A 263,562-nucleotide genomic window follows, 5' to 3' on the forward strand; every position below is an offset into this window, starting at 1 on the left:
GTGTTATAAGGAGGGTGAGCCAAGAAGGCAAGAGGAATGGAAGTAGCGATGTGGAGTAGCTCTAAAGGAAAGGAGAGAGAGAGGGAGTGATAGAACAGTATCTTAGAGCTGTGGGAACCAGTTGGGGTGCAGCTTAGAAGGCTGGTAGAGACTCAGTTCAGGAATGGACTGGACCCAAGATGAAAGGAAGAGGCAGCTTACTGTTCTTTATGAGCAGAGTCATGCAGCTGCTGCCCTTTGGGACAAGGCAGGTGTCAGATCCCAGAAGGCATCCCAACTCCTTGGTCTCAAAGAGGCATCGATAGCAGCTTAGGTATTCGTTGAAATATTTCTGTCTAATGGGTTCTTGATCATATATCTCAGACTGACCTGGAACACAGAGAAGCACTGACCCCAAACCCACTTAATTCCCAGACTGATCAACCCCACTGTTCCCTCCTACCTCCCTACTCAGAAAACCATAAAATCACCAATTCCTGAAAAATATCAGGCTTAATCTAAGATCAGAAGCTTTAGTTCTCATAAAAAATCTCCACTCTCTACTCTCATACCTTTTGAAATGAGGAACTCATTCATTCAACATGCATTTGAGGGGCTAACATGCTTAGCACTTTACAAGCCTCTAAATTTAAAGGTTAGGCCAAGGCAGTTCATTCCAACTTTTAGCAGCCCTGTTAAGACAGTGCTTCCTCTGTGATTTGGTTTCACTGTCCCTCACCCAACCCGCAGATTCTCTTTTGAATATGCTTTCTTAACCTGTAATGTTCAGAGTGTGAAAACCTCAGAGCGTATCATCACAGGACAGGAAGAATCTCTCCTTTCTGTAGCCAGGAGACTTCAAACAGCCCAGGGCCACATTCTTTGTTTGGTTGTCCTTTCACTGAACAGACTCATGAAACGTTGTCCACCAAAGCCCTCCCCAACTGCACCATATTCATCTCCCTCCTCCTCTGGTCCCGGGCCCAGATCACATGTTACTGAGCCCCCAAAACCCACTTTCAGACCCAGTAGAGCACTTGATATGAAGCAGATGCTGAGCAAACACTTTGGATCTGGTTTCTGTGTAGATGGTGCTTTGCACCCAAGTGGAGTTATCAGGCTGAACTTAGCCTTGTTCTACGCTGTGTATCCTGAGGCTGTCATCTGGCACGTTCCCCCAACCCTTCCCATTCTGTATTGCCCTCAGATTAGAAGAGATTCCCCTTAGTATCTCCATTTAGGTTATTGCCGTTGAGTGAGACAGCCTTGGGGTAGTCACCAGCAATCTTCCTCAGAGTGAATATCAGTCTGTTATCAGTCCCCATTATCCCACCACACCCACCCATCCCATCTTTCCTCCTGCCTGGTTTTACCTGAATGTTCTTGGTACATGTATTCAGATACTTGGTATCAGGGTTTCTGTATCCGGCAGGTTAGGAAACCCTTCTGACCCCATTGAACCACTTACCAAACACCAAGCTCATCGTGACCAGCACTATTAAGAGGACTATGTACAGGGTTTGATTCTGGTTACCTGCATGGCCTTCCATAACATACATGACTGCCCACCAGCCTCCACTTTGGCCTTATATTGGCTGAAGAGAAGTGGGCAAAGAGGAAGGGGGGAGGCAACATTCTTTTGGAGTGGAGAATCAATGCTAGAATCTACAGCCAAGGGACAGAGTGTCCTCACCCACGGCCCTAACATCCTGGTTTGGAAACAAGGATGGGGGCAATGGGGGAAGGAGAGGGGAACCTTCTTTCATATTAATTCAACAGGCATTCATTAGATCACTGCATCAGGTATTGGGGATACAATACTGCACAAAGTCCCTACCCTCACAGAGCACAATCTAGAGTGAGAGACCAGTCAACAATGAGGGGGTAAGGGGAAGAGTGTTTCTGGGGGCACTTGGGCAGTGCAAACCACTGACAAAGAGATTTCAGCAGAAGAGTACAAGATCAGATTTCTGTTTGTACAAGATTTCTGAGGTGGGGAAACCAGTTAGGAAGCTATTCCTGAGTTCAGTCACAAGATGGCGGTCTGGTCTAGCAAAAGAGAGGGAAGCCGACAAGTTAATGAGCAGCATTTAGAAGGAAGACTAGACAGATTTGGACTTAAGACTGTGAGGTAAGGAAGAGACTTGCAAAAGGGGATGACTGTGATACTATTTTTCAGGATGGGGAAGACGTGTCAGAAATCCAAAAGCGAGGACACCTGAGTCGTGAGTGACCCTACTCAGTCCAGTAGGGGTTCCAGAAAACCAGAGCCTTTCCATACACCTCCACCCCGCTGCTTTTCCGGTCCCGCCTCAGCTCAACCGCAGGTCAGTGGGTCTGATCTCCGGTGCCCACCGGCTCTGGCGCTGTGAGCTCACTCTCCGTGCCTGGCTGCACCTCAGGGCTTTTGGGAAGACGCGAGGGCGGCCCCCAGCCCAAGCTCGGCTCTTGGCCAGGCGGCTGGAGAGAAACCTGAGAAGGTCGAGTCGCGTGCTTCGTGGGGACCCAGGCATCCTGCCCTGGTGTGTGTGTGTGTGTGTGTATGTGTGAGTGTACTTAGTCGCTCAGGGGTGGGTGTGTGTGTGTGGGGGTGTGTGTGGGGGGGTGTGGGGGTGTGTATACTTAGTCGCTCAGTCGTGTCCGACTCTTGGCGACTCCATGGACTGTAGCCCTCCAGGCTCCTCTGTCTATGGGGATTCTCCAAGCAAGAATATTGAAGTGGGTTGCCATGCCCTCCTCCAGGGGATCTTCCCAACCCAGGGATTGAACCCAGGTCTCGCGCACTGCAGGTGAATTCCTTACCGACTGAGCCACCAGGGAAGCCTGCCCTGGCGGCTCACCTAAAGTACTATGCGGCTTCCCCGGAAGGTGGCACTTTGGTGCCAACATCCCTCCCACACCCGGATGCTGCGCCAGGCGCCCCATACGCTTCCTCCGCCGGGGGGCCTCCTGGGCCCACCTCGCCTGCTCCGTCGAAATCTGGCCAGATCAGTCTGTGTGAAAGACTCAGGTTTTTAGCTTTAAGGGTCGGGTGGGCTACGGAAAGTCCTCGGCTTCCAGGAACGCTCCACCTGCACCAGCTTCCGGTCTGAAGGTTTGGGGCCGGGCCCAGCCCGAGGATTCCCTGCTGATTATTCAAGAATCATCCAGTCTTGGGGGTGCTGATGAGGAAGCTAGGACGAAAGGATGGAGACACACCAAGAAAGGCGGATGCGAAAGAAAAAATACGAGAGAAAAACACACACCACTGCGTTCACCTGAAGAGACTTGGCACGATAAAAATAGAATTATTTTAGGGAAAAGTCAGAGTAGTGGCGAACTGAGGAGGAGCACCTGGCACCGATATAAATGTTGAATAAGTGACAAAAAGAATCATACAGCGGGGACTGTTTTCGAAGCAAAAAGGGCAAAGGGGAGGCAGAAGGGATTGTACAGCACCCTTTGACTCCCTCTCTTGAATAAAAGCGCAACGAGAAGGCATTAGAGGGGCTGAGGTTGGGCTCCCTGAAGGGGTCGCCCTGAGAGGTCCAGGAAGACTTGCGGTGAAGTTAAGCTACCCTGGACGCAGAAGGTCTGGAAGAGGCCTTCTCCAGGGGGCGTGGCCTTAGGCGCATTGATCCTGCCCTTGTTTCGTTTTGCTCCTCCCCGTCCACGAGACTGGGCGCGGCTTCTGCGCGCGCAGAGCCTCCAGAGTTCGTTGTCACGGTGACGGGCCCTTTGGAGGCTTTCCCCGGGTGAAGAGAAGGGGCGTTGCGATAGTCGCCTTGGTGACCACAGCAGCTGAAGAAATCCACGCTGAGGGCCCCTCCCCCGGGACAAGTTATATCTGAGGGTAAGCAACAGAATTACCAAGCAAAGCAGATCGGGCCTTAGGACAGAATGCTGCAATTAGGGAACAATAAATCGGGGTGAACAAAGGGCGGAGCTGTAGATGATTGGTCCAGGCGAAAGCCAGGTTCTGTTAGGGGAGTGGCCGCGACACCGCGGTCTAGAAAAAAACTAGTAAGGGCATCTTTAATCCGAATACAAATGAAAGGAAAAAATGAATGACTGGGTTCCTGAGGGAGCTGGAAGGGCTTGCTTATTGGATGGCTGGATGGAGACCTGGCTATCCCCGACACCTGGGCTCCCCACTCTCTGGAGCCTTACACCCTCGGGGCCCTCATTCGTGACGGTGCAGGAAACACATGCCCCTCCCGGGGACACGGAGCAAACCATCAACCCAAATACGCAACTGAGCGGGAGTCCAGCCCCTCACACTGGGAGCAGCTAGGGTGGAGTCTGGGCCAATGAAGGTAAAATAAAGGATTCAGCCCAGGGGCCGTCCCTTCTTCCCGTGTTTCCTGTCTGTTTGCCAGCTCTCCTTTTTCCCAGCCACCATCCCCTCTCCAAGTTTGCTCAGCAACTCTGGGATGCCTGGGTGTCCAGGCCTCGATTAGTGCCGGCTACAGCAAGAGCCAGAGCCCCAGCAGGAGTGGTGTCTGCATCTCAGCTGGTCTCCTGAAAGACTGCTAGAACCCTGATAAATAGGGTGAAGAGTGGACAGGGAGCTGATCCCGCCCTGGGGTTGGGGGTGGGGGGTGGGGGTGGCTCTGAAAACACAGCTGCTGTAAGCCTTGTCAGATAGGAAGTCATCTGGGTAGACTGAGACTTTTTGGGTGGCGTGGTCAGGAATTCAAATATTGAACCTCACCTCTCTCCATTCACTTCAGGTATCCAAGGGCCCCTCATGGCATACCCGCTGTTATCTATAGAAAGTGCAGGAAGAAGGGGGAGGGGCATTGGTAGTAGAGGCCAGTCAACAGAATCCCTAATGGCCATGACCAGGAGGAAAGAGTACTTTGTCTCTAGGGTGTGAAAGGTGGGGCCCCCCTATTTGCATTTAAGGAGGTTCCCTTGGCTGAACAAAGACTTGGTTTCCAGGGGGCTAATGTGACCTAATGGATCTGGAAGGCCAGGTTCAGAATCATGTAGCTGGTCCCACACCTTCACATTCCATCCTGTTTGCTCCCTGGGACAGGACAGAGGGGAGGGGTGCCAGTATCAGCTCTCCAGTATTGACTAAAGGTGGAGCATTGTGGAGCTGCAGTCAGTCTCTTCTAACCCCAAATAGCAGACATTGTGTCACCTGACAAGTCTCAGATCACTCCTTCCAGTGGAGGCTCAGTGTGTTTGCCTTGAAGGAGCCACTGAGCTGGTTGGGGCAGACAGCCTCTGCCCCTGGGATTGCAGGGGAGCTTTGTGCATTGAGGTTGGAGGAGACACTGAAGTTAGACTGTATCCTGAACCTCACAATATCGTTGCTCACCTTAAGTATCTTGTTCAAAATGGTGGGCCCAGGGTGGTAAACCTAGGGGTATTTCATCTGGAAAAGGTTTCCAAGGGAAGAAGGTGGCCAGGCAACAAAATGATGGGTGGGAGAGGGACTCATTCTGTTCCACAACGCCCAAGGAATGGACATAGAATGAAGAAATGGCAACCTCCTCCAGTATTCTTGCCTGGAGAACCCCATGGACAGAGGAGCCTGGTGAGCTACAGTCCACGGGGTGGCAAAGAGTCAGACATGATTGAGCGACTAACACTACAGGGAACCGATAGTGTTTCCTGGTTCAAACCAGGAATATTCTAACAGCTGTCCAATAAAGCGAAGTATGGCTCTGGGAAGACCTGAGTCCTTGGCACCTTGTCCTCAGTCCCTGGCAGGGCCTGTGTTTGTTGAATTGCAAAGAGGGTGTGAGGAGAGAGACTTGACATGGTGAGGAGGCTATGCAGCATTTGCTGCATTCAACATGGGGAACAAGCCATTCCTCACTCCCCATGGAAAAAGCAAGAACTAAGCAAGAAAAACTGGAGGTACTGATGCTGGAACCATGCAGGCTGGACCTAGAAATCGGTAGAATTGCTGCGTAGGTCTAAGTCAGGTGCTAGGAAGTACTTTGTAAACAACAGAGCTCATGAACTGTGAGCACTGGAGGCAACCGTGGTCTCCTGGGGTGGTTGTATGTAGGAAGACCTAGGCAGGTACCAGGGAGGCTGCACAGTGGTGATGGTACTAGGCATGCCAGGGAAAGGCAAGAGTGGGGGACCCACTGGACAAGGACAACTCAGGTTGGGGGCTGATTGCCTGGGGCAACAGCAGAGATGGTGAGGGTTAAATTGGCTGCCTGAAGTGGGGTTTCTCAAAGCCCAGTCATTTGGAGCTTCAACTCTTCCCCACTCCCAACCCTGGCTTCCTGGATAGCTGGGAAGTCACAAAATTAGCCAGCCGGTAGAAAAAATACTTTTATTAATTATTAGGAATAATTCATTCATTTAATGCAGGGTGTGTGTTGGGAAGGTTATGTACTGCCGGATGGATGAGGGGAAACGTGCAAGAGGAACGGTGAGAAGGGGGCGTGGTCCCCCTGCTTGCCAGAAACTAAAAACAGCAAAATAAACACAGAGAATCACAAACAGGGTCCTTCCTCATGTCTCCGTCCATCCGTTCTTCCAGAATGAGTCCCAGTGTGGTCCCTAGAGGTGCCAGGGCATCTGGAAGTTCTGGGCTGGGAGTGGGGTGCAATGTGTGGCTTCGAAGTTATTCAGATGCTTCTGAGCCTGAGGGGAGAAGGTGGGACAGGTGGAGTGCAGAGCACGGACACCTTCTGAACCAACTACCCACTTTAAAGAAGCTGCTCCTTCCAATGCTTACAGGGTACCCCCGTCCCCAAGCCCCCCCTGTGCCCCTGGCTATCCAGGCACCCTCTTCCTGCTTCCCATGCCTTAGCTCACCAGAAACAAAGCCAGCTGCCGTCTTCCGTCTGCACTCATGTCCTCCCCTGCAGAGAGAAGGTGCTCAAACACGGGTCACCCGTCTGGGTGTTCACCCCCTTCCTGGGCTCTTCCCAACCCCTTCAGCACTCCTTACCCACGCTCCAGGGGAATTCAGGCCCGTGTTCTGCCTGGTAAGAGCGGAGGACGGACAGGCACCAGTCCTCCTCCACCTCCCACCGGCTGTAAATCGAGGCTGGTCATGGAGAGAGACGAGTGCCCATCAGCATCCTGGTCTTGCCAGGCCCCCAACCCAAGCCCTCAGCAGATCCCCTTTCACCTTCCTCCAGCTGTGAGGAGGCCTCCAGCCACTGCCTCACCATTCGAAGACCCTCCTCCGCCATCACCCGGGGATACCTATGGAGGAGCACCGGGACAAAAGGTCAGGACCCAGTCCTCTTCATTCCTCATCCCCGAACCGCCCCCCTCCCTGCACTGTCAGTACAAACATGTATGTGCGCGCGCACACACCCTGGTTCTCACCGATGCTGCAGGAGTTTCAGCAGGAGGTCATTGCCTCGGTTAGACATGACGTCCTCAGGAACCCTGGGGGGAGAAGAATGGGCACTGGAGGGACTGGAGGTTGGGGAGAAAGGGTCTGGATACCTGGGTTTCTGGCGGGCATTCTTTGGGGTGGGGGGCAACTTCCTGGCTGTCTCTGGGATCCGGGAGGGCAGAAGTTCCCAGGCACTCACGTGGTGGTGATGATCTCATCTCTGGTTCTGCGGATCAGCAACACAGGGCCCTGGTACCTTCAGAGGACAGCACAGTGGGGAGGGAGACCTCAGAGCAGGGACAGGTGAAACTGACTGCCTCACCCCAGCACTGGCTGTACTTTTTTTCAGGCTTTGCTGGGAGATCCCTGCTGTGCCAGGCATGAACTGACTAGCTGCCAGATCATGAGAAGGTCCAGGGTTCCAGGGAAGCTGGGAGGGGTTCGGGGTGGTGGGAGGGTCCCTCAGGGGACATGGGGCAGTGGCTTATGCTTGTACTTTGGTACTAATTTCAGCATTTGAACACCCAGCAGCATCTCTACAGGGGATGAGGTGGGGGAAGGGTGTCAGATGCTAGACACTGGCCAGCCCTCACCTGCACAGCTGCTCTGCATTGTTTAGATTGAGATGCTGCCTCACAGTCCTGGTCACCAGGCCCCCTAACATGAGATAAATGTGAAAGGACAGCAGACACAAGCCCCTGCCCAACACAAAGGTCCCCACTGTCCGTGGAGAAGAGAAAACGGAGGTTCCCAGACAGGGGAGTCCCCCTGCTTCTCAACAATGTGGTGGTCTACTCCCCACCCACACAGAGGGGAACCATCTCCAGTGAGAACGTCTCCCGGGTCCAGCCCACCTCTTCCCTTAAGGGCAGACCTGGGAGCTGCACTCACTCCAGCTGTCTGGCATGACTTTCAATGCCAAGGGCACCAGGTCATCAAAGGAGGCATCCAGGATCACGGCACTAATGTCCGGGTAGGACATGGCGGCCCACGTAGCTGGTACCAGGAAAGGAAAGAAAGGGTGAGGACCAAGGGGCTCCTGCCCACCCCCACCCCTACCCTCATCGCCCTGACCCTACAGGCTCACCCCATCCTGCCTACTAAGTTAGCCCCAGGTCTTGCCTTAACCCCTCGCTTCACTCGGCCAGGGCACTGTCCAAAGAGAACAACGAAGCGCACTGAAGACAATACCAGAGGCAACATTTACTCCTTGATCTCCCCAGGTTCTACTTTTAATCATCGGGCACAAGGGTGGAAGGAAATGTGAAGTGTACTCAAATATGATAGCTTCTTCCAGACCCACTCAGAGAGCCCACCTATTCTCTCCTCCACCCGACTCCCGGGGAGACACAGAGATGGCTTGAGTGTGCCTACAGTAGCGGGGTAGGAAGGAGGTGGGTTACCAGTGAAGCCGCCGATGGACCAGGCATAGAGGATGATATCCTGGGGCTGAAAGCCCAGGCGGTGGATGGCAAACTGGACCACCACATCCATGGCGTTGGCCTCATTCTGTGGGAACGGCACCCCCTGCAGGAAGAAGGGCAAAGGGTGAGCACAAAAGACCACCTGCCCACCACCCCACCCTCCCAGCATGGACCCTTCCTGCAGCTACACTGCAACAGACAGCGAAGATGGAACTGCAGCTCTGAACAGACAATTCAGAGAGCTATCATCTTACTTAATGGAATAGACTCCTGTCAGTGGCATTAAAAATAAATAAATAATAGGGCCAAGAGAGGGGCTGTTCTCTCTAGAAACCAGTCATTTATAACAAGATCCACTATCTCCCCTCCTGCCAAACCCCCAGTGTAAGAGGAGGAGGCTTGCAGCTCCCCACCCTTGGCACCCAGGTCACAGGTGAGTGGGAGGTCCTACAGAAATACAGACCCCTTTCCGTGACTCCAGTGACTGACCACAGGGAGACAGGCTATAATTCAGGAAAAAGAATTCAGAGAAGGCCTCACCGTGCTTCCAGCAAAGCCTGGATGATTCCAGCCCAGGACTGAATATCCAGCTGTAACACAGAGGGAGAAAGGGCTGGGACCTCATGGCCTATGACCTCTGGCCACTCTCTGCTCCTAGCTCTGGGGGAAGGAGCAGAAGGACACTGGAACTCTTAACACCCAACTCAGAAGCAAATAACTCCAAGCCTTCCCAGAATGGGAAGATGCCAAAAAGGTTCTGATGCAGCAGAAGGGACAGAGATGTGACTATTGAGGCGTGGGAACAGAACCAAGAGCATAATAGGGTAAGGGACACAGCCCAAGGGGAGGGATGTAAGGTTAGCAAAGCAAATGGGTAATAGGCTTTTCCCGAAGGCAAGGGTCTCAAACCTCACTCAGAGAAGGTGGTTAGGCCCTGGGAGGTCCTATCCATGTGGGGAGGTGGGGACATTCCATCCCAAGGGGCGGAGATAAGAGGGCTGAGCCATGGGCCTACCTTCCAGAGGTGTGGAGACGCAGCCCACCTCATAGAAGCCTGCGTTCCCCTCACAGCAGATCACCTAGAAAGGGAGCAGGAAGAAGCCCAGTTGGGACTGAAAATCCCCCTACTGGCAGGGAGGGCAGCCTCTGGGGGCCCTGCATGTGGTAAGCACCCAGAGGCAACTATTATGATGATGTCTTTTTGGTCCCTGCATGTCAACTCCTTCATCCATTTCCCTCTTACAGGGATTTCCTACACCAAGAGGTTGGTAGGGAGGAGGTGGGAGCTGGGATGATCCCCACTGGGCTTCCTCAGGGCTGCAGCAGACCCCAGCACTTCCACTGCCCTCCCCACACTCTACCTTTGGGCTCCCTGTGCCCACTCACCAGCTTCTGTCCCTGGGGCTCAGCTGTCCCTCGTCGGTCCACAAACATGGTGTCAATTTCATTGCCATCGCAGGCCAGCAGCTTTGCCCGGCGCCCATGACACTGAGCAGAGAGGATGCATTGGCCAAGTTGGAAGGGCAGGAGACCACATTCATGGGTGGGGGGAGAAAGGCTGTGGGGGTGGGTGGTTGATGGGTAAGGGGGCCTTACCTCTTCCACCAGTCGGGCCTGGCCCTGCAGCAGCACAGGCATGAGGGCCTTCTGGAGCAGGTACACAGAGCCCGGATACAGCATCCGGCGCCCCAGGGTGTGTGCTACCAGGTAGCTGTGGGGAACACGGGGTTAATGAACCTCAAACAGGGGAGTCCAGGGACCATCCCAGCCCTAGCACTCAGACTGTGGTCTGCTTCACCTCTGACCCTCACAGTTTCGTTTTTCCTTTTCTAGGACTTAATGAACCAATATACGTACCAATTTTTCAAACATCTTTTGTTTGGTTTTTGGTTTTTGGCTGTGCCATGTGTTTTGCGGGATCTTCCTTCCCCAACCAGAGACTGAACCCATGTCCTCAGCAGAGAAAGTGTGGAGTCCTAACCACTGGACTGGCAGAGAACTCCCTTCTCTAACTATTTTTACTGTAACCTTTTAAAGATACTTTATATCGTGGTCTAGGACACACATATGCATATATTAATCTTGAAAGTTTTATGAGATAACACTTTGTATATACAACAAGTAAAAGCAAAGTAATTAACAATCATGATTCTGCTAATGTATTTATTAAAAGTCCCCAAATAAATAATACTGTTTATTACGATATGCCTGGTTATCTACCATGTAGTAGGTGCCGAGAGCCTAGCACAGGGTACTCTGGGCTTAATAAATATTTCTTGAACAAATGCACTAATTTAGACACATCAGATGTGGCAGGTGCCACTCCTTAAAAAGACAGTTAACCATGTCCAGTCAATCCCAAAGGAGGGTCTGTCCCCAGAAAACTCTACAAACTTGTCCAGCATACCCCCTCAACATCTCAAACTTGGCTCTTCCCTCTGATCAATCAGCACGCAGTCCAAAACCCACCACCGAGTCCACCCCCTTCCTTGGTATCTTCCAACCTGCCTCCTAGCCCCCAGCAACAGAAAACTGTTGATCCAGGTGGTCACTGTGGTTACTTGGGCTTTACCTCGTGCTCTTGGGCATCCAGGCAAGGAGGAAGCCCTTCAGAGTATGTTAAATCTCACCAACTCTATGAGGCAGGCTGTTCAAAGATGCAGAGGCTGGAACTGCCTCACAGTGGAAAAACCAAGGAGCAGCGGGACCAGGCTAGGGCCGCAGCCGCCAAAAGACCCTGCGGCAGCCAAGGCCGTGCGTCCCCTCCCCACCCACAACCTCATCCTTCCCACTCAGTCTCGCTGAAGAGCTGTTGTGTCAGACACAACTGTGTTAATATCCTAGCTCTTCAGGCACCACCTGGGAGGCTGTGGAGCTCTCTGAACCTCTTGTTTTTCACACACACACAATGTGATAGCCATGGCACCAGGCCTAATAAATGACAGTCATCCTCCAGTGGAGCACCCTGTTCTGGAGCTGCACCCCATGTTCCCTCCACCTCAGCTCGCCTCTCCTCCCTGCCTTCCTACCTGGTGATCTGACAAGGCAGCTTCTTGACTCGGTTAAGGAAGGTGTCAGCCGTCCCCCGGTGCAGGGGCTCTGGGCGGAGCAGGGCCACACCCCGGCGGGAAGGGCCCCCCCGGGACTCCTTCCTGAGGAACGGAAAGATGCAGGGGAGCATGGGGTGAGGAGCAGCAAGCTGGACGTCTGAGGTCCGTAGGATGCTGGGGTCTAGGAGTGAGGAGATGGCGCTGGAAGGCAAGCACTGGACCCCAGGAGGGGCTGGAGGTAGGGGACAGGTCAGAGCAGGGAGGCAGCGAAAGAACTGGGGCCTCACCGGCTGCTGGGTTCTTCCCAGTGGAAGTCGACTGGCCAGCTCCTGAAGTCAAAGTTGTAGTTGGCGAGCTGCCTCTGTGGTGGGCAGAGAGATATGCGGGATGATAAGGGGAGTTGGAGGGGGGAGGCCCACCTACCCGCCCTGGACACTCCCACCACCCAGAGGACTGGCCCCCAAACATCATGGGGGGACACGCAGAGGTCAGCACCCTCTGGTTGGTAGATGGAAAGTTCTGCCAGGACCAGCAAAATCAGGAAAGAGAGGATGCCCTATTAAGGTATCAAGACTGGCCTGTCTGCCCTCCTCCAGAAGAGGAGCCAAAGACTCTTCACTTTTCTAAAATCTAAGGCTGACTCACCCCCAGCAGGGGTGGCTGGAGGGGCTGATGCTTCTGAGGGAGAAGGCAGGGGGCCTGTTCACTGGTCATTGCTCCCTTCCCCACCTGGATCCTTCACACAATGCTGACTTGAAGGATTGAAACATCTGTCCCAAGACTGGGTGAGGGGGAAGGAGGGAAGTCGTACACACAGGAGCCCCTCTGCACCCGAGCCACCATCTGAACCAAGCTCTCTCTGACTGTTTCATCTTCCTGGCCACCTCCCTTCCCTCAGTTCCTGCAGCCACGGGTCACCCAGACCCTCTGTGCCTCCATTCCCTCCACCAATCAGTCCACGTGCTTTTTGAGGGCAGTGGGAGCTGCGCTGTATTCCTTCCACTCTGCTGTATTCCCTCCCCCGCCCCCAGAGCTCCCAGCACTCTATTTTGAGAATAGTTTTTTTATTTTCTGTCACAGACTGGTTTTTTTTTTGACATTTTCAAAAATAACTGGACTGAGAGAGAGCAATAGCAACATTCTACAAAAATGTAAATGGTGAAACAAAACAAAATGCAGGGAAGCAAATTTCAGGCGAGCTCTGTTCGGGCCTGGACCCAAACACAGCCTGAGTCACTTCCTTGCTCGGTGACTCTGCCTGGGTCTTGTAACCTCTCTTTGCCTCTCAGACATATAAAGAAGGGTAATAATGCCACCTCACGCCGTGGTTGTGAGGATTAGAAAGGGTGTATGTATAATGCGTGGTGGAGCATCCTTACAAAGCTCCGTAAGTGGTGGTGTGGAGCAACCAGTAATCTGACAATGGTGGTCAGAGCTGTTTGACCCAGAGACCTCTTTGTAACAGGAAAGAGCTTTATAGGGCCCTGAAGCCCCTTCTCAAAGATAATCACATGCCAGCATTGGCTGGGCTGGCACAACTCCAAGGACACTCTGCCCTAGCCTTTCTCGCTCCCAGCACCATGGTGTGCTCTTGAGCTCAAGGATGGACATACCTGTCCATCTTGTCCTATCCCTGAACAAAAACTAGTACAGTGCTCAGCGCACACAAAAAAGAAACAAACATTTGGGAGAACAAGCTGTTGTGATAGAGAGGAAAGCCCCTTCTAGGAAATGCTGTGGAATGTTTCCACGTCTAGACAATTCTGCAGATGGAGGGTAGAGGATTGCGCTAGTGGAATATTCCATCAGAAGTGGGGAGGGAAATTTCCTCCGGCGGACAGTTTACTTGTGGAGGGGAGAAGGGATCCAGCCACGTGCAAGCAAACACCCAGCATGGCGGCTGGGGAGACACATCTGCCTGCTTGGGCGAAGCTGGCCGATGACTGGGGAGATGGCGGAGCCTCTCACCTTGTTTTCTGCGGAGTGGTTCCTATGTGTTGCCTCTAAAATGGTGATGAACTGCCGGTACTGGGGGTTGGTCCAGCGGCCAATGCCTTGTGGAGAGAGGATAGGAAACCATATCAGGAAAACTGGGAAGCAAGATGGGAGGGTTTCAGGAAGAGAATCAGAGATGGGCAAAGAGAAACGAGAGGAGAAGAACAGAGGGCCCTGGATCTGGGGAAACAGGTGACCTGAGACGACTCCCTTCCTCCATATTCCAGCCATTGGCATTCTTCCCCTCCCTAACTTCTCCAGTTAGTTTCTTCCTAGACTATGGACCTTCCACCCTTCAGGAAGTTCATTCTTCCCAGTCTTAAAACACTTCTCACTTGCCCTCAGGCTTTACCCTTGCTGCCACTGGGCTTTTCTCCTTGTCCCTCTACCCTTCTCCAGTGCTACCTTTCTGTCTCTTTCCTGCAAATTCTAACTCCGTGCATCTGGCTTCACAGTTCTTATCCCATAATTACTTCCTCACTACATCCAAGTTCCCTTCCTCTGTCTTTATTCTCTTTTAACTGTGCCTCTCAGCACTCTTCCTGTCTGTCCAAATTCCTTTCTCCTGTTTCCTGGGTCCATCTTTGCCTCCTTTCAATTCCTCCCCTGCCTCCCTTCCCCTTCCCTCCCTGAATCAAAGGCCATTCTCGACACTGAGCTCTTTTTTCTCTTTGCTCAGCCCCTCGTTGATCCTATCTGCTCTCCCTTCGCTGCTGGGGAGTCTCAACTGACTTCTCTGCCTCTCCTGACCCGACAGGTGTCAGACATGGGACAGACAGGAGAGAGGCAGCGGGAAACCAGACACGCAGGTCCTGGTGCTCAGAGAGGTGGCATTTTGGTTGGGAGCAGGGTGGGGCTGGAGAGAGACAATAAATGAGTAAATAAGAAAAATGAAGAGAGGGATAAAGGCTATAAAGAAAATAAAAGCAGAAGGAAATAGAATGCTATGTATCATCAAGGGGAGTGCCCCCCATACAATACTGAGACTGAAAAGAGCTGAAGAATGATTTGGAGGGAATGATGTCATTTGTGCTAAAAATGTTAACTGCACCCCTCCAAATGCTATCTAGTGTTTATACTTGTCATTTTGCACAGATTCTGAGATGCAGATTATTTTTTTCACATTTGAAAACTCTGCAATTGATATGCATTTACAGTTCATAGCAGTTTAGATGTGATGGAATGAGGTCAGTATTTTGTAAAAGTATACAAATATAAACCAGGAAAAAGAAAAACACACACCAGATGACAATGGTTACTTCTGGGGCTGGGGAAGATTCCAATAGGAACGCCAACTCTGTAATGCTTTAGCACTGGGTTGGCCAAAAAATTCGTTCAGGCTTTTCCACTCTTACAGAAAAACCTGAATGAACTTTTTGGCCAATCCTGTATTTTATGGACAAAAGGTATTTGAAGCAATAAGCGCAAAAAACAAGCATTTTAGTTCTGATATTTTGTTTTTTGGACTTCTCTGTAGTTAATTTATCCCTTTAATGGAAAAATTAAGACAAAACTGAGGAATGGGAGCAACTTTTAGATAGGCAGGGCGGGCCTCTCTGGGGAGGAAGCTCAGCCCTGTGGAAATCAGGAGGCAGAACAGGTAGAAGGTCCTCACCCCAGACTGGACCCAAAGGCAGCCGCCCAGCTCCTGACCCCACCACTCCCTTCTTAGGCATCCCCCTTACCCACTTTTCATCAGGTGTAGCTGCCCAGAGGGCAATGGTTTGGCTTATCTCTTTTCATTTTTTAAACTGTGAGATAATAACGTATTTACATAAAGCATACATTCAGTACAAACATGTTTAAAGTACAAACATTCCTGGGCTGATCACTGGGATCAAGAAAGAGAACAAAGCTGCCTCCCATCAGGGGTCCTCCCCAGCCTGTTCTCTCCCCCTTCCCAGGTAATCACTCTCCGGACTTCTGACTGTTAAGACAGTCAGGCCTGTGTTTCTCTTTAGTGTTGTGCCGCTTATTTATGCATCCCTTGGAACTTTATGTAAATGGAAACAAAGCGCATAAATTATTTGGTGGTCCCGGCTGCATCTGTGAGATTCATCTGTGTAGCTGAGTGTAACCAGTTCATTCAGTGCCTTGCTCTCTAGTGTTCTGTGGTAGGACTCGACCTTCTAATGTATTTATCCATCCTGCTATGTGGGGTCATGGAGTCCAGTTTAGGATTATTACAAACATACATGGATATGTATGGAGCTGTTGGAGGGTATATGCAGCTTTTCTAGATAATAGCAAACCTTTTTGCTAAGTATTTGTTCATACTTATGACCCAAGCCCTTTCAGGAAAAGATCATGTCTTGACCACTGATTACTTCCCCTCAGGGCCTAGCACCAAAAGGTATTTGCAGAAGGTATTTAATGAATATTTACCCAATGATGGACAGATCCAAACCAGGCTCCCTCTCCACCTACCTCGGAGGCAGGCCACTCCTGCCAACAGTAGAAGCAGTGTCCCAGCATAGTGAGAAAATGGCACCACTTTGGACAAACTCAAGTAACCTGGGAGGGGAGAAGGATTATGTGAAAAGCTTTCCCCACTGTCCCCCAGCCCCTCTTCCAAGTTCAGTCCCAACCTCCCCACTACACCCTTTTTGGGGGACAGCAGGCCCTCAGAGGAAGAAGATGCCTGATGGAAGAGGGAAGCCAAGCCATCCTCATCACAGGTCCCCTTTCCTCATTGGGGAATCGGCTCAGCTGCCAACGATCTGCCCATTTCCTGTCCCACCACCTTTGAAGTCACACTGACCTTTCCTGTACAAGTAGAAGAAGGCGAAGGGAGAGGAGTAGTAAGAGATGGACCAGAAGACTGAAGCCTGCAGCAGAGAGACAGGAACAAGCAATCAATACACACACACACAGGTCTGCCGTTACCAGGTCCAGGCTCTGAGCAAAGTGAATAACCTGAGGGATATCACATCAAGTACCTATTCTGTGCATGACACCACGCACACAGTAGGTGCTCAATTATTTGCTGAAAGGTAGTGTGTCAGAGCGTTAACAGAGGCTGGGAAAACTAGGCACAGCTTCTATTCTCTTCCTCTCATCACCTCTGGACATAATTTCATCACACGTAAAGACCAGTCTCTTTCCACTCAAGGTAATCAAGCCTTTTCAATCAGCCCTGCTCAGGCCAGTCCCTGGCCTGATCCCTAAGAGATGCACAAATGTCACCAAAGGACCTTGCCAGAGAGAACAGCTGTCTCTGCAGCCAAAGAGGTTAGTTGCCAGGGAGGACAGGTCACTGGGGACTGCAGGACTCAGCACCTGCGGATGGTCCTGAACGTAAACACAGTTTCCCCACGGTTCAGGCTGCCCTAGAGAAAGCCGTGCATAGGCCAAAGGGGATTACCAAGTATGCACGCTGGAGAGCTGTCTGTGTGTATGTGTGTTGGAAATGCCCGCTGCAGAGCCCAGAGCATCCCCCACCCCCAGGGGCACTGCCTTCTCCCAGGATGGGAAAGAGAAGGTTCAAGAGGGCAACTGGGTCTGAAAAGATGCGGTAGTCCCAGATGCCAGGGCAGACATACCAGTGCCAGGATGCTGTCAGCATGTTTCTCGAGGGCACGGGGCTGATAGTACGTATCCTGCCAAAACAGATGGCTGAATTAAGGACCCTGCTACTTGACAAGGCCTCCACCATCCCTTTTGGAAGGCCTGATGTGTGTTCAACACTCTAGTCTTAGCCCCCAAAGTCATCTCTCCTGGGACGTCTCTGCTTCCCCTCTTCCCCACCCTGACTCATAACCTGATCTCTCACTCCAGATCCTGAGAACAAACACAGGGGGCTGGACTTGGAAGCAAAAGTGAAAGCAGCTTTGGCCGACTTTTGCTCCTTTTCCACAACCGAGTTTCAAATGGATTGTGGGAGGATGGGGATCGGGGTTAGGGAAGAAACGACACCATGACAACTTTAAGAGGGAAAGAAAAGCATCGGAAGAGCAGATTCATTAAGGAAGAGAATGTGGCCGGGGGTGGGCAGTTTGTAGAGTACAATAAACATAATTGGAGACTACCGATAAAAAGGAAGAGCGCATTTAGGGGCACTGCCTACCACCTCACCGGCTTTCTTGGACACAATGATCCTGAGGTCTCTAAGGTAGACTAGGGGTGGGGTGGGGGAGACCGGATATATTAAATGTTGCACAAGTCATTTTGAAATTCAAGGCCAGGGGAGATAAACGGAACCGGGTGAGGCACGGGGTACGAGGAAATTGAGAGTTTGATGGCAAAATCATCCAGCTCCGGAATCCGAGCGGGGTCTCTTCCAGGATTTAGGAGTCAATTGGGAATGGCATGAACCACGAAGGGCAGGGTGAGGGGTCGAGAAAGGAAAAAGCTAGGAGTGGCAGTCGGAATGAGAAAGCACTGGCAAACAGCAGGCGGTCAGTCCACAGGCGTGACTTTAACCCAGGAAGCACAAAGAGCACAGACTTTGCGGAAAACTGGCTGGACAAGCAGTCTCCCCCTATTTCCAATAATGGGTGCTTCTGGGGAGCAAAGGCCGCAAAGGGGTTTGGGCCGTACTATGTTTTTAACCAGGGGAGAATCGACTCACCCAGGAGCTGGAGTGGGGGTTAGTGACTGAAGTTGGAGTCCCAGGGACGCTGGACGGGGCCCTTTCAGAGTCCCTTTCCCGGTAGATTTTGTAGAGCCGGGGGCCTAGGACGCAGCTCAGCAGCTTCGCCATGGCCCCGGCCCGGGCCGCTGCTCTTCCAGCAGCAGGTCCCCCTGGCAGCCCCGCCCTCCCAGGGCCGCTAAGGTGTTGCGTACCCTTGACGTCAGCACGTACCGGCTCCGCCTCGCGCCGAGTTGAGACAGTTTCAGCGCTTCTTGAGCAGGGTTTCCTGCATTTGGAGCTACGGGTGCAGCCGTGGTCAGAAATTAGTTGGAGGCGTTTTGATCGTGCAGAGTTAGAACTATCATGAGACATGGTTAAGTCACTTTTTTCTGCCCCTTAATATCGGCAGACTCTCGAGCGACAGTGAGAACAAGGGGTAAGATTAGCATTTGAAAAGAGCAACAAAAAAGATATCTAGGTATACATCTAAGAAAAGAAATGCAAGATTTTAGGAACAAATTACAGAACTTACTGAAAGGGGTAAACGAAGGCTTGAATAAATAGCTACGCCATGGTTATGAATAGGAAGATTCAGTATCGTTAAGATGTGTGAAACACTGGTTAAAAACAAAAGGATGAATTATCGCACTTAAGCGTGAACAATTCTCAGAACCATAATTACATACAACATGACACCACAGTATAAAATTTAAAAACACATAAAATTCAGTGATCAATTATGTGAAAGATAAAGAGCAAATGTATAACACTGTTAACACAGCATAGACGATCGTTGGCTGAAAGGGTAATATTCTGTTTCTCAAAAGGTATACTGTTTTTTTTTTCTTTGTACCTTACACCTACATAATATATAAACCCTTTAGCTTTTCATTGTAGTAAACATATATACAGAAAGGTGCACTAATTAAATATATCTGTGAGTCTGATTCATAGATAAATTCATTTGTGTCATGTAAGTGATGTCATATGGTACTTGTCTTTCTGACTTACTTCATTTGGGCTTCCCAGGTGGCGCTAGTGGTAAAGAACCCGCCTGCCAATGCAGGAGACTTAAGCAACATGGATGGGGAAGATACCCTCAAGGAGGGTGTGGCAACCCACTCCATTTTGCCTGGAGAATCCTATGGACAGAGGAGCCTAGTAGATGACAGTCCATAGGATCTTTCCCACCCAGGGATTGAACCCGGGTCTCCCGCATTGCGGGCAGACTCTTTACCACCTGAGTCACCAGGGAAGCCCTGGGTCAGGAAGAGCCCCTGGAGAAGGAAATGGCAACCCACTCTGGTAATCTTGCCTGGGAAATCCCATGGACAGAGGAGCCTGGTGGGCTACAGTCCATGGGGTCGCAAAAGAGTCCAATATCACTTAGTGACTAAGCAACAACAACAAACTTTATATACGTGGGATCATACAGCACATGCCCTTTGTTTCAGACTTTACTCCCATGTTTGTGAGATTCAACCTTGTTGCATGTCATTGTGACTTGTTCATTCTTGTTGCTATCGTTAATGTGAATATACCACAGTTTATTTAGCCATTGTACAGTTGTATGTTAGATGTAGTATTTGGTGTGTATGAAATAGTTCATCAAAAACAATCTCAAAAATAGCTTTTAAAAATAAATAACACATTAAGACACTATGAGAGAAATATGAAGAGCTACCTTAAGAGAATCCTCTCTGGGGCAAAGGGGTAAATCAGTGATTTCTCTAGGCCCCTGCTATTCTTCTCCTTGAGTAACGACTTAATATACTCATCAGGGGCTCAGAAGCAGTCTGGAATGTGCCAGGCAGCCACAAAGGAAGTCATTCTCAGTCATTTAGGGAGTTCTGACTGAGTATGCTGACTTGCGCTGGATTCCCTGGAAACCAACATGAAGACTCAGCTTCTTCCCTCATGGCTAGTCTCTTGAATTGGAGGCGAGAACACTGAATGTACTTTCAGACTGATGGGAGGTGGACAGCCATGACCCCTTCTGCACAGGCTTCTTCTCTCTCTTTTTAAAAAAATTTTTTAGTATTTCTTTGTTTTTATAATTTAAAAATTTTTTTATTTATTTATTTTTGGTCGTGCTGGGTCTTTGTTGCTGCATGAGGGCTTTCTGTAATTGCGGTGAGAGGGGGCTACTCTCTAATCGCAGCACACAGGCTTCTCTTGTTTCGGGGCGTGGGCTCCAGAACACAGGCTCAGTAGTTGTGTCCATGGGCCGTTAGCCCACTGCGTGTGGGACCTTCCCAGAAAGTAAAAGTGTGACTCACTCAGTCCTGTCCAGCTCTTTGTGACCTCATGGACTGTAGCCTTGTCCACAGGATTTTCCTGACAAGGATACTGGACTGGGTTGCCATTTCCTTCTCCAGGGGATCTTCCTGACCCAGGGATTGAACCTGGGTCTCCGACATTGCAGGCAGGCTACCAACTAAGCCACCAAACCAGGGGTCAAACCCATGTCCCCTGAATTGGCAGGCAGATTCTTAACCACTAGACCACCAGGGAAGTCCTTTTTAAATTTATTTTAATTAATTAATTTATTTGGCTGCACTGGGTCTTAGTTGCAGGATATTTTTTTTATGAATAGTTGTGGCATGCAGGATCTTTCGTTGTGGCAGGTGGGATCTAGTTCCCTGACCAGGGATAGAACCCTGGGCCCCCTGAATTGGGAGTGTGGAGTCTCAGCCACTGGACCACCAGGCAAGTCTCTGCACAGGCAGGCTTCTTAGCACGGACAGTCTTTGATCTGAGTTCTTCAGCCGATGTGGAGTCTGAAGCATGAGGAGATTATCCTTGGAGTGGCCTGAACTGGTCCTTTCTTGGCATGGAAAGGTGGTTGCTACTTTTTTCCCAGTGGACATTCAGCTGGGCTTTATCTCCCCGGCATTCCCATCCCCCTCAGAGGCCCATGTCACTCCAGACTAGGGAATATAGGCTTTTATCTGGGCTTTGTTTCCTCCCTGGGAATAGCAGGTCCCAGACAAGAGAACTTGGTAAGCTCTCCCCATGACTGTCTTATTTCTCCTCCTTCTGTTCCTATGTGGGCTTCCCCAGGCTGAAGCAGGTAAGGAGAAGGGGTAGGGGGATTCTTCACTTTTCCACAGGGTTGCAAGGGACTGCTGCTGTTTCTCCTTAGGGGTCTGGGAAGGTGTTTGGCTCGAGAAGATAGATCTACCCGTTGACCTCCCCCTGCCTCTAATATTAGGAAAGATTCAGAGTCGGTGAGGGTCCAGATCAGGCACCTTTAGAAAATAAGAGCGGACACGTAAATGCTCATTCAGAAAAGGAAAAGCGAAAGGAAGGGATACGGGCATTTGTCGGCTATTCCAGCCTTCGCCCTCCTGCCCTCAGATCCCTGCATTCGCTGGAGGAGAGGTGGGGAAAGCCTTACCCTCTTCTCTCCGTCTCACTTTTTTGTAGCTGTCACTTGAGAAAGGAGCTCACAGTCAGGCCCAGTGCTGGGGGACCCCAGAAGAGAGGAAGCCAGGGGTGGGAGGTGGAGGGGTGGGATCGCTGACCTGATGGAGGTCTCTGGTCTCACACTGCCCCCTCCCCACAGACAGCATCCAGGCCATCTATGTGGTCTTGGGGGAGGCACTGGAGCTGCCATGTCCTTCACCACCTGCCCTGCATGGGGACGAATTCCTGTCCTGGTTCCACAGCCCGGCATCAGGCTCCTCCACTGCTTTCGTGGCCCATGTCCAAGTGGCCAGGCCCTCCCGAGACCCTGGGAAGCCCAGAAGGGAATCCAGGCTCAAACTGCTGGGAAACTACTCTTTGTGGCTGGAAGGGTCCAAGGCAGGAGATGCTGGGCGGTACTGGTGTGCTGTGCTGGGTCAGCGCTACAGGTACCAGAATTGGAGGGTGTATGACGTCTCCGTGCTCAGAGGTGAGTGGAGGCCCTGCACACCAGGGGCTGCTGGGAGCCAGGGAAGTCCAGACAAAGAACTGAGCAGTCCCTCTCTCCCTCCAGGATCCCAGTTCTCTGCGAGGGCTGCAGATGGATCTTCCTGCTCTGTCCTCCTATGTTCTGTGATCCCTGCCAGGAGCCTGGACTCTGTGACCTGGCAGGAGGGGAAGGGTCCTGTGAAGGGGGATGTGCAGTCCTTCTGGGGTGATGGGGCTACCCTGCTCTTGGTGTGTCCTGGGGAGGGGCTTCCTGAGCCCAGGGCACGTAAACCAGGAATCATCCGCTGCCTTGTGCCTCAAAACAAAGGGATCAGCTTTAGCCTGGCAGGTGAACTAAGAGACAATAAGGGAAGGGATTTTTGCCTCCAACACATCCCCTACTGCTAGTTAGGGAGTCTGTTATTGGCTGTTATTTTCCTCCACTGCCTGTAGGAGGAGGGCTATTTTTCTTTTCTCGATTGAATCCATAACAGAAAAGGGGGTTGGTTAAGCCAGATTTCTCATCGGACAGACCATAAGCCAACAGGGAGAAGAAGAATTCTGGTGGATAATCTATGATTTTTGTGTAATAGCCCTTAGCAGAAAGGAAGAAAGTAAGAATTACTGCTGGGGCAGTTCTTTGTTGAAGAAAGGATATATGCACCGATGTTATAATGGCCCATTGATGGTGGAGGCAGAAGGAGAAAAAATATATAATTGTTTTACAATAAGAAGTCCATTATACAGAGAAAGAATGCTATTGGATGTAGAATAACCCATTCACAAGGCAGGAGGGAGGAGCAAATGGCCATTATTTTGGTAAGCAAAGGGCAGTGATGGGATTTTATTTCCCTCTACGTCCTCAGCACCTAATCTGGGGTCTGGCATGTGGGGGGCACTCAGCGAATGCCTGTGGAGTAGATGAATGGAAGAATGAATAAACAGAAGGCACGTTCTTATTTTCTTAAAAGGGTGAATTACTGTGTAGGGCATGAGGAAAAAAATCAGAGTTACGGTTGATGGTTCAACCCAAAGTTAGCCATCTGTGTGTAGCCTGTGAGGGCATCACCATTCAATATCAATGTTGGTTCATGAGGTCAGGGTGAGAGGCTAAGTGGGGTAGTGGATAGTGGGGGCAAAGAAGTCTTGTTTTGGAAAAAACCACCAAACTATGGGGGGAAAGCCTCTGTTTGGGACACAAGGGACAGACTCCCCTCCCAGCCTCCCTCCTAATCCCTCTTGTCCTGCCCTTAACTGCAGCCTCCACGGATGCCTCCCCTGCCCTCTGTGCCCCTTCCGCAGACTGGGATGTGGCCTGGATCCTGACACTGTTGCTCACAGTGGGCCAGGGGTTCACCATTGTGGTCCTTGGCGTCATGCTCTGGAGGCAGAGGGCCCAGGGGGCTCAACACAGAAGTGAGTCCCTCCTTCCCAGAGGGGGGGACTCATATCTCACCTCTCTCTCCTTCTTCTCTAGAGGAGAAGGTGGGGTAAGGAAGATAGCTCTGAGTCACCTGGTGACTTCTCTGCTGCACTTCATAAGGCTTTTTCCTCTCCAGATGCCTCATTTCCTCAGTTCAAACCCGAGATCCAGGTCTATGAGAACATCCATTTGGCCCATCTCAGGTGAGGAGCTACTAGAGGGCAGAGGCTTAAATCTCGGAGGAGACTGAAGTTGGGGTAGGGATGGGATGCTGGTTCCCAAGGAGGTGGAGGATGGAAGTATCCTTAATCTGTCTTTCTGCTTTGCAAAACCCACAGCCCACCTGCCCCTAAAGCCAGGTGATCTCGAGGACATCTGCTAGGAAGTGTGACCTGCTGACTCCCTGGCCATCTGGCACCTGAAGGATTCACGAAAACCTTGGCAAGGGGGGAGGGGCTTGGAGTGCTATTTCACAGTCCGGTTGGTCTCCAGCCAAGCTGTGTGTGTCTGTGAGAGTGTGTGTATATGAGTGTATGTGTGTGTGTTAAGGGGCTGGGGGCTGAAGGAAAGAAGAAGCATTATTCCATGATGTCACTTATGAAAGGGTGTGGTTTCCTGTCTTGCTGTAGCCAGTGGAGGGGTGGCCCTGAGCCTGCAGTACCATAGAGTTCAGGGGAGCCTGGGGTAACTGGCAGGGGCTGGGGAGAGGTGAGGATGGGAAGAAAGGAGACAGGAATCCAGAGACTTGAGCAGTGGTAGAGAATCAGTTTGGAGAAGGCAATGGCACCCCACTCCAGTACTCTTGCCTGGAAAATCCCATGGGTGGAGGAGCCTGGTAGGCTGCAGTCCATGGGGTCGCTAACAGTCGAACACGACTGAGCAACTTCACTTTCACTTTTCACTTTCATGCATCGGAGAAGGAAATGGCACCCCACTCCAGTGTTCTTGCCTGGAGAATCCCAGGGATGGGGGAGCCTGGTGGGCTGCCGTCTATGGGGTCACACAGAGTCAGACATGACTGAAGTGACTTAGCAGTAGAGAATCAGTTATGAGGGTACCGAAGGACAAACAGTAGAAACTGAAGAAGAGGGAAGGAAAGAGGCACAAGTCACAGGAAAAGGGAAGAGATGGAGAGAGAGAGAGAGAGAGGAAAATTGGAAGTATAAAGAAGGAGGATTGAAGGACAGAAGAATGGAAAGAAGACTCACCTCTAAATTAAGCCAGATCCTCACTGCCATCTCATCCTCACAAAGAAGAAATTGAGAGAGAATCAGCACCTCTAATCAGACGCCAGACTTCCTCAGATGGAAGGGGGGGGTATGGAGTCAGGACGGGTGGGGGGTGCCCTTGCCTAGCCGCCACCCCATGGTTCCCTCCTTATCGTAGGCGCTCCCCCTCCTTATCCTGTGGCATCCGGAGCAGGGCACAGCTTATCGCCCTGACGTCCTGGGGGCCCCACGAGTCACACACAAGCTATCTCCCTGGGCAGAGGGAGTGTCCACAGCGGTGGGTGGGTGAATTCCCTGGTGGGGTGTGTAACTGGGCCCTGCGTGTTGTATGATGAGTGAATGACAAGTCTTGGCTTGTGGAATGGGAGAGGGTGCTGGTGCTCCTAGTCTCAGGCAGCATGGAGCTGGCCTCCCAGCCACACCCTCACCACTCCACGAGGGCCCCTTTGAAATCTGCTCAAGCTTGGGCTTCACTGGAGAAAAGCGTTCTTGGAGGTGTCACCTAAAAACCTTTACGCTGCAGTGGCTTAAGTAAGCTATTGGCAAGAAGGAGGATGCCAACGACAGATGGCGGATGAAGTGAAAGTCGTGGTTCAGGTGCCAGCACCCCTTCCGAACCTGCTAAGCAGCTCTATCTTGCTGTTAGAGATAGCATGCGTGCCTGCACAGGTACACACACACACACACACAGAGCAGTGTTACTGAACTTCCAGATAGCACTTTTATTACATTTACTCTTCATAGTTCCCCAAGCCTTCCTTCCTGATCTACCAAATTAATCTTTCCTAGCAGAACTCTCTTCCTCATCACACTTGATGCTCCTTCCATTCCCTTGCCTGGGACCCACAGCTCCTTCAAACACCTGCCTTGCCAGAGAGCTGGGGATTACAGAATGCATCAGAAACAAGCATCTAGAAAAGACCAAGGATTTAGGGCACATCTTCTTTATGAGGCTGGGCTCTGGGAACGTTCCTCTGGGCAGCTAGGGGCTGGAGCAATGCCTGGAGGAATCAGGTTTGGGGAGGGGCCTGTGAAGGTGCTGAGCCCACGGATCTGAGATCTCTGTACACAGTCAGGTTCTTGGGCAGATCTCCAAAGATCTCTGTGTAGGTGTTGCCAGGGCTGCAGTGACAGTGGAGGAGTCTTGAACTGGAGGCTGGTGGCCTCCCCAGGTGAAGCTGGCCAGGAGGACAAGCAGGGTGATGAGGAGGAAGCTGGGGAGCTGGCGCGGCGTGGTAGCCGAGTTGCACAGGTCCTGCTCACAGCAGTGGTGTCGAAGAGTGTAGGAGCGGGACCAGTAGGTGGTGTGGCCCTGCAGGGAGCACTCGGCCCTTGGGAGGCAGCCCTTCCGCTCGATGACCTCACTCTGTTCTATGGGACAGAGATGGTTGGGGGAGGGGGGAACTGAGGGCAGGAAGGAGGCAAGGGCTGTGGGGTCCCACGAAAGGCAGGATTGGATAGCAGTGGGAAAAACCTAGGGAACGTCCATCAGACCAGAGTCCTCCTACCTGAGGTACCAATACTGATGCCACAAACTTCATCCTCCTGACACTTGGTGGGAACAGGGTAGCAGGGTTTGGCAAAGTTGCAGGTGTAACAGCGGAGCTGTCTCTGGGCCAGGGAGGCGGCAAGACCTGTGGAGTCCATGGAGATCCATCAGGGAGGAGAGGCAGACAGGACGGGTGAGAGGCCCAGCCCAGGTTCGGGAATGGGCTGCACAGACAGAGGTGATACACAAAGTGGGGAAAGTGGGGTGGCGAAATGGAGGGAGAAGCAGACCCAAGAAGAAAAAGAGACAGAGAAGGGAGAGGAGACCACACACGAAAAGGAAAAGGCAGAGAGGCACGAGGGATACAGGGAGCATGCGAGAAATACACAGACATGAAGAGAAGCCAAGGGAATCAGAGGTGAACACAGAGAATGACGCAAAAAGCCGGGCTGGAGCCAGGAGGGGGTGCCAGTGAAGAAATTAAACAGATGGTGCTGAGTTGGATGAGAAAATAGGAATTAACATTGACCAAGGTGCCCAGCAAAGAAGCAAGAGGTGAGGTAAGGGTCAGGGGAGACAGAGGTTTGTCAAAGATGCCACAAGGAAGAGACAGTTATTCTCAAATGCCTTTGAAAGGAAATCTTTCTTATTCCACCTCATCAGGCTGGCCCGAGACCATTCCCAGTAGCTCTTCTTTCCAAACCCGCTACAGCTCTCTCCTCGGCATAGGTCAGCACCCTCTCCCTCAACCCCCTACCCCTAGCTCTCAGGCTCCTTCACAAACCCCTGCCACCACCACCGCCCTACCCTGCTCCCTGTCCCCCAGGATTCTCCAGCTCACCCTTACCCAGTGGCCCACCAAGGAACAGGATGCAGAGGAAGATGCTGGAGGTACCCATGTCTGGACCTGGCGGGGCTCAGGAGTCTGGGAGAATGTGATCTGCACCCTGAGATCCTAGAGCTGGAGCATCTGAGTGAGACAGGGAGGGACCAGTAAACAAACACACCTAGGGAGTGAATCTGAGGGTGAGGCGGAACAGGGACCAGACTCAACAGCCTGAAACAGGGGAGTTCCTGGCCCTGAAGCTCTCACACCCTCCCTGCCTCCTACCAGAGGCTCGTGCCCTGAGGGTCTTCTCTATTCTTGCAGCTTACTCTTTGCTTGTCTGTCGCTCTTGAATGGTGTCTGTCAGCGTCTGTCACTTTCCCTCCTCCTCCTCTCCCTCCCTCTCCTTGTCTCAAGCTGCTCTTTGCTCTTTCATCTCCTTGTTTTTGTTTGTCTGTCTTCCCCTTCTGTGCATTTAAGTCTCTCAAGGTCACTCTCCTAAACAGCCCTGGCCCAGATCTGTTTTGCAAGTGGTGTTTGAGTGTGGACTCAGCAAGCCCCCACCCACCCACCAACCCACAAACGCAGCTACAGACCCCACCTAGCTGCCCATCCCTTTGATCCCCCAAGCTTCAACATCTGTACCCCATAATTATCTCTCCCAGCTTTACTACATTAGAGGAAATAATTAATCATGGGTGAGGCCAGAGGGACTGATGTATTTCCACTGGTGCAGGGGTAGGGTTCAGAAAGACTAGGAAGGAAGGCAGGGATAAGATTTGGGTCGGGGGTAGAGTCTGGAAGACTGGGGCTTAAGAGACTGGGGTCTCTTAAGAGTCAGCACCTGGGGAATCAGGACAGACTGTACCAGGAGTTAGAAGCAGACGGGGTGGGGAGTGAGACAGAGGAGACACAGGTATCCACTGAGTAGCAGTTTTCAAAAACATTTTTTAATCTCAAGACCTCTTTACACTCAAAAATTACTGAAGACCCCAAAGAGTTTGTATTATGTAAGTTATATCAATATTTGCTATATGAGAAATTAAAGCAGAACATTTTAACAGATTCATTAAAAAATATAAAGCGATAAACCTGTTGTTGTTATTTAGTCCCTAAGTCGTGTCTGACCCTTTGCGACCCCAGGAACCTCCAGGCTCCTCTGTCCATGGAATTTTCCAGGCAAGAATACTGGAGTGGGTTGCCATTTCCTCCTCCAGGGGATCTTCCCCACCCAGGGATGGAATGTGCATCTCCTGTTTTGGCAGGGGATTCTTTACCACTGAGCCACCAGGGAAGACCAACGAGGTGGTCAGAAACTGTTACATGTTAACAAAACACATTTTTGTGAAAAATAATGTCTTTCCCAACAGTATAGTGAGAAGAGTGGCATTTCTTTACCCTTTGGGGAATCTATTTAATATGGGGCTTAACAGAAGAAACAGAAGATGGCTGGGTTTTCACATCTGCTTCTGCATTCAGCCTGTTGGGATTTTGATTGAATATATGAAGAAAATCTGACAGATATGTAGCTGGAAAAGGAAGACTGTCCAGGACTCTCTGAAAGGGTCTTAAGAACCCCAGGAGTTCTGGGGCCACCGTTTTAGACGTGTTTCTGAGATGGAGGAATTCGGGGACATCAGAGGATGCTGAGTGCTCTTTCTCTCCTGGGGAGTCCTCCCCCAGGGGGGCCTCCCTGTCCCCACTGGGGCCCCAGTGCCTTCTAGGGGAGACAGACTCTTTCCTTCCTTTTTATTGCCCTATAAAGCCCAAGGCAACAGGGATAAAAGGCCGGCAGAGTGAACACCAGGGAGGGGGGTGGGCGGGAGGGAGAGGCGCTACAGACACAGGCAGACGCAATGAACCCCCTCTTTGCTGGGATCCTGCTCGGCACCTTGCTGGGGGCTGCCTTGGGTAAGGAGGCACCCGGGGCGCCTGTCACAGAGGCCTGTCGCCCTGTGCCAGCCACCCCCGAGCGCCTGATCCAGCACCTCTTCTCTCCCCCCAGGAAACCGCATGCGGTGCTATGACTGCGGTGGAGGCCCCAGCGGCTCCTGCAAAGAGACGGTGACCACTTGCGGAGAGGACGAGCGCTGCGGCTTCCTGGAGCGCAAACCCCAACCAGACCTGGCACAGACCAAACTGCCTGGAAACCGTGAGTCCTCAGTGTGTCCCTCTTCCTCCCAGCCCCTCCCTGCCTCCAGCCCCTACTACTTCGGTCCTTCTGGCTTCCAGAACTTTCCAGGCTCAGTCGAGTCTGGGCAGATGGTGCCGCTGTCAGAATGAAGCGGCCTGGAGCCCCTTCTGGCTCCTGGCACTGAGCCCCCGGAAGCCTGCTGTCTGCGTGGCCTCACCTCCCTCCTCTTTACCCTCCAGAAAGAGACTCATAGGCCCATGTACTCACAAATGGTTGAAAAAGCTCTCTACCTTGAGGGTAGGGACCGAAATATTCAACCAAACTTCTACTCTGAGGCATCAACTAAGGTCCAGGGAAGTATGTGTGTATGTATAGTCTAATTTTTTAAATTTCAAAATAATTTTAGATTGACAGAAAAGTTAATTTTATTCAAAAATAGTACAGGTTGGCACTGTATATCCTTACCCAACTTCCTGTAATGTTAATGTCTTCTATCACCATAGTGTGTGTGTAGTCAGTGTCTTAGTCGCTCAGTTGTGTCTGACTCTCTGTGACCCTATGGACTGCAGCCCACCAGGCTCCTCTGTCCATGGGATTTTCCAGGCTAGAATACTGGAGTGGGTTGCCATTTCCATCTCTAGGAGATCTTCCCGACCCAAGGATCAAATCTTCGTCTTTTGCATCTCCTGCATTGGCAGACAGATTCTCTACCACTGAGCCAATTGGGAAGCCCATATAACCACAGTACAATTAGCAAAATCAGAATATAACACTGGTCAGTAAGACTAATCTACAGACCTTACTCGATGTAGCCTGTTGTCCCTTTCATGTCCTTTTTCTGATCCAGGATCCACTGGTTTTTGCTCTCCTATCTTAGTTGTCACCTCTCTGTGGCTGTGCTGAGTCTTCCTTTGATTCTATGATATTGACACTTTTTTCCTTTTCTTTGTATTTCTTGATCTTGATACTTTTACTTGATCTCTGATATTTGATACTGATGCGTTATTTTAAAGAACGTCCTGCAACTTGGATTAACCTGATGTTTTCTTGTGATTAGACTGAGGTCCTGAGTTTGGGGAAAGAAGTGATGTTGGTCCCTTTCAGTGGATGCTGTTAGGGCTTCACGATGTCAGCATGTTAACTGTGATCACTTGGTTTCAGGGAGGTGTTTTTTGAGGGGGGCGGAGGATCCCTTTAGGCTCCTTGAAATCATATCTGCTCTGCCCCAGAAGGCAAGTCCTCAAGCCAGGAGTTCAACACCCCAGTCTCATTTTCTCTCTCAGCCTCAGTGACCTTGATTCATCACCATCCAGCCTGCGTGGCAGCCCATCATTGCAATCGAGTGGAGACAGAAGTGGTGGGAGACATAACTTATACGACCCACAGGGACTGCTGCGTTGGCGACCTGTGCAACGGTGCTGTGGTGAGCACTGCGGCCCCCATGAGCATTGTGGCTGCCGCAGTCACCATGCTGGCCTGGCTCTTGCCAGGACTCTGGAGAGGGTAATGGGAGCAGGGGAGGAGAAGGCAGCAAGGAAATGAAGGAGATCTGTGAGCCATTAAAATCTCTCGACCACTCCAAAGCTGACTGGAAAATTCCATCTTTTGTTGATAAGAGGGCTGAAGGGGTAATACAGGGGCATCCAGGCTCTAGTTTAGGGGTTATCAAGGATCAGTGGACTTAGCTACAATGGCACACTTCTTAACCAACTAAACCCCAAAGGACAATGGAGAATCTGCCCTAAGTGACTCCTACCTGTTGCCAGGGAGAGCCTTTCTTAGCAACAAGGATCACTGAGGGGAGCGGGCTCTGGGCTGGCCACCAGGAATAATGAGTCTGGTTGTCTGGGCTTGTTCCCCTTCCCCCCATTGGCAACTTGACTCCCAATATGACTATCTGGAATTGAGAAAGGAAGTGTAAACACTGTGACAGGACAGAGCCCTGGTGCCCCACCTGCCAGGCCAGGTGAGGCCTCTGACTCTAACCTGAGGGACTGAGGCCTGGAAGGAGGGTCCCAGGTCCCATCCCTGTGCAACTCTCCTACCCCTTCTGAGGAGCCCGCAAGTCAGGCTTGCACCTCCTTCTTGGCAGTACAACACAGGTGTGGCCTAAATATAAGATAAAGATTGTTTCTCAAAATACTGGGCCACCCCCAGACACTGGAAGAAAGGACAGGTCTGAAAAACCTGTTTCTCCCTTTGCCCCAACCCTGGCCTCCCAGAGAAACTGCCTGAAGGGCCCTTTGTTGGGGGTGGGGCTAAGAGTGTTATTTCCTGGGAGGGGGCTGCTGACGATAGATCTTCTGACAATAAACACACAATAGATCGGCTCTACATGTTTATTACTCGAAATGGAAAGGGGTGGGCATGGGGATGAGGTATGTATGGGAGCCAGGATTTGAAGTGTCAGCTCATACGGTGAGGTTATTGGGTTCGTCCTGGCAGCCTTCACTGGGGACAGGACAGAACTCCATTCCAGATTCCAATTGCTCTTCACACAGGGCATAGGAAAGCACAGGAAGCAAAGTGGGGAGCTCTCCCTGGAAGCAATGGAGGATCTGGAATGGTGTCGAGGGAAATGGGAAGGGTCTCTCTGGGAAAGCAGAGTGGAGGGCGTGAGTGGAAAGATAGATGGAGAGACCGCTGTCTAGTTAAAGCAATATGAAGCATCTGGAGAGATGCTTTTCTGAGCAAAGGGAAGCAGGGGGTATGGAGACACAAGAAGAGAGGCTCAGGCAAAGGCAGATGGAAGGAGGGGCAGCCATGGAGCCAGTCTCAGTGCAATAGCCAGAGGCCAAGGCCAGCCAAGGAGGTGAGGAAGACAAGGGTCAGGGCCGGCATGGGCCGCGGGGCTGGGCTATTGCAGTTGTCCTGGCTGCAGCAGGTGGTGTTATAGGTTAGGCCCCCCTTCTGGTTGGTTTGGTTGACCGCCGGCTTACAGGGCTCTCCTGGTGTGCCACAGTCAAGTCGGGAGAAAACCCACATCTTCCCTGGGGTTAGGAGGGAGCAAAGAGGTTAGTAAAGACAGGCACCCGGCATGCCTGGGTCCATCTCCCCACCCCATGCACCCCATTCGGGCTTCCATCCTTCCCAGCTCTGCCCCTGGCCCTGCCCTTCTGTATCTCTTCTCAGTCTAACCTTTCTCGCGCACTTCCTTACCCTGCCCCCTCACCCCAATCCCGGGCCTCTCGCTTGCTGTCCATGAAGCTTTGGACCTGCTCCTGTCTCTTTCAGAGGCTGTTTTCTCAATATAATAATAGCATCCACATCATAGGATGTCATGAACATAAACTCAAACAACCCATGTGAAGATACAGGATGGGGCCTGGGAAACAGTAATCCTTGGCCAAATATTATCATTGCTGTAGTTCTCTGTTCCACCTCAGCCCCAGCCGTAGAGTCCCCCACTGGCCCCTGCTCCCCACTGAAGAAGGGGATGGTACCGATGTATGCGTGGGTTGTCAGGCATTGCTGTCCTGGTTCCAGGCGGCAGGACTTCCGGTCCACACAGCCCAGCACTGGGAGCTTGTAGCAGGAGTGACATCGAATATCAGCTGGGAAGACACAAGTGACCAAATACATGACTCACCAAGGGATGAGCCAAGCTGGTGGGTGGGGTTGGAGAGGAGTCAGTTGAGTTAGGGTTCTGACCTGTTTGGTCTGCTAGGGACAGAACAGGTAAGGGATGCAAAAGAAACGTAGAAGTGGGTAAGGGTGGAGTTGGTCTGTGAATGGCCCACACCCTAAACATCTTTCTTCACTCCAACCCATCTGGAGATGAGTCAAGAGGGGCAGTTACCAACAATGGGGCTGGGGGGCGGATGGAATGTGAGACTACCACTGGGAAGGAATGTGTAGGTGTCTAGGGAGGAGATGAAGGAATTCAGAAGGTTACAGATGAAGAGATGAAATAGGAAGAAATATTCAAAGTAAAAAACCAATCGTGGAGGTTACAACACTTGCAGGAATGGCTTGGAGCTTAAGGTGGGCAAGAAAGCCACCTGGCGGGGCCAGTTAAGCAAAGCATTTTTTACCTCTTGGGGCTGCCAAGGGTGTGGGAAGAGAAAGCAGACCCGAAATAAATCCTCCCACCCTGGTAGGTCTCCGACAGAAAGGAGTAGTATCTGAGAGGCAGATCATCAGAATAGATCTGAGCACTTTACCAAAATGGAGAGGATGAGCACAGAAGACGGCACCCCCAAGGTTCCTGCCACATCTGATTCAAGGTTTAAGAGAAGGAAGAGTTCAGGCCATGGGTGGAGGAGCCTGGTGATCACCTCTCAGTGAAACCCACCTCATTCTGGGGGTGAGCAACCTTGACATTCTCTCCCTAGAAGGCAGGGCAATCTCCCTGGCTCCCTGGAATCCTCCACAGAGCTTGTGTCCCTGGAAGTATGCACCCCAGGGGGGAGCAGGGCAGGGAGGGGATCTAGGAAAGACCACTGCTTGAGGGACAGAGCACAAAGTCCCTGATGGAGTAGATGGGAGGATGGGTGGCAAAAGAAGCCCCAGCCGGATGCCTAGGTTTCTGGGAGGACACCCTGGCTGAGTGCAGGTGGAGAGAGGAGAAAGCAGGTAAACTGGATCCTGGAGTGGGGTTAGAAGGGGAACTGGATATGAGAGTTTATGAGAATTGGGGAACCAGGAACCTGTAACCCTGGAAGAGTGGGTTTTGGAGGTGGAGAAGAGGCTTAAGGATGGAGATGGGGGAGAACAGAGCAAGGACCCTGTCACAGGGGCACAGGAGAGCTGAGCCAGTTGGGTCTGAGGGAGCTTGGGATCCGTGGGTACTGTAGGACAGTGGCTGGGGCAGGGTTTAAAAATCCTGACCAGGTGAACCACATCCTGAGGGGCCCCAGGGGCTCACCTGAGACCCAGCAGAGCAGAGCAGACAAGGAGAGCAGGAGAAGGGCTCTCATGGTGAGGGTCATAGAACGGCAGCAGCCGACAGAGCAGGACTTCAGGGATCTGGCTCTCCGTCTGGGACTTGAGTGGCCTTTTTGGAGTTTATAATCACAACAGTCCCTCCCTCCCTGGCCTCTGGTGGCCCCTCCTTCCCCATTTAGGGAGGGGCTAAGCAGGACCCAGTGGAGGAGTGGGATGGGGATGGAAAGAGACAGGTATGGGGAGGGCAGGTGCAGCAGTGACTAACTCCATTTTGCTTCTTGGTTTCCATCTAAGACACACCCTCCTGGCCCCCAGGAGTAACATCTCTGTCTGCCTAATCCTCTGGAGAAGTATCACTAAAGACCCCTGTGATGTTATAGTGGCTGGGGTGGTAGGAGCATCTCCTGGTTCCTGGGAAATGGACAATGGGGTGCAGCCCCAGCTGACTACCAAATTTTAGTTCCTAGGGAGCATTGGAAGGGGCATGTAGACAGGAATTAAGCATCAAATTCATCTCACTTCAGCCCCCACTTTATTTTCCCAAGCCCTGCTCAGCCACAGGATGAAGAAGTAGGGTTTGTGATGTCACCATGAGTTTGTGTGATGTCATAGCAGCAGAGGCAAGGGCTGGAGCTGCCTGTTAAGGAGGGGTTGCCTCAGGACCCCTGAAGGTTCTCAGGACCTTGCCCTGGCTCCACTTGGGTTTGGCCTGGCCTTGGTTCCTCTGGTGCAGTGAAGGCCGAGGGTGTGGGGCTGTGCACCTGCTCCAGCCAAAACCTGCTCAGCTGGGTGCGGCTCCTTGGACCAGGAGGGACAGAATGGGCATAGAGAGGTGAGGTAGCAGCTAAAATAGGAATAGGAATAGTCACAATGGCAAGCACATAGTGCTCCTATGACTCAGCCATTGTTCTGGGTGTTTTCTATGTATTATTTGATTTATTCTCCAAATACTCTATGAGGTAGGTGCCTTTACACCCATTTTACAGATGAGCAAACAGGCTTACAGAAGTGACTTGTGCACATCTCGCAGCTAGTAGATAGTGAAATCAAGATTTGAATTCAGACAGCCAGAATCCAGAAATCCTGGTGCTCCTCGCAACTGCTATGCTGCAAGAGTTGATGACTGCGCAAGTGCTTGTGTAAAGGACCCTAGCATGAATTTTAAGTGAGCACTGGTTAAGGGCTGTGAACTTGCCTCTGAGGATTCCCAGAGGGATCTGGGCAGCTGGTGGCCCCTCCCCCACCCCTTATCAGTGCCTCCAGACCCGCGGTCTCCCCCTCCACCCCCCTTTGATTTCCCTCCGGTCTCCTCCGCTGATTCACTGCCCTCCTCTTCCCACCACATCCCAGCCATGACCCTGGTTCTGCAGCTGCTGCCGCTGCTGCTGCTGTCGAGGGCCCTGGGGGATCCAGGGGGTAAGCCATCCCAGTAAAGTTGCAATGGCGGGAGGAAAGACTGAGGCGGGAGGAAGGGGCAACAGGAGGGTGAGATGTATATGGGAAGATCCAGGATGGCAAGACAGCATGGGAGAGCCATCAGACTAAGTGGGAGGGTCGTGTTGCCCTATAGTCTTGCCTTAACCATCGCCTCTGGCCTCCCATAGCTTCACTGAATGGCCACCCCGGGGACCGCGTGAATCTCTCCTGCATAGGGGTCTCGCAACCCACCCGTTGGGTCTGGGCACCTAGATTCCCGGCCTGCAAAGGCCTGTCCAAAGGACGCCGCCCGATCCTGTGGGCCTCACCGAGCGGGACCCCCACCGTGTCTCCCGCCCAGCCCTTTGCTGGCCGCATAAATGCCCTGGACCTTGGTATCCGGCGACTGGAGCTGCTCTTGAGTGCGGGGGATTCTGGCACCTTTATCTGCAAGGGTCGCCAAGAGGAGGAGAGCCGTACGGAGCTTCATGTGCTGGGAGACCGGGCCTACTGCAAAGCTCTGGGTAGGTCTATGCCTTCATGCGCAGGGGACCTAACTCTGACACACGCCCCCAGCAGGGAGAGAGGCCTCGGCTGGGGGTTCCTGGGGTGGGGCTGGGGAGGTGCGGTGCGGCTAGCGCTCTGTCCCCGCACCCTGACCTCGGCATCAACCACTCCCACCCCGCTTCCAACCATCCCCCAGGGTCGTCGTATTCCCAGATTCTGATCCCGCTGCTGGGCGCTGGGCTGGTGCTGGGCCTCGGAGTATTGGGCTGGGCCTGCTGGCGGCGCAGGTGAGCACAAGGGGCGGAGCCTGATTGAAAGGGTCTTGACCCGAGGAGCGAGGGGCAGGCCCAGAACTTTAGCAGACCAAAGCTAGATCAGGTGTGGTTTGGAGATGAGTGGGGGAGGTTAGAAGTGGGGGGCGAGGCCAAGGGCTGGTGGGTGGAGCCCTAGCTAAGGAGGCGAAGCTGGAGGCGGAGCAGGCTCCAAGCGTGGGTTGATATATCTGTGGGGGTTGAACTTACGTTGTTTTCCCCCAGTCAGAGCCTGAAACTGGCTGGGTCGTTGTTGGCGCGTGGGGGAGGGGTGTGGGGCGGTGCCCAGAACGAAGCAAGACAAGGTTAGTGCTTCTCAAAGACTCTTACCCATCCTTTATAGGCGCTCGCCCCCTCATCCGCCTGGACCAACCCCCAGATTTGGTGAGACTAACTCCCCAGCAGTTTTCCTTCTCTGCACATTCCCCACCCAGTACTTGAGTCTGAGCCCTTGCTGGGAGCAGACAAGTTGGTCACCTTCTCTCAATCCTTCAGCTCTGTCCCCCCCACATAGTTCCACTCGTGAAAGCAGAGCCCCAGAGGCCAGAAGAGGAGGAAGAGCCCAAGATGCCAGGGGACCTGGATCAGGAGCCGGTAAGGGCTTGGGAACGGGATGGGGGCTGGCCAGAATCCTTGAGTCTAGTGGACGGGGAGAGAGGCCTGGATACCCAGGGGAGTCAGACTTCTGAGACTCTCCTGCCTTCCTCCCCACCTTTCAGAGCCTGCTCTACGCAGACCTGGATCATATGGCCCTCAGAAGTTCCAGCCGACTGTCCCCAGTGGTCCCTGCTGATGCCTCCACCATCTATGCTGTTGTAGTTTGAAGGGAAGCCTTTACAGCAAACCTCACAAGCTGGGGGCTCCCAGATCTCCATTACACCCCTCCCCCTTCTTGGCCCTTCACCTGGCAAAGGAAAGCACCATGGGATAGAAATGAGCACTAGACTGGGAGTTGAGAGACCTAGGTTCCAGGCTATCTCTGCTGCTGATCTTGGTCCTTCCTTACCCCTGTCTCTCACACCCGTTTCCCCACCTTAAGACACCAGCAACTCCTAGATTGTTTTCCTATCTCTTCACTTCTCTTCACAGTCAAGCTCTTTGAACCAAGAGCCTACACCTGTCTCTTCCATTTTTTCCTTCACTCCTGCTACTCACCTGGTCTCCATGAGATTGCCAGTGATGTATTAATAGCCACACCCACTAGATGTTTTGTTAGCATTCATCTGGCTTGACCTTTGATTGCTCCATTTAAGCTCTGTTTTTCTTTAATGTTGGTGTCTTTCTCCTGGACTCCGTTTCCTTCCTCCCTATTCCCACAGTATTCCCCACCATTTCAGGTTTGTCTCTTTAATATCTGCTTTTCTCCCTCTTTTAGGATGCTGTCGTCCACAGCCAGTCCTTAGCCTTTACTTTAACTCTGCAAACAACACCCAGAATTCCTTCCATTTCCCATCTCTGATAGATTTCCAAACTATCCCTCAGACATCCCTGCCTGGCTGACCCTAGGCATTTTGCACACAGCGGGTCCAAAAGCCAATGCACTGTCATCTCCCAAGCCACTTATTTAATCCTCCCTCCCATGCATCTTCTCTTGATCAACCCTGTTGCCCAAGCCAGAAACTGGGAGTCATGTAACCTCCTTCCTCTCACTCCCATATGATAAACCAAGTCCTGTCTTTCTATTTTAATGTCGCTGTCAAATCCATACCCTTTTCATGTCCGGCACTGCCACCTGAGTATACTCTCTTCAGTTCCTCCCTGGATTTCCCATAGCCTCATCTCATTCTCCTGCCCTTGCTCTCCTCACTGAAACCAGAGTCTCCCCGAATGCTAACCTCCCGACCGCCTACGTTTCAGCTGTATTTCAGTTCTGGCCCTTAGCCTTGGTTTCAAGGTGCTACAGTACTTTACTTATTCTCCAGGCTTATCTCTGTCACTCGATGCCTGGAACATGACAGCCTTTGAGAATTTCTCCCCAGCCCACAAATATGCCCATGCCCAGTGCAGTTCCTTCTTCCTGGGTTACCCTTTGTCTCCTTCTCACCATGCGCCTGGCTAATTCTTATTTATCCTCAGGACTCAGTTCAAATGTAGTCTTTTCTGGGAAGCTATTTCTGACCCTCTTGGCCCACTCCTGCATATACTTTGATGCTCTCTGGAGCCCCTTATTTCTCTCACAGCAACAGCCTCCTGTGAATTGTTCCATTACAACCTGTATTTCAATTTATAAGAAATTTTCATGTACTGTGAGTTCCCTGATATCAGGAGACTGAGCCTTTTTCTCTCACTGCTAAGCCTCGGTAAATGAGTGAAAATGAATGTCCCTGGAAATGTCATTTCCTCCTATTAGCTCGGGGATGGGCCGTTGATCTCCAAGTCTCTGAATCATCTGACATTTAGATAAATTCAGTGAGTGACTCACTCATATTTTCTCTTCTCTGCCCTGTACATGCTCCCCACAAGAGAAATTCTTTCCTGTCCATCTTGTACCCAAGCCCCCACAATAGGGCTGGACAATGAGTCAGTGTGTGCAGAGTGAAGGTTTGATGAATGAAGGAGGTCTCCTCCCCAGCACTAATCCCAACCTGGGGTTTCAGCCCTGCCCTTGTCCTTCTGCTCCAGTAAGACACCAGTCGCAGTCCAGTCTAAAAGGTCAGTTCTATTTTATTAGTTCTTGAGGAGACGACTCACCCAGTGGCCTCTGTCCTTTTTCTCACTCTGCCCTCCTCTATATGGGGCCCTCTCCCCACTACTGCCTAATCACCATCCTCTAACTTTCCTTCCCCTTCTACTCCTATGCCATTCTACCCCTGGTCAGCCAGAACCCGCAGGCTGGGCTCTCAGTTGTGGGGGCGTGTGCTGAGCACCAGGCAGAGGGAACTGAGCCCAGCGCCGGCCTTCTCCAGTTCTGAACAGGACACAGGTACGAGGGTGACGTCAGAGAGCTTCTGCAGTGCCTGCAGGGAGGACAGCGTGTGGGGAGAAGGGAGTGAGTCCCCAGGACCCACAGGCGGGGCCCCCTTTCAGCTAGCTCACAGTGGCCCCACTTGGGCTTCTAGAAAAGGCACCCCTTCTTCCTCCCACAAGGAAGGCCTGAGCCCCATTTCTCTGGTTGGGGGGTGGTGGTGGAGCTCCTGCCTTCTCTCACCTCTTGGCTGTTGGGCAGGTCCCCGCCTCCCCGGTGCAGGAGGAAAGGGGGCAGGCCGGGCTGCCCAGGACGCAGAAAGAGACAGTCAGCTGCTGCGTCATCCGGGAGGGTCAGGGAGGCATAGGGGTGATCAGTCAACACTGCCATTGCCTTGGGGGAGAAGAGACAGGAAACTCGCAAGACTCAGCCTCTCCACAACTGAGTCTTGCTGCCCTACCACCGCTAAGGGCGGGGGACAGAGTCAAATTATTGTGGAATAATAATAACAGCAATCACATGTCAGTTACTATGTGTCAGACACTGAGTGCTTTAATTATCTTTGCTAATTTCCACCTCGGACTCACAGGCAGTTCTTTCCACCTGCTATCCACTTCTCTGCTACTCCAGACCCCACCTGTCGATCCTATCCATCCTTCAAGACACAGATTAGGTGCCCTTCAATGGCACCCCACTCCAGTACTCTTGCCTGGAAAATCCCATGGACGGAGAAGCCTGGTAGGCTGCAGTCCATGGGGTCGCTAAGAGTCAGACATGACTGAGCAACTTCACTTTCACTTTTCACTTTCATGCATCGGAGAAGGAAATGGCAACCCACTCCAGTGTTCTTGCCTGGAGAATCCCAGGGACGGGGGAGCCTGGTGAGCTGCCGTCTCTGGGGTCGCACAGAGTCGGACACGACTGAAGCGACTTAGCAGCAGCAGCAGCACAGAATTTCGTGAAACCCCGGAAGACGATGTTAATTGTCCCTGTTTCTCGGTGTTCCAGCTGCCTGTCCGGCTTATAGTAACTTGTTTTCTCACACAGATGGACAGCACAGTGAGGGTAGGAGTTGGAGCTAATTCTCAGAGCTGCCCTGCTCCCCGCGTCCTGGGCCTAGAGCCACGCCCACTGTCGTTGGCTGGCCCCCAACTTGCCCCACCCCAGCCCCGCCCCTTCTCACCCTGACAGCTTTTTGGGCAGCCTCGCTGGAACCCGCCACCACGGTGCGGGGTCCCCCCATACCGCAGAGGCCACGCAGGTGGGAGGTGCTTGTGACGGGCACCGTGGAGACGGCAAAGTCCTAGAGGGAACAAGGGGAAGTATTCAGTGACGGGGATAGCCTAAACACAGGCTACTCTCAGCCACTTCCTCCTCAGCCCCCTAGTCCCTCCCCTCTCCTCTCCGCCCAGGTCCCTGCGACCCCATCCACCCCCGACTCCCCCTACTCCCACCCCCGCTCCTAACCCGGAACGTGTCCGCCACGATCTCAGCTCCTCGGTGATTGGTCCACTTGGAGAGGCCTACGAAAAACTCCCGGCCTGAGCCCAGGGAGGTCGTCAAGGTATGAGGCACGAGTGAGTTGGAAACAAGGCTCGAAGTGGCCCATTCTCCCAAAGTCAGCCTCCCTGTACCAAGCCCCAGGGCGCAGGCACCCCAACCTCACCGGTGAACAGAACATCAGTGCCATCCAGCGTTGCGTTCTCGTCCCCCATCTCCACAATTCGGAGCCCCAGGTCCTGGAGGGCTTTGCGCACTCCATCGACCTTAGGGCAGAAGAGGGAGCGAAACAGATATTTCCACCCCCATTCTTCCCCAAAGCCCGGGATGTCCAGATCCTTCTTTCCCCGTATTCGAACCCGTGCCCAGGTGCTCACCTCCGGCCTGCGGGCGGGGCTCCAGGGCCGCGTGATTAGAGCCGTATCCCCTTGGATCACGGCGGTGTCACCGAGCAGCGGTCCCAGCGGCAGCGACTCTTCAGGAGGCAGTTCTACTAGTTGCAGCCCCAATCGCTGCCTCAGCTTACCCCCCAGCACCCCATGTTCCCTCTGAGCTTTGGCTAGGTCCAGAGCTGGGAGGCCAGCTGCTGCACCCTCCCCCGACGCCAGGCTCTCCGGGACCCCCCGGATCAGGGCATGGGAGCAGCGGCCCAGCCCCTCCCCTGGCGTCCCCATCCCATCCACACAGATGCCCCCTCCGGCTGCGCTGATTTCTTAGTTTTCTCTCTCTACTTCACCTGTCTGGGAGAAGAAACGGAAAGGGGGGAGGCAGAGAGAGAGACATGCAGAGAAGGGCGTAGGGGGATGGTTAAGAGCGCCTGGGTCTTCGTCTGCCTTCTCCGGGCGCCCCTCCCACTCCGCCCCACCCCCTCCAGACCTTCCTCTCCTGCGGACCTCATTCCACCCCGCACCCTCGCGGATCTGCTGCTTTAGTGGGGAGTCCGAGGAACAAGATCGGGACCCCTAATTTCCAAAACACCTGTTGCCCCTGCTTGGGGGTTTTTGAGAGGTCCCCGCCAGGCGCCCCTCTTGGCAGCCGCTAGGATGCGCTCACTCCCCAAAAATGCAGCGGCTCCGCCCCCTTAACCCTCAGCTGCTCGCTGCCTTAGGGACCCGAAGTGCGGCGAGGAATCCACAGGGGTGATGGGACAGGAGGACACAGCTTGGGGAGAGAGTTAGAGCCTGGGGGATGAAAGTCTTGGATGTCCGAACGAGAAAGGGAGAGAGGGTCAAGGAGAAGGGAATAGAGCCTAAGGAGTTAAACATCCTCTCTCCACCCCAGTCTCTCCGTCCCTAGCGCGACCCAGTGTAAACCAGACTCAGTCCCGGAGGACTGGGAGAGGTCTAAAACAAAATCCGAGGGGCGGGGAAATTGGGGGCGTGGTTCTGGGGAGCAGGCGCCACTCGGGGCGCCAGGACATGGTCCCCCAGTCTCCTGACCCATCTTCCCCAAAGTCCACCCCGACTCAGCTCCGCACCCAAATGTCGACCCTCCGCACTGTCCCGGCGCAAGCACGGGTCCAGCATTCCGGAACTCCGTTCTGCACACGGTCCAAGGGACACCTCCCACCCCAGACTCACCTCCAGCGGCCACCGCTGCTCTTGCCGCTCAGTGATCTCGGCTGGAGCCCCACCCCCCTGAGGACAGAGTTGGTGAAGAAGAGAGTCGTAGCCTTCAAGCGTCGGGGACCGGAGCTTTGGCTTTGAGGGGTCCCCGGGTAGGCGAGCTCAAGTACTACAGTGCGTCGGGGGCACGACGGTCTGGCGGCTCCAGGGCATTGTCTAAGCGGGACGGGGCGGGGCTCCTCGAGGCCACGCCCATTCCGCCCTGCTATGCCGCGCCCACTCCACCCCGACTGCGCGCCCCCCTTCTTGGAATTCCGCCCCGCCCCAAGATCGCTGCCCAGACCCACCCAGATCAGGCCAGCCCCGGCGGCTGGGCTGCAAATGCGGCATGGAGCCCAAGATAGCACTATCGTGGACCTACACATAAAAATGGCAGCCCATCACAAGCACTCCTTTTCTAAATTCCTGGTTTCTGCCAGGAGTTCAAGGTCATTGACCTACCCTTCTTGTTATTCACACTCCAAGCCCCAGCTTTGTATAAAAACACTAGATTGTCATTCTGTATTTTATTACTGAAATATTGTCCAACCCACCCCACAATAAAAATCTCTCGCAGCTCCCCCATCCTTGCTTCTCATCGTCCCCAGCAAGCCCTGCACAGGTGCTTCAGGTTTCTACGCCCACTGGTCATTTTGAGTGTATCCGTTGGGTAGCATGTGGAAACCACCCAGGGCCTTTGTGAAGAAAATGGAGGGGGGGTCAGGTGGCCCTAGGAAGGGCCTTATTTGAGGGCCTTGGCCACTTGCTCATAGGCCAGCTCGATTTCCTCATCATCTGGACAGGTGGAAGCAAACTCTTCCCTAGCATAGGCATTGCGCAGGTATCGATGTACTCCACGAAACACATCCGGAATGGAGAATCCCCGGTACTTCTTACATACCACCTAGGGGTTCGGGAAGGAGGACCAATAGGTTAGCCTCAGGAAAGTCACACCAGCTGCCATGCCCTTGGTCCTTCCCTTATCCCAAAGCCTACATGATAAAATCCAGGCATTTAAGCAAGTCCGCTACCTGGTTTCTTTTCTTATGACTCATCAGTTCAGTTCAGTCACTCAGTCCCGACTCTTAGTGACTCCATGGACTGTAGCACGCCAGGCCTCCCTGTCCATCACCAACTCCCTGAGTTTACCCAAACTCATAGCTATTGAGTTGGTGATGCCATCCAACCACCTTATCCTGTGTTGGTCCCCTTCTCCTCCTGCCTTCAATCTTTCCCAGCATCAGGATCTTTTCAAATAAGTCAGCTCTTTGTATCAGGTGGCCTAAGTATTGGAGTTTCAGCTTCAACATCAGTCCTTATGACTCATCTCCCACATAATCACCTGCAGTCATCTTAACTCTTGTCTGGTAAGGCCTTCACCCTTTCTCTCCACTTACTGAAATCCTGGCCATTTATAACCAGCCCCTTTCAGACCACCCCAGTCCATGGTGCTTGTTTTCTCGTCCTAATTTTGAGATATAATTCACAAACCATAAAGTTCTCTTAAATTTCCACAGCAATTTCTGTCTACTTGTCATTTGGCTTTTAATCATGTATTATTAACTTTCATGTGAAAGTTATTTTCTCAGCTAGATTTCAAATCCTTTGCAGGCAGGGACTTACCTGCAGCATGCCAAGATCAAAGGTCCCTCATGCTACAGCTAAGGCTCTGTGCAGCCAAATAAATAAATACAGAGATTTTCAATACACAGTTCTGCAGCAGACTGACACCGGGCCCACGTTTCACAAACTAAACCATAGCTTTGAGCTGTGACAAAAACAAGGGAACCAGCGCTTTTCATCTTCCACAAGAGGAAGTGGAGACTGAAACAACAGACTTAAAACTTTGATTTTAGGAAAAGCCTAGTCTGTCTGATCTGGGGATTTGGCAATGAAAGAGACAGGAAGAGCATTCTTGAAAGCACTACTGGGATGTGTTACTCTCAGTCTGTTTGCACCCACACCTTGCACGGTGGAATGTAATTAATTCTCCCAACCAGTGGTCTTGCCAGCAAAGATAGCAGAGAAGGAATAGGATGGTGTCTGCCATTGGAAACTACTCAGAAAGAAACCACCTTTGGAGTGGTTGTCATGGGAAGCCTGCATGGGAGCCCCTTAAAGAGTCATCCTACCTCCCACCTACTCCTCCCACAATCACTACTCACCTGTACTATGTGGAGCTTGGGCAACAGGTTGCAGTCAGCCAGAGTGAGCTCATTGCCATCCAGAAATTTCCTCTGAGAGATCCCCTCATCCTCAGCACTGGTCTCATCTACTTCATCTGGGAGGGGGGATGTCAGGTAATTGTCTAATACTTTCAGGGCTTTCAGGAGCCCCTTCTCCAGGTCTGTGCAAGAGAAGGGAGTTGGTAAGAATATCAGAAGATCGACATAGTCCAAGAAAGCCCATGGCGGGGATGAGGAAAGTCCAAAACAATAACAGCTAACACTAATGTGTTTCATTTTCTCTGTGCTCTTCTATGCAATTTACATACAAAAACTCATTTAATTCTCACATCAACCGGGGAAATAGGTATTGTTATCCTCATTTTATAGATCTGAAAATAGATTTCCAGAGAAGTGAAATGAATTCCTCAAAGGTTCACAGGTACTAGAATTTGTACTCAGGTCATCTGGATCTATAGAGTTGCTATTATTTTTTAATTTAAGTAAGGTTTGCAATATCAGCTCCATCTCCCTGATATCTGAATGTCCAGGTGTCCCTAATCCCTAGATCTTTTCCATTCCTCCTAGAACCCAGGCCTCTGACCCACAAGACTCACTGTCATTGAGTGCTGGGTTTGAATTCTTAATGTAGGCAGAGAATTTGGCAAATATGTCCAGCCCAGCTGTGTTGGATTCAGGGTTCAGAGCTGCCAGCTTGGGGTACCTAAAAGCCAATGGGAGAAACTGGATAAGATATCTTCCGAGGAGGAGCCTCAGCTCCCCTGCCCTAGCCCCACCACCATCTCTGTTTTTCATTTCTTCAACCCCTTTCCCAGAGTCTCCCAGCTCCCCCACTTCTCATTCCAAGTTCCCCTCTACCTGGGAGGGCACAGCACTGCCTCCAGAAATTCCTCAATCTTGTTGGTATCTGTGTGTACTTCGGTGCCATACAGCAGGAAAGGGAGCTGCCCTCCTGGGCACAGCTTCTGTACTGTCTCAGTCCGCCTGGAGGAGAGACCAGGCATAAGGACTGGTAAAGGGCGTTAGGGAGACCGAGAAAGGGGAGATGGAGGGAGGTGGTAGAGGGGCTCCAGATGGGGGCCGGGGGGGATGGTTCAGGAGGGAAGGACTCAGGTGAATGAGTGTACACCTGTGCACATAAGAGGTGTTTAGAGGAACAGAAGTGGGCCTACCTTTTGGTGTCAACAGTGGTGACATTGAAGGTGACTCCTTTGAGCCAGAGCACCATGAAGAGTCTCTGGGAGAAGGGGCAGTTTCCAATCTTGGCCCCATCACTGCCAGCCTGGAAAGGAAGCCCCAGCCCAAGGTTAGGCCTGGTGTACCCCACTCATCCTGAGGCCATTCTCTGCATCTCCTACTCCCAGACTTGGCTGCTTTCTGCCTAGTCATGACACATACTCAGTCTCACTGGTAAAAGCTCCCAACATAACTGGCTCTGCACTCTCTGGTCTGGGTCAAACCTAAGACAGATCATTACGAATATCTTCTGCAAAGGTAAGCTTCTGGTTTCCCAGAGAATTGAGGACAATGGGAGGAAGGCCCAGGGAATGGATTTTGGAGAATTTGGAGGATCTAGACCCTAGAGAGGGAAGACAAATGGGGGTGGGCGTAGTTACTTTTCTCCGTGCTATTCTAAGCATTCTACATGCCATAACTCATTTAATTCTCACATTGACCCATGAAATAGAGCCTAGAAAGGGGCTTTGTTGAAGCCAGCGGTGTGGGCTAGAGGCCTGGATTCCTGAAGGAAGTAGAGCCTGAACACAGGAGCGGTGGGGTGGGGGTTTGGAAGCAAGAGTTCTGATTCTCTATACACTACCCATGGCACCCCACTCCAGTACTCTTGCCTGGAAAATCCATGGACAGAGGAGCCTGGTAGGCTGCAGTCCATGGGGTCGCTAAGAGTCGAGCACGACTGAGCAACTTCACTTTCACTTTTCACTTTCATGCATTGGAGAAGGAAATGGCAACCCACTCCAGTGTTCTTGCCTGGAGAATTCCAGGGACGGGGGAGCCTGGTGGGCTGCCGTCTATGGGGTCGCACAGAGTCGGACGCGACTGAAGCGACTTAGCAGTAGCAGCATACACTACCCAAGCAGCTGGGTGGGGAGTCAAGGGGCTCAGAGCCTCACCCTCAAGGTGTGGAGGGCCTTGTAAGAGGGGGGCTGCTCTCTAATCCCTGACCTCATCCCCCAACAGACACCTCACCCTAGGCTGAGGGTGATTCATCTCACTGTGTCTTGGGTCTCAGCAGCTTCCTTCCTGGCAAGCAGTGGGGGCAGGGACCTGTGAGGCTGAGGCCTGGGCAGACAATGCCACCTCCCTCTTCCCTGGGCACTGCCAGGGGAGCAGGGGGAGTGTGTGTGTGTGGGGGGTCTCTCAAAGCAAGTCCCCTGGCTCCAGATAACCTTCCCCACGCAGGACCCAGGGCTGGAATCTCTGCAGCCCAGCCCCACCCAGGAGTAAAAATAGCCCCTGAGGCAAGAGTGAGAGTGAGGTGGAGACCACACCTAAGAGGCCGCCTGAGAAGCCCCGGCATAAAGGAGAGGGAGAAACGGGCTGGGACACACAAAGGCTGGGGGAACAAAAGAGGGGAAGTGGAGGGAAAGGAGGTAGCAAAGTGAAGGGTGGGGAGACTGCGAGCCGGGAGATAAAGACGGAGGGGGAGGTCGCTAAAGGGAGGGAGGAGCACAGAGAAGGGGTCTGGAGAGGCGAGAGAATGCAAGCCTAGTGCGGAAGGGAGCGCGGCTGAAGCGGCAGCCTGAGGTTTCGATATGCAAATACCTTGGGACCACCTCTCCTCATCAACACCCACAGAGTGGACAGAATTGGGACGGCTCTTTTTCTTTCGTTTCTATAACCCCCAAACTCTAAACGCCCTAGCCCAGCTCTCCTCCTGCTCTCTCTTCCCATCTACCCTCGTGGTGGCCACTGCTCAACTCTCATCTCCACGCCACCACCCTTTCTCTCGCTTCTCCAACACCCCAGGGACACTGGTTCTCGACCCCATCACCACTCTGAGCCAGCTTCTGGAACTCCATTCCCATTCTCCTGTCTCCTTCCACCCCACCAATTCTTCCCAGTTCACTTGGTGCCACTCCCAGACCTTCCTACCACACCCTCTTCCTTGAAACCTCCCCCGCCACACACACGTACACACACCCCCACACACACCCCTCCAAGTCTCCCCCACCATGCACCTCACCCTCTGATCTTTTTGTAGGGCCCTTATCCTGAAGTTTCCCTCGGTCCCACCCAAACCTTGTTAGGTTTCCGGCTTGTTTCCCTCGGTCCCACCCAAACCTTATTAGGTTTCGGGCTGGCCCCTTCTCTCTCTGTCCCCTATCGGCTGTTCCCTCACCCCCCACTCGGTCAATCTTCTAAACTCCTGGGAACCCTCCCTTTTCTCTATCTTCTTGTCCTTTAGGCTGCTGGAAACTTGCACTTTTACAAACTTTTCAGGGTTGAGCCTAGATTTCTCTAGGCGGGCACATTATCTTCGCTTCCCAACCCTCCCGCCACCTCCCTCCCCGCCGCCCCCCCTCCGCCCCCGCCAACACACACTAAAGATTGCACGTGGGGCTGGGGATGGGACTCAAAGAGGAAAGGGAGTGGGGAGTGGAGGCTGGAGCTGGGGAAAAGTGTGAGTTGCCTTCCAGGAACTTGGAGGGGGGCCGAGGAGGGAGAAGGTGTTCTTACCTTCACGAACAATTCGACCTGCGGTTGTTCTTCAGCCATGGTTGCGACGGGGACCAGGAAGCGGCCGTCGCTGGGGGAACTGGGAGGGGCCGGGCAGGGAAGGCGGTCTCACAGAAGAGATTCTTCCCCCTAGACCTAGGGCTGGCCCTTCAGCGCCACACGAGCCTGATCAGACCCACTCACTCCAGACGCGGCCTCTCCACCAGTCCGGCGTACTCCACACCCAGCGGCTCTAGCTCTACCCGCTCCCGGACTTGATCTGGGAGCTGACTCACGGACCGCCCCGCCCCGAACCTGGGGAGGGGACGGGCGGGGGGCGGGACTCGACGACCTAGGGATTGGGCCCGGAGGGTGAGCCTCGGGTCTCCCTGATGATGGGGGAGGGGGTTTGAGGCGTATCTCGGGAAAATCCCTTGTGTCCCTGCCAGTCTCCTTGATCACGGGACTTTTTTCTGCCTCAGTTTCCCTGCTTGCTTAATCAGAGGACACTCCCACTCCACCCTCACCCAAGAAAGCTGACACTGACTGCTTGAGCACGTCCCCGAGGGCCCAGAAAGGGAATTATAGAAGGGAAAAGTGGTCCTTTATTCCTTTCTCCAAGTTTCTTCCGGACTCCAATTCCCAATTCTGGGTTGCTAGGACTGTGGTCCACAAGAGGGACTTGGAAGGAGAAGCTGGGTTTGGAGGAAGAGAGTGGTGAAAAGTAGGGCAGAATTGGGTAGGGGAGATCACAGGCCCTGTGCTGGGGAAACAGGAAGCTGAGCCCAGCCAGGGGCCTCATCACTGGGAGAGGTCCTCTCCCATTCAGTAGCCTGTTCAGCTTTAATGCTTCCATTTCTGCCCCCCATCTGGAGCCCCTTCCTGTGCCTTTTGCCCTTTTCTCCCTGACAGGTTGCCTTGGAGATGAGGAGGAAAGCATGGGGTTATTGTAGCCCTAGAGTAGAGCAGCATTGATCCTACTGGGCTGGTGGTAGCTGGTCCTATTGTGGGGGGAAAAGGTGAAAATCAGACAAGATAGTGTGAGCAGAGTCCTTAGGGACACAAATAAAGAAGTAGAGAGGACAGAGGAAGAATAGTTCTCTCCCTCCCTCCCCAATAACCTTGATTTTGGAGGTTCTATCAAACTCTATGATCTGCTGAAAAATAGCCCCCGAATATGTTCTCCAAACAGGACATATGCCAGCCTCCACATTTGAATCTCTGTCCTATTCAGCCATCTCTTTCTTCCTCACTACCCTCTATCTAACAAGACACCTAGAGTTTCAGAAGATCATGGTGGGATGCAAGGATATAGGAGCAAAGCAGGGCTTGAAACTTAAAGAACAGGAGAGAGTTGGGGGAGGAGCGGGTGGAGTGCAGAGAGGTGCTGGAACCAGCAGTTAGTGGTTTCCTCTCATGCTTCCTCTTCTGTGGGTTTTCTCTTCCCTGGAGGAAGGCCTTTCTCTGTCCTCCTCACAGAGGGGATATATTTGGTGTTTGTTCTCTTTTGGGCTTCCCTTGTGGCTCAGCTGGTAAAGAATCTGCCTGCGATGTGGGAGACCTGAGTTCAGTTCCTGGGTTGGGAAGATCCCCTGGTGAAGGGAAAGGCTACCCACTCCAGTATTCTGACCTAGAGAATTCAGGTACAGTCCATGGGGTCACAAAGAGTTGGACACAACTGAGTGACTTTCACTTTCCTTGAACAGAAGAATGTAGAATGATTCAACAAATATCTGTTCGTTGAGGGGCATCTCCTCCAAGGTGACCCTTGAAACCTGCACACATGACCCCTTCCATCTGAAGAAGGTCAAAGCAGCACTACTTCCCAGGGGCCTTTTCTGCTCCAGCTGGTCCATGTCCACCAGAGAATCTGCCTCACAAAAATCTCCCCTCTGGGAGAAGCCTCAGGCAAACTGGGCCAGTCCTGAGCTCAAACAGGTTTGGCAGCTTCTCCCCTGCCTCTCTTTTCTCTCCTACAGTTTTTATAGCTAGAACTGCCTTGATCATCAATATTGACTTTGGCTAGCTGGCATGGCTGCCCACAAAGTATTTTTCCTTAACTTTTCAGGTGACGGGTAATGTTGCCCTCTCCTGGTACCATCCATCAGTGTTTCATGGATTTGAAGTCAGGGGCTACAACCCCCCAAATCCTGCCTCAGAGAAGTTTCCCTCCCATCTCAATCTCCTTGCCCCTACTTTTCTCCTATTTCAGTCTCTCCCCTTTACTTCTCCAGGCTTCTCTTTCCACTTCTTCCCCTTCCTCAGCTTGGTAAACCAGTCCCTAATCTCTTCCCACCCCAGATTGGAAGGTGTGTCCCTTAGAGCTGTCACCTGGCCTCCTCCAGGTTTCCATAGCTCCGTTGCTCAACAATTTGTCAGGGGTAACCATTAACCTAGTCTTTAACTCACTCCCCCACCTTTCTTACTAGAGGAGATTTTCCATTTATTAGTTAGCAGAGCCAGTTTACCCCACCATCTTTCCTAAGTGCTTGGATGGGAATCTCTGCACCTCAAAGTACCCAGAACAACCTAGGGGTGAAGACATATTTCAAGAGACTTTAAAAATATATATATGTATTTGGCTGCATCTCAATGGACATGGGTTTGGGTGGACTCCAGAAGTTGGTATGGACAGGGAGGCCTGGCGTGCTGTGGTTCATGGGGTCACAAAGAGTTGTACACGACTGAGCGACTGGACTGAACTGAACTGAACTGTCTTAGTTGTAGCACACAGGATCCTTAGTTGCAGCCTGTGAACTCTTAGCTGTGGCATGTGGGATCCAGTTCCCTGACCAGGGATCCAACCTGGACCCCCTGCATTGGCAGCATTGAATCTTAGCCGCTGGGCCACCAGGAAGTCACCAGGAAGTCCCTTAAAATTATATGATTGCTTATTTTGGTCTCTCTATCTTCTTGTTTCTCCTCCCCTCATATACAAACTCAAAAATTAGGCTTATAGAGTAGGAACTTATGTCCCCTGCTTTGATTCCACCACCTGGCCCAGAATGAATGAATAACACTCTTCTGTTCTTAGGAGTGTGTGTGTGTGGGTAGGGGCATGTGCTTGTAGGAGTGTAGGTGTTTTTATTAGGTCTACTTCTCTCTGCCAGTATTCTTGCCTGGAATATCCCATGGACCGAGGAGCCTGGTAGGCTACCGTCCATGGGGTCGGAGAGTCGGAAAGACACGACTGAGCAACTTCACTTTCTTTCTTTTCTTTTTCTTTCTGCCAGAATTTGGTGAAATTCGAATACTTCCAACTTATCGTGGGGCGCCGAAATTATTAATTAGGCCTTGTGGTGCCCCTACGGCAGCGATCATACTCTGCACCCAAGAAACAGGCAGAGGTGGACTGAGATAGGAGCCTCGCTTCTTATTTCAGCTTATTTTATTTAAAACACTCACGAAGCTCTTACTGTGTTTGCCAGGCACTGGTCTAAGCTCTTTATAAATATTAACTTAGACTTGTTGGCATAGGTTGAATTAATGTTGCTTATCTCCATTCTCCAGGAAAAAATTAAAAAAGTGCACTTCTGTTCCTTTAAGGTCGGTCCCGTCTGCAGATTCCCCGAAGTCCCTAGACCCGTTGCGGGGGATGGGGTGGGGGATGGGGCTCGGGCTCCTGCTCTGCTAAGAACATTTCTCACAGGCTCTCAATCAAAGCCCAGAAAGCCTGAGGGCAGAGGCCCGGGTGCTAGGCAACGGCGGAGGGCGGGAAGTTTGAACCTTCTGGCAACGCCCCGTATGCGAATAGGCCAATCATCATCCAGTCTTCTCTGTGGTCCTTTTTCCCCTTTCACTCTGTTGGATCTCTAGGTAGGATCCGGGTTTCTTCGACCAATAGAGGCTAAGGAGGCGGGGCGTGTGCGCGCGCACCCCACCTTCGTGTTGGCGCACCAGTCCCGCTGGCCCGCGGCTGTTAGAAACGAGGTGTCGCGCACGTCGCGACCCAGGTGACTGAAAAGGCGGGAAAACACCGCGAGTTTCCCGCAACCAGGTCGGGGAAGCCAAGATCGTGAGACTGTGATCTTGGGGGTTTGGTTGGCAGGAGGAGAGAGAGGAGGCGGGTAAAACTCGCTCCCCAAAGCACCCGCAAGACCGTCTCCAAAACACAACCTCCGCGTGACAGGAATGAGGGTGGGCCGAGTGGTGTTTTCCACAGTCTGTACTTCAGTGAAATACCGTTAAACTCGCCCCTCCAAATGTCCTACACCTGTAACCACAGTTCTCTAAGGTCCACGCAGCTTTGCCCTCAGCCCTCTCTCAGTAGTTCTCAGTGGATTTGCTTCTGCGCGCCCCGCTACCCCAGCCTCCTAGCAAGTGAGCTCTCGCTCCAGAACTGTCTTCATTTTCTGCATTCATAGAGCCTCCAAAGCCATGGCCTCGGCAGCAGCGACCCCAGCCAGGACGCCGAACGGACCAGGACCCGGGGAGGCCTCGGCCAGCTTCCCCACCGTGGCTTCAGAGCCGGGCCCCCGGGAGCCCGAGGAGGAGGGAGAGGAGGAGCCTGCTGAGGTCTAGTAGGGGGAGAGGCGCTGTTGGAGGAGCAGGAGCTCTACAGAGCCGGAAATTGATTGGAACGCCTGATTGTTAGAATATAAAGGGGCTGGGAAGACCTGGGCTAGTCATTCCCCTCCGCTGAGTGTCGATTTCACATTTACTGAATGGGGGTGATGATACCTATATCTGAGAGTCGATAAAATAATTAAAATTAAATAAGACATGGCCCAACCCTGTACTTATCAGTGGTTCAACTATTAGTTTCCTTTCCTCCTTGCCAGACAGATTCATCTGTGTGTCCTGTGGAATTCAGGATACCTGGGCATTGCCTACTATGATACTAGTGACTCCACCATCCACTTTATGCCAGATGCCCCAGACCACGAGAGCCTCAAGCTGCTCCAAAGAGGTAAGGACAGAACTAGGAATTCCCCTGTGCTGGCACTGGAAGTGTATTGCATTCATATGGCCTTACCTGACTCAATCTATTTTATTAGTTGACTCTTAGAGGCTCCCTTTATTGTTTTCAGGAATTCATCTCATTATTCACAAATATATCAGGTGCTGGAGATATAGTCCTGAGCAAATCAGTCATGTCTGTCCTTTAGGGGTTTACCGTCCAGTGATAATCTCATGGGCACCCCTCTTTCCTCCCATTACCCCATCAGTCTTACTGCTCTTTCTTTTTCCAATTTCATATGTGACTCCTACTTCTCCCAATGTGGGGGGGGGGGGCCCTCCCTGCTCTTGGAGGAAATACGTTTTTGAGGGGTGAAGGGAGGTAACAAAGGGAGGGTTAACAGGTTCCCTTTTAGTCACGAGAGAAAGATCCTCGAACTCATTTGCTCTCCATCCTCCTTCCAAGTTCTGGATGAAATCGATCCACGGTCTGTTGTTACAAGTGCCAAACAGGATGAGAATATGACTCGGTTTCTGGGGAAGCTTGGTAAGGACTGAAAAAGGGAAAGAGGAAAAATGGGGAAGGACAAAATTGCAGAATGTTCCAGAGATTAAAGGGTCTTGTGCGGAGCTACAGCCAGGAGATCAGAATTGGGTGAGAGGGAAGATGGGAAAGAGGCAAAACGACTATGATGTACAGACTGATGGCCCTTTCTTTGTTTCCTTTATAGCCTCCCAAGAACACAGGGAGCCTAAGAGACCCGAAATCATATTTTTGCCAAGTGTGGATTTTGGTATCTCCTCCCTTTTGCTTTACCCACACCCCCATCCCAGTTATGTGACCCTTTCTCCTAATTCCAGTTTCATCATCAGAGGTCTCCTCTCAGCCCTGTCTCATTTTAAACCTTTATGTTCTTCAGGCCCCATGACCAGTCTCCCCACAATCTCTCCTAATCCCTACCTTTAATAACCTGCAGTTTAGGCTTGTTTAGGGATGAGGGCCCTCCCTGAAAGAGGGTGTGGTAGCATTTTTTGGTCAATTTTGATTGTTGGCATTTTCCCCTTTAAGCCAAAGCCATTTACCCCTTAGTTAAAAAAAAAAAAGGCACTACCTCAGTTACCTTATTGATTTAGAAAGCACTTCCATTATCTTCCCAGGTTTGTAAAAAGGACAGGGAATGTTCTATCCTAAATTCCTGAATTAATATGATTTTTTGACCCAAAATCCTGAATTCCAGATAGATATCTTACTCGCCTGAGCCATTTATCTTTCTCAGCTTATGTTCCCAGCCAAACGTCTTTATATTATACGTAGACTAAAGAGAGGGTCTAAAATTTGGTTCTTGTCTCAGCTTTCCACTAATTGCCTGTGTGAATTTGGCAAGCCACGTCATCTCTCTGTTTTCTCATTCTTAAAATAAGATGAAGATTGGGGCTACAAGATCTTTCCCTCCCATTCCCCCCTCAAAATAGGCCTGGAGATAAGCAAACAGCGCCTCCTTTCTGGAAACTACTCCTTCATCCCAGATTCCATGACCACCACCGAGAAAATCCTCTTCCTCTCCTCCATCATCCCCTTTGACTGCCTCCTCATGGTGAGATGGGTCTTGCGAGATAAGGGCTGGGATGTAGCAGATTAGAAAAAGGCACAAGCACCTGGACACCAGGGTTGAGTCCTGGAGGTACTAGCCCAGTCCTGGAAAATAATAGTTCTTCCTGGTGTTGTCCAGCCACCAAGACACTGGGATTTAGCCCAGCACCACTACTGATATCCTAGGTTCGAGCACTTGGAGGACTGCTCAAGTTCCTGGGTCGAAGAAGAATCGGGGTTGAACTAGAAGACTATAACGTCAGCGTCCCCATCCTAGGCTTTAAGAAATTTGTGTTGTAGGTGACTTACCCTAACCTCAACCAAAGTAAGGTGGGATTGGGAAGCCTGGAAAATAAGGAAGGTTGGGGAGTGGTGGCAGTGACCCATTTGGTAAAGTGCTCCAGGACACAGGGTTCCTGAGAGGGTGTGGAGCTCTGGGAAGAAAACTGAGACAGTCTTCTGGAAGGAGGGCTAAGTGGGTGGGACTTAGGAATGAACTCAGACCTCTCAAACTCCAGCCACCTTCCTTTCTGCTTGTTTTCTGTTCTCAGAACCAATCTGGTGAGCATAGATCAAGACACTTACAGGTAAGGAGATGGAGGCAGGCTGTCATCTTTGGGGAGGGAGAAGGATTAAGCTTAATGCTGTAATAATCCTAATGGGGCTTCAGTTTCTTTAATCCTGGGCCTATTAAGATTTCTCTCACTGAAGGAAAGAGAAGTGGGGTGGTGAGAGGAGAGAAGAAGAAAAACACAAAGGTGTTACCCTCCTTTTCTAAATGGAGAAACTGAGGCGGAGAGCAGTGAGGGACAAACCTTACATCAAGACTTGATCTCAGGAGAGGTCCCAATCCCCATTCCATTTTCTCAATCACCTTTAAAAACCCACATGACCCTAATTTCTCCCTGATAGTGTTCTGCAGATATTTAAGAGTGAGTCTCACCCCTCGGTGTACAAAGTGGCCAGCGGACTCAAGGAGGGGCTCAGCCTCTTTGGTAGGTGTGCCTGTCCCTCATCCCCCACTGCACAGGCCTGCCGGAAAAGCAGCTGCCTCCAGAGATGGATCCCAGCCCCTCTCTTCCCACTTTACCCCACTGCCAGCTGTCACTTCTGCTCTAGTCCAGCTTTATTATCTTCTTTATACCCTTCTTGAGCTTGGGCATCTCCCCGAAGCCTTGTCCAGTATAGTTGTCCCATGTCATTTGCATATTATTCCCTACTTTACCAACTCCGTCTTTATTCCTTGGGTTTGTATGAATGTTTGTACTAGTGATGTAACCCTATGTATAGAGGAGAGTTATGTAGTTGCATAACTCTTGTATTTGTTTTGCATAAAGTCTTATCTCTTATAGTTGTTTCAGGCTTTAGGCTGTGTTGGGGACATCACCCAAGTATCCACGTGGTTTCACTGTGCATCTCAGTGGGTTGGGTCTAATGTTTACGTATATGTGTTGGACTTTTTGTGAGTCTAACTGTGCCTACTCTGAATATTTTTCTGGCTGAGTGTTCCTATGAGTGCTCATTCCCTCCCCCAGGCCCATGTAAGGTAATCCCGGCTCAGACGTGTGGCCAGACGCTGGCTTTGGCTGCCTTTGTGTCCTGTATCTGGGGACTAACCCCCAAGCCAGCCAGCCCAGCACCCAAACCTCTGACCCTGATGCCTCAGCTTAGACACATCCATACATTCCTTTCTCTGCCCCTGCTTGTAACAGACTCACTCCCTACCCCAACAGGAATCCTCAATAGATGCCGCTGTAAGTGGGGAGAGAAGCTGCTCAGGTGAGCGAGAGTCACACATGTGCATGCCGCCTATAGCCTCAAACACACCACCCTTAACAGTAATGAAAACAGCTGCCCTTTCCCAAATGCTGGCTAAATGCCTTTAGTCCTTACAACGACCCCATGTGGTGTGTTACTCTCATTTTACATTGTCAGCACAGATACATACAAACCCATTGATGACGCTCGGACTTTCACACGTACTCGCAGCAGAAACACAATCACAAGACAGCAGTGTACACATGGTAATATCTTTAATGGCTAGAAACATACTTCAGGTGTGAGCTGTTCTCTGATGACTTTCAAATGAGTATCTCTAGTTCTGAGCTCCACACGTGGAATACTCTTTTGCCTATCATTACCACCTGCGATTTCCACAGGACGCTCAAACCCAGAGTGTCCAAACCTATACCCACTGGCCCTGTTCCTACTTTCTGCATTCCCTTTTCTGCTTAGTGGAGTTGCTGGCAATATAGCTTTCCAAGCTCTGAACCTTGGATTGATGCTTCTCCCTCAGCCCCCATATTCAATTATTCACTAAGACCTATTGATTCTATCCTGAAATGTCTCTCCCAGCCATCCCCTTCTCCCTCTTTCCTCTGTTCTAATTCTGGCTATCTTCATCTTTAACCTGGAGCATTGCATTCACCTTCAAATTGGTGTCTCTGCCTCTAAACTCTTCTTTTCCCCAATCTATTCTTCATTCTAAAATAACTGTCATTCCAAAACAGAGATCTGAACATGTCACTCCCGTATTTTTTAAACCTTTTAAGTAAAAACAAAAGACAAATCTTAGGAGGCTCCCTCATTACCTACAGGATGAAGATTTTCATCTTTAGCAGTACAATGCTCAGGGTTCCTCAATTTTAATTTCAAGGCTTATCTCTTCAAGTGTATGGTTATTTTTTGTTGTTGTTGCTGTTTGGCCACAAGACTTGAATCTTAGTTCCCAGACCAAGGATGAACCTGGGCCCTCACAGTGAAAATGTGGAGTCTTAACCACTAGATCACCAGAGAATTCCCCCTCCAGTCTACATTTATGCTGTTCCCTTTAGAAAGTCTTTCCTCTGTTCTCCACTGATTAGAATCTTACATCCTCTTCAAGGTGCAACCCAACTATCACCTTTTTGGTGAAGCTTTCACAGGCACCTCTGAGTGTGTTGGCATGCATCTTGCTGTGTGGTCACATAGTGGTTATTTATGTTTTTTAATTGCACTATCACATCAGGTTGGAATTAGCACTTAGTGAATCTACTTGCCCTCTATGCAAGTGAGTGAATGCTATGCCATGGCACATTCTTGTTACCTCAGCACATAACCCTCTATGAAGTAGAACGCAAGCACACTGGTTACATCATCTCTGAAAAGTTAGGAAACCTTTGCTAGCCTGCAGGTACACAATCCTTTTCCCATGCCACCTGCCCTGCACTCTATATCTTAGAGGTTAATTTAGGATTATCTATGAAGTCATCTCCAGATAATTGGTGAGGTAATTTAATTACCCCTATATTGTCTAGTTCTTCTGGTCCAGATCTCTAATCTCAATGAGGGATGAAAGGAAAGGAATTCTCAGAGGAGAAGAGAACTGAATCAAAAGTGAGGGAGAGTGCAGATTCCCTAGATAGGACCCCCACAGGGCATAGACTCACAACCTGATGATCAGCTAAGGGCCCAGCTGATCTAAAGCCAGACAAGGAACCTGGAAGGTGACTGTCACAGTATGCTCTGAAGAGTGATGTCCAAGCAGTCTGGAGATCTAATTTTGAAATCCAGCTGTCCTTCTTACTAGGGGCATGCCTGGACAATTTGCGTATCTTCTAAGGGCCTCATCTCAACTGACTTGAGCCTGACTTGACCAAGACCTCCAGGTGCTTGAAGTACATAAGTCAGAGCCACTCAGGTGTTTTATAAGGAAGCCTGTCTGGTGAGCCCATGTGGGGAGGGTATTCACAGACTGGCCTCCACTGCCTCAGGCACCTCTGCTCCCCTGTGCCCAGGAACCAGAGTTGCCTGAAACCCACTCTCGAATCCAAATGAGTCCTCCATTTCATTCTAATCTAGGGTTTTCTAACCAAGAATAAGTGGCCATAGACTCAGTGTGAGATATACATCCTTAGGCCCCTGTGTCTCCACAGGTTGGCTCTTACACAAAATGGTATGCCTAATGCAGGAAGGAATCCGTGGCCTCCCAGGTCATTATAGCGTCTCACTACACTTCATGGCGATACAGAGATAGGGATACCCTCCCTGAATTAAAGAAACACAGATGAGACATTTATTTCTGTATAATAATTCAATTTGTCAGGAAAGACCTCAGCCACATAAAAGGTAGTAATAATAATATAAACCTCTGTGTTTCCACTAGTCAGTTTAAAAACAAGACAGTGTTGTGAAGCTCTTTAAGTACCTCTACCCAATGCTTTCTTCCCTGCAGTCATGACCTTGAGGACTTATGAATTGGGGACTTATCATTCTACATGGAACAGTTACATACTTTCATAGGAAGGACATGAAAAGACGAATGTCTGCTATTTCACAGCTAAATATGGATGTGCAAACTCTTTCTGACTCACTCCTACTCAGCTGCAGATAGAGCTAGAGTGTTGGAATTCAAATGCCTCAACACTCTGCTCTCCCTCTAAAAATATTGAAAAGCTCCATCACGTATCCACAGGGAATGACACATGGTCATATCATCACAACCGAGATACACAGGTTGTGCTCACATCCAGAGATTTTCAGTAGGTGTGAGTAAACACACCTGCATAGATATGACACTGTACTTACAATGTGTACCAATACACATTGCCACCATCCCCCAGGGCCCTCCAAGGGCACATTTTCCCAAGTTGAGATCAAGACACTGATGAGAACAGATGTAATTCCTGGTCTCCCCACTCCAACCCTCACTTCCAGGCTGTGGTTCACACGTCCAACCCAGGACCTGGGGGAACTGAATTCCCGTCTGGATGTCATTCAGTTTTTCCTGTTACCCCAGAATCTGGACATGGCTCAGATGCTACACCGATTGCTGGGTCACATCAAGAACGTGCCTGTGAGCCCGGGTTGGGGGGCAGGGAGGTGGGGAAGGAGGCTGAGGAGTGGTGGGCATCTTGAGGGCCATTAGAGTGGGAGAAGGAAACTAGCAACTGTCTCCTTGTCCGACTGTAGCTGATTCTTAAACGTATGATGTTGTCCCACACCAAGGTCAGTGACTGGCAGGTTCTTTACAAGGTAAGACCTCCCTTGAACCTAGAAATCCAGGTTAAGCCCCCAGCATGTGTCCCAAACCCTCTTTACTCTTGTCCCCATGTCCAACTTTATCCCAACACCTTAAAAAAAAAAAAAAAAAAAAACTTTGTAGTGTGGGAATTGTCAAAAAAATTTTCAAGAGAATAATATAATGAACCCTCATGAACTGACCATGTAGGTTTAACACTTTGACTTATGCAAATCTTGTTTCACATATCTCTTCTCTTACTTTCCTTTTCTTGGATTATTTTGAAGCAGTTCCCAGCCATCACATCACTTCACCCATAAATATTTCAATATGATTTCTAAAAGAAAATTATTTTTTTAAAGAGAACAATTGCACTGTCTTACCTAAAAATGAATATTTTATTATTTTCAATTATCTCATTTAGATTTATATTCATCTCTTAAATGTAATGGCTTTTAAAATTATTTATTTATTTGTGGCTGTGCTGGGTCTTCTTTGCTGTACAGGCTTTTCTTGAGCTGCGGTGTGTGGGGGCTCCTCTCTAGTTGTTGTGCAGGCTTCGCGTTGCAGAGGCTTCTCTTGCTGGGGAGCACGGGCCTAGGATGCGCAGGCTTCAGTAGTTGCGGTTCCCAGGCTCTAGTGCGTGCACGCATGCTCAGTCGTGTGCAGCTCTTCGCACCCTCATGGACTGTAGCCCACCAGGCTCCTCTGCCTATGGGATTCTCCAGGCAAGAATACTGGAATGGGTTGCCATTTCTTCCTCCAGGGCATCTTCCCGACTCAGGGATCAAATCCACATCTCCCACATCTCCGGCACTTCAGGTGGATTCTTTACCACTCTGCCACCTGGGAAGCCTCTCCCAGGTTTTAGAGCACAGACTCAATAGTTGTGCACTGGCACAGGCTCAGTTACTTGGGCTTAGTTGCTCCAAGGCATGTGAGATCTTCCTAGACGAGGAGTCAATCCTGTGTCTACTGCATTGGCAGGAGCATTCTTTACCACGAAGCCACCAGGGAAGCCCCATGTAAGTCTTATTCTGTGAACTTCCTTAGTAATTTTAGTTAGTTCCACAATTTTCTCAGGCTTTTTTGTGAGTAGCCATTGTTTTGCTACTTGTTTGTTTCCATCATGGGTAGATTATAAGCCCTTTGATTTATATTCTCTATATGTCCTTTGACACAGAGTAAGGTTCAGTAAATGTCCTTTGGATTGGGTCTGTGCACTCAATCTAATCCCTGGTTAGAGCAGCCACCCCAGGTCACTGACCTTCACGCTGGGAATTAAGTGACTGTCAGTGACTCTCACCCGTCCTGTCTTCGTGTCTCACCCAAATGCTGGCATTGCCCCTACTGCCTATTTACTTCTTCTCTGCCTTTCATATCCCTATTTCTCTTTCTCCTTCCTCTGTACAAACTTCTTTCTTGGGACATTGTACAAATCTCTATCAAAGCACCTACCACTTTATTTTTAAATCTTCTGGGTAGATTTCTGTCTTCCTCACTAGACTGAGAGCCCTTGTGGGACAAGGGACCCTCCTGTCTTTGTTGTCTTCAGAGTCTCAGTGCTTAGTGTGATGCATGGTGAAGAGTTTTGCAGATGCTATTTTCTCTTGGTTTCTTTTTTGCCTTTGAGAGCTCCTCCATCTCTGTTATTATGTTTTTCCCTATTGGTCTTTGTTCTTCTCCATCCAGCCCTGTCCCCCCGCCTCAGCCCGGCCTGGGTACGGGCCACCCTCCTCTGTCCATCTCTCCCACAGACAGTGTACAGTGCCCTGGGCCTGAGGGACGCCTGCCGCTCCCTTCCCCAGTCCATTCAGCTCTTCCGGGACATTGCCCAAGAGTTCTCAGATGACCTGCACCACATTGCCAGCCTCATTGGGAAAGTGGTGAGTGGAACGAAAGAGGAAGATCTCCTGGGAAACTAGGGGAGAGAGATGGATCTAAATAATGGAGAACAATGGGTGGGAGCTCTGGGGAATATGGTGTGGAAAACGAGGATGCATGGGAGACACTGAGGTCAGCTGGATGGCCAGAAGATAGGATGGCAGACATTAGGGGTGTGCCTTGAGGCCTGGAGGGTCAGGGTTAAAGCCAGGACTGAAGGGCGAGTTGGGGCCCAGGTAGAGGTGAGGAATAGGACGAGATTGTGCTGGATGGAAAGAACCTGGATTTCTTGTCTCCTCAGGTGGACTTCGAGGGCAGCCTTGCTGAAAATCGCTTCACAGTCCTCCCCAACATAGATCCTGAAATTGATGAGAGTGAGTGTTAGGTGTACGGATGGGCCCCTGAGCTCAGAAACATGAACCTGCCCTGTGATGGGGTAGTGTCCTCAGCAGGTGACCCCTGCAAGTGGGGATGATCATCGCAACCAGGGTGGGAGCCTTACTTTTGATATCCACGTGTCTTCCATGCTCTTAGAAAAACGAAGACTGATGGGACTTCCCAGTTTCCTCACTGAGGTGGCTCGGAAGGAGCTGGAGAATCTGGACTCCCGGATTCCTTCATGCAGTGTCATCTACATCCCTCTGGTGAGGGCAGGAGGCAGGGGTGGTGCACTCCCCGGGGGCATTAGGGAGACATGAGGCTTAGGAAGGACACAGGTAGATAAGAAAACTCCTGGAGAAATCAGAAGAATGTGAACACTCTTTGGTGCTTAGGCCCCTGAGGGAAGCATTTGGGGGACACAGGGGACTCTGGCTACTTCTAAAGAAAGTGCCCAGAGCATCACTCCTTGCTTTATCTCTTCTTTACTCTCCCCAGATCGGCTTCCTTCTTTCTATTCCCCGCCTGCCTTCCATGGTGGAGACCAGTGACTTTGAGATTGAAGGTCTGGACTTCATGGTGAGACCCTTGACCTCTGTAGGGGGAGATAAGGAAAGGCAATCAGCAGCTGAGTGAGGGCCTTTCCCCATCAGCTCTGCCCAGTGTGGGATCCCTCTTTCATTGTTGTATCTTTACCAGCTCTGAGACAAAGGAGAAAGAAATCAAGGCCAGGGCTGGGGTGGGGTGAGAGAAGATGAGGATGGAGAGATGCAAAGCCCGTAGCTTTGAACCCTTGTACCCAGTTCCTCTCAGAGGAGAAGCTGCACTATCGAAGTGCTCGAACCAAGGAGCTGGACGCACTGCTGGGGGACCTGCACTGTGACATCCGGGGTGAGGAGAAGCAAGTGGCTGGAGCAGGCTGGGCAGCGTGGAGGTGATTCCGATAGGCTCCTTTCCTTCCTGCTATTCCTTTTCTCTCTCTGACTCTGCCTTTTCTGAGTGTCTCTGGGATTTCAGATGGTTTCTAGGTTCATCTGCTGGCTTCTTTGTCTCTCCTTTGCTCTCCCCTGGAGCTGACACCAGCTCCTTCCCTCCCCTGCCCCCAGACCAGGAGACCCTGCTGATGCACCAGCTGCAATGCCAGGTGCTGGCGCGGGCAGCCGTCTTGACCCGGGTGTTGGACCTTGCCTCCCGCCTGGACGTCCTGTTGGCTCTTGCCAGTGCCGCTCGGGACTACGGCTACTCAAGGCCGCGTTACTCCCCACAGCTCCTTGGGGTACGAATCCAGAATGGCAGGTGAGGACAGAAATGGGTGGAGGAATAGACAACGGGGGGCCCAAAGGCCCCATGTTCTGGATCCACAGGCCACATGCAAGGTAACTTTGCATCGGCTGCAGGCATCCGCTGATGGAACTCTGTGCCCGTACCTTCGTTCCCAACTCTGCAGAGTGCGGGGGGGACGCAGGGAGGGTCAAAGTCATCACCGGACCCAACTCTTCAGGGAAGAGCATCTACCTCAAACAGGTAGATGAGCCCCCGCACTGCCACCTCCATCATCCCCATCCCCCGCCTCCCAGGCACCCCAGGCCCCCACCGCTCTTCCCCACTGTGCTGTGACCCCACATGCCATGAACAGACTCACCCCCGCTGTCCCTGTCCCTCCTGCATTCTCATTCTGTACCTGAGGGAGGGCCGTGTGCCAGTGACCATCCTCTGACCTGAATCCTCCTCTCCCGTCTCCGAGGAGGTCCACGCTGTTCCTCAGCATGCCTCTGCCAACTCCCTGCCACTTTTCACTGACTCTAAAGTGAGCCGAAGGGGCTGTTAAACTGTGTTCTTCTATCTTGATCTATCATTCTCTCCTGAGACTAGCCTCGCCTTCACCTCAGCCCACACCACCGGGCACTGTACCTGTCTCCTCCCTTATTCAGGTAGGCTTGATCACATTCATGGCCCTGGTGGGCAGCTTTGTGCCAGCAGAGGAAGCTGAAATCGGGGCAGTAGATGCCATCTTCACCCGAATTCACAGCTGCGAATCCATCTCCCTTGGCCTTTCCACCTTCATGATCGACCTCAACCAGGTCAAGAGGAGGCAGAGTTGGGGGAGGGGATGATGGGGAAGAAACCCTAGCCCTGAAAAATGGTCAGAACAGGAAAAAATTGCCTTCTGCTGCCTGTTCTTTACGCGAGGGGCAGGGAGCACCCAGTTCAGAAACCAGGAGAATCAATACCATGAACCTTTGCCAGTCCCTGGCTTTGTGAGAGGCACTGTTGTCAATGAAAGGATGAACAAAACTTGGGTCTCGCCGTTAAAGAACTTGCAGTTCAGTAGGGTGGACACGTATTCAGGCATCTTTACTCGCAGGCACACTGGTCACTGCCAGGCCTCGAATGTTTATGAAACTCTCCCTTATCCACCGGGTGCCCAGCAGGTGGCGAAAGCAGTGAACAATGCCACCGAGCGCTCGCTGGTCCTTGTGGATGAATTCGGAAAGGGAACCAACACGGTAAGGGCAAAAGCTAACGAGGAACTGAGGAAAGGAAGATGAAGGAGGGCAAAGGAGGAGGAGGGGGGCGCTGGGCCTCTGGAAAAGAATAGGGGTGTATGGGCATGAAGGGGGAAGGCCCGGCAGGAGGAGGGGGTGCACGGGGCACCTGTGGCTCCACACCTTCACCCTGTGCTCCCCTGCGCCCCTCACAGGTGGATGGGCTCGCGCTGCTGGCTGCTGTGATCCGACACTGGCTGGCACTCGGACCCATGTGTCCCCACGTCTTTGTAGCCACCAACTTTCTGAGCCTTGTTCAGCTGCAGCTGCTGCCGCAGGGGCCGCTTGTGCAGTACTTGGTGAGGAGACCTACCCAGCTCCCCAGGGGCCCCGAAGCTGAGCATTTCCCAGAGCTGGGAACTGGCTCCTACATCAGAACAGGGACCGTGTCCCTTTCTGTTTCTTACTCTCAACGGCGACTGACCAAGGGTATTGGGGCAGGAAACAGAACGAACACTGTCCCCTTTTATTCTCTTTGAAGACCATGGAGATCTGTGAGGATGGGGACGACCTTGTCTTCTTCTATCAAGTTTGCGAAGGTGTTGCCCGTGCCAGCCACGCCTCCCACACGGCTGCTCAGGCCGGGCTTCCTGAGAAACTCATTGCTCGCGGCAAGCAGGTGAGGCCCGAAGAGGAACCACCTCCATCAGGGCTCCCATCCACTGTCCCTGCTTCTCTCAGGGGTCTGGATTTCTGGGCCCATGGAATTTCTGACCCATACTTTCTTTTCTCTTACCCACCCCCACCCCTACCCCTTCCTCCTTGGTCCCAGGTTTCAGACTTGATCCGCAGTGGAAAGCCCATCAAACCTGTCAAGGAGCTGCTAAAGGAGAAGCAAATGGAAAAGTGAGTGCAGGCCCAGGGTGCTTGTTCTCAGGGACCATGTTCTACAGCTCCTTTGCCCCTTCCAGGGACTCAGCCAGCCTCTTTGCCCTTTAATGATTCACAGTTTCTTTCTGAAACTCCTAAATTCTCAAGGTCCTGGATTTCCTGTGCTGCATCCTCTCCCCTCTGCTCAGGGACTCTGTTATCTATCCTCCCCCAAACCTCACTCTTCTCTCTCTTCAGTTGCCAGACATTAGTAGATAAGTTTCTGAAACTGGATTTGGAAGATCCCAGCCTGGACCTGGACATTTTCATGAGTCAGGAGGTGCTGCCTGCTGCCACCACCATCCTCTGAGAGTCCTTCCTGGGCCCTCCTCCAGGTTCCAAACCCCTGAAGGCTGCCAGGCCTTCTTGTTTCCTTACCTCCCTCAGACCCAGAGTTCTCTGTTTCCCTTGAAATTCTGTTTAATGTTAGTAATAAAGCTTATTTTGGAGAAAGTTGTTGTTTCCTCAGACCAGCCAAAACAAAGCGAAGCAGTAGGAAAGAGATGAAACAGGAAGCAGCAGTCTACAGAGGAACCTGCCTTGCTACATTGTAAATACAGTATCACTGCTGGAGGGAGGCCTCGGGCTCTACCAGGGGGACTTCATGAGAACCAGCCACTGCATCAGGCCCTACGAAAACAGATGAGGAAGAAGACAGAAGCCCAAGATGTTCTTTTCCTTCAAAGTAGGAACACCCTGGCCTCAGACAGACCCAGCTGGAAGGGCTCTAAGAGGCTGAAAGACTAGGCAGGACCAGTACAAGGCTGGGGGAAAGGGAGGGCCCAGCCCTGCACCAGTGGGCGTGGCTCCACCCTTCCCACCTCAGAGCCATGGGGAGCCGGGGTCCCGGTGGGTGGCCCCTGGTGCAAGCCCCCTACACGGTTCTGTTGCTGCCACTGGAGACAAGCCGCCAAGACCCAGGGGCCCGGAGCTTCTTCCTCTGGGTGAGTATCAGTCCCACAGGAAATCCTGGGGAAGCCCATCTCCCTAGATCAGTCTCCTACAGTCCCCGTCAATTTTGAGGACGCACAGCTCCAGCCCCCTGCTTTCACTCGCCCTGCAGGTCCCCAGTAGCCAGTCTGGACTCACAGGCAGTGACCAGACAGTGAAGCCAAGCATGGTCCATCACCCTGTTATAGAGTGAGTCAGCCTTTGCTCCTTGCCTTTTCAGCTGCAGAGGATGCAGGCACTGGAGCGCGAGCAGGACGCCCTTTGGCAGGGGCTGGAGCTGCTGGAGCATAGCCAGGCCTGGTATCAGGGCCGTCTGAGGGAGGCTCAGCAACAGCAGCTGCACGTGGGGGCCCTTGGTGAGGTATGGGGCTGACCCAAGGGGTGGGGGGGCAAGGGTTACAGGGATGGGTGGACACAGCCTGACACCATCCCGGAAAGGCAAGAGTTAATGGACAGGGATCAAGAATGGGAAGCAGCATTGTAACGACAGGATGCCCCCAAGTGTTAGGTCGGTGTTCATAGTTGGGCCTAGAGAAGGCTGGTCGGCATTCTATTCAGAGGGACACAATTTGGATCACTCTGTGGAGCTGGGGGAGTGGCCTGGATTGTTCCAATGAGCTGGGATGGGCAGGGAGGATCCATAAAGAATAGAGAAGTGGGGACTATGGCGTTTGAGGGGCTGAAGAACTGGACTGTTACAGAGATGAAGCAGAGAATACTGGAATTGCCCACCTGCCTGGCAGGGAACTGGGCTGAGGGGCCTGGATGGAGGAGAGGAATGGCCTGCGGCGGCAGGAGAAGAGTGGCAGATGGAGCTCAAGTTTCACCATGTTTGCCTCCAATTCCTCCTCTAGAATTTTCTAACGGATTTATACTCAGAGCCCCGTGGCCCCCAGTTAGCCCAGATTCAGAGAGTGAACATCTGCTTGCAGAATCTGCTTCAGGGGAAGGTGAGTTTATTGTTTTTAGTTTCGACTTTTGGGAAATGGGGATGAAGAAGGGACTTGGGGTCAGCACTGGTCTAACAAAACATCGCATTTCCCCCCAGTTCTTCCCACATTCCCCAAACAAAGCTAGTTCCTGCACCACCCAGGACTGGAAGGGAAGGCCAAGGAAACAGGACATGTGGCGGCAACAGGTGGGTGGGGGTGGGGGTGGGGGTGGGGCAGGAGCCCTGGCCAGCCGGCTGTGGGGGTGAGGAACACAGATGTCCAGACTGTCTCTCTCCTCTTCTCCAGGAGATGTCAAGGCAGCAGAAAGGAGGCATTCAGCCAACAGGGGAGACGGCTCAGCCAGGCTGCCCCCATGGACGGAGGGGCCCTACCCGTGTCTAAAGGCCCCTGTGGTCCCCTCAGTCATGCTGACAAGACTGAGAGAACCCCTAGCCGCCTTATTCTGACTCAACAACTAAATGGCTCTGGGTGGCAGGTCAACTGAAATCCAAATATACTGGTGTAAAGTCTCTTCTCTGCTCCTGAAAACTTCCATTTTATCTTTTTTGCTATTTCATGCTCTCACTCTTCCCTATGCATGCATGCTCAGTTGCTTCAGTCATGTCTGACCTTTTGCAAGCCCACCAGGCTCCTCTGTTAATAGGATTCTCCAGGCAAGAATACCTGCGTGGGTTGCCATGCCCTTTTCCAGGGAATCTTCCTGACCTAGGATAGAACCCACGCTTCTTACGTCTCCTTCATTGGTTCTTTACCACTAGCACCCACCTGGGAACCCCCCTGCTCTTTCTGATACAATGTACATAAGTGATCTTTCTCTGAAATCTCTCTGGGGAGAAGACATGTTTATTGGCATTGTCCTTCAATTTTAAATACAAAAATAAAATAGAAGCCTCTCCAGAATTTCAAAAATAAAATAGGAGCATCTCCAGAATGTCAATAAAGGCAATTCTATAAATAACACTTTGGGTAGGAGGTGGGGAACCCACCTCCCCACTTCCAGTCTTAGTCACTGCCCCAGATATCTTCCCTTCCATCTGAGCTTGGGAGAGAGCATGAATAAGTAGTGGAGTAAAGATGCTGCAGAGAAAGAGAAAGCAACTTTCTCCAAAAATGAATCTGTTTTTTTCTCCCCTACCCCAAGGGTTAGGGTAAGTGCATTGTGGGAAATTCATTGCCCTCTATCCCAGTCTTGGAAAAAAAGGCAAGTGGATGAGAAGGAAAACTTCTGTCCCACCTGGAGAGGTAGAGGCCCCTCCTATCTTCTCATCAGTGGGCAAGATGGCGCACAGCGCTGGAGGCCCTTCCCTCCAGGGACTGCTGCATCACCAGGGGCCCAGGCTGAGCAGAAGCAGCATCACCCCAAATGTGGTCCACCAGGGGTTGCCCACCAGCCCGCCCCCAGCCCCTCCCTGAGTGACCGAGGTGAAAAAATGAAAGGCAGGGCGTGAGGTGTTGAGGACCGGGTCAGTCGAGTAGGCGGGAGCAGGGAGCTGGTCCTGGGGAAAATTAGAGACTGTCAGGGTGGTTGCCCCCAGATTAATCCCGCACCACTCTCCCCTTACCCTGCCTATCCTGCAATGGAAAGTGGGGGCACTCACCTGCGGGGCGGGAGCCTGCACCAGGAGCCGGAGGAAGGCATGGGTCGGGGGCATCATGCTGGCTTCTCCATTCTTTGCAGTCACCGTCACCATCACCACGGAGTCGGAGGCGGCTGTGTCTGGTACCTCCAGCCACAGGCGCCCCCAGGTGGACTCGTTCTGTTCCAGGTGAACCCTGGGGAGTGGATGCCACCATCTGGCTTCAGCCACAGGCTCTGAATAGCCAGGAGCCAAGGGGAGGTGGAGAGGGGAGCGAGGAATCTGAGCTCCCATCCCAAAGGGCCAGAGGAGCACCTACCAGATCCCATGCCCGAGCACAGAAAGATGGGACCAGAAGGGAGCAGGAGGTTTCAGGGACTTCACCTGGAGAGGTTGGAGGTGAGGGCGAAACTGGGTTTGGCAGACGTTCTAAGATGGAGATCCTGAGGGCCTGAAAAGCTGGCGATGCGGAGGCTAAGCGGGGCCGTGGTGCCTGGTGCCAGGAAACCCGGGGGACCGCTGAGCTGCGGAAGAGGGCTGGTCAGGGGAGGAGCAGGCCGCGTTCCTCCAGCCCCAGCCGCACCTTCCGCGGCCTCTCACCTCCAGCAGGACTGGAACTACAGCACAGGGCTGGGGGGCCACCCGGTGCAGGCCCTGTCCCACTCCATCCTGGCCAACCAGCTCCAGGGAGAAGGGTCCCAAGGTGGACAGAAGGGTGGGCGGCAGTGAGGCAGCGAGGAGACCTCGCTCTGGGGGTCCCCTGGGCTCCAGAGGCACCTGGCCCAGTTCAGCACCCTGCGGGACCCCTCGGAGGACCACGTGGGAGAAGTGCGGCAGAGGGCCTCCAGGGCCTCCTCTGGAGCCCAGCCCTGTCACTTCTACCAGCAGCTGGGTCTGGAGACCTGGACAGGGGAGAGGAGGGGAGAACAGAGATGGGCGTGAGACTTGGAGACAGGGAGAAAAACATGAATGGCTTTGAATAGTGGTTAGCTCTGGGCCTTGTGGATGGGGCAATGGGGTTACCTCTAGTGGGTACTGATGGGCAGGGCCAGCAGCAAGTTCTGGGATGCTGGAAATGTTCCATAGCTTGAACTGAGTGATGGTTATTAATATATAAAATCCACCCAGCCTGTACACTTAAGTTTAGTGCACCTTGTTAAATGTTGTAACTCAATAAAAAATTATATATATACACACAAGTTAGGGGTGGGGCTAGATGTACCTGCAACTGGTTGAGTCAGGGGGTAGAGGCCAGGGTGGGGTCCATCCTCCATGGGGATCCCAAAGTGGAAGAGGAAGTCCAGGGAGGTCTGGGCTGAAGGAGGTTGAAGGCAGTCAGAGACCCTCCCACGATGAATGTGACTGATATTGCTCTCTGGTCTCCCCATCCCTTTCCTAGGAATATCATCCTTCTTACCTTGCACTCTCACCCGGGGGGTACCCTTGGCTGTGACTTGGATCTCCCAGGTTCCTGACTGTGGAGGGTCATTCACTCTCACCATCCAGAACTGTCCAAAGCGGCGAGTGTGACCTAGAGGCCCCTCACCTTCCTCCTGGCCCTGGGAGACCCCTAGGTGGGTGTGGGTGATGAGAGATTGGCACAGGAGAATTCCTTTCGCTTCATACATTACCCCTCCTTCTTCAGCCTCTATTCTTCCCACTGCCTTGAGACACACACAGGGAAGTACCTGCAGGGTTTCTGATCCAGAAACTGCTGACCTCCCCGTGAATCCGGACTGTGACCTTCTGGAGCAGTCCATCCACTCTGAACACAAGTGGCCTCTCAGCCACCACAACCCGGGGCTCCAGGGGAAGGGTCACCTTGAGGGGGCAGGACAGAAAAATGGGGGAGAAGATAAGACATGGGATGAGGTGGGAACAAAGGCAGGAGAGAGAAAGGTAGAGACAGAAAGAAACGGAGGAACACGTGGAGAAGGGATCCCAGTGAGAGAGGAGGAGCAGGGGTGGAGCTATGGTCAATGACAAAGTTGGAGGCAAGGGATTAAGGATGAGGCAACCACCTTCTGCCCCCCCATAATAGATGGCAGGACTTCCTAGAGGAGCCGTGAGGACAGAATACTGGAGGTCAAGACTGGGTGGGGAGGTAGTACTAATATGGAAGGAGCAGGATTAGAAGGGGGTAGCCGTGGATCTCAGAGGGAGAGAAACTTCCTTCCCACCCTTCTGCCTGGATTGGCAACTCAGCAAAGAGAACCATTCTTTACGAGAAAGAGAAATGCAGTGTCGCCCGTCCCCTCAGTTCTCAGCTGAGCCTCCACATGTACTCACCAGGTCAGCTATACTGTCCCCAACAATGGCCGCCACATCCCGAATGTACTGGTCTTGGGTGAAAATCACTTCTCCTCCTGAGGCCAGGGCCACCGCTTCATATGGCTCAAAACGCAGAGGGGACAAGACCTCACGCCGGGCCCGGCCCTGAGCCCTAGATGGGTCCTCAGTTACCAGGAACGTAACCTGTGTCCGGAAGAGAGGCCAGTACTTGAGGTTTCTACTTGCTATGTACCATTGTAACCCAGGATCTCCTGTGCTCAGGCTCTCTACAGAGCTGACCATTGGTGATAAATTCTGTCTACCCTCTGGCTGCTACAGCATTAAGGGTAGGGCCTCCCATTCTAGTATTGTTAAAGGAGTTTGGAGATGTTACACTCATGAGGCACTTCTCTCCCCTCCAAGCCAAGGCTGGTTTAACCACCCTGGTGTGAGTGTCACCCTTGTAATGAGAGTTGTCCTGGGGTTTCCACATCCCTGGGTACCTAGGGATGAGTCTCCCACCAGTTATGCTCACTCTGCAACGCCGTTCCTGCGTCAGAGATTCCACCTGGTTGGTGAGAAAGGCGTCCTTAGGGGAGGCATCAGTGAAGACAAAAATGTCTGAGAGTGGAGGTGTGTGCAGCAGAGCCAGCTGGCAGGGAGAGAAAAAACTGGTGGTAAAAACTGGCAGCCTTCAATGAAAAATAAATAAATGTTTTTAAAATGGTGGCAGTAGGGGAATGGGCAGAGCAAGGGAAGGCAGAGTAGAAGGCAGTATGGCCCTGAAATCTGGAATGAAACGAGTGACACCAGGTTCTGAAGATGGGATGGAGGGTGGGTCCCAGGGAAGCTCTAGCTCCCTTGATGGTAAGGCCTGGAGAGCGGGGAGGAGGAGGGAAAGGGCAGGGGAGTGGGGGAGAGCAGACCTCCAGGGCTGACAGGCACATCTCTGGCTCATCACCACCTCCCAAGGCATGCATCTCATTGAGCTGTTGCCAGAAGCTGTCAGGGTCACTTGTTGTAAAGACAGGGCCAAACCCTGGGGAATGAGATTGAGAGACTGAGGAGAAGGCTCCTCTCTTGCCTGCCCAGGGCCATCTCCCCAGTCAAGAGGCCCTGCAGTGTTCCTCGGGTGAACTCATATTGAGATAACAATATTCTTTATATTTATACTGACAGCATAGGACAAGGCAGGGCGTAGGTTCCTCTGGTGGGAAAGTGGACCTCATTTCCTCACAAAATGGTGGTACTTCCTGTGGTCTTGAGTGGGCCCTTTTGGGGTATATGTTTAAATATAAAAACAACTGGTGAAGCAACACGGATGGAACTAGAGATTATCATACTAAGTGAAGTAAGTCAAATATCATTATGATATTCCACTTGTACGTGGAACCTAAAAAAATGATACAAATGAACTTATTTACAAAACAGAAATAGATTCAAGGACATAAAAAACATATTTATGATTACCAAAGGGAAAGGGAGGGATAAATTAGGAGTTTGGGATTAACAGATACACACAACTATATATAAAATAGATACCCAACAAGGACCTACTGTATAGTACAGGGAATTAGATTCAATATCTTGTAATAACTTATAATGGGAAGGAACCTAAAAATGACATATATAACTGAATCACTTTGCTGTATATCTGAAACACTGTAAATCAACTATACTTATCAATTACAAAAAACACAAAAAACCTGGGTCCTCCGATTCCTCACAGAAAAGCCAGAGAAATAATAGTGCTTACCTCAGAGAAGCCTATTGAGATGACTGAGTTGATTTTGTAAATTTCAGAACAGTGTTTTGACACATAATAAGTGCTAAATTCTTAATTATTCATTTACTCATACCCTTATCAAATATGTGATAAGCTCCTGTTGAATGTCAGTCACCATGAGATTTATATAGATGGATCAGACTCAAACCCGCTCCTTAGGGAAGTTTCAATCCAAATTTTATTTGATGATCATTTCAACCTTGGGAGATAGTCGGGATAAGTACTGACCCATTTTATGGATGATGAAGTTGAGGAAGGAGAGGTTGAACAAACAGGCTAAGGACACACAAGATTGGTCAACCCAGGTCAGATAATCTGACTTCTAAGTCAGTGGAGGAAGGAATATGATTTAAGTAGCTGTCTCAGATATTTCACAGAGGCCTGGACACACCAATTCCCCATCTTCATCCCAATCTCTGTCACAGGAAATGGAGAGAATTGAAAATGACTTATTACGATGGACGCCTAACAACTCAGAGGCTGCCTGCCTAAGCACCTGTCATGATTAAACTCCTATGGCAAGTGCTGTCATATTGGAAACAGTGGAAGAAGTGGCTGACAGTTCCCTATATGCACAGCTGCTGCTTCTGCTAAGCTGCTTCAGTCATGTCCGACTCTGTGCGACCCCATAGATGGCAGCCCACCAGGCTTCCCCGTCCCTGGCATTCTCCAGGCAAGAACACTGGAGTGGGTTGCCATTTCCTTCTCCAATGCATAAAAGTAAAAAGTGAAAGTGAAGTCGCTCTTCGTGTCCAACTCTTCACGACCCCATGGACTGCGGCCTACTGGCTCCTCCATCCATGGGATTTTCCAGGCAACAGTACTGGAGTGGGGTGCCATTGCCTTCTCCGCTATATGCATAGAGGTGCCAATAAAGGACAAGGATCCTAGGAAGTGCCTCCATTCTATTATGGAAGTGAAGCCATGAGGCCCACTTCCCTACCAGTGACATTACCTCTTGCCCTGGACTTGCCTCCACTCTCCTGGCCAGACCATAGTTACCTGGATCATGGAACGGCACCAGGACATACTGAGTGGGCTCCATGGGGGTGCCCCGTCGCTGCTCCACAATGTGACGGGCCTGGATCTTGGCAGCATTGATCTCCTCGCCCATACTGCCTGTGGTATCCAGGACGAAGCTCAGGCTGGAGGCTGGGGTGATGTCCAGCAGCCTGAGAAGCAGGCCAGAGATACAGTGCATGGTCTGCACACTCGTCCCCAGCCCCTGGTTTCTCAGTTCCAGAGCACCTACCTATTAAGGAGCCCAGCTGCAGGAGGCCACTCACCTGGAGAAACCCCTGTCTCCCAGGCGGCTTCGTAAGAGGTTGAAGGCCTGGATGGAGGCCAGTAGGGCCAGTTTTGCAGCCTGGAGGTGCAGCATGTGGTGGGGGGAGAAGCCTGGGGACGTGCTATCCTTGTTGATGCCTCCCCGTGGCGGCTGGGAGCTGCTCTGGTCAAAGTGGCCCCCGTGGCTACATTTCCCTGGGTTGGGGAAACAGATCTGTAGGGTGAAGGTAAAAAACCCACTGCCTTCTAATAAAATGAAGCCCTTTCTGACTTGGCCTAACCCTCTCACTCTTCAGGAAAGGATCAGCCGAAAATTAGGACATTTTGCAGAGGGCAAATCTGGAGTAAATCTGGAATGGTTGGTCACCACAGCACATAGTAGATCCCCTGATCCCTCAAGTCGGTCCCCAGAAGCTCCTTCGGGCATTGATGTCTTATCATCTCTGTAAGAAGCTGTCCCCCCTGCACTCCAACAATCATGGCCGCCTCAGTGGGCCTTCAGCCAGCCACCCACCCCCTTCCCAGCATCCTTTCCTTCCAAGAAATGATACCACAGGATTTTAGGACAAGGGCCTACAGGACTGAGGTCCTTAGGGAGAGGGTCAGGGGAGAGGAAGGGACTTCTCCCCTTACTCTTTGGGTCTTCCCATCTGGTACCTGGAGGTTTGGAGGGATGAGTTCCAAAGTAGCCAGAGGTGAGGAGTGTGAAGCCCAGCAAGTTCCCAGGGCAGCTCAACTCCTCACAGTCAGAGCAGGTAGGATCGCCCGCTGGGAAGAGAGCACGGGGTCCAGCACCCATGATTCTGCTGCCCCTGATGTTTATCCCAGTCCACCCAAACTTCTTCAGCTTTTCTTCCCACATATAACAAGGTGAAAGCCCACAGTTACCCTTTATGGGTACCTTTCAAGGCTTTCTGAACTAAACCCTGGAGTTCATGGCTGGCAATGAGACTTGATATTTGAGACTGAGAATATCTAGAAAATCATGGGGACAAATCCTACAGGGAGTGTACCCTCCATGAGCTGTGGACAGGACGTGTACTTGTAATAAACAGAAGGCAGCTTCTGGGTCACAGTTCAGTTGGAAGGGGGGACTGAGAGAGAGAGTCCCCTGCGATCCAGTGCAGGGAGGAAACCTCATGAACGAGAACTCCCTGCAGTCTGCAGAGTGGTCCTGGCTCTGTCCTCCCCTGCGTGATCTTGGGGAAGCCAGCTAATTGACTGGCCTTTGGTTGAACTGAGGGACCTCACAGGTTGTCTCAGATTTGAAGCCATGTCACCTCCTAGTTGACCTCAGGATGTGACCCAGTGGCTGGATGGGCTGAGAGGAGGTGGCTCTGTGGGCTTCCCCCTTACCAGCAGAGGCACGGCTGTACCTTGTGCCAGGCTCCGGAGCTCCTGCCTCGGCCAGAGGAGGTGAGGGTGTGGCTGCTGCCTCCCCAGTTCCACCCAGTTGCTGTGACTGTAGAAATCCTGGTCCCAGGAGAAAGACGGGAAAGAAGCACTAGCTGACTGCTTTCGCGGTCTCCAGCCCTAACTGCCCCTCCTTCCAGTTCCCCAGCCTGAACACCTCCTCCCGCCTGGCTGCTCCTCCAGGCACCCCACGTGCCCTCCAGTGCTCTCTCCCTTGCCCGGAATAGAGCTCTGGTGAAGTGGGAGCCCCCCACTGTTTCTTCCCTACCTAAGGCCCTTCAGTGGCCTGCACAGCCCACCTCTGGACCTCAGCACCCTCCTCTCGTGCTTCACTCCAGCCACAAAGGTGCCCTGGCTGTTCCCACAGGAAGCTGCCAATTTGGACTGGTGGGGACTAGGGAATAGCCTCAGGGCCTTGGCAAGCTGGGCCCCAGCCCTTTCTAGAGTTGGGGGGAGGCACGACTAAGAAAGCCATCCGGGAGTCCAGAAGACTGGAAGCAAAGAACCCTCTGATGACGATCCCCAACTCTGTTCTCACCTGCAGGGCGTGAAGCGCAGCCCCCAGGCGCTGGCGAGCCAGGGTATAGTCAAGGGCTTTGGCCGCCGCCACAGTCTCCCGTAGAGCCTCCACCAGGCGTATGCGGCCCTGGCCCAGCCGCTCGGCATCAAAGTGCAGGTCAGGGTCATTCTTGGAAGTTGGCAGGAAGTCTTGGGCGGCATTGGCACGAGACACCTCTCCTAAGGCTGCTCGGAACCGTCGGGAAGGAGACCCAGGTCCAAAGTAGGCGGCAAAGAGGTCGTCGGCAAGGAGGGTGCGGCCCTGGGAAAGTGGGAGGGGCAGGGGTTCCAGGAAAGCCCCTAGGTTGGGACCATTGCCCACGCTGGCTCGGCTCTAGCGCTCAAGGCTGGATGTGAAAGGAGCTGAGGGTGCTGGGCCCTACCAGGGAAGGGCAGTCCCGGACGTCTGTATGGAGGGGGACTCCTGATTGTAAGACTAGGGCTCCTGGGCACTGTTGCTGCCTGGAGGACAGGAGGGAATGTGTGTGGGGGTCCCTTCTCTTGGCAAGCAGGACCCTCAAGTAGCAGAGGTCCTCGGAATGGGGGAATCTGGCCAGGATGTGACCGGACCCAGGGACGCTCACCAGGAAGTCCTCAAGGCGAAGTGGGGGCCGGCCTGGGGGCGGCTGCTCTAGGAAGAGGTGCAGGGTGACGTTGAGCGCCGCCTCCTCTGTCAGGTCCTGGTGGGTGATGGAGCCGGGGGCAGCCAGGAGGCTCCAGATGTTGGGGAAGAAGGCAGATGCAGAAGGCAGCAGCAGCTGCAGCAGCAGCAGCACTGAGGGGCCCAGGTGGCATAGAGGCACGTCCGCGGGGAGCATAGCTAAGACATGGACCTGGGGGACAGAAGGCACTCGAGAGAGGAAAGGAAGCAGCAGAAACTTGGGTCAGGACTGGCTTTGTCTGTCTCCATGGGCACCTGCTTTGGCCCTTTATCTCCTCGGACTGGCTTCCCCGCCCTCCCCCTTCAATCATTCAGCAAACCTGAGGGCCTATCAGACCAATAGAAACTTACACCTGCTGGGGCGGGGTCTGAGGCTCCTCCCCCAGGACGCCCCTCCCCTCCCCGAAGCGGACGCGCCCCCACCCGAGGCATTGGAAGTCCCCTCTCTAGGCCTCTTCCCTACCTGGTTGCTGGGTCTCCGGGCAGGACCGCGGGGCCGGGCGTCACAGGGCACTTAGGTCAGAGTTATAATTAACCTAAGGCCTGACTCAATGGAGTGGGAGGGAGGCCCCGGCAGGGTTGGGGGCAGGACAGGCAACCCCTAGCCCCTCTTCTCATGCCTTCCCAGGGCCACAAGCAGCAGCCAGCACCAGGGCGGGCCTCCCTTGGCCGCAGTGCGGAGGTGAATGAAGAGGAGGGAGGAGGAGGGAGCGAGTGAGCACCGTGACTCAGGCCTGGCTCAGGGCCAGGGCCAGGCCCAGACAGACGCACCTCTACCCGCCAGGACCCAGTGCCTCATGCCCAGCCTGCTGCCCTCCTGTTGTTCACACGGGCACCCCTGAGGATCCAGGAACCCAGACCCTCAGCACCTCCCTCCCCAGCCCCACCACACACACAGTCGAGGTTTTGTGGCAAAATATTTTATTGCTGCCATCCCCATGGTGGACCACTGGGGGTTATGAGGGTTGGAATTGGGTGTTTCACAGCATCTTCTGAAATAGGGCAATGGCCTCATCAACCTTCCTGAGCTCTGCTTCTGTCTGCTGGAGCTGAGGACAGAAGACGGGGTGGTGGGTGAAGAGGCCCAGGCCCAGGAGAGGAGAACCCCAAACACCCACAAGAGCAGACGGATTAGAGTTGCAAAGATGGGTGAGGACCATGGGCAGGGAGTAGCTGGGGGCCCTGTGTGTTTGGCTGGCCTGTCTTCCCCCTAATTCTCACCAGCCTCCCACCAGCAGCCTCCTCCGCCCAGACTAGAATCCTCATTCACTTCTATCAGCACCCTGTTCTCTTGCACCATCTCTGGTCTCCTGGGTCCTGCCTTTTCCTAGAGTGTTCAGTTCCCAAGGACAAAGGGGCCTCAGCGCTCATATGCGCCACCCAGTGGCCCAGCCCCAGGCCCTGACCCCGGAGGTAGAGCACAGTGGTTAGGAACGCAGGCTCCGAGGCAGGCCCTTAGCCTTCGCTTGGAAAATGGTGATGGTAATACTGCCCTGCTGTGAGAGGGCTTCCGGGTAGACAGGAGTGAGAGAACCCTGCTCAGCCATCCGGGTTCTTAGCTTCCATTCTTGTTCCTTTGTGCCCCTGGTTTACCCCATGGTTCCTCCCTGGAGGGGCCCCAGGTGATCTGCTGAGCTCCCTGACTACACTGGCTCCGTCCTGAGCCCAGGTACCAGCGTGTGGACGCCACATTCTGGGCAGTGGGTGGTGCCTGAGGGGTCTGGCTGGCTGGATGGTCTGCCTCCATCTTCAAATTGCTGTGTGACCCAGGGCTGTGCCCCTGCCCTGGCTGTCCTTCATGTGTAAAAGGAGGGATTCCATGGTCCCACCTGCTCTCCTGCTGGGCCAGGCAGAGCAGCTGCAGGAGGGGGTTTGATGGTGGAGGGAGCAAGAGGTGGGAAATGGGGAAGGAACTGCCCCACATGCCACACACCTTGGCTTCATCTGCCTCCTGGACTTTGAGGGGCACCTTGACATTGTAGCCTGAGGTGGCACGGCGCTCCTGCAGACGCTGGGCCTGCCGCTGCGCCTCATCACGCTTGGCCTGCAGTTTGCCCAGCTCCCGGGCTGGGTCTACTAGCCCCTGCAGCTGCAGGTGGACGGAGCAGCGGTCAGAGGCCAGGGCCACAGCGCAGCCCTGGGGTGCAGAAGCCCCCAGCGCCAGGACGGCCACAATCCCCGCGCTGGCCAGTGTCTGCACGTAGCCTGACACCGCTGATGCCAGGGCACCTGTGGCCTCGTCAGCCACTTCCAGGAAACCTGCCGGGGGAAGGGAGACAGGTGAGGAGACAGAGACGAGGCAGCCATGCTAGACACTGGTCCCGGGGTGGGAGGGGACAGCGGAACGTGCGGGCCCAAGGCTCACAGTCGGGCCGGATGCGGGTAAGGTTGTAGTCGGCACGCAGGGAGCGCACGGCTCGAGTGATGCTCAGGGCCAGCTCGAAGGCAGCTTCTGCCTCAGGGTCCTTCCAGGAGCACTAAGGGGAGGAGAAGGGGGTGAGGAAGCTGGGGCAGCTCTGAGGAGCTCCCCGGAGCCCCCATCCAGGCCGTACCCCATACCTCCAAGGGCTCTGGGTAGGCAGTGACGCAGAGGCTAGGGGGAGCTTGTGGTGTCCGCCGGGGCAGCCGTTGGAACAGCTCCTCGGTCACGAAGGGCATGAAGGGTGAGAGTAGTCGCAGGCCCACGTCCAGGCAGGTGTAGAGGGTCTGGCGGGCGCACTCGGCTGCCACCTGGTCCACCCCATTCAGCACAGGCTTAAGGCACTCCTGGGGGCAGAAGGGCACAGGGTTCAGAGCTGGAGAAGGCCAAGGACCGGGAAGTGGGGCAGGCAGCTCCTCCTTACCAGGTAGACATCGCAGAGCTCATAGAGCCAGAAGCTGTACTGGGCGGTGGTGACAGCCGGGAAGTCGTAGGCCTGGAAACCTTGGTTGCTGAGCCTCACAGCTTCGGTCACCCGGCTGCGGATCCAGCGGTCCACCAGGCTCTCGCGGCCTCCAGGCTTACCGGGGGGAAGGAGCCTGTCAGCCAGGGGGCACCATGTGCCCAGGAGGAGGGGCCACAACCCCATGGGAACGGGAACCACGGGGAATCTGCATTCCAGGAGGAGATGGGTCCAAAGCAACCACCATGTGCCCAGGGTAGTGGCCAAGGCCAGAAAGGGCCCGCCCCGCCACCGTGCGGGAGGACTGCAGTGCCTGAGGCTCCCGTGTCCTGTCCCCCCAGCTACACGCAGGCTCCTTAGGGGCAGGGGCCGGGCTTGAGGTTGGGATGGCAAGGGTGTGACCTGCGTGGGTGCTGCCCACCTCACCACCCACAAGGCTCTCACCTCAGACGTGGGTGAGGGCACGAAACCCTTCCCAAGGCCACGGAGGGCAAACTTGGTGGCGTTCCAGAGCTTGTTGCAGAAATGGCGGTACCCCAATATCCGGTTCACATCCAGGTTGATGTCACGGCCTAGGTGGAGGTGAAGCATGAGTCCACACTGCTCTCCCTCCCGGCCCTAGGCCCTGGGCAGCGGAAAGCGGGGTGCCTCCGGGGAGGAAGAAGGATGCAGCTGAGACTGCCATGGGAGCCATACCCTGGGACGTGTAGGCGCATAGTCCAAACCGGAGTGCATCGGTGCCACACTCGGGGATCCCTGTCGGGAAATCTGCCTTCTGTGGGGGAAGGAAGAGTCAACGGAGCGGGAGGAATCAACAGAGGAGGAGTCAGGGAGGGGAGTGTCCTAAGCCAGGCTCACCCGCCTTCTGCCCACATGCCAGCCACCAGCCCACCCCTCTATCTGCCCCCGTACCTGCCCCTCTTTTGCCTTCTCCACCTCGCTGGGATCCAGGTTGCTGTTCAGTAACTGGTCGTGGAGACCCTGAAGGTGAGGTGGGAGCAGTCAGGGGCCCGTGACCACCGCCCCACAGCCCTTCCCGGCCTGACCCAGCACCCAGCCCCACCTGCAGGGTGACCCCCTGGATAACGTCCAGGGGGTCAATGACGTTGCCTAGAGACTTGCTCATCTTCCGGCCGTGGGCATCCCGCACGATGGCATGGAGGTAGACCTGCGAGGCCAGGGCAGGCAAGGCCCGTGAGGACGTCTCCCCACCTAGACCCCAGTGCCTCTCCCCTCACCCCTCCATCTGGTCTGTTCCTGTCTGAACCTCGGGCCCCTCAGCGGCCCCGCCAGCCCCTTCTCGTGAATCAGAAGTGCTCCCTCTTCTAGGAAGCGAGGTACAGGATTGCTTAGCAGAGCGCAGGCTGGTTTGCAGCCCCACCAGCCCCCTTGGCCGGGCCCACCCACAGCTGTCCAGGTGAGGGAGGGGACTGTGGGGGTCGCGGCAGTCTCCACACCTCTTTGAAGGGCAGCTTGCCAGTGAGCTTGAGGCCGAGCATGACCATCCTGGCCACCCAGAAGAAGAGGATGTCATGGCCTGTCTCCAGCAGCGTCCCCGGGTAGAACACACTTAGATCTTCTGACTGGGGTCAGAGCAGGGCGTGAGTGATGGGGAGCCACGCACCCACACCCAAGATTCCCACCCAGCCCTGGGCTGGCCCCAGGAATGTACCTGGTTGGGCCAGCCTAGGATGGAGAAGGGGAAGAGGCCAGAGGAGAACCAGGTGTCCAGTACATCTTCATCTGAGGGGGGCCAGAGGTCAGAGGTCAGAGGGGTGGAGGTGAGGATCGGCCCCCCACTGCCCCCCACCGCAAGGCCCCGCCTTGCCTTGCTGGAGACTGATCTTGTCAGGAGACACGCCGAACTCCTTGGCTGCCTTCTCGCGGGCCTCGGCCTCAGTGCGCCCGCTCACCCAGTACCGCCCGTCAGGGTCCTGCCATGCCCAGGTGGAGTGAGTACCCAAGAGGGCGCCTCTGCCTGTCCCCCCACCAAGACCCCATGCACTGAAAGCCCTCCCCCACCCCAGATGTGCCAGTCTCCAGCCCTGGCCTGGTTCTCACCTCCCCTGGGGGCACGGCGGGGTCATTGACAGTGATGAAGTAGGCTGGGATGCGATGGCCCCACCACAGCTGCCGGGAGATACACCAGTCCCTGAAAGTGGCAGGGGAGGAGAGGGCATCAAGGAGGGGCGGGCGGGGCGCCAGGCTGTGCCCGGCTCGGCCCCTCACCCGGTCGCCCTCCCCACATCGAGGGGCCCGACGCACCGGATGTTGTCCATCCAGGTGTGCCACGTCCGCTGATGGGCCTCCGGAAGGATGCGGAGGTCACCCCGTGTCACAGCAGCGCTGGCGGCCTGAGCCATCTCCCCACAGCGCACGTACCACTGCGGCCGCAGCAGAGGCTCCACCACGTCCTTGGAGCGGCTGCAGGTACACGTGGGTGAGGAGGCTGAGTGGGGAGCACCCCAAGGTGCCCACCCCCTGCCCTGGCCTCCGCCCTCACTTGCAAAGTGGCACCACCATGGGGTTGTCCTCAATGCCACGGAACAGCCCCTGCTCCTTGAGCGCTGCCAGCACCGCCTTTCTGGCCTCAAACCTGGGCAGGCCCTGGAGAGGAGACAGGCTCTGTCATGGCTGTGCCAGGAGCCCCGCTGTCTCCTGACATGGCCACCTCGCCCAGGCCGTCTCACCAGGAAAGGTGGGGGCACGTTGACGAGGGCCCCGCGGGCGTCCATAATGCTGACGGCCTCCAGCCCGTGCCGCTGCCCAACCTCATAGTCATTCTGGTCGTGGGCGGGGGTGATCTTCACCGCACCTGGGGTGTACGTGGGAGTGCGGGGTCACGCAGGACTCAGTGCAGTCTCTGCTCACGTGCACCCCGCCTTTTGCCAATGGATGTGCTCTCAGACCACCCCATCCCCAACACAGTCCCCTGAGAACCGGCCCAAGTCCTGCAAGTTCAGGTGCGCCTCACAGCTCCTTCCTGTCCCCACAGGACAGCCTGGCGCTTACCTGTGCCGAACTCCATGTCCACAAAGTCATCAAAGACGATGGGGAGGCTCCGAGACACAAATGGGTGGATCACGCTCTTGCCCTTCAGGTGCTGGGGACAGAAGGAGATTCCAGAAATGCACAATGGGCTGGGCCCGACTCCCTCCTACGCAGGGTCCTGATTTCTTGACACCCAAACTCCATCCACAGGGCCAGAAAGTAGCCAGAGCCATGTGTTTTGAATCCAATTTTCTCAGTGCCCATCCCATCCCTACACATAGTGTGAAAGCCCTCTTCGCCCAGCATTCTTCCCCCAGCTGCAGGCAGCACCCCCACCACACCTGGTATCTGGGGTCTTTGGGGTGCACAGCTACGGCCACATCTCCCAGCATCGTCTCGATCCGAGTGGTTGCCACTACCACCTCGTCGTTGCTGTCTGGGGTGACAGGAGGCCTTGTGGTCTCAGCAGTGAGCCCTTCCTGCCCCTTGCCCAACCCCGCCCAGGATCCTGGCGCCCCTGGCTCCTACCTGAGCCTTGGACCTTGTAAGCAAAGGAGACAAGGACCCCAAACTCCACCTTCTCTTTGTAGCCAGGCACGGAGAGCAGTGTACGACCTGTCAGCTCCTTCTTATCCACCTATGAGACAGAGTGTAAGAAAAGAGGACCAAGGGCTGGGGCTGGGGGTGTGTGGTGGAGATGCGGAGAGCTGGGGGGAGGGAAGGGGCACACCTCGATGTCGGAGATGGCAGAGTTGAGGGTGCAGGACCAGTTGACAAGGCGGGTGCTGCGGTAAATGATTCCCTCCTCGTGGAGCCGTACAAAGGCCTCTGTCACGGCTGCTGACAGTTTCTAGTGGGAACAGGGGAAGCCAGAGATGGGCCTGAGTGCTGAGGCAGCAGAGGCCAGTGGGACCCGGCAGCACAGAGCCCCCTGCCAGCACACAGGCCCCTTTAAGGGCTGGAGGGGAGAAGTGCTTTTCTTGAGCAGGGAGAGGGGACTATGGGAACACACAGATAGAAAACTGTTGATATGGCAGGGAAGTCACTCAGTTAGGAACAGGGGTTAGTGCAGAATCCTAGGGGTGCAAGCTCGGGGGAGGGGGAGGCCCCTCAGGTGCCACTTGAAGGAGTTTGAGCTCCTATAGGGAGCGACAGGGAACACAAAGGGCTGTGACATGGGGCAAAAAGTGGCATTTGCAGCTGAGCCCTAGAGGTTTCCTACGAGTGGACCACCTCCTGGGGGAGGGCCCCCCGCATGTGCTCTCTTCTGTGGGGAGCTTCCCCCTCCCACCCCAGCCCCGAGACCCCTCCTACTCCTACTCACAGGATCCATGGTGAAACAGGCTCGATTCCAGTCCAAGGAGCTGCCAAGCTTCTTCAGCTGGTGGTAAATCCGGTCACCTTTCCTAGGAGTGGACAGACAGACCGGGATCAGCAATGGGGTCTGGGCTGGCGGGTGACATCAGGTAGCTAAGGGGGCAGAAGGTGGGGGTCACTCATTGCCCTGAGATGGACCTGGGCCCTGGGCCCCCATGACCCTCAGCCTCTGTGAGCGGGTCTGACCCTGCAGCCAGGGTCGTGGGGCTGCGATGCCAGCAGGGACTTGGCACTCACTCCTCCTTCCACTTCCAGACCTCCTGCAGGAAAGCCTCTCGCCCCAGCTGGTGCCGACTCAGCCCCTGCTCGCGCCAGAGTTTCTTCTCCACCACCACCTGGGTGGCAATGCCCGCGTGGTCACAGCCAGGATTCCACAGGGTGGTCTCTCCGCGCATGCGGTGCCTGCAGGGAGCATAGAGAAGCAGAGGTGAGCGAGTGGTAGAGCTGCCCCGAGGGAAGCAGGGACTCCAGACAGGAGGTCGATGGACTCAGGAAAGGAAGGGGTGGTGGATCAGAACTCTCCCCTTGCTAAAATCGTCAGGGAGAGATGCGTGAGGACAGCCCAGGCAATTTGGCAAAAACAACTAAGAGGAGGCTCCTGCACAACTAGATAGCAAAACATATCAGAGAGCTATGATCATTAAAACAAGTTTCCACAGGAACCAGGAACAAAGTTACCGATTAAGGAAACAAAACAGTGACTGGAAACAGATCTAAGCATATTTAGTATTTGTTAAGGGTGGCATTTCATGTCAGTGGAGAAAGAACAAACTGTTCAATAAATTTGTTGGAGACTGTAGCTAATTTGATTGGAAAATTGCCCTACTTCCCCATAGTCACAAAAATTATTTTATTTTAAAGTCTAAATTTAATTGTTATTTTAAAAAAAACCCTTCAACTTAAGAAAACAAAACTATGAGAAAGAGCATTAGAAAACGGTATTTCCAAAAATAAAAAAAGAAGAAAATAACAGGTGATCATGTTTATAACTTTGAGGCAGCGGAGGCTTTCTTTAACAAGATAGTGAAGAGTAAATCAAAGAATATTGATAAACTTAACTAGGTTCACTGTATTTGTACATGATTTTCAATGACACACCTAACTACATTATATTCATTTCTGTATTGATCTGTTTACCCCCACTAGGTTTAGAGTTCCTTGGGGACAGGACTGCAGCAACTCCTTCCTTATACAGACCATAGGTTATTTCTTATATGCTGTAATGAATATGGACACTTTCTGACATTTTCAATATATTGTTGTTTAGTCGCTAAGTCATGTCTAATCCTTTGTGACCCCATGGACTAAAGCCCACCAGGTGGCCATGGGATTTCCCAGGCAAAAATATTGGAGTGGTTTGCCATTTCCTTCTCTGGGGATCTTCCTGACCCAGGGATCGAACCTGTGTCTCTTGCATTGCCAGGTGGATTCGTTATCACTGAGCCACCTGGGAATCCCCTGGGTACATGAATATGTAAGTAAATAGGAAAGGTCTTGAAAGACACACATCACAATGATAATAGCGGCTAATTCTTAGGAGGGAGTGAATCTGGAGGAAGGTGGTCAAAGAAACTTGCAGCTTTAAATTTCTTACAAGAAAATATTCACATTATTTTTTTCTAAATTCAAAATGTTATTTTTAGTGGCATGAGAAGAGAGTTTGCAAGTGGAAGTGCTAGTTACTTGGCCAGAAGAGGATGCTAAGTCATCAGATGGGAACGACCTAGAAGCAAATGTAGCACCACCAGGGGGCAGAGGTGAGAGCCCCAGTCAGCAAAGAGAAGGGAGCCAAGGAGCAGGAGCTAGAAGGCAAAGGGAAGCCTGGAGGAGAGGACAGCTCACCAGCGGGTCAGCGAGTCCTGGATGGCGTTGGTGAGCGCATGGCCCAGGTGCAGGGAGCCTGTCACGTTGGGGGGTGGGATGCACATCATGAAGATGCCCCGGGGGTTTGGTGCTGACACGCTGGAACGCTGACAGGGAGGAAGATGGGTGCTTGCTAAGGCCTCATGTCACCTCTTCCACGGCCTGGCCCCTTCCTGGGCCATGGATCCTTCAGCCCTGTCCCTCCCTGCCCCCATCCCCTCCAGGCCTGGGCGGCAGTGTCCACTCACCCCATACTCAGGCCTGAAGAAGCCCTGCTGCTCCCACCAAGGGTACCAGGCAGCCTCCACGTACTGAGGGCTGTAGGAGTCAGGCATGGTACCACTGACATCTGAGGGAGAAGGGCAGGGTCAGAGCCGAGGCTGGGAGCAGCTGGGAAAGGGACGAGGGGCCGGCAGAGGACATGGGCCTCCCTAAGCAAAGTAGTGGGAGCAAGGACAAAGGAAATAGGATACAAAGAAAAAAGGAGGGTGGGGTGAAGAGTGGGGGGGTCTCTCTTCCCCCTCCTTTCTTTTAGTACCTTTCTTTTCCCCAGGTGGGGTCGGGAGATCGTAGGTAATGACCCCAGGATCCCGTTTCTCCCTCTTCTCTGGTTTTGGTTTCTTCTGCTTGGGAGGGAAAGGATACAGGCCTAGATACCAGCCACTCACCATGGCACCAACCCTCCACCCTGCTCCACCCTCAGCCTCTCACCTCCCCAGGGGGTGGCTGCTGCTGTTGGACCTTCTGCTTCTGCTGGAATTTCTCTAGTTTCTCCCTTTTCTTTGCCTCTTTCTTGAGTTGAGCAGCCGTTTTTGGGGGTGCAGGGACCTCAGAGCCTGGAAAGAGGCACAAAAATGTAAACCTGTCCCTGCAGGTCTGTGAACAGCGCTGTTCACAGGGCTACCATGTCTCAGATGGCCTATTTAACTCCCCAAAGACTCCCCAATGTTGACCCCCCACCTAGCATCCCCCAGCTCCTGTCCCATTGATTCTGCTATTCCTAAGAGAGAAAAGAAAATGAGTAAGGGCCCAGAGGAACCCCCTCCCCACCTACTCTCCATCCTTCCTCACCTGGCTGTTGGGAGAGAGACCTGGCCCCTGAACACAGAACCACCTCTCCCAGTACGGCCCGGAATTCTGGCTGCTGAACACATGTGATAAACCAGCGAGTCACATTACCCCAGATCCGGCGGGCAGAGGGGTCCAGGACCTGGGGTGGGGGAAAGAAATGAATTATCCTTAGTCACCCTGTAGTGAGGTCTGAGGGAACCTGTCCTCATTCTTTCCCAGGTCCCAGTGACTCACATAATGGAAAGGCAGCAGCAAAGCTGTGACAGCTGCCAGGTCAGCCAGAGTCGGGGCCTCCCCGGCCAGGTAGGTGTGCAGTCGAAGCCATTCTTCCAAGGGGCTCAGGGCTCTGCCCAGGGCCGCCAGTGCAGCCTAGTGGGAAGGCGAAGAGGTATGAGATAACGCTTGGCCCATCTCAGTCTCCACCCCCATGCAATCCATTTGGGCCTCCTTCCATTCCCACAGATCACCAGTTTCTTTTTCACTGAAAAGATCATAAAAATTCTTCCCACTCATTCAATAAATGCCTACTGAAAACTTTTTTGGGGGGCTGGGTCACAGGGCATGTGGGATTCCTTGACCAGGGATCCAACCATGCCCCCTGCAGGGGAAGCACAGAGTATGTTAATCACTGGACTGCCAGGGAAGTCCCCCTACTGAACACTTATTATATGTCAGCTGCAATATACTAAGCACAAGAGGCTAAAGATTACATGAGGCAACATGGTAATTACTTCAGCAAATATGTATTAAGTACCTCCTGCATGCCAGGCACTTATCTTATGAACAGGGAGGCGGTTTGAACAGATGGAGTCCAATGACCTGTTGGAGCTTACAGTCTAGTTGAGGGGGGAGGGGCTGACAATAAATGTGCAAATATATAATGCATTACCCTATTGTTCTCCTTAAAAGCCCTGGAAAAAAAAAATAAATGAGGCTGAAGAGGAGAGAGAATCCCAGAGGGGGAGCCCTCTATTTCGATAGTAGACAGGATATGAGAGGGTAAGTCAGGATCTAAGTCATATATTCATTTCATTCATTCATTTGTTCAAAAACTATTAAGTATCCACCATATGCTCAATACTCTGCAAGGAGGTGGTGTTATTAGGCCTGTAAGGCACAGCTCCATTCAGGAAGAATTTACATTGATAATCTGGTGTGATTATCTCTCCTTTCCCCTGCTTTCCTTCTTCATTTCTTTTCTCCTTTGTCTTCTTCCAGCAACTGTCTTCTCTGACTGCCTCTCCTCACCTCTTCTTCACCCAGTCTTTTCCTACAACGCATAGTAACCTCTAACTAACCTCCTCAGTTTCAGATTCACCAAACTCAGAGACTTTTAAAGCACCTGGCACTAGATTATGTGCTCTGCACACATCTTTTAACCTTCTCAACATGTTCTCAACTTTCATTTTCATAGACAAAAGACCAAGGCTCTGAGAGTTTAACCTGCCCAAAGTTACCATACCAGGTGGCAACCCGGGATATGATCAGTCTTTTTCAACGTCTGATACGCTATCTTTCTGGCTCACCATCCATTCCGAGTTTTGCTTTCTTCTAAATTTCCCCTTCCCACTTTGCGCTGCTTCTCACCTGAGGGTCTTGGGCCGAGCTTCGGAGTCCCAAGGCCGGCAGCGTAGCCCCACAGGCAGCTGGTATTAGCTCGGTGTCAGCGTAACTGACCCACTGTTGGACCAGGACGGCTGGCCGACTACCCCCGGGACCCCCCAGGCCTGCTGGCCACAGCAGCTGGGACACAGCCGTGGCCCCCCACACCCAGAGCCCACCGGGACCCTGTTCCAGGGCTGGCAGACGGGGTGGAGGAAAAGGAGTCCTGCTGGCGGGGGGCGGCTGGAGACAGACGCGGGGGTGGGCTCCTCCCCATCCAGGACCCTCCCCAGCTTCCCCGTAGCGAGCAGCTATGAGGGCTCGGAGGCTGGGGAAGGCATCGGGGTGAGGAGAGACGTACAGAATGGACATAGTTACGCGGGATGTCCGAACGCGGTGGAAAAACCCTAAGGAGAAAGAGACAGGGTAAGACCGAGGCATCTAGGACTAAGTATGACTGGGCCTCAAGAGCCGAGGACCCAGCTCTCGGAGTGGCAGTGACAGTGGGGAACTAAATTCCCGTGACCGCGGGCCCTCGGGGAGTGTGGGAAGCTCGGAGGAGCCCCTTGGCTGCCGTGGGACACGGGTTCGGGCTGCATGTACGTACTGGAGGGAGGTGGTCACACTGAGCCGGGCATCCACCTCATAGCCGGGCGCCGGCCGAAGCTGGACTGGCCTGGCGGCTGCGGCCGAGGAATCCGACGAGCAGGGACGGCGGGCGGCTCTCTGGGCGACCCTAGCTCTCTGCGACAGCCGCCCGGGCAGTCGGCGCCCACGTGTCCCCCCCTTTGTGACTGCGAGCGTTTCCGGGCCCGCGGGTCCTGGCGCGGGCGACCGTGCCCCGCCTGCGTGTGCGGGCGCGGTCCTGCTGCACCCTGGCCTGGGGGTGGTCACGCCGCCCGCTGCAGATCGCGCTCCTGAGGAATGGCGCGGGGCGCGGACACGGGGGTGGCGGGAGGACGCCGCCCCCGGGAACCGCGACCCCGTCAGGCGCCGCCGCGGACACCCCGCGCGGGTCCTCGGCCGGGAGGGAGGGCGGCGCCGAGCGGACAGCCGGGGAAGCGGCTGGGAGAGCGCTACCCGATGCAGACGGCGCCCGGGACCGGGGTCCATTCGACCAAAGGCCCCGGCGTGCAGGTTCCCCGCCTCCTAACCTCCCGGGCCTCACTTCCTCCGCTGTGGGAAGAGGGAGTCACGCTGGAGAGCCTCTAAGGTGCCCTCATGCTGAGAACTCTTATCTGTAGCGGGAACTCTTATTTGCTAACTGCGTTGTGTTCAATGCCAGCAACTCTCCACAGCAAAAATTGTCATTTGTTTATATTTATCTACAATAGATATCGGGGGAATGTGTACTGATTTGGGGGGCTTGAGGAAAAAATCAGCAGCATCAAACGCACTTTTGCTGTCTCATTAACTTTCATATTAATGGAAGGACAGCAAGCACTGTAGATACACTATAAGACTATGTTGGGTAGGCGAATGTTCAGAAAACACGGCATAGTCCAGTTGGGGTAATGCTATGGTTTATACCAGGAGAGTAGTAGCGGATAATGCTGGGGTAATTGAGAGTAACAGGGCTTGGACGAATTAAGCGCGCCTTTCCCGCCCACTCTCCAGCCCCCTTCCCAAAGCGCACACAGAACCAGAACTCGAATTTGCTTCATAAATTTTATTCCCGATGCGGGATAGATTCCTTCCCTCCCCACAATAAATCACGTGCCACCCTGGAGAGATTTGACAGATTCTCCCACCACCTCCAGGGAAGAAGTGAGAAAGGCAGGTGCTGGAGACAGGGAAGGCTTCTCAGTTCCTCAGCCTACTCAACAGAGGACAGCCGTTCTCCATTATTAGTCCTCTCATCCACATTCTTTAAAAAAAAAAAAAAAAAGCTTTTGCTATCAAAAAACAAACAACACCTCAAGAAGTATGGGAGGGAAGCCTCCGGGGCTGGGAAATGATGTTGAGGGTCACCAATGGAAGGAGGGGAAGGGAGGAGGAACTATCATTGCTTCTGCTGCAAGGCCTCCTTCCTTGCTGCATCTTGTAGCAACTGTGTGTCGACTTCATCTGCTGGCAACTGCACATAGCGAACCACTGAGCCACGGATGAAGCAGTTCTTCACTGATAACTAGACAAAGATAGGCAAATGTGAAAACATCCTTAAAAAATGCCCTCTATCCAACCAGGGACCCCGTGCTTTCTTTGAGAGGCGTTCCTCTTCTCTATCCACAACTCACCATGTGAGGGTATTTCTCAGGGTCTGTGACACTGATGTCAGTTAGTTTGATGTTGAGATACTAAGAAAAGATGAACACCATCATTAAAACTAGAGACAAGATGAAAGTACCCAGCTCTCAAGCTCTCCCGTATCCTTCCCCAAGACCCCATTCAGGGCCCTTATAATCTCACCTGATCCACAGAATGGAGGGTTCCACAGATGCTGTTATGGGCAGAGAGAGGGTAAAATAAAATTAATTTATACCAAAGTCAACACAGAGGTGACTTCAGGGGATAAGAACATGGTTGGGGGAAGTAAAGGACTTGAAGAAACCAGAAAAGGTACAACCAGAAAGGGGCATGACTAAGCTCTGGAGTAGGAAAGAAAGTGCTTCCAGAGCAGTGTGTTATTTTAGACCTCACATCTCTTCTCCCTAAACCAACTCACTCTTGTAGCTGCCATCAAACAACTGTTATGTGCCAGACCTGTATTCTCCATAGTATTTGTAATCTTTACAGCCATTTCATTAGGTAGCTATTATGAAACATCCAGGGGCCCAGAAACATTTTGTAACTTGGCCAAGTTTAGAACAAGGACTTTGATCCAGGCCTGTATGACCCCCCAAATCATCAGTTCTTTTCAAATACTACTGCTTTGGAACCAGAGCCCCATATGTAATGTATATAAATTAACAAACTAGCAGTGTTCTTGATGATGTAGGCACAAGGGATGTCCTCTCCCTCAATCCATGAGCCCCCTGCAATGTTAAAGAGGAATGCTATCTAAATACCAGTGCTTCAAGCCAGACTCTCTCCCAATCCTTTAATTTCTGCCAATGGTTTCAACACTCTCACAACCTCAAACCCTGTAAATCGAGGACCCTTCATGTCCTACAAATCCCCATTGTTTGCTGATGTCTAACATTTCTGCAATTTCTATAATTCTCTTTGACAAACCAAGGTCTAATGACTTCACAGTTCAATCCACGCTAGCCTCCAGCCTGGCTGCCTTCATCCTAACCATCCTGCATGTCACTGCCAGATTCTAAGTTCCTTAGAACCTGTTTCTCAAACACTAATGTGCGCGCAAAGATTCCAAGAATCTATGACAAAAGGGGAAACATAAGTTAGTGTAGTATGTGTATAGTGTGGTAAAGGTTGTCAATAGTTTTTTCTGTAAGAATAACTGCTCTTTAATTGCTTTTGCATTTAAAAATTGTTAATAGTTTTTAAAACATCCTTATCTTGCCAAAATTCAAGTTGTCGGTTCTCTGTTGGACCCTAGTTTTTGTAAAATTCTAAGTATTTGAAATCCAGTGTCAGACCAACTGCCTCAGTGGTGATTTCACCATATTCTTGGATGCTAAAAAAAAAAAACAAACAACCCTTTGATGGTGCCCTATCACCTACTGCAGCTGTGAAATAACTTTCAGGAATGGCATAAAGTGGTAACTTTTCTTCAGTCCCTTTAGAATGAGATACTTGGCACAAAAGTGGTCTGACACCCAGCATGAGAGAAAGAGCACTTCTCCCAACCCAATGGATTACCTTCGAATCTTTTAAGTCCTTGCTTTAGGGTCTGAGGCTATAACAACAGTTATTCTTGCCATTTGCAAAACCCAGGAAGAAAAAAAGAGGAAAATAAAAAGTCATCTTACAGAAGTGATGAAAGTAGTTGTGGTTTCCACACTTGTCTCTCTACATGGACCCAATTTATATGCCATCAATATCATATGCATTGCGGGTACCATAGATCAGAAATCTCTGACTTAAAAGGCAAATAAATCCCTTGCTTCACCATTCCACCATGTCAATGTTTCCCCCACTAAGAAGTTACCTCACATAGAAATGTAGAAGAAACTGCTGGGGAGAGAATACATTGACTCAAACTTTCTAAAGGACAGTCAGATAGTATGTTTTGATATTTAAAATGTACATTTCATTCAAAGGATTCTTTTTTTCTTCGAATGAAATGAGACGTATACAAAGATTTATGCTTGAGGATGTTCAGGGCAAAATCACTTGTAAAAACGAAGAACTGGGAACAGCCTAAGTGTCCAGCAGCAAGGTTTTGTTTAAATCAGTTCTAGCCAGCTTAGAAAAATGCCATTCAGACATTAACAACGTTAAACATCAACTTTATTGACATGGAAAATACCCACAACATACTGTTAAGTGAAAAGCAAGTTTCACAACTGCATAGAGACTACGACCCTGTTTTTAATTTACAAAGGGGTGAAGTGAAAGTTTCTCAGTTATGTCTGACTCTTTGCGACCCCATGGACTATAAAGTCTGTGGAATTCTCCAGGCCAGAATACCGGAGTGGGTAGCCTTTCCCTTCTCCAGGGGATCTTCCCAACCCAGGGATCAAACCCAGGTTTCCTGCATTGCAGGCGGATTCTTTACCAGCTGAGCCACAAGGGAAGCCCAAGAATACTAGAGTGGGTAGCCTATCCCTGCTCCAGTGGATCTTCCTGACCCAGGAATTGAACCAGGGTCTCCTGCACTCCAGGTGGATTCTTTACCAACTGAGCTATCAGGGAAGCCCATTAAAAACATATGAGGGGGGAGGTGGGGGGGGGGGCAGATAATGGAATTTAAGTAAGTTCTGGTTTTGTCTTTTACTAGTTGTGTAGACCTAACAATTAATTAACCAAGTTTCTTAATCTATCCAACCTTCAGTTTCCTCATGTGTAAAAGAGCAACAATAGTGTATGCCATGTAGAGATGTTCTGAAAATAAAATGAGTTAAACAATTTATTCAGGCCTGTGTTAGACATTAGGTACACAGTGGTAAGCTTAAACATGGTCTTGGCCCTGTAGGAAAGACGGTTCCTAAACAGTTAATACATTTCTATGAAATCACAATTTGAGAAGCACCCACCAGCAAGGAAAAAGACTTTGTAACAGAAGGGTGTACTTGGCTAGAACCAGGAAAGTCCAGGGATATAGCGTTTAATCCAAGTCCTGAGAGATGATTAGAAGCTAATGATACAAGGGGACAGAGGATGTAAAACAGTACAGACAGAAGGAGCTGCACTGGTCTCCTGTGTATCTTTTATATTTTCAACAAAAGCGAGATTATGCCACATATACAGTACTGCAATCGCTTTTCCTATTGGTATCTCATTTCTATGTAACAGCTATATTATATGGAAATACCACAATCGAACTCATTCCCTATTTATGGCTATTTCCCCCCAACTTGTGACTATTACACACACACACACAAATCTACCAACATCTTTCTACATACATCGTTACTTGTGGAACTGATACTTCGATTTCTAGAAGTTGGGTCTGCCCTGTCTTCTCTCTGGTACTTACTACTTATATATTTCTTTATATTGTTTTCCAATACATGATACAACTCCCCAGCTAATCTGTAAATTTAAGGCACAAGTCATTTCTTCCTTTTGTATCTCTCCCACCTTGCCTAGTGCTCAAATACTCAAGTTAAACAGGTTCCAGGGAGCTTGGCACATCCACCCCCTACAAACTTGTGGGAACAAGTACCTACCTCAGGTCATTCTTGAGTTCCACGACCACATCCTTGCCGACAAGGGACTTGAAAAAGGAATAGAAGAGCTATTGGGCGAGAGGGGGGAAACCATCATATGGGAAGGGACATAGTAAAGAGGTGTGAATCCCTGCCAGTATTACCAAACACTGGTATTGGGATCCCGCCACATCTCTGGCAGTTCTCTAAACTTCACAGGAAGGAATACTTCACAGTAATACACAGGAAGGAATACTCGAATGAACAGCTGCAGCCCTGACGATGATGCACACTACGAGCCCCTGACATAAAGCCCGAGTCATCTGCCCTGCACACGTCTGTTCTGTCTCAATGGACTCTCTCTCCTGGGGTCCTGCCCACTCCTCCTAGAGAATTGTAGAAAGTATTCCACCCGCTCCTTCTCGCAGCCTGGTTTCCGTCAGGGAAATGCTCCTTGAGGTCTACAGTCCCTGCTGACTCTCTCATAGGGGGTAAAAAAATTCCATTTGCTTCCAAGTCTCTTCTCAAAGAAGTTGAGGTGCAGAAACCAATAATGGAGGGGAAAATCTAGGGCCCAACGCCAGCCCAGAGGAACAAAGCCTACAAAGGGACGCCCACCCCGCCCCCAACCGTCCCAACCGCCCGCGCTCCCCAAGGGCGCCCCCTTGTGACGTCACGGTACCTACCATGGTGCTTGCTCTCCGCCGGACCGGGAAGGCGCGGGCCGGGTGCCGTGGGCCGGAGGCCTGGCGGGAATTGGATCGCGAGCCCGCGCGTGGGGCGGGGTGGGGTCGCGCAGGCGCAGCGGGGTGGCACAGCGGAGAGCTCCGAGTGATGGAGGAGAGCGAACGGCTGGCCTGCGGCTCAGGGGGAGCCGGCCGGGTACAACTGACGAAAAAGCCAAAGCCGGGAGAGGGGCGGGGCTTCCCGCCTTCCGACTTCCTCCCGGAGTGGCGAGCGCCCACCGCGCAGGCGCAGGCCCCAACTGCGCCCAGAGGGTCGAAAAGGCTTGGCTCACCGCCTCTTAGGTTTTTATTCCTTTCTATGACAATAAATTCACTTCCAGCCCGATTTGCTCTTACCCTAAAGACACTTCCTATTGCAGACTGACTGCCGGGGAGCTTGTGAAAATCCATGATGATTTGTACACTTTTCTCTGCAAGCTACCCTTGGGTAACAACAGCAACAAAAAAAAAAAGATCAAGAGCTTGTACGCCAGCAAATCTTGATTTTATCAAAGGTTCCCAATAAACACATTACTCTCAGTCCACATGTCTTTTATACTTTGCCTACGGCTGTCCTGTAAAGCACTGAGTAAAACAGAACACACTGGATCGGGGATAAAAATACCCATTCTAATATTTCACTTCCAAATATTTCCCTCTCAAACACAAAGGGACACAAATGCAGTAAATGCAGTTACACATACTTATATCATGTTCCCCCAGGCTTGATAAGTATGCGAAATTATGACACAATAGGGGAAGGTATTTTTTAAGGAATAAGCTCATCATAGGTTCTTCATTTCTCTTCTTGCATAAAAGTACACATTTGTTAGGAAGTTTTTTAAGAAATATATTCAGCAAGTAAAGGACTGTAATATTGAGTGCCCAGGGGCTGGGGCTGGATCTCCTAGGCCCCACCTATGAGTGACATCAGGACATGAAGCAGAAGTTCCGGTCCTTGCCCCAACTCCCCAGCTTAACCTTAAACACCTAAATCAGTCAATCATTTAAAAGCGGTCTCTAAATTAGCAGCTACTCTAACTGGGGAGAAGACAATGACAACCCACTCCAATACTCTTGCCTGGAAAATCCCATGGATGGAGGAGCCTGGTAGGCTGCCGTCCATGGGGTCGCACAGAGTCCGGCCCGACTGAAGCGACTTAGCAGTAGCAGCAGCAGCAGCACTCTAACTGGGGCTAAAGGTTAAAGGTGCCTGATAATCAAAAATTTTTTTCCTTCTTCAATCAGCTCATGAAAATTCAAATACTTCGCCCTTACCAGCTTAATCATTCACAATTAGCTCACAAACAGACCACACGTGGTCACTCCACACACTCTCCCTTTCCCTACTTTACAAGATACACTCATAGTCTAAAAATACCACAAGTAATTTGCTTTAGGAACAAATTTACTGAGGGACAAATAACCATCCACACAGGAAAAAGGAAGTTGGGAAGGCTGGAAATAAATAACAGACATTCAAATTCTTCAAATGGTTCCGAGAGGTGCCTAGTTTTCCTAAGAGTCTCATTCCAGAGTCAGAAATTTGTTGGAATGTGTCAGAAAATTACTGGAGTGTGAAAAGATGATATATGAGACTCCTCCATCAAAATCCAAAAGGGATGATCACTTACATTCAGGTCCAGTCAATTCAGGAATCATAACCATGTTTGAAGATGAGGGCAACAAAATTCATCTTAGAGGCACCCTAGAACCGTCCAGCTCCACGTAAGATTAATCTACTTCTTCAATTGTGGGGCCTGTTGCAGCCCTTCCAGGTGTATACCCTGTTCCACAGGAAGGCCCAGTGCATCCTCCCTGATAGAGTTTTGTGATGATTGGGTTACACACTTGCTCCAATTCCTTTCTCTTATGATCAAACTCATCTTTCTCAGCCAGTTGATTGGCCTCCAGCCACGAAAGGACCTCATTGCATTTACTCAGTATTTTCTTTTTATCAGACTCACTAATCTTGCCCTGTAGGCCTTCATCACTCACAGCACTCTTCATATTAAAAGCATAGGATTCTAAGGCATTTTTTGCAGCAATTTTCTCTCTCTGGACCTCATCCTCAGCTTTGTATTTTTCAGCATCCAGAACCATGCGCTCGATCTCTTCCTTGCTCAGCCGGCCCTTGTCATTGGTAATGGTGATCTTGTTGGCCTTGCCCGTGCTCTTGTCCATAGCTGTTACATTGAGAATACCATTGGCATCGATGTCAAAGGTCACCTCAATCTGGGGCACTCCCCTGGGTGCAGGAGGGATTCCAGTCAGATCAAAGCGCCCCAGCAGGTTGTTGTCCCGAGTCATGGCCCTCTCGCCCTCATACACCTGGATCAGCACGCCCGGCTGATTGTCTGAGTAGGTGGTGAAAATCTGTGTCTGCTTCGTGGGGATGGTGGAGTTGCGCTTGATTAGTACAGTCATGACTCCCCCTGCAGTCTCCAACCCTAAAGACAGGGGAGACACGTCCAACAAAAGCAGGTCCTGTACCTTTTCAGACTTATCCCCTATCAAAATGGCTGCCTGAACTGCAGCCCCATAGGCAACTGCCTCATCGGGGTTGATGCTCTTGTTGAGATCACGACCATTAAAGTAGTCCTGCAACAGCCTCTGAACCTTAGGGATTCGAGTAGAGCCCCCTACTAAGACAATGTCATGGATTTTAGCTTTATCCATCTTGGCATCCCGAAGAGCCTTCTCCACAGGCTCCAGGGTGCCCCTAAACAGGTCTGCACACAACTCTTCAAATCGGGCTCTGGTGATGGATGTGTAGAAGTCAATGCCTTCATAAAGTGAGTCAATTTCCAAGTTGGCCTGGGTGCTAGATGACAGGGTCCTCTTGGCCCTTTCGCAGGCAGTGCGCAACCGCCTCACAGCCCGCTTGTTCTGGCTGATGTCCTTCTTATGTTTCCTCTTGAACTCTTCCACAAAGTGGCTCACAAGCCTGTTGTCAAAATCCTCTCCACCCAAGTGGGTGTCCCCAGCTGTGGCCTTAACCTCAAAAATCCCATCATCTATGGTCAGGACAGACACATCAAATGTGCCTCCACCCAGATCAAAGATCAAGACATGTCGCTCTCCCTGACCTGCTTTATCTAAGCCATAGGCAATGGCAGCAGCAGTGGGTTCATTGATAATTCTTAGCACATTGAGACCTGCGATAACACCTGCATCCTTGGTGGCCTGGCGTTGAGAGTCATTGAAGTAGGCTGGCACAGTGATCACAGCATTGGTGACAGTGTAGCCCAAAAAAGCCTCAGCAGTCTCCTTCATCTTAGTTAGTACCATAGAAGAGATTTCCTCAGGATAAAAAGCTTTCTTTTCCCCTTTGTAGGACACCATTACCTTGGGCTTGCCTCCTTCATTGATCACTTGGAAAGGCCAAAGTTTCATATCTGATTGCACGACAGGATCATTAAATTTTCTGCCTATCAGACGTTTGGCATCAAAGACAGTGTTCTGGGGATTCATGGCTACCTGGTTCTTGGCTGCATCGCCGATGAGCCGCTCAGTATCGGTGAAGGCCACATAGCTGGGGGTGGTGCGGTTGCCCTGGTCGTTGGCGATGATCTCCACCTTGCCGTGCTGGAACACCCCTACGCAGGAGTAGGTGGTGCCCAGGTCGATGCCGATGGCTGTTCCCTTAGCCGCAGCCATGGTTTTCCTAGGCCTGTGGGAAAACAATGAGATAAAAGTTTTTAGTGAGAAAATTTTTTTATTTTCTTTAAATTTTTATTTTTAACTGTGGTAAAACACACACAACATAAAATTTACCCTTTTAACCAATTTTTGGCATACAATTCAGAAGTAAGTCCACTCACATTGTTGGTCAACGAATGTCCAGAATTTTTATCTTGCAAAACAAATTTTATACCCATTAAACAACTCATTTCCCCTCTTCTCCCAACCCTTGGACCACCACTAGTCTACTTTTTTTTTTTTTTTGGCCTACTTTTTGTCTCTCAGAATTTGACTCTTCTAAGTACGTCACATGAGTGAAATTATACACTATTTTTCTTTTTGTGACTGGCTTACCTACCATAATATCTTAAAAATTCATCTACTTTACAGCATATGTCATAATTTCTTGCATCTTTATGCCTGAATAACTTTTTCTGTATGTATATACCACATTTGTTTATTCATTCTTTCTGTGGCACTTAAGTGGTTTCCATTTTATGGCTATTATGAATAATCCTGCCATATAATCCCTGTACAAATATCTCTTCCAAACAAGTTTTTTGGACAAGATAGAAAAACTCCTAGCTAACAGGAATGAAGAGGGAGGGCAGTGGCATATTGATTTCAATTCCTCACAGGGCCTGACTCCACTGTCCTGTGTCTGTGATAGCTTACTCCTTGAAGGAAAGTTATGACCAACCTAGATAGCATATTCAAAAGCAGAGACATTACTTTGCCAACAAAGGTCCGTCTAGTCAAGGCCATGGTTTTTCCTGTGGTCATGTATGGATTTGAGAGTTGGACTGTGAAGGCAGCTGAGCGCAGAAGAATTGATGCTTTTGAACTGTGGTGTTGGAGAAGACTCTTGAGAGTCCCTTGGACTGCAAGGAGATCCAACCAGTCCATTCTGAAGGAGATCAGCCCTGGGATTTCTTTGGAAGGAATGATGCTAAAGCTGAAACTCCAGTACTTTGGCCACCTCATGCAAAGAGTTGACTCACTGGAAAAGACTCTGATGCTGGGAGGGAATTGGGGGCAGGAGGAGAAGGGGACGAGAGAGGATGAGATGGCTGGATGGCATCACTGACTCGATGGACATGGGTCTGAGTGAACTCCGGGAGTTAGTGATGGACAGGGAGGGAGGCCTGGCATGCTGCCATTCATGGGGTCGCTAAGAGTAGGACACGACTGAGTGACTGAACTGAACTGAATATGGTACAAATCTGCTGAACTAATTATTTTAAGTTCTAGTCTCCTCAAGAGACATCACTCTCCACAGGTGTGTTTAGCAACCCTGTCGGTCGTCTTTTACCCTCTATTAGAGATTGTTGAGATTTCGGCCAGTCTGAAGAATGCCGCTAAGAACCCAATCAAGCCCTCATGAGTTTTCTCAGGTAAGGTGGTGCTCTCTAAGACTTTCTCCAATCTTCTCAAAAACAGAACTCCTGTTATCTGGAGACAATAACCTACCAGCTCCTTCACTTTTTTTGGTAGCTCTAAGCAATTCCAGCCACGTTTGCGGCCCTTAAAGGATGCCCCTTCCCTGACTAGCCGATGCACCCATACCTATATTTAAACAAACTAGAGAAGTTTCCAATACCTCCTCAAACCAGGATCTACTAGTCTTGCCTATTCCCAGCCCATTCCAGTCACAGCACTTGTGACTCACCTAGTGTCCCGCCGCCTTCGATCCAGTTTGATACGGTTCGGATGGGGAGCCCCTATAACTTGGGGCTCCTTCAATGGCCAAACTGCGCAGGCGGTGTCCCCCCACCCCCCACCCGCCCCGCCCTACGACTCTGAGCTGGGTCCAGACCTAGCATCCTAATTCTCTACTAGCCCGTGAGGTCAGAGTCAGCACCTCCATTGTAACGCGACTAGAGCAGGGCGGCGTCAACACCACCGCCCCAAGTCCCGACCCACCAGCCCCTCCTACCTCTTCCCCTCCCATTACCCCTTTCAGAGACAGTGCCAGCCAGCAAGTCCCAGAAGAGTCTGGAGAGTTCTGGGAGGAGTGGCATCCAGGGCGCCGATTGGTCCCAGAAAGCCAGGGGGCAGGACTTGAGGCGAAACCCCTGGAATATTCCCGACCTGGCAGCCCCACGGAGCTCGGTCATTGGCTGACGAGGGAAAAGGCGGGGCTTGATGAAGAATTATAAACACAGAGCCGCCTGAGGAGAAACAGCAGCCTGGAGAGAGCTGATAAAACTTGCCGTTTAGGCCGTGAGAACAGCTTCCGCAGACCCGCTATCTCCAAGGACCACCCCGAGCGGCACCAGAGCGTTCAGTTTTCGGGTTCCGAAAAGCCCGAGCTTCACGTCGTTGATCCTCTCGGCCGTTTTCAGGTTTGAAGCTCATCTCGGAGCCGAATAAGGCAGGGCACCGGCATGGCGAAAAACATGGCTATCGGCATCGACCTGGGCACCACCTACTCCTGCGTAGGGGTGTTCCAGCACGGCAAGGTGGAGATCATCGCCAACGACCAGGGCAACCGCACCACCCCCAGCTACGTGGCCTTCACCGATACCGAGCGGCTCATCGGCGATGCGGCCAAGAACCAGGTGGCGCTGAACCCGCAGAACACGGTGTTCGACGCGAAGCGGCTGATCGGCCGCAAGTTCGGCGACCCGGTGGTGCAGTCGGACATGAAGCACTGGCCTTTCCGCGTGATCAACGACGGAGACAAGCCTAAGGTGCAGGTGAGCTACAAGGGGGAGACCAAGGCGTTCTACCCGGAGGAGATCTCGTCGATGGTGCTGACCAAGATGAAGGAGATCGCGGAGGCGTACCTGGGCCACCCGGTGACCAACGCGGTGATCACCGTGCCGGCCTACTTCAACGACTCGCAGCGGCAGGCCACCAAGGACGCGGGGGTGATCGCGGGGCTGAACGTGCTGAGGATCATCAACGAGCCCACGGCCGCCGCCATCGCCTACGGCCTGGACAGGACGGGCAAGGGGGAGCGCAACGTGCTCATCTTTGATCTGGGCGGGGGCACGTTCGACGTGTCCATCCTGACGATCGACGACGGCATCTTCGAGGTGAAGGCCACGGCCGGGGACACGCACCTGGGCGGGGAGGACTTCGACAACAGGCTGGTGAACCACTTCGTGGAGGAGTTCAAGAGGAAGCACAAGAAGGACATCAGCCAGAACAAGCGGGCCGTGAGGCGGCTGCGCACGGCGTGCGAGCGGGCCAAGAGGACCTTGTCGTCCAGCACCCAGGCCAGCCTGGAGATCGACTCCCTGTTCGAGGGCATCGACTTCTACACGTCCATCACCAGGGCGCGGTTCGAGGAGCTGTGCTCCGACCTGTTCCGGAGCACCCTGGAGCCCGTGGAGAAGGCTCTACGCGACGCCAAGCTGGACAAGGCGCAGATCCACGACCTGGTCCTGGTGGGGGGCTCCACCCGCATCCCCAAGGTGCAGAAGCTGCTGCAGGACTTCTTCAACGGGCGCGACCTCAACAAGAGCATCAACCCCGACGAGGCGGTGGCGTACGGGGCGGCGGTGCAGGCGGCCATCCTGATGGGGGACAAGTCGGAGAACGTGCAGGACCTGCTGCTGCTGGACGTGGCTCCCCTGTCGCTGGGACTGGAGACGGCCGGAGGCGTGATGACCGCCCTGATCAAGCGCAACTCCACCATCCCCACGAAGCAGACGCAGATCTTCACCACCTACTCGGACAACCAGCCGGGCGTGCTGATCCAGGTGTACGAGGGCGAGAGGGCCATGACGCGGGACAACAACCTGCTGGGGCGCTTCGAGCTGAGCGGCATCCCGCCGGCCCCGCGGGGGGTGCCCCAGATCGAGGTGACCTTCGACATCGACGCCAATGGCATCCTGAACGTCACGGCCACGGACAAGAGCACGGGCAAGGCCAACAAGATCACCATCACCAACGACAAGGGCCGGCTGAGCAAGGAGGAGATCGAGCGCATGGTGCAGGAGGCGGAAAAGTACAAGGCAGAGGACGAGGTCCAGCGCGAGAGGGTGTCTGCCAAGAACGCGCTGGAGTCTTACGCCTTCAACATGAAGAGCGCAGTGGAAGATGAGGGGCTGAAGGGCAAGATCAGCGAGGCGGACAAGAAGAAGGTGCTGGACAAGTGCCAGGAGGTGATTTCCTGGCTGGATGCCAACACCTTGGCGGAGAAGGACGAGTTTGAGCACAAGAGGAAGGAGCTGGAGCAGGTGTGTAACCCCATCATCAGCAGACTGTACCAGGGGGCGGGCGGCCCCGGGGCTGGCGGCTTCGGGGCTCAGGCCCCTAAAGGGGGCTCTGGGTCTGGCCCCACCATTGAGGAGGTGGATTAGGAATCCTTCCCTGGATTGCTCATGTTTGTTATGGAGACTGTTGGGATCCAAGGCTTTGCATTGCCTTATATATCTGCCTTTCATCAGCCATCAGCTATGCAAGCTGTTAGAGATGTTGAACTGTCCCTTTTGTGAAATTAGGAACTCTTTTTTCCAGAGTCTTAAGTATAGAGCTGAATGTATAGTGCCATCTTTTGTCAATTTCTTTTTGTAGTATTCATGCCAAACTCAAGCTATTTTTTTCCACCCGTTTCTCACTGTTTACTTCCAAGTAAATAAACTCAAATAATTCGAGTGATGTTTGGTTCTGTGTTTTTATTTTGAAGTTAGAAGGATCTGTAGAGGTTGTCTGTTTTACAGTGTACAAAAATGAACTGCAATTGGCCTCTTAGATAAGGTCAGGGATCAAGAAAAGAAGAATATAGCATTATGACACATTTTTTTTAGGCAAATAGTATCCTTGGGAAACATAAAGCTGCTCATTTGAATGGTTGTGTTTGTGAATCCAGAAAATGTTAAGGGCTACTGGCATGGTAGCCTCAAGGTTGGGCCAGAGGTCCATACTTTACGAGTGAACTCAAAAGGAGCCTGTGAGTGCGAGTATTCCTGGAGAAGCAGGCAAATAAGAGGCAGTTAGATTGGAAAGTCATGGGTGCTGCTGCTTGTAAGTACAGGTGATACCTTAGAGCCTTGTTACTTCATCTGGATTCAGCATGAAAGAGAAGGTGAGTCCTAAATTGGCACTGAGGAAATGTGAATTCTAGTACTGGCTTGCCTAATTATGCATGATTGCGTTAGCCACTGTGATCCTCAAGTCTCACAGTTGAAAATGGAAGGGTTTGGCCTGATGCTAAAGTTTAATTTCTTAAAAGAATGCTGAGCTAAAAATGCTGCGTTTCCAGTCCTGGTTACCTACATTTTAAGTATCCCAGTGAGTACCTTAGAGAGGTGTCACTGTTTCATGCCTCAGCAGGAGGACGGACCCCGAGTATTTCAGTGCGCTTACCTACCAGGTACTGTACCAGGGGCCTTTTAAATGTTTATTAATTCCCATTCCACCATACTGAGTATAGGCAGTGTTTGGCTTCCACAGGTGGACGTATGTGGAGACTTAAAAGTCACTGGCTTAAATTTATTTCAAGGTTAAAAAAACGGGTTCAGGGAAGATGTTGAACCTGGATTCCAACTGAGGTTTTATTTTTTGCTCTGCTGCCCACAGGGCTTTGTGCATGTCTGGTTCTGGGTTATGGGTCTACCCTAGGTTTCACAATCAGTAATATTTCTGCTTTGACTCTGTATAATCCTAAACAACTATGTCAGATAATACGGTTAATGCTAGAGGTTTAATACTGGTTAATTTAGAAGAGTGATTGAAAAAACCTGCAGCACTGTACCAGGAAGCCTTAACCACAGGCTTCCTTCCCCTGGAGATACTTCTTGTTCTAACTGTTGCTAGCATTCTGGGAAGAGTCCCCTCCACAGCCTGTTTGTGGGAAAAGGCCTGGCACAAGCCTCACGACTTGGGGAGTGAGCCCCTTTAAAAGTCAATTGTATCTGGGGATTACAGAGATTTTGGAACCAGGTGGAAGTGGTGATTGCACAAACTGGGCTAGGTACCACTAAATTGTACACTTTAAAATGGTTTATGTGAATTCACCAAAAGTAGTTTTTTAAAAATTGTGTCACCATTCTGGAAAAACACTTTGTGAGTGTGTGTATCTCAAGGCCCACCAAATCTTTCACTAAATACTTGCATTAGAAGAAACTCTAATATTAATGGTAATAACATGTAGAGGTAGACCTGTCCCTGTAAGTTTGGAAATGGAAATCTAAGAGATGCTTAGACTTGCAGGCCAGCATACAAACACAGCTTTAATCCTCAGGGTAGGTGAACTGTAGCACGGTGGACTGGAGCCACAGTGTGAGTCACCCTTCATGGGGATATGCGGTTGGAACAAGACCTCTACCCCCACAGAACTGCAGTACCATCTGTGACTGTCATCTGCAGATAATACAATAACTCTTCAAGCAGCCACACTACTTTAGGGGGAGGTGGCAAGGGATGGGGAGGGTGGGTGGAGATTGGGAAAGACCTAACAAACACCTTTGATAAGAGAGATTAGGGAAATCTCCAGAAATTAATTTGGAGAAAATGAGTTCCTATGGCTAAACCAGTTAAGATTATCAGGGTGTTTTATTAGGAAGTCAATATATGATGTTACTGCACAGTCCCTTGCACAGACTACTTTGAAAATAATCACCTTCAACATGAAGCTGAGGGACAAAGAGAATGCAAAGTCATTCCTGGAGAAAGTGATTGCGGTAGCAGCAGGAACTCTGGGGCGGGGGGGGGGGGGTGCATCAAGGAAAAATAATGGTCGATCAAAAAGCATTTTAAAAATCTAACACCTTCCCTAATTCCAATCTCACCTACTTCCCTATGCCACTCCTCAAAAATTAGATGGTTATGGTAATGTGACTGATTTTAAATCCAAGATATTACGTTATTAACACATAGTTACTCCTTGTGTTTAACTGGATTCTGTCATTAAAAATGAAAAGGATACCAAAGCAATAACATAATTGTGAGAGAAGTGCACAGAAGCATGGGCTTTCAGTTAAAATAAATGGTTTTCAGGTGAAAAGGCAACACTGGCGATTTCTGAGGGGGTGAGCCTCAAAGTAGGAATAAGAAAGGGCACTGTCATCCTTCTTTATTCCAACTGATCACCTTAAATCCATCCCCGAGGGTCACCCGCAAAGTATCCAGTGCAGTTCAGTAGGATATAGCAACCCTATCAGTCCTCTCCTAACTCCAGCTCACGTAGAGACGTTAAGGGGTCAGGTATCGCAGCGAATTTGGGATGCCGAGCCAACCTGCCCCACCCCACGGGCGCCAGTACCGCCCAGCAGGAAATCGGAGGAAAGGGCACGGCGGGGAAGGAGGGAGGGCACACAGGAAATACAGGGTAAGGGGGCGGGGGAGTCCGGAAGATCAAAATCACCCCAGAGGATCTTCCACCTTTTTACCCGTACAGACGTCCCCAGGAGAACCAAGGACTAGATTCGGGAGATGGGGCGGCGACAGAGAGAAGACAGCAAGCTCCCAGCTGTAGCCAATCCCTGCCCAGGGCTGCGGCGCACCCGCCTCGGGCGGTGGGGACCTTCTCGCTTCTGGCAACCCCAATCCATCCGATTTACTTGTGTCAGTTACAAACCTGTCCAGTGTTTTCACCCAACATATTAGCGAGTTTGAGGGAAACTCTAAAGGTCTCTCCTTTACCGACTCCTTTAATCCCATTTTGAAAAAGACAACCGAGGAACGCCGGCACCGGCCAGGCAACTCCGCGGCCAGCCCCGCCGTCAGGCCCCGCCCCGCTCTATCGGGGTCTTACTCGCTCTGGCTTCTTGCCCCCGTTTCGGGCTGTGTCAGGAACTTTCTGGAGCTCTCTGGGCTCAGAGGCGGGGCCTGGCTCGTAGGAACACTCATCAACAAACAAACTGCCCCACCCAAGTCTCCCTTCCCCGCCCGTCGCCCCCTGCCCCGCCGCCACCCTAGGACTTCAAGCTTAGTCACGGCTCTACATTTAGCTTCCAGAAGATTCTTGCCAGCCTAGCCCTAGTAACGGGGCTCCCCCTCCCTTCCTCTGTTAACAACCGACCAGTCTGTGATAACGGGAAGGGGAGACGGTCCTGGGAGAAGCTGGAAGGGCTGGAAAGGTGGAAGTGTGGGTGTTGCGGGGGGAAGCGGCGGAGCTGGGGTGCATAGATAGGCGTGAGTCAGAAGCAACAGCCTGGAGGTGAGTCTCCGCAGGTCACACACCCCCATGGTGCACGTAGAGCCCTGGCATTCACTCTTTGCTGTCGTCCATGGTTATTTCTATTCTTCTTTTATAGAGCGTGGAACGATAGGGTTTATGTGCCAGCATTGAGAGGAGTCCAAAGTAGAAAGTATGCCGACATGTTAGTTCATCGCCGGTTCCGTAATTACCTGTCTGGGTGATCTGGCCAAGCCACGAAACCTCTGAACCTTTGTGCTCATCTTTGAAAACAGAAAGGTTTGGCTGAAGGACTCTGCCTAAAAATCTTAAGATAGTTTTTATGGTAAACCGAAAGTATTACTATCATAGTCCTGGTAGTAATCCCCAACCTTGTAAGCACCTCAGTAAGAAATGATTAAGAGATGAGACTCGAGAGAGTGTTACTCCAATAAAAGAATGAAGGGCACAAACTTTTGAGTACTACTCTGTCACAGGCACTGAACTAGTCTTTTAAATATTGTCTTTGTAATCCTTGATGGTATCATACTATGAAATAAATATTCTAATTTATACAATTTGTGTAATTTAGTTCATTTACAAGTACTTCATTGTTAAGAAAGAAAAACAGCTTCAACGAGGAGATAGAGTCCAGATACAAACCCAGGTCTTCCCTTTCCCAGTTTTTTCCACCATGCTGCTGGAAATTAGCAGAGTTCCCAGGCCTTTGCCAGACTTCCTTGGTGGATCAGACGGTGAAGAATCTGCCCACAGTGCAAGAGACCTGGGTTCTATCCCTGAGTAGAGAAGATCCCCTGGAGAAGGGAATGGCGACCCACTCCAGTGTTCTTGTGTGGAAAATCCCATGGGCAGAGGAGCCTGGCCGTCTACAGTCCACGGGGTCACAAAGGAGTCGGACATGACTGGGTGACTAACACTGTCAGGCCTTTGCCCTTTGAAGGTTACAAATGCCTGGCTCAGGGCTCGCCTGGTGGCTCATCGGTAAAGAATCCGCCTGCCAATGCAGGAGACACAGGTTCTATTCCTGATCCAGGAAGATTCCCACATGTCCTCGTGCCAAGGAGCAGCTAAGCCTGTGTGCCACAACTATTGAGCACGTACAGCCCATTCTCTGAAACGAGAAGCCACCACAATGAGAAGCCTGTTCACCCCCAACTCAACTAGAGAGTAGCCTCTGCTCACCACAACTAGAGAAAATCCTCTGTAGCAGCAGAGATCTAGCACAGCCAAAAATAAAATGAAAAAAATGCCTGGCTCTAGGTGTCACATTGTTCTCTTTTGCTTGTCTGAAAAACCTAGAATTATACTGTCTTTTAAAAACAAATAGACTTGAGAAAAACCATACTGGATGAAAAACTGTAGGAAAAAGGAGCGAGAACAAAAAAAGATCCTGCAACTTCAGGGTGAGGACGGCTCCCCCCGCCCCACCCACTTCCTGCCCTTGGCACTTAGCATTCTTGGCAATCTCTCTCCCATCCCCAACCCTTAAATTTTACCCTGTCACCCCGTCAGGCTTGGGCAACCTTAATCTTGATTCTTCCAAACACTAAACCCGGTTAAAAAAACTAATTCCAAAATGCATCAAATAAAGTTGTGAAAAATCTCTTGGGATTCTTAAAATCTCCTTGCTGCTGCTGCTAAGTCGCTTCAGTCGTGTCCAATTCTGTGCAACCCCATAGACCGAAGCCCATGAGGCTACCCGATCCCTGGGAGTCTCCAGGCAAGAACACTGGAGTGGGTTGCCATTTCCTTCTCCAATGCATGAAAGTGAAAAGTGAAAGTGAAAGACGCTCAGTCGAGTCTGACTCTTAGCGACCCCATGGAATTGCAGCCTACCAGGCTCCTCTGTCCATGGGATTTTCCAGGCAAGAACACTGGAGTGGGTTGCCATTGCCTTCTAGAGTTACACTATTACACTCATTGATCATATATCGAACCATACATTTGATCAACTGCTTCCAGTCTAGTCATCATTTCTGTTGAAGGCTCATATACTTGGTAATGCAAGAAATAATAATCTTGTGAAATAAGCAAAATACAAATGGTATAGTTAATAACATTAGTGGAATTAAAAGTAAATATTTTAGCCATGAGCCTCCCACACCAGTTTTCTTTTAAAGATTGTCAAGACTAGGGAATGAGTCACTTAGAGCAGAAATCTGATTTTTCATGTGGTTCAAATGTGTTACATTAAAGGATTTATCAGGTACAAAAATACAGCATTCAGTTTGAATTATAGCACAGATATCTCCCTGAGATGCTGTGTCAAGGGTCTTTGCAGTTGTGTAGCACTGCCTTTCTCATCATAGAGATCTCAGAATTCAATAGGCTAATAGCCCGATTATTATCATTTAAAGCTTATGAAAGTTGTCAAGGCTTAGATATGGTCAATTACATCCTCCAACCCCATTGAAGGCATGCGTGCGCGCGCGCGCGCACACACACACACACACACACACACACACACACACTCGCTGCTAAATGCTCATACACCAAATCTCCTTAGGCACCAATTAAACCTGTACCTGAGTTCCTGCCTTGGGAAGTGTCCAGTGTGAAAGGAAAACAAAATTCAAGAGACTCTCCTCATAGGAAATGGAAAAGAAATACGGATATTTAGGTTTCCGGGTCATCCACAGAGAGAGACAACGCAAAGCGTAGGTTAATACAGTGTGTAGCTGACTGCTTGATTCATGAAAAACAGCATTTTCAAGTGGCTCCCCCACTCCTCCACCCCAGCAACAGCAAGATTTGAGGCCCTATCACCTGTCTCCCTGTCCAGCAGTGGAGACAATGATGCCCTTTGCTTCAAGCCAATAGAGGAAGAGAACTGCAAATTTTGGAGAGGAGAGCGAATCCAGAATTCCTGTTGGTAGCAGCTGATGGGGAAGAAGGCAATGGCAACCCACTCCAGTGTTCTTGCCTGGAGAATCCCAGGGACGGGGGAGCCTGATAGGCTGCTGTCTCTGGGGTCGCACAGTCGGACACGACTGAAGCTACTTAGCAGTAGCAGCAGCAGCTAATGGTGAGGAAGAGAGGGGAGGGGGGATGAGGTTAAGGACTTCTCTGGAGGTGAACACTTCTCTGGAAGTGTTCACAAACTGGGTGGCTAAGATGGAAGTTTGGGGAATCCCCTTTCAGATACTGCATAAGGAGATGGAAAATTCCTGAAGTTTAACCAGTTTGACTAGATTAAGGAGGTGATTCATTGGAGAGCCACACCTGAATGTAAAAAAAGTTATCACCTACCTGCACAGTGAAAGATAAAAATATTGCTTTAAGAAATCTGTATATCTGATTAAGCTGAACAAATTATAAAATAAACTGAATACCCTCAGATTTCAGGAAGAGGTGTTTGATGAATGGCTGTGCGCGCACGCGTGTGTATGTGTGTGTATGTGTGTAAACGTCAGTTAAGCAAAAGTGTTCAAAGCGAGATTTCCTCCCTTTATCAGAAATTGCCTCCTCAGGTACTTCTCTGGTGGTCCAGAAGGGCTAAGACTCTGTGGAGGAGAATGCAGGCGGCCTGGGTTCGATCTCTGGTCAAGAAAATAGATCCCACATGCTACAACTAAGATTGACCATGCTGCAACTAAGGCTTAGCTATTAATTTTAAAACAACAACAAAACCCCACAACTGCCTCCTCCCACTTGTGCTGTTATGTTTTCTATGCTCAAGACATGTGGATACAGTAATGAGTCTATTTCATAGGTTGTGAATCCCCTCTACTACGGCTTTAATGTCCCTCACATTTTCACTTTAGGTGCCTAATAAGGGATCTTGCATTGCCCATAAAGGAAGAAAAAACAAAAACCAAAATAAATTACCAAATGTGACTGTATTTAAAACAGGAAGGAGGCTAACAACAGAAAGCTGAAATCTAGGATAAAAAGTTAAATGGACGAATTAAGTACACAGCAAACAACCTGAACTTTTAGAGGAAATAGAACCTAGGTCCTGCCAACCTTTCTCACCTTCCAGCATCATTCCAGACTGTTTACAATGGGCCACCCGCCAACCAACTATATAGCATGCTCTTCAAACACGACTGAACGCTCCCCCACCCCCACCCTCGCAGGCTCACCACCACACCACATTTACTTAAAAGTAGTGGACAGCCTAGGAGCCGCAAATGACAAGGCAGAAGACCGAATTCGGGACTCAGGTTAATCCAGGCACCACTGATCATCCGAGGCTGAACCAGGAATTTAAAAGGCACAGAGGAGGGGAGGGGGGCGTCCGCACCTGGGGCTGGGAAAGATAAGGAATCCGGAGAAGCCCAAAAGACAGCTAAATATCTATGGAAAATATTTTCTTTCTCAAGCCCAGTCCAGCCCGAGGCGAAAGGGAGCGGCTCTGGGCGGGGACAGGGGCGCTGTGGCTCCAGCCCTGCCCTTCCCACGCTCCCCCGACCGAGCAGGTCCCTTCTAAGGCGTTGGGAACCTTCTACAATCTAAAAACCATATACCTAATTGATTTTCTTCTGAAAATTAAAATTTCCCCGCCCATCTGAATACGGCTAAAGAGGAGCCAAAACTTAAACAGCTTCAACTCTCTCCTTTTCCTTCCCATTTTAAAAATAAGATGGGAAAAGCGCCGCGGATGACCAAGGCATTTCTCGGACAGCCCGGCCGCTCGGCGAGCCAGCCCAAACGTGGCTGCTTCCATCAGCGTTAGCCTCCGATCACTCTCCTTGGTCCACAGATAGCCAACCCTCTTCGAGAAGCTCGGGAACTTTCTGTATTTTGGCTGTCCCGGCAGTCGTGTAGCCCTTAATTCTACTTTAAACCACCAAACTAATTTGAGCCCCGAGAGCCTTTCACCGCCCTACAATTAATTATAAGCCCAGGGCTGATCCTTCCAGTCGACTCCAAACTACTTGGCTGGCTGGTCGCCAGGAAACCAGAGACTGAGTGGGTGGACCTTCCCAGCCCCTCTCCCCCTCTCCTTAGGACTCCTGTTTCCTCCAGCGAATCCTAGAAGAGTCTGGAGAGTTCTGGGAGGAGAGGCATCCAGGGCGCCGATTGGTCCCAGAAAGCCAGGGGGCAGGACTTGAGGCGAAACCCCTGGAATATTCCCGACCTGGCAGCCCCACTGAGATCGGTCATTGGCTGACGAGGGAAAAGGCGGGGCTTGATGAAGAATTATAAACACAGAGCCGCCTGAGGAGAAACAGCAGCCTGGAGAGAGCTGATAAAACTTGCGGCTTAGTCCGTGAGAACAGCTTCCGCAGACCCGCTATCTCCAAGGACCACCCCGAGCGGCACCAGCGCGTTCAGTTTTCGGGTTCCGAAAAGCCCGAGCTTCTCGTCGCGGATCCTCTCGACCGATTTCAGGTTTGAAGCTCATCTCGGAGCCGAATAAGGCAGGGCACCGGCATGGCGAAAAACACGGCTATCGGCATCGACCTGGGCACCACCTACTCCTGCGTAGGGGTGTTCCAGCACGGCAAGGTGGAGATCATCGCCAACGACCAGGGCAACCGCACCACCCCCAGCTACGTGGCCTTCACCGATACCGAGCGGCTCATCGGCGATGCGGCCAAGAACCAGGTGGCGCTGAACCCGCAGAACACGGTGTTCGACGCGAAGCGGCTGATCGGCCGCAAGTTCGGCGACCCGGTGGTGCAGTCGGACATGAAGCACTGGCCTTTCCGCGTGATCAACGACGGAGACAAGCCTAAGGTGCAGGTGAGCTACAAGGGGGAGACCAAGGCGTTCTACCCGGAGGAGATCTCGTCGATGGTGCTGACCAAGATGAAGGAGATCGCGGAGGCGTACCTGGGCCACCCGGTGACCAACGCGGTGATCACCGTGCCGGCCTACTTCAACGACTCGCAGCGGCAGGCCACCAAGGACGCGGGGGTGATCGCGGGGCTGAACGTGCTGAGGATCATCAACGAGCCCACGGCCGCCGCCATCGCCTACGGCCTGGACAGGACGGGCAAGGGGGAGCGCAACGTGCTCATCTTTGATCTGGGCGGGGGCACGTTCGACGTGTCCATCCTGACGATCGACGACGGCATCTTCGAGGTGAAGGCCACGGCCGGGGACACGCACCTGGGCGGGGAGGACTTCGACAACAGGCTGGTGAACCACTTCGTGGAGGAGTTCAAGAGGAAGCACAAGAAGGACATCAGCCAGAACAAGCGGGCCGTGAGGCGGCTGCGCACTGCGTGCGAGCGGGCCAAGAGGACCTTGTCGTCCAGCACCCAGGCCAGCCTGGAGATCGACTCCCTGTTCGAGGGCATCGACTTCTACACGTCCATCACTAGGGCGCGGTTCGAGGAGCTGTGCTCCGACCTGTTTCGGAGCACCCTGGAGCCCGTGGAGAAGGCTCTACGCGACGCCAAGCTGGACAAGGCGCAGATCCACGACCTGGTCCTGGTGGGGGGCTCCACCCGCATCCCCAAGGTGCAGAAGCTGCTGCAGGACTTCTTCAACGGGCGCGACCTCAACAAGAGCATCAACCCCGACGAGGCGGTGGCGTACGGGGCGGCGGTGCAGGCGGCCATCCTGATGGGGGACAAGTCGGAGAACGTGCAGGACCTGCTGCTGCTGGACGTGGCTCCCCTGTCGCTGGGACTGGAGACGGCCGGAGGCGTGATGACCGCCCTGATCAAGCGCAACTCCACCATCCCCACGAAGCAGACGCAGATCTTCACCACCTACTCGGACAACCAGCCGGGCGTGCTGATCCAGGTGTACGAGGGCGAGAGGGCCATGACGCGGGACAACAACCTGCTGGGGCGCTTCGAGCTGAGCGGCATCCCGCCGGCCCCGCGGGGGGTGCCCCAGATCGAGGTGACCTTCGACATCGACGCCAATGGCATCCTGAACGTCACGGCCACGGACAAGAGCACGGGCAAGGCCAACAAGATCACCATCACCAACGACAAGGGCCGGCTGAGCAAGGAGGAGATCGAGCGCATGGTGCAGGAGGCGGAAAAGTACAAGGCAGAGGACGAGGTCCAGCGCGAGAGGGTGTCTGCCAAGAACGCGCTGGAGTCTTACGCCTTCAACATGAAGAGCGCCGTGGAGGATGAGGGGCTGAAGGGCAAGATCAGCGAGGCGGACAAGAAGAAGGTGCTGGACAAGTGCCAGGAGGTGATTTCCTGGCTGGATGCCAACACCTTGGCGGAGAAGGACGAGTTTGAGCACAAGAGGAAGGAGCTGGAGCAGGTGTGTAACCCCATCATCAGCAGACTGTACCAGGGGGCGGGCGGCCCCGGGGCTGGCGGCTTCGGGGCTCAGGCCCCTAAAGGGGGCTCTGGGTCTGGCCCCACCATTGAGGAGGTGGATTAGGGGCCTTACTTTTTGTCTGTTTGTAGTAGACCTATGGACTTGGGTCTTGCCCTATATTTTACTCCTGTGATATGTCAGTTTGTTCTATGATAAGGTTGTAACCTTTAACTAGCTTGTTTTTGTTATTTCTATATGTTATAATGAGTGTGTTCACCAGAATGTTTGCATTTCATGCAAGTTGGTAATAAGGATGGCTTTCCGTGGTTTTTGTTTTTGTTTGTTTCAAGTGAGTCAACACTGCCACCCTGTGTCCTGTGTTTTGCTTTGTAAACACACCAAAAGTCATAGAATTAAAAATTTGTATACTTAAGGAATAAAAAGAAAATGATAAATGCGGATTGTTTATTTTTATTTGGGGAGGGATAATGGCTTCTTCGAGTGTCTGAATTCTACAGACCATGGAAGGGCAGTACTTGTGGAGTCATATATGTTAGGAGCCATGGCTATAGCTATACTTGGTTGTGACTTTATTGTAGGTGGTAAATTATGTCCATAACAGAAAACAAATGCCAGGTGCCCCTTTTGATTTTGGTGGGGTTTGTTTTAAGGAAAGGTAGGGATGGGATTTGCAAAGGGTTTTGGGGAGGAGAAATTAGTGTGGGTTTAAAGGCAGTGTTGAGAGGTTTATGGTTCCTTCTTCTCTTGTACTCATTCTCTGCAGAGCTGTTCATATTTAACCTGTGAGTCTTCCAGTCTTATTTAAGTATAAGTAAATTTAGGGGTGGACAAAAGAGTAAAAATGAGGTGCAGTTTAAAACTCCCTTTTATAAATCCCACCTGGGTGATCTAGTGTAAATTACTTAGCCTCTTAGTTTTGGTTGTCTCCTTTTAAAATAAAGCATTTGTCTGAATTGCCTCACTTCCAAAGTTCTAGATCATCAGGAGCAGAAATGTGTTGTAGGCAAGCATTGGCTTCAGCTGTGGTCTTTGAAGCTGGAGTTTTCCAAGTGAGGGTTGTAGGGAAGTGAGAAACTGAGTTTGGGGGCAAGGCAATAAAGAGGGATACCAGGCACTGTACCTGGATCTTTGAGTCACCCAGTAGCCTCAATAATTCTCATCACACCATTCTCTACCCTAGGTATTCTGAAGCTTTTTTCAGAGGTTAGCATGTGGAGGTGGTCACTTAAGCTATCTAGGGCAAAACTAGGGAGAAACAAGTGATTTCGGGGCCAGGGTGTTTTTCCACTCTGCCTGAACACTGGGGTTGGTGTTGTACGGTTCCTGTCTGGCTTCAAGTGGTGATTTTACTCCAGTTTTAGGTAAAAGAGTCTGCCTTCAATGCAGGAGACCTGGGTTCGATCCCTGGGTTTGGAAGACCCCCTGGAGAAGGGAATGACAACCCACTTTAGTATTCTTGCCAGGAGAAATCACTGGAATGAGAAGCCTGGCGAGCTACAGTCCATGGAGTCACAAAGAGTCAGACAGGACTGAGTGACTAACACTTTTTCACTGACAGTAGCCTTTTTGTGCTTTTCACGGACAATCTGTAAACGATAGAAACTGAATAGCACATTTAATTATGAAAAAAAGGGAATAAAAGCTGTGCAGGGTAGAGCTTGGGAAATGGGTGTTCCTCCCACACAAGCCCTTCCCTAGGGGCTTCTTCTCACTGGAGCAGTTTAAAAGTCCTTAACACTTTGTTGCATTAATCATATCCAGACTCTCTTGCAGCCCTGACTGTAGCTCAACAGGCTCCTCTGTCCATTGGATTTTCCAGGCAAGAATACTGGAGTGGGTTGCCATTTCCTTCTCCAGGGGATCTTTTCCAATCCGGAGATCCAACCTGCATCTCCTGCATTGGTGGGTAGGTTCTTTACCACTGAGCCATCTGCGAAGCAACACTTTCTTTAGCCTGATTAGAATCTCAGCCTCTTTCCTTCCAAAAACTGAGCCTGCGAATACCAACTCCAGAATCACACAACTTAAAGTTTCATGTTGTGTATTTTTCCAATAAATCATTCCCCTCTGGGAAACCAAAACATTTTAGGAATGACAAAGTATGGGAAGCCTTGTTAAGGAAAAGTTTGTAAAGGTAAAAAAAAAAAAAAGTATAGTCCTGGTTCCTGGGCCAATTCTCAAAGGCTGGTCTTACTAACAAGATATATGAACTATAATATGATGCTGTATGTTCTGACCATAACTTCATAATATGTGCAGTTTAACTGCTGCAGCAGCAGAAATTGGGGGCTTGCTTAAGTTTTTAAAAACTGAACCTGTCAGATAATAGAATAAATCTTTAAAAGTAAACCATCTTATTTTTGGCTGCTCAGAGGGGCATGCAGGATCTTAGTTCCCTGACCAGGGATTAAACCCTCACCCCATGCAGTGGAAGCATGGGAGTCTTAACCACTGAACTGCCAGGATAGTCCCTCAAATCTTTTAACTTCAAATCATTGGAGTTAGGGTTTGCCAATGTAGTGCTGCAGCTCTTTACCTAGTTTTTAATTAGTGACTTTCCATAGCTGTTATGTTCCATGGCACCCCACTCCAGTACTCTTGCCTGGAAAATCCCAGGGACGGAGGAGCCTGGTGGGCTGCAGTCCATGGGGTTGCGAAGAGTCAGAGTGACTGAGCAACTTCCCTTTCACTTTTCACTTTCATGAATTGGAGAAGGAAATGGCAACCCACTCCAGCGTTCTTGCCTGGAGAATCCCAGGGACGGGGGAGCCTGGTGGGCTGCGGTCTATGTGGTTACACAGAGTTGGACACGACTGAAGTGACTTAGCAACAACAAGCAACAAATGTAGTGATGTATTGAGACTATTTGGGAGGCTAAAGAAATACTCACACCGTGCCCCCCCCTCCCCCTGCCCCGGCTGTCCCCACAAGAGTCAGAGTCTTGGGAAGTAGGCCAAGGCATTGTAGAATTAAAGCCACCACGATGTTTCAGCCAAAGTTGAGAAAAACCACTGTACCAGAGGCTAGTCCTGATTATTTTTTAGAGGTATGGGGACAAGAGAGACGGAGGAGAGGAAGGTGTTAGTGCTTCCAGGAGCAGCAGCTGGTGGCAAGGGATTTTCTGCTGTGAATCAAAGCTGGAAAGGCCTTAAAGTGTTGATTCACTGGCAGCAGTAGTAATGCTAAACTTTAGGGAAATTGCCACCAACGGCTTAATAGGCCAAAAAAGAGAATTCCTGAAGCTGGGTCAATTAATTTCATGAGTCCTCACTAGGGAAATGGCTCATTAGAAAGCAACATCAGGGCATCATTTCCTGGCCCTCCAGCGGTTAGGACTCAGTGCTTTCATTGCCAGGGCCTGGGTTCGATCCCTGGTGGAAGTAAAATCCCACAAGCCGTGAGGCTTAGCCAAAGTAATTAACACAGAACTTAGAAAAAAAAAGACATGAGCCATGGAGGAGTTCGCTTGCTCAGGAGCCTTGCCCATGGAGAACTGTGGATGATTGCAGTGGAACCTTCATTATGGGTGTTACCTGCGATAAAGTCTTCCAGGCCATGAAGGGTTTCCGCAATGACCCTGTAGGAATTCGGCACCGATTGAGAGGCAGTGTCAATGCTGTTAAAGAGCAAAGCCCCTCAGACTGGAGGTAGCTTCGCGATGTGTGGGTGGGAGTGGGGCAGTTGTTTTCCACCATCCACGGGTCTGGTGTAGCTGCGGGGCAAGGAAGATTTCTGGAACTCTGTTACCAGTGAAGCACTGACAGGTCTGTGCTAGCTGCCCTCAGTGGCTCATTGGTGATGGTGGGCTCAGCAATGATTGAGGTGGGGGGGATTCTGTTGGCCCTCATCCAGCGTGTTGGCATCCTCCACACTCACTACACTATCCAGCAGTTCCTCAGTGCACTCCCCTTATTGGAGAACCCCAACCAGCTGCCCCCAAAGGAGGGTACCAAGGCCCGAGGCTACCCCAACTATCAGCAATATCACTAAGGAAGTGCCTCCGTGGGCAGTCCTCTGTTCCCTCTGGAATGATCTACCTGGAAGCAAGAGCTGGCTCCCAGTTGGCCCATGGGACCCGCCAGAGAGGGCTCTTAACTGGTTCCTTTATCCCAGGTTGGGGGTGGGGGACCCCAGCTGCCCTGATGGATTGGTCCCTTCTCTCTCAGGGCACCCTAGCCCTAGCTCGTATGTAACACACTCTCACCCAGTCCCTTTGCAAGGCGCTCTGATGAGTATTTGAAGCCCGTTTTGAAATGCCTGTGTGTGTACTCCTTGAGCCACCCATAGGTGGAGCCACTTCCTAGGACAAGGGGCAGAGCCCTCTCCGGGGACATATGAGCTGAAGGATTTGGAGTCGCACAGAGAGGTCTCTAATAATGGTTTGTGGGATGAAAAAAAAAAAAAAAAAAAGACATGAAGAAGAGGGAAATGGGGAGTAACTGTTCACAAGTACAGAGTTTCAGTTGTGCAAGAGGGAAAAATTGTGGACGCAGCCACCCCCTACCCTACAACGGTGCACCCCATGTAGAATAAGGTTGGGGAAACACAGGATACCAGCCCGATAGCTGAGGAATTACTTTTACAAGCCCAGACTTTTGCATCTTCCCATACACAGAAAAAGAGTAAATTCATTGACTTGAGATGTCTGATTTTCTTTAATTAACAGTTAATTTTTTAAAGCTGACTACACGGTCTTTGTTGCAAAAACCCTATATAGCCTGGCTTCTCCATTTCCTCTTCGGAGCTGAGAGACTGCAACCTGGGCTCAAGTCTTCAGTTTTGTGTGTGCGTGTGTGTGTTTGACATTTAATTGGAAGATAATTGTTTTACAATGTTGTATTGGTTTCTGCCGTACAACGTGAGCCGTAAGTATACATATATTCCCCTCTTCTTGAACCTCTCTCCCACCCCCATACTCTCATCCCACCCCTCCAGGTCCTCACGGAGCACCAGGTTGAGCTCCCTGGGTTACAGGGCAACTTCCCACTAGCTGTCTATTTCACACAGGACAGCATACGTATTTCAAGGTCCTCAGTTTTGCCTGAAGAATAAAACAGAATTCTGAACCTTCAGGTTGTGCTGCCCCACCCACCCAGCACCACCCCCCCCCCCCGCAGTAGACAAAATTATACCTTAATAAAGCTGTTTATTAAAAAAGGACAAGAGGGACTTCCCTGGTGGTCCAGTGGCTAAGACTCCAGGCTCCCAATTCAGGGGCCCCAAGTTCAATCCCTGGTCAGGGAACTAGATCCCACATGCTGCAACTAAGACCTGGTGCAGTCAAATGAAGAAATAAATAAATATTAAAAAAAAAAAGAAGAAAAAAAGGACAAGAAATAATGTGCGTGACAGGTCTGTGGGCTGGAGGAGGGGGGGGGGTGCGAATTCAGATTTCGCTGGCTAGACACAGCGGGATGACAGTCCCTTGGAATGACCCCAATGCCTTGGTGGGACACGTGAGAACTAAAGACAAGACTTCGGGTTACACAAGCTGGGACTAGTCCTCCTGGGAGGCCATCCAGGAAGTGTGCGCCCACCGGGCAGCGCTTGGGACTTTCTCCGGCCTGGCCAGTCAGGTCACCTGTTCTTTGTATTTAAAAATTCACAAAACGTTTCCGAATATTTGCCCAGAAGAATGTGAAACATTCTCTCGTGCCTCTCTTTCACATTGCTTTAGTCTTGTGTGGACGAGTGTTGAGGGACATTCTGCGGGTCGAGACAGGCATCTCAGAAGACAGCCATGCCCATCAGGCCCCGAAGCCGCGCCGCCGTAAATAAATAGCCCTGGCCCCGCCCCTGTGGTTCTCTTTGTTCGGTGAACACGCGGAGAGTAGAAATGGTTCTCCGGCGGTTCCCCAGTAGTCTGCTGCGGAACCTTCGCCAAACCAGGGGGAGGCTGCCGCCTGCGCCGTCTTTGCACAGCTACCGCGTGCAGGTACCTGGGGAACCCGTTGAGTGGGGGAGCCGCAGTCTCGGGCTGAGCGGGATGAATTATTAATACAGACTAGAGTTTCTGAAGTCTCTGTGACGCCACTGCTTGGAACTGACCCAGCCCAGGGCACGGGGAACTCGTCTGGAGTCGCCCAGGTCTCTGCTGAGTAATTGCTTTCTTTCCAGGCTCCTGATTCTCGAAGGAGGGTCCGAGGCACCACGAGGGTGAGTGGATTGTGCAGCTGGAATGGGTGGCGGTTTCACTGCGGGAGGATGGGGGTGATGATGACTCCAGGTGATTCTGAGTGTCTCGCTGACGCCATCACCGCAGCGCGCTGACCACCTCCACCCCCCGACCCGGGCTGGGATCTTTGGTATTTCGGCGCGGGGAGAAGTTCAAGAACTGTTGTTGATCTGGTATTTGTGTGTCTCATTTCTCCATTAGGAGTTAAAACGTCCACCGGTGTGTTATTTTTAAAAGAAGGGTAAGTGTTAGCTATGCTGCTGTCTCTTCACAGGTTATCTTTTTTAACTCTTCGAACTTTTTTTCTCAGCCTTACTAAACCTGCTTTCTCCACCCCATTTCCTAGTATGTTACCCTACATACGGTGCTTTCTTGATGGAGGTATTTTCTGCAGTTCTAAGTTTGTTTTCTCCTTTTCTCTCCTGAACTAAACTCATCGCTAAACTCATAATTTGATAAATCCTTATGTTGGGGCTATCATCTCTGAATGTTCTAGATGCTAATGCTTTTCTTGATCCAGATCTCCCTAAATTGGGAATGATGATTTCTCAGACTAGAGTCTCTGATACTGGTCTTGATGTCAAAATTGATTTCTGACTCATTTAGGGAACTGGATACTTGGATATTTGAGAAGGGCTGGTGGGAAGGCTGTAAGTCTGCTTGTTTTTCTCATTGGTTGTCCTCCTTTCATCTTTTTTCTAGCCTGAGAGCTTTGGAAGCCCAGCCAGGGCAGTACCCCTTCACAGAGATTCCAGGCTAACCTGGTGACTGAAGGCCTAAGGTTTAGAATTCTCTTGGAGAAGCACTTTAGGGGTGGCTGGGATGTCCAGGTGGTGGTTCCTGCCACTTCAGCAACAGGCTGTGACAAGAAGTGGAGAGCAGCATGCCTTCTGCCTGGTACTGTGGTAAGTCCCTTCCTTGTTTTTCTCCCAGCTCCAGAGTGGTGGTGATGAACTGGTTGGACTAGGGTCTCTGAGCGCTTCTCTGAGGATCTTTGAAACCACCTGATCCACTCGTGCTTCTTTCCTTCTTGTGTGGCAATTGTCTTTAAAAAGTAAAATTGGTATATAGTTACATTAGTTTCAGATACACCCTGTAATAATTGGATATCTGTATATACTAGAAAGCGATTACTGCCGCAAGTCCTTTTTGGCTAATCACCGTTCTCTGTTAGTTACCAGTCTGTCCCTGTATCTATAACAGATTGATGCTCTAAGGCCAGCTACTTGCATGTTTTTAATATGTATTTCTTTTATGAAGTTTTAGGATTTTGCTGATGCAGAGGATGTCCTACCTGGTGTTGGTCAGATCCTTGGAACTTCACATGTTTCCTGCATGAACCTGTGTGAGCAGCTGTCAAACTCCGGTGCAGAGGGGATGGGCTGATTAGAAGTTTGGGGACCAAAATCAATTAGGTGATCTTTATTAGAAAGATTGCAATAAAATGTTTTAAAGCAAATAAAAATAGGTGGGTCTGAGTAAAAACAAGAGGGTACAGAAAGGTTTAGGGATGTGAAAGTGAATGAGCATCAGTTGACATCTAGCTGTATGTACCTCTTTCCAGCTACATTACAAAAAACTAAAATTAGGTTTGTCATATATTGACACCAGTGTTGAGGATTTCTAGATGGAGTACCATAATATTTTTAATATTTGAGGTTTTAATTATACTATTAACACAATCATCCAGTTTTCTTTTTGATGAATTGGTGAAAACATAGGTTGTCTGGATATATTCTTAGAAGAAGAATAATCCTGCTGATTGTCAGGAGCTGGGAATGAGGAAGTGAAGAAGTATTTAATGGGTATTGTTTCACTTTTACAAGGTGAAAGAGTTGATGGGGATGGATGGTGGTGATAATTGGTCAATGTTATGAACATAGTTATTACCACTGAACTGTATGCCTAGAAGTGGGAAAGATTTGGGGAGGGATAAATTGGAAGATCGGAATTGATACATACACACCACTAAGTATAAAATAGATAACTAATAAAGACCAGTATAGCACAGGAAATTCAGTGCTCTGTAGTAGTCTATAAGAGAAGAGGATCCCAAAGTGTATGTATAACTGATTCAGTTTACTGTATACTTGAAACTAACACATTGTAAATCAACTATACCCCAATAAAATTTTTTTAATGGTAAACATTTTATGTGTGTTTTATTAATGATTTATTAATTATAATGCTAATTTTATGTGTATTTCACCACAGTTTAAAAAATTGGAGAAAAAGGACCCTTTGCTCCTTTCTGTCACTGTCATAAAGGTGATTCCCCACTAGCACGTATAGAGTATGCTGTGCTAAAGCTGTATTGTACATTTGTTTGGTAGGGGGCATTTGAGTTTCTTACAAGCTATAAACCTTGGGCTTCACTGGTGGATCAGATGGTAAAGCATCTGTCTGCAATGCAGGAGACCCGGGTTCGATCCCTGGGTTGGGAAGATCTCCTGGAGAAGGAAATGGCAGCCCACTCCAGTATTCTTGCCTGGAAAATCCCATGGATCTCGGAGCCTGGTAGGCTACCGTCCATGGGGTCGCAAAGAGTCAGACACGACTGAGCGACTTCACTTTCTTTCACTTTCAAGCTATAAACCAGTCTGATTCCCTGTACCCATTTGAAGTTGTGTTCCAAAATACTTCTCCAAAAGTAGAATTTCAGAGTTAAAGGATCTGGGCTTTTAAAAGTAATAGTGTATGTTCCGTGAAGTTGTCCCACTTTATTTTTTAATGTTAGTTTACTTAGTTGGCTGTGCCAGGTCTTAGTTGAAGCATCCAGGGTCTTTAATTGTGGCATGTGGGATCTAGTTCCCTGACCACAGGGATTGAACCTGTGTCCCCAGCATTAAGAGTGTGGAGTCTCAGCCACTGGACCACTAGGGGAGCCTTGTCCCAGTTTATACTCCAAATGACAGTCTCCTTCAGACTGCCTGTTTGTCTATATCTACCATCACTGTTCTAGCTGGAGTGTATCAATTTCTGTATCTAATAAGTCATGTTTTAAAAATTGCACATCTTTTGCATTTATTTTTCTGTGTAACATTTACAGCTTGGTCACCAGCAAAGATTTTTTTCCAACTTCTATTTAAGTCAATTTTGCCAGTTTTTTTTTTCCTCCTTGAAATTGCCTTGTTAGGTACTCCTACAGGGCAAGGTCACCTGCTCCCATTGTTATTCTCTGACCTTGGTTTCTTTAATCTTCAGTCCAGTCTACCCAAGCCCATGTCCATTGAGTTGGTGATGCCATCCAACTATCTCATCCTCTGTCATCCCCTTCTGCCCTCAACCTTTCCCAGCATCAGGGTCTTTTCAAATGAGTCAGTTCTTCCCATCAGGTGACCAAAGTGTTGGAGTTTCAGCTTCAACATCAGTCCATCCAATGAACACCCAGGACTGATCTTTAGGATGGACTGGTTGGATCTCCTTGCAGTCCAAGGGACTCTCAAGAGTCTTCTCCAACACCACAATTCAAAAGCATAAACTCTTCGGCGCTCAGCTTTATAGTCCAACTCTCACATCCATACATGACTACTGGAAAAAACCATAGCCTTGACTAGACGGACCTTTGTTGGCAAAATAATGTCTCTGCTTTTTAATATGCTGTCTAGGTTGGTCATAACTTTCCTTCCAAGGAGTAAGTGTCTTTCAATTTCATGAAGTCAGCCACTGTTTCCCCATCTATTTGCCATGAAGTGATGTGACCCGATGCCATGATCTTAGTTTTCTGAATGTTGAGTTTTAAGCCGACTTTTCACTCTCCTCTTTCACTTTTATCAAGAGGCTTTTTAGTTCCTCTTCACTTTCTGCCATAAGGGTGGTGTCATCGGCATATCTGAGGTTATTGATATTTCTCCTGGCAATCTTGATTCCAGCTTGTGCTTCCTCCAGCCCAGCGTTTCTCATGATGTACTCTGCATATAAGTTAAATAAGCAGGGTGACAATATACAGCCTTGATGTATTCCTTTTCCTATTTGGAACCAGTCTGTTGTTCCATGTTCAGTTCTCACTGTTGCTTCCTGACCTGCATACAGGTTTCTCAAAAGGCAGGTCAGGTGGTCTATTTGCTTAAGGTCACAGACAGGTATTGTGGTAGGAGATAGATGGGCACCTGGGCTGGACAGCTGGTGTTTGTCAAGTGGAGTAAAATTGAATCTTTGTTCTCACCCAGACACTCTGAGGACAAAGCTAGTGGCAGAAGCTGAGCTGAGTTCTGCTAAAATAAAGACTTAAGATGACCACTCCTAAGGTCAAGGAAAACTTTCCTGTCTGCACGTTCGCAGGAAGTTTCCTTGGGGGTCAAAAAAGGAGGGGATGCTGCCCCATGATAAGCTCAGATATCCCTCCACAGGCGTCTGCGGTGGACTCCACCTTGGCAAAAAGTTGCACACATCTTGGGGAGGGTCTTAGGGACTGGTCAGGTGTGAAAAAAGATAATTGGACAAGTGTAAACAAAGACCCAGATCTGTCCTATATGTGTATTTAATTTTTACTGCACTCCTCAGACAGGATACCCATCTGTCTTTCTGCCTTGAAAGTGAAAATGTTCCTGAGTTGTGTCTGACTTTTCAACTCCATAGACTAGCCCGCCAGGTTCCTCTCTCCCTCGAATTCTCTAGGTAAGAATACTGGAGTGAGTAGCCATTCCCTTCTCCAGGGGATCTTCCCAACCCAGGGATTGAATCTCTCCCATTATGGGCAAATTCTTTCCAGTCTGAGTCTCCAGGGAAACCCTGCTTTCTGCCTCACTTCAATCTTAAATAAACTGTTTTTCTCTGTGTGCTCTCTCACGTGTGCTGTGTACCTACTAAAAATGAGGTGTGTTCTTTTCAACCCAGTGTTTCCACTTCTGGTAACACACCCTAAACACAGTCACACAGATTAATGTACATGAATCCTTGATGTTACTGATTGTAATGGGGGAGAAAAAAGAGGCTCAAGTGTTCTCCAGTAGGAAAATGGTATATTTACAATATACCATGTGTTACATGCAGAGGTAATATGCCTAACATACCAGTGTGGATTAATCTCACAATATGAAGGAAAAAAGTAAATCACAGAAAAATAGTATGTAGTGTGAAAACATCACTAAATAACACATTGTCTAAAGGTCCTACTGTGTACCACAGGAACTATATTCAATATTCTGTGATAAGTCTAATGAGAAAGAATATGAAAAGGAATGTGTGTGTGTGTGTGTGTGTATATATATATATACACACTACATATGTATGTATAACTGAATTATTTCACTATATAGCAGAAATTAACATTGTAAATAAATTTAAAATATATGCATTGTTCGGAGTTAAGTATCACAGTAAAACGGAGAAGGCAATGGCACCCCACTCCAGTACTCTTGCCTGGAAAATCCCATGGACGGAGGAGCCTGGTAGGCTGCAGTCCATGGGGTCACTAGGAGTTGGACACGACTGAACGACTTTCCTTTCACTTTTCACTTTCATGCACTGGAGAAGGAAATGGCAACCCAGTCCAGTGTTCTTGCCTGGAGAATCCCTGGGACGGGGGAGCCTGGTGGGCTGCCGTCTATGGGGTCGCACAGAGTCGGAAACGACTGAAGTGGCTTAGCATAGCATAGCATGGCATCACAGTAAAAAAATGCATAGGATTGTTAAATGCTAAATTCAAGGTGGGGTGGGTATGGAGAGATGTATTCAAGGAAGTATACAGAGGGTCTATGGGAGCTCGTTGTGCAATTCATATTTTTGTATGTCAGAACTACTTAATAACTTAAATGTGGTTTGGAACCTGTGAATCTCAGAGGGCTGAACACAGGCAAAAGCTTAAGTCAGCCCCAGGGATGCCTCCAGACAGGGAGCTCCCTTGGAAGACAACTGTTAGCAAGATGAGCCAAAATAAAAAACATCCTCAGGAGAACAAATCAGTAGGTGACTTTACAACCAAGAAACTCAGATGGGGAGCATGCTTGGAGACTGCTGCTGCTGCTAAGTCGCTTCAGTTGTGTCTGACTCTGTGCGACCCCATAGATGGCGGCCCACCAGGCTCCGTCCCTGGGATTCTCCAGGCAAGAACACTGGAGTGGGTTGCCATTTCCTTCTCCAATGCATGAAAGTGAAAGTGAAGTCACTCACTCGTGTCCTACTCTTTGCGACCCCATGGACTGCAGCCTACTAGGCTCCTCCGCCGATGGGATTTTCCAGGCAAGAGTACTGGAGTGGGGTGCCATTGCCTTCTCCAAAACCTAGCCAGGCCTAATTCCATGGCCCCAGCCCTTGCCCTCGGCAATGGTTCACACCCTGAAGCGTGGCTTCTCTCTGGATCCTAACAAATCCACCTCTTATCGCTTTGTCTCTCAATGAATTTTTGCAATGAGACATCAGAGCCTGAGTTTCATTAGTTTTGGCCAGGCTTGAGTCGCAGGAGAGAGCCGAAGGACAGGAGGAAAAAGCAGTGGGGAAAATGTGCCAAGGAATCCCCTTCATAGCCCGCCGGAAAATTTGCTAAATATCTGACCGGTGCTCACAGTTTCATTGGTCTGATCCTTGGCACAGAGAAGAGAAAGGACAGAAGAACCCCCACCGGCTTGTGTAACAGCTACTGGGGCTCAGCAGATAGCGCCTTTGGGGCATGCTGAGGAGTAGTCTCTCCAGAGTCCCTCAGTTGTGCCCACTGCCACCCGCCTGTTCGAGGGAGGTTCGAGAAAACAAGAAACGAGAGATTGTAAAGGTCCCTCCAGCCATAGGAGCGAGGACCTCTTACCTTAACTGGAGATCTTCTGGAATCTGAGACTAAAGTTGTTCAAAGAGATAAAGAGGCTAATTCAATCCACTGGTAGAGAATTAGTAACCTGGAAGAATCATCCATAATGTGGAGTAGAGAAAACAGAAATGAGTAACATGAAAAGGAATTGATAGGAAAGATGAAATGAGCCACTCCAGCATTTGGCATTGCTTGCTTAGAGCTGCTCTCATCTTGCTGGTTTGTTTTAATGCTCCAGTGAGAACAATTGCAGACACAGTGGCTAGTTCTGTCCAGTGGCATCTGTGGGCATGTAGCTTTCAGCAGCTCAGGGCCATCTGTTTCTTTCTTTCTTTTTTAATTTATTTAGTTAATTTATTTGGCTGCACCGGGTCTTAGTCACGGCATGTGGGATCTAGTTCCCTGACTAGGGAACTAGTCTTAGCCACTAGATCACCAGGGAAGTCCCTGTTACTTTGTTTATTGTACTTTGACCATTAACGTCATAGTTTCCCAAAATAGTCTTCTGATTGTGTTATTTCCCGAAGAATAGGACAAAGAGATTATCCTAAGGGTTAAAGTACCTGCTGACTCTTAAAAGTGTTAAATTTTATTGGCCCCTGTCAGATGACTCTCAGGTGAGAATAGGTCACATTTCAAGGCTGTTTATTGCCTGTCATTAAACCATTAACTTCTAAATATAGTGACGATAGAGATGTCAGCCAGTTATCAAACAGTTATGTGCTGATAAATAACCACAGAGGGAGCTGTCTTTACAAGGCCATGCAACAATGTCGGGTACCACCCGGGACCTGGAGCCTCCCATTTCCCAGCAGCATGCAGGGAGAGGCTGAGCTCCACACTGGGTTGATTGCTTCTATAGTTGCTTTTTCTTTTTTTTTAATGTTTGGCTGCATCATGTCTTAGTTGAGACATGTGGGATCTTCACTGTGGCACTCGGGCTTAGGTGCCCTGTAGCATGTGAGATCTTAGTTCCCTGACCAGACCAGGGATCAAACCTACAACCTCTGCACTGCAAGGCAGACTCTTAACTACTGGACCACCAGGGAAGTCCTGATTTCTAAAGGAAGCTGAGCAACTGTTACAATCTCCTTTTAAAAGAGTCTGATTGCTTCTTACATTTCTTTTATTAGGAAACTTTTAAAACAGTAGGAAGAATATAAATACCCGTATACCCACCACCTAATCCAGTACTGCAACATTTTCCCACATTTGAAAATATGGCAAATGGAAAAAAAATATATATATATATTAAATTATATATGTGTGTATACATATACACACACATAAAATATATATATTTAGCAGGTGCATCTCAATGTGAATTATAGAGATCAAGGCATTTTATGCTTAAATATTTCAGCATGCATACCCAAAATCTAAGGACATTTGCCTGCAATATGATTATGTCTGAGAAAATTAATAATTCCTAATATTACTTAATGGGCTTCTTAGATGGCTCAGTGGTAAAGAATCCACCTGTCAATGCATGAGACCCAGGTTTGATCCCTGGGTTGGGAAGATCCTCTGGAGAAGGAAATGGCAACCCACTCTAGTATCCTTGCCTGGGAAATCTTATGGACAAAGAAGCCTGTCGGGCTACAGTACATGGGGTCTCAAAAGGGTCAGACATGACTTAGCAACTAAACAACAACAACAATATTACTTAATACTTAATCAATATTCAAATTTTTTCAACGGTTCCCCAAATATCTTTTATGGTAATTGTTCTTTCAAGGGCCAGTATTCTTGAATCAAGGATCAAGCACTTTATTTTACTGTTAGATCTTGTTAGTCTCTTTATTCTAGAACAGTTCCCTTCTTTCTGTGACAATGATCCTTTGAAGAGACTTGGGCAGTTGTTTTGTAGGATATTCCACATACTGGTTTCATCAAACTGTACTCTCATGGTGTTTTTAACTTGTTCCTCAGGGTTCTGCTTTTTCTTTAACCTAGCAATTACTCTTAAAGGCCTAATTAGATTCCTTTTTTTTTTTTTTTTTTGGCTGCATTGAGCGGCTTGTGGGATCTTATTAATAGTACCCCAACCAGGGATTGAACCACTGGACCACCAGGGAATTCCCTTAAAGGCCTAATTAGATTCTGATTACATGGTTTGGGCAAGAATACTTCATGAATGACACCAGGTATTAGTTTCCTATGGGTGCTTTAACAAATTACTACAAACTTGATGGTTTTAAAAAAAAAGATATGTCGTCCTTTACAATTCTGGGAGCCAGAAGTTCAAAACAAAAAACTCAAGGTGTCCACAAGGCCTGGCCCACTCCAGAGACATGAGGGAAAAATCTGTTCCTCCAGCTTCTGGTGGCTGCTGGCATAACTTGACTTGTGGCCAGTGTGGAGTCTCATCCCAAGGTCACAAGTGTGAGATCTTGCACCAAGGCCATGGAAGTAGAGCCCAGAACCAAGGTCACTTCTGAAACTGACTGAGCCCCTTTGTAACTGTTGTCAAAAGCTTGCTGATCATCATCATCAAGCTTCCTGACCCCAGTTAAACAAAAATGCCCACTCTGGTAGTCACTCTACAGTGCCCTAACCCATTACCTAATGCCACTCTTCCAGCAGGAATTTTGTCTGGAGACTATAAAAATTGGCTACTAACTCATGAAATGGGTCAGCTCTCCCTTGAGCTGGCCCACTGTTCTAACAGCATCCCATTGACTCTCCCTGGTCTGTTAGGAGATCGGCCTGCTGTGCTCTCAGCACTCTCATTATCTCTGCTCTTTGTTCTTAATAAACCCACTCCCTTCTGAAATGCTCTGTGTCTGGAAATTCTTTTCCAACCCGCACTTGGACTGCTGTGACAGCCACATCACTCCAGTCTCTGCCTCTGTGTCACACTGCTTCCTCCTCTATACTTGTGTGTATTGGGTCTTCTTCGGCCTCCCTCTTAGAGTGATAAGTGTGATTGCATTTAGAGCTCTCCCAGACAACCCAGGAGGATCTCCCCATTGCAAGACCCTTGATTTAATCACATCTGCAAAGACCCTCTTTATCCCAATGTAAGATAACCTTCACACGTTCCAGGGATTAAGGCATGAATATCTTTTGTTGTTGTTCAGTCAATTCAGTCATGTCAGACTCTTTGCGACCCCATGGGCTGCAGCACGCCAGGCTTCCCTGTCCTTCAGGGATATCTTTTAGGCGATCATTTTTTTCAGTCTACCAAATGCTATGTACTTCACAGGGCTTTGTGTCAGGGGGATCATAATGTCTACTTGTTCCATTATTCTTGACCTTAGTTTGATCACCCGGTTAAAGTAGCAACCCCCAGGATCTCTTCCTTGTAGAAGTACTTTTTGCCCTTTTGAGTGGCAAGATAGGTTATTTCTTTGGCAGTGTTACCAAACCATGTTTGTCTGCCTGATGCACAGCAAGCCAAATGCTAGGTTTGCAGCAGAGGGCTTATTCATAAAGCAGCCAACCAAGGGATGAGAGGACAAGCCTCAAATTTAATTCCCAAAAGACAAGGGGCTTGGGATATTCATGGGATAAAGCTGAGGTGTGGTGAAAGGTAATTGGAGATAAGAGGTACTGTGATCAACATTCTGCACGGGAACAACTAAGCTACAGGCCTCTTATTGGGACCTGTGTTAGAAAATGACTGCAAGCTCTGAGAATGAAGCTTTTGTCCCTCTGATGTCAAAGTGTCATCCAGCAGACACTCGTGCATGTCCAGATGGAGCGTCTTAACTGGCTCTAGCTCAAACCAGACACAGCCAGCTCCAAGTCTCAAAAAACAACTTGGGCAAACATTGGGCTATGTGGTGTTTGGAGGACAGGCAAGTTTCTGTAAAAACAAAGTGAGCTTGATCAGTGAAGGCAGGTTACTATTATTACTTATTAATAGCTAACTGCTGACTACCCTTGGTTTCAGCACCATGTGAATGAATATCCAACCTCCATCACAATTAACCTAATGATTTTGGCATCCATTGATGATCTTTGCCTGTGTAGGGGAGGGGAAAGTTTTCCTTGACCTTCTTAGGGTCCCGGGCTCGTTCTGAAAAATCAACCTGACAAAGACAGATTAACAGGAGAAAAGTATACATATTTAAGTTTTACATAACACAAGCCTTCATAAAAAAAATGAAAGCCCAAAGACATGGCAAAACATACTTGCTTATATGTTAGGTTGAATGAAAGAGGCAATTGTGGGAAAGTGTCTAAACTACGTGAGGAGGCTAAAGGAAGATAAGGATTATTTTAACAAGTTCTGTTTTTGTTGCAGGATCTTCCTTCCCTAACCGGGAACTTAACCCAGGTCATGGCAGTGAAAGCACTGAGTCTTCACCACTGGGCCTCTCGGAAATTCCCAACAAGTTTTGTTTCTACAGAATTCTCTTGGTCTCAGCTTTTTGTTCTCCTGGTTCAGGGAGTTCAGTTCAGTTCAGTCACTCAGTTGTGTCTGACTCTGTGACCCCATGGACTGCAGCTTGCCAGGCTTCCTTGTCCATCACCAACTCCCGCAGCTTGCTCAAACTCATGTGCATTGGGTTGGTGATGCCATTCAACCATCTCATCCTCTATCATCCCCTTCTCTTCCTGCCTTCAATCTTTCCCAGCATCAGGGTCTTTTCCAATGAGTCAGTTCTTTGCATCATGTGGCCAAAGTATTGGAGCTTTAGCTTCAGTATCAATCCTTCCAATGAATATTCAGGACTGATTTCCTTTAGGATTGACTGGTTTGATCTCCTTGCAGTCCAAGGGACTCTCAGGAGTCTTCTCCAACACCACAGTTCAAAAGCATCAATTCTTTGGCACTCAGCTTTCTTTATAGCCCAACTCTCACATCCACACGTGACTACTGGAAAAACCCTAGCTTTGACTAGACGGACCTTTGTTGGCCAAGTAATGTCTCTGCTTTTTAATATGCTGTCTAGGTTCAGGGAGGGCGCCTTTCAAACGGGAACTGCCACTCATGTTTGCAAAATGATGATTTTCCAATTTGGTTACTTTTTCTATACTTATTTTTATATTCTCCTATAAAATAAGTAATCTCTCATCAACTGGTACTTTAACCTGAATTACTTGTTCCTGCAAAGGTAAGGGAAATGATTCATTCTTTTCCTCTATTTATAGTATCATGTAAGAGGTTGGTATTAAAGTGTAAAAGGGTCCTCCAGTGGTGGTAAATGAATTTCCCCTCTTTTTTGTATACATGGGTCCAAGAAATTTTCCTTTGGTTCCTTATGACGGTATCAAATGCCTCATTGAGACTCAGACATCCTGAGACACTGGCCTCCCCTTGATCTCTCCTTTTAGAGCAATGAGCAAGGACCTGCCACTGGGGTTGGCACGACATTCTCAGTGAACCTGTGTTAGTTATTGTCTACCAGGCTTCTACCTCCAACGGCGAGGGCACTTGAATGGCTTGAGGAATTCCAAAATAACAAAAGCAAGCTTGGTGAAGGTTGAACAACATTCCTTAAATTGGTTGATAGGAACATCACCAAGTTAGCTGGGCTTAAGATACTGAAGCACAAAGGTGATTGCACATCTTCACTCTTCCCTCCAACCTCCCCTCTCTCAATACACATTGGGTTGGGTCATTCACCCAACCTTTGTGGTTGTATTTTTACCGAATTACCCAGAGGTCATTTATTTATCTTTTTCCTTCTATTTATTTATTTTTTCATTTCCTTCTATGTAGTTTTTGTGTGCGTGCTAAGTTGCTTCAGTTGTGTCTGACTCTTTGTGACCTGGTGGACTACAGTCTGTCAGGCTCCTCTGTCCATGGGGATTCTCCAGGCAGAAATTCTGGAGTGGGTTGCCACGCCCTCCTCCAGGGAATCTTCCCAACCTAGGGATGAAACCCATGTGTCTTGTCTCCTGCACTTAGAGAGGGGTTCTTACGCCACCATTTAGTTTAAAAATATTTATTTACTTGGGTGAAGCATTTGAGATCTTTAGTTGCTGCATGTGAACTCGGTGTCATGTGGGATCTAGTTCTCTGACCCGGGATTGAACCCTGCCCTCCTGCTTTGGGAGAGTGGAGTCTTAGCCACTGGACCATCAGGGAAGTCCAGTTATTTCTGATAAGTATCTATTTCTCCATCTGTGTCAGAAAAGCAGGGCGGATCCCCTGCCCCCAGTCAGGCCGCCTGTGTTTCCCTCTTCATATTTCTTCTCTCAGACATCCCCATGTCCTCCCTGTAGGCCGGCAGACTCCGCCTCTGTATGTATGTCCTGTGTGGTAACAACGTGGTTTACCGGCCAAGGTAAAGTACTATGAACACATCAGTTTACTTTGAGAACTGGCAACGAAAGGGGAGAAAGGAGGCATTTATCCTGCCTTTCCCATATGAACCATGCTTCAGGGTAACCCAACAACCTTGATGAGGGACACTTCTTTTTCATTAAAGCATTCCAGTTAATAAGTGAAGAGAAAATAATATAATTCAAAAGCCAGTATTTCATAACCCCTCATGAAATAACTGATTCAGGCAAAACTCATCTGTGTATGTAACTGTCAGTTGGAAGGTTGATGGGGAAACCTTACACAGCAGAGTTAATGGCCATCTGAACACACCACTTACCCTCAGCTTTACTCAAGAGAGGGACAAGCAAGCAGGACTTGCTTCCTGAGGGAGCACAACAGGAAACACACGGCACCTGAGAAGGAATCTTGTCCTACGCTCCTCCTCACCCGGAGGAATCCAAATCTAATTAAACCTTCAGGTTTGGTAAGTGGAAACACAGGGGATGGAGGAAAAAGTTAAATGACACTCCATTCTACAGGACATTCTACAGGACAAAATGAACCTACTTCTGTGTAGATGGTATCCAAAAAAATAAAATAAAAGAGAGAGAGAGAAAAGAGAGGAGAGGTGAACTACTGTAGATTAAAGAGATTTAAGAAATACCAAATGCAATGAGTAGATTTTCTTGAGATCCTGGTTTGTTGTTTTTTTTTTTTTTTTTGAGATCCTGGTTTGAACAAATCAACTAAAGTAAGACATCTGAGGAAATTTGAATAACCAACTTGGGTTTTAGAGTATATCACAGTTATTGTGAATGTTTTGGGTGTGCAAAAGCATTCAGTTCAGTCACTCAGTCATGTCCGACCCCTTGCGACCCCATGGACTGCAGCACACCAGGCTTCCCTGTCCATCACCAACTCTGCAGCTTGCTCAAACTCATGTCCATCGAGTCGGTGATGCCGTCCAACCATCTCATGCTCTGTTGTCCCCCTGCCTTCAGTCTTTTCCAGCATCAGGGTCTTTTCCAATGAGTCAGTTCTTCACATCAGGTGGCCAAAGTATTGGAGTTTCAGCTTCAGCATCAGTCCTTCCAATGAATATTCAGGACAGATTTCTTTTAGGATTGACTGGCTTGATCTCCTTGCAGTCCAAGAGACTCTCAAGAGTCTTCTCCAACACCACAGTTCAAAAGCATCAACTCTTCAGTACTCAGCTTTCTTTATAATCCAACTCTCACATCCATACATGACTACTGGAAAAACCCTAGCTTTGACTAGATGGACCTTTGTTGGCAAAGCAATGTCTCTGCTTTTTAATATGCTATCTAGGTTGGTTATAGCTTTTCTTCCAAGGAGCAAGCGACTTTTAATTTCATGACTGCAGTCACCATCTGCAGTGATTTTGGAACCCAGAAAAATAAAGTCAGCCACTGTTTGCATTGTTTCCCCATCTATTTGCCATGAAGTGATGGGACCGGATGCCATGGTGTTAGTTTTCTGAATGTTGAGTTTTAAGCCAACTTTTTCACTCTCCTCTTTCACTTTCATCAAGAAACTCTTTAGTTCTTCTTCGCTTTCTGCCATAAGGGTGGGGTCATTTTTGTATCTGAGGTTATTGATATTTCTCCCGGCAATCTTGATTCCACCTTGTGCTTCATCCAGCCTGGCATTTCGAATGATGTACTCTGCATATAAGTTAAATAAGCAGGGTGGCAATATACAACCTTGACGTACTCCTTTCCCTATTTGGAACCAGTCTGTTGTTCCATGTCCAGTTCTAACTGTTGCTTCTTGACCTGCATACAGATTTCTCAGGAGGCAGGTCAGGTGGTCTGGTATTCCCATCTCTTTAAGAATTTTCCACAGTTTGTTGTGATCCACATAGTCAAAGGCTTTGGTTTAGTCAATGAAGCAGATATTTTTCTGGAACTCTCTTGCTCTTTCGATGATCTAACGGGTGTTGGCAATTTGATCTCTGGTTCCTCTCTGCCTTTTCTAAATTCAGCTTGAACATCTGGAAGTTCACAGTTCACGTACTGTTGAAGACTGGCTTGGAGAATTTTGAGCATTACTTTGCTAGCGTGTGAAATGAGTGCAATTGTGTGGTAGTTTGAACATTCTTTGGCATTGCCTTTCTTTGGGATTGGAATGAAAACTGACCTTTTCCAGTCCTGTGGCCACTGCAATAGCATTATGGTTATGTAATAAAATGTAATAAAAAAAGAATGAGATGCATACTTAAGAATGTAGGGGTGAAATGTCATGAGGTCTGGGATTTGTTTTAAAATACTTCAACAAAGGAAATAGACAAAAGGTTCAGACGATGCAACGTGGTAACATCTTGATTAACTGCTGAAACTGGATGTTGTGGTACTTGAGGTTCACTAAGCTATTTTCTCTAATTTTGTATTTTTGAAAATGTCTATAAAATGAAAAATCCAGTATTACATTGTTGACCACAAACTCTGGATAGAACATAACAAAATTACACCTTGTCTTTACACCCAGTAGGATATATTCTACTTCTTCCATCAGATAGAATAAATTATTCTAACATTTTCTTATAAATGCAGTTGAAAGTAAAAGATATCTCTAACTGCAAATGAATGCGGCCCTCGTCTCTTTATGATAAAGACATAAAGAATGTCTTGAGGACTTTCCTGATGGTGCAGTGGATAAGATCCCACCTGCCAATGCAGGGTACACTGGTCTGATTCCTGGTCCAGGAAGATTCCACATGCTGAGGAGCAACCAAGCGGTGCGTCATAACTACGGAGACTGAACTCTAGAGCCAGAGAGCCGCAACTACTGAAGCCCAAGTGCCTAGAGCCTGTCCTCCACAAGAGAAGCCACCACAACGAGAAGCCTGAGCACCACTAGGAAGAGTAAGTTCCACTCACCGCAACTAAAGAAAAGCCCACACAGCCACGACGACCCAGCACAGCCAAAAAAAAAAAAAAGTCCTGAACATTTCTACCATCTTATCCAGGCATTGCATTTTCTTTCCATACAGAGGAAAGCTGTGGCTGTCCCACTCAGCTACAGGCTCTTTTCACAGCATCTCCTCTAGGACGAAATGCTATTTTCACATGTAATTGCCACAGTGCTTATTTCTCTGCCAGGCTGGCCTGGGAGAAGCTTCTCACCTGCATTTTACACACCTTCTCCCTGCTTCATGGAGGATAGCTTCTCATCCCACCTTAGAATTACAATGCAGCTGGTTTTTAATTCTTTTACGAGGTTCCTCCTCCTACTCCTCATTACACCTGTGAAGAGCGAACTTCTTCTGTGATAGGAAAGAGTGTGAAGTCAAAAAGGAGGATTTGACTTGCCAGAGTCACAGATTTTCACAGTCAATAAGCACACTAGCTTCCTTCCCCAAGTTCACTCCCCATCCCACACGTGTGCACAGGGAAAACAGACACGAAGACGCGCAATGACAGAAACAGAGAGACACTGCAAATATTCATTCTCCTTCATTAAAAATGTTAAGTTACAAACATTTTGATTCATAAATAGTCAAAGTGCATGGTGCCCCTCATCCTTTCTTGAAGCCAAATGTCCTGCCCTCCTAGCACTTTTATCAACCCTCTCCAAAACCAGTATTTTACCCCAAAGAGGTAAGTCTTCCCCAGTTCCCTGAGTTCACATTTATTTAATGCTACAGGCCCACCTAGCCCTGCCCAAGAAAAGGACCAGTCATTGTCCCAGGAGGGCAGAAAGGGCAGGGGGGTGCACAATGTGGAAGGGAAGCGCTCCCAGGTGTGGGCAGCTCCTCCTGGGTGGGAGAAGCCAGGTTTTCAGTCTTAAAGGAATGATCTCCCTGTCAAAGATAAGTTGATTTTGCAAAAGGCTAGAGTCGAAAGGAAGGTAGAACTGTCCTCTAGGCTCTTCCAGCAGACCCTCTACAGACCTACGGTCCTGAGTCTCAGTTCAGGGCCCTCTGCCCCCATGGCAGGTGCACAGTTCACAGTGTTCCGTAGACGCTGACTTTGACCAGAGAGATGCTCTCCATGTACTGGTTCCGGCCTTTCTCATACAGGACGTAGAGCTGTGGGGCCTCGTCCTTCCCACCCACGTTGCCCTCCAGGGTGGTCAGCGATGAGTAGCCACTGGGCCCCGGCCACAGCTGGACCGTTTCCTTCCTCCAGGAGGTACCATTGCTGAAGCTCCAGCGCAGGGTCAGGTTCACTCCTGGGAACAGCAGCAGAGTCAGGGAGACGAAGGGCTTCCCTCCTGGACAAGGCGGCCTTCTTTCGGTCACAGGGGCTCCCCTGCCCACCCCACCCCACCTGGCATATACTCACGGAACTCTGGATGGGCTGGGTTGGAGAAGAAGACAATGCCGGAGCTGGTGGCTACAGCCCCTGCAGCTACCACAGGGTCCACGAGCTCCGTGTCAAAGGTCACATCCCGAGGCCTCAGGGTGTCACAGGCGTCGTAGCTGCGGAGGATGATGCGGCAATGGCAGTGGTAGTTGTTTTGGTTCCGCGCGTTGATGACGACTGAGCCGTCGGGGAGCTCGTAGGGCTGAGTGGAGAGAAGAGGGATTCAGGAAGACCCAGGGCAGGGGCAGGGCCCAGGGCCCCATCCCTGAGGGAGCAAGGCTGGCTGGCACAGAGCTGGGCAGCCAGACCCGGGGTCTGAGTAAAATGGGCTTCTGGAGGGCAGAGCAGGTCAGGCGGGTGGGGAACAGGTGAAATCCTCACCTGGCACTCATCAGGGTTGAAGTCGTTTTCCCGCTTGGGCTGGCCGTAGGGGATGCCGCTGACCCCACCTCCGTAGCGCCAGGAGACACCGTGATCATCGCTGAGCAGGCAGAAAACCCCGTCCCGCTCCAGCGTTCCGTGGCCACACACGATAAGTCGGCCCTTCCGAGGCTCCCGCTGTTTCTGTGGGGAGAGGATCGGGATGCTGCAGACAGAGACACTGAGGAGGCTCAGAGGCAGGGAAGGGGGACCCCTCACCTCCTAAGTTTGAGGATACACCCAGTACCCTTCCGTTCTGTCCTAGCTGTGGGTCCCGCAAGACTTGCAAACACCCACTGACTGAATTTAGCTTTTGGCAGAATAAACTCCTTGGGGGCATACAGGGTATACTCTGGACAGGCTGTGCAAAGGACAAGGAGGCCCAGCCACAGGCATCAGATGGGAGCTTAAACCCAACCTGTGTTCATGGACCAAGCTGTGGCCCATGGCACAGGCTTGTGTCTGCCCAAATGAAGGAGTTTTTTTCCCTAATCTGCATGGGATTTTCTAATTTTTTTCTAATCTGTACATGGATTCAGTTCAGTTGTTTAGTCGTGTCCGACTCTCTGTGAGTCCGTGGACTGCACCATGCCAGGGTTCATGGATTGTTACATGGTTTGGGGCAGCCCTGTGGACAACCCCCAGATGGAATGCCACTGGCAAAATTCCACCTTCCCTGGGTAGAACGTTCTTCCCAGGACGTCCCTTTCTTCCACGGAATCCCATCTAAGACAGAAAAATCTGACTTCACAGGATCTTGTCTTTGCGAGGGGGTCCGTTATGGGGCAGACTCTCTACAAAGCAGCTCCTTCCACCCATCTCAGGACAGAGACCTGAATGCCAGAGCCCGGTCCTGGGGCAAACATCTCGGTGCCTATATCCAGGGAGAGGTTCCGCGGCGAGCTCCAGGAAACACCATCATCCTTACTCCACACCAGCATGGTAGAGGCCACCTGGCAGCCAGCCTTATGAGCACAGAGGGAGTAGAAAAGGAAGACCACGCCTGTCGTCGTGTCGCTCACCACTGCCCCCAAGTTCAGCCCATCTGGGGTCTCCCCATCATCCACAATGAAAGCTGTCGGAGACCATGTGCTGCCTAAAGAAAAAAAGGAAGAGACCCAGGGTAAGCACTTTGAAGGTGCTCTTTCCACCACTCCCTGCCATTTTCACCTCCTGGCTAGGGACCCAAGGCTTTATGATGGCCCTGAGGCCTACAAGACCTGCCCTTCCTTACCTCTCTGACCTTCTACCTTTGTTCACTCCATCCAGCCACACAAACTCCTCATTCATTGAATATTTCCCTCCCTCCTTGGGGCATCTAAGCTGTTACACTGCTTAGCATGCTCTTTCTCAAGGCTCACTCACCTCCTCTGAGTCTGATAAAAGATCATGTACTTAACATTGCAGTCAGACTCTAGCCCTCTCCTTATCTCTTGCCCTATTTTGTATTTTTTCCACTGTATTTATTACTTCTCAACACAAAAAATACGTTTAGTTATTTATTATATATATTGTCTGTCTCCCCATTCCCTATCCCATGAAGGCAATGATTTTTGCTCTGTTTTGTTCATAACTGTATTCACAGAACCTAGAACAATGCCAAGTATATAGTAAGTGTTCAATAAATGTTTGAATGTATGCTCAAGTCCTTGGTGATATTAGTTTCCAGATCACTGCCCTGACACCTTCCCTCCTTTAGGTTCTCTCTACTTCTCAGGGATCGAGCAGCCCTAGGCCCCTAAAGGCAGGTCAAGCTCCCCACCCATCCAACCTCTTGTGACCCAGTCATCTTTATACCCTGGTCCATAGATCTCCGAAGAGCTATGAATTTAGCTCCTTTATCCGATGTCGACATTTTTCTGGCCTCAGCAAAGGCAAGGAGAGTGCCCTGAGGAGTGGTGGTGATGAGCGGGATTCGGAAAGTGTCCACGGAGCCGATTTGCTTCCCACTCACCCACAGAAGTTGCTCCATGGTCACAAGTGGATGAACCTAGGAAGAGGAAGGGTCAACAGAACAAAGGTGACTTTGGGTGAATGAAGAGAGGCTTGGAGTCAGATTTCTCTGGGAGAGGCTGAGTGATGGGGATCCGGTGTGCGAGCTGGGGTCCCAGAACTAAGGGGAACCCGAGGAGAGTTAGAGTGAAACTGGTGGCTCAGAGCGAGGAAGGGGCTACGACGGCAGAATGAGCTCTCAGGGACAGGGAGACCTCAAATGGGGAAGAAGCCTGAAAGAGGAGACTCAGAGGGAAAGAGGACAAGGACCCAGAGAGGGAAAGGGACTAGGAAAGGAGGAAACGGGGTCGGAGGGTTCCTTGGAGGAGAAAGCGATCAGCAGCCCCTGTCCCGGCGGGGACAACCGGGCACAGATAGCCCGCGTGGGTCGGGGACGGAGCTATGCGAATGAGGACCCACCAGACTGAAGTCATCCTTTGCTCCGGCCCCGACTCCTGCAGGAGACATCAGCATGAAGATCGCGGAAAATATCTGAACCCTACAGATTCCCCATAATCGCAGCATTCGCGGTCTCCTGAGTTTGCCCAAGGACACTATACTGGGTCCCTCTTCAGTCATCTCTCCCTCGCGGCGGTCACAACCCTGGCCCCCAGGACTCGGACGCGGGTTGGAATCGATCAACTAACCCCGGCCCTTTAAACGCTCAGATGTCTACCCCAAACCCGGCCCACACCCAGCCGCCTAGCCGCGCTTCCGCGACTCTAACTGGTCCTCACAGGACTCTGCACGTGACCTTCAGCGCTTCAGAGCCACTTCTTCCAATTGGCCATCTTTGAAGCCCTGGGGCGCGTGACCCGGGCGGAAACCGTATTGGATGGGGTGAAGAAGGGGGCTGGCATTACTCAGCAGAAGCCTTTTGATTGGTCAAGGGATCTGGGTTACGTCATGGGGGCGGGACCTACTTTAAAGAGCCGGCGAGGTTAAAAAGGCTGCATGTAATCATGGATGAAATAAAGTCCGAGAATTTTTGAGAAAACAAAATAGCAATTTTTTAATAAAATCTTTTTACTACAAAAGCGTGATCTGGAAGGCGGGAAGGCTGTACAGGCGGGAGACAGTCCAGGATCAGGGCTGCATCTCTCACTTCTTCCTCTTCTTGTCTCCCGGGGTCCCCTTGTTCTTCTTGCCCAGAATCTTCAGAAGGCTCTTGGACATGTAGTAGGGCCGGTCTGCTGAGCCATCATTCCGCTCCAAGTCTTCCACTAAGGCGCGACAGAGACCGTAAGAGCGAACCTTTGGGAACCAACCCCACTACCCGGGAAAATGAGGGACTAAGAGACAGCTGCCTGGTTTCCAGACTGCACCACCACCGGCTGGTTTGGGGCGCAGTTTTTGTAACCTATGTAATCGTGTCCTCATCTGTAAAGTAGGGTGAACGATACTATATTTCATAGCGTGATAAGGGTTAACGGAAAAAATACATGTCAGTTGCTTGACAGAGAGCCTGGTACACAGGAAACTCTGAATAAACGCCCACAGTATGGTAAGGAACTCCCCACTCACTACAGCCACCTGCTGGGAAGTCTCCTGGGGCTAATTTCTTCTCTAGTTTTTCTCGGGAACATACCAGAGGCCTCTGCCCTAGAATGCCCCTTCTCGGGAGAGCCCAGGAACCTGGGAGCGAATTCCCTCCGTTCTTCCCAAACACCTGCCCCGCGGATGTTAGAAGAGGCTCTGGCTCCTATAACTCACAAAGTCACTGTTTCTAGAAGCACCACATCTCCTAAAGAGCCTGAACGATCTTTTAAGCTGAGGAGAGGAGGTGGGGGGGCTGTCTTGTCACTCACAGAAACAGAGGAAGAGAGTGTCCACACACATTCCAAAAACACTGAAGAAGCCGCTGGCGATGAGGTAGGCCCCTAGGATGGAGACCTGGAAGACACAAGGCTCCTGATAGTGTTCCTTTGGAGAGTTGGAGAATGAGGTGGGGGCGGGGTGGATGGGTGAGAGGATGAGAAGGTATGGAGTGGGGGTGGGGATGGGAACGTGTCACTCACCATGATGGGCAGCCAGTAATAGTTGAGTTGAGGATTCTCAAAGTTTTTACCCAGACTGGGGATGCGACCCGTGAAGAAAAAGAAGGACAGGACCCCTATGGGAGAAATCTGGACGTCACTATCACTCCTCTGACGTCACCTCTTAAACTGTCCAGCACCCCTGTCCTCTGTCCCTGTAACTCCCTTCCCTGGTCCTTACCTACACCTCCAACCACCAGCAGCTTCCCAAAGAACAGTAGCAGGTCTGTGACTTTGTCCAGGACGACCACCCTGTATAAGGTGTTGGAATAGGTTGGGGATAAGAGGCCTGCCTGGGCTGAGAATAGAACTGGCTACATAATTTGCTGTGATAGATGCAAAATGAAAGCTGTTCACATTTCAAAATGGAGGTAGCAGAGATTAAACCAAGCTCAAGGCCCTTCTGAGCACAGCACACTTGTGGATGGGAGATGACAGGGGTGGGGTGGGGGGTGGGGTGGTGTCAGCCTGACCTGACAATGTTCCGCATGAGCAGCATGAAGGCGTTTTTGGCTGAGACACAGAAATTCTTCCCGTAGATGGCAATCTGGGTGAGGTGGCAATTTCAGAGTTAGCTGTGGTGAGCTCACCTGGGCCAGGGTGGGAGGTCAGGGTCAGGAGTGCCCAGAGCAAGGGGTTGCTCATGTAGTACACTCACCATGATGTATGCATTGCGGTTCAGGAACTTGATGAACTTTTCCAAACACCAGAGGCAGCACTTGAAGCAGCACAAGATACAGCGAGTCAATGGGTTCTGGGCTCCTGGGGGTAAGAAAGGCTCATGTTTGGTCACTGGCCCCTGATAGGCGCTCCTGCCCCATCAGGGATACAGCTGATTAGCCCAGCCTCGGCCAGCCCCCAGCCTCTGCTCACCTCTCAATTTGTGGTCAATGTATTCCAGGATGACCCGGGCTATCTGCACCAGGGTCAGGATGAGGGCTCCAAAGGCTAGTGATCCCGTGTGGTAACTGCAGGGAATTGGTGGTCAGAGGCAGCCCCAGGACCCCTGGGCCTCCTAGGTTCACAATTCCCATTCCTCTGCCCTGCACTTACCGGAGTGTGCGCAGGAAAGCAGAGCCCAGGGGAAAGGTAGGGATGTCCCGGGGCTTGTGGAAGGCCCAGTAAAAGGAAGCAAAGGCCCCAGCCAGGACACACTGGCCCAGGGCCAGTACCCAGTTGATGGTCCAGAATAGCCCCAGAACTGCATAGATTTGCAAGTTGAAGAGAGAACGCTGTGCCAGGCCTGTGGACTGGTAGCCCTGGAAGACGCACATCAGCCCGGGACAAGAGGAGTTCACTTGCTCCTGTGGAGGAGGGCAGAGGATGGAAACAGCCGTCCCAGAGCTGGGGAAGCCCGTTCCTTCCAGATTTATCTCTGGGTTCAGAGAGGGTTCAGCTTGCCTATTGTATGAGCATAATTTGCTTCCTTCAGTCTCCAGTCTCTGCAATAGCACAAGAGCTCCCAGGCTGTGCTGCTGTTGCGGCTCAGTTGTGTCTGGCTCTGTGACCTCGTGGACTGTAGCCCACCAGGCTCCTCTGTCCCTGGGATTTCCCAGGCACAAATACTGGAGTGGATTGCCTTTTCCTACTCCTGGGAATCTTCCTGACACAGAGATTGAATGCTTGTCCCTTGTATCTTGTGTGTTGGCAGGCAGCTTCTTTACCACTGCGCCACCTGAGAAGCCCTGTTGTTGTAACCAAGCCTTAATGGTATGGAAGCAGTGTGACCAGTGCCTAGCTCTCCCTTGGACTCCATCAGCTGTCCTCTTCCAAAGCAGCCTCTGCAACTTCAACCAAAACACTGTCTAGCAAAGTTGAACAGACTGGGTACCAGATGATACTAAGGAATTGTTCATTTTGCTTGGTGTGATAATGGTGTAATGGTTATGCTTTTTAAAAGTCCTTATCTGTTGAGATCCATCCTGATATATTTATTGATGAAATGGCACAGTGTTCAGAATTTGCCTCTTAAAGCTCCAGGAAAAAAAAAAAAATTGCAGGGGGTTGGGGAATGGGTGGGGAGACAGAAAAAGAACAGAAAGCTGAAGGTTATGGAATCTGAGTATGGGGATTCTCCATGTTTGTGTGTCTGCAAATGTCTCTAATAAAAAGTAAAAAACACAGACTTGTCTCCTAAAGCAAAGGTCCTAAAGTGGGACCTACTAAACTGCACATTAAAGGAAACTGTTGAAAAATGAAAAAAACAACCTACTGAATGGGAGAAAATATTTGCCAATGACACGATCAATAAGGGATTAATAGCCAACATATAAAAACAGCTCATACAACTCAACATAAAAAAGAAAAGCAAACACACACACACCTGATTTAAAAATGGGCAGAAGAACTGAACAGACATTTTTCCAAAGAAATGTGGATAGGCACCAGGCACATGAAAAGATACTCGACATTGCTAATCATCAGGGCACTACAAATCAAAACCACAATGAGATATCACGTCATACCTGTCGCAATGGCTGTCATCAAAAAGAATACAAGAGATGTTGGCAAGGATATGGAGAAAAGGAAACCCTTGTACACTGTTGATGGGAATGTAAATTGGTTCAGTCACTGTGGAAAACAGTGTGGGAAGTTTCTCAAAAAGCTAAAAATAGAACTACCATTATGACCCAGGAATTTCGCTTCTGGATATATACTACCTCTCAAAAAAAAAAAAAAAAGAAAACAACCCACTAATTGGAAAAGATCCATGCTCTCCCAATGTTCATAACAGCATTATTTTCATTTGCCAAGGTGTGGAAGCAACCTAAATGTCCATCAACAGATGAATGGACAAAGATATGGTGTATATCAATATATACAATGAACTACTACTCTGCCATAAACAGGAACATTTGCAGCAACATGGATGGACTTGGAGGATGTTATGCTAAGTGAAATAAGTCAGACAGAGAAGGACAAATACTGTATGATATCACTTACATGTGGAATCTAAAAAATACAACCAACTAGTGAATATAACAAAAAGATGCAGACTCATAGAGGACAAACTAGTGGTTACCAGTGGGGAGAGGGGAGCTGGATGGGGCAATATAACTACTTGGTATAAAATAAGCTGCAAGGATATATTTACAGCATGGGGAATATAGCCAGTGTTTCATAATAACTATAAAATGGGTGTGCCTTTTAAAAACTGTGAGTCACTATGCTATACACTTGTAACTTATATAATATTGTACATCAATGATACTTAAAAAATCAAACAAACAAACTTCTCTTTCCATGGGACTTCCCTGGCAGTCCAGTGGTTAAGGCTCCATCCTTTCACTTCACGGGGCTTGAGTTCTATCCCTTGTCAGGGAACTAAGATCCCACATGCCACATGATGCAGCAAAAAAAAAAAAAAAAAAAAAAAAAAAAACAAACCCAAATGTTTTTCCATAAAATGTGACAAAAATCTTGATAACTGTTGAAGCTGATTGTATGTTTGAAATGTTATAACAAGAGGGAAACTACTTTCCAGTTTTTATGTAATTGTGGGTTTGTGTCCGTTGCCCCCGCTAGGTCCTAAGCAGGTTGAAAGCAACAACTGCTTCATCTGGGGCTTTGTATAAGCAGTGCCTGGATTCTCCTAAGTGATCTCCCTCTCCTTTTTCAGAGTGCGGCAAATTGTGGGCGGGCTTCCCTGGTGGCTCAGGGGTAAAGAATCTGCTTGCCAATGCAGTAGACACAAGTTCCATCCCTGGGTCGGGAAGATCCCCTGGAGAAGGAAATGGCAACCCACTCCAGTATTCTTACCTGGGAAATTCCATGGATAGAACAGCCTGGTGGGCTACAGTCCATGGGGTCGAAAAGAGTGGGACACAACTGAGCAACTAAACAATGCCTGTGGGCACAGCCCATGGTCCCAGTTCTGATGCAGTGGCCACATGAAAGCTTTGACAGTAAATGCCCAGCAGTCCAGCCCCAGCTCCCTGGGAAGCTCACAGAGGCGAGTTTGGGGAAGCAGTTTCTCTCCCGGGCACCCAGGGAACCCACCTGCCTGTTGCCTAGAACAGTGTGTTCTGAGGAAGACTAAAATAACCTAAACAAAACCCACCTACAGATACCAGCTCTTACCAGGTGCCAGCCATTATGCTAGGCACTTTCATGTACCCAGTGTCCTTTCTCGGCTACCCTGAAGCACAGATATTAAGATTATCTCCATTTTACAGGTAAGTGAAGTGAGACAGAAAGGATGAAATGGTTAATGTTCCTCTGGGCAGAGAAGCATCCTGAGGAGGGAGGGCGGTGCTCTGGGATCTGCCTGCCCCAGGGCCTGGCGGCACAGCACGCCTCCTCTTCCAGCACAAGGGACGGGGGGAGGTGCTCCGTGGGAGATCTGGAGTCTGCTAGGGGCCTGCTGTGTGACCCTGGGTGAGCCCCTTGCCCTCTCTGGTCCTGTCTCCTCTGTACAATGAGGGGTTTGGACCACTTGACCTCTAAGGTCCCCTCAGCCCTCTTGACGCCCTCCACGACCCCCCCAGATCCTCACCATGGGGTCGCATGATGTATTCATGGGCACTTTCTCACAGCCGGGCAAACTGCTGTTGGGCGCCCAGAACATGTACTGGGGTTGCCCCGATGTGGCCAGGAATCCAGAGGGGAGTCAAAGAAAGCACGGTGACGGGGGGCCTCCACAGATCCCCTCCCCTCCTCAGCCACCCCTTCCCAGGCGCTTGAGCAGCTTGCTCACTGCACAGAGGGGCTGAAATTCAGCCTGTGCTTGCTCTTTCACAGCAGGGCTGTTTCTGCTGGGCAGAAGGGGTGCCTTCTTCCGATGGCACTAGTATTGCCCTGCCCCCAACCCCCAAGGGCTTCAGGAGGGGTGAGCCACGTGGGCAAAGGATACAGAGCGATTATAGCCCAGTAGGCAATGCAGACAAGTAGGAGGGCGAAGGTGACCAGTGGGTAGAACATGGTGGACATTATGTATCCTACAGCCCTGCAAGGGAGATGAGAGCAGTCCATCAGTCTACCCCCCTATCCACCCCATCCTCTCTTGGGGTTGACCCCGGCACAGGCCACACCTCTGCCCTCTCCGGGGCCTGCCCCATACCCCTAAGACTGGGCACATGGTAGGTGTTCACTGGAAGGACTGAATTGAATAAATCAGGCTCAAGAGAACTTTAGAGGAAACTAGAGTCACAGATGGAGAAGGCAATGGTACCCCACTCCAGTACTCTTGCCTGGAAAACCCCACGGACGGAGGAGCCTGGTGGGCTGCAGTCCATGGGGTCTCTAAGTCAGACATGACTGAGCGACTTCACTTTCACTTTTCACTTGTTAACCACCATGCTATGCTACCCCCTTTCCTCCACTGCCCTGCCACCTTTCCAGCGCTCCTTTTTCGGGTCCGCCCCTTTGCCCTCTGCCCTTTCTCCTTCCCAGGCAGGCCTGACCTGCTGGCCTCCTTCAGGAGGGCGATGGCGATGCAAATCCGCTGCCGCAGGAAGATGAGCATCAGCAGCAGGACGCCTTCGAGCACAGCCAGTATGATCACTGAGGGCAGACAGGGGGCAGAGGGGCCTGGGTCAGGGCCAGGGCAACTTTTGGGCAGCCAGTGGTTCACGGTAGGTGGGGCACTCACAGGCGGCTAGCCAGGTCTCCTGAACGTTTCTGTAGGCACTGAGGTCGGTGGTGAAGCCCAGCTGGGAGATGGAGGCGCCCTTGTCCCGCAGCACGCGGTATTCTTCCCAGCAGTGGTAGATGCCATACGCCAGCACGCCCAGCACCCCTATGATCAGCACAAACACCAGGGGCCCGGCCACCAGTCGTAGAAGCAGGATAAACAGCAGGCTTAGAACCAAAGCCACGCCTAGCGCACTGTGGGGAGGGAAACATAAGTGAGAGTCACCCCACATTGCTCGTATCTTTCCCTGTGTAAAGGCCCACAGATGTCTTTCCTCAAACCCCTAATGTCTCCAAATCAGAAGCACTTTACCCTCCACCCCCTTTTTCTTATAAATCCTATTGGACTTGGGATCCATTTGGACCCCTGGCTCCTCCTCCCCTGCCCAAAGATCCTGTTTCAGATAGTGGTCTAGGGGACAGAGAGGCACAGTGGGGAGAAAAGAAGGACAAGAGGGCAGAGGAACCTGGTGACTCACATAAGAATCCAATACCAGGACTGGGCAAAGTCTTCAAAGATCTTGACACTGATGTCACGGGCATTGAGGCTGTCGAGAAGACCACTATTGGAGAGAGACAGAGTCAGATGGGGCTGTGAGTGGAAAGGCGGGGTGGGACAGAGATGGAAGGGCAAGGGATTGCCCACCTGATGCTCTGGGAGATGGATGTGTTGGAGATCCCTGGGAGCTCAGGCACCGTACTATTGGTCCATGGGAAACAGCGCCCCAGAGCTGGAGGGAGAGAACCGGGGTCGGGGAGGGGGGTCCCACAGAGCTGACTTCAAAGTCTCTGGCCCCCCCCAGCCCTCCACCCCCAAACTGCTGCTAGGACAGGGTAGAGAAGGGCTCTGCACCCTGCAGAGGGCAGTTCTTGACTCCACAGCAGAAAGGGAGCTCCTGCCCCAAGGAGCCCAGTCCGGCTGCCTTCACTGTCTCTTCATGCCCCTTCCCCCATTCCCTGCCACTGCCTGGGTTAGACCCTCCTGCCTCTTGCAGCACCTCCACTCCCACCCCTGCCATCCTTCAATTAAACCTCTGCTAGAGTGCCTGAGAGACACGGCACAGCCGGGACCTGGCATTCCAGGCTCTCACTCTGCTAGACGCCCTACCCTGGAGAGTGTCCACTTTTGACGTTCAGGCTGTGAGTCCCCATCGTCTAAGCCCAGCCCCTTTCCTCTCCCCTCTGTTCCTTCGCTCTCCCTCCTCTAGAAATTCCATCCATTATGCCCCCTTCAGCTCCATCTTCATCTCCCCTCCTCCAGGAAGCCTTCTCACCCCGCGCCCACCCCTTTCCTCTGGCACCTATTACGTGCCTACAAAGCCATTTATCACCACCCTCACAACAGCTTTGTCATGCTTTCTTTGGCATTTACATTCTAAAGATAAGAAAACAAGGCTCAGAGAGGCTGAGTCATTTACCTAAGACCACACACCTGGAAAGTGCTAGAAATCAAACCCAGATCTATCTGATTCTGGAGCACTCATTTGGAGATACTTCCTATTGCACACACTGAGAGTTGGATATCTTTTCTCATGCTATAGTTAAAAAAAATTTTTTTTCCTATACTTTCCATGAGGTTTGCAGGATCTTAGCTCCCTGGCCTGGGATCCAACCCGTGGCCCCTCCAGTGGAAACACAGAGCCCTAACCATTGGGCCACCAGGGAATTCCCCTCAATTTTCTTTCTTTTTTTTTTTCCTGTTAAAAATAACATTCACTATTGGGGGGGGAAAAAAAATCAACCATGATCCCATCACCAGACACAGTCCCTTTAACATTTGGGTGAACGTCCTTCCAGTCGTTTCCTGTGCCTGCACGTAAATGCACATGTGTACATTCACCCATGTATGTTCTCATGGGAATCTCATGCAATTGCTTTGTGAACACCTCTGATCTCAGCACCTAGGAAGCAGTTTTCATCTTCACTTCATCTGTCCCTGGAGACTGGCATGCAGCAGGTGCATAATAAGCACTGGTGATCTGACTCCAGGATGATCAGCAGAGGAAAAAAAAGACCTGATGCCTGTTCCTATTTTGTTACAGAGCAGCTGTGTGACTTGACTCTGAGCCTGGTTTCCTCAAAAACCTAGGACTGGATGTTGTCTGAGAGAGGAATGTGGCTTCTCACCTGGAGTGGAAGGCAGGAGGAAACTGGGGCAGAGCTCCTGTTGCAGGCTTTGGAGTACTTGCTGGAGGCAGGGGAAGACAGACAGACACACAGACACAGAGCAGGATGAAGGAAGGAGTCATCTCCTTTCTCCCACCATGATCATCTCCCCCTCCCCCTCCCATCTTCCCTTATTATGGACGCTCCCTGGTGATGTTGGGGGCAGCCCTCACCATGTTCCCAGGCACCCCTGGCAGACAGAAATTCCTATTTGCTGCATAGAAGACCTGTTCGACCGTCTGTGAGAACTGTCCCGGTTCCACGGTCCATGAGGCCTCTGGGCAGGAGGATACACACACCTGGGGGCAGAAAGCATGCTGAGGGGCTGGTACCCAGACCCTGGGGGGAGGTCGGGGGACAGATGCAGGCCCCAGACTCTGACCTGGGGCGTGGGGCACTTCAGGCCATTCTGGGCGATCGCGATGATGTTAGCGTTTAGGACGCAGCTGAAGATGTTGAAGTATAGGAGATATGGTTTCTCTCTGTAGGAGAGAAGGAAACATGCATCAGCGCTTGGTCAAGCTCAGGGAGAGAGAAGGACTGCCAGGGCTGTACCTCCAGATGTGGCCAGTGTGACCCAGACACGCACCACCCAGCTCCTGACCCCATGAAGCTCAGCCCAGCTGGGGAGGTGTGGGAGACACCTGAGAGTTTCCCAAAGGAACTCAGCATTGCCACTGCTAACAGATGGTTAAGAGCTTGAACTCTGGAGCCAGATCATCACCCAACTTTATGACCCTAACCACTCACCACCTCATTTCCATCAGATGTGAAATGATAGTACCTGCCTCACAAGGTTGAAATGAGTTTGTGTGTGTAAAGTACACTGCCTGCCTGGAACATAGTCAATGCCATATGAATGTTAGTGTTTGTTTTTTTTTTTTTTAATATTTATATATTTATTTATTTGGCTGTGCTGGATCTTCATTGCAGTTATACAGGATCTGTGATTGTGGCATGTGAATTCTTAGCTATGGCATGTGGGATCTGGTTTCCTGACCAGGGATCAAAACTCGGCCCCCTGCATTGAGAGCATGGAGTCTTAGCCACTGGATCACCAAGGAAGTCCCAGCAGCTTCACTATGTATCAAGCGTCTACTGTATGCTGGGACTGATAGTGTTGCTTCTGGAATCATCCTTGTGTTTCAGAAGAGGAACTCCAAGTTCAGAGAGGTTGAGTCTCTTGCCAGAGATCACAGACCAGAACTTAGTGCAGATGGAGATGAAAATGCCCGTCTCTGAACTCTAAAACCCACGCACTCAACCATGACTCTGCTACGGCTGCTGCTAAGTCACTTCAGTCGTGTCCGACTCTGTGCGACCCCATAGACGGCAGCCCACCAGGCTCCCCCGCCCCTGGGATTCTCCAGGCAAGAACACGGGAGTGGGTCGCCATTTCCTTCTCCAATGCATGAAAGTGAAAAGTCAAAGTGAAGTCGCTCAGTCGTGTCCAACTCTTCGCAATCCCATGGACTGCAGCCTACCAGGCTCCTCCGTCCATGGGATTTTCCAGGCATGAGTACTGGAGTGGGGTGCCATTGCCTTCTCCAAACCATGACTCTGCTGCCTCCCAATTCTGGGTGTCTGGGAAGCCACTGGCCAGCAGTGGGGGCTGTTCTACATGGTGAGATTCAGGGAAGCTGAGGTGGAGTGGTCCCCTGTCCATCTCCTGTTGCACCTCCCTCCTGCCCTCTTTCCTGTCTTCATACTCACTTGTTTTCCCCGATCCCGCAATAGGCCCCCGTGGAGTTCCTGGGGTAGAGGACTTGTTTGGGGTCTCCGTACACCCAGGCTGCAGATAGAGACATGCAGATAAATCACCAGCAGCGGGGCACACGGACTTAAGAGGGAACAGCCATGGAACGGTCCCTCCCTGGGACAGTAATGTCCCCCAGCCACTGCCCCAGCTCTGCCCAGCCAGAAACTCACCCAAGATCCCCACGGCGATGTAACCCAGAATGAAAAGGAAGAAGAGCACACAGCAGATGATATCTGTGCAGCTCCTGGGGGAGAAATGAGGGAGACACCTGGAGAGGGGGTGCTGGGGTAGGGGGAGCATGGTCTGGAGGAGTCATGCTTTGGAGAGTTGGGGGGATGCTAGAAAGTAGGCATGGGTAGGTTTCATTTTACAACTTTTTTTTTTTTTTTAAGAAAAATCTTTTCCTGGATGGGTAAACTTTCTTCTGAGTTTTAACACAGGAAAGGGCACCATTCAGAAGTGCTCAGCTGGGTGAATCTTCCCAAAGGACACTTGCCCGTGTAGCTAGCTCCCAGCTGAAGACACAGAATATCACCAGCAGCCCAGAAGGCCCCTTGGGCCCCTCCACCCATGACAGTTTCCCCAGGGCCACCACTCTCCTGGGGCAGGAGTTTTTTCTCCCACAAGATTCTTAACAATATTCCAGTATATAGAAAGCAAAACCAAGACCCTGTCCACCCCCCTGTCCCCACCAGCACAGTGCCCAGAACTTACCTGTTCCTGATGGGGCCTCGAAAGGAGGGGTCATATTTGGCTGGTTTCCCTGAAGGGCAGGGGGAGGAGTGTGGGGAGTAAGACATTGAGAGGCATCTCTTTCCCCCAATTTCTAGTCTCTCCAAACCCCTCCCCACAGCAGGATCTACCCTAAGCCCTGTCCTAGGGCACTCAGGAATTTGGAGGGAGAAAGAGAAGGGCAGGGCTGGCAGGAGGGGAGAGCAGAGAACAGGGAGGGTGGGATCCAGGCTTGCTCAGCAACTTTGCTGCTCCCGGTGAACTCCAACCAGGAGGCCTTGGAGGTAGGGGGGAAGGGCGGCCTTTTATGGGTCATTTATGCTCACACCTCAAGGCTCTTCACCTCCTTCCTCCACCCTGGTTCCTTTCTCCCGAGTCTCTTCTCTGGCTGGGACGTGGGATTCTGTGTTCAATCATCTCAGTCGCTCTCACATCCCAGTCCTTGTCCCTTCCCCTCTCTGTACCCCCACTCAGGGTGGGCACAGTCCCTTCCATGTCTGCCCCAGCCCTTCCTTCCACTCTCTGGCCCCAGGCTGTGGGGAAAGAAGCTGGAGCCAAAGGCATCAATTCCCGTAGGACCTGGAGAGGGAGGAGACCCACCCCCAGCGCTGTAGACCTCCTGCCCTGAAGGGACCTTAGTCCCCAGCTGCCGCCAGTCTCCTCTCCGGGGGAGCGGTCAGGCTGACACCTGAGCCGGCAGTTGAGATTGCTGTGGCCACAAGTCCTGTTCCTGGTCCTCCCTGAGTACACACGGGGAGGAGGTGGGGCCAGGCTGCCAGGGTCCCATGTGGGACACAGGGGTGGGTAAGAATCTGGGAAGGGGTGTGGCTCCTTCTCCCAGGTGACCTGGACTCTGTCCCTCCGTGGTTCTGGGACATGATGTCAATGATTGACCCAAAACCTCTCCAGGAAGTCTATGGGGCGTCCCCACTGCTCCCTCCCCTACCTCCCTTCTGACCAAGCCTTGCCTCGGGGAGGTCCCTCCCTTGGGGTTCCCTCCTTGCCGGACCAGGGCAGGCCCCTGAACCCCAAGGACTCTCTGCAGGCAGGCCCTCAGCCCTCACTGCACACAGGGATCCCAGAAGCTGGTCCCCGTTTCCTCTCCCTGCAGATTCCCCCACCCTGCCCCCACACTAATCCCTGGGACCCCTGGGGCAGGCTCCCAGCCTTTGTTCCTCACAGACACTCTGGAGACAAGCGGCCTCCTTCCTCCCCAGGCCTTACCCTTCACAGGAACCCCAGCAGGCCGCTGCCTCTTTCCTCTGGGCTCCCTCCTAACAGGGATCCTGGAGGCAGGCCCCCAGCCCCCTCTCCACCAACATCTGCAGCTCCAACTCCTTACAGGGGCCCTCAGCAGAACCCACTCCCCCTGCCATTCCTCACAGACCCTGGCAGGCAGACCCCAACACCTTTCCCCTCTCGGAGACTCAAGAGTCCCGGCTGAAACATCCCCTCTTCTCGGGGACCCCAGCTGTTCCTCCCCACAGCAGCACAGAGCCTGGCTCACTCCTCCAGCCCCTGAACTCCTTCCCCTGCTCAGGACCCTGACCCTGACTCCTTCAGGCTTCATTTCCGAGGGCCCTACTCCGAGGGGGCCCCGGAATCCAGGCGTGACATTACCCTCTGCTCCCAGGGACTCCAGCCTCCCTCCTCATGGAGATCACAGCTTCACTCCTCAAAGGCTCCCAGCAATGGTCCAGTCCCTGAACCCCATACTCCTCCAAGAACCCTGACGCTATCTTCTTTCTTCCATCATCTGTTTCCTGGGTCCTCCCCTTGGGGACCACGACTGCCCTCAGCTCCTCTCCTTGGGGTCAACCCAGCCACCATTTCCAGAGCAGGCCTCCCCTCCCTGACCGGCTCCGGGCCCCTACCCCAGCCTCACCGCCCCCAGCCCTCCGCCTCACCGTAGGCCTCCTTGTCCTGGTCCTGTTTTCCCCCCATGGCTCAGTCTCCCGGAGTGATTGGAGCCCGGGAGACCTGGCGGCTCACCTGCCACCAGCCCCGCCCTCTGCACACGTCACAGCCCCTCCCCTGCCTGTGGTCCCCGACACACTCCAGTTCCTCCTGGACTCAGCTGAGCGCTGAAGTTGGAGTGCAGGAAGGAAAGCCTGGGATGTGGGTCAGGTCAGGGCTCATGGACCATGGCCTGAGGAACTCACACACTCTTAAGAAAATCCTTTAGAATTCTGTAAACTACTTCCAACTGTAATATAGCCACACCCGCACCCTCCTACCGGAAATGTGGAGATGAGACCTACCCTAGACTCTGCCCCACAGTAATCCCCACAACCTTCCCCTGGAGGGCTATCCACACCGGCCACACCTGCCCAGCCCCCTTTCCATCCCCTTTCTGCCCCTTGGACCCACATTCCCTCGGGCTGTGTGTGCTTTTCCGCCAACAATCACCCAGTTTATTATAAACCCAACATTTATTGAGAACAAAGGAAACCAATTAGCACAGAGGCTCAATTTCATCAAACATCAGTTGAGGGTGGGGAACACGGGTGTGAGGAGGTGCGTGGGGGGAGGGGTGGCCAGCCCTGAAGTCACCCTCCCAGGAAAGAACCAGCTCTGGGAGACAGGGGCTGTCAGACCTCCAGGGCCTGGCTGGGAGCTGGCTGAGGAATGTGTGAAGGGGTAAGGGAGAGAGGAAACGGTAAAAGCCCCCAGGCATGGGCTGTGGGCAAGCGGCAGAAGTGGCTGCTGAGCTGGTGGCTGTCCAGGGGTGGGACAGTGGCTGTGGTCCGATCTCAGGGGTTGACGGGGGGCAGGGAGCTGAGCTCAGGCAGCAGCTCAGGGTGTGGGTCCAGGCGGGCCAGGCGGCTCTGCTCCAGGGCAATGGCCTCAGCCGAGTGCTTGCACTTCTCAGAGCCACACTGGCAGGTGAAGTACTTGCTTTTGATGTCCCAGAAGCGGTCACCATAGTCAAACCTGTCAGAGCAGCACAAGAGATCTGTGGAGCCCACACCCACTCCAGAGCACCCACTCCCATCTTCAGAGGGGCTCTAAGCCCTCCTAGGTTCAAATGCCCTGGCAGCACCAGCATTGCCCAGGAGCTTGTTAGAAGTGAAGGCTCTCACGACCCACCCCAAACCTACTAACTCAAAATTCATGAGGTTCAGGACTCTGGCTACAGTGACTTCAGAGAAGCTCTGCTCTAATCTATGCCTGGAAACCAGGCACTTGCCAGCCTTTTGCTTTTGGTCTGGGGCTTGCTACATCTCCCACACCCCAGCTGAGCCTCAGGAGGCCTCACCCTAGCTCCTCCCCGGCCCGGATGTCTCGGGAACTGAAGAAGGCGATGCGTGGAAATCTCAGGTCTTGGTGCAGCATGAAGACTCGGACGGGGATGATGTTGGGGTCACACAAGTGGTTGATGAAGCGGCTGATGTTGCCATAGTAACGGGCATCGATGCAGTACACCTCTCCATCCTGAGGGGGGAGCATCACTCATCACATCTACCACCACCCTGCCGGCTGGCCAACCTCCTTGCCCCACTGATCACCTGGTCCCTCCTCCCCAGGTTTCCATCTGCTGCTTGAGAGGAGGAGGACAAGGGGGTCTCCTGCCCACCTTGTTGTCCAAGTCGAAGAGATAAGAATCGTCCTCTCTCACATCAGCCTCGGCATCAGAGATCAGTTCTCCAACATACCTGTTGGGCAGGAAGTGGTGGTTCTGGAGGTGAGCAGGGAGTTACTGCAAGTAGGCTCCAGGGCCTGTCTCTCCCCACAGCCTGGGATTCCTCTTCCACCATTTGTCAGCTGCCCCAGTCACTCTCTGTGAATCTCACAGATCCACATGGCTGGGGTGGGTGACCCAAGGATAGCAGACATGATCTGGGAGGGAGCGGGTGAGAGGTCCCCATCCAGAAGGGAGATCAGGAAGAGGAGCCTGGGGACACAGGCATGTGAGAGTACACAGGACACACTGGCCAGTTGGGGTCCCCCCGGGACAGCGAGATCAACAGGCAGGACCCGACAGTGTGGGGCAGGGGTGAGAAGTGTGGGGCCACTGGAGTAGCAGCGGTGGGGAAGCTCAAGGGAAGGTGCAAGCTGCACCAGAGGATGAATCGGGTGAGCACGGAAGTGCCAAGCCTCTGGGGTGAAGGGATGAGTATCTTGGCAGCGGGCCTGGGTGGGGAATCTGTTCAGGTGTAGACGTGGGGAGGATGAGGAATCACCCAGCAGGTGGGGCAAGGTCAGGCTGAGGACAGGAGAGAGGTGAGAACTGCAGGAAGGGATGGAGCCCCAGGAGCTGTGAAGAACTGGGGAGGAAGCACCCACGTTTGGAAAGCAGAGGGAGAGCAGCTGGTGCAGAGGAAGAAAGGATGAGTTGCGGCTAAGGATGGTGTCATGGGAGCCAGAGCTAAGGGCGTGGCGGATGCCAGGAGAATGCAGACTGAGACACAGGGGTCGGGGTGTGGGGATCGACGAGAGGAAGCAGAGGGAGAGGGTAAAGGCAGATCTGGGCAGGGATGAGTAGGGAGTGGATGGGGGGAAACTGAGACCCAGAAGGAAGACGCCGCTTGTCTGAGTCAAACTGAGAGATGACATGATGGAGGAAAAATGAATGGTTTCTTAAATAGCCAAATAGGACTGAATGACTTTTTTTTTGGAAGCCAAAGAGGATTAAGTTTGAAGACCGTGGGGTAAAAGCTAGGAGACACGAAGAAGTTATAGATGCTGGGAAGAGAAAGAACTGATGGGCAGGCCTGAGGCCCCTGAGGAGGTGGATGGAAGGGTAGCTGTTATCGCCTCCATTTTGCAGACAAGAGGAGGAGGCTCAAAGTGGTTGTGAACTTGGCCGAGGACACCCAGTGGCAGAATGGGGCTCAAACTCTGGTCTGTTAAAACTGGGCCTTTCCCCAGTTGAGAAGGGCAGGGGAGAGGGAGTGTGAGGCTCAGGAAGACACCAATGGGGAGGGAAAGACACAGGCCCTGTGGCCTGGGCAGAGTGGAGGCTCGGGGATGGTGGTCAGAGGAGGCTGGCCAGATGGACCCATTAGGGAGGAGGGCAGAGAGGGATGCCTGGGAGTCAGCCGTGGCCCTGCACCCAGCCTTTTGCCCCGAAGAGCCAGAGTACCCCTCCCCCTCAACCACTCACTCGCAAATGAAGGTTCCCTGGGGAATGGTCTGCAGGGCACGGACCCCCCAGCCCATCTTGGCTGTTCGGTAGAGCTGCAGTCGCACCCTGCAGGTGGGAGAGAGGACGGTATTGAGGGGGGTGACATGGAAGCTTCCCAAAGGAGAGAAGGGAGAAAGGGGGGTGAGGAGGGCCGAGGGGCAGGGACTCACTTGATGCCGCTCTGCACTACTCTGTTCTTGCAGTTTCTCCAGCAGGAACATGCCTGGTTACACTCAAAAATCAGCGGGGGCTCGATCTTGTTAAATTCTTGGAGCAGCCGCCCATCCTGGGGTTGAGGGAGGGGAAGACAGTGGTTTTTGTTTGGTGCTCCCCTCAGCTGCCCAGGACTCCCAAGATTTCACTGAAAAATCCATCACTGACCCTACCACAGACTCAGGGAGGCCACGTATACTCTACAGGAAACCCACAATCATCGCCCTTGATTTGCATACACCAAGGCTCTGTCTTGGCAACGTCCTAGGAGTCTCGGGTCTCGCCCTGCCCTCTCCGCTACTTCCGCCACAGGACAGAAGGCAAGGGACAAGGCCCCAGAGGGTTGGTGTCAGAGGCCAGCTCCGGAGGAGTGGATGGGCAGGTGGCCAGGGCACGCACCTTGTCATACCAACAGCGGATGCTGAGCTGGCCACACAGGCAGTTGGAGCTCGAGCAGTCATCCACACACGTGCAGTGCTGGGGCGGGAGGCAGAGTCAGCTCACCCCTCAGAATCGGCCCAGGCCCCTCAGCTTCCCCCCACAAGCCCCCCAACTGCTGTCCTTTCTCTAGGGTCCACACTGTACGGTAGTGGTGGTGATGGTCCCAGGATGAGGGGAATCAAGATGCTGCTGATGCGGGTATCTCTAGGGCCACCATGAGCCTATGTGATACCTTCATGTGTCCTAGGAAAAGGTCCCCCTCCCCAGGTGGATGCAAGCCCACACCAGAGGTCCCTTTCAGCCCCACCACCTTGGCCAGACGTCCTTGTTGGCACAACGTGCCCAGCTCCACTTGGTGGCTCTGGGTGCCCCTTTGGGAGGAGGTCCCAGGGCCCCACACTAACCTGCAGGTGGGTGATGTTGCGGTCAATGTTCATGGTGGACGTCTCGCAGTTCTCTGAGATGTACTTGTAATCCTCGGGGCAGGGTTCCCCGTCCACACCATTGACACAGGGGATGGGGACGTTCTCATAGCCCCGAGCCACGTCCCTGGCAGGAGGGGAGATGGAGCTGGGTGGCTAGAGTATGGGGTGAGGGCTTCCCCAGAAGCAAGGAGAGGGCTGGGGGAGGGGAGAGGGTGTTCTGGGGGTTCATCAGGGGTGGGGAGTAAGGTTCGCAGATCAAAGGCAGGACACTTAGTTAAAAATCTGAATTTCAGATCAGATAATCAGGAAATAATTTTTTTAGTACAGGGCTTCCCTGGTGACTCAGACAGTAAAGAATTCACCTACAATGTGGGAGACCTGGGTTCGAACCCTGGATTAGCAAGATCCCCTGGAGGAGGGCATGGCAACCCAGTCCAGTATTCTTGCCTGGAGAATCCCATGGACAGAGGAGCCTGGCAGGCTACAGTCCATGAGGTCACAGAGTCGGACAAGACTGAGTGATTAATACTTTCACTTTCATGTCCCAAATATACTCTCAGAACACTCTTAAACATTAAAAAAGTATGCATTGTTCACTTGAAATTCTAATTTAGCCAGATGTCTATTTTTATTTGCTGTATCTGCCAACTCTATCTGTATGTGTTGCAGGGGGAACGGAGGTGGTTCTGGGGACTCCGAGGCTCCAAGGGGCCTGGGGAAGGGGCTCTGGATGCGGAGAGAGCCCAAGCTCACCGGCAGATGATCTTCTCCGTGCGGATGGCCCGATTCCCCACCCCGAGCCGGAGCTTGCGGTTGAGCTGGAGGGCAAACCACACATCGGAGCGCTCGGGGGTCAGGTCCCACGCCGTGTCCCCCTCCTTGTTCCGCAGCTCAGGGTTCGCCCCGCGTGACAGGAACAACCTGGGAGGGGACAGGGAGACCGTGGGACACCTGGCCGTGAGAGGTGGCAGAGGGGTGCATGTGGGGCTGTGTGCGGGGGTGGGGGCTCACAGCACGCAGTCGTGGTAGCTCTCCCGGGCCGCGATGTGCAGGGGCGTGTCCCCGTGGTAATTGACAGCGTGGAGGTCGCAGCGGGCGTTCAGGAGGACCTCGGCGATGGCAGCGCTGCCGGTGAAGGAGGCCCAGTGCAGGCAGATGTTCTCCTCCTGTGGAGGTGGAAGGGGGTGAGGCTTGAACCCAGCCGGTGCACCTAGCTCAGGCGCAGGGCAGGACTGAGCCCACCTCCGGCATCCCCACCAACCCCGCACTCACGTTGTCGGTGAGAGTGACATCCGCGCCCCGTGTCAGAAGCATGCGGATCACTTCTATATGCTTGTGCTCTGCAGCCCAGATGATGGGGGTCCACCCGCCGCTGTCCTGGGGGCGGGGAGGGAAGGGGGAGGGTGGAGACACAGCTCCGGCCTGCTCACACCGAGTCGCGGCTCCACCGTTCACAGGCAGTGGGGCCCCGGGGCAGATAATTTAAGGTCTCTGGGTCTCAGTTTCTTCATTTATAAACTGGGACTAATAGTGTCTACTGCTCATGACTGCAAAGTAATTTTTCTCTTTCTAAAAAATATTTCCTAGATCTACCCACTTACAAGAGAAGCAGGGACCCCAATAGCAATAACTACCTCCAGGTACACAAATTGTTGTAGTCTCCAAAAAAAATATTTCCCACTTAAACGGACCAGAGTTTCTTAGAAAGTGGTAAAGTCTGAGTCTGGCGCAGGACAGCTGCTGACAAGGATGCTCTCAAAGGCTACTGGATCAGTTCAAAGCCACAGAAGTCTGTGGCAAGGGGCTTCTTCTGGACAAAGGATGGAATGGCTCAAAGATCAAGGGGAACACAGACTAAAACACCTCCAACAGGTAAAAAACTGAGTTAATACTGGCCAGTTACAGAGATTAAGGCAACAACTCATTTTGAAAACTGGTAAAGAAAAACAGAAAGAAACAGAAAAGAGTTAAGAGAAATACAAGTGAAGCAGGGAATAGAGATAGGAACAGGCTGGAACAGTGTGACATGCAGGGAAAGGGTCAGAGGTCAGACGAGGGAGAAAGGGGACCAGGCTGCTGACCTGGGCATTGACGTCCACCTGTCCCGTGCTCAGCAGCAGGCTAACCATCTCCAGGTTCCCAATTTTGGCGGCGTGGTGGAGGCAGGTGGAGCCGTCTTCCTCCTGGGGGTGACGCGGGCAGATGAGCCCTCAGGCTCACCTCAGGCCCGGCCCCTGAGCCCGGCCCGGGCCCGTCCGGCCACGCACCTTGCTGTAGACACAGCCCCCACGCTGCACCATGTAGCGAGCCACCTCCAGATGGTTGTTCACCACGGCCTCCATCAGCGGCGTCCGCTGCTGCTTGTCCACGGCATTGATGTTGGCTCCAGCCTGCACAGAGGGGCTGTTGGCACCAGGGAGGGGCTGGGTCGGGGTGGGGTGGGCGCTGTGGTCCCAGGCGGGGCCCATGCTGACCTGCAGCAGCACATGGCAGATCTCCACAGAGCCCTTCTGGGCAGCCGCATGCAGGGGTGTGCGCTTGCTCTGCTGGTCACTCTGGAAGTTGGGGTCCAGGTTGTCCACTGTGGGGAGAGCCCACCACACCGGGAGAGGGAGGGACACGCAGTGAGCAAGCGAAGGGGTGGGTGGCATCTCCTCCAGGAAGGCTTCTCAGGACCCCAAGCCGGGTCAGGGGCGCCTCCTGGGCCTCCCCTGTGCTCACATCCACCGTGGCACAGTCTCATGAGAGTTAAGATGTTAAAGAGCACCAGCTCCGCTCAAGTTCAAACGGCCCCAGCCCCTTAGTACCCTGTGCACTGGGCAAGCCAGTTCACCGCTCTGAGTCTCCACTGGGAAGATACAAGTGAGTGAAAGTGTGTAAGCTCTCAGAACAGGGCCCAGGGCCTCTGCACTTATTGCCACCACAGTCCCCATTATCACGGGTGACCTGTGTGTCTGCATCCCCTACCAGCCTAAGTCCTTCAGGGCAAAGACCGTGACCCTCATGGCTGCCCTCCTGGCTCCGAGCCCAGGGATGGGCACATAAGCAGAGCTCAGGTAGGGTCTGCTGAATGAACAAGGGGGACACTCACACAGCATCAGGATCACCTTCTGCAGCTCCCCTTGCTTTACGGACAGGTACAACTGCCGGGGGTGGAACCGGAGCTTTTTCCGCCTGCCGGGGTTAGGGCCCCTCAGATTCAAGTAACAGCCCCAAGAACCACAGATCCACACTCCCAGCCCCAGTCCTAGCGGCTGCGCCCGCGCGTGCAACCCCTACTTACCTCTCTGACTCCTGGATGACCAGGGCCTTCTCCAGGGCCTCCCGGCCTGGCCCTGGTGGCAGCCCTACAGCTGAGAGGCAGCCCCCATTGGGCAGGGTTAGGGAGGGCCCTGAGCTGTCGATGGTGTCGGCCAGAGGGTCGCAGGGTGGACGCCGAGGCTCCCCCTGCCCCCGCATCCGGGCACTGTGGGAGAAGGTGTGAATGTCTAGGGCAGATGGGGACTGCGCAGGGAAGACAGAAGGCAAGGGCGAAGCCAGTACCTGGGCTGGGAAGTGTCCGCTCTCCCGGGGGCATCCTGGGCCAGGGGTGGGGGAGCGGGTGCTGCAGTGCCAGCCGGTGGGGTCACCCCATCCCCCCGGGGGATGGTCACCTCCTGGGCCTCAGATGCGTCCTCCCCACAGTGGGGACAGAAGACCATCCCGTTCAGCTGGGACACACAGGCCTTGTGGAAGCGGTGGGCCACACGGAAGTCGGGGTGACACTCCAGGAAGGTGCCCTAAGGGCAGGGAAATAACACGGTCAGGCTCCGGGAGCCCCTGCCCCTGTGGGGCACGCCGCCTGGCTGCCCTGCTGGTCACTCACCGCCGTACAGAAGTAGCCACAGCCGGGGCAGCAGTGATGTTTGACCATGCGCGCACGGTGGGTCTCACAGAGCACCATCAGGGCCACACGGCTGGACGGTCTCATTGTCTCCCGCTTGAGGATGGCAGCATTGCAGCCGGACAGCTGTGGGCGGTGAGGCCGGGTGACAAGAGGTGAGGCTGGGCTCCGGGGCCAGCTGCCCTGGCATCTCGCCGGCCAGTCCCCGGGCCCACCTCTCCGTCCACGCTCTCTGTGGCCATGCACTTGTGCCCTGCTCTCTCGCTGATGCGGTCTATCTTGGGGGCCTCCATGCGGCAGCTGCAGAGGGGCAGCTCCTCAAACCCGCGCTCTGTCTCCAGCGAAGATGTGTCATTGGACACCCCTTGGATAGAGGGAGCAGGGAGCTGAGGGAGGCCCAGCCCCTCACCCACCAGGACCCCTCATGGAGCCTCTCACCCCCACCCTGACTTTTCCTCCATGCTCCCGAACCCCCAAAGTCTGGTCATGGACACCCCAGCTCCAGTGGGGTCCCCCTCCTCCCCATTCCCACTGGCCCTGAGGGCACCCCTAGTGGCTCCCTATCCCGGCAATCGGCAATTGGCAATTACCAGCGTGGTTGGGAGAGAGGGTCCCCTCGCTGGGCAGCTCCAGAGACCCCAGAGGGACCTCCATGTACTCACTGGGGCCTGAGGAGCCCACACCATTCACTCCTGACACAGAGACAGAGAGAGTGAGAGTGCGAGCTCACAGGTGCCTGGACGCGGGGGTGCATGCGGAGCATGGGTGTGCATGCACGCTCTCTGGGGGCCGGGAGGGGGCTGAAGGAGGGGACCCCAAAGCAGAGGAGCCTTCTCACCTCGTGGCTCCTTGGCCCTCGGAGGCTCTCGTTTCCGCCGTTTCCGTGATGGCTTCACCCACGGGCTGTCCTTCCGCCATTTCTTCTTGGCTTTGCGGCGGCCGCTGGAACCACTCTGGGGAGGAGGAGGAGGAGCATTAGGGTGGCAGGTGGCCCCCAGCCCGTAACCCCCCTCCTTGGAGGACTCAGACTTCTGGTCCTGCAGTCTCCACTACTCCGGGGCTGCTGGCTTCCAACCCTACCCTGTCAGACTGATTGCCAGACTCTTCATCTTCCTCTTCTTCTTCCTCCTCCTCCTCCTCCTCTTCTTCTTCCTCCTCTTCCTCCTCCTCTTCTTCCTCTTCCTCACTCAGTTGTTCAGCCAGAGCTTCAACCTCAGACTGGAAGAGAGGTAAAGCTGTGCCCTCCCCAGGCCACAGCTCGCTCTTGGGGAGAACTTGGGAGAGAGGCAGGGTAGGACACATACAACCCCTGGGACTCAGAGAAGGAGGTGTGATCAAGAAAACCATAAATCCCCAAGGATGGTTCCCTGGTGAAGATGACTGTGGACAGGAGAGGAAGGAAAGGCTGGGTACAAAGAGGGGGTATGGCGTGTTATACAGCAATGAAAAATACAGTGCTATGGTGACATGCAAAACTGTGATGATCTTGGCAACATAACAGTAAGGAGGGGAAAAAAAAAAAAAGCAGTTCCAGGTAACAAATGTATAGTATGATACTCTATGAAGTTCATAAACAGGCGAGACTGAAAACACTACATGAAAAGCTAATCAGAAATGCTATAATGAAATCAGTGATATCGTCTGAATCCACTGATTTTAACTTCACTAATAAAAGACCAAATGTCCAACACCTGATGATACAACAAGACGCACCTGCTATCAAGTCTTACCAAACTAAAAAGAAAAATAACAGGCCTCTGAGGCTGAGCACACTTCTGGATCTATGAGTTTACAAGAAGAAACAATGGACAGAGAATTACATGTCCCCACCCGATCAGCCGACTCCTAAGTGTGAAGAATTCTGCAGGACAACCGACTTGGTTCCTTTAACAAATGAATGGCAAAAAAAAAAAAAAAAAGTTATTTTTTTAGAAGGCAGGGAACCTATATACCAAGAGAGACCTAAGACAAATAATCAGATCAATGTGTGGAACTCATTTGAAACTTGACAAACAAAAACCCATTCATGAAACAACTTAGAAAATGCGAAGGCTAATTGGTAGCAAGGCGATGGGATTAAATAATCATTTTTTGGGACTTCCCTGGAGGTCCAGTGGTTAGCTCTCCATGCTTCCCCTGCAGGAAGCATGGGTTCTATCTCTGGCTGGGGAACTAAGATCCCTGTAAGCCACATGATTCTGCCAAAAAAACCCAAAAACATCTGTAAATCTTTTGAAAACAGAAAGAGGTCTAATGTTTAGAGAGACTTATGGAAATGTTTTTAGATGAAATGGTGCCTGGCTATTTGCTTTGAACCAATCCAGTAGGTATGGGTATTAGGGGAGGAAGAGATGAGTCAAGCAAGATCCACTGTGTATTGCTAATCCTTCGAGCTGGGTGATGGCCACCTGGGGGCTCACTATTCTATTTTTTGTGTGTATCTGAAAGATTCCATGAGAAAACAAACAAAAAGTAAAAGGGGCAAGACTAAGCATTATGTTGCATGGGCAAACACACATGTGAAACAAACCAAACAAGAAACAAAGGAATAAACAACAAATAAACCATAAAATGGGATGTTACACCCCAAGTCCAGGGTGGTGATTATCACTGGAGAGGGACAAGGGGATGGTATGGGGTAGAGCACACAATGGAAATAAGTTATAGATAGTACGGGGCAGTGAACTAGTGGGTGTTCAGAGAAGGCAAGAGAGGAAAAAGTGGGGCAGGAAAGACTGGAGAATGAGCCCTGGATGCGGGGGGAGCGTGGCTGGGAGGGTGGCCGGCTCCCTCTCACCTTGCTGTCAGAGTCCACCCGCTCATCCACAGAGTAGGAATCATAGTAGAGGCTGAAGTCATCCCCTACCACCGTTTCCCACTCCTCCAGGGACCCGGGGTCCCCCTTCTCCAGGGTCACTTCTCCCGAACTCCGCGTAGAAGCCAACTCTTCTGACTAGAAAAAGATTGAAGAAACATTGACGCTGCTGGCACTCACTCACCAACCCACTTCCCGTGAGGGTAAGATGGAACCCCAGCTCTGGGGCTGCCTCAGAGCAGCCCTCAGGGGGAGAGGCCCTGTTCCCAGCCCCTCCTGGCTCACCAAGCCACCTCCTGAGTTCAGCTTCCTCCTTTTGGCCACATCTGGAAGAAGAGACAGAGAGAGAAACGAGTGAGACCGGCACTCTAAGCCCTTAGCACAGGCCATAGCAAGCCACAGGTAGGTGGGGGATGGGACTGACCTGAGGTCACCTTCCCCAGCGAGTGCACGTCATCACTCATGCGGAAATGCTGCACTTCAGGGGGCCGCTTCTCAGGGACTGGGGGCTGGGGGCCGAGAGGGAGCACACTTAGGGTCAGGGAGCATCTAAGGTTCTGTCTGGATGAGCTGAGAGCCCCAGGTTGGGGTGGGGTGGTGAGCCACACCCTCAGAAACGCCATCCAAAGTTCTCTGGCAATAAGAACCACGTCAGGCCATATTCCCCTTCTAACACTCAACCCTTCATACACACAGAAGCAGGCCCCTTGCCCCCTCCTTTCCACTTGGAAAAACACAAATTCAGGCCTTGATCAAGGCTACGCAAAGCAAACCCGGAACAACATGATATCCAGATCCCTAAAAACACTGTCATAAAGCTTCTGAGATTCTGGGGCTCTTGTCACTTCCCTTGTCTCCTTCTCAGTAGAGATTCACAGTAAAACCTTTAAAACAGCAGGGACAGTTTCAAAGAAGGTAGGGAGACGTTCCCTTGGGGCTTGCTTCCACGTAGAACAGGAAAGGCGGTTTGAAGTCTCCATAGTAGTTGTCACAAGAGTAATTAAGACATTGACGACATAACTAACTTTTCAACATTTGTATCTTCTACTCTCCTCTCTCTAAGAGCACAATCCCCAGGAAGACAGGTATCTGGTATGCTCATAGATTAAGCCCCAGTAAAGAATGTGACATACAGTAGCCCCTTGGTAAATATGTGAAGCAGTCACATACTGGATAAGAAAAGGCCTGAAGCTAAACTGTAAAACAGCAGCCCACGGGGGTTTATGGTTAATTATCCTGTTTCTCCCACTCCCACAGCCATCCCCCTAAGCCTCACCTGTCCATTTCCTGGTTTGGACATGGTTTTCCTGGCTCGATGAACCTTGGGCTGCCCCTCTGGGCTGGCTGTGGCCGGAGGGGGTTCAGGCCCTGCTGCTGGCGCCCCCTGGGCGCCCGGCATACTCAGCAGCCTCATAGCCAAACTCTGAACTGATGGGGGTGATTTTCCGGCCCCTGTCATTGACATCTTGGCTCGGCTGGGACAGGCACCCCCCTTGCTGGGGGAAGACGGGAACGACTTTGTGGCATGGCCTGGAAAACACAGGCAGGCAGGCAAGAGACAAGATAAGAGAGAAGGCAGAGTCAGAAGTTACCCCACCTCACCCCTCCCCAGACTCCCCCGGCCTCTCACCCAGCAGGATGCGACCCCCATGGAGGTCCCCATCTCCCTCGAGATTTTCGGGTTCATCCCCAATGAGTGGTGTGGCCCCTACAGGGGTGTCAGCCCCCTCATCGCCGACAGTGACCGTGACAGAGGCTGGGGATGAGGGGCCAGCAGTCTCCAGGGAATCGGGGTTGGTCTTGGGCAGGGTCTCCTCACTACGAGGGGTGTCCCCCAAAGAGCCATGAACTGTAACGGAAGAGAAAAAGTCCAGGGCTAAGGGCTCACGAGATCATGTGTTGTGGGGGAGGTGAAGGTCCAACAGGGCCCGTTTCTGCTCCACTCACCTCTCTCGGTGGCTCCTCTGGGCTCCTTCTCCAGCACCAGCGCCCCCATCTCAGCGGGGGCCTCCCCCTGGGAGGGGACACAAGGGATAGGAGGGCTGGTCAGTCCAGTAGGAAGTTGGGGGGCCCAGGACGCCTGGGCCCTGGGTAGAGAGAGCAGGCTCCGGGGCCTACCTCTTCCTCTATGGGCTCCCCCCCTTCCGCGGCCTCGGCTGCCCGGAGGGGCCGCACGACCCCTCCCCCGGGCCCGCATCAGCCCCCTCCCTCTCGGCAGACCCCGCATCTCAGGGACCGAGAAGAGAGGAGGGGGAGGGGGCGGGGCCTCTGCGCCCCGGCCCCGCCCCCTCCTCCCGGCTGCACGCGCCGCTCCCCCTTTGTCCCCCAGGCCGCGGGGACCCCGGGCACCAACCCCTCCAGCGCCCGCTGCCCCCCAGCCCGGTGGACGGCCCCTCGTGCCCCTCGCGCGTGCTCCTGGGGCCCCGGCGCCCGCCGCCCACTCGGGGGCAGCCGGCGGCTGCACGCGCGCCTCCGTGCCCACTCCCCCCACCTCCCACCCCCTGGTCCCCTCATCCGCCCCCGGTGCTGGCCCTCCGGATTGCTGCAAGTCTCGCTCGGGCCCCCCGGCCCCGTTGCACCCCCGGAGCATTGCACGGGCGCGCGCTTCCCCCGGGCGCGCGCGCGGGCATGCACCCGCCTCTCCCCCTCCCCTTCCGCACCTCGGCGGCCGCCGCCGCTGCAGCTCCCGCCGCCGCCGCCATCGCCGCTTGCGCGGGGGGCCGAGCCGGCGCGCGGCCGCCCCGGGTCACGTGGGTTGGGAGGGCGGGCTGAGAGGAGCCTTAAAGGAGCCACTACGCGCTTTCTGGCCATTTTTCCCCCGAGAGCGGCCTCGGAGATGGCAGTTCCTGTCCTAAACTGGGAGCGGCAGGGGAGAATTGCTGCCCTTCCTGGCCTCACTCAGCTGGGAACCGAAGGCGAGGCACGCCTGGGTCCAGGTGTGGCTTCTCCATCTCCCACCTGGCTTTAGGTAATTAGCGGGGCGTCTGAGCCTTCCGGCTCTCGGCAGTCTGTATATTCAATCCTACCCGCGTGTGCTTCTCCCGCTTCTGGTTGCTTTCTAGTTTTCTGGGTCATTGGACTGAAGCCTGGGCCTCTTAGCCTCGCTTCTCTAACGAGCAGGAAGGGGGCGATGGGGACGCGCGGAGGACACCTTTAGCCTTAGCTGGTCCTAGCATGCGGCTTCAGTGTACCCTGGAGCAGCGACCCCTTTTGAAAACCTGGGGCTGAATGTCTCTCCCGTTTAAGCCAGACATGTTAAGCCACCACGTGCACTAGGGATCCAGGTAAGCCCCCAGAGGCCCGAGTCTTTACTATCTGCAGACACTAAAGTAACATTTTTTTGCCAAACACTTCACAAGCATACCAGGCACTACGTGGGTCATAGCCCAGCCAGTAGTGGAAGTACGAATGGTATTACTTCGAGGCACAGAACTTTGATAGCAGTATTTAGGGTACCATCTCTTTAGGTATTACATCTGGTCAAAGTTTGGAAAATATCTGTACTTGCAATATTCGATACAGGCAAATGGTTAGGATATAGGGCACCTGAGGCCAATTCAAGGCCTTCTGGGAACTGTAGTTCTTTTTGGTGAAGAACCGTTTCAGAGCTTTCTGGGAATTGTAGTCTTCTCCATACCAGAATCCAAAGAGTGGTTTTTAGCTTTCTCCAGGACATAAGCCCTTTCCCCAGACCAAACGCCCAAACACAGGCTTCTGCTTACAATTTATGGGCACAATGATCACAACTATAGCTCATCCCTAGCAGTCATACCCAACTCCTCAACTGGAGCAGGTTATCTGTTAATACCTCTGCCAAAAAAATCACTGAACACTTGTGCTGTGAGCTGATAGATGTTGAGGATGCAGAACTGGGAGGGTCTCTGGCTAGAGGAGCCCACCTGTCACATTTCCCTTCCCCTGTCAAGGCTCCTTTAGGCATGAGACCTGCATGAGTTGTGACCTCTGAGTACTTAGCAAATGACATCAGAGGGTGAGATGGTCTAAGGTCGGATAGTCATTTAGACACAGTTGCCAGACAGAGTATAAAGAAAAAAAAGGTTTTTTTTTTTTTTTTATTTTGTGGAAAACAAAAGCCGAAAAACTAAAACCCCAAACTCCAGAAAAAATCCTAAAAAATACGTTTTGTTTTCTTAAAAAATACTGTATAAGTCTCTACTACTCTCCCTCCCCCCAACAGCCCGTCTTGTGTACTCTCATCTAAGTGCCCTACCCCCCCACCCCCACCATTTGTAGTTCTTGCTGTTGTACCCCACTTCCCAGTATCTACCCAGGCTGCTCACCCCCATATTCTCTTACCTGCCATCTTATTTTGTTCTCCCTAGAATTTTGGTGAGCCTTGTACCCATCCCATTTCCCCAGCATGCAAGAACTGTCTCCCCTTCCCTTCTCCAGAATTCAGTCATCCTTTCCCCCTACCACTCCCTCTCCCAAGGATCTATTCCAAGCAGGAGCAGGTAAGCTGCCTCCTGCCAGATTCCCTCCCACTTCCCACCCCCCCTCCCCCATCAAGAAATGTCAGAACCTCTTCTTGGGCAGCCTTAGCTAGGAATAAAACATTTTGCAATCTTTTTCCCCCGCCTCATTCCATAAGCCCTTTTCCCTCCCTCCACATATCCATGCACCTCTAAGAGAAGAAACTTTCTCTGGGACCCCCTATTCCCTTGGCCTTTTCAAAGAACTCTCCCTCTCTCCATCCTTTCCTTCTGAAGAGGCAGGGTCTTCTCTCCAAGGAATCTTCGGCCCCTTGCTGTGTGTCTGCTCAGGCTCCCACTGTACCTGCCTGCCCCCGACCCCCCCACCCCCCTATTCTCCTGGACCAGGGAGACCCTCCCCACTTCGCCCAGGGCCCCGGCGCCCGCCTCGCTAGCGGATGAGGACATTGATCTCAGCCACACTAGCCTCCAGCACGTTCTCGGCTGTGGTCTTGCCGTGCTGCTCCTTGAGGTGCCGCCTAATGGCCGGCTTGTGAGCGAAGCGCACGTCGCAGTAGGAGCAGCGATAGGGCCTCGCTCCCGAGTGGAGGTTGAGGTGATCGTGCAGCGTGGACTTCTGCGTGAAGCACTTGCCGCAGATGCCACACGAGTGCGACTTGACGCCGCGGTGCACGTTCATGTGGCGGTTGAGGTTGCTGCTGTGGTTGAACTGCTTGCCGCAGCGCGGGCACATGAAGATGAAGTGCTGCGCCCGCATGTGGAAGACCAGCTTCTCCACACCCTGGAACACTTCCGGGCACTTGGTGCACTTGATGTTCTTTAGGGGATTTCCGCTGGAAAAGCCTCCGGGCAGGGGTCCCCGGCCGCCCCCTGCCCCCAGGCTGCCCCCCGCCCCCCGGGCAGCCATGGCCACCGCTGCTGCCTCCACGAGGCCTGAGGTGGCCCCCACACTGGCCCGGCCTCCAGGGATCAAGAGCAGACCCTCCCCTTCCGCGTCCTCAGACAGACTGTAGCAGGCTTTCACCACGCCCTGCGGTGGGGCCACAGTGCTGGGAGGCACGCTGCTCTGGGCCAGCTCCCCAAGGTGGCTGCCCACAGAGCCTCCAATGCCCAGACCTCCTCCCAGGCCCCCGGGAGGTTTGAGCCGGTGTGCCACCTCCAGGGCTGATTCCACCTTGACGATGCAGATGTCAGACACATCCTCGTCCTCGTCCTCATCCTCTTCCTCAGCCTTCAGCTCCAGGTCCTCATCCAGAGGGAACTCCAGCTTCACAGGCCGCAGGAGTGGAGGGGGGAGAGGGGGCGGGGGTGGGGGTTTGGGGGCTGGTTTTGGGGTCCTGGCAGGAGGGAGCAGGGATTTGGTGGCACTGACACTGCTCACAAGGCTGGCATCGCTGACCCCATCCTCTTTGAGGCCTATTTTGGGCTCGATAAATTGGCTGAGGGCGTTCCGGCATTTCTCCACCACGTGCTCCATCTGCAGGTAGGACGCGGCCGTCAGGTAGTTAACGATATCCCTGACGGCGAATTCCAGGGCGCCCGTATAGCAAGAAAGGAGCAGGTCAGCCACTATGCGTGCACTGTGCATCAGTGAGACCTGCAGCTCAGAGCTGGGATTCAGCAGGAACTGGTCCCGCAGGAACGGCGAGCAGGCGGCCAAGATGACCTTGTGGCCACGGAACTTGAGGCTGTCAGCCACAATGGTCACGTCGCAGAACCGCTCCTCTGCGCGGAGCTGGTTCATGTTCCGCAGCGTAGCGGCCTCGTGGCCAGGCAGCTGGAAGCGCAGGACTTCCACCCCAGAGGCCATTGTGGCTGGGGGTGGGCAACCCTGGTTGGGAAGGAAACCGGTCAGAGACAAAGGTCTCTGGCTTTGCTAAGCCAAGGCTCCAGGCCTTGCACTCCCATTCTTGGCAGGGCCCCCCAGCATCAGATCACCCAGTCTTCAAGCCTCTTCCTCAGTTTCCCCAGCCCCCGGGGAGGCGCTGTCCCTTCGGGAGAAGGGAGGCGTGGTTCCCGGGGGCGGGGCAGCGGCGTCCACACCCCCCAGCCCTACCGCCCGCGGTGATGGGGCGAGCCCGCGCCCGCAGGGGAAGGTCGGCAGAAGCGGGAGCAGAGGCCTGGGGTTCTGGGTGGCCCGGGTTGCAGCCTCTTCTCACCCCGCCCCTTTTACCCGCTGCCCCATTCCTTCACCGCCCCCTTGCACGTTTGCACGCGCTTTTCACGTCCTCCCACCCTGCCTGCACGCACCGTGCACGCCCCCCCCACGTTGAGAACTCCGTGGCACGCCCCCCCCCCCCGCCCCACGACCCTGAGTGCACGCGCCGCTCACCTGGCTGGGTTCCGCGCGCTGTTTTTTTCCCCCCCTATTTCCCCCACCCCCCCCGGGGCCGACTGCGCCCCCACACACGGGCAGGGCCTGGGCAGCGCGCAGGCGCGCACGGGGCGCGCGCGCGGGGCCGGCTCCGCGTGGGCGTAAGGGGGGAGGGGTGGGGGCGGCTCGTGCAGTGTGTTCCAGGCCCCGCGCGCGGCGGCGTCGTCGAGAACTCGGGGAGGAGGAAGAGGGGAGGGAATTAAAGGAGCAGGATTCCCCCTTTCCCGACCCCCCTTTCTTCACCAGCTCCCCCCACACGGTTAAAGGGCCGGACAGCCTGGCCTCTCCTTTGGCCGGTATTATTTGTCCGCCAGAGCGGAAATACGTTCCGCACCCCCCTCTTTCTGGCTCCCCCTCCTCTGTGCCTCCGGGCCCCGTGGCCCGTCTGCGCGTGCGTGCCAAATGCCGCGCGGAGGCCCGCTCGCTGGGGCCCGCCCTCCCCACTCCCAGCAGCCGGCCGCGCAGCTTGCTTCTCGCCCCGCAACGTGCACTCCCCGCCCTCTGCTCTCCCCGCCTGCCTGGCTCCCCGCGGGGGCGCTGCCACCTGCTCACGCGGGCGTTTCTTCTCTGACCCAGCTGCGTGAAGCGGAGCCAGAGTTGCAGCCACGGCCCCTCCTGGGGTCCCAGACCGCCCCGTGGCTACCGAGATGTTGGTGGTTGTTGGTTGCCTACGCCTGCATCCCCTGTTGATTCTGTTGATACTTCCTCTAGCCACGCTTTCAGATTTTTGCAACTCTTCTGAAGCTGGTAAACACCTCAGCACTCCTGGCCTAAAAGATATTTTTAACTTTATACAAGACCAGACAATCCTCCACTTCCTCTCCTCTGTCTCAAAATCTTATGAAATCACAACCATCCTTCCCTTCCCTCCAGTCTCAGAATCGATCCTAACTTCTTGCCAAGGCAAACGCCCTCGTAAGGTCGACGACCTTACCCATTTCACCCCCTACAATATAATAGACCTAGTACTAATTCTTCTAATTATGTGAAGATGTAGTTTAGTAGAACAAGTGTCCATCCTACCCCTGCTGCTCCACCAGACTGACAAGGTCAGAACTCCTTCACCCTAAACAAAGTCCTCCCTTAATTCTGCCCCTTTGCCTTCTCTTTCTCTGTTCCTCCTAAACTGCCGTCTCTGCGCTTCAACACCTGCGTTTATGAGCGCCTTGAAGGCTGGCTCCCTTCCCGCCTTCTTCCTTGCACCTCTCATATGCTATGCTATGCTAAGTCACTTCAGTCGTGTCCGACTCTGTGCGACCCCATGGACGGCAGCCCACCAGGCTTCCCCGTCCCTGGGATTCTCTAGGCAAGAACACTGGAGTGAGTTGCCATTTCCTTTTCCAATGCATGAAAGTGAAAAGTGAGAATGAAGTCGCTCAGTCGTGTCCGACTCTTAGCGACCCCATGGACTGCAGCCTACCAGGCTCCTCCGTCCATGGGATTTTCCAAGCAAGAGTACTGGAGTGGGGTGCCATTGCCTTCTCCGGCACCTCTCATATACCTGTACTCATTTCTCCACCCAACCAAGTCCAGGTGAAGAAGCCTCTGTTGCTTGCCGCCTGGATTTATTACATCCTCCAGGAGACTAGAGCATTATCCTTACACATCAGTTTTGGTGGAATGTTCAATATCTGTGTTCAGTCTAATGGTTTCCCCATTAGATTGCCAACTTCTTGATTGCATGAATCATGTCCTGGGTTATGTTTTGCAAATAAAAGTCATGCAATAAATGACTGACTGTTGAAGTCATTCCTCTTCAGTTCAGCCGGCATCCACCCATAAAAAGTTTGTTCCTGACTTAAACTGGATCCTGAACTTAAGGGATGCCCTTTTGGTTGGGAAGTGTTCAGATGGTGCCTCTACTCTTTGCTTTTCTCTTTTAAATTCTCTGACTTTTTTGCCTTCACCCTGCTGATGCTTAGTTGCTTCAGTCATGTCTAACTCTGTGCGACCCTATGGACTTCTGCCTGCCAGTCTTCTCTGTCCATGGGATTACCTAGGCAAAAATACTGGAGTGGGTTGCCATATTCTCCTCCAGGGGATCTTCCCCACCCAGGGATGGAACCCAGGTCTCCTGCATTTCAGGCAGAGTCTTTACCCCTGAGCCGCCTTCAGCCAGTTCTCTCTATTCTAAAATGCCCTTTTTGTAGAAATATGTGTTGTTAGGCCACATGGATTCTGTTGGCATTTGTGTCAGATTTTCAGACACACCTAGGCTCAAAGCCATATCCCACTACTTATGAAAAGAGGGCCTTTAGGCAAGTTCCTTCTCTGAATCACAGTATTTTTATCTTTAAATTGGAGGCCCTGATTCCTCATAGGGCTGATGTGAAGTTCAAGTGAGCCTGACACAGTACATGCTGAATCAATGAGACCTCCCTTCTCCTTTGCCTAATTGGAGGACAGACTGAAATTTTCGAAAGGACTTTACAAATTCTGTTTCCCTATCTTATCTCTTCTTTTCCTCATTACCAAATTTCTCAAGAGTTGTTTACAGGCTTCTGGTGGCTCAGTGGTAAAGAATTTGCCTGCCAATGCAGGCGACAGGGGTTTGTTCCCTGGTCTGGGAAGATGACACGTGCCATGGAGCAACTAAGCCTGTGTGCCACAACTATTGAGCCTGTGCTCTGGAGCTGGGGGGCCACAACTACTGAACCCCGAGTGCCCTAGAACCCGTGCTCCGCAACAAGAGAAACCACCACAGTGAGAAGCCTGCTCATCACGACTAGAGAGTAGCCCCCTGCTCCCTGCAACTAGAGGAAAGACCACGCAGCAACAAAGACACAGCAGAGTCAAAAATTTAAAAATAAATAAATAAATAAATATAAGTTGTTTACACTCCAGTGAGAGCAGAAATTTAAAAAGTTGTCAAGGTGAGAATTTAAGTTTGTAAAATTTTGTACCTTGTCCCCTTCTTGCTACTTCTCCTTCCTGGGAGTATGAATGGGACAGAGGGCCTAATCTCAGTTTGGAGTTTAATACAGATAGTCCTAGGTAGCAGGTAGAGTTAAGAGCTGGGGAATCCTTAAGTACCCAGCCCACCCAGTTATAGTTTTATATGGAAACAAGCAGTGCACAAGCTTGTCTTCTCCTGTACTTTCTGGTGGGGAGATGCTGTAGGGCTGTTTTTGTCACATACCCCCATGTAAGGATGTCTTGGCCCCCAACTTCTGCCACTGTAAAATAAGAGACCCTCCTGTCCTTGGGTGGCAGTACCACCTTGGCATAGTGTCAAGAACACAAACACATAAATTCAGGATTCTTTTTCTTTCTTAATTAAAAAATATCTACTTATTTTTGGCTGTGCTGGATCTTCTTTCTGCCTGGGTTTTTCTCTAGTTGCGATGAGCAGGGACTACTCTCTAGTTGCGGTATGAGGGCTTCTCGTTGCAGTGGCTTCCCTTGTTGTGAGCATGAGTTCTAGGATGCTTGGCTTCAGTAGTTGCGGCTCCCGGGCTCTAGAGCACAAGCTCGATAGTTGTGACTCAAGGGCTTAGTTGCTCTGTGGCATGTGGTATCTTCCTCGACTAGGGATCCAACCTGTGACTCCTGCGTTGGCAGGCAGATTCTCTACCCCTGAACCATCAGGGAAGCCCCAAAATGAGGATTTTTATTGGCACTGAGAAGTAAAATCTGAATAAGGATTCAGAAAAAAACTGGGAGACAGAAAGTCTAGGTTCTGGTCCAGTTTTGAAGTCTTCAAGGCTCCAGAAGTTTTAGTATTCTCTTCAGTGAAATGGAGAGATTGTCTTCGGAGGTCACTTCCAGCCCCATCAGTCCCCAAAAGTTCAGTCTGAAAAGGAGTATGTGTCTTCGTGTGTATGTGTGTTTGTGTGTATGTTTGGTGTTGTAACCAGGCGTTCCGGGAAACAAACTCACGAAGAAGGACAATGCAGATAGTGGAGTGCAATTTATTACTGCGGGCCCAAGGCAGAGTCTCCTCTTAGCCAAGGACCCCAACCAGCATTTGTGAAAATCTTTTATACCCCATGTGTATGTGTCTGAACCCACCACTCCAAATTCCTTGAGACTTACATAGTGAAGTGAAGTGAAGTCACTCAGTCATGCCCAACTCTTTGTGACCCCATGGACTGTAGCCTACCAGGCTCCTCTGTCCATGGGATTCTCCAGGCAAGAATACTGGAGTGGGTTGCCATTTCCTTCTCCAGGGGATCTTCCCGACCCAGGGATCGAACCCAGATCTCCCACTTTGCAGGGAGATGGCTCCTCTGAGCCACCAGGGAAGCTCTGCCTGAGACCTACATAAACCAAGGAAAATACAATCCCAATAACCCCATCATTCACGTGCTGTGCTCATGTGCTCAAACAGTCAAACAATTAGCCAATAATCAATAAACCTGAGGTTACACTCTGATAGATACAGAAAAATTTATGGCCTGTCTGGAGGAAGGGGTGATTAGTGTATGTTTTCTCTTAGGCAATGAGTAACCTAGATACGATCTTCAAGGTTCCCCTGTCTGGAGGAACCTTGTTGTTGTATCCTTCTGTTGTTGTTTTCATAGGCACTAAACACAGAGTTCAGAGTCCATTGGAAAGGTGGCCAAGCATGATCAGCATGAACAGGCCTAAGATGGAGTCCAGGCCCTATGAATTCCTTCTTCATTGGGAGAAGTGGTCAAGGACTAGCGAGCTCAGGGCTTAGGGCAGCACTTTTGGTTACTGATAGATATGAGCATGGGCCTGGTAGGAAATGTGTAAGCAGTAGGAAAGCTGAGACATTTCCCTGTGGCATTCAAAGTATTTTTGGCAGTGGGTTTACTTTTGCAATTGTGCTTCGCCCAGATGGAAATAATGATTTCTTGAGCAACCAAGAGAAAGGAGGAAAGAAGTCCGCCTGAGTTTTTAATCCATCAGCTGATAAGACTTTCCTGTCTTATAACAAACTCTCCAGCTTCTCCCCCCTCTCTCCTTTGCCCCACACTCAGCGCTGCCCTCACTGTAGGAATCCTGGTGAAAAGGGCAGCCTGTTCAGGCGATGATAACAGGGGCTCACAGCTTGAGAAAAGAAACTCTATAAAAACAAAAGGCTCACACCAGTCCCCTCTATTTGTAAAGCCACCTTTCCTAACTCCCATCCATCTCCTAAAATGTACTCCTGTCCTCGACTTTTGCTGTCCTCTTCTCCAATAACTGTTCCTTCCAGCTCTTTGGAACCCTCTCATAACAACCTCCTGATAAACTCTTCCCTCCCCTTCCTGCTTTACAGGGAATTTAGTCCTTCCTGCAGCCCAGGACCTTTCCCCTCCTCCAAGTCACCTCCCCTGCCTTGCTCAGCACGAGGTCTGGGGAGATGGTTGTGGATTCTCCTAGCTCCTTGTCAACCCCAGGAGCAGAACTGGTCCACTTCATGCCAAACACCCTTTCCTCCCAGCCTCAAGAGTGCTGCTTGTTGCCATGAGAAACTGACTTCCAGGCCTGCCAGTGTTCATGCAAATGACCCAATTCACACTCCAATTAAAATTTATTTTGGTTTATGTTTTCATAGAGTTCTTTGTAGGGCTCAAAATTCAAAAAAGTGTGACAGGGTACATTGTCAAAGTTCTCCCTTCCACCTCCACCCTGACCCCTTCCCTTCCACAGCCTATATTACAAGTTTTTTAAAGCTTCTTGACCTCCTTCCAACAACTTTTATCTTGACTCTTATCTCATCCATGTTCTTCCCAAGAATCATTCTCTGGTGATTATCAGCACTTGGAGCTACATCCTCTCTGCAATTTAAAATGCCAGCATACCATTCTCTGAGTAGCCCTCAGATTGCTCCCTTCTGGAGGGCAGCAAGTATACCTGCCCTGCTTCCCTAAGGGGACCTCCAGCCACCTGTTCTTTCCTTTTCTGTCAGGCCCTTCTCCCTCCCTTTCTTCCCTGTCCAGCCAAAGTAGCACTCACAGTCCATCCCTCAGCTCTTCTCTGCAGGCTCCCTTTAGCTGGGCACTGGGTGCCACTTTAGGTACTGGAAGAGCCTCTTCCACCTCTCCCCAGCCCCCAGCTCCTTTCCAATCCTGTCCACTCTCCTGAGTCCCCCACCCTAACTCCAGATCCCCTTCTCAGCAAGCGGCCCTGTCTCTTAACTGAGATTCTTCAACCTGGACCCTCTCCAGCTTCTCCTCTTTCCAGCATAGCCAGCATTCTGAGTTCCTCACTCAGCCTCTTCACTCTCTCTTCACATTCATCCTCTCTCCTAAAAATATTTATCGTGAATATATTATACACATAGAAGTATGTATGGGCCTCCCCTCATGGCTCCGCTGGTTAAAAAAAATCTGCCTGCCCATGCAGGAGACACAAGAGACTGGAGTTCCATCTCTGGGTTGGGAAGATCCCGTGGGGAAGGAAATGGCAATCCACTCCAGTCTTCTTGCCTGGGAAATCCTGTGGACAGAGGAGCCTGATAGGCTACAGTCCATGGGGTTGCAAGGACTGAGACACAACTGAGTGTGCACACATACACACACAAAGGGACTAGCAAACTTCTGGAATTCCCTACCAACCAACTCAGTGATAGTATGTATATGTTGGATATGTATAGTTAAAGATGAATGCAACAGAACCCCTGGGTACATGATCAAAGGTTAAGAAATGAATTCCTATAGAACTGAATCACAGTACTGTACATCTGAAACTAACACATTGTAAATCAACTATGTGTGTGTGTGTGTCAGTTGTTCAGTCGTGTCTGACTCTTTTCGACCCCATGGGCTATATAGCCTGCCAGTCTCCTCTGTTCATGGGATTTCCCAGGCAAGGATACTGGAGTAGGTAGCCATTTCCTTCTTCAGCGGATCTTCCTGACCTAGGGAAGGAACCTAGGTTTCTTGCATTCCAGGCAGATTCTTTACCATCTGACCCACCAGGAAAGCCTGTAAATTAACTATACTACAATGCAAAATTTAAAAAAAAATCCTAACACACACACACAAGAAATAAATTCCTGGGATTTCAGATGTCCACATGCTTCACAATGACTGCATCCTTCTCCCTCTTGAGAGAATGGACCTCACCCTGAATTCTTTAGGTTCACTTTCTTTGTTTATCATCATAGTTCCACTCTCTATGCATTTTGTAGGCATTCCTACACATGCATACTCTGTGGTTTTGCCTGTTTGATCTCCAAAGGGATAGACTCATAGGAATCATATTCTGTTTTTATGAGGCTGGCTTTTTACTGAGCATTATGATTTCATTGACCGTGTAGCTGTCATTCATTAGCTTACTTTCTGTTGCATGATAACACCACTGTTTATAAATCCCTTGTCCTGTCAGTGGACATTTGCTCTGTTTAAACTGGTGCTTATCACCACAACGCTGCTGTGAGTTCTCCTACTCTTCTCTGGTAAGTTTCTCCAGGGCTACAGTCTTCAAAAGAGGGCCTAGGTAGCTCTGTGATGTGAAAGGACTATCCAGGGCTTAGGTGGACCTGGAGAGATGTACAGGGACTGTCCTCAGATCCGACACTCCCATATGAGTTGGGACACTGGTGGGTCTGTGAGGGCCCCTTTCCCCACCCCTTGCCCAGCTCTTCCTTACCACAGAAAGAAGGCCCAAGAGGGAATCCAGAAGGGTAAAAACCTCCAGGCACCAAAGCGACAGTTTCAAAATCTCACTGAGGTGAGTGACCTAGTGACATCATTTTGGAAGTGAGGTACTTTTTCTTTGCTTTCAACAAAATTGAAGGAAGATTTATCAAGTGCCAGCTGATTGCTTATTTTTTTCCTATCCTTTATGCTATTGAGGTGAAATTCACACAGCCTAATTTTTAAAGAATTTTTATTGCTAATTCTAGCAATAAATAATATTTATACATAAGTACATGAACTGATTGAGAAGTGGCCCGATTGTCTTATTTAGAATTGGGCTTCCAATAGTGTTTTTATGCTTCATCATTATGTACTGAAATTTATAATATATTCATATTCTTTTGACAAATTGATTGTTAATGATGATCATAAGTATTTAATCCAGAAGAAAGTTTAACACTCAGAGCCTTAATTTTTTTTTAATTCAGTTTTAAGTTATATGCTTATTTTTATTGCAGATAATAGAAGATTTTCGAGCATAAAACATATTAGGATCTTATTTGGGGAGGTGGAAACAGAAATATGAATTCAGAAGAAATGGAATGATATGAAATTTTTTTTTTGGCCATGAGGCTTGCAGGATCTTAGTTCCCAACCAGGCATTGAACTTGGGCCCTCGGCAGTGAAAGCTCAGAGTCCTAACCTCTGGAATTCCAGGGAAGTCTCAGATGTGAAATTTCTGATTGTTAAAGAAGGGTGTGTTCATATACTTTTAAATGAATCATAGTATCATCAAAAGTGAAAGAACACTTTTTTTTTTTAAAGGTCAGTGTTTACAACATGCTGGAAATTTCACTCTTTCACAACTATTTAAAAACTTGAGGAAAATTTTAGATAACAGCAGGAAAATGTACAAGAGGTACACACTCGCAAAACTTTTTAACATGAGCCAAAGTTTTGAGTGTTTCTCAAACTTCATTATGCATATGAATCATTTCATATGTAGATTCTGAGTCCGTAGTTCTGGATGGCCTGGAATTTTACATTTCTACAAGCTTCTGGTGATGCCAATGCTGCTGGTCTGTGGACCACACTTTGAGGAGCAAGCCTCAGTGTATTCCCAAGAGTGGAATTGCTGGGTAATGGGTATGGCACATGCTCAACTCCCAACTGATGTTAAAGTATTTTCTGAAATATTTGTATAAATCTAATAGCAATAGCGTAAAGGGACACAGTGGGTGATTAAATAGTTAATCCCACTGAGGGATTATAAGTAGAAAAAAATATGGGAGACTCCTGTAAGTTTATGATTACTGAATAAAGCAGGTTTGCTTAACCACAAAACCAAGCAGGCTTGCTTAGTAACAAAACCATGCAACAGTAGCATAAGACATGCCCCCAAACAAAGCAATGGTGGCATAAAACCCACATCCTGCCCAGTGAGCTTACTAAGTTGATGATCGCTAGGACGTGCTCTCTGCACACATGAAAAACACTAATTTGTAGACCTAGATTGACCACACAGCAACAAGAAAACTCCCCCGCTCTGCCTGGAGGAGGAACTAATGATGAAAATATGATATCTACTCAAGAAAGACAAAGAAGATCTTTCCACCTGCCCATTTTTCCTTTGATTATAAAATTGTAGCCCAGGAAGTCACAGCACATCTCGCCCACTGCTTGTAAGCCTCACAGACGCCCTATTCTAATAAACTACTTCTTATCTATCACCTTGTCTCTCCCTGAATTCTTTTTTGTGCTGAGGCATAAAGGATCATGGTACCAGAGCTCTTTGGAGCTTCTGAAACGACACCAAACGTTGCAAATCTACACTCGAACTAGCCGTGGGAATGCTGCTGTTTCTTGAAAAAAGTTCACTAAAGGCGTCCTGATTTTCAGTCCTCATCTCACTTACACTTTCTGTGACACATTTGGTCATGCTTGTTTGATACACTGCTTCCCCCTGGTTTCTGTGACACCATTTTCTTTGGGTTTCCTTCGTTCTACAACCACAGTCTCTTCCGTGACCCTTCACTCTCTTCCAGGTCCATCATTTAACTATTGGTTGTACTTGACCTTCTGTTGGGCTGAACCCCCAGGTCTATCAGGCCTGTACTTGCCTAGCTTTAAGACTGAAGAAAGAGCCCAGTGTCAGCAATAGACACATCAATGGAATGGAGGAGCTTGTGTGTCTCAAGCAAGATCCTGGAGTGACACCCCACCGTGTACAGCTGGTGGGCTGGCAGGACTTGGTGGCAGGCTTTGCTCCTGGGGGTGGAGGGGGAAGGAGAGTACCTGTTATAGGAGGAAGTGACAGCAGTTTGGCTTATTAGTTACCAGAGAAACTAGCAGAGGGGCCACCGCTCTTTAAGACCAAGGTAAGACCACTAGCTAGGGCCAAGGCAAGTATGTAGGAAGATCTATCATGTGCATAGGGTATAAGCGAAGCAGGCACTGGTCAGGCAGGGGATGTACACAGAGCAACAGAACAGCCATTTCCGCCCCACCAATTATTTATTTGTTTATGGTTGTACTGGGTCTTCATTGCTGCATGTGGGCTTTCTCTAGTTGCAGTGGGTGGGGGCTACTCTTCACAGCAGTGCACAGGCTTCTCATAGCAGTGGCTTCTCTTGTTGTGGAGCATGAGCTTTATGTGCAGAGTCTTCAGTAGTTGGGGTGTATGGACTTTATTTACTCAATGGCATGTGGACTCTTCCCCCATCAGTGATCAAACCTGTGTCCCCTGCATTAGCAGGCGGATTCCTATCCACTGTACCACCAGGGAAAGTCTGAGAACAGTCATCTTGAGTGGCCTGACCATATACCTTCTTTCAGTTCAGTTCAGTTCAGTCACTCAGTCGTGTCTGACTATTTGCAATCCCATGGACTGAAGTACACCAGGCTTCCCTGTCCATTACCAACTCCTGGAGCTTACTCAAACTCAGGTCCATTGAGTTGGTGATGCCATCCAACCATCTCATCCTCTGTTGTCCCCTTCTCCTCCTGCCTTCAGTCTTTCCCAGCATCAGGGTCTTTTCAAATGAGTCAGTTCTTCCAATCAGGTGGCCAAAGTATTGGAGTTTGAGCTTCAACATCAGTCCTTCCAATGAATATTCAGGACTGATTTCCTTTAGGATGTATTAGTTGGATCTCCTTGCAGACCAAGGGACTCTCAAGAGTCTTCTCCAACACCACAGTTCAAAAGTATCAATTCTTTGGCACTCAGCTTTCTTTATAGTCCAACTCACATCCATATATGACTATCAGAAAAAACTTAGCTTTGACTAGGTGGACCTTTGTTGGCAAAGTAATGTCCCTGCTTTTTAATATGCTGTCTAGGTTGGTCATAACTTTTCTTCCAAGGAGTAAGTGTCTTTTAATTTTGTGGCTGCAGTCACTATCTGCAGTGATTTTGGAGCACCCAAAAATAAAGTCTCTCACTGTTTCCATTGTTTTCCCATCTATTTGCCATGAAGTGATGGAACTGGATGCCATGATCTTAGTTTTCTGAATGTTGAGTTTTAAGCCAACTTTTTCACTCTCCTCTTTCACTTTCTTCAAGAGGCTCTTTGGTTCTTCTTCACTTTCTGCCATAAAGGTGGTATAATATGTGTATCTGAGGTTATTGATATTTTTCCTGGGAATCTTGATTCCACCTTGTGCTTCATCCAGCCCAGCATTTCTCATGATGTACTCTGCATATAAGTTAAATAAGCAGGGTGACCATATACAGTCTTGATGTACTCCTTTCCCTATTTGGAACCAGTCTGTTGTTTCATGTCCGGTTCTAACTGTTGCTTCTTTACCTGCATACAGATTTCTCAGGAGGCAGGTCAGGTGGTCTGGTAATCCCATTTCTTTAAGAATTTTCCACAATTTATTGTGATCCACACAGTCAAAGGCTTCGGTGTAGTCAATAAAGCAGAAATAAATATTTTTCTGGAATTCTCTTGCTTTTTTGATGATCCAATGGATGTGGGCAATTTGATCTCTGGTTCCTCTGCCTTTTCTAAATCCAGCTTGAACATCTGAAAGTTCACAGTTCAAGTACTGTTGAAGCCTGGCTTGGAGAATTTAGAGCATTACTTTGCTAGCATGTGAGATGAGTGCAATTGTGTGGTAGTTTGAACATTCTTTGGCATTACCTTTCTTTGGGATTGGAATGAAAACTGACCTTTTCCAGTCCTGTGGCCACTGCTGAGTTCTCCAAATTTGCTGGCATGTTGAGTGCAGCACTTTCACAGCATCATCTTTTAGGATTTGAAATAGCTCAACTGGAATTCCGTCACCTCCACTAGCTTTGTTCATAGTGATGCTTCCTAAGGCCCACTTGACTTTGCATTCCAGGATTTCTGGCTCTAGGTGAGTGATCACACCATCATGGTTATCTGGGTTATATACCTTCTTAGCCTTTATCTTGTTCTCCCTGGTGTGCTCTTAAGAGGTGGGTTACCACCTTGATGACTCTGTGATGGTTAATTTTATGTGTCAACTTGGATGGGCTATGGTGACCAATTCTTTAGTCAAACACTAGTCTGGATGTTTCTGTGAAGGTATTTTGTAGATGTGACTAATATCTGTACTCAGTTGACTTTAATTAAAAGAGACTGCCCTAGATAATGTGGGTGGATGACCGTTAATCAATTGAATGCCCTAAGAGCAAAACCTAAGGTTTCCATAGAATGAATTTTGCCTCAAGACTCAAACAGAAATCCCGCCTCCATTTCCAGCCTGTTAGGCTGCTCTACAAATTCAAACTCAAGGCTACATCATCAACTCCTACCTGAGTTTCCAACCTACTGGCCTTTGCTATGCATGTTTTGGAATCACTAGTCCCCACAATTCGGAGAAGGCAATGGCACCCCACTCCAGTACTTTTGCCTGGAAAATCCCATGGACTGAGGAGCCTGGTAGGCTGCAGTCCATGGGGTTGCTAAGAGTTGGACACGACTGAGCGACTTCACTTTCACTTTTCACTTTCATGCATTGGAGAAGGAAATGGCAACCCACTCCAGTGTTCTTGCCTGGAGACTCCCAGGGACGGAGCCTGGTGAGCCGCCATCTATGGGGTCGCACAGAGTCGGACACGACTGAAGCGACTTAGCAGCAGCAGCAGTCCTCACAATTGCGTGAGCCAGTTCCTTAAAATAAGTCTCTTTGTATATATCCTTTTGGTTTTGCTTCTCTGGAGAACTCTGGCTGATACAGATACCCATCTTTCTTTTTCTCACTAGACCTTTCTCCTATTTCCAATCTAGAATATCCACCTCCTCCTGAGTGTTCTAAAGGTGCTTAAGACATAATATGTCCTGGACAGAATCTGTTCTCTTTCTCCTTAAACCTGTTTCTCCTCCTGCATAGACTGTGCTGCCACCAGCCATCCCCAACCCAAGCTGAAAACTTGGAATTCAGTATGGACTTCTGTTTTCCCTTTTACCCCTCATATATGCTGAGCCACCAGGTCTTTTATCCATCCACTTAATAAATATATGAATTTGGGACTTCCCTGGTGGTTCAGTGGCTAAGACTCTGCACTACCAATGTGGGGGACTGGGGCTCCATCCTTGATCAGGGAACTAGATCCTACATGCTGCAACTTAGAATTCACACGCCACAACTAGAGATCCTGCATGCTGCAACGAGGATCGATGATCCTATGAGCTACAACTAACACCCAGGGCAGCCAAATAAATATTAAATAAATATGTGAATTATTCCAATGTGCCAAAACCAGGCTAGTGCTGGGCATAAAGAAGAGAGTAAGACACATTTCCTGAGGGTATGGAGATACTGAAACCTTTGTGCATTGTTGTTTTGGTGGTGAGAATACAAACTAGTATTCCACAGCTGTTATGGAAAACAGTTCGGGGGTTCCTCAATAAAAAAAAAAGAAATTATCAGCTGACCCAGAATCGCCACTTTGGGGTATATATCCAAAAGAATTGAGAATAGGGCCTCAAAGAGATATTTGTACACCTATGTTTATAGGAGCATTATTCACTTTAGCTCAAATGTGTCCATCAACAGGTAAATGGAGAAGCAAAAGGTAGATACACCATACAGTAGGATATCATTCAGCCTTCAAAAGGAAATTCTGACATATGCTTCAGTATGGATGGACCTTGAGGACACCACCTATGGGAAATAAACCATACAGAAAAGACAAATGCTGTATGATTCTATTTACATGAGATACTTAGAGTAGTCAAAATCATAGAGACAGAAAATAGAATGGTGGTTTCCAGGGCTGGAGGAAGGAGGGAGAGAGGAGTTATTGCTTAATGGGTGAAGAGTTTCAGTCTTACAACATGAAAAGACTTATAGATGGTTGGTGGGGATGGTTGCATGATATTATGAAGGCATGTAATGCCTCTGAGCTGTACACTTACAATGATTGATACGGTAAGTTTAATGTTACAAGTATTTTACCACAATAAAACATTCTTTAAAAAAAATGAGAAATAAATTCATTTAATAGTGAGCCATCATTTTAATACAAAAAAACCTGTCCTGTCAAATACAATTCTTGACAAAGAAATCTGTCTCTTTAGAAGTCAAAAAACCTATCTATTTGTTGGGCATATTTTGCTTCTCTTTTTCATGCTTGTTTCCCAGATAGCTAAAACCTCTCTCATATTTCACTGCCTTATGAATCAAATGTGTGTGTGTGTGTGTGTGTGCTCAGTCGTATCTAACTTTTTGTGATCTCATGGACTGTAGCCCACCAGACTCCTCTGTCCATGAGATTTCCCAGGCAGGAATACTGGAGTGGGTTGCATTTCCTACTCCAGGGGATCTTCCTGATCCAGGGATTGAACCTTCATCTCTTGTGTCTCCTGCACGTGCAGGTGGATTCTTTACCACTAGCACCACCTATAAAGTAAAGTAAAATAAATTAAGGTAAGGTAAAGTAAGGAATCAAGATTGCCGGGAGAAATATCAATAACCTCAGATATGCAGATGACACCACCCTTATGGCAGAAAGTGAAGAGGAACTAAAAAGCCTCTTGATGAAAGTGAAAGTGGAGAGTGAAAAAGTTGGCTTAAAGCTCAACATTCAGAAAACGAAGATCATGGCATCCGGTCCCATCACTTCATGGGAAATAGATGAGGAAACAGTGGAAACAGTGTCAGACTTTATTTTTGGGGGCTCCAAAATCACTTCAGATGGTGACTGCAGCCATGAAATTAAAAGACGCTTACTCCTTGGAAGGAAAGTTATGTCTAACCTAGATAGCATATTAAAAAGCAGCGACATTACTTTGCCAACAAAGGCCCGTCTAGTCAAGGCTATGGTTTTTCTTGTGGTCATGTATGGATGTGAGAGTTGGACTGTGAAGAAGACTGAGCGCCGAAGAATTGATGCTTTTGAACTGTGGTGTTGGAGAAGACTCTTTAGAGTCCCTTGGACTGCAAGGAGATCCAATCAGTCCATTCTGAAGATCAGCCCTGGGATTTCTTTGGAAGGAATGATGCTAAAGCTGAAACTCCAGTACTTTGGCCACCTCATGCGAAGAGTTGACTCATTGGAAAAGACTCTGATGCTGGGAGGGATTGGGGGCAGGAGGAGAAGGGGACGAGAGAGGATGAGATGGCTGGATGGCATCACTGACTCGATGGACGTGAGTCTGAGTGAACTCCGGGAGTTGGTGATGGACAGGGAGGTCTGGCGTGCTGCGATTCATGGGGTCACAAAGAGTCAGACACGACTGAGCGACTGAACTGAACTGAACTGAAGGTAAAGTAAAAAGTAAAGTAAGTAAAGTAAAGTAAAAGTAAAGTAAAGTTCTATGCTTAGTCACTCAGTCGTGTCCGACTCTTTGTGACCCTATGGATTGTAGCCCACCATGCTCCTCTGTCCATGGGATTCTCCAGGGAAGAATACTGGAGTGGGTTGCCATGCCCTCTTCCAGGGGATCTTCCCAACCTAGGGATCAAACCCAGGTCTCCCACATTGCAGGCAAATTCTTTGTTGTCTGAGCCACCAGGGAAGAAGTAAAATAAAGTACTCAGTGACTCTTTGCAACCCCATGGACTGTAGCCCACCAGGCTCCTTTGTCCATGGAATACTCCAGGCAGGAATACTGGAGTGGGTTGCCATTCCCTTCTCCAGGGGATCTTCCTGACCCAGGGATCAAACTTGGGTCTCCTGCTTTGCAGACAGATTCTTTACTGTCTGAGCCACCACCTGGGAAGCCCTTAAATCAAATAATAAAATGTTATTAAAAAAAAAAAAAAAAAGACCATTTCCTACCCTCAAGAAAACTGTAGACAAAAAAACAGGAAATCACAACACACTGAGATAAGTGTTGAGATCGAAGCAACCGGGGTGTTTGGAGAGCCCAGGGAGTCATCAGAGGGGCCTTGGATTCACTCCTCAACACTCCTCCTGCCTCCCCTTCCCCACTTCTCTATTTGGTCTCGGCCCCTGGTCTCTTGCCGGAACTATAAATGTCTCCTAACCAATCTTCCATTTCTCTCAATTCTCTTTCCACACTGATTCCACAATAATATTTTTGAAGCACAAATGAAATTCTATCACTTCCTTATCTAAAATGCCTAATTGCTGTGCAAGCTCCCAACCCTGGCTCCCCAGTAGGATGTACCCTCCTCCCTGATCTCTTCCTACTGTGGCCTCCCCTTCCCCCTCCCACCCTAAAACTTTTGGAATTGTGGGTAATGTAGTTCCCTTCATGGACTCTAGGTCTCCAGAATCCAAGCATCTGCTTCCATGGATTGCTTTGCCTGGAGTGGTCTCTCTCTTTTAAGAACACTCATCTTTTTTTTTTTTCCCTCTTTCTTTTTTATGTTTTAAATTATCAAAGTATAATAACACATTTACAGGAGACTTGGAAAATACAGAACAGTTACACATAGGTTAGTTAGTGTTAGCCACTCAGTAGTATCCAACTGTCTGTGACCCCATGGACTGTAGCCCCCTGGGCTCCTCTGTCCATGGGTTCTCCAGGCAAGAATACTGGAGTGGGTAGCCATACCGTTTTTCCAGAGAATCTTTCCGAAATAGTACCAATATATGTTACAATTATTTTTAAGTAGATAAATTAAGACTTTTAGTTTCAGTTTCAACATTAAACACTCAAAAATTAATAGAATGAATATACAGAAAAGTAGAAGATACAGTAGACCTGAAAAGCACCATGAACCAATTAAACATAAGATTTATCCAATTTTCATACAACAGTAGGATACAAATTCTATTCAAGTTCTCATAGACTATAAACTAAGAGACACTGGAACATGTCCAGGGACATAAAACAAGTTGCAAAAATGTCATGGTCTAAAGGCATTGAAATGATACAGAGTCAGAGCACCTTGGTTTTGAGGCCTATCTCCAGTTCCCCTAGGAAGCTTTTCTGAACCTCTGGAGACATCTGATACCTTCCTCAGTGTCTCTGTGAACTTTATATGCATTCCTGACTCAGTTTGTGTCAGTCAGAATGGCCAAGTAACACCGGAGAAACAAACCGTCTGGCAATCCTAGTAGCTTAACATAGTTGTATTTCTCACTGCTACTGCTGCCGCTAAGTCTTTTCAGTCGTGTCCGACAATGTGCGACCCCATAGACGGCAGCCCACCAGGCTCTCCCGTCCCTGGAATTCTCCAGGCAAGAATTTCTCACTAACGCTACCTAATTGAATCAGTGGAGTAGTGGGTGGCTCTGATGGTCATAGCTGCTCCGCGTCCAGATTAAAAGAGCTCTGTCAGAAGAGGGCGCTGCAGGGTGTCAGGTTGAATTGGCAACGATCGCTTCTGCCATGAGGGAACAACACGCTGAGCTTGTGTTCACACCTCGCTGTTGAAAGCAAGCTCCGTGGTTATGCCTAATTTCAAGAGCACTGAGAGCTTCATCCTGTGTGCCTGGAAGGCAGAAAATGGCAAGATTGGTGCACAGCCTCAGTGACTACCATGGCTGAGCGCAGTGCTGACTGGCGCACATGTCTCTCTCCCCAGGGACACAGAGGGATCCCGAGCGTGTCCCAGGGTCCCCTGCCCTTGAGCAGTTTGTGCTGCCGCAATGCAGAGAGACCAGTAAATCGATGGATTCTTTGCGCTAATGTTACAGTCCAGGGGTGACAGGGGTGTTGGTGGGGAGCCTATGAAGGAAGAACAGAGGGAAGTAGGAGAGGAGGATGGGAAAGGGACTGTCCTGGTTTGAGTTTCCTGAATTCAGAGCCTGAGACAGAGGTAGAGGCAGTCATTTAGGTGATTCCAAAAAGTAGATGTGAGGGAGGGGGAGATTGTGAAGGAGGAAAAATCAACTTAGGAGAGTGACAGGATTCGATTCCACTGGAACATTCTGAGGAGAGAAAGAGAATGTCTCCAGAAATTGTCCACCTGAAGGACATGGAGGCTGGAACTTCCGTCCTCCAATTTCCATTCTTCAACTGATTGCAGGTTGACTCCGGGGCTTAGCTTCCCTGCCTTTCCTACTTGTGACTGTCCTTTGGCCATCGATGCTACAGAGAAGGCCCAGGTTGGGATGACTGAGCACAAGATGAAACTGAGCTGCAAAGAACTGCACACCTCAGCCACTGCGGACAACAGGTGGGTGAGCAGAGGCTAGGCTCCGGAAGTGGCTGTTACAGCAGCCTGATGTTGCTTGAATGAGTGCTTCCTGCCAGTTGCTGTGCTAGGCCCTAATTTAACACGTTTTACCCTTGTGTAGTACAGCAGCCTTATGAGGTAGGGTTTGTGGTAATTTTTAGAAAGACAGGAGCATGTCATCTGGGGAAGGACAAGAGGCGGCTCTGACAGGGTGGGTTTACTTTTTTTTTTTTGGTTTTACTTTTCTATGGTCATTTGCTAAAGGGCGTTATGAACTCAGAAACGAGATTTTAAAATGCCTACAGAATGCTCCCCAGGGAACTGACTCATGCTAGTAGAACTCACCAAAAACTAAGTGTGCATGGCTCATTTATTAGTTTCAGTGGTAGATGTAATTCACAAGATGATTCAGTGTGTATGTTCCCTGAGTTATGTTTATCAGCCTTTCAGTAAATATTTTTGGCAATGCCTATTCAGTGCCAGGGTCTTGGTGTCTTGTCTGGTCTTCTAATTTCTTAGTTTAATTATAGTCACTTATCAGTCAAAGGGGGTTTAAAAATAGTTTATTTTTAACTTTTTGTTATGGAAATTTTCAAACATACCTAAAGTCAGGAGAATAATATACAGAACTCCCATGTACAGATCATTTGGCTTCAACAGTTTGCAACAGCTTGCCAGCCTTGCTTTATCTGGCTTCCCTGTCCCCCTAGCAATTTTTAAAGCAAATGCCAGGTATCATATCAATTCATCTGTAAATACTGCTGTTTGCACACATAACATTAAAAGGATTTTAAAACAATATCACCATACGGATATAATATACAGCATAAGGAATATGGTTAATAGCATTTAATAACTTTGCCTGGGGACAGATGGTTACTAGACTTATTGTGGTGATCATTTCATAATGTATGCAAATTTTAATCATTATTTGTATGTGGTACACCTGAAGCTAACATAGTATTGCATGTCGTGAGGGGTACTCCTACCATTTTGCTCTTTTTTTTTTTAACATTTATTTCTGCTTTTTTGTTTTCTTTGTAAAGGCCATTTAAAAAATATTTGTTTATTTAAGCTACATCAGATTTTAGTTGCGACATGCAGGCTCTTTTTTTAGATGCTGCACCTGGGATCTAGTTTCCAAGCCAGGGATTGAACCTGGCCCCTTGCATGGGGAATAGAGAGTCATAGCCCCTGGACCGCCAGGGAAGTCCCCATTTTAAAATTTCTTTTCAATAGGCCTTCTGACTTTGTGTCCCTTATTTCCTGCATTACTATCTTCCTTTCATTTAGTTGATTTTTCACAGTGACATGTTTAAATTCTCATTTCCTTTTGTATATATTCTATTGATATACCTTATTTTCTTTGTGGTTACCATGGGGGTTACTTTTAATATCCTAAAGTTATAATACACTAATTTGAATTTATACCAGCTTACCTTCAATAATATGTAAAAACCTCCACTCCTTTCCAACTCTGCCCCCACTTCTTTTGATTGTGTATGCCACAACTTTATGAATATATTTAATACAACTGAGCTGTACACTTAAAATTAGTTAAGATGGTAAATTTTATGTTATGTGTATTTTACCATAATAAAAAGTTAAAAAATAGATTTGATATTGCTGATATTAAAAATGTGAGAATTGTATTATGATTCAAAGAGTATTGTATTATGTATTATATCTAATACAATATGTATATAATTGTATTATGTAATATACATAATATAATTATATTATGATTCAATTATGATACAATACATAATTGTGTTACAATAAAAAGAGTCCTTATCTTATGTAGGTACATACTGATGCATACAGTTGGCCTGTATCTACTGTAATATGATGGCTTGGATTTGTTTAAAAATAATCCCGGGACTTCCCTGGTGGCTCAGTGGATAAAAATCTGCCTGCCAATGCAGGGGACCTGGGTTCGATCTCTGGTCTGGGAAGATTCCGCATGCTGCAGAGCAACTACGCCTGTGCACCACAACTACTGAAGCCCAGGTGCACAGAAGCCCAGGTGCACGGACCACGTGCTCTGCAACAAGAGAGGCCAGCACAGTGAGAAGACAATGCACTGCAACGAAGAGTAGTTCCTGCTCGCCACAACTAGAGAAAGCCCATGCAAAGCAATGAAGACCCCGGTGCAGCCAAAAAATAAATAACTAAATAAATTATATTTTAAAAATCCTGGAAGGAGTGGGAGGGTATACAGAGATGAACCAGGATTCTTTTATGATTGATGATTGTTGAAGCTGGGTGATAGGCACACGGAGGTTCATTTTACTATTTTCTCCACTTTTGCATATGTTTGAACTTTTACAAAATAAAGCTTGGAATGTCTAAAGAAAGAGATTGCATCCGGATCACCTGTTAGTAGCCCAGCAGGTGCTTCTTTTGCTGCACGGTTCCATGTAGGCAGACATTCAAGTTGCTTTTTCCTGTAAAAAGCTTTTGTAGGGCTTCTGCTGGAGACAGATTGGAGACACAAAGAAGGTGCCAACTCCCTCAGAGACCTCCTGCCTAGTTCCTGAGCTTTCTCCTGGGCTTTTTGTGTTTCCCTCCATCAATTTGAATAGGAACCATTCATAGTCAATAAAAAGCTCAGAGAATAATAAAGGGGATTTAATGAAGAGTAAATCTCTGGAAATTCCCTGACGGTCCAGTGGTTAGGACTTGGCACTTTCACTGCTGGGGCCTGGGGTTCAATTCCTGGTTGGGAAACTAAGGTCCTACCAGCTGCCAGGTGCGGCAAAAAGAAAAAAAAAAAACTCTTTCCTTTCCCCACACCCCATTTTCCAGCCCCCACCAGTTCTCCCCAGAGGCAGCTTTCCTATCCACTTTCCTGTCAACCTTTCCAGAGAAATTTCACACACATAAAATGCAAATACGGTTGCATTCTCTTTTTCCTCCTTTTTGCATAAGTAGTGGCATCCCAGACACACAGTTTTGAATGTCTACTGAGTTAAAACGTATGCGTTATATTACATATAATATCTTGAGACATTCTACTTTGCAGGTACAGACAGACCCCAAGCTTTCAGAGGCAGCAGAGTTTCCATTTTCCAAACCACTGCATACTGCGTGTCAGTCTAGGGACATGGGTCGATCTCAAACTTTTCCTCTTGGTCACAGTGAATGCTGCAGTGGATGTCTTTGTACCTTACCCTTCCACACCTGTAGAGGAAAGGATCCTCTCATTTTGTCAGTCCTAATTTAATTTTCAGAGGTATCCTTAGGAGCAGGGTGCGATAGGTGATAAAATATGGTGAAATAAGGTTATGAAACAGCTAATAATTTTTTCAAGCTGAACCTGAGATTCCAGGCTGTCTTCAGGCAAAGACTGACTTCCTTCCCCCATCCTGGGACAGGGGCCAACGGTGGGAGTATGAGGAGCTCTGCTGGAGTATGACCTTTCATCTGTGTCTGGCAGGAAAGCAAGGCATGAATGCCTGTCCTTTTACACTGGAAAGTTCTCTCCCTGTCCCTTGGCAGCACTAGGGGGTGGGGGCAGGAGGCTGACCATTTTTGAACCCCCAGGCTGCCCTTTTTGTGGGAGGGACCTGGTATCCAGGGCATAGATGGATCACCCTCCCTGCACCCCTGGGAAATAGAGGAAAACATTAGAGAGGCATTTTGAAGGAAAGGGCAGAGGAACTGGGCTTCCCCGATGGCTCAGATGGTAAAGAATCTACCTACAATGCAGAAAGACCCGAGTTTGATCCCTGGGTTGGGAAGATCCTCTGGTGGAGGGAATGGTTATCCACTCCAGTACTTTGGCCTGGAGATCCCACGGACAGAAAAGTCTGGCAGGCTACAGCTCATGGGGTCGCAAAGAGTCACACTAGGAACTACAGTTAGTTCTCGCCTCCCACCAAAGCTCAGTGCAGACAGGGGACCAGGGTGGAGGCGATGAGAGAGGAGCCAGGGAGATTGCAGCCAGAGGCCATCCCACTCCTGCCTTGCATTTTTCTAGATGATCCCTGAGTACACGGGCCTTGATCATCACCTTCTCACCTTGGCTATGCAGGGCAGCCTCCCCAAAGGTGGCAAGAAGTAAAAGCAGGGAGAGTGACATGTACACCGCACTCTCCCCCCCTACCCCTGCCCAAGACTGGGAGGCCCTAGAGGGGTGGGAGGACAGGGGTGAGGTAGGGGCTGTAATGTGGGAGACAGGCACACTGGCAGAGCCCAGGCCAGGCCGTTCCCAGAGGCTGATGTGGCCCCTTAGAGAGCTCACGGACAGGCTGTTTGTTTCTTGGGAGGTCTGTGTTCCACCCTTGCTTAATTCTCAGGAATTGCTTGTGCAATGGATGGGAGAGGAGAGGAGGTTCAGTGTCCTGACCTAGAGTCTGAACTGGTAGGGTAGCCTCTGGGTGCAGGAGTCTGGAGGATCCTGGGGATGGGGGAGGGGTCAAGGACCAGGCATTACCCTTCTCTGAGGCTCTAAGGATAATTTATGTAAAAGGGTTCTCAAGGTCACAGTTGGGCAATTGGTTCAAAGTAAGTAGGTTGGTGGCACGCTAGGTCAGGGGTGGTTGTGTATCTAGTGCTCTAACACTAGTGTGTGCTAGAGGAAGGGGGTGGGGTCTGACCCAAAGTAAATATTTTTATTAAACAAGAAATGGAAAAGGACTTTCCTGGTGGTTCAGTAATTGAGAATCTGTTGGCCAATGCAGGGAACACGGGTTTGATCCCTGGTCCGGGAAGATTGCACATGCCCTGGGGTAACTAAGCCCGTGCACCAGAACTACTGAGCCTGGGAGCCCAACAAAGAATAGCCCCACTCGTTGCAACTAGAGAAAGAAGGCAGAAATTAAGATCCACTGCAGAAAAATAATAAATAAATGTATATATGAAAACAAAGAAATGGAAGGAGTAGAAACCCAAAACAATTTTGTTGCCGATCTAAAGGAACCTGGAGGGACTTCCTTGGTGGTCCAGTGGCTAAGACTCATGTTCCCAATGCAGGGGACCTGGGTTCAATCCCTGGTCAGGGAACTGGCTCCCTTATCCTGAGAGCCAACCTGTTGTGGCCAAATAAATAAATATTTAAAAAAAAATTTGAAGTGAGGCTATGGCTAGGGAGAAGGTTCTGCTGGGTGTAATCTGGAGTCTGGGGTGTAACCATCAGTCTGGACCTCACTTGTGGTGCTCATTGTTTCAACAGCTCCTAGGACCCTTCCCCTGGGAAGCATGAGACAATCATGCACATAACTAGAAAGCCATATAGCCTGTGGACGGGTCTCTTAGGACTTTGGAAGACTGAGAGAGCTCCCTGGAAGATATGGGGTTTGAGAAGGATAGAGGCGTTTCAAGAGAGAGGGTAGCAAGAGGCAAGCGCTTAGGGGAGAGAGGGCTGGGGAAGATATAGGGCAACGGGGTGGGGATGGAACTGGGACTTGAGGGAGGTTTGGGCAGCTCAGAAGATGTTAGGAAGAAGCACTAAAGCACAGGGTCTATGAGAGTAGACTCAGGGTACCGTCTTGTTTTGAATCCAGCTCTACCACTTAGTGAAAGTGTTAGTTGCTCAGTTGTATCTGACTCTTGCGACCCCATGGACTGTAGCCCGCCAGACTCCTCTATCCATGGGATTCTCCAGGCAAGAATGCTGGAGTAGTTAGCCATTCCCTTCTCCAGGGGATCTTCCCAAACCAGGGATCGAACCTGGGTCTCCCACATTGCAGGCAGATTCTTTACTGTCTGAGCCACCAGGGAAGCTACCACTTAGTACCCCAGCAAATCTGGGGCAGATCACTTAACCTTTTTTTTTTCCCTATTTTTTTGGCTGCACCCCGTGGCATGTGGGATCTTAGTTCCCCGACCAGGGATTGAACCTGTGCTCCCTGAAGTGGAAACTTGGTGTCTTAACAACTAGACTGAGAGGGAAGTCCCTCATTTAACATTTGTGTGCCTCAGTCTCCTTTGTAAAGTGGTAAAGAAGGCAATGGCACCCCACTCCAGTACTCTTGGTTGGAAAATCCCATGGATGGAGGAGCCTGGTGGGCTGCAGTCCATGGGGTCGCGACTGAGCGACGTCACTTTCACTTTTCACTTTCATGCATTGGAGAAGGAAATGGCAACCCACTCCAGTGTTCTTGCCTGGAGAATCCCAGGAACGGGGGAGCCTGGTGGGCTGCCATCTATGGGGTCGCACAGAGTCGGACACAACTGAAGTGAGTTAGCAGTAGCAGCAAAGAGGATAATGGTAAAACCTGTGACTTAGGCTTATTGTGAAGATTAAGTGAGGTCCTACTTACAAAGGATTTAGAACAGTATGTGGCACATAGCAGTTTCCTGTTAATTTATCTTCTTCTCTTAGAAGCACCCCCAGACAAGGATTCAAGTGTAGAGAGTACATTAAGGAGATGGTTCCAGGAGACATGGGTTGGGGAGCAGGGAGGCAGGAAAGGGAAGGAAAGAAGCCAAGGCAGAATGTGTTATCTATCTAGTGATTTCAAATTGTTGGCAAGTAGTGGTTAGGAACCCTGGAGTTGCTGAATATCAGTTATCCCATGGGGGGCATGAGCAGACTGGGATATGTACATCCGCATCTCATGCAGTCACAGCCTGGGGGCTGCTTTCGGGGGGCCTTAATTCTTTGGCAATTCCAGTTTTCTGTGCACAGATGGGACAGGACACCCAAGAAACCCTCAGACAAAGAGAGAGAGATCTTGCTGTCATTGGCATGACCTACTAGTGAGACCCAAGGGATGTGAGAGGGGCAATGATGGAGCTGTTACAAACACAAAGTGACTCATGGGTTTGCTTGTTTTGTTTTGTCTGCTCCCCAAAGCACGTGGGATCAGCATGTGGGATCTTAGTTCCCTGATCAAGGACTGAAACACATGCCCTCTGCAGTGGAAGTAAGGAGTCTTAATTACAAGACCACCAGGGAAGTTGAGTAATACTGAATCCTCAGCTGAAATCACACAGCAGGCTTCAAACCAGGATAGGTCAGACTCTTTTCCTAAACAAGGGGTTGATCTGGAAGTGGGACTCAGCTCTGCTGTTGTCATGGAAGTCTGAGGGTGGCAGATCCTGGAATATCAAGTCCATGTCTAAGTGTCAGGACTGGACGAGGAGTAGACGGTGGCCAGGCGGAGAGGATACTACAGTAGCTCTGCCTGTCTTAACAACCAGCCACTTTTTCTAGGAAAGTTTCAGTTGTGAGGTTCTGAGCTCCCCATGGGACTAGTAAGGCATCCCAAGAGGCCATCATTTCCTTTTTCTAACCTGTGAATTGCAAATGAGTTGCAGAATATGGACCTTGCTTTCTTGTCTTTGGACCTGGTCTCCTGGAAATAGATATTAGAAGCCTTGGACTGATGAGAAGAAATGTGGACAAGACAGAAGAAGCTGACAGGAATGGAAGGTCTGTCATTTTAGGCATTATTTACCTCTTTTCTGGGCTTCCCAGGTGCTAGTGGTAAAGGACTCACCTGCAAATGTAGGAGATATAAGAGATGGGAAGATCCCCTGGAGAAGGACATGACAACCCACTCCAATATTCTTTCCTGGAGAATCCCATGGACAGAGGAGCCTGGCAGGCTGTGGTCCTTAGGGTCGTACAGAGTCAGACATGACTGAAGCAACTTAGCACGCATGCACCTCTTTTCTATCATCTGGAGTGAACACACAAGTTGCATTGGCAAAGCATTTAAAAAAAAAAAAATTTTTTTTTTAAAGCACTTCACCAGACACAAGATCTGCTGGTACATTTTTTAAAAAATAATTTTTATTATCTTTTGACCATAGTGTGCAGCATATGGGATCTTTGTTCCCCAAACCAGAGATCAAACCCATGCTCCCTGCAGTGGAAGAGTGGAGTCTTAACCACTGGACTTCCACAGAAGTTTCTTGCCAGGTTTTTAATGGTGCAATTAATAGATAAGCCACTTTCATCTAAGAGGGTCTACTGAAAGGCTACTTAGAAGCCTAGAGAGGGGAATAAAGATCTGGTGTCTTCAGCCCCGGAGAATCTCAGATCATGGCCCTTCCACACTGGGCTTGGGCCCAAAGAGAACTGGACTAACAAATCAACTCTGGTGGCCCACTCTTTGTTCACTTTATTTGTCACCATGCAGTGTGATGCTCCCGCAGTTTCCCATCAAAGTTGACCTCCTCTTGCATATTGCTTGTTGTCTTCCCAAATCCATTCTCAGCTTATATAGTATCAGAGTTCTAGCTGAGCTCATGATAGACAAACCAGAGGCCACATTTCCCAGCCTCCCATTTAACCGAGTTTTGGCCAATGGACTATGAGTGGAAGAGCTGGGTGAATTTCCATGTTGTTGCTTGCCCCCTACTTCTTTCATGCACTTCTTTAGAGCTGGAATGCAGACTTGATGGAAATCTGTTTCAAGCACACAGACAAGAACAGTTATCAGTGGTTATGGCGGAGCCATGAGATGGAAGGAGCATGGGGTCCTGAATGATCCTGATGAGCAATCCTGTCCTGCCAGCCAGGGCCACCCTTTCCATATCACCTTGTCTGCTTACACTGAGGTTCTTATTTGAGAGAGAAGTAAACTTCTATCTTATTTAAGTCACTATATTTTGGATTGTCTTTATTACAACAGTTTATATTATGCCCTGATAAACACATGTCCCTGGGTGTTGCCTTTGGCTCCCATCCTGATTTCTGGCTAAGAATATTGGTTAGGTAAAGGTTTTGTTGCAGAAACAAAAGCTAGAATAACACTGGCTTAAATGGTCTGAGCATGAGTTCTGGGGCAGTTATGAGAGCCCTAGAGGACCGGGGAGCAAGATTTCTGGAGCTTTGTTCCTCCCTCATTATCAACATGACTTCCACCTTGTGGTCTAGGGTGGTTGTTCAGATTTCCTCTAGCCTGCCTGTATTCTAGTGGGTGGGAAGTGGAAGATAAAAATTGAGGAGCACACTCCTTTCTCAAAAGCATACTCTGTGGGTCCAGTGAAAAACTTGTGAGCTTTATGACTTAAGAAAGAAGGGAGAGTGGATTCTGATACACTCTGCAGAGTTTATTTAACTCAACAAATACTGAGAGAAACTCATGAAAGAAAGGGCCTTTCTTTTCAAGACAGCTATTACATAAAAGCTAGGCGGATGTATCAATATTTTTCTGCTTGGGCTGCCATAAAATAAACAAATAAAAAAAAACCCCACAGACTGGGTGGCTTAAACAAAAATTTATCTTCTCATAGTTCCGGAGATCAAGGTGCCACGATGGTCAGTTTCTGGTAATAGCTCTCTTCCTGGTTTGCAGGCAGTCCTTTTCACGAGGGCAGGAGGGATATACGTGTGTGGAGAGAGAGAGAGAAGAAAAGGAGGAAGGGAGAGCAGAAGGAGGGAGGGAGAAAAATTCTCTGGTGTCTCTTTAAGGACTTAAGCCTATTGGATCAGGGTCTCATCCTTATGACCTCATTTAACACACATGACCTCTTTACAGGCCATGTCATCTCCAAATATAGTTACATTGGGGGTAAGGTGTTAAACATACACATTTTGGGGGGAGGGGCTCTAATTCAGTCCATAGCAGCAGCTTTAAGAGGCACCCATAACTCAGTGGTTTAAGTATTCAGAGTGAGGATTCATGATGTCCTGATAATAAACAACCCCCTAATCTTCATTGCCACAGTGGTTTGCAAAATATGGCCCCAAATCTCTCTTATTCCAGTGTGCATGCTTCTTTGCAAGATGATTTTGCCACTCCTCACATCAAGAGGTGAAGTTTCCCCCACTTGTAAACCTGGGATAACCTCGTGATCTGCTGTGACCAATGGGATGTGGTGGAAGTGATGTCGCGTGACTTCTGAGGATAGGTCTCAAGAGACCTCGCAATGTGTGCTCTGGATCTCTTGTAATGCTGTTCTGAGACTGCCATGCTATGAGGGGCTATGGATGATAGACCACGGGTCCTGCTGTTACCCACTAAACTCAGCCCTCAGCTGACTGCAGTTGTGAGGGTGAGCCCAGGCCAGAACCATGTGGCCAATGCGCAAAATCACGAGAAACAAGAAATCATTTCTTTAAGCCCCTAAATTAGGGGGGGCATCTTTTTCCCTACTGCAGTGGTAATGCAGTGGGTTAACACAACAAGGGTTTATTTTTTTGCTCACATTGCCTATCTGCCAAGGGTCAGCATGGGTTCTGCTCTGGGTGTTACCCAGGGGTCTAGGCTGATAGAGCAATCTTCTCAAACACTGCCACGAAGAGGGAAAGAGCACGAGGAAGACTGCACAGGCTTACAAAGCTTCCATCTAGAAGTGAAGTGTTAGTTGCTCAGTCATGTCTGACTCTTTGCAACCCTGTGGACTGTAGCCCGCCAGGCTCCTCTGTCCATGGAATTCTCCAGGCAAGAATAGTGGAGTGGGTAGCCATTCCCTTCTCCAGGGGATCTTCCTGACCCAGGGATCGAACCTAGGTTTCCTGCATTTCAGGGAGATTCTTTACCGTCTGGGCCACCAGGGAATCTAGAAGTGGTATATGTCATTTATAGTCATGTTTCACTGGTCAAAGCAAGTGGATGGGGAAGTTCAAACCTACTACCTGATAGAAAGGAGACAAAGCCAGAACATCTCTAATACTTATGACTCTGAAAGTAATTTTTTTCTCTCTTGTAAAAATCTGAGCAGGTCAGCAGAACTGGTATAACATCAACACAGTGTCAGAGACCCAGGTTCCTCTATCTGTTGACTCTATTATCCCCAGGATATTGCTCTTGAATCACCATCAGGTTCATATTCCCACCCATGGGAATGGGAGTCGGCAGGGGGAGAATTCTCGCCTTTTACTTGGAAGTTACACACATCAGTTGTACTCACATACTATTGCCAGAATCTTGTCACCTGGACACTAGCTGCAAGGGAAGTTGGAAAATGTAGTCTTTAGCTGGGTGACTGTGTGTCCTGCTAAACATCTCTTACTGTAGGAGGAGGGAGAGCAGGTACTGGGTACAGAGGGAGCACCTGCAGCTCAGTCACAGCAGCAGTTTTGGGACTGCAACACCAGGGGTGTTCCTGCATTCAGCCAATTTTGTCCAAGGAACTGATTTTGTGTATTCACAACGTTCACTTGTGTACGTGCATTTCTGAGAAGTTATTTGTAAATCAAAAGAGTTTTTATAAACTTAAATGATCACTTCAGAGATGTTTCATCTTCATCTTTGACTAATATTATTATTATACTTACACCCCACATTCTTCCAGTTCATTCAACTCTTGTTTCTCCGTCAGCTCCACCAGTTCCAATGCTGTTGTGCTCCTCTACTTAAAGGAGCTCAAAAAGTGGGATGAGTTTGAAGATGTTTCAGAGGAAAGGAGGCATATCAGTGACTTGAAATTTGCAATGATACACACCTCTTGTTTATAAGGGAATTACTCCTTGTAAGCCAAGTGATATTGAATGTAGTGTTCTCAGTTCTGAAGACATTCATTATGTCATTAAACAGGTGGTGCCAGTGGTAAAGAACCTGCCTGCCAATGCAGGAGACTTAAGAGATGCAAGTTTGATCCCTGGGGTTCCAAAGAGTTGCACAGGACTGAAGCTACTTAGCATGTACCCATTGTTTGATGAATATTAAAGACTTCTGTGGGATGGGGAGGCTAACGCAGTAGCTCAGAGTTTCTTTGCTTCCTGCATGTCATACAAAATGCACATTGTAATTAAAAGTTTTATTTTTATTAATGGCTGGTAATTTAATATCTTTTTCTTTTGCTTTTAATTTGGCTGTGTTAAGTCTCCACTGAGGCATGTGGGCTCAGTAGTTGTGATGGCAAGCTTAGTTGCCCTGTGGCATGTGTGATCTTAGTTCCTCCACAAGGGATCGAACCCAAGTCCCCTGCACTGGAAGGCAGATTCTCAACCACTGGACTACCAGGGAAGTCCCTTGCACATTGCAATTTAAAGGCACATTCCAAATCTAAAAATATTTTCACTTCTTTGAATAATCAACCCAGATTTATTTTTTATAAGTTAGGGAATTTTTATCTACTGGACTTTCCTTAAAAATGTTCTCAACCTTTTTCTTGTCTCTAAGTGTTGATTTCATTTTTATCCCTAAGGGAAGAAAAAGATGGTGAATCCTCCTAGGCATCAAGAATTTTTAAGACAATTAGTTTAATCCCTTGGGGACTTATGTTGAAGAAGACAATACTAACCTAGGCTCTGAGGAAGTATTCGTAATATCCACTTGGGAAAACCCAAAAGAAAACCGAAACTTTACTTAATGCAATCTCAGTTGGTTTGTGTGCTTTAGACTATTCATGTAAGAGTGTGTGGGCACGTGTGTCTGAAAGGCAGCGGCGGTGGGGGAGCAGTGGGCATAGCCTGTGGTGCAGATCGACTGACTCTAGGGATGTGTGGAGACTAGGGAGACAGGGCCAACTTTCACCCCCTCAGCTCAGCCCCCAATCCCTGATTATGTTCCCCCCACTCCCCACCCACAACAAGGGAACATTCCCCCTTGCCACTCCCTAGTTTTCTTTCTCTGGCAGCAGATGAAGCAGCTGCTGAGCCAGCTCTGGTTTTCGGGAAGTCAGATGACCTTTTCCCTCTCCTGGTTCTCTGCCTGTCCCTGCCCCTGAGGTAGACACCATGGACCCACTGATGGCCGTCCTTTGCCTGCTGCCCCTGTACCCAGGTAGGAGCAGAGGAGAGGGGATGCTGGGGTCCTGTGGGGCCGGGCTGGTGCCACCAGACCGAGTTTCCACGTGTGAAACGGACAGCCCCTTCTGCTTTCCTTTTCTAAACCGTGCCTTCCTTCTCTGCTGCATTTCTGAGTCGTGTTCCCATGCCTGCAGGTTTGGCTACAGCCGCGCTTTCCTGCCCCAAGAACGTGAATATCTCTGGCGGCAGTTTCACCCTCAGCAACGGCTGGAACCCTGGGAGTATCCTCACCTACTCCTGCCCCCTGGGCCATTACCCATACCCGGTGGCGACAAGGCTGTGTAAGAGCAATGGACAGTGGCAAATCCCAAGATCCACTCGGTCGACAAAGGCAATCTGCAAACGTGAGGCTCCCTGCCAGCGGCCACCCTGGGGACTCCTATTTAGTTTACTCAGCATGGGGCTTAATGTGACTCTAAGGGTGGCAAAGCTCCTTTTCCACAGGGCTTTTCAAAATAGCAAGGAAATGTCTACTGCCCACAGCAAGGCGTTGGAGGCAGGCTATGATGGGGATTGTGGGGTACTAAAGCCAAGGATGATGTTTAGAGGTTTGACAATTTGCCACACGGTACTGACTGTTCAGAATGGATGCTGAATGGTCCTGGCGTCCTCTGTTTTGCTGCGTGTCACTCCTCTATTACCCACTCCTGGGACATTGGAGAACACCAAGGGAGGGACTGGGGTGGTCATAGTCCTCACGGGGCTGAGAGAAGTAACTGTTTTTAAATCTATTAGATTGAACTATGTGAAATTGCTAATATTCAACCAATTGTCAAAAGTAGCAATTTCACAGGTATCCACCTAATATTTTGACAAGCAGCTGGCTCTTGCCATGCCTCCAAGCTGAATATCACCCCCTTTGGTGTCCAGTCCAGGTGTCATCCCTCCATCCCTGTATTATCATCCCCTTCTCTCCCTCCAGCTGTTCGCTGTCCAGCCCCCGTTTCCTTTGAGAACGGTGTGTACATCCCACGGCTGGGGTCCCACCCGGTGGGCGGCAACCTGAGCTTTGAGTGTGAGGATGGCTTCACCCTGCGGGGCTCAGCTGTTCGGCAGTGTCGGCCCAACGGCATGTGGGATGGCGAGACGGCCGTGTGTGACAATGGTGGTGAGTGTCCTGACCCGTGGCTGCATGGGGGCAGGGGTCTCCCAGGAGCCCTGGAGCCAGCTATGTGCCCAGGGAGCATGTGTGGGGTCAGGGACCAGGTGTTTCTGGTACCAAAATCATAATCCTAGATTTTGGTCAATTGAGGTCTATAGTCGCACACCTCCAGCCTGTTAGGCTCCTGGCTCAAGGAAGTCGGTGCTAAGGTTTGGGTCCAGCATCAAGGCTGCAAATGCTCTGTCCACCTTTTCCCAATGCCTCCAAGCCAGGCTGGTACCTGCTCCCCCTGGGCTGTCGCAGGGAGGATGTGATGAAGGCAATCAAGTGCTGTGCTCAGCTGCCTTGCCTCTGGAGCCAGTCTGAGTTCCAAGCCCAGCTTTGATTTTGACAGCCTTTGGGGAGGTTATTTAACCTCTCTGTGCCTCAGTTTTCACACCTGTAAAATGGAGACGGTGAGAGTACTGACTGCAAGGGGTTGCCGTGTGGATCAAATGAGTTGCCTGTGGAACAGCTCCTGGAATCTGCTGACACCACATATCCTTTTGTCATGGTCATTACTGCCCTTGTGAAAGATTTAGGGCGGGGGGGCACTGCTTGACAGAAGTGGGGTTCCTGGGATTCCCTGGAGCTACGTTTGCCTGTAGGTTTTAGGAGCTTCCTAGATCACAGTTCTAAATACATAATACAGAGGACTCAGAGGTCACGAGGCGGTAGGACTGTATCCTCACCTGGAGCCCAGCTGCTGGCTTTCCAGTCACAGCCTTGATTCTTTGACAACAGCCATTTATTCAAACATAAATCTAATTCACTTGAAAATTGAGGTTGAATCTATCTAAAGTGTAGATTTTAAGTATTCACCAAAACCAAGTATCCATCATCTCAGGAGGCTCCCTCCTGTCCCCTTCCACAAGGTAACCCTCTCCTGACTTGTATCTCCATAGATTCGTTTAGCTTATTCTTACACCTCATACAAGTGGAATCAGACAGACTGTGCTCTTTCGCATCTGGTTTCCTTTATTCGACATTCTGCCTGGGAGATTTATCGATGTTTCCCTGTGTATCAGCAGTTTGTTATTTTTTTATGCTGTGTAGTTCTATTACATACTACAGTTTATCAATGCAGTCTCTTGTTGGCGAGCATTTGGCTATTTCTAGTTTTTGATTATTGTGAGTAAAGCTCTATGAACACGCTTATATGTGACTTTTGGTGCACTAGACACTTATCTCTCTTGAGTATATTATCTGGGAGTGGAGTTACTGGGTTACAGGTTGGCATCTGTTTTCTTTTAGTAGAGGCTGCAAACAGTTTCTCAATAGACCAGCAGCTCTGGTTGTCCTCTGACACCTGGAATTGCCCATCTTTTTAGTTTTAACAGTTCTGGTGGGTGTGTAGTGATGTCTCATTGTTTGCAAATGTTCTCTGTGGAGGGGTAGGCTCTTCAGCTGCCATCTTCCCTGAGGTTCTGGTATGGTACTAGCAGAGACCCTGGGTTGGGATTGGGATGTTTTAGGTGGCCATTGAGGCCACAGAGTTCTAAACCTTTCCCCTACTTCAGGTTTTTCCATCTGCACCCCGGGGAAGCACAGGTATGATGTCTCCCAAGGGAGAGGCCAAGGGACCCGCAGAGGCCCTGAGGGTTTCCAGAGGAAGAAGAGCCTAGGAGAGGGTGGGCCAGCCAGGTCCGGAGTCCGGAGGCTGAGGAAGCGAGTCCCTGTTCACCTCCATCTTCCTTTGTTCTTCGCAGCCAGTCACTGCCCCAACCCGGGCATTTCCGTGGGTGCAGTGCGGACCGGGTCTCGCTTCGGCCTTGGGGACAAGGTCAGATACCGCTGCTCCTCAAATCTGGTGCTGACAGGGTCTGCGGAGCGCGAGTGCCAGGACAACGGGGTCTGGAGTGGGACGGAGGCCATCTGCCGCCGTGAGTAGCAGCTCTGACCCTGCGGACACTGCTGGGCCCCGACCCCCGGGCCCAGCTGACCCCATCGGCTCTCCCCACAGAGCCCTACTCCTACGACTTTCCTGAGGATGTGGCCCCCGCCCTGGGCACCTCCTTCTCCCACTTACTTGCAACCACCAATCCCATCCAGCAGAAGAAGAAAGGTGAGTGCTTGAGGTGGGCGTGGCAGGGGAGGGGCGGGAGCAGGGGCGGGGCAAGCTTGGGGGCGGAGCAGGAGCCTCCTGTGGGCTCACTGGGGCTGAGATGACTAGAGGCGAGGCAGAGGGGTTTGATCGCCTTGGCTAGAGAGCAGGTGAGCGGTGGAGGTCTGAATCTCCCCCCTTTCGCATTTCTCCCAGAAAACTTGGGCCGCAAAATACAAATCCAGCGTTCCGGTCACCTGAACCTCTACCTGCTCCTGGACGCCTCTCAGAGTGTGTCCAAAGATGACTTTGAAATCTTCAAGGACAGCGCCTCCCGCATGGTGGACAGGGTCAGGAAATAGGAGCCTGCGGATATCGGCTGCCTTCCTGCACTGTCTCTGTCTCCTTCCCTTCTCAGAATCCCATTCGCAACCCACTTCCTCCAAGAAGTCTTCCCAGATTATACACATGCCATGGATCATGAATTTAGAGGATACTATTTTTCATTCCACAAACACTGTTGGGGTACCTACTATATGTCAACCACTATTCTGGCTCCTGGGAGACCACAAAGCTGAACGAGGCTGAGATCCCACTTTTCGGGAATTCTAGAACAGTGGTCTTCACGAAGGGGTACCCAAAACAGTCTGTGGGGGTGTGTGTGGCAGAAAAATACTAGTAATCATGTGGAATAACTGTAATTTAACTGAAATGAAGAACTTAATAGTTTCCTTTTAAAATTTTACTCTTTTCCATACATTTTAAAATGTGTACAATATATCTGAACAATGATACATTTTATGAGTATACTTTATAAATACATATACCTATATTGAGGTATGTGCTCAGAATGTTTCTGCTGACAGAATGCATAAACAGAAGAGTTTGGAAATCCCTGGTTTACATTTCTTGCCAGGACTTTGCTTGGGAATTATGCTTTTCACAATAGTTTTTGTAGTTATGTGTTTTCCCTCCCTGCTCCATTGGAAAGAAGGCAGCTTTTGTGCTCCTTAGTTTCTCTCTTCAGATGTAAAGTTAAGTAAGCCACTAAGCCATGAGGCTATAAAATGCTACAGGCAAGTGCCGATAGGTTTGAATTCCTCCTCCATCTTTCACCAGTGGTGTGATCGGGGGCAAGGTAACAAGTCTCAGCATCCTCGTCTATATAATAGGGACCATCACGACCCCTCACATCATTGATATGAGGATTAAATGCAGAGTGAACCTGTCAAACAGAGGAGAGGACCAACAACTGTCAGTTTCCTGGCTTCCTTAAGCAGCCACCTCCCAGGAAGGGATTCTCCATGGGCCTTGACTCTGTCGATCTCTGTCTAGGCTCTCTGTCTCCTCCAGGGTCCATTGCTGGCTCTCTTACCATCTTTTTTTCGGTCTGGGGGCCCTTCACCCTTTCACTTGCCCTTCACAGATCTTCAGCTTTGAGATCAAGGTTAGTGTCGCCATCATCACTTTTGCATCAAAGCCCAAAATCATCATGTCTGTCTTGGAAGACAGATCCCGGGATGTGACTGAAGTGGAGAACAGTCTGAGAAATATCAACTATAAAGGTATGATGCCATCAAATGAAGGTCATGGGAGTGGCAGTAGAGGATGGGCTCTTTGTGCCTTCAGAGATTCTGGATAAGTTCCAGAGAGAGGCCTCTTGGTGGCATTCAGGTCCCAGGGTTCTGGGCCTAAGGTTCCTTAGATTGGGGTGGCTTCCAAGTCAGGCTCATGGTTGGGGAGTTGCAGCTCCTACCAACACCTGGCTTGTTCACACATGCTATGTGTCTAAAAGCATCGTGCAGGTCTTCAGCTCCTCCCTGAACCACATGGTCTGGTTTTCATAGTTTCCTCATGTCATTATGAAACTACCTGGGTGGTAGGTAGCAGCTGGTTGAAACAATCCACTTTCTTTGGAAACCCCATCTTCAAATCCTGGGCTTTTAGAATGACCTTTAGTGCTGTTATGCAATGAGCATTCTAAAGGGAAAGGTTTGAAATATTTGAACGGGCAATGATGCCAAATCTCTAACTGAATATCAAAGGTCTGTCTTTATCAAATCAATTGATAATTGCATTTCCAGTGTTTGGGGAAAATAAAGTGATTCCCTTCTCCCAAGTGGTAAGTGGAAAGTTTCTAAGAGAGCTTTTCATCTTCACATATTCCAGACCATGAAAATGGAACTGGGACCAACATCTACGAGGCCCTCCATGCTGTCTATATAATGATGAATAACCAAATGAATCGGCCCCATATGAACCCAGGGGCCTGGCAGGAAATCCGACATGCCATCATCCTTCTGACAGATGGTAGGTATTGTTGTCTCTGTGAGTGAGCCTGGCACCGTGGAAGGAGCAGCAATGTGGGATCAGAAGACCTGCCTTCTGGTTCTCCCTCTGCCATGTCAGGCCTTGGTTTCTTATTTCTAAAGTAGAAACAACGTTGATGATGACGGTAATGACACCACGACAATTATTGATAATGGAAGCTGCCCTCTTTTCTGTATATAGTTTATTTGTTTATTTTTTGGCTGCATCGCATGGCATGTGGATCTTAGTTCTCCGACCAGGGATCAAACCTGAACCCCTGGCAGTGGAAGTGCAGAGTCTTAACCGTTGGTCCTCCAGGGAAGTCCCCTTACACAATTTTTACGAAGAGCAATAAGTACTTTGTGTAAAAGTGCTTTATGATCATGTGTTTGTTGTTGCCACCTGGGAGGTCACCTAGAGGGAGTTGGGTGGGAGGTGTGCAGCAGTGATGTTGAGGTCCATGGATGAAAGGCAGATTGGGTAGTGGATCAGGGCTCTGCCATTTATTTTAATTTTGCCCAAATCACACAGCTCCTCTAGAAATCAAATTTTGTATCTATAACATGAGGAGACCCACACTTACAGGGGCTGCACGAGAATCAAATGAGATAAAGTATTAAGATGCCCCTGACCCAGTGCTAAAGAATTTCTGTGAAGAATGTATCTCGAAACTCCAGCAGGGAGTGTAAGTGTTGAGGCTCCCAGGGTGAATGCCTCCCTACTTCTCCAGGGCTGAGGGGATCGTGCTGCTTCCATCTTAATGAACAATTCTTTTCCCTCCTTCATCCAGGAAAGTCCAACATGGGCGGCTCTCCCAAGGTGGCTGTTGACAATATCAAAGAAGTCTTGAACATCAACCAGAAGAGGAAAGACTATCTGGGTGAGCCTTTGCCCCCGCCCTGCCACAATCTGTGCTCTCTGCAGAGGACCCAAGGCCCATAGCCAGGAGTTTCAGCATCTTGGCTATATTTCTCTGCATTTCATTTTTTTTTTGGGGTTGCACTGTACACAGCATGAGGGATCTTAGTATCTTGACCAGGGATCAAACCCACACCCCCTGCAGTAGAAGCGCAGAGTCTTAACCATTTGACCGCCAGGGAAGTCCTCGGCTGTATTTCTATCGAGACCCCAGGCTGTGTTGTTCTGTATGCAGTCAGCCAAGGATCACACTGAAGAGTTTGTAGTCAAACTACAAACCTTGAGTTTGTGGTTTCAACCTTGGGTTCATCTTTGACTGGCTGTGGGTCATTTCTTTACTTGTAAGGAGGATACAGGACAAGGACCTACCTCAGGCCAGTAAGGGCAAATGCTCAAACATTATCTGGTACAGAGAAACTCACGTCAATGTTGTTTTCATTCACCAGCTTTTGTTCCACAAACCTCTCCAGGAAGAAAAGGTCTGGAATCCTTGTGGGGACTGTCTCTGGCCTTTTCTCCATGAGTGCAGTTAACTAAGGCTTTGGCAGTTGCAGTCTCTAAAACAACAGTTCCTCTAATTCAGATAAACAAAAATTGCTCTCACCTTTGACCAGAAAAGAACTTCAAAGAGAAATGCTTCAGATAAGGGGTAGCAGCTTGTTTTGAGGTCCCAAGTTTTACTTCCCCCTTGGGTTCTCTCTTTTCTGCTCATGCCACCCATTCCACCTGCCCCTTGAGGGTAAGCAGATTTCTTTGGGAAAACCCTTGCCTAAGGAAGGCAAAATCCAAACTTTACTCCCTAACTCCTTAGCATCACTGGGCCAGAGTTAAATGCTTGAAAACACCTTAAAAAGAGGCAGGAACCTTGGGGAAATAGAGAAAACACATTGCTATTGTTCAGTCACTCAGTTCTGTCCGACTCTTTGTGACACTGTGGACTGCAGCATGCCAGGCTTCTCTGTCCTTCACCACCTCCTGGAGTTTGCTCAAACTCATGTCCATTGAGTTGGTGATGCTATCCAACTATTTCATCCTCTGTTGTCCCCTTCTCCTCCTAACCCTCAATCTTTCCCAGCATCGGGGTCTTTACCAAAGAGTCAGCTCTTTGAATCAAGCTGCCAAAGTATTGGAGCTTCAGGTTCAGTCCTTCCAATGAATATTTAGGACTGATTTCCTTTAGGATTGACTGGTTGGATCTCCTTGCAGTCCAAGGGACTCTCAAGAGTCTTCTCCAACACCACAGTTCAAAAGCATCAATTCTTCAGCGAAAACACATGGGATGTGATAATCGTCCAGCTCCCACTGTAACTGCATAAAAGGACTATGAGGGGTATAAAGGGTGGGAGAAGGCTAGACTTGGTGGCCACTCTGGGGCAGTTCTGACTGGCACCCACACTGGCTCAGAGGTTGGTGTGGATGGTCGTGTGGATCCAGGTCCTCCAATGGGAAGAGGTGGCTTCAAGCCCTTCTCCCAGAGCCAGCATTTTGTAGAGGATGACCAGATCTGAAGCTGGGCCTCCATGCTGCATCATGAGTTCTTTTTCATTCATTTATTCATTTAAAAGTCCTCACCGAGAGCCTGTTTTGGGCCAAGCACCACTCTAAGAATACAGCTGTAAACAAACAGAGGAAAATGCCTGTTTCGTGGGGCTGTCATTCTGGAAGGGGGCGATATATTAGTTTCTTAGGGCTGTGGCAACAAAGGGTACGAATTTGGGTGGCTTGAAACAACAGAGACGTATTCTCTCATGCTCAGGAAGTAGGAAGTCCAAAATCAAGGCATCAGCAGGGCCATGCTCCAGCCAGAACCTCCGAGAATCCTTCCTTACCTTGTCCAACTTCAGGTGGCCCCAGGCAGTCCTTAGCTTGGGGTTAAGTCACTCACTCAGTTGTGTCTGACTCTTTGCAACCCTGTGGACTGTAGCCCATCAGACTCCTCTGTCCATGGGATTCTCCAGGCAAGAATACTGGAGTGGGTTGCCATTTCCTTCTCCAGGGGATTTTCCCGACCCAGGGATCGAACCCAGGTCTCCCGCATTGCAGGCAGATGCTTTAACCTCTAAGCCACCAGGGAAGACAGGATTACCCAATCTCTGCCTCTCTTCACATCACTGTCTTCCCTGAAGGTATCTCTGTGACGTCACATGGTTCTCCGTGTTGGCGTTTGGGTTTCCACATTCTTATAAAGGTGTCAGATTCATCTTTCCCTCCCTTTCCCCATCCAGCGAGACTTCACTTTAACTGATTGTATCCGCAAGGACACTATTTCCAAATATATATGAGCATATTCACAGGTCCTGGGGGTTAGGACCTGAACATACCTTTCGAGAAGACATAATTCTACCCACTTCAGGCATTACAGAAAATAAATAAGGAAGCTATATGGCACAGTAGAGGGTGACATGCACAGAGGTATAAAGTTAAGCAGAAAAGAAATCGAGATGTCTGGGTCATTGCAGTTTTACACAAGGAGGCCACAGCACGCCTCCTGCGATGGTGACATTTGAATCAAAGCTTAGAAATGTAAGAGAGTGAGGCATGTGGGAAGCCTGGGGTAGGAGTGAACCAGGCAGGGACAAAGCTCGTGCAAAGGCCCTGAGGTGGGAGTGTATTTCAGGAACTTCAAGAGGTTGTGTGACTGGAAGAGACTGAAGGGGAGGAGTGGTAGGAAATGAGGTCAGATAGGTAGTGGAGGGGAGGGGAGGGCATCCCGCTCACGTAGGGCTTCGTGGGACACAGCGAGTTCCCAACTACAGCTTCCTGTGCTGCGGGATAGCCACTCACTGTGAGATTCTGCTAATTCCCTCCCCCTCAGACATCTATGCCATCGGTGTGGGCAGCCTTCAGGTGGACTGGAAAGAACTGAATAACCTGGGGTCCAAGAAGGACGGCGAGAGGCACGCCTTCATTCTGAAGGATGTACAGGCACTGAGCCAGGTCTTCGAGCACATGCTGGGTGAGTGCACTTCCCCCTCTCTGGAGGGGGTGGCCAGTGTGGAGCCGGCTGAGGTTCCCGGGATGGCACCTGCTCACATTGCCCCTCACCGGCCTCCTTCACCATCTGCTCCTCACACCCACAGATGTCTCCCAGCTCACAGACCCCATCTGTGGGGTAGGGAACATGTCTGCCAATGCCTCTGCCCAGGAGAGGACACCCTGGCACGTCACTATTAAGGTACCCAGAAAGAGGGATGGGGCTTGGATCCCAGAGGTGCGGCCGTGAGCCAGAGACATAGCAGTCCCTGAGATTACCTGTCCCCCTGCAGCCCAAGAGCCAGGAGACCTGCCGGGGGGCCCTCATCTCCGACCAGTGGGTCCTGACAGCTGCTCACTGCTTCCGCAATGCCGAGGACCACACGCTGTTGAGGGTCAGTGTGGGTAAGGAAGGGCCCCCACCAGATTCCCGATCCCCTGGGCAGAGCTCCCACCCCTTGTTCCCAGCCTCTGGCCCCTTCAGGAGCCCTGGTCCAGCCTAATCTGCTACTTTGTTTCCAGGGGATCCCAACTTTCAGGGGAGCAAAGAATTCCAAATTGAGGAGGCAGTGATCTCCCCAGGCTTCAATGTCTTTTCCAAGAAGAGTCAGGGAATCCCAGAGTTCTATGGCGATGACATTGCTTTGCTAAAGCTGACCCAGAAAGTGAAGATGTCCACCCATGCTAGGTGCAGGGGTCTGGGATGGGAGGGCACCCTCTATAGGGGAGGGTGTCCTGGGGAGCCCTGGAGGAGGGGACACCAAGGATGGGCCTCTGTGACCCTGGCCCTTCTCCTCAGGCCCATCTGCCTCCCCTGCACGGTGGGGGCCAACCTGGCTCTGCGGAAACTCCCAGGCAGTACCTGCCGAGATCATGGTGAGCGCTGGACTCGGTGCTGGAGGGACTGGCACCAAGGCTTGGGGGGTGATATCATGGGCTGTGCTGCAGTCCCCAGGTCAGGATGCTGGGTAAAGGGACCAGCACTGACATCCTTGTCCTTGACTGCAGAGAAGGAGCTTCTGAACCAAGTGAGCATTCCCGCTCATTTTGTGGCTTTGAACGGGGATAAGCTGAATATTAATCTCAAGACAGGGTCAGAGGTGAGGGTCTCAGGTTCTGGATGCTGTTGAGGGTGGGGATGGGATTTCTTTCTGTAACCCCTAGCTCTGGCTGCTTTCTACCTCTGACCCCAAGTCATCCCTCCTCCTGGGCCTAGCAAGCCCTGCCCTGGGCTTGCTCACTCCATCCTTGTGTCCTCTTCTGCCCCTCCTGCAGTGGACAAACTGTGTCAAGGTCGTCCTCGAAGACAAAACCACGTTCCCCAACCTGACAGATGTCAGAGAGGTGGTGACAGACCAGTTCCTATGCAGTGGGACCCAGGGGGATGACAGTCCCTGCAAGGGTGAGCCCCTCCTCCGCCCACTTTCCATCCCCAACCCCCACCCTGGAGTCCAGATTCCCCGGGGAAGGCCACTGATGTCCCTTGTGGCCAGCATGCACGCCATGATGCAGCGGTGATGGTTGGCAGGATGACAGTCTCTGTCCCTCCTTTCTGGTAGGAGAATCTGGAGGAGCAGTTTTCCTTGAGCGGAGACTCAGGTTTTTTCAGGTGAGAAGGGAGAAGTTTGCAGGACTGGAGTCACGGGATCTTGGCCTTGTTGGGGGATGAGGCAGACCTTTGAAGGACTTAAGGAGGTTGGGGCTGGGACAGGGGAAGCCCCCCACTCCAACCTTTCCCTCTTCTAGGTGGGCCTGGTGAGCTGGGGTCTCTACAACCCCTGTGGCAGCTCCAGTAAGAACTCCCGCAAACCTGCGCCCCATGGCAAGGTCCCGCGAGATTTCCACATCAACCTCTTCCGCCTGCAGCCCTGGCTCAGGCAGCATCTGGAGGGCATCCTGAACTTTGTGCCCCTCTAATCTTGGCCACCGAGCCCTCTGCTGACCTGCCAGGACCTGCTGTCTCTCCAGTCTCCTACCTCTGAATGCCCACCCTCAGCCTCCAGGACCCATCCGCACTCCTTGCTCTGAACACATCCCCGCCTCCAGGATCCCGGGGCAGAGGCACATTCACACTAGGGAATCCCCAGTGCTCCTGCCAGTGCTGACCCCACCCTCTGCTGTACTTGGCTCACTCTCCTTCTCCTTACATAGGAAATTACCCAGTTATGAAATTAATAAAAAGCCAGTGATCCCCACATCTGTCTGTGCCTCTGCCTAGGGGCTGGCCTGGGAGGGGAGAGAAAGGCCAGAATGATTCCAGGAACCGCCAAGAAGACAGGTCAGAGACCTTGCTGGACAAACAGTGGCTGAACTCTGCTCCGTAACAGAGTCAGCAGCGTGGGGCGAAGGGAGGGGGGTGCGGCGCGCAGTGTGGACCTTATATCTAGTCCCCAAGGGGAGGTCTGGGCTTGTTGGACAGGACCAGGGGCGGAGAGGAGGTGTTGACTGGCTGAGTCCTGGACCTTGGGGAGCCAAAGGTGGAGTTTTTGCAGTTTCTGTTTCCTTGACTGGCAGCTCAGTGGGGCCCTCCCCGCTTGGACATTCCGGAAAGTGATGTGGGTAGGGAGGGTGGGGTGAACAGCAGGTGCCAGAACAGGATTGCATAAAAGGCTGGAGGTTGTGGGGGGCAGGGGAAGGGAGTGTGACTAGGCTCAGGTCTAAAGTTTCAGCTTGGCCATCAAGCCAAGCAGACTTGCAGCAGAAGCCAGGAGAGGCCCTCCTGCCCCCAGCCCCAGGTCACCATGGGGATTGGTCACAACCCCCGACTCTGCCTGGTACCCTTGATCCTGGGCCTCTTGTGTGGAGGTAAGTGAGATCACAGCCCCCCTCCCTCCACTCCTGCTTCCCCCACGATCCGTCCTCAGCCTTGTGAGGCTGGGCCTCACCAACTTTTCTCTTTAGGTGTGGGCATGACGCCACTGCCTGAGGCCGGGCCCCAAAGCCCCTGCTCTCTGGAGGGAGTAGAGATCAAAGGTGGCTCCTTCCGGCTTCTCAAGGCGGGCCAGGTGCTGGAGTACTTATGTCCTTCTGGCTTCTACCCATACCCCACGCAGATTCGCACCTGCAGATCCACAGGGTCCTGGAGCACCCTGCAGACTCAAGACAGAAAGATTGTCAAGAGGGCTGAATGCAAAGGTTTGAGGGCAGTGAGGATGGGCATGGGCTGGCTGTGGGACAGAGCAGGTGGCAGCCAAGGTCCAGACTTGGATAAGTCTAGGCTTGAGTGGAGACCAGGCAGGCTGACAAGTTGGGCTGAGCTGGTCAGAGCTGAGCGAGGGTTGGAGGTGGGATGGAGAGAGAAGGAAGGGGAGCTAGACTTTACTAAGCATTTACCCTGTGTCAGGCAGTCCCAGCAGTTCAAAGAACACTTAGAAATGGGGAGGGGGAAGCAGCAGTACTCCTTATGGGTGGAGGTTCCTCCAGGGGTTGAAGGTAGTAGCTATCCTGTGAGGCCCAGAAGTGATATTTCTCAGTGACAGGGTCCCTGAGACCAGAGGGTTATCCTAACGGGCAGCCCTTCCCTTCCAGTAACTTCTACTTGGTCTCCACCCCTTTGCCCCCAAAGCAATTCGCTGTCCCAGACCACAGGATTTTGAGAATGGGGAGTACTGGCCCCGGGCTGCCTACTACAATTTGAGCGATGAGATCTCTTTCCGCTGCTATGATGGCTACAGTCTTCGGGGCTCTGCCAATCGCACCTGCCAGGGGAATGGTCGGTGGGATGGGGAAACGGCCATCTGTGATGATGGAGGTGAGAATCGCCCCCCTGTCCACAACAGCTCCTTCTCCCTGACCATCCGCAGCCTGAGGAACCAGTGCCACAGCTCTCGGTGCTCTGCCTTGCCCTTTGGGCCCCAGGCTTTGGCCCTCACCAGTGTGTCTTACACTTCTGCAGCGGCATACTGCCCCAACCCAGGCATCCCCCTTGGCACGAGGAAGGTGGGCAGCCAGTACCGCCTTGAAGACCGTGTCACCTACTACTGCAACCGGGGGCTCACTCTACGTGGTTCCGAGCAGCGAACATGCCTGGAAGGTGGCTCTTGGAGTGGAACGGAGCCTTCCTGCCAAGGTGACCCTTATCTGTACCCTCAAGTCAGACCCTGCTCTCCCATCCGCACATCCCCTCAGGAGCGCACTGCCTTCTCTTGCTGCCACCATCCAGCTCCTTCCTCCCTTCTCTAAATCTCCCTGAAGAACTTCTGAGCCCTTCCCGCCCCGGAAGCCCACCATCTCCTGTCAGTGTCCCTGACCCTCCCAGACATTTGACCTGTTCTCTGACCTCTCCCAGACTCCTTTATGTACGACACTCCTGCAGAGGTGGCCGAAGCTTTCCTGTCTTCCCTGACAGAGACCATAGAAGGAGTTGATGCCGAGGATGGACATAGCCCAGGTTTGAAGGCAGAGAGGGGAGGCGGGGCGGGGAGTTGGGCATGGGGTGGAGAAGGGGCAGGAGACCTCTTTGTTCTGGAGCCTGAGCCTCTCTGGTGGCATCCAGGGGAACAACAGAAGAGAAAGATTGTCCTGGACCCCTCAGGCTCCATGAACATCTACCTGGTATTGGATGGATCAGACAGCGTGGGGGCCCACAACTTCACAGGGGCCAAGAATTGTCTCAGAGATTTCATCGAGAAGGTGGGGCCCCCTCCCCTTGAAGGTGGGAACCCTGAAAGGACCTCACTGCCCTGCCAGGACTAGTTCCCAGATACTCCCAGCCCCTCGGAGCCACAGGGTCCCAGAAAATCTCCAGGTCCTATTGTGTCCTTTCCTTTTACTTGACCTTTAACCTGGACTCCTCCATGACCCCAGGGTGATGAGTCAGTCCTTGAGTCTCTTACTAAGGACTTTCCTATCTGTCTCAGCCCAGCTGCTGAATTCTCCCAACCGTATATTCTACTTTTGATGCTGTGACCTATTGTTCCCCTCGCCCACAGGTGGCAAGCTATGGGGTGAAGCCAAAATATGGTCTAGTGACATATGCCACAGAACCCAAAGTTTTGATCAGAGTGTCCGACCCAAAGAGCAGCGAAGCAGACTGGGTCACAGACCAGCTCAACCAAATCAACTACGCAGGTCAGAAGTCAGGGAAGGGTGGGAGGTTCACTTTGGGGTCAGAGAGGTCTGAAGTTTCAGGAGTGTTGTGGGGAGGGTGTAGTGAGACCATTTGGTGGGGCAGGGAGGACTACTTTTTAATCCACGGTTGGACAGCAGGGTCATTGGAAAACGGGGTTTGGTGGGAACCCTTTGGAACTGAGAGGGGCACTTTGTTGTCAAAGAAAGGACAGTGGGGTGACAACTCAAGTTGACAGATATGGGAGCCCAGTTGCCGCTGGACCTCTGGGGTCAAGGACGGGTTGGGAGACCAGGCGAGGTGATGACACCTTCACTGTTTACAGATCACAAGTTGAAGGCAGGGACCAACACCAAGAGGGCTCTCCTGGAAGTGTACAACATGATGAGCAGGGAAGTAAACCAATTCAAAGACACCTGGAACCGCACGCGCCACGTCATCATCATCATGACTGACGGTAAGACGGGCTTTTCCCCTGCCTGACTCCCCACCCTCTCAAGCCAGCCCGTGGCCCTGAGTCCACGTGTAACAACGGACTTGTGGTGGGGGATGGCGTGCTGCTCTTCCTTGTGCCTTTACAAGGAGGGACCCTCCACTCCGTGATCTCTCACTCATGATCTCCTCTCCAACCTGCTCACTCAGCCCTGTATGTCATTCCTTCCAGCCTCTTTGTCTTCCTGGACCCTCTTCCTTCATGTCTCCCCACCCTCATGGTCTGTTTCTCCTGCAGGTTTGCACAACATGGGTGGGGATCCAGTCACTGTCATTCACGATATTCGGTACTTGCTAGACATTGGTAGAAATCGCAAAAACCCCAGGGAGGATTATCTGGGTGAGTTTTACTGCCTAGGACCCAGCACCCCACTTTACTAGCTTCTTGCCTGCACCAGGGCCAAGACTCTCACTCTGTTTTTTCTCTCTCAGACATCTATGTGTTCGGGGTTGGACCTCTAGTGAACCAAGAGAATATCAATGCTTTGGCTTCCAAGAAGGATAAAGAGAAACACGTGTTCAAACTCCAAGGCATGGAAAACCTGGAGGATGTTTTCGTCCAAATGCTTGGTAGGAAGCTATGGAAGGCTATAAGGACATGGTCAGGAAACTCAGCTCTCCCCAGACCCCTCAAGGTCACTCATTCTTCCACTCCTCCTAAAGCCCTGGAAAGTCTGGAAGCCCGTTCTCTCCTCCTCTACCTCCAGGTCACTATTCTTGCTTCCTGGTACTTTTCACTCCCTGATCTCAGAATCACGAGTTCTGAAATGATGCTGAGACCTTTCTCAAGTCCCTCCTTTTACAGATATGGAAGCTGGGGCCAACAGAGGTCAAGAAATGGCAAGTTAGCAGGAGTTGGGCCTGAAAATGCCCAGGTCTCTGAGCTTAGTCCCATGATTCCAATGGTTCCTTGCCTTCCCTTCCCTCTTTTGGGCATCTGTTCCCCACAGACACACTGGCCTCCCTCCGCAAGACAGCTGCCATTTGGAAATGAACTGTCCCAGCTTTTAGCACAATCTCCTTTCTTGTCAGATGAAAGCCGGACACTGGGTCTCTGTGGCATGGTTTGGGAGCACAGGGATGGTAATGCCTACCACAAGCAACCGTGGCAGGCCAAGATCTCAGTGACTGTAAGTGCAGTGTCCTGCTGGTGGGAACTTAGGGGAGGGGAGGTCAGGGGGAAATGAAGGTTGGAGGAAGGGCAAGGCACTCTTGATCAGACTGTGAGATTTGTGAAAGCTGAGCTTTCCCTCTGCTGCTGTCCCCAGCGCCCTTTGAAGGGGCATGAGAGCTGTATGGGTGCTATTGTGTCTGAGTACTTTGTGCTGACGGCTGCACACTGTTTCACTGTGGATGATGAGAAACACTCAATCAAGGTCAGCCTGGGTAAGGATGCAACCCATCACTTCTGAGCTTCTGCGGTGCCCTCTGGGCCACACTGCCTCCAGGGCCCACTTTCCACCTGTCCTCATCGCAACCCTTCCCTTGCATGCTGGACCAGTTAGGGATGGGGAAGATTTGGGTTAGGGATGACATGCAGGCAGGAGGCTGCCTACACAGATTTCAGTGGTCTAGAGGGACCCCTTCTTGTACTTCAGGAGAAAAGAAGAAGGAGTGGGAGGTAAAAGAAATCCTATTTCATCCGAAGTACGACCTCAATGCAAAAAAAGCAAAAGGCATTCCTGAGTTTTATGACTATGACGTGGCCCTCATCAGGCTCAAAGAGAAGCTCAAGTATGAGACCACCATCAGGTGAGCCATCTGGATTCTGAGAGAAAAGGCTGGGAGAGGCAGAACTGAGACGGGAGCAGGCCCAGGGTTCACGATCCTTGAATTTCCCCATCTCTCCTCAACAGGCCCATTTGTCTCCCCTGCACTGAGGGATCGATTCAAGCCTTGAGGCTTCCAAGGTCAACCACATGCCAGCAACAGAGTAAGAGACGTTCAGGGAGAGCAGCTTGTTAAGGGTGAAGTTCTGAGACAAGGAAGGGATGAGGGGGAGGGAGAGCAGGTGATGCCCGGCCCAGCCTCCGGCTCACAGGAAGGAGTGGAGGGCCACTCAATGACAAGCACGAGGCGGGGAGGGGAGGGAGAGTGCTGCAATGACCCAGTCTATCCATCTGTAAAGTGCAAGAGCTACTCCCTGCAAAGGACATCGAAGCTCTGTTTGTGTCTGAGTCTAAGAAGACCCTGACTCGGAAGGCAGTCTACATCAAGAATGGGGACAAGGTGAGGAATGTGGGATCCTGAGTTCCTTTAGGCCCCAGTCCTTCCTAAGCAAGCTTTGTTCCTCACGCCTCTCTCCACACTTCCCCATCTCACCTACAGAAAGCCAGCTGTGAGAGAGATGCTCTACGCGCCCCAGGTTATGAAAAAGTCAAGGACGTCTCTGAGGTAGTCACCCCCAGGTTCCTCTGCACTGGAGGTGTGGATCCCTATGCTGACCCCAACACTTGCAAAGGTGAGAGAAGGCTCTTTGGTTGTGATGTGAGTTCTGAGGCCTAAGTCTTTCCCTACAGCATCTCCTCCCCTGCAGGTGATTCTGGTGGCCCCCTGATTATTCACAAGAGGAGTCGCTTCATTCAAGTGAGTCTTCTCTTTCCTTTCTCTGGAGAGATGCTGAGTGGTCAGCGTGGGCCCCCAAACAGGAAAGCTCACTGCATGTGGCTGAAAGAGGTGGGGGGTGGGGCAGAGCCTGCCTCACCTTCAGACTCTTCCTTGAACTGGCCAATTCAGGGCCATGTGTCTGGTCTGTGTGCCAGGGGACAGAACTGAACTGGGTCCCTAGTCTAGTCCTCCCAGGTCAGGTCACTTCAGAGGCAACTGGCAGTAGTTGTGCTTCCTGGGATTAAGGAGTTCTACCAAATGATTCCTGGCAACCCCTCGCTCTCTCCAGGTTGGCGTGATCAGCTGGGGCGTCGTGGACGTTTGCAAGCGGCCACAGCAAGTACCTGGTTATGCTCGAGACTTTCACATCAACCTCTACCAGGTGCTGCCCTGGCTCAAGGAAAAACTCCAAAATGAGGATCTGGGTTTTCTATAAGGGGTTTCCTGCTGGAAAGGGGCATGAGACCAAATTAAAACAGCTGCGACAACACCTGTGTTCAAGATCCTTTTGGGGTAAAGGAGTGGGGAGCGTGCACTAGCCATGTGGTTACAACTGAGATCACATCTAACAGCCGTTTTTAAAGGCTCAACCCCAATCCCAAGTGCTGAAAAACCAGAGGCTGAGGGAGATGGGTGAGCTTCCACCTCAGTGTTTTACTGAGACCAGCGCTGGGGCAGATGAGGCACACGGAATCCAGCTCCATTCCCTAGAAGCCGTCCACAAGGTTTTCCTTGTAGACATCGTCGCTGTAGACAATCTGAGTCCTCTTGTCCCGGTGGCAGCCCTTAGGGCTATTCTGGACAGCTGCGGAGGGAGGAGAAGTTCCATTAAAGTCTGAGGGAGAGCACCACCAGACCTGAGGCCCAGAGTTTGGCCACCTCAACTCTAGCCTCCGGCCTTTGGATGCCCAGTTTCCATGCTGCCCTCTGGTGGCCAGGATAGCTTCTCTACCTTGAGCCCCCTTAGGCCTGTGGCCACCAATCCATGGCCCCAGTAAAGAGTGGGCAGTTATCATGGCACACGCAAACACTGTAATGAGTGTTTTGTCCTCAGAAATAACCCAAATGTTATTCTTGACACATGTGAATAATGTTAACCGCCTACTTCCAGTCAGTACACCAAAAATTAGAAAATCTCTATAGACCTTTGCTAACATGCTGGTCCTTCCTGGTTCCTTCTTCAGTATAACGGGTTACTCTGGCTCCGAACTCCCTGTGCCTACTCCTTTACACGAAAACCTACTTCGGGTGAAACGGGTTATTCATTCCATCAGGAGAATTCATTCCAGTGTAACTCTGGCCCTAACCATTCTCCCTGGAGCTGTCCCTTCCCCTTCCTCTTTCCTCCCTACGCCCCATTCCCAAGGATTCCATTCCTGCCACTCTGGGACTAGAGGGAACCCCCATGCAAGCCCCCACTGTCTTGGAGCTTTCATCTCGATGCCGTGGATCACTTCCGCCTTCTCAAAGCCTCTATCCTTCAGCTGCAACGATCCAGGCCCCTCAGGTCCTGCTCCCAGCTCTCTGACCCCTCCTTTGTCTATGTTGCACACTCAACTTCAGCCTAACATGTCAGGAGGGCTGGGGCCGTATCGGGCATAAGGAACACAGCCCAGCTTCCTCCCATGGTTCCTGACTATTTATTCCTTAAGTCCAGTACTGGCTCATTTCTCCTCTGCATTCAGTCTCCCCTGCAACACGATTGTGTCGTTTTGCAGCAGCCCTATGATACAGGTGACTCCAGTCTACATTTTCAGTTGTTACTGAACGCCTGGTTCCTGATTCCTAACTTCAAAGGTCTATTTTATAAAACCAACTATATTCCATCTCAAAATGAATAAGGCCACATGAGGTGCTCACCTTCTTCGCCAACCTGACTCACTGCCACTTTTTTCCTTGTTCCAATCAACGCCTTGGAAATGGTTTCCAATACTTTTCTCTCCTCCTGCTTCTAACTGATAGAAGGCCTGAGGATTCTCCTTCTAATCCCTATAGTTGCCACACAAAACCAGGTCTCTAGCCCCTCTGGGGACCCAGGGACAGGCAGGAGAACAAAACAGGGTGAGCTGTGGGCAACAGACATGAGAAAGGAAGAATCCCCTTCTTACCCAGGGAGCCCCAGACAGACTTGCCCGTGGCGGCATCCAGCATGGGCTGTTTTCGGGCAATGCTGACTTTGAGCTGTACAGACTCCACTTGGGTCCCGTTGAGCTGGGGCAGAAGAGGGGAGCGGGCAGAGGATGGGGGCAAACATTATAGACAAACCAAAGGAGGGTTTCTAGGAGCTGTCATCCTAAGAATAGACTAAGTAGGGACTTGAGAACATAAGGTTTCCTGCATGAATAGGGAAATACTTTCTTTGTCAAGAGGAAATGATTTCCTCCTGGCTCCCAGTATTTTACAGAGAAAATATGAGGATGTCAGGAGGGATGGGAAGAACAGATCTGGGAAGTCCCAACCTCAGCAACGGCCTGATCTGCTGACTCCATCTTTTCATAGGTGACGAAGGCACAGCTGGGATGAGAAAACACAGGGTCAGTAGAGGGCCTACGGGCTCCTCAGGACCCAGGCAAACCCAGTGTTACAGGCTGTGGAGACAGGCTAGCTTCCTCCCTCAGGTCTCACACCCCAGGTCCTCCTAGGACAACCCACCGTGGTCCTTACTTTCTGGGTGGGTCCATGGAGAGGTCAATGATGTTTCCAAAGGGAGAGAAGGCCCCACGGAGGAGGGTGGGCGTCATGTCTTCACCATACACATACAGAGTGTTTCCCTTCCGAGGGGCCCGGCGTTCAGGGAACGAGTCTGACCCTATGGAACACAGGAATCCAGTCATGAGACATAGGCCTAGCTCATCCTCCACTTTAGAGTACCCTTTAGTAGGACGCACCCACACAGTATCTGAAGTCACTTCCCACTAGCCAAGATCACTCACTGCGGAAAGGGCCCTCTCGGTCGCGCTCCCTGTCCCGGTCTCGATCTCGGTCCCTGTCTCGGTCCCTGTCCCGGTCTCGATCACGGTCTCGGTCCCGCTCCCGGTCTCGCTCTCGATCCCGATCTCGGTCTCTGTCTCGGTTCCGCTCACGACTGCGGTCCCGGCTGCGGCTTCGGGGAGGGGAGGCTGAGGAACGGGTACCACCACGTTCTTCGTAGCCCCAGTCGAAGCTTCGAGGGGGACCATCGCCAGCTCCTGGGCCCTCTGCCTCTTCCCCATCTGGCCCCAGTTCCCGAAGCCGATCACTGGAAGATACAAAGCTGGCGAGCAGCAGACAATGAGGATCAAAGGGGGCTTTTACCTCGTCTTCCTGGATCCCTCGCAGACTCAACACCCCCTCTGCAGCCCCAGCTCTTCCCACTTCAGTTCCAAACCTCCTAAGGACCCGGGCAAGCCTCTTGTGCCCCCCAAACCCCACCAACTGGGACCCCGACCTTTCTCTAACCTCTCATACAAAGATTTCCTCTGTGGACGTCTGGACGACTGAAAGAGACCAAGAACAGTTAAGACGAGTCTGAGTGGCTGGCATATGGCCTCCAATATGTGGGTTTCTCATTTTTCTCAATTGCCTGCTCCTCAGAGACAGAAAACTGGAAACCATTACCTCCTGTAGGTCGTCGTCAGCAGATACGCTCCTCTGGAACGGTTGGAAAGTGGGGACCGGCCCCTTCTCAGGGTCCTGGGAAGGTGGGAGAGACCTACCTCAGTGGGGGAGCAGGAGGCCGCCTATCAGGGGCGGGGGGCTTCTCTTCACTCGCCCTCCTCTTGGCTCCCCGGCCTATCTTTTTTTTTTGTTTGTTTCTCACTTGACTACGTGTTATTTTACATAAAAGACTTAATACACACTTGAAGCATTTAGTTTACTAAAAACATCCTAAACCTGATGACCTTCTCAGCCTTTTCAACTCCTTAGAGAACACAATCCAACAGATCCATTACTTGACGGATCAGAGTCACAGAATACATAAAACGGAGGAGGATCTGGGAGGCATCTAGTTTCTTCATTTTATAGATAAGAAGCCTGAAGCTCAGAATGGCACAGCAACTCGTCCATGACTGAACTGGCATTACTTTCCCCCTACACCTACCTTCATTCCAACTTGGAAGGATGCCCTCTGACGTGAAGGATCCCTTGAACAATCTTTCTGCCTGTGCTCACCTTTAACTTCCCCTCTAGGGTCCGAGAACGCTTGAAGCCTGAGTTCTTGGTCTCGGCCTTGATGGCACTGATGGCTCCTGACTTCACCAGCTGCTTGGCCTGCTCTGTGGCTGTGGCTGTGTCCACCACAGGCTGCTCTGACAGCGCTGAAGTGGCAAGGGGAAGAGGTGTATTATGTTGGCCAGAGGTCAGCCGGTGTGCTTACTTCCAGCCTATCCCTGCCTCCCCCGTCACTCACAGCGTTTGACACCGCCTTGGCTGGCTGTGCTGCTGCTACTTTGCTTCTTCAGAGCCAGCAATGCCTTTTTCTGGGAACAAGAGTGAGAAGAGAGGGATTGATGAGGGCCAATCCCCGGCCAGGTCTCCCAAGGCCCTTGGGCGCATCACTCCGGGGATACCTTTCTGAGAGAAAATAATGCAAATGGTGCCCCTGGGGTGGTACACTGCAGCTGTCTTGCTTCTCACATATAGTCCCTCAGATCACATACACCAGCCATACCTACTCTCTCTAAACCATAGTATCCAGAGGCTTTGCAGAGTCTCATATTTTTCAAGTTGAAAACAAGGAACTCAACCACAGACCATGGTCCCCGGATATACACTGCAGTTTAGTATAAGCCTCCATGCCTTCTTAGGAGCTTCATCCATCCACCCCTACATGTTTAATAAGAACACACCAATGCTTTGAAACAGAGATTTGCAAAAGAAAGAGACACAGATCCTCCTCTTGAGCTCACAGGCTGAGAAAGAAGATGACCAGACTGAACTGTCAAGACTGTGCAGACTGGAGCTGAAAGCAAGTAAGATTTTTCTGATGCAGATGGTTATAAACCAGGCCCTGAGTAGGATCTACATAACGCAGGCTGAGAGGAAAAGGCATTTTAGACAAAGAAAACCGGGTGGCAGAGATGCAGAGATAAGAAGGTTTTGAGAATGCATGCTTTGGGACCAAGGAATAGTTCTATAGAAAGAAAGGTCCGATTAAAGCTTTTTATAGGCAATGTGAAACCACTGTGTTTTGAAAAAAGAAGGGCAGTGTTTAGTGTTTTCAATGCACCGTTTTAACAGGAGTGAAAAAGTCTGTCCAAGAAAAGAAACTTGTTGAGAGTCCATTATAACAGTCAAAGTGAGCATCAGCGAAGACCTGATCTAGGGAATACATAGGAAAAAGAAAACAAAAATTACTTTAAAAGAAAAATGAAGACTTGGCAAACGTTTGGCTACACAAATGGTGCAGGAGACAGAGATGAGATATTCATCTCAAACAAATTGAAGAAGTGAATGCAGACAGTCCTATTTGGAAGACCAAGTTTAGTACAGACGACAGCTTCAGTTGTTGTCAGTAAGACACTAGACGACATTGGAAAAACCAAGCTTGGGATCACCAGTTCTTAGATGGTACTAAAAGCCATGGGAAAGGAAGACAACTCCATGGCAAACCACACAGGAAAGAGAGAAAAGCAAGTACACACTTGGGGGAGTCCATCTCTGAAGTGACACTGAGAGATGATAGGCCTCCAGGTATTAGCTAGAGGAATCCCCACCCCCCATCCCCTCACACTCACCCCAGGTGTTCTCAATGTAGAGTCTTTGAAAGTTTGGGCCATGCCCACACACACTCCCTCACCTTTTTCTTGAGTTTGTTGAATTTCTTCTGCAGAGCCTCCTCCTCCTCGCTCAGTCCGGGGGGTATCACCAACATGGTGGCTCCTGGTTCGGGGGCAGGGCCCAAGACATCTTTCTCCACTGTCACCGCCCAGAGTTCACACGCCGTCCACACTGATCCCGATCCCACCCCTTCAGGCCTGCCTACTCCTATCTTTTGCCTCTCCCTACCCCTTGCTTAAACCAGGCTGCCGTCCAAACCCCAGGTCGTCGGGATCAACCAGCATTCCCTTCTGTCTTCAGGAATCACGGATACCAGCGCCTTGGGGCACCATGTGGCCCAGGAAGGGATAAATACCCGCTCCGTCGCCAAGACGATGGCACCAGACCCCCCTATCTCGCTGGAGTTAGTATGGAATTGCGGGGTCCGAAAAGCAGAGGAAGCAGTGGAACGCGCGCAGCGCTCTCAGAGCAACGAAAGGGGCAAGAAGACAGAAGGAGCTCGGAAAAAGGGGGGGCGAAGGCTGAGGAGAAGGCCTTACCTGAGGGGGCGGCAACCGGGGCCCCACGGTCTCGGGCGGCGCCCGCGCGGGCAGCGGATCCCGGGCTCAGAGCGATGACGTAGCGAGGGGCGGAGAACGCGGTAACCAAGGCGGCCCGCGCCGCACACACTTCCGCCCGGCCTCCCACCAGTTTGGGTCAGCCCCTAAGTAGCTCTTGTCCCCGCCCCCAGGCCCTATTGTGCCGGAAGTCGCTTCTACTTCCGCCGGTTCCGGCTCCTCCCTACGTTTCCCAGCTGCCTGGCAGCTGCTGTGGCTCCAGGATGATGGAGACGGAGCGACTCGGTGAGGGGGAGGGGGTGGAAAGACGGAGGAGACAGCGAATGACCCTTAACCCCTGACCTGTGACCTTTCCTCCGTAGTGCTACCTCCCCCAGATCCCCTGGACCTGCCCCTTCGGGCCGTAGAGCTGGGATGCACTGGGCGCTGGGAGTTGCTGAATGTGCCTGGGGCTCCAGAGAGCACCGTGAGTGCCGTTTCACCCTAACCTTGACTCTGTTGAGCTTAAAACCTCCTTCACCCTCCTCCCAGTAGGATCTAAGCTGACTCGGCTGTCCTGTCTCTGGATACTTGTCATCCGAGCCTAGACTGGTGCTGGACAGACTCCAACCCAATGGACCTGCAGTGGGTCAGAGCCCATAAGAAGACAGAGCAGGGAGCCCCGGGGAAACCTTAGTTCTGAGAACTGCTCTTTCAAACGGCTGTTTTCTCCCTGGAGTCCTGTTCTGTCTCCAAGCACCAGGGCTCTTGGTGACTGAGATGCTACCCTTTGAACACCTGGCTCTTCATCCTTAGGCCTGGGACCCCCTTTTCCTAAAACTAGAGATTCTCAAATATCAGTGTGCCTCATGATTAGTGGAAAGTCCCATGGACAGAGAGGAGCCTGGCGGGCCACAATCCATGGGTTCGAACACAACTGAGTGTGCACACACACACACACACAATTGGTGGGGGAGCTTTTGAAAAATACTAGTTCTTAGGTCCATAGATTCAGAAATCCAAAATCTGTATTACTAATCAGAACCCTAGGTAATTCAGTTGCAGACCATTTGTTCTGTAAAACAGAACAGCCTTTGGAAAATAGTGCTTCAGCCTGATTGTCCTAGTCTGGGATGTCTGTCATATCTGATCTAAATACAAGTCGTGTCACCTTCTCTTTTGTGTCTTACTCTCTTACCTTACCTCGTGCCTTTGTTCCAGCTTCCCCACGGCCTTCCTCCCTGTGCCCCAGATCTGCAGCAGGAAGCAGAGCGGTTGTTTCTGTCATCTCCAACCTGGCTGCCTCTGCATGGTGTGGAGCACTCAACCCGGTGAGGGGTCTAGAAGGGCCTGGGCTTGGCAGGTGGGTCCCTGAAGGAAGCTGGGACAGAGGAGAAAGAAGACCTGAATATTGCTTTGCTTCTGTCCAGGAAATGGCAGAGGAAGATGGATCCTTGGTCTCTCCTGGCCACACTGGGGGCCCCAGTCCCCTCCGACCTACAGGCCCAAAGACACCCAACCACAGGCCAGATACTAGGCTACAAGGAGGTAAGTGGTCGTGGGCCACCAGAAGCAGAATTAGGAGAAGGTGGGGTCAGAGGCAAGCTCAGCCTCACTGGCGCTCTGTTCTCTTGCCTCAGGTCCTGCTAGAGAATACAGACCTGTCGTCCACAACCTCCTTGTCTCTTCGCCGGCCACCAGCGCCCATCTCCCAGTCCCTGTGGGGGAATCCAACACAGTACCCTTTCTGGCCAGGTGATGCTTGTGGAAATGGGATGGGAGGGGAGGGAGCCCTTAGTCTCCACCCCTCTCATGTCACTCCCACCCCATGAATCCTGTTTATCCAACCTCTCCCCAGGTGGAATGGATGAGCCCACTATAACAGATCTGAGCACTCGTGAGGAGGCTGAGGAGGAGATAGACTTTGAGAAAGGTGAGGTGGTGCCAGGAGGGACCGTGGGAGGTAGGGCTCTGTGCCTGGGGCCTGAGAAAGAGGGGCCAAGTCCTGTCACTGGGTCCTTGCTACCTCTTCCATTCCCTTGAGCAAATTAGGAAAAGGTATCTCTTTCATAACAACTTTTACTGTCATCTGTTGGAGGATTGTCACAAAAAACTGCAACTACAGCGTGTATGCTGTGAACAACATCCTGCAGGTTAATGTAATGTATGACTTGTACAGAAGTGTGCAAGAGTCCTGATTCTCTCTGTCCCCGTCCTCCAGACCTCCTTACTCTTCCACCTGGCTTCAAGAAAGGCGTGGACTTCGCACCAAAGGGTGAGTTTTAGTTTTGAGATGGGGCTGTAGGGGAAACAGTGCCCTTCTTCTTCAGAACGGAGGTGGATACAACCAGGTCTCCATTTTTGCCTTGCTCCTAGATCACTCAGCTCCAGCTGCCGGGTTGCTCAGCCTCAGCCGTCTGCTGGAGCCCTTGGATTTGGGTGGGGGCGATGAGGATGAGAGTGAGGCAGTGGGACAGCCTGGCGGTCCCAGACAGGACACTGTTTCAGCCTCTCCTGGCAGTGTTCCTCTGGCCCGAGCAAGCAGCTTGGAGGACCTAGTGTTGAAGGTTGGTAGTTCTGGGTGGTTGAGGCAGGAAAGAAAGGCCTTGTCCCAGACAGGGTGGGCTGGCCTGGTTGGTTCCCCGGGGAAGACTGGAGCATCTTCTGGAGGGGTGGTAACAGAGAGCTTTCTGGCTGTATGTTTATCAGGCCTACACCCCTCTCCTTCTCCAGGAAGCGGCCACAACTGTAGCCCCCCCAGAACCTCCCAAGCCCCCACCTCAGGAGCAGTGGGCCATTCCTGTGGATGTCACCTCCCCTGTTGGTGATTTCTACCGCCTCATTCCCCAGCCAGCCTTCCAGGTAGCGTGGCCCAGGCCTCAGGTGCTCCCCCACCTCCTCCAGCCCACTCCCTTGTCTCCTCTCCCCACTGGAGGCCAGGTGCCTTCAGTGGACGGAGGTCTTGCCCTTCTTCCCCTGCCCTGGAGGCCCCATGAGGTGGAGGCAGGAAGACCCCTGTCCCTTCTGCGCCTCCATCTGTTTCTCTCTCCCACAGTGGGCGTTTGAGCCAGATGTGTTCCAGAAACAGGCCATCCTGCACTTGGAGCGGCACAACTCAGTCTTTGTCGCAGCTCACACATCCGCCGGGAAGACGGTTGTGGCTGAATATGCCATTGCGCTTGCCCAGAAACACATGACGCGGTACAGGCCCCTCCCCAGCCTCCCCTCACCAGCCCTATTCTCTCCTGTGTCATTTCTGTGTCTCTTCTCTTCTCCACCTCCCTGCCTCATCCTTTAGATGAGAGGTTCGGGGAAAAACTGAGGCAGGGTTTCAGAGGGAAACAAGAAGATGTGGGGAGAGAAAAATAAGCGGCATTTGTTGGGGAAGGGATTGGAGGACGGGATTTTTCCAGAGTAATTCCATGAAGGGGAACGTGAGGGGAGTTTGGGTGAAGAAGCGGGGATGGAGGGGGGAGGTGCCTGAGCTCTGTGGCGTGCTGCTGGCAAGGGTCAGGGTGGGAGTGGAGGTGCTGACAAGGAGCCTGTTTGGAGGGCCTGGCTGACTTCGTGCCCTCCTCCTAGCACCATCTATACTTCGCCCATCAAGGCTCTGAGCAACCAGAAGTTCCGGGACTTCCGAAACACGTTTGGGGACGTGGGGCTGCTCACTGGGGACGTGCAGCTGCACCCAGAAGCCTCGTGCCTCATTATGACAACGGAGATCCTTCGGTGAGAGGCGAGCATTCAGCATGGGGCGGGTTTTTGGTCAGGAAGGTGAGGCTGCTTTGGAGAGCACTCTGGCTGAGGTGAGGGTGGAGATAGGAGCTGCTGGGGAGTCAGCCTGGGGCCTTTCTCCTCCAGCTCCATGCTGTACAGTGGCTCGGACGTCATCCGGGACCTGGAGTGGGTCATCTTTGATGAGGTTCACTATATCAATGATGCTGAGGTAAGGGGACAGGGTCCCCAGGTCCTGGCAGTCCTCTCCTGTGGGGAAGGTTCAGCAGCTTCGCTGTTCCATATGACCCGGGAACTTCACTGCCTTCTTTGTCCCTTCTCATGGAACCTCGTGCCACTTCCCTGGGCAGAAGGGCAGCCCCTTCCAAGCTGCTGGTGACTTGTCCTCCCTTCCTGTGTGCAGCGCGGGGTCGTGTGGGAGGAGGTACTCATCATGCTGCCTGACCACGTGTCCATCATCCTTCTGAGTGCTACTGTCCCCAACGCCCTTGAGTTTGCTGACTGGATCGGGTAAGACACGTGTCCAGGGGTGCTTGAGTGAAGGGGGCCGTAGCATTCCTCAGTTGGGGTGGGGGTGTAGACTGTCCCAGTGAGGGAGTGGTCAGGCCTTGAGGGTGGGGAGGAGAAAGGGGTGCGGCTGGGGAACACGTCCAGCCTGGGAGGTTGTGGGATCCCACCTGGGCTGAGATCACTTTGCATGTTGAGAGACGGGGTGACAGGGACAGCCTTCCAGTCTGGCTCCCAGAAAACCAGGGCGAGGCCAGGGCGGGGAAGATGGCGGGCACGTGGGTTCCTTCCCCAGCTCCCAGCCCTGATATTCTGTCATCCCTCCCACCCCCTGCTCAGGCGGCTGAAGCGTCGCCAGATCTATGTGATCAGCACCGTCGCTCGCCCAGTGCCCCTGGAGCACTATCTCTTCACGGGGAACAGCCCCAAGACCCAGGGGGAGCTCTTCCTGTTGCTGGACTCCCGTGGCGCCTTCCACACAAAGGGGTAAACCTGGGATATGGGGAGAGTCAGGGCTGGGCCCAACGGGGGGTGACTGACTGCCGCCCTGCCCTGCCCCAGGTACTATGCGGCTGTGGAGGCCAAGAAGGAGCGGATGAGCAAGCATGCCCAGACCTTTGGGGCCAAGCAGCCCACGCATCAGGGGGGGCCTGCCCAGGTGAGAACTGGCCGGCTTTGTACCTGTCACCCCTTCTTTCTCCTGAGTCCTTTCTTCCCTCGTCCTCCCAGGGTTTGGAGTGGAGCTTTGAGCACTGCCCGATTTGACTCTGCTTCACATCCCCCCACTTTGGCCCCCATTGGTTCAAGGACTCCATCTCCACTCCCTTCTCCCCGCCTCCTCAGGACCGCGGTGTGTACCTGTCCCTCCTGGCCTCCCTCCGCACCCGTGCACAGCTGCCCGTGGTGGTGTTCACCTTCTCCCGGGGCCGCTGTGACGAGCAAGCCTCAGGCCTCACCTCCCTCGACCTGACGACGAGTTCAGAGAAGAGTGAGATTCACCTCTTCCTGCAGCGCTGCCTTGCCCGTCTCCGCGGCTCTGACCGCCAGCTGCCCCAGGTGGGGCGGGGGACTTGGAGATGGTGGGGATCAGGTGTTCACCACCCCATCCCTGACCCTGGGCCTCGGCCCCCACAGGTTCTGCACATGTCGGAGCTCCTGCACCGCGGCCTGGGTGTGCACCACAGTGGCATCCTGCCCATCCTCAAGGAGATTGTGGAGATGCTCTTCAGCCGCGGCCTGGTCAAGGTGCTCGTGCTGGTGGGAGAGGGACTCCCCAAAGCATTTATCACCTGCTTGGAGGGGAGTGGGCAGCACAGTGCAGCGGCTGAGAACTTGGGCTCTGGATCCAGGCTGCCTGGGTGGAAATCCAGGTCCACTGTTAACTTGCTGTGTGACCCTGGGCAAATTACTTAACCTCCCTGAACTGTAAGTTTCACATATTGAAATGGGGGTACATAAAGTATGAATAGGGGCTTTCCAGTGGCTCAGCCATAAAGAATCTGTGTGCAGTGCAGGCGCCACAAGAGACACAGGTTTGATCCCTGGGTTGGGAAGATACCTTGGAGGAGGGCATGGCAACCCACTCCAGTATTCTTACCCGGAGAATCCCATGGACTGAGGAGCCTGGCGGGCTATAGTCGGACATGACTGAAGTGACTTAGCACACACGCACACAAGGTGTGAACAGGCAGTATTCAAAAGAGAAAACTAAAAAGCCAGCAAACTTATGGAGGTCATTAGTCATCAGAAAAATGCAAACTGAAATACAAGATAGGACTTTACAGTAATTAAAACTGGTAAAATTTAGGAAAGTAGGCAATGCCAAGTGTTGCCCAAGACGTAGGAGATGACAGGATTACAGGAACCCTTGTACAGGTGTGGCCAGTCTGAAGTGTACCTGGTGCTCTTGAGGCAAAGACAAGTCTGTGCCTACTCTTTGTCCCTAAATTCCGCTCCTGAGTGCAAATCGCAGTGAAGTTCTCACCCTGGTCGGTGAGGAAACACGTCTGCTCTTCCTCTGTGGGCTGCTGTCTGGTGGCAGGGTGTTGGTGGCACCAGGGGCCCTTTCCCTGGGAGAGCAGGTAGGCAGCTATATGCCACACACCCCACAAGGTGTTCTGTGGCAGGTTGGAAGCAACGGATTAGATATAATCACAGGAACACGGATGGATATTGAAAATACTACATGGAAGAGAAGGAAACAGAAGGAGATACGTGTCGCCTTTCCTTCAAACTGTATTACACACTCAAAAAACACATTTTATAAAACACATTCACATGAAAAGGTACAGATTAAAGATGGACAGAGGGGAGACGGGAGTAGGCTGTGGGGGTGAAAGGAAAGAAATAGGTAGCTAAATAAATAAAACAATAGTACCTACTCTGTAGATTTATCTTGAGAGTCAGGTGAGGTCTCATGAGTTAACCGTCTGGGACTATGTGTAGTGGTCTTAGCCTTGGCTACAAAGTGAGGTGGGCTCGGCCAGGGCTGGGCCACAGCTGTGTTTAGCCCCTTAGCTGATCCTCTCTTCCCCTCCCCATCCCAGGTCTTGTTTGCCACGGAGACCTTCGCCATGGGTGTAAATATGCCGGCCCGGACGGTGGTATTTGACTCCATGCGCAAGCACGATGGCTCCACCTTCCGGGACCTACTCCCTGGGGAGTATGTGCAGATGGCTGGCCGGGCGGGCCGGAGGGGCCTGGACCCCACGGGCACGGTCATCCTGCTCTGCAAGGGCCGCGTGCCCGAGATGGCGGACCTGCACCGCATGATGATGGTGAGCCGGGGCACCTCGAGGCCAGCTCTGGGCACCTGCTGCATCCTCTGTGCCCACCCTCCTCCTCTCTCCTCTCTCTTTCCTTTCCTTTGGTCTGGGAGAAGCCAGGGGAGGAGCGAGCCAATCTGAGGATGAGGCTGGATCTTGTCTTCTCTAGTCTTTTCACTGTGAATATGGAGCTAGGTGGGACCTTGGAGAGTCTGTTTATTTAGTCTTGCTCCCTTGTTGTGCAGAGGTGAGCAGGCAGTTTGTCTAGGGCCCCGAGGTTGCGGGACTGGGACTACAGCTGCTTGGAGTAGAGCAGCCGAGCAGCAGGTCTCCCCGCAAACCCTGAGCCTCACTGGCGTCTCTGGCCTGGCCCAGGGGAAGCCATCCCAGCTGCAGTCCCAGTTCCGCCTGACGTACACCATGATCCTCAACCTGCTGCGGGTGGATGCTCTCAGGGTGGAGGACATGATGAAGAGGAGCTTCTCAGAGTTTCCATCTCGCAAGGACAGCAAGGTGAGGAGGTGGGTGTGCCCAGGTTGCCGTGCAGGATAGGATATGGGACAAGGGAAGCCAGGCTAGGACAAGGTGGGCCTCTGGAAGCCAATGGGTGAAAGTGGAGAGAGCTGGCCCGGAGACTCTGGCTTCATACCCACCCTGGCTTCTCCCAGGCCCATGAACAGACTCTGGCTGAACTGACCAAGAAGTTGGGAGCTTTGGAAGAGCCTGAGGTGACTGGCCAGCTCGTCGACCTGCCTGAGTATTACAGCTGGGGGGAGGAACTGACTGAGACCCGGAGCCAGATCCAGGTGAGCGCCTGTGAGTGTTGGGGGCGGGGTGATGGATGGGGAGGAAGAGACTGGGACGCTCTGGGTACACCTGAACCTCGTCCCAGCATCTCTGTAACATTTCTTATCCTCTTTCTTCTCGTCCCTGCTCTTTAGCACCGCATCATAGAGTCTGTGAATGGGCTGAAATCTCTCTCAGCAGGAAGGGTGGTAGTTGTGAAGAATCAGGAGCATCACAACGCACTGGGTGTGATCCTTCAGGTGAGGGCGGTGGGAATCTGGACTCCAAGGCCGGAGGGAGCAGCCAGCCCCATCTCCATCTTCCCCACTTGGCGAGGAGCCATTTGTACTCAGCAGTGCTCTCATTTTTCCCTCTAGCCCTCTTTTCCTTCCCATCCCTACCACCTCAGGCTCGTCTCCTTGTCCTCTCCCCAAGCCCTGCCCCTGAAGTCTGCTCCGATTGCTTGACTTGGTTACCAGTCTATATGGCTGCCCCATGCTCCCTGCCTGAACTGGCGGATCTGTCTCTTGTTGGGTGTCCACTCCTCACACTGCCCTGTCCTGGCCTCCCCACATCCTCTAGGTCTCTTCGAACTCCACCAGCAGAGTATTCACAGCCCTGGTCTTGTGTGACAAGCCCGTGTCTGAGGACCCGCGGGAGAGGGGGCCAGCCTCCCCAGACGTGCCCTACCCAGACGACCTCGTGGGATTCAAGCTGTTCCTGCCTGAGGGTGAGAGCGGACGGATGCCCAGGCTCTTGCCAACAGCATGGCTGAGGTGCCTGGTCTGACCCCGCTCTCCACTCTTCTCAGGGCCCTGTGACCACACTGTGGCCAAGCTCCAGCCAGGAGACATGGCCGCCATCACCACCAAGGTGCTCCGGCTGAATGGGGACAAGATCTTGGAGGACTTCAGCAAGCGGCAGCAACCAAAATTCAAGTCAGAGATGCTGGGGAGGGACCATGTTGGGGTGGCGGGGGGGTGTGGTCAGGGAGGCTCCCCCAGTCCTAGGGGGGTTCCACAGGAAGAGAAGCCTCTGCCTCAGGTCTAAGACCAGCTCCATTCTCAGGAAGGATCCGCCCTCTGCGGCCGTGACCACTGCTGTCCAGGAACTGCTACGACTGGCTCAGGCACACCCCACAGGACCCCCCACCCTCGACCCTGTCAATGACCTGCAACTCAAGGATGTGTCTGTGGTTGAGGGGGGGCTCCGGGCCCGGAAGCTGGAGGAGCTGATCCGGGGGGCTCAGTGTGTGCACAGTCCCCGCTTCCCTGCCCAGGTTGGTCCCTGGATGTGAGCTTCCCAGCTGGAAGGGATGGCTTTCCCTCTCATCCCCTGCAGACTGGCCGCCCCTGTCCCAGCCCTGGTCCTCAGCTCCCCTGCTGAGGTCAGGGAGGAGCCTCATGAGCCCTTGCCCTTGGCTCCTCGCAGTACCTGAAGCTGCGGGAGCGGATGCAGATCCAGAAGGAGATGGAGCGGCTGCGCTTCCTGCTGTCGGACCAGTCGCTGCTGCTGCTCCCGGAGTACCACCAGCGAGTAGAGGTGGGGGGGTGGGGCTGGGCTGGGGGGCTGGCAGGGAAGCTGTCTGCTGGCTCCCAACACCCACCATCCTTGCAGGTGCTCCGAACCCTGGGGTATGTGGACGAGGCAGGCACAGTGAAGCTGGCCGGGCGGGTAGCTTGTGCCATGAGCAGCCACGAGCTGCTCCTCACTGAGCTCATGTTCGACAATGCACTGAGCACCCTGCGGCCTGAGGAGATTGCTGCCCTGCTCTCCGGCCTGGTCTGCCAGAGCCCCGGGGACCCTGGCGATCAGCTCCCCAGCACCCTCAAACAGGTATGGGGATGACGGCCAGGACCCCTCCCTTCCTCGGCCATGGCATTCCCAGTCCGTGCCCACATGTTCCCCAGGTGCCCTCTGAGTGTCCCTAAGAGCTGGAATGGTTTCTCCTTTCATCCCGGCCTCCTTGCTGGAGCAGGAAGGCAGGGCTTAGAGTCTTTGCTGTCTGTCTGCAGGGGGTAGAACGGGTCCGGACTGTGGCCAAGCGGATTGGTGAGGTCCAGGTGGCCTGTGGTTTGAACCAGACCGTGGAGGAATTTGTCGGGGAGCTGAATTTCGGGCTGGTTGAGGTTGTGTACGAGTGGGCCCGGGGCATGGTGAGTAGCTGGGGTTTGGGGCCTTTGTGGACAGCCAGCTAGGGAGAGGCTGTCGGGGCCCATCGTATTCATTCCCCACCCCACTTCCCCCATAGCCCTTCTCTGAGTTGGCAGGGCTCTCAGGGACCCCTGAGGGCCTGGTGGTCCGCTGCATCCAACGCCTGGCCGAGATGTGTCGCTCACTTCGGGGGGCAGCCCGCCTGGTGGGCGAACCTGTGCTAGGTGCCAAGATGGAGACGGCAGCCACCCTGTTACGGAGGGACATCGTCTTTGCTGCCAGCCTCTACACCCAGTGACTGGCCCCTGGCTACAATGTAACAATAAAACTGCAAACCCCCTGTGTGAACCTGAGGTGTTGGGCAGGGTTGACTCAGCTCAAAAGACACAGCAGGGAGAGCCACCTGGAAATACGCCTTTATCTGTGCACACAGAAATAGGACCAGCCCCTGTGAAGCATCAGTCCTTGGGGGAGGGTGTCTTGGGCGGTGATGGGAGGTCCTGGGTCACAGCTTCCACGTACCATGGAGGCAGGAAGGCGTGGGGTGCATCTCGGTGTTCAGACACTGTGACAGGGCCACCGGGCTCCCAGGAGAAGAGGTAGACAAGCCTGGGGGGCAGATAGAGTCCTGAATTGAGGGCTGGAGGCTGAGTTTCTGGGCCCCAGAGGGGAGGGGCAGAGCTGAATGCCTCACCTGGGGTCATCCTGAACTACTGTGTTCTGGGCGAAGCTAAGGAAGGCAGCGCAGAAGTTCATGCACACGGATGGGTTCCAGCCATCACGATCGTTCTGCAGAGAGCCCAGGAGGAGGCGGAAGGCCGGTGGTGAGGGTGGAAGAAGGGGAAGGTGGGCTGCAGGTCCCTGGACAATGGGCCTGTGGTGTTGGCGCAGGGGGATGCAGGTGGGAACTCATTGCCTTACCCTGACGTATTCAAACATCTCCATGGTAGGAAAGGTCTTCAGGGAACAGACAAAACCCTCCGGGTTACGGAAGCCAGCAACAACATTTGGGACGCCTGGCAGGAACGACTGGGCCCACCATTTCAGGAGCTTGTGTCTGTCAGGAAAGGCAAGGGGGTCAGTGGGACCCCTCCTCCACCCTCCAGCCTCCTCTTTCCCCAAGTCTCTTTCCAAGCTTTTCATCCAAGGTTCTCATCCTGTCCACCCCCATCCTGAACCTGTAGAAGCTCTTCCATTGGCCAGGGCTGTGCATCTCCTTGGAGGTCTTGAGCTCCACATAGCAGGTGGGGGGCTGTGTGGATGGGGCCTGGGGGTCTGTGCAGTCCACCTCCCCGGAAAAAAGAAGAGGGTGGTTTCCCAGGCGGCTGCGTAGCACAGAGCAGAAGGCCACGTTGGTGTTAACTTCCCCAGAGGGATCTGGGGAGACTCCGGGTTTGTCTGCACAAGGAGAGAAACAGTAGCAAGGGCTGGGGGCTCTCGATCTCTGGGGATAGGGGAGGGGGCAGAATCAGGGCAGCTCTCACCTGCACACATGTATTGCTCAAATTTGTACCCCATGTACATAAGCTCCCGGAGAAGCGGTGGCCGGGTAAGCCTCTGAACCCGAGCAGCTGGCGTCTCTACCTCACTCAAGTAGAGCGTCCCCTGGAACCGGGAGGCTGCCAGCTGCCAGCCTTCCTGCCGCTCATATGGTGTCGTCAGCAGTTTTGTCAGGTGCCCCCGCCACGTCACTATGGCCCCTGCCAGCCAGCCTGGACCCCTGAGGAGGAGGAGTTAGGGGCTGAAGGTCTGACACCATTAGCGCAGATGGCTTCTCCAAAGAATAGGGTAAGGTAAGGACTCACTCCAGCTTTGGCTCTCCAGTTTTAGAGAGTGAGTGCAGGTCTCTAGGGCTACTGTGTGGTATGCTTTGCTCACCCCTCTAGCTGGCCTCGGTGCTCCAGGAGCCAGCGTAGCAGGTGGTCCAACCTCTCTTGGACCTCTTCGTCCCGGGGCTGGTATCGATCAGGGTATCCGTCTCTGAGGTCAAAGCTGGGGCTTTGGCCATTGGTGGGAGGTGGGCTGTAGTACCGCAAAGCGCGAGCATCTCCATGGTACTGGCGCTGTGCATCCAGGGAGAAGCAGCCCAATTCGGAAGGGCGCCGGTAGAAAGGAAAGGGCCCAGAGTAGAGGGCAGGGTCTGTGGGCAGGGAGGGTGCTGGGTGGGGGAGCTTGTTCCGAGGCTCAGCGACCTCTATCTTTCCAGCTTCTCTCTTGGTCCCTCTGGACTCCATGAGGTCCTGAGAGGGGACAAGGAAGTTCCCCTTTTAAAAAGAAGGGCTGGAGAAGAGGGACTTCGAGTCAGGACTAAGCGAGTCTGGCCTTGAAACATGCAAGCCCCATGTCCTCAAACAACCGTACCAGGTGCGCATGCTACCTTTCCCCTTGACCTATATACCCCCTACCCCAGTAGCTCCAAACCCAGAGTGGTTAGGAAGGATGCTTGGGCTCAGGTCAAGGATCTGGTTACCTCAAATCCTGCCAACCTCGACTTCCACCTTCTCAGGGCTATGACGTCATGGCAGGTACATCACTTGTCAAAGGGATGCGAGGGCAGTTTTCCCCGCTCTCGATGACGCAATCATTCAGCGACAGAGGCGGCCTAACCCCTAGGTGGCGGGAGGGGGCTGTGCGCTTTACACCGAGGGAGATCCCAGCGTGGCCACCCGCGCCCCTCCGCAGCGCCCAAGCGTCCCCGGACGTGAACGCGCTCAGAGGAAGCCAATCAGCAGCGGACGTGGGGCCTCGGCCAATGAGGATGGCGCTGGTGTTGGCATTGGCACCGCCCCTCCCAGCAAGGGGCGGAGGGATGACTAGTCGGCTCTTCTGTCGTCAGCACTTCAGCCTACGAAGATCGGGCTGATTGGTTTCCGAGGAGGGACGCCCAGGGAGCCCGTACGTCACTGCCCTGTGCCGGAAGACTATTTTCGTGGTATCTTCCCTCAACAGCTTTCTACTTCTTCCCCGCCGCGGAAAGATCCCGGGATATGAGCCGGAAGAGGCATCGCCTGGTCCCGGAGACCTTTGGGTTGAAGAGGCGGCGGGAACTAGGGGATGTAGAGGCAGATCCTTTGCGCGGCGAGTCAGGTAACCATGGCAACCCCGGGGCGAGGCTAAAGACCCCAGCTGGCAGCAGCCTCGCCTCTGGTAACCCTGTATGTTGAGACAACAGCGCCCCAGTGTGGTACCCCCGCTTCCCCCGCCTCAGTTCACGTCGCAGTGACTCGGTCTCTCCGCCCAGGATCTGCGCGAGAGGCAGTCGCAGAGATGGTGCGGCTGTTCCCGCGAGTCCTGTTTGAGGATGCGCTACCCCCCATCGCGCTGAGGAGCCAGGTGTACAGCCTCGTAGCGGACCGAACCGTGGCTGACCGGCAGCTGGTGAGGAGCGTCAGAGCGACCAACGGGAAGGCGCTTTCGTGCCTCGCGGGCACTTCCGAGGTTCTCCCCATAACTCACTCAGTCCACCAGCTGTTCAGCCATTCAGCAAGCGCTGGGTCTTTCTGGGCCGGGCATTGTGCCAGGCACTGCGGTGCCGAGGAGAATGCTACAGACCCTCAGGGAATTGCATGCCAAATGATGAAGGTGGAAGAGCGAAGCTTTTGGGGAAACTGAGTCACCGGGCGTGGTTCGTGATGGGAATGTAGGCAGACGTCAGATTAGGGCAGGCCTTGTACACCAGCGTCGTTTTCATTTTACAAAGAAGGCAATGAGCTGGTAGAGAATGTTAAAACAAGAGAGGGAGTGGTGTGTTGCACGGATTGGAGGCAGTGTCATGAGGTGGGGAGATCAATTAGGAAGATACTGCAGCTGAGAACTGGTGAAGGCCTAAATTAGGGCAGTATAATAAGGAGGGAGAGGATGGATGAGGGATGTGAAGCGAGAAAGAGGAAGGACTTCAGGATAGCTCTCGGATTTTCTGGACGACTGAGTGGTTGGTGGAGTGAATAGAGTAGGAGAACATTGAATAGTTGGGGGCAGATGATGTGTTTATTTTGTACAAGTTGAGTTGGAGGTGTTTGTGGAGCCTCCAGAGGCAAATGTGCAGCAGACAGTTGGATGAGGGTTTGGAGAAAATTCTGGGCCACTGATACAGCACTGGAAGCCATCGAGATGTGAGTAGTGGTTCAGTCTGTGGATGTGGGTGAAATTGGTAGTAAGAGGGAGGAGAGGAGTGGGTTTTAACCTTTTTATAAACTTTAGAAGATAATGAAAGCCATGGCTCTCCAGAAAAAAATGCATATATGCCACTATATGTGTATATATGCATATATAGTGTATGTACAATTTGAGGAGGAAGGGGGTTGTTTCACAGATTCTCTGAGGCCAAAGATTAAGGACCCCAGGTTTGCAGTGACAGATAATAGAGCCACATCCCCAGTGCTAGGAGATACCAACATTTAAGGCCGTGTTTCTCAAAGTATGTCCTGAGTTCCACTAGATTACCTGGACTGCTTATTCAAAACTACAGGTTCTGGGAATCTCTCAGTGAGGATGAATTAAGCTTTCTTGAGTAGGAACTGGAAATCTATATTTTAAAGCTACTTCCTCAAGTGATTTGTAATGTGTGCTAAAATTTGAAGTTCAAGAACTTACTGGGAGTCCAGTGGTTAAGATATTTCCACTGCTGTGGTGGGGAGCACAGGTTAAATCCCTGGTCGGGCAACTAAGATCCTGCATAACTCGAGGTATGGCCAAAATAAAAAATTGAGATCCATTGATATGATGGGGGTGGGGGAGGAGAAGGAGGCGTCTGTGAAAAACCTGTTAGAAGAATTGACAGAGTTGAGAGGAACCCAGGAAGAGGTATATTGAGAAAGTAGCAATTTTCAAGAGGGTGGAGTAGTTGGCAGTGTTAAAACCTATGATTCAAGACAGTGGTCTGTGATGTGGTCAAGTAAAATAATAGCCAATTGGATTTTGCAATTGGCAACCTGTTAGGAAGAAAAAAGGGAAGAAAAGGAAGATGGAGACTAGCTCCAGTCTCTTAAGGAAGCAAGTCAGAACCACTCCTTATAAAGTATTTGTTGTTTTTAACCTCCTGGTGTTAGCCTAAATTTTAGAAAAACTTTAAAAATTGCACAAAAGAAAATATGAATTTAACTCAGTCGTGTCTGACTCTTTGTGACCCCGTGGACTGTAGCCCACCAGGCTCCTCTGTCCATGGGATTCTCCGGGCAAGAATACTGGAGTGGGTTGCCATTTCCTTCTCCAGGGGATCTTCCCAACCGAGGGATCAAACCCAGGTCTCCTGCATTGCAGGCAGACGCTTTATCCTCTGAGCCACCAGGGAAGCCACAAAGAAAATATAAACACATATAATTTAAAGAATGTTTATAAAGCAAATACCCACTTAACCATCACCCAAGTCAGACTGCAGAACATAGCCAACAGCCCACATACAGCCAAAATGCCTTATGTCCCTGGGAAGCAACATACCTGACTGGTTTGATAATTGTTCCCTTAGTTTTCTTTATACCATCTGTGTGTTTATCGTAAACAACATAGCTTAGTTACCTACTTTTCAACTTGATGTAAATAAAATCATACCATATGTATTTACTTACATCTTGTTTCATTAGATGATTATTTTTGAGATTCATGGGGGCTTCCCAGGTGGCCCAGTGGTAAGGAATCTCCTGCCAATGCAGGAGACCCAAGAGACGCAGGTTGGATCCCTGGATTGGGAAGATCTCCTGGAGTAGGAAATGGCAACCTACTCCAGTATTCTTGCCTGGAAAATTCCATGGACATTGGAGCCTGGTGGGCTACAGTCCACAGGGTTCCAAAGAGTTGGACATGACTGACAGAATGCGCGCGTGTGTGTGTGCACACACATAGGCACACACGTGTTTTAAAATTCATTTTCATAGATTTCTATTTTGTGAATATATCCCACTTTGTCCATTCTAGTGGAAGAAATTGTATTGTTTTTAGAATTTGTCAATTTCATCTAAAATTTCACATTTATTGACAAAGTTTGTAATCTCACTTTATTTTCTGTAGAATCTATAGTGATGATCCTTTTTTTGTTGTTGTTCTTTATATTGGTTATCTGTGCTTTTTCTAGGTTCCTGTTTCCGCCTTTCTGTCGTGGTCAGTCTCACTAAGGTTTATCAATTTTAGTAGTCTTTCAAAGAATTAACTTTTAGCTTTGTTGCTCTTTCTTGCATGCATGTTTTCCATTTCATTCATGTTTCCTCTCTACTGCTATGCTTATTTTACTTTTTTTCCTTCATTGATTTTCATCCTCTATTCTTTTCTAATAGATGAATGTCAGGCTGTAGTCTCCCCCTATATATATCATCTGTCAAAGTGAAACTGAAGTTGCTCAGTCGTGTCCGACTCTTAGTGACCCCATGGACTGCAGCCCACCAGGCTCCTCCGTCCATGGGATTTCCCAGGCAAGTGTATTGGAGTGGGGTACCATTGCCTTCTCCAGGGGATCTTCCTAACCCAGGGATCGAACCCGGGTCTCCTGCACTGCAGGCAGACGCTTTACCATCTGAGCCACCAGGGAAGCCCTTGGTCAATCATCTGTCAAGTTTGGGTATATATTTCCATTATCGTTTATTTCAAAATATCTTCTAATTTCCTTTGTGATTTTTTTTCTTTGACTTACTGGGTTGATTAGAAATGTATGTCTACTTCCTAAACATTTTCTAGTTACCTTGATAATGATTTCTGGCATAAATGATATTATTATGGCCAGAGATCATACACAATATGATTTCAGTCATTTGGAAGCTTATTGAGACATGCTTTGTGCTATATAGTCAGTTTTATGAAATATTCTATGTATGTATATTTGAAAAAAATATGTATTATTCAGTTACTAATTTCTTAGTAACTAAAGTTATTATTGAAATCTTTTATTTCCTCAGATTGCTATTTTGTCTGTTCTATGAGTTTATGTGAGTTGGATTAATGTACTTTTGTGATTGTGGCTGTTATTGACTCTTCAGATACTTCCCACACCTTATTATCTCTTTTCTTTTCTTCTGGGACTCCAATTAAACACATATTGGGCCTTCTGTTTGAATCCTTTGTCTCTTAGTCTCTTGTCCTCATTTTTAATCTTTTTGATTGTCTTTATTACGTTGTTGTTATTATTATTATTTTTTAAATCTGTCTTGTAGATTAGTAGATTTTTATTTTGGAGAAGGAAATGGCAACCCACTCCAGTATTCTTGCCTGGAGAATCCCAGGGATGGGGGAGCCTGGTGGGCTGCCATCTGTGGGGTTGCACAGAGTCGGACATGACTGAAGTGACTTAGCAGCAGCAGCAGCTTTTTATTTAGCTGTGCCATAATCTACTGACTCCCAGAGTTTACTCAAACTCATGTCCATTGAGTCGATGATGCCATCCAACCATCTCATCCCCTGTCATCCCCTTCTCCTCCTGCCCTCAGTCTTTCCCAGCATCAGGGTCTTTTCAAATGAGTCAGCTCTTTGCATCAGGTGGCCAAAGTATTGGAGTTTCAGCTTCAACATCAATCCTTCCAATGAACACCCAGGACTGATTTCCTTTAGGATTTATTGGTTGGATCTCCTTGCAGTCTAAGGGACTCTCAAGAATCTTCTCCAACACCACAGTTCAAAAGTATCAATTCATTGGCACTCAGCTTTCTTTATAGTCCAACTCACATCCATATATGACTACTGGAAAAACCTTAGCTTTGACTAGATGGACCTTTGTTGGCAAAGTAATGTCTCTGCTTTTTAATATGCTGTCTAGGTTGGTCATAACTTTCCTTCCAAGGAGTACACGTCTTTCAATTTCATGGCTGCAGTCACCATCTGCAGTGATTTTGGAGTCCCCCAAAATAAAGTCTGCCACTGTTTCCCCATCTATTTGCCATGAAGTGATGGGACCAGATGCCATGATCTTCGTTTTCTGAATGTTGAGCTTTAAGCCAACTTTTTCACTCTCCTCTTTCACTTTCTTCAAGAGTTCTTCACTTTCTGCCATAAGGGCAGAATCATCTGCATATCTGAGGTTATTGATATTTCTCCTAGCAATCTTCACTTTCTGCCATAAGGGTGGTATCATCTGCATATCTGAGGTTATTGATATTTCTCCCAGCAATCTTGATTCCAGCTTGTGCTTCATTGGTGATGGACATGGAGGCCTGGCATGCTGCAGTCAGTGGGGTCTCAAAGAGTTGGACACGACTGAGCAACTGAACTGAACTGAATCGACTGAATCCATCCGTTGATTTCTTTTTTTTTTTTTTTAATTTTATTTTATTTTTAAACTTTACATAATTGTATTAGTTTTGCCAAATATCAAAATGAATCCGCCACAGGTATACATGTGTTCCCCATCCTGAACCCTCCTCCCTCCTCCCTCCCCATTCCATCCCTCTGGGTCGTCCCAGTGCACCAGCCCCAAGCATCCAGTATCGTGCATCGAACCTGGACTGGCAACTCGTTTCATACATGATATTTTACATGTTTCAATGCCATTCTCCCAAATCTTCCCACCCTCTCCCTCTCTCACAGAGTCCATAAGACTGTTCTATACATCAGTGTCTCTTTTGCTGTCTCGTACACAGGGTTATTGTTACCATCTTTCTAAATTCCATATATGCGTTAGTATACTGTATTAGTGTTTTTCTTTCTGGCTTACTTCACTCTGTATAATAGGCTCCAGTTTCATCCACCTCATTAGAACTGATTCAAATGTATTCTTTTTAATGGCTGAGTAATACTCCATTGTGTTGATTTCTTAACTGAACCTGCTTTATTTTTGAGTTCTGGAATTTCTATTAGTACATGAATGTCTTTCAAATCCATTATGTCAGTTTTTATAATTTCCTGCCGAAATTTTCCATTCTAGCTTTTATTTATTTCAGCATTACAAGCATACTTAAAAAAAAATAGTCTATTTTTGATAAGTTTGCTGTAACATATATTTTTAGGTTTGTTTCTATTGTCTGTTTCTTTTGAATTTTGTTTTCCTATATTAGTCTGGTAATTCCTTATTATCTTATGAGCGCTTTAATGCTTAAACAGCTTTTAAAATAACATTTTATGCAGCATTTTACCTAATTTTCAGTGAGTTAGTTGGTCTTGCTGTATTCCTGGAAACAGAAGTTCTGGTTTATTTTTATTTGTTTGAAACATTTTATCCCATATTCCTCTCCACCTTCCCCATCCAAAATCTCAACTGTTAATTCCTTGAGGGGAGAGCCCATTAATCACTGCTTTATCTAAGTGTCTGCCTATGATTGGTCTTAGAAAATATGTCATGATTTTTTTAATTTTTTTTTTTTTCAGCAGACATTTAAAAATATTTAGCATTTATTTGGCTATGTTGAGTCTTAGTTGCAGCATGCGGGGTCCTTAACTTGCTGTATGCAAACTCTTAGTTGTGGCATGTGGGATCTAGGTCCCCAATCAGGGATGGGTCCCTTGCACTGGGAGCATGGACTCTTAGCCACTGGACCACTAGGGAAGCCCCTGTGTTGACTGTTTAACAGATAACTCCTGAGGTGGCTGGGTGAAAGACTAATTGAAAAAGACTGGCGATCCACCTAATTCTCTCCCCATAGTTTTTCCTTTACTTAAAGAAGAACTCCCCAATACTTGGACACAGAATGTCCCTGCTCAGTGTGTCCAGGGTATAGCAGAGCATCTTCCCCTGATATCCTTTTCACTCTCATGTCTATGGAGGCAGAAGGCACTGCAAGAGCAGGGGGAGATCAGGATCGTCCAGCTAGGCTTCGACTTAGACGCCCAAGGAATCATGTTCACCGAGGACTACAGGACCAGAGTGAGTGTGACTGTGTGTGGGTCATGGGGGCCAGGGCAGGGGGTGCAGGAAGACTAGGGAGTGGGAATAAAAAGAAAAGAGACAACCCCCACCCCCACCCCTCCCCCGCCACCTCACATCTCACAGACAGGGCACAGGGCTCTGAAAAAATATTACTATGAGGGAGAGGAAGAAGAGGAGGAGAAATATGAGAGGTAGAAGGCCCTGAGCAGCGGGCAAAACATAGGAAGAGAAATGTGATCCTGGAGACAGAGGTCGGTGGAGGGTTAGGTGGGCCAGACCACGTCTCTCATCTCTGGTTCCAGGTTCTCAAGGCTTGTGATGGCCGCCCATATGCTGCTGCAGTACAGAAGTTTCTGGCTTCCGTGCTTCCAGCCTGTGGTGACCTTAGCTTCCAGCAAGACCAAATGACACAGACTTTTGGCTTCAGGGACCCAGAGATCACGTGAGACCTGGGGGAACCAACAGAATCAGGCATCCGTCCCCTCCCCTCCTCCCTCCAGTCCCATCCGGCCTTGTTCTCTTTCTTTTGGGGAATCTGTTAAAAAGGCAGACTCTTTTTTTTTTTTTTTTTTTTTAAATAAAATGACCTAAGTTTGTGCTTCTTCCCCAGGAGGAGAGGCCTGTCTTATCTGAGGCCTTGGAAACAGCCCTGGACTAAAATTCAGGAGATATGGGTGGCTAATCAAATGTAGAGGCCTGGCAGGAGCCATAAATGCCCGGTGGGAATCAGCATTCACATTCAAAAGAACAACAGCTAGGCAAAGGCTAAAGCAAAGTATCGTTTCAGGAGGTTGGGTCTAACCCAGGATCCCTACTTTGTAACCCATGATATACCTGAACGCATTAGATAAACTTCAGTAAGATTTGGGAAGAGCTATGGTGAGGTATGGGGCTTCCCTGGTGGCTCAGTGGTAAAGAATTGCCTGCAAATGCAGGAGATGCAGGTTCAGTCCCTGGGTTGGGAAGATCCGCTGGAGAAGGAAATGGCAACCCACTCTAGTATTCTTGCCTGGAGAATCCCATGGACAGAGGAGCCTGGCCAGCTGCAGTCTGTGAAGTCGCCATGGAGTTGGACATAGCCTAGCAACTAAACAACAAACAGTGGTGAGGTATGTGTAGGTAATGGCAGGAGCTCCGGAGAAAGGCCTCTGTGTCTCCCCTGGTGGTGGGACTGAGAGTGGTCAAGGGGGCTTCAGAGAGGAGGAGCAGTTTTAGTGAACATGCAATAATAACAGTCATTTCTGGCTCTTTGCGACCCTGTGGACTGTAGCTTGCCAGGCTCCTCTATCCATGGAATTTTCCAGGCAAGAATAAGCCATTCCCTTCTCCAGGGGATCTTCCCGACCCAAGGACTGAACCTGAGTCTTCTGCATTGCAGGTAGATTCTTTACCGTCTGAGCCACCAGGTAACAGGAAAAGAGAGAGTGGACGGAGGGCGGTCAGGTGGGAGAATGGCAAGCAAGGTCATGGGGCACTGAGCAGCACGGTCTGAGCAGAGAACTGCCCCAGGCTGGACTCCTGTCATCCAGTCCCTTGGCCTAGGTGCCCAGGCCTCTGGAGACTTAGTATCCAATGTTAGTGGGCGGGGAGGAGAGAGAGCTTTGAGTCAACACTTCATCTCCACTCTCTTAGGCAGCTGGTCAAAGCCGGGGTGCTCACTGTTCGAGATGCTGGAAGTTGGTGGCTCGCAGTGCCTGGAGCTGGGAGGTTCATCAAATATTTTGTTAAAGGTACACGCTCTGCAGGTCAGGCCCGCAGCCCCTCAAGAACACTCTTTGGTGCCTCCTCAGGCCTCTAGGCCTTATTCACCTTTCCCCTCTCCCATGCCACCTCTCCCCCAGGACGCCAGGCTGTCCTTAGCATGGTCCGGAAGGCCAAGTACCGGGAGTTACTCCTTTCAGAGCTCCTGGGCCGGCGGGCGCCTGCCTCGGTGCGACTTGGCCTCGCCTACCACGTACATGACCTCATTGGGGCCCAGCTGGTGGACTGGTGAGTCTTGCGCCCCAGCCTCTGGAAGATGACAGAGCAATGACCTCAGGTTGGATTTCCTCCCTCCTTGTGCTTCCCTCATTAGCAAAGAGCAGCCCCTCTCCTGTCTTCTGGAACCCAGGAACATATCCAGCCAAGTGCTGAGTTCTCTGGAACTCAGGAACCCAGCTCCAGCCTTGTTTTTCTCTTGCACAGTGTCTCCACCACTTCTGGAACCCTCCTCCGCCTGCCAGAGACCTGAGGACTCTGTTCATCATTGCACACCTCCCCAGGGTGGGGATTGAGGGGCCCCGGAGGGCTGCCTGCCCTGGCTGAGGCAGGGTCACCTTGGGAAGGCTCGGGAGCCAGGATGAGTGCTGGGCTTGCTGCTGTGCCGAGGGTCAGATGTGACTGCCGCTGTTGACCTGGGCTGCGTACCAGTGGAGGGGTTTGGGCTGTGCTTCTCTGCCCTTTCACGAAAGTGGAGCCAGAAACCTTGCCAAGGCCATGGCTGCTGTTTTTCATGCAGCAAGGTGCTGCCACTATTCTGTCTGGGGTAGGAAGGAGGGGTCACTGGGTAAGCTGTCAAAGTTGGACAGTTTTTCTTCCTGTATGTTGGGCTGAAACTGCCAAATAAAGTACTTCTGATGTTTTGTGGATGTCTTTTGTTTCATGAGACATGTGAGTTCGGGCATCTCGTTTAGGGGAAGAGGTAAAGCCAAAGTGGGGCCAGGGCTTTACCTTGTTGATCAGAGAGGAACAAGGGACACTGAGGTCAGTTTCCCCTGTGGGATGGTGAGAATGTGTCTGATTTCCTAAATGACAGAATTTTTGCTAGAGCCTGCAAAAAGCTAGTGTAGTTCAGTTTTTGTGGGAGTTAGTATAAGAGGTTTCCCAGGTGGCTTAGTGGTAAAGAATCCGCCTGCTGGTTCCGGAGACTGGGTCAGGAAGATCCCCTGCAGGAGGAAATGGCAACCCACTCCAGTACTCTTGCTGGGGAAATCCCATGGACAGAGGAGCCTGGTGGGCTATAGTCCCTGGCATGAAAGAGTTGGACACAACTGAAGCAACCAAGCATGCATGAACACATAGTAAGAAACAAGTTTCTTAGTATCTTGTTTTGTGGGACCAAGAAAGGAGCCATGTGTCTGAACCATTTGCTGAGCCACGTGGGGCCCTGCTGGGCACATGTATGTGTGTGCACGCTATATGCACAGGCACCCAGACCCAGGCAGTAGTGCTGGGGCCCGGGGCATTGGGATGAGAGGGTTAACAGGGAAGGACTCAGTTGAGTCCATGATTCCCTCAAGAGACCCAGGTGTCCGGGGTGCCCCCTCCCAGTTCTGGGCCTGGGGCCAGTTGCAGTTCTTGCTTGTCACGTGGTTTCCCGGCTTATCTGGGCCAGGGGAGGAGCAAGGCTCTGAGTCAAAACTCTGCTCCAAGCCCTGGGTTAACCAGAAAGGAGCAGGCGGGTCTGAACCCCTCGGGTCCTCCAGCCATGAGGCTCCTCTGGGGGTTGATCTGGGCATCTTGCTTCTTCGCCTTGTCTCTGCAGAAGCCCAGGTCCTGGAGGCAGGATGAGGAGAGCTTGAACAGGGCCAGGGCTGGCGAAGGGAGAGTGGGCTCAGAGGGTCCTGATTCGGGGGGAGGGCTGGAGGCTGGCTGTTGACTCGCACCTGTTCTTCCCAGGTTGCTCCTGTTTTCTCCTTCTGTGGTTCGCATAGGGGTCCCCCTGTCTGTGGCCGTGAAACTCCAGGATGCTCCTTCAGGACAGGTGGTGAGAGGATCCGTGTTCCTGAGGAACCCATCCCATGTTAATGAGCTCTGCTCCCCGAAGGTGGATTTCAGCCTCAGCTCAGACCGAGACTTCATACTCCTCAACATCCCGGTAAAGGCCTACTCCCTCCCAGTGCCACCCAGCGCCCCTCCTGTTCTCCTCTGTCTTCTTGGAAACATCTTTGTCTTCTCATCGCCCTGCTCCCTTCCTCCCCTCCCAGCCCTGTGTTCCTCTGTGTTTCAGTCTGTCTTTCCCCTTCTGCTCTGTCTCTCACCCACTCCCTCTCCCTCTCTTCCAGATCCCCCAGGAACAGGCCAGGGTCTGTTTCCTCCATCTCCTCCGCAGAGCCCCCGAGGTGCAGCTGATGGTGCAGTCCTCATGGCTAAGGGACTCTCTGTCCAAACAGACAGACATGCAGGGTGTCAACCTGTTGTTCTCCTCTCGCCGGGGGCACCTCTTTCTGCAGACGGACCAGCCCGTTTATAACCCTGGCCAGCGGGGTGAGTTGGCGCCAGGGCCTCCACCTTTCATGCCTTCCCAGCCACTTGAGTGAGATAACCTGAAGCACCTCACAGGAAGGCTGCTTTACAGACATTTGTTCTCCTTCCCTTCGCTTTCTGGGAGGGGGTCCGGGGTCCAGGGCCTACCCTCCCATGGCTCCTGCTCACCTCCACAACACCAATTAATAAAGACCACTCAGTCACAATAACCAACCAAGTCCCATAGCTATATAAAGCTGCAATCCCCATGGCCTCCTCACTAAAAAACCCAGAATCTCCCGTGTCGTAAATTACCCAATCCCCTAAACCATTAAACTCAAACACAATCTCCACCTCCTTACTCCATTTCCAGTTCGCTACCGAGTCTTTGCTCTGGATCAGAAGATGCGCCCGGCCACTGACATCCTCACGGTCATGGTGGAGGTGAGCCCCCGACCTCTGACCTTCCTAAGGGGCCAGGGCTGCTGAACTGGCCTGTGGCTGTGACCGCTTCACTCCCATTGCAGAACTCTCAAGGCTTCCGCGTGCAGAAAAGGGAAGTGGTTGCTCCCTCCTCCATCTTCCAGGACAGCTTTTTGATTCCAGACATCTCAGAGTGAGCATTTCCTCCCAGGGACTGCTCCCACCGACACTTCTCTAACTCCCACTTCCCCCAGCTGGCCAACTACAGCACATGGTCCAGTTCTGAGCTCCCTCAGCCCCTGGATCACCCCATAGTCTCTTCCTAGGGAGCTGGGTCACTGGCTGTCAGTGGGCCTTTTGCACGAGTGGGCTGAGTCTCTCCCTTGTCCGTCCTCAGGCCAGGAACATGGAAAATCTCAGCCCGATTCTCAGACAGCCTGGATTCCAATAGCAGCACCCAGTTTGAGGTGAAGAAATACGGTGAGAGCTGGAGATGGCAAGGACAAGTGCCCCTTTTCTGCAAGGAGGAAGGGGTGGAGCAGAGGTGGGGGGTGCAGGGCCAGGGAAGGGAGATGCGGCTGCCACAACCCCAAGGGGAGGATAATATTTTAAGGGTCCTTTCATGAGAGTCTGATCTGCCCTCCCTTTGCCTTGGGTCAGTTCTTCCCAACTTTGAGGTGAAGATCATTCCTGAAAACCCCTACATCCTGACAACGCCTGGCTTTCTTAGTGACATCCAAATGATCATCCAGGCCAGGTAACTCCCCCTCACACATGGTCCCTCACACTGGGCCTGATCCCAGGATGCCCCATGCAGCGTGAATGTGCTGTGGAACCCCACTTCCCTCCCTCGCCCCAGCCCTCAGCCCCTCGTCCGAATCTCTCCTCGGTGGCAGGTACATCTACGGAAAGCCGGTGCAGGGGGTGGCATATGTGCGCTTTGGGCTCCTGGGTGAGGACGGTGAAAAGACTTTCCTGCGGGGCCTGGAGAGTCAGACCAAGGTAGGAAGGAGGGTTGAGGTGCGTGAGGTGGGTGAGGAGAGTGAGGCGGCGTGAGGAGATGAGGAGGGAGACTCGAGTCTCATTCTCTGTCCTGTCTTCTTTGCCCCAGCTGGTGGATGGCCAGTGCCAAATTTCCCTGCAAAAGGCTGAGTTTCAGGGCGTGCTGGAGAAGCTTAATATTAGCACTGATGACCTCCCAGGGCTGCGCCTGTATGTTGCAGCAGCCGTTATTGAGTCTCCAGGTGAGTGGCTTCCCCTGATTATAACCCTGGACCCTCACCGCTGACCTCTGAGCTGACCCTCTGTTCTCTAGCACCAACACCACCTTGCTTCATCTCAGCTGGGACAAAAAGCCAGGAAAGACCCAGAAGCTGTATCTCTACAGCTCCATTTCTGGGCTTTTTCTGGGGAAGGGGTCCTTCCACCATCTCAGTGTATTATTTTTTACCCGTCCACCCAGACATCCCTCCATCCATCCATGCATCCCTCAATCAATCCACCCATCACTGCATCCATCCACCCAACCATCCATCTAATCACCCATCCACCTATCCATCCACCCATCCATCCATCTCTCCCTCCATCCATCACACATCCCTCCATCCCTCCATGCATCCATGCATCCATCCATCCAGCCTTCCAGCCACCCATCTCCTGCTTCCATCCATCAATCAATCCATCCACCCATCCATCCATCTATCCATCATCCATACATCTATCAGCAGAGCTGTGTTATACACCATCTGTGTGCTATGTCCTGTGGTGGCCTCAGGAAAAATAGAGATGAACAGAAGGCAGTTTGTGCCCTGAAGAGTTCAGCCTTGTTGGAGGGAAACACTAGAGCACCCCTTCCCTGCCCCCAGCCTTCCTTCTTCTCTCTTCCCTGGTCTCTGTGTCCACCTCTCTCCACCCTGTATCTTGCAGGAGGAGAGATGGAGGAGGCAGAGCTCACGTCCTGGCGTTTTGTGTCATCTCCCTTCTCCCTGGATCTAAGCAAAACCAAGCAGCAGCTTATACCTGGGGTCCCCTTCCTGCTGCAGGTTTCTTCTGGAAGGGGGAGCATGAGCAGTGGGCACTGGGGGTGGTGGGCAGGAGGGGGCCGAGTCTCACTGACTGCACCCTTCCCTCTGCCCCTCCCTCATCTACCTAGGCCCTGGTCCGTGACATGTCAGGCTCCCCAGCCTCTGGCATTCCCGTCAAAGTGTCTGCCAAGTTGTTTTCTGGATCGACTTCTAAAAACCAGGACTTGGAACGGAACACAGATGGGAGTGGCCAAGTCATTGTCTCCATTGGTGTTCCTCGGACCATCTCAGAAGTGCAGCTCTCGGTAGGACCCCACCCTCATGGGAGAGGGTGGGCTAGGAGAGAACGTTCCCAGGCTGGTGGGTAGAGGGGGGGAAGCTGGGTGCCTGTGCCCTTTCCATTGACCCTGTGACCCCTGCCCTCTCTCCAGGTGTCTGCAGGCTCACCCCACCCTGCGGTAGGCAGTCTCACTGTGAAAGCGCCCCTGTCCAGAAGCTCTGGGTTTCTGTCCATTGAGTGGCAGAATCCTCGACCTCTTAAAGTCGGAGAGACACTTAACCTAAACCTGCAAGCCGTGGGCAACAGTGGGAGCTTCTCCTACTTCTACTACATGGTGCGCATGAGGGGCCACAGCGGGAGATGGGGTGGGAGGGTCTCAAGAGGAAGGAGCCCTCAGGGTGGGTGGCGGCCTCAGGGCATGGGATGGGCAGTGAGGAGCAGCCTGCTGTCCTCCAGATCGTGTCCCGGGGCCAGATCGTGTCTGTACATCGAGAGCCCAGGAGCCACCTGACCTCCATCTCCGTGTTTGTGGACCATCACCTGGTGCCCTCCTTCCACCTCGTGGCCTTCTACTATCACGGGGGCGTCCCGGTGGCCAACTCCCTGCGAGTGGATGTCCAGGCTGGAGGCTGTGAGGGGAAGGTAACTGGCATCGGAAGAGATGGGGTGTGTGCGTGTGCTGGGAGGATTAAGAGAGAAGACTGCATGACTGCAAACGGGGTGATTTAGTTCAGGGTGCACTGAGGATGCACAAGACTGAGCGAGTTCTCCCCACCCCGACTGCCCCCCACCTGCCACCTCTGCCAGCTGGAGCTGAACGTGGACAGTTCCAAGGCGTATCGTCCTGGGGACACTGTGAAACTCAACCTGAAAACAGAGTCTCGAGCCCTGGTGGCCCTGGGAGCTGTGGACACGGCCCTGTATGCTGTGGGTGGCAAGTCCCACAAACCCCTCGACATGGTCAAGGTTGGTCAGGTCCTCTCTCTGATCCTCCCTTCCCTCTGAGGCTCATCCTCCTGCTGCCCAAACCCCAGGCCAGCCACTAGAACTCACTCAGCTGGACTGCTGCCACTCCTCCCTCGAGCCTTGGCCCCGGTGGCCTCTGTTTCCGCTCTCTGTGTCTCTCTCGTACTTGTCTGGACCCTGCCCTCTCACCTACAGCTGAGTATGTGATTGTGGCCACAGCCACTCTCGTCTCGGCAGCATCTGTGCCTTTTCTCGCAAGGTCTTTGAAGCTATGAACAGCTATGACCTTGGCTGTGGTCCCGGCGGTGGAGACACTGCTCCTCAAGTGTTCAAGGCAGCTGGTCTGGCCTTTTCTGATGGAGACCATCGGACTGAAATCAGAAAGAGTGAGGACAGAGGAGGAAGGGGAGTGGGTCGTGGGAGGGTAAGTAGGAAGGAGGGGCCTGAAGTGGAAAGACAGGAAGAGGAGGGGTGGGAAGGGCTGGGCTGGGAGGGGAGACTCAGAGGGGAGGGGGAGGCCCTGCACCCTCCTGCTGACTGCAGTCCTGCTCTCTACCAGGTCTGAGCTGTCCCAAGGAGTCAAAGTCTAGGAAAAAGAGAAATGTGAACTTCCAAAAGGCGATTCATGAGAAGTGTGAGTTGAGGGTGCCCATGTAATTCTCTAGGGCTTCCCTGGTGGCTCAGATGGTAAAGAATCTGCCTGCAATGCACGAGACCCAGGTTTGATCCCCGAGTTGGAAAGATCCCCTCAAGAAGGGAATGGCTACCGGCTCCAGTATTCTTGCCTGGAGAATTCCATGGGCTGAGGAGCCTGGTGGGCTACAGTCTATGGGTCTCAGAGTTGGACACACCTGAGTGACTAAGGCATATGCAGGGCCCAAGGCTCGGGATGCACGTCTGCCCGTTGGCTCCTCTGCTCTTGATTGAGTCCGTGCATGGTGTCCGGGCTAGTAATCCAGACACCACAGTTCTGGGGTGAAAGTGAGTGGGGGGAGGTGCTCTGCTTGGACCACCCTCAAGTTCCTGGTCTCTCGGGGTGAGTCCTGGTACATCTAGAGGTCGGGTTGGGGATGAGGCGTGCCTCACGCTCACCCTCACCTGGTCCTGCAGTGGGCCAGTACACTTCCCCCGTCGCTAAGCGCTGCTGCCAGGACGGGCTGACGCGGCTGCCCATGCAGCGCACCTGTGAGAAGCGGGCAGCCCGGGTGCAGCAGCCGGCCTGCCGCGAGCCCTTCCTGTCCTGCTGCCAGTTTGCTGAGAGCCTGCGTAAGAAGGCCCGGACCAGGGGCCAGGTGGGCCTGGCCCGAGGTGAGGGGCTGGGTGTCCGGGGCACTGGCCGGGGCCCCTGGAGGGTCAGGACGGCCCCCTCCTCACCACCCTCCACGGTGTGCCCCCACAGCCATGGAGCTCCTGCAGGAGGAGGACCTGATCGAAGAGGATGACATCCCCGTGCGCAGCTTCTTCCCCGAGAACTGGCTTTGGAAAGTGGAAGAAGTGGACCGCTTCTCCCAGTGAGGGCGCGTGCGGGGCCTGGCCTTGTCTCTGGGCTGAGTCTGGGGCCTGCCCAGCGTGTGACCCAGTTTCTCACCTTTCCCACCGCAGATTGCGACTGCTGCTCCCGGACTCTCTGACCACGTGGGAGATCCATGGCGTGAGCCTGTCCAAAAGCACAGGTGCGGTCACCCTGCCTGGGCCCCTGGCCTCCCTTTTCCATGCTCCCTTGTCTGAGGCTCCCTGCTTGGTCCTTAGCTCTTGGTACAGGAAGGAGGGGCAGAGACCTGGAGATGTCTGCATGCCGAGCATGGGGCCTGAAGCCAGAGAGCAGCGGCAGGCAGGGGATGGGTGGGAAGTGGGGGGACCAGGGGCGGGTCCTGCCCCTCACTGCTGGGCTCCCCTGGGTGTGATGCCCCCAGGCCTCTCGTATGTGCCCTTGATCCATCAGGCTTGTGTGTGGCCACCCCGGCCCGCCTCCGAGTGTTCCGTGAATTCCACATGCATCTGCGCCTGCCGGTCTCTGTCCGCCGCTTTGAGCAGCTCGAGCTGCGGCCTGTCCTCTACAACTACCTGGATAGCGATCTGACCGTGAGGCCCCTTGGGGGCTGAGCGCACAGTGGTGTTGGGGGACTGGGGCAGGAGAGGGTGGGGAGCCTAACTGGGTTGGGACTCTGGCCCTCCCCGTCTTCCTGCCCTCAGGTGAGCGTCCACGTGTCCCCAGTGGAGGGGCTGTGCCTGGCCGGGGGTGGAGGGCTCGCCCAGCAGGTGCAGGTGCCCGCGGGCTCTGCCCGGCCCGTTGGCTTCTCTGTGGTGCCCATCGCAGCTGCTGCCGTGTCCCTGAAGGTGGTGGCTCGAGGATCCTTAGATTTCCCTGTGGGGGATGCAATATCTAAGATTCTACAAGTCGAGGTGAATGGAACACCCTTGAATCTAGGTCCCTAGCTCCCAGATTCATCCCCTGCTCTGGCCCTCTCCCTGCAATTGGGCTGAGGCCACCCCCAAAACCCAATGCTTTGGTCCATTGCACTTTCCACAATCCTGGCCCCACTGTGTCCCTGAAGTTCCAACTGCAAGTCCTGAGGAGTGTGCACTGGGAGGGACAGGCTGTAGCCTGTGTGATCTCTCACAGCTCCGTTTCCCCTCCACAGAGAGAAGGGGCCCTTCACAGGGAGGAGATGGTCTATGAACTCAACCCCCTGGGTGAGTGACCTCCACTCAAAGACAGCAGTGTCCTGGAGATGGGAGGGGGCAGAGGGCGTGGGCAGCAGGACAGACCGCTGACTCCCCTCATCTTCCCAGACCCCCGAGGCCGGACCTTGGAAATTCCTGGCAACTCTGATCCCAATATTATCCCTGAAGGAGATTTCAAGAGTTTCGTCAGAGTCACAGGTGGGTGTGTCCTCCAGTCCCTTCCCGGGGGTCTCTCTTGGATTCATGGGAAACCTGGGCATTTCTGTTGATCCCAAGACTCCATGACCCTCCGACCCTGGCCCCCTGACCTGCTCTCTGACCCTTCATCCTGTCCCTCCCCATAGCCTCGGATCCACTGGAAGCATTGGGCTCTGAGGGGGCCTTGTCACCAGGAGGCCTGGCCTCCCTCCTGAGGCTTCCCCAAGGCTGCGCGGAGCAAACCATGACCCTGTTGGCTCCAACACTGGCTGCTTCCCGCTACCTGGATAAGACTGAGCAGTGGAGCATGCTGCCCCCTGAGACCAAGGATCGCGCTGTGGATCTCATCCAGAAAGGTTCTGAGTGCAGCGGCAAGCAGGAGTCGGGGCCAGGGGAGGGCAATTAATGGAAGCTGGGCAGCCCTGGTGGTTAGAGCAGGGAAGAGAGATGCGGTCCCCCGTGGAAATGGGGAGCATGGCCTGGCCACAGCAGTAGGGGAGTGGGTGTGACCTCAGCCACCTTTCCTCTCCAAGGCTACACACGGATCCAGGAGTTTCGAAAAAGAGATGGTTCCTACGGGGCTTGGTTACATCGGGACAGTAGCACCTGGTGAGTTTGGGGGAGTGTCCTGGGTGTATGGAAGGGGCCAGGGCTGGTGGGGGCAGAGCCAGCTACTATGGGAGGGTAAATAGCCAGGAGCCACCAGGAGTGGGGCCTCCCCCTTATCGGGACCAGTGGCTATCCCCAGCAATGCCTTCATCTCCTCTAGGCTCACGGCCTTTGTGCTGAAGATACTGAGTTTGGCCCAGGATCAGGTGGGCGGCTCTGCTGAAAAGCTGCAGGAGACGGCCACGTGGCTGCTGTCGCAGCAACGGGATGATGGCTCATTCCACGAGCCCTGTCCTGTTATCCACAGGGAAATGCAGGTATGGGGCTGGGACGCTGGGCCAAGGGCATAGGAAGGAAGAGTAGCCCTACCTCTCCTCACTCATGGTTGGTGCCTCCTTTTCTGCCCACTTCAACCAGGGAGGCTTAGTGGGAAGTGATGAGACTGTGGCGCTCACGGCCTTCGTGGTCATCGCTCTTCACCACGGGCTGGCGGTCCTCCCAGACAAGCATTCTGAGCACTTGAGGAGAGTGGTAAGGCAGCTATGTGTCTGCCCTTTGCTAATCTGCTTTCCCTCAGGAGCCCAGTGCACAGACCTTCCCTCCAATTTCTACCAGGAAAATTCCATCTCAAGAGCAAACACCTTCTTGGGTGCGAAAGCAACCTCTGGTCTCCTGGGTTCCCATGCCTCTGCCATCACGGCCTACGCCCTGTCACTGACCGAGGCCTCCGAGGACCTGCGGAGAGTTGCCCACAACAACCTGATGGCCATGGCCAACGACATCGGTGGTGAGTGGGTCCTGGCAGTGGTCCTGAGGCTTGGGAGAGCTTGAGACCCCTGAGCATGTCCAAAGGGAGATACGGAATGAATGGAGGCCCTCGGAGGGAATCAGAGCATAAGTAGGGGTGACTGGGAAATGAGGAGAGACTAAAGGGGGAGCGTCAAAGGGTCAGACGACTAAGATCCTCCCCTGTTCACCTGTGGGTCTCCTTTCACTCCAGATAAGCTGTACTGGGGCTCAGTCACCACTTCTCCAAGCAACGTCCTGTCACCCACTCCGGCTCCACACAGCCCAGCAGACCCCATTCCCCAGGCCCCGGCCATGTCGATTGAAACCACAGCCTACGGCCTGCTACACCTGCTGCTATGGGAGGGCAAGGCTGAGTTGGCCGACCAGGCTGCATCCTGGCTGACCCGCCAGGGCAGCTTCCAAGGGGGATTCCGCAGCACCCAGGTAGGGGCTGTCCTGGGGTTCTAGGGTGGCTGGTCCTGAGACCGAGTACCTGAGTCCTGGCCCATTTGCCCCAGGACACTGTTATGGCTCTGGACGCCCTGTCTGCATACTGGATTGCGTCCCACACCGCCGAGGAGAAGGGGCTCAATGTGACCCTGAGCTCCTTGGGCCGCAGTGGGCTCAAGTCCCATGTGTTGCAGCTGACCAACCACCAAGTCCACAGGCTGGAGGAGGAGCTGCAGGTGAACCGTGCCCTCACCTGGGTGACCGGGACACCTGGGCCTCCCTTGGCCAGGCCAGAAGCCATCCCCTCTTCCCCACCCCTGCTGAATCCCCACAGCCCCTCTTTCTGATAACTGTGGGAAGACTTACTGGCTCTGTGAGCTGTAGCAAGTCACCCAACCTCTGAGCTTCATTTATCTGATCTGAAAATGATCCATGCAGAATCTACAGTGGGTTTAGGAGATGGTGGAGAGAGAATGCAGGTGAAGGTAGAAAGTGTTGAAAAGAGAGGTGGGGAGAGGAGGTGGAGTTATTTTGGTGGAGGAGATAAGTTGAAGCAACAGTGTGCCCTTCTGACATCTCTTTCCCTTTTGTGCTTGTGAAAGTTTTCCCTGGGAAGCAAGATTAACGTGGAGGTGAGAGGAAACAGCAAAGGAACCTTGAAGGTGAGAGCTGGTGGCACTGGGCAGGCAGGCCCATCAGGGTGAAGCTGGGGTGTTGAGTGGGAGACCTGCGGGCAGAGCTCATGGTCTGGGAAGGAGGAAGAGGCCCCTGGGTTGCGGTTGCCTGTGCTCTGTCCTGGGCAGGTGCCCCTCACTCTGCTCTCCACTCTTTCTGGGCACCTGTGGTCCCCTTCAGCCCTCAGTGCTGATGCTCAAACACTTGGCCCCTCAAGCCAAGCGTCTCCCCTGAGCTCTGAGCATCTCTGACGTAGTTGAGCCCCAAACCTTCTCTTCCTCTGTGTCTCTTGTCTGGCTGACAGAGTCCATCCCTGCAGGAGCACAGCTGCCACTCCGGGGGCCATCTTAGCGGCCCCCACCATGCTAAGCCTTGCTTTGTGACCCGGGAGACTTCTCTGTCTCATCCCAGCCCCGCCCACGTCCCCAGTAACTCCTCCTCTGCTTTCTCCCCAGCCCCGCCCACGTCCCCAGTCACTCCGCCTCTGCTTTCACTCCAGCCCAGCCCACCTCCCAAGTAACTCCTCATGTGCTTCCCACCACCCCCCACCCCGACTCCCACCGACCTCCCCAGTAACTCCTTCTCTGCTTTCTCTCCAGCCGCGCCCAAATCCAGTATAACTCCTCCTCTGCTTTCTCTCCAGTCGCACCCGCCTCCCCAGTAACTCCTCTTCTGCTTACTCCCCAGCCCCGCCCACCTCCCCAGTAACCCCGCCTCTGTTTTCGCCTGAGCCCCGCCCACCTCCCCAGTTGGAAAGATCCTCCCATGTACACACATCTCCTAGCTTTGAATGACCTTCAGGATCTTCTTGTCCCACATGACAAACTCATTTTCCTCTTTCAAGCCTAGGCCAGGAGCCTTTCCTGAACTTTCCATTAAAGCCTCTCCGGTGCTTCTGTACAATGCTTGCCCCTATGCCAGGACCCTGCACCCCCCAGTCACCCAACACCTGAGTCCATTTGTTTTTCTGGACAGGTCCAGGGGCAGGATGGGAAAGGGCAGAAGGCCTCAAAGCTCTTAGCCCAGGAGCTAAGGGATCCAGAGCCCTTCCATGTGGCTCTGCAGAGAGGCCTGTGGCCCTAAGTGTCCGCATGTCCCCTTCCCACCCCCTGATGAACCAGGTCCTTCGCAGCTACAACGTCATGGACATGACGAACACGACCTGCCAGGATCTTCAGATTGAAGTGACGGTCATGGGCCACGTCGAGTACACGAGTGAGTGTTGGGGTCACAGGCTGTGGGTCTCTGAGGGGGTGGTGCCAGGGCTGAGCCACAGTGCTGTCCCCTCGCAGTGGAGGCGGAGGAGGACTACGAGGACTACGAGTATGAGGACTCTCCAGCCGGGGATGACCCCGAGGCCCACTCCCGGCCCGTGACACCCCTACAGCTATTTGACGGTCGGAGGAACCGCCGGAGGAGGGAGGCCCCCAAGGCAGCTGAGGAACGGGAATCCAGGGTGCAGTACACTGTGTGCATCTGGTGAGCCCTGGGGTGGCCCTGGGTGTCTGGGTGCTGCCAGGCTGGAGAGGGAGGCGGGGCCGAGGTCGGGGCTGGGTGTCTGCAGCCTGGCACCAGGCGGGGGGTGACCCAGACAACAGGCACATGTCTCCACAGGCGGGCTGGCAAGGTGGGGCTGTCAGGCATGGCCATTGCGGACATCACCCTCCTGAGTGGATTCCATGCTCTGCGGGCTGACCTGGAGAAGGTGTGACCAGCCACCCAGAGGGGCCGCCTGTGCCCCCAGGAGCCCTGCCCCATCCCTGCAGCAGCCCCAGCTGCTGAGCCCTGTCACATGCCAGCGGCCAGGGGCTTTCTCCTTGTGACTCCCGGCTCCCGTTCCCCACAGCTGACCTCCCTCTCCGACCGTTACGTGAGCCACTTTGAGACCGAGGGTCCCCACGTCCTGCTGTACTTCGACTCGGTGAGCAAGGAGGGTGACAGAGGGGCGCACAGCTGGCACTGGGTTTCCTGAGCTGGTGTTAGGAGGATTCCCAGGAGGCAGGTGTATCAGCAGCTACTGCTCTGGGAGAGAACTTGTGGAGTGAGCAGGGAGACAGGACAGGAGGGGGTCAGAGCCTTGGCCAGGGAGGTTCCCCGCTGCCTGCAGGGAGGCGGGGCTGAGCCCCTTCGGTGGCTTTGGGTCCAGTGCCAGTCAGCCGGGGAGGGCTTGAGAGAGCGCCTTTCTTAAATTTGAATTTATTCATCGTGAGGGACGGCTTTTTTGTTGTTGAACTTCCCGTTTTGATATTCAAGTGTGTTTTGTTTTTGTTTTTATAATGATGGTGGACCCAGAAGAGTTGTTGTTTTTCTTTCTCATGGCCGAATTTGACTAACACACAGTTATCAACTCTCTGATGGCCCTCCAAAATTTTTTTGAATATTTATTGTAACCTTTGGAGAGAAATGTGAAAAAGGCGTGTTAATACTGTGATCCATTCGCCATGTGTCTGTGGGTCGGGGAGGCCCTCCCTGCCCTGTGTGCAGAGGGGACAGACCCTGTTGGCTAGAGAAGCCAGGCAGAGGAGTCTGGTTGAAGACAATGAGGAAGATGTCAAGTCAGGGAGCTCACCGTGCAGCTTAGGAAGGAAACTTGTGTGCGATACCAGGCTGGACTGGAGCAGTGTGGCCATGAGGAGAGGGATCAGGGCCTACATGAGTGGCGGGTCAGAGAGGGCGGCAGAGGGCTAGCACTTGGTGGTACCTAGGAGACAAGTGAGGCCTTAGTTGTATCAGTGAGGCTATGGAGAGGGTGAGTGGGTTTGGAGGGCAGGCAGTGGGAATTGGGAGAGTTTAATACATCCCGTAAAAATCCCAATACAAGAATCAGGCTGAACATTTGGTTCAGGAGCCACGCGCCTGCAGAGTTTGGGGAGCGGTGAGACTGCCCCAAGAGAGCACAGAGAAGGGGAAGGGCCTGCGCTGGGGCCTGTGCCTCTGTGAGGGACAAGCAGGAAGGTCAGAAATGACCAGGTCAGAATTAGGGGTGGTCTGGAAGCTAGCCCTGAGGGTAGGGAGAGGTTTGTGAAGATGTGTCCATGAAGTGAGCCTCTGTGAAGCCGCTCAGGGCCTGGAGATGGGTGAGGTCACCATGTGCGCAGTGAAGTCAGCAGAGACCTTGGGGAGCAGTTTTTAGAAATCTCGAGGCTGGAAGGTAACAAATGGTGAAGGACACTGAAGATAAGATCGACCGGAACCAAACAGGCAAGCAAATCCATCATAGCGGTCTGCAGGGCCCAGAGGTGGGTTCCTGACGTCCCTCCACCCATCGGCCCCCATGGCAGGTCCCCACCTCCCGGGAGTGTGTGGGCTTTGGAGCTGTGCAGGAGGTGCCCGTGGGGCTGGTACAGCCAGCCAGTGCTGTCCTGTATGACTACTACAACCCTGGTGAGACGTCGGGGACTCTCGGGAGGTGGGGGTTAGGGGCAGTGAGGGTGGCAAGGGAGTCCTGTGGGTCCATGGGACTGGGGAGGCAGGGAGAGGCGAGTGCCCTAACGAACACCCCTCTCTGCTTTTCTCCAGAGCACAAGTGTTCTGTGTTTTATGGGGCACCACGTAAGAGCAAATTCTTGTCCACGTTGTGCTCTGCGGATGTCTGCCAGTGTGCTGAGGGTGAGACACTGGGCCGGGGATCAGGGGTGGGAAGGCGGCGTGGCTGGGGCCTACACAATCTCACCTGGGCCCCTGACTTCAGGGAAGTGCCCTCGACAGCGCCGGGCCCTGGAGCGTGGGCAGCAGGACGTGGAGGGTTACCGGATGAAATTCGCCTGCTACTCTCCCCGAGTGGACTACGGTCAGTCTTCCCGCCCGGGCCCTGGCCCTGGCCCT

The 263,562-nt window shown here is 51.4% G+C and overlaps 27 protein-coding genes, 2 long non-coding RNA genes, 2 other non-coding genes and 1 pseudogene across 70 annotated transcripts in view; 16 read left to right on the forward strand and 16 right to left on the reverse strand.

Moving 5' to 3' along the window:
• Window positions 1-1,463, reverse strand: part of LY6G5C (lymphocyte antigen 6 family member G5C) — a 2,333-nt gene extending 870 nt beyond the window's left edge. Inside the window, exons 1-2 of the mRNA XM_006041941.4 lie at window positions 1,448-1,463; window positions 202-369 (exon numbers count right to left, since the gene is read on the reverse strand). Coding sequence (XP_006042003.2) covers window positions 202-369; window positions 1,448-1,463 — 184 coding nt within the window. The remainder of the gene's footprint in view (window positions 1-201; window positions 370-1,447) is intronic.
• Window positions 1,464-6,248: 4,785 nt separating this feature from the next.
• ABHD16A (abhydrolase domain containing 16A, phospholipase) lies at window positions 6,249-18,531 on the reverse strand. Its single transcript, XM_006041919.4, has 20 exons — window positions 18,325-18,531; window positions 17,297-17,353; window positions 16,516-16,582; window positions 16,182-16,268; window positions 13,728-13,813; window positions 12,047-12,120; window positions 11,739-11,861; window positions 10,306-10,420; window positions 10,096-10,197; window positions 9,725-9,788; window positions 9,250-9,299; window positions 8,689-8,812; window positions 8,177-8,281; window positions 7,879-7,942; window positions 7,485-7,541; window positions 7,273-7,335; window positions 7,070-7,146; window positions 6,887-6,985; window positions 6,751-6,797; window positions 6,249-6,576 (listed from the first exon to the last, which is right to left on the reverse strand). The coding sequence occupies exons 1-20, from the start codon at window positions 18,454-18,456 to the stop codon at window positions 6,493-6,495; spliced, it is 1,677 nt and encodes a 558-aa protein (XP_006041981.3). The 5' UTR covers window positions 18,457-18,531; the 3' UTR covers window positions 6,249-6,492.
• On the forward strand, window positions 7,813-10,909 carry LOC123329437. The gene is made up of 2 exons (XR_006544854.2): window positions 7,813-9,873; window positions 10,543-10,909. It is a non-coding gene; the product is annotated as an uncharacterized LOC123329437 (long non-coding RNA).
• Window positions 18,532-21,106: 2,575 nt separating the features above from the next.
• On the forward strand, window positions 21,107-24,245 carry LOC102414930 (lymphocyte antigen 6 complex locus protein G6f). Its single transcript, XM_006041914.4, has 6 exons — window positions 21,107-21,400; window positions 21,896-22,225; window positions 22,310-22,573; window positions 23,485-23,640; window positions 23,784-23,850; window positions 23,986-24,245. Exons 1-6 carry the CDS (start codon window positions 21,343-21,345, stop codon window positions 24,008-24,010), a joined length of 900 nt encoding a protein of 299 aa, XP_006041976.1. The 5' UTR covers window positions 21,107-21,342; the 3' UTR covers window positions 24,011-24,245.
• A 1,329-nt stretch (window positions 24,246-25,574) lies between these two features.
• LOC102416138 (lymphocyte antigen 6G6e) lies at window positions 25,575-27,689 on the reverse strand. Of its 4 annotated transcripts, none has more exons than XM_044928611.2 (4): window positions 27,477-27,689; window positions 27,225-27,335; window positions 26,385-26,510; window positions 25,575-26,247 (listed from the first exon to the last, which is right to left on the reverse strand). In XM_044928611.2, the coding sequence occupies exons 2-4, from the start codon at window positions 27,262-27,264 to the stop codon at window positions 25,949-25,951; spliced, it is 465 nt and encodes a 154-aa protein (XP_044784546.1). In that variant the 5' UTR covers window positions 27,265-27,335; window positions 27,477-27,689; the 3' UTR covers window positions 25,575-25,948. The 4 variants fall into 4 exon arrangements, with proteins under 4 accessions (XP_044784546.1, XP_044784544.1, XP_006041980.1 ...); XM_044928609.2 differs by having other exon boundaries at window positions 27,213-27,335; window positions 27,521-27,679; XM_006041918.4 differs by having other exon boundaries at window positions 27,213-27,335; window positions 27,477-27,679.
• Window positions 27,690-28,958: 1,269 nt separating this feature from the next.
• LY6G6D (lymphocyte antigen 6 family member G6D) lies at window positions 28,959-30,908 on the forward strand. The gene is made up of 3 exons (XM_006041916.4): window positions 28,959-29,102; window positions 29,197-29,343; window positions 30,609-30,908. Exons 1-3 carry the CDS (start codon window positions 29,048-29,050, stop codon window positions 30,830-30,832), a joined length of 426 nt encoding a protein of 141 aa, XP_006041978.2. The 5' UTR covers window positions 28,959-29,047; the 3' UTR covers window positions 30,833-30,908.
• Window positions 30,909-31,650: 742 nt separating this feature from the next.
• LY6G6C (lymphocyte antigen 6 family member G6C) lies at window positions 31,651-34,492 on the reverse strand. Its single transcript, XM_006041911.4, has 3 exons — window positions 34,193-34,492; window positions 32,769-32,879; window positions 31,651-32,315 (listed from the first exon to the last, which is right to left on the reverse strand). The coding sequence occupies exons 1-3, from the start codon at window positions 34,254-34,256 to the stop codon at window positions 32,101-32,103; spliced, it is 390 nt and encodes a 129-aa protein (XP_006041973.1). The 5' UTR covers window positions 34,257-34,492; the 3' UTR covers window positions 31,651-32,100.
• Window positions 34,493-35,495: 1,003 nt separating this feature from the next.
• Window positions 35,496-38,765, forward strand: MPIG6B (megakaryocyte and platelet inhibitory receptor G6b). 3 transcript variants are annotated; one of them, XM_006041909.4, is made up of 6 exons: window positions 35,496-35,628; window positions 35,817-36,152; window positions 36,332-36,422; window positions 36,790-36,830; window positions 36,942-37,040; window positions 37,166-38,765. In XM_006041909.4, the coding sequence occupies exons 1-6, from the start codon at window positions 35,565-35,567 to the stop codon at window positions 37,237-37,239; spliced, it is 705 nt and encodes a 234-aa protein (XP_006041971.3). In that variant the 5' UTR covers window positions 35,496-35,564; the 3' UTR covers window positions 37,240-38,765. The 3 variants fall into 3 exon arrangements, 2 of the variants coding, with proteins under 2 accessions (XP_006041971.3, XP_025123127.2); XM_025267342.3 differs by having other exon boundaries at window positions 35,498-35,628; window positions 36,961-37,040; XR_006544864.2 differs by lacking the exons at window positions 35,496-35,628; window positions 35,817-36,152; window positions 36,332-36,422; window positions 36,790-36,830 and adding an exon at window positions 36,609-36,751 and having other exon boundaries at window positions 37,166-37,298.
• A 327-nt stretch (window positions 38,766-39,092) lies between these two features.
• Window positions 39,093-42,661, reverse strand: DDAH2 (dimethylarginine dimethylaminohydrolase 2). 2 transcript variants are annotated; one of them, XM_006041905.4, is made up of 7 exons: window positions 42,432-42,661; window positions 41,229-41,591; window positions 41,018-41,117; window positions 40,819-40,892; window positions 40,535-40,654; window positions 39,595-39,744; window positions 39,093-39,403 (listed from the first exon to the last, which is right to left on the reverse strand). In XM_006041905.4, exons 2-7 carry the CDS (start codon window positions 41,523-41,525, stop codon window positions 39,287-39,289), a joined length of 858 nt encoding a protein of 285 aa, XP_006041967.1. In that variant the 5' UTR covers window positions 41,526-41,591; window positions 42,432-42,661; the 3' UTR covers window positions 39,093-39,286. The 2 variants fall into 2 exon arrangements, with proteins under 2 accessions (XP_006041967.1, XP_006041968.1); XM_006041906.4 differs by lacking the exon at window positions 42,432-42,661 and adding an exon at window positions 41,728-42,397.
• A 306-nt stretch (window positions 42,662-42,967) lies between these two features.
• On the reverse strand, window positions 42,968-48,593 carry CLIC1 (chloride intracellular channel 1). The gene is made up of 6 exons (XM_006041904.4): window positions 48,341-48,593; window positions 45,814-45,923; window positions 45,500-45,625; window positions 45,238-45,344; window positions 44,621-44,802; window positions 42,968-43,359 (listed from the first exon to the last, which is right to left on the reverse strand). The coding sequence occupies exons 1-6, from the start codon at window positions 48,377-48,379 to the stop codon at window positions 43,198-43,200; spliced, it is 726 nt and encodes a 241-aa protein (XP_006041966.1). The 5' UTR covers window positions 48,380-48,593; the 3' UTR covers window positions 42,968-43,197.
• Window positions 48,594-51,097: 2,504 nt separating this feature from the next.
• MSH5 (mutS homolog 5) lies at window positions 51,098-65,939 on the forward strand. 7 transcript variants are annotated; one of them, XM_044928645.2, is made up of 25 exons: window positions 51,098-52,456; window positions 52,684-52,834; window positions 53,105-53,228; window positions 53,685-53,765; window positions 53,950-54,012; window positions 54,692-54,813; window positions 54,996-55,105; window positions 55,361-55,396; window positions 55,722-55,804; window positions 56,543-56,588; window positions 59,505-59,643; window positions 59,760-59,822; window positions 61,566-61,694; window positions 61,994-62,066; window positions 62,227-62,336; window positions 62,569-62,649; window positions 62,874-62,961; window positions 63,177-63,366; window positions 63,468-63,594; window positions 64,002-64,151; window positions 64,503-64,577; window positions 64,772-64,915; window positions 65,098-65,235; window positions 65,389-65,462; window positions 65,685-65,939. In XM_044928645.2, exons 2-25 carry the CDS (start codon window positions 52,697-52,699, stop codon window positions 65,794-65,796), a joined length of 2,496 nt encoding a protein of 831 aa, XP_044784580.2. In that variant the 5' UTR covers window positions 51,098-52,456; window positions 52,684-52,696; the 3' UTR covers window positions 65,797-65,939. The 7 variants fall into 7 exon arrangements, with proteins under 7 accessions (XP_044784580.2, XP_025123233.3, XP_044784599.2 ...); XM_025267448.3 differs by having other exon boundaries at window positions 51,098-52,272; XM_025267445.3 differs by having other exon boundaries at window positions 51,099-52,316.
• A 139-nt stretch (window positions 65,940-66,078) lies between these two features.
• SAPCD1 (suppressor APC domain containing 1) lies at window positions 66,079-67,901 on the forward strand. 3 transcript variants are annotated; one of them, XM_006041898.4, is made up of 5 exons: window positions 66,079-66,430; window positions 66,658-66,798; window positions 67,292-67,387; window positions 67,486-67,575; window positions 67,676-67,901. In XM_006041898.4, the coding sequence occupies exons 1-5, from the start codon at window positions 66,317-66,319 to the stop codon at window positions 67,769-67,771; spliced, it is 537 nt and encodes a 178-aa protein (XP_006041960.3). In that variant the 5' UTR covers window positions 66,079-66,316; the 3' UTR covers window positions 67,772-67,901. The 3 variants fall into 3 exon arrangements, with proteins under 3 accessions (XP_006041960.3, XP_025123303.2, XP_025123298.2); XM_025267518.3 differs by lacking the exon at window positions 67,486-67,575; XM_025267513.3 differs by lacking the exon at window positions 67,486-67,575 and having other exon boundaries at window positions 66,658-66,793.
• A 536-nt stretch (window positions 67,902-68,437) lies between these two features.
• Window positions 68,438-77,700, reverse strand: VWA7 (von Willebrand factor A domain containing 7). 3 transcript variants are annotated; one of them, XM_006041899.4, is made up of 17 exons: window positions 77,407-77,700; window positions 76,867-77,115; window positions 76,263-76,544; window positions 75,688-75,784; window positions 74,969-75,079; window positions 74,311-74,506; window positions 74,027-74,196; window positions 72,165-72,277; window positions 71,774-71,890; window positions 71,257-71,442; window positions 70,656-70,788; window positions 70,385-70,537; window positions 70,190-70,282; window positions 69,568-69,869; window positions 69,352-69,491; window positions 68,989-69,163; window positions 68,438-68,886 (listed from the first exon to the last, which is right to left on the reverse strand). In XM_006041899.4, the coding sequence occupies exons 2-17, from the start codon at window positions 77,098-77,100 to the stop codon at window positions 68,713-68,715; spliced, it is 2,676 nt and encodes an 891-aa protein (XP_006041961.2). In that variant the 5' UTR covers window positions 77,101-77,115; window positions 77,407-77,700; the 3' UTR covers window positions 68,438-68,712. The 3 variants fall into 3 exon arrangements, 1 of the variants encoding a protein (XP_006041961.2); XR_006544904.2 differs by lacking the exon at window positions 68,438-68,886 and having other exon boundaries at window positions 69,021-69,163; window positions 69,287-69,491; XR_003104192.3 differs by lacking the exon at window positions 68,438-68,886 and having other exon boundaries at window positions 69,025-69,163; window positions 69,352-69,486.
• Window positions 77,701-77,847: 147 nt separating this feature from the next.
• Window positions 77,848-89,613, reverse strand: VARS1 (valyl-tRNA synthetase 1). Of its 2 annotated transcripts, none has more exons than XM_006041903.4 (30): window positions 89,337-89,613; window positions 88,715-89,136; window positions 87,362-87,496; window positions 87,128-87,266; window positions 86,768-86,892; window positions 86,595-86,682; window positions 86,305-86,405; window positions 86,036-86,163; window positions 84,431-84,595; window positions 84,141-84,222; window positions 83,547-83,666; window positions 83,345-83,453; window positions 83,158-83,252; window positions 82,838-82,928; window positions 82,516-82,640; window positions 82,329-82,432; window positions 82,091-82,249; window positions 81,887-81,977; window positions 81,654-81,759; window positions 81,498-81,568; window positions 81,283-81,408; window positions 80,889-80,993; window positions 80,738-80,806; window positions 80,522-80,600; window positions 80,270-80,397; window positions 79,787-79,942; window positions 79,503-79,709; window positions 79,309-79,420; window positions 78,877-79,202; window positions 77,848-77,992 (listed from the first exon to the last, which is right to left on the reverse strand). In XM_006041903.4, exons 2-30 carry the CDS (start codon window positions 89,099-89,101, stop codon window positions 77,924-77,926), a joined length of 3,798 nt encoding a protein of 1,265 aa, XP_006041965.3. In that variant the 5' UTR covers window positions 89,102-89,136; window positions 89,337-89,613; the 3' UTR covers window positions 77,848-77,923. The 2 variants fall into 2 exon arrangements, with proteins under 2 accessions (XP_006041965.3, XP_025123202.3); XM_025267417.3 differs by having other exon boundaries at window positions 86,595-86,679; window positions 89,337-89,612.
• Window positions 89,614-90,383: 770 nt separating this feature from the next.
• On the reverse strand, window positions 90,384-96,197 carry LSM2 (LSM2 homolog, U6 small nuclear RNA and mRNA degradation associated). The gene is made up of 5 exons (XM_006041895.4): window positions 95,133-96,197; window positions 94,468-94,535; window positions 91,139-91,169; window positions 90,967-91,026; window positions 90,384-90,857 (listed from the first exon to the last, which is right to left on the reverse strand). The coding sequence occupies exons 1-5, from the start codon at window positions 95,580-95,582 to the stop codon at window positions 90,732-90,734; spliced, it is 735 nt and encodes a 244-aa protein (XP_006041957.1). The 5' UTR covers window positions 95,583-96,197; the 3' UTR covers window positions 90,384-90,731.
• Window positions 96,198-96,561: 364 nt separating this feature from the next.
• LOC102408332 (heat shock 70 kDa protein 1-like) lies at window positions 96,562-111,834 on the reverse strand. Of its 4 annotated transcripts, none has more exons than XM_006041889.4 (2): window positions 111,050-111,834; window positions 96,562-98,844 (listed from the first exon to the last, which is right to left on the reverse strand). In XM_006041889.4, the coding sequence occupies exon 2, from the start codon at window positions 98,829-98,831 to the stop codon at window positions 96,906-96,908; it is 1,926 nt and encodes a 641-aa protein (XP_006041951.3). In that variant the 5' UTR covers window positions 98,832-98,844; window positions 111,050-111,834; the 3' UTR covers window positions 96,562-96,905. The 4 variants fall into 4 exon arrangements, with proteins under 4 accessions (XP_006041951.3, XP_006041952.3, XP_006041950.3 ...); XM_006041890.4 differs by lacking the exon at window positions 111,050-111,834 and adding an exon at window positions 100,810-100,936; XM_006041888.4 differs by lacking the exon at window positions 111,050-111,834 and adding an exon at window positions 100,792-100,910.
• LOC102409533 (heat shock 70 kDa protein 1A) lies at window positions 101,031-114,584 on the forward strand. Its single transcript, XM_006041893.4, has 2 exons — window positions 101,031-103,159; window positions 114,244-114,584. Exons 1-2 carry the CDS (start codon window positions 101,243-101,245, stop codon window positions 114,250-114,252), a joined length of 1,926 nt encoding a protein of 641 aa, XP_006041955.2. The 5' UTR covers window positions 101,031-101,242; the 3' UTR covers window positions 114,253-114,584.
• Window positions 114,585-117,198: 2,614 nt separating this feature from the next.
• On the forward strand, window positions 117,199-119,266 carry LOC102396092 (annotated as a pseudogene).
• A 659-nt stretch (window positions 119,267-119,925) lies between these two features.
• Window positions 119,926-122,472, forward strand: LOC102408113. Its single transcript, XR_003104215.2, has 5 exons — window positions 119,926-120,085; window positions 120,268-120,306; window positions 120,527-120,566; window positions 121,028-121,230; window positions 121,586-122,472. It is a non-coding gene; the product is annotated as an uncharacterized LOC102408113 (long non-coding RNA).
• On the forward strand, window positions 120,360-120,422 carry LOC112583099. The gene has a single exon (XR_003107446.1). It is a non-coding gene; the product is annotated as a small nucleolar RNA SNORD48 (small nucleolar RNA).
• On the forward strand, window positions 120,859-120,925 carry LOC112583096. The gene has a single exon (XR_003107444.1). It is a non-coding gene; the product is annotated as a small nucleolar RNA SNORD52 (small nucleolar RNA).
• Window positions 122,473-136,747: 14,275 nt separating the features above from the next.
• Window positions 136,748-140,775, reverse strand: NEU1 (neuraminidase 1). Its single transcript, XM_006041887.4, has 6 exons — window positions 140,448-140,775; window positions 139,833-140,025; window positions 138,869-139,131; window positions 137,997-138,179; window positions 137,595-137,817; window positions 136,748-137,481 (listed from the first exon to the last, which is right to left on the reverse strand). Exons 1-6 carry the CDS (start codon window positions 140,604-140,606, stop codon window positions 137,255-137,257), a joined length of 1,248 nt encoding a protein of 415 aa, XP_006041949.3. The 5' UTR covers window positions 140,607-140,775; the 3' UTR covers window positions 136,748-137,254.
• A 237-nt stretch (window positions 140,776-141,012) lies between these two features.
• On the reverse strand, window positions 141,013-154,390 carry SLC44A4 (solute carrier family 44 member 4). The gene is made up of 21 exons (XM_006041884.4): window positions 154,259-154,390; window positions 152,334-152,382; window positions 151,790-151,863; window positions 151,574-151,652; window positions 150,243-150,342; window positions 150,034-150,159; window positions 149,822-149,882; window positions 148,341-148,425; window positions 148,174-148,257; window positions 147,654-147,889; window positions 147,466-147,565; window positions 146,916-147,008; window positions 146,559-146,661; window positions 143,117-143,367; window positions 142,937-143,031; window positions 142,722-142,825; window positions 142,537-142,610; window positions 142,245-142,315; window positions 142,046-142,140; window positions 141,836-141,920; window positions 141,013-141,250 (listed from the first exon to the last, which is right to left on the reverse strand). The coding sequence occupies exons 1-21, from the start codon at window positions 154,293-154,295 to the stop codon at window positions 141,129-141,131; spliced, it is 2,124 nt and encodes a 707-aa protein (XP_006041946.3). The 5' UTR covers window positions 154,296-154,390; the 3' UTR covers window positions 141,013-141,128.
• A 374-nt stretch (window positions 154,391-154,764) lies between these two features.
• On the reverse strand, window positions 154,765-167,994 carry EHMT2 (euchromatic histone lysine methyltransferase 2). Of its 6 annotated transcripts, XM_025267575.3 has the most exons (28): window positions 167,917-167,994; window positions 167,204-167,270; window positions 166,887-167,105; window positions 166,533-166,786; window positions 165,681-165,765; window positions 165,542-165,582; window positions 165,239-165,394; window positions 163,522-163,659; window positions 163,280-163,394; window positions 163,032-163,133; window positions 162,657-162,805; window positions 162,424-162,567; window positions 162,102-162,337; window positions 161,842-162,024; window positions 161,650-161,732; window positions 161,033-161,139; window positions 160,826-160,948; window positions 160,640-160,741; window positions 159,831-159,935; window positions 159,570-159,724; window positions 159,312-159,479; window positions 158,538-158,682; window positions 158,092-158,169; window positions 157,650-157,765; window positions 157,459-157,545; window positions 155,929-156,007; window positions 155,611-155,786; window positions 154,765-155,285 (listed from the first exon to the last, which is right to left on the reverse strand). In XM_025267575.3, exons 1-28 carry the CDS (start codon window positions 167,956-167,958, stop codon window positions 155,105-155,107), a joined length of 3,636 nt encoding a protein of 1,211 aa, XP_025123360.2. In that variant the 5' UTR covers window positions 167,959-167,994; the 3' UTR covers window positions 154,765-155,104. The 6 variants fall into 6 exon arrangements, with proteins under 6 accessions (XP_025123360.2, XP_025123362.2, XP_044784670.1 ...); XM_025267577.3 differs by lacking the exon at window positions 163,032-163,133; XM_044928735.2 differs by lacking the exon at window positions 158,092-158,169.
• Window positions 167,995-170,084: 2,090 nt separating this feature from the next.
• ZBTB12 (zinc finger and BTB domain containing 12) lies at window positions 170,085-172,976 on the reverse strand. 2 transcript variants are annotated; one of them, XM_025267647.3, is made up of 2 exons: window positions 172,629-172,976; window positions 170,085-171,541 (listed from the first exon to the last, which is right to left on the reverse strand). In XM_025267647.3, the coding sequence occupies exon 2, from the start codon at window positions 171,518-171,520 to the stop codon at window positions 170,141-170,143; it is 1,380 nt and encodes a 459-aa protein (XP_025123432.1). In that variant the 5' UTR covers window positions 171,521-171,541; window positions 172,629-172,976; the 3' UTR covers window positions 170,085-170,140. The 2 variants fall into 2 exon arrangements, with proteins under 2 accessions (XP_025123432.1, XP_025123425.1); XM_025267640.3 differs by lacking the exon at window positions 172,629-172,976 and adding an exon at window positions 172,043-172,485.
• Window positions 172,977-202,616: 29,640 nt separating this feature from the next.
• C2 (complement C2) lies at window positions 202,617-214,421 on the forward strand. Of its 5 annotated transcripts, none has more exons than XM_006041882.4 (18): window positions 202,624-202,814; window positions 202,975-203,121; window positions 203,763-203,948; window positions 205,691-205,864; window positions 205,945-206,046; window positions 206,242-206,375; window positions 207,452-207,590; window positions 208,195-208,335; window positions 209,126-209,215; window positions 212,069-212,209; window positions 212,334-212,428; window positions 212,520-212,631; window positions 212,749-212,914; window positions 213,026-213,102; window positions 213,235-213,326; window positions 213,502-213,628; window positions 213,786-213,835; window positions 213,973-214,421. In XM_006041882.4, the coding sequence occupies exons 1-18, from the start codon at window positions 202,769-202,771 to the stop codon at window positions 214,141-214,143; spliced, it is 2,190 nt and encodes a 729-aa protein (XP_006041944.2). In that variant the 5' UTR covers window positions 202,624-202,768; the 3' UTR covers window positions 214,144-214,421. The 5 variants fall into 5 exon arrangements, 4 of the variants coding, with proteins under 4 accessions (XP_006041942.2, XP_025123411.2, XP_006041944.2 ...); XM_006041881.4 differs by having other exon boundaries at window positions 202,627-202,814; window positions 202,975-203,184; XR_003104242.3 differs by lacking the exon at window positions 213,235-213,326 and having other exon boundaries at window positions 202,617-202,814; window positions 202,975-203,184; window positions 213,973-214,065.
• Window positions 214,422-214,835: 414 nt separating this feature from the next.
• CFB (complement factor B) lies at window positions 214,836-220,883 on the forward strand. Its single transcript, XM_006041876.4, has 18 exons — window positions 214,836-215,031; window positions 215,128-215,361; window positions 215,792-215,977; window positions 216,122-216,295; window positions 216,515-216,616; window positions 216,722-216,858; window positions 217,158-217,296; window positions 217,620-217,751; window positions 218,025-218,126; window positions 218,219-218,356; window positions 218,819-218,916; window positions 219,055-219,172; window positions 219,385-219,538; window positions 219,643-219,719; window positions 219,915-220,015; window positions 220,115-220,247; window positions 220,323-220,372; window positions 220,683-220,883. The coding sequence occupies exons 1-18, from the start codon at window positions 214,968-214,970 to the stop codon at window positions 220,827-220,829; spliced, it is 2,286 nt and encodes a 761-aa protein (XP_006041938.1). The 5' UTR covers window positions 214,836-214,967; the 3' UTR covers window positions 220,830-220,883.
• A 144-nt stretch (window positions 220,884-221,027) lies between these two features.
• NELFE (negative elongation factor complex member E) lies at window positions 221,028-226,850 on the reverse strand. The gene is made up of 11 exons (XM_006041874.4): window positions 226,693-226,850; window positions 226,173-226,255; window positions 224,784-224,853; window positions 224,546-224,691; window positions 223,991-224,065; window positions 223,832-223,869; window positions 223,327-223,646; window positions 223,058-223,202; window positions 222,853-222,907; window positions 222,502-222,604; window positions 221,028-221,198 (listed from the first exon to the last, which is right to left on the reverse strand). Exons 2-11 carry the CDS (start codon window positions 226,245-226,247, stop codon window positions 221,101-221,103), a joined length of 1,125 nt encoding a protein of 374 aa, XP_006041936.2. The 5' UTR covers window positions 226,248-226,255; window positions 226,693-226,850; the 3' UTR covers window positions 221,028-221,100.
• A 10-nt stretch (window positions 226,851-226,860) lies between these two features.
• Window positions 226,861-236,984, forward strand: SKIV2L (Ski2 like RNA helicase). The gene is made up of 28 exons (XM_006041872.4): window positions 226,861-226,995; window positions 227,073-227,176; window positions 227,911-228,020; window positions 228,120-228,237; window positions 228,330-228,444; window positions 228,548-228,622; window positions 228,911-228,964; window positions 229,066-229,256; window positions 229,423-229,551; window positions 229,745-229,890; window positions 230,272-230,418; window positions 230,551-230,635; window positions 230,828-230,934; window positions 231,271-231,417; window positions 231,493-231,589; window positions 231,775-231,987; window positions 232,066-232,176; window positions 233,478-233,708; window positions 234,072-234,209; window positions 234,365-234,502; window positions 234,638-234,742; window positions 235,065-235,212; window positions 235,294-235,420; window positions 235,551-235,761; window positions 235,914-236,024; window positions 236,100-236,318; window positions 236,498-236,638; window positions 236,734-236,984. Exons 1-28 carry the CDS (start codon window positions 226,974-226,976, stop codon window positions 236,932-236,934), a joined length of 3,741 nt encoding a protein of 1,246 aa, XP_006041934.3. The 5' UTR covers window positions 226,861-226,973; the 3' UTR covers window positions 236,935-236,984.
• A 52-nt stretch (window positions 236,985-237,036) lies between these two features.
• On the reverse strand, window positions 237,037-239,345 carry DXO (decapping exoribonuclease). 2 transcript variants are annotated; one of them, XM_025267660.2, is made up of 7 exons: window positions 239,107-239,345; window positions 238,515-238,876; window positions 238,121-238,356; window positions 237,815-238,034; window positions 237,558-237,693; window positions 237,331-237,425; window positions 237,037-237,245 (listed from the first exon to the last, which is right to left on the reverse strand). In XM_025267660.2, exons 2-7 carry the CDS (start codon window positions 238,868-238,870, stop codon window positions 237,095-237,097), a joined length of 1,194 nt encoding a protein of 397 aa, XP_025123445.1. In that variant the 5' UTR covers window positions 238,871-238,876; window positions 239,107-239,345; the 3' UTR covers window positions 237,037-237,094. The 2 variants fall into 2 exon arrangements, with proteins under 2 accessions (XP_025123445.1, XP_025123450.1); XM_025267665.2 differs by having other exon boundaries at window positions 238,515-238,916.
• A 146-nt stretch (window positions 239,346-239,491) lies between these two features.
• On the forward strand, window positions 239,492-249,035 carry STK19 (serine/threonine kinase 19). 8 transcript variants are annotated; one of them, XR_006545020.2, is made up of 8 exons: window positions 239,492-239,723; window positions 239,878-240,074; window positions 246,316-246,411; window positions 246,717-246,856; window positions 247,025-247,523; window positions 247,793-247,820; window positions 248,047-248,144; window positions 248,256-248,274. XR_006545020.2 is itself a non-coding variant. In XM_025267721.3 (7 exons), the coding sequence occupies exons 1-6, from the start codon at window positions 239,624-239,626 to the stop codon at window positions 248,405-248,407; spliced, it is 783 nt and encodes a 260-aa protein (XP_025123506.1). In that variant the 5' UTR covers window positions 239,498-239,623; the 3' UTR covers window positions 248,408-248,452; window positions 248,599-249,035. The 8 variants fall into 8 exon arrangements, 4 of the variants coding, with proteins under 4 accessions (XP_025123508.1, XP_025123506.1, XP_025123541.1 ...); XR_003104261.3 differs by lacking the exon at window positions 247,793-247,820 and having other exon boundaries at window positions 248,256-248,300; XR_003104264.3 differs by lacking the exon at window positions 247,793-247,820 and having other exon boundaries at window positions 247,025-247,518; window positions 248,256-248,286.
• A 752-nt stretch (window positions 249,036-249,787) lies between these two features.
• Window positions 249,788-263,562, forward strand: part of LOC102402713 (complement C4) — a 14,950-nt gene continuing 1,175 nt past the window's right edge. For both annotated transcript variants that reach the window (XM_044928705.1, XM_025267599.1), the window contains exons 1-38: window positions 249,788-249,945; window positions 250,072-250,270; window positions 250,458-250,659; window positions 251,012-251,082; window positions 251,166-251,254; window positions 251,459-251,541; window positions 251,722-251,818; window positions 251,958-252,063; window positions 252,173-252,305; window positions 252,988-253,103; window positions 253,214-253,390; window positions 253,517-253,699; window positions 253,822-254,007; window positions 254,173-254,331; window positions 254,591-254,717; window positions 254,891-254,965; window positions 255,442-255,639; window positions 255,731-255,842; window positions 255,934-256,004; window positions 256,274-256,413; window positions 256,525-256,734; window positions 256,974-257,025; window positions 257,125-257,214; window positions 257,361-257,570; window positions 257,748-257,823; window positions 257,984-258,140; window positions 258,241-258,354; window positions 258,439-258,610; window positions 258,824-259,056; window positions 259,131-259,298; window positions 259,665-259,724; window positions 260,859-260,952; window positions 261,030-261,216; window positions 261,352-261,442; window positions 261,584-261,658; window positions 263,019-263,121; window positions 263,257-263,346; window positions 263,429-263,527. In XM_044928705.1, the coding sequence (XP_044784640.1) occupies window positions 249,881-249,945; window positions 250,072-250,270; window positions 250,458-250,659; window positions 251,012-251,082; window positions 251,166-251,254; window positions 251,459-251,541; window positions 251,722-251,818; window positions 251,958-252,063; window positions 252,173-252,305; window positions 252,988-253,103; window positions 253,214-253,390; window positions 253,517-253,699; window positions 253,822-254,007; window positions 254,173-254,331; window positions 254,591-254,717; window positions 254,891-254,965; window positions 255,442-255,639; window positions 255,731-255,842; window positions 255,934-256,004; window positions 256,274-256,413; window positions 256,525-256,734; window positions 256,974-257,025; window positions 257,125-257,214; window positions 257,361-257,570; window positions 257,748-257,823; window positions 257,984-258,140; window positions 258,241-258,354; window positions 258,439-258,610; window positions 258,824-259,056; window positions 259,131-259,298; window positions 259,665-259,724; window positions 260,859-260,952; window positions 261,030-261,216; window positions 261,352-261,442; window positions 261,584-261,658; window positions 263,019-263,121; window positions 263,257-263,346; window positions 263,429-263,527 (4,870 nt within the window). In that variant the 5' untranslated portion in view covers window positions 249,788-249,880. The remainder of the gene's footprint in view (window positions 249,946-250,071; window positions 250,271-250,457; window positions 250,660-251,011; window positions 251,083-251,165; window positions 251,255-251,458; window positions 251,542-251,721; window positions 251,819-251,957; window positions 252,064-252,172; window positions 252,306-252,987; window positions 253,104-253,213; window positions 253,391-253,516; window positions 253,700-253,821; window positions 254,008-254,172; window positions 254,332-254,590; window positions 254,718-254,890; window positions 254,966-255,441; window positions 255,640-255,730; window positions 255,843-255,933; window positions 256,005-256,273; window positions 256,414-256,524; window positions 256,735-256,973; window positions 257,026-257,124; window positions 257,215-257,360; window positions 257,571-257,747; window positions 257,824-257,983; window positions 258,141-258,240; window positions 258,355-258,438; window positions 258,611-258,823; window positions 259,057-259,130; window positions 259,299-259,664; window positions 259,725-260,858; window positions 260,953-261,029; window positions 261,217-261,351; window positions 261,443-261,583; window positions 261,659-263,018; window positions 263,122-263,256; window positions 263,347-263,428; window positions 263,528-263,562) is intronic.

The sequence above is a fragment of the Bubalus bubalis genome, chromosome 2 (assembly GCF_019923935.1).
Source record: "Bubalus bubalis isolate 160015118507 breed Murrah chromosome 2, NDDB_SH_1, whole genome shotgun sequence".
Classification (NCBI taxonomy): Eukaryota; Metazoa; Chordata; class Mammalia; order Artiodactyla; family Bovidae; genus Bubalus; species Bubalus bubalis.

What these genes read in the sequence shown, in the direction of transcription:
- EHMT2 (XM_006041877.4), bottom strand. Translation starts at nt 167,483, where the DNA reads ATGCGGGGTCTGCCGAGAGGGAGGGGGCTGATGCGGGCCCGGGGGAGG. An exon ending in TGAACTCAGGAGGTGGCTTG is followed by an intron (nt 165,395 to 165,541) that starts GTGAGCCAGGAG and finishes ATCTTTTTCTAG; the next exon opens with TCAGAAGAGTTGGCTTCTAC. An exon ending in GTGGCTACTTCTGTACGGCG is followed by an intron (nt 162,338 to 162,423) that starts GTGAGTGACCAG and finishes CCCTGCCCTTAG; the next exon opens with GGCACCTTCCTGGAGTGTCA.
- CLIC1 (XM_006041904.4), bottom strand. Translation starts at nt 48,379, where the DNA reads ATGGCTGAAGAACAACCGCAGGTCGAATTGTTCGTGAAG. An exon ending in AGGTCGAATTGTTCGTGAAG is followed by an intron (nt 45,924 to 48,340) that starts GTAAGAACACCT and finishes CTTCCTTTCCAG; the next exon opens with GCTGGCAGTGATGGGGCCAA. An exon ending in CCAAGCTCCACATAGTACAG is followed by an intron (nt 43,360 to 44,620) that starts GTGAGTAGTGAT and finishes CCGAACCCCTAG; the next exon opens with GTGGTATGTAAGAAGTACCG.
- SKIV2L (XM_006041872.4), top strand. Translation starts at nt 226,974, where the DNA reads ATGATGGAGACGGAGCGACTCG. An exon ending in ATCAGGGGGGGCCTGCCCAG is followed by an intron (nt 231,590 to 231,774) that starts GTGAGAACTGGC and finishes CCGCCTCCTCAG; the next exon opens with GACCGCGGTGTGTACCTGTC. An exon ending in CAAGCTGTTCCTGCCTGAGG is followed by an intron (nt 235,213 to 235,293) that starts GTGAGAGCGGAC and finishes CACTCTTCTCAG; the next exon opens with GGCCCTGTGACCACACTGTG.
- VWA7 (XM_006041899.4), bottom strand. Translation starts at nt 77,100, where the DNA reads ATGCTCCCCGCGGACGTGCCTCTATGCCACCTGGGCCCCTCAGTGCTG. An exon ending in GCTCCGGAGCCTGGCACAAG is followed by an intron (nt 75,080 to 75,687) that starts GTACAGCCGTGC and finishes CTCTCTTCCCAG; the next exon opens with CGGGCGATCCTACCTGCTCT. An exon ending in TGCAGGCTCCCGCCCCGCAG is followed by an intron (nt 68,887 to 68,988) that starts GTGAGTGCCCCC and finishes AATTTTCCCCAG; the next exon opens with GACCAGCTCCCTGCTCCCGC.
- ABHD16A (XM_006041919.4), bottom strand. Translation starts at nt 18,456, where the DNA reads ATGGCGAAGCTGCTGAGCTGCGTCCTAGGCCCCCGGCTCTACAAAATC. An exon ending in AGGAGTGGCCTGCCTCCGAG is followed by an intron (nt 13,814 to 16,181) that starts GTAGGTGGAGAG and finishes TCTCTCCACAAG; the next exon opens with GCATTGGCCGCTGGACCAAC. An exon ending in TGGGAAGAACCCAGCAGCCG is followed by an intron (nt 11,862 to 12,046) that starts GTGAGGCCCCAG and finishes TCCGTTCCTCAG; the next exon opens with GAAGGAGTCCCGGGGGGGCC.
- ZBTB12 (XM_025267647.3), bottom strand. Translation starts at nt 171,520, where the DNA reads ATGGCCTCTGGGGTGGAAGTCCTGCGCTTCCAGCTGCCTGGCCACGAG.
- STK19 (XM_025267756.3), top strand. Translation starts at nt 239,624, where the DNA reads ATGAGCCGGAAGAGGCATCGCCTGGTCCCGGAGACCTTTGGGTTGAAG. An exon ending in CCGAGGACTACAGGACCAGA is followed by an intron (nt 246,412 to 246,716) that starts GTGAGTGTGACT and finishes CTCTGGTTCCAG; the next exon opens with GTTCTCAAGGCTTGTGATGG. An exon ending in TTCAGGGACCCAGAGATCAC is followed by an intron (nt 246,857 to 248,046) that starts GTGAGACCTGGG and finishes CCACTCTCTTAG; the next exon opens with GCAGCTGGTCAAAGCCGGGG.
- NEU1 (XM_006041887.4), bottom strand. Translation starts at nt 140,606, where the DNA reads ATGACTGAAGAGGGACCCAGTATAGTGTCCTTGGGCAAACTCAGGAGA. An exon ending in GACCGGGCTCTGGCATTCAG is followed by an intron (nt 138,180 to 138,868) that starts GTCTCTGTCCTG and finishes CTCTCCCCACAG; the next exon opens with AAACAGCGGGAGCCTCGGAA. An exon ending in CCCAGCCCATCCAGAGTTCC is followed by an intron (nt 137,482 to 137,594) that starts GTGAGTATATGC and finishes TGCTGTTCCCAG; the next exon opens with GAGTGAACCTGACCCTGCGC.
- SLC44A4 (XM_006041884.4), bottom strand. Translation starts at nt 154,295, where the DNA reads ATGGGGGGAAAACAGGACCAGGACAAGGAGGCCTACG. An exon ending in CATCGCCGTGGGGATCTTGG is followed by an intron (nt 151,653 to 151,789) that starts GTGAGTTTCTGG and finishes CTCTATCTGCAG; the next exon opens with CCTGGGTGTACGGAGACCCC. An exon ending in CATTGACCACAAATTGAGAG is followed by an intron (nt 142,826 to 142,936) that starts GTGAGCAGAGGC and finishes TCTTACCCCCAG; the next exon opens with GAGCCCAGAACCCATTGACT.
- DXO (XM_025267660.2), bottom strand. Translation starts at nt 238,870, where the DNA reads ATGGAGTCCAGAGGGACCAAGAGAGAAGCTGGAAAGATAGAGGTCGCT. An exon ending in CACCGAGGCCAGCTAGAGGG is followed by an intron (nt 238,357 to 238,514) that starts GTGAGCAAAGCA and finishes CCTCCTCCTCAG; the next exon opens with GGGTCCAGGCTGGCTGGCAG. An exon ending in TGAGCAATACATGTGTGCAG is followed by an intron (nt 238,035 to 238,120) that starts GTGAGAGCTGCC and finishes CTCCTTGTGCAG; the next exon opens with ACAAACCCGGAGTCTCCCCA.
- LOC102408332 (XM_006041889.4), bottom strand. Translation starts at nt 98,831, where the DNA reads ATGGCTGCGGCTAAGGGAACAGCCATCGGCATCGACCTGGGCACCACC.
- LOC102416138 (XM_044928609.2), bottom strand. Translation starts at nt 27,264, where the DNA reads ATGGGTACCTCCAGCATCTTCCTCTGCATCCTGTTCCTTGGTGGGCCA. An exon ending in GTTCCTTGGTGGGCCACTGG is followed by an intron (nt 26,511 to 27,212) that starts GTAAGGGTGAGC and finishes TGGACTCCACAG; the next exon opens with GTCTTGCCGCCTCCCTGGCC. An exon ending in CATCAGTATTGGTACCTCAG is followed by an intron (nt 26,248 to 26,384) that starts GTAGGAGGACTC and finishes TCTGTCCCATAG; the next exon opens with AACAGAGTGAGGTCATCGAG.
- MPIG6B (XM_025267342.3), top strand. Translation starts at nt 35,565, where the DNA reads ATGACCCTGGTTCTGCAGCTGCTGCCGCTGCTGCTGCTGTCGAGGGCC. An exon ending in GGCCTACTGCAAAGCTCTGG is followed by an intron (nt 36,153 to 36,331) that starts GTAGGTCTATGC and finishes ACCATCCCCCAG; the next exon opens with GGTCGTCGTATTCCCAGATT. An exon ending in TGGGCCTGCTGGCGGCGCAG is followed by an intron (nt 36,423 to 36,789) that starts GTGAGCACAAGG and finishes CATCCTTTATAG; the next exon opens with GCGCTCGCCCCCTCATCCGC.
- SAPCD1 (XM_006041898.4), top strand. Translation starts at nt 66,317, where the DNA reads ATGGGGAGCCGGGGTCCCGGTGGGTGGCCCCTGGTGCAAGCCCCCTAC. An exon ending in CCCGGAGCTTCTTCCTCTGG is followed by an intron (nt 66,431 to 66,657) that starts GTGAGTATCAGT and finishes TTGCCTTTTCAG; the next exon opens with CTGCAGAGGATGCAGGCACT. An exon ending in AGGACATGTGGCGGCAACAG is followed by an intron (nt 67,576 to 67,675) that starts GTGGGTGGGGGT and finishes CCTCTTCTCCAG; the next exon opens with GAGATGTCAAGGCAGCAGAA.
- MSH5 (XM_044928645.2), top strand. Translation starts at nt 52,697, where the DNA reads ATGGCCTCGGCAGCAGCGACCCCAGCCAGGACGCCGAACGGACCAGGA. An exon ending in TCATGATCGACCTCAACCAG is followed by an intron (nt 64,152 to 64,502) that starts GTCAAGAGGAGG and finishes GGTGCCCAGCAG; the next exon opens with GTGGCGAAAGCAGTGAACAA. An exon ending in TCATTGCTCGCGGCAAGCAG is followed by an intron (nt 65,236 to 65,388) that starts GTGAGGCCCGAA and finishes CCTTGGTCCCAG; the next exon opens with GTTTCAGACTTGATCCGCAG.
- LY6G6C (XM_006041911.4), bottom strand. Translation starts at nt 34,256, where the DNA reads ATGACCCTCACCATGAGAGCCCTTCTCCTGCTCTCCTTGTCTGCTCTG. An exon ending in TCTGCTCTGCTGGGTCTCAG is followed by an intron (nt 32,880 to 34,192) that starts GTGAGCCCCTGG and finishes GTGTCTTCCCAG; the next exon opens with CTGATATTCGATGTCACTCC. An exon ending in GACAACCCACGCATACATCG is followed by an intron (nt 32,316 to 32,768) that starts GTACCATCCCCT and finishes TCCTAACCCCAG; the next exon opens with GGAAGATGTGGGTTTTCTCC.
- NELFE (XM_006041874.4), bottom strand. Translation starts at nt 226,247, where the DNA reads ATGTTGGTGATACCCCCCGGACTGAGCGAGGAGGAGGAGGCTCTGCAG. An exon ending in AGGAAATCTTTGTATGAGAG is followed by an intron (nt 223,647 to 223,831) that starts GTTAGAGAAAGG and finishes GCTGCTCGCCAG; the next exon opens with CTTTGTATCTTCCAGTGATC. An exon ending in TCCATGGACCCACCCAGAAA is followed by an intron (nt 222,908 to 223,057) that starts GTAAGGACCACG and finishes TTCTCATCCCAG; the next exon opens with CTGTGCCTTCGTCACCTATG.
- C2 (XM_006041880.4), top strand. Translation starts at nt 202,769, where the DNA reads ATGGACCCACTGATGGCCGTCCTTTGCCTGCTGCCCCTGTACCCAG. An exon ending in CATCATCCTTCTGACAGATG is followed by an intron (nt 208,336 to 209,125) that starts GTAGGTATTGTT and finishes TCCTTCATCCAG; the next exon opens with GAAAGTCCAACATGGGCGGC. An exon ending in ATCTCAAGACAGGGTCAGAG is followed by an intron (nt 213,327 to 213,501) that starts GTGAGGGTCTCA and finishes CCCCTCCTGCAG; the next exon opens with TGGACAAACTGTGTCAAGGT.
- LY6G6D (XM_006041916.4), top strand. Translation starts at nt 29,048, where the DNA reads ATGAACCCCCTCTTTGCTGGGATCCTGCTCGGCACCTTGCTGGGGGCT. An exon ending in CTTGCTGGGGGCTGCCTTGG is followed by an intron (nt 29,103 to 29,196) that starts GTAAGGAGGCAC and finishes CTCTCCCCCCAG; the next exon opens with GAAACCGCATGCGGTGCTAT. An exon ending in GACCAAACTGCCTGGAAACC is followed by an intron (nt 29,344 to 30,608) that starts GTGAGTCCTCAG and finishes TTTCTCTCTCAG; the next exon opens with CCTCAGTGACCTTGATTCAT.
- CFB (XM_006041876.4), top strand. Translation starts at nt 214,968, where the DNA reads ATGGGGATTGGTCACAACCCCCGACTCTGCCTGGTACCCTTGATCCTG. An exon ending in GGCCATCTGTGATGATGGAG is followed by an intron (nt 215,978 to 216,121) that starts GTGAGAATCGCC and finishes ACACTTCTGCAG; the next exon opens with CGGCATACTGCCCCAACCCA. An exon ending in AAGTATGAGACCACCATCAG is followed by an intron (nt 219,539 to 219,642) that starts GTGAGCCATCTG and finishes TCTCCTCAACAG; the next exon opens with GCCCATTTGTCTCCCCTGCA.
- VARS1 (XM_006041903.4), bottom strand. Translation starts at nt 89,101, where the DNA reads ATGTCCATTCTGTACGTCTCTCCTCACCCCGATGCCTTCCCCAGCCTC. An exon ending in GGACATGGAGTTCGGCACAG is followed by an intron (nt 82,641 to 82,837) that starts GTAAGCGCCAGG and finishes CGTACACCCCAG; the next exon opens with GTGCGGTGAAGATCACCCCC. An exon ending in CAAGATCAGTCTCCAGCAAG is followed by an intron (nt 81,569 to 81,653) that starts GCAAGGCGGGGC and finishes GGCCCCCCTCAG; the next exon opens with ATGAAGATGTACTGGACACC.
- LSM2 (XM_006041895.4), bottom strand. Translation starts at nt 95,582, where the DNA reads ATGGATTTTCACAAGCTCCCCGGCAGTCAGTCTGCAATAGGAAGTGTC. An exon ending in GGCGGAGAGCAAGCACCATG is followed by an intron (nt 94,536 to 95,132) that starts GTAGGTACCGTG and finishes CTCGCCCAATAG; the next exon opens with CTCTTCTATTCCTTTTTCAA. An exon ending in GAACTCAAGAATGACCTGAG is followed by an intron (nt 91,170 to 94,467) that starts GTAGGTACTTGT and finishes TGCCCATAACAG; the next exon opens with CATCTGTGGAACCCTCCATT.
- DDAH2 (XM_006041905.4), bottom strand. Translation starts at nt 41,525, where the DNA reads ATGGGGACGCCAGGGGAGGGGCTGGGCCGCTGCTCCCATGCCCTGATC. An exon ending in TCGTGGCGGACACGTTCCGG is followed by an intron (nt 40,655 to 40,818) that starts GTTAGGAGCGGG and finishes TGTTCCCTCTAG; the next exon opens with GACTTTGCCGTCTCCACGGT. An exon ending in CTGCCCAAAAAGCTGTCAGG is followed by an intron (nt 39,745 to 40,534) that starts GTGAGAAGGGGC and finishes TTCTCCCCCAAG; the next exon opens with GCAATGGCAGTGTTGACTGA.
- LOC102414930 (XM_006041914.4), top strand. Translation starts at nt 21,343, where the DNA reads ATGACTGTCTTATTTCTCCTCCTTCTGTTCCTATGTGGGCTTCCCCAG. An exon ending in CCAGGGGGCTCAACACAGAA is followed by an intron (nt 23,641 to 23,783) that starts GTGAGTCCCTCC and finishes TTTCCTCTCCAG; the next exon opens with ATGCCTCATTTCCTCAGTTC. An exon ending in ATCCATTTGGCCCATCTCAG is followed by an intron (nt 23,851 to 23,985) that starts GTGAGGAGCTAC and finishes CAAAACCCACAG; the next exon opens with CCCACCTGCCCCTAAAGCCA.
- LOC102409533 (XM_006041893.4), top strand. Translation starts at nt 101,243, where the DNA reads ATGGCGAAAAACATGGCTATCGGCATCGACCTGGGCACCACCTACTCC.